The 288358-nt window shown below is 39.9% G+C and overlaps 1 protein-coding gene, 1 non-coding gene and 1 pseudogene across 6 annotated transcripts; 2 read left to right on the forward strand and 1 right to left on the reverse strand.

Annotated features, from left to right (window-relative positions):
• Nucleotides 1-9519: 9519 nt before the first annotated feature.
• On the reverse strand, nucleotides 9520-10363 carry LOC101685237 (annotated as a pseudogene).
• An 18436-nt stretch (nucleotides 10364-28799) lies between these two features.
• On the forward strand, nucleotides 28800-131096 carry KTN1 (kinectin 1). 5 transcript variants are annotated; one of them, XM_045069784.1, is made up of 44 exons: nucleotides 28800-28923; nucleotides 55779-56331; nucleotides 60005-60142; nucleotides 61584-61754; nucleotides 62681-62811; nucleotides 68357-68473; nucleotides 70551-70691; nucleotides 75521-75627; nucleotides 76422-76554; nucleotides 77850-77937; nucleotides 81058-81224; nucleotides 81620-81688; nucleotides 83140-83177; nucleotides 83866-83956; nucleotides 84305-84373; nucleotides 84885-84922; nucleotides 85067-85148; nucleotides 85994-86062; nucleotides 92071-92105; nucleotides 92513-92603; nucleotides 93296-93364; nucleotides 93986-94023; nucleotides 94892-94982; nucleotides 95152-95220; nucleotides 96307-96344; nucleotides 97195-97285; nucleotides 97362-97430; nucleotides 97912-97949; nucleotides 100626-100716; nucleotides 102494-102562; nucleotides 103690-103727; nucleotides 105257-105347; nucleotides 107381-107467; nucleotides 110974-111063; nucleotides 116504-116584; nucleotides 117351-117440; nucleotides 117567-117659; nucleotides 118635-118706; nucleotides 119154-119237; nucleotides 119398-119481; nucleotides 121877-121960; nucleotides 123872-123964; nucleotides 125100-125220; nucleotides 130611-131096. In XM_045069784.1, the coding sequence occupies exons 2-44, from the start codon at nucleotides 55809-55811 to the stop codon at nucleotides 130613-130615; spliced, it is 4074 nt and encodes a 1357-aa protein (XP_044925719.1). In that variant the 5' UTR covers nucleotides 28800-28923; nucleotides 55779-55808; the 3' UTR covers nucleotides 130616-131096. The 5 variants fall into 5 exon arrangements, with proteins under 5 accessions (XP_044925719.1, XP_004738889.1, XP_044925716.1 ...); XM_004738832.3 differs by lacking the exon at nucleotides 28800-28923 and adding an exon at nucleotides 29128-29253; XM_045069781.1 differs by lacking the exons at nucleotides 28800-28923; nucleotides 119398-119481 and adding an exon at nucleotides 29128-29253.
• LOC123390594 lies at nucleotides 89902-90065 on the forward strand. The gene has a single exon (XR_006605141.1). It is a non-coding gene; the product is annotated as a U1 spliceosomal RNA (small nuclear RNA).
• Nucleotides 131097-288358: the final 157262 nt, after the last annotated feature.

Raw genomic sequence — 288358 nt, forward strand, 5'->3', positions numbered from 1 at the left:
GGCCATCTGTAGGTCTTTTTTCCTTTTCTTTCTTGTTTTGTTTTGATTTGTGTTTGTCTTGTTTTGTTTTTCCCCAAGTGCAGCTGACTCACCTCTCTTGTATATCTTCTTTGGAAAAATATCTATTCAGATCTTCTGCCCATTTTTTTAGTCAGTTATTTGGTTTTGGTTGCTGTATTGATTCATTTTGATAGTATTCCTCTACATTGAAAGTTACTCAGTAGTTTTAATTTCCTGAGAAGTTAATGATTCTAAGAATTTTGCCTATTAAGTGGTTAATTATTTCTAAATCATCACTAAAGCACATTTAGAGAGCTCCATAAAAATATAGCCAAGTAAGAGAGTGCATGAAATGATGCAACATTAACATTTCAACACACGAAAAAAATGCTCAGAAGAACAAATTAAAACCATAAGGAAACACCACTACATACTACTAGAATGACTAAAATCAGGAACACTGATAATACCAGGGGGTGACAGGGAGGTGGAGAAATTGGAGTTCATATACAAAGGGAATGTGAAATGGTATAGCCACTTTGGAAGCAGCTTGAGCATTTCTTCTTTTCTTTTCTTTTTTCTTTTTTTCCTTTCTTTTTATTTTCAGAGGCATGAGCCAGAGAGATAGAGAGGAAAGAGAGTATCTTAGGCAGAGTTTAATCTCACAACCCAGAGATCATAACCTGAACCAAAATCAAGAGTCGGACACTTTTTTTTTAAGATTTTTATCTGTCTATCATCTGTCTGTCTATCTATCTATCTATCTATCAGAATGAGAGAAAGAGAGAGAGAACACAGTGGGGGGTGGGGCGCAGGTGGCACATGGGGGGTGGGGCAGGCTCCTGCTGAGGAAGAAGCCTGATGTGGGACGTGTTCACTGAACCCTGGAGTCATGACCTGAGCTGAAGGTAGATGCTTAACCAGTTATTAAGCCACCCAGGTGTTCCAAGAGTTGGACACTTAACCAACTAAGCCACCCAGGTGCCCTGCAATTTGACCACTTCTAAACTTGAACATACACCACTATTTGACTCAGCAATCCCACTTTTATGTATTTACCCAAAAGAAATGAAAATTTATGTTCCCACAAAAACCTTTATGCAAATATTTATAGCAGCTTTATTCATAATTGTCCCAAACTGGGCATGACCCAAATGTCCTCCAGTGTAACCAGATAAGTACTTTGTGGCATAGCCATATGTGGGAAGCTGAATAATGGCATGCCTGAGGATATCCATGTCCTAAAACCTGGAACCTCTGAATGTTGCCTCATATGGCAAAAAGAGAGCAGATATGATCAAGTATCTTGAGACGGGGGGAATCCACGTGCATCCTCGTAAGAGAAATGTGAAGGGAGGTTCGACTCCAGATTGACACAAGAGGGGTCACAGCAACCATAAAGCTGGAGATTGGAGTGATGTGGCCATAGAGAAAGTTTTCTGGCCACCACCTAGAGCCAGAAAAAGCCAGGAAGGACTACTTCCCTGAAGCGTCCAAAGGCCCTGCCACCCCCTTGATTCAGGCCCAGTGATACTGATTTCAGACTTCTGGCCTCCAGAGCTATGAGAAAGTACATTGTCTTAAGCCATCAAGTCTGTGGGAGTTTGTTACAGCAGCCATAGGAAACTAATACCCCATACAATGCATTACTACTTAGTGATAACAAGGAATGAGCTATTGATCACACAATGTATATTGTGTGTATATCACACAATGTGAATAAGTGTCAAATGCATTATGCTCAGTGAAAGAAACCATTCAGAAGGCTCTATGATGTCATTTATATAACGTTCTTGAAAAGGCAAAACTAGAGGGACTGAGAAAAGCTCAGTAATTATCAGGGGTTGGGAGGGGTCGATTGTAAAGGAACCACATAAGGGAGTTTTTTGGGATTATGGAACTGCTCTGAATCTTGACTGTGGTGGTGGTTATGTACTCTATTTGTCAAAACTCATAGAACTGTATACTGAAGGGGGTAAAGTTTACTGTGTGTAAATTCTAAAATAAAATTTAAAAAAGAATTCAAGCTTCAGCAGCTGGGAAAAATGTCAAAGTGCTAATTTTAAAGATCACATAACACAAGTCCCTGTCCTAAGAGGCATTGGTTTTCAGCTCAGACCTCAATCAGAAAACTTCCCTTTCCACTAAAGGAGAACTTAACCCTTTGGTAGTTGGCAGTATGGGAACACAAGATCGGAACTGAGAGCATATTCTTTAGGTGACTGACCAGAGAATGCACGGAATTCATTCTAGCGGGAGAAGAAGCTTCTCAGCTGGGAGAATAGAGAGAAGTAGCATTCCTAGGTAATAGAGGTCTGCATCTGTATGGCATATTGTAGGGAATGAACTCCTTCAAGAAGGGTCCTTCAGGTGAATTTTAAATAACCACAGCAAAGAAAGACTGAGTTTTTCTGCAAAAGGCCCAAGATACAAGAAAGTGACAACATACTGTTGATCTGAGTGGTTCAAGACAGAAGGGGCACAGTGATTTGGAGCTGGGGCAACACAGGGGCGCCTGGGAACTTCTGTCGGATAAGAGAATCCCTTCAGCTCATGCCATGAGCCCAGGGCCCTGGGATTGAGTCCCACATCAGTGTCCCTGCTCAGTGGGGAGTCTGCTTCTCCCTCTGCCTGCTGCTCCCCCTGCTCATGCTCTCTCTCTTACTCTGTCAAATAAATAAGTAGAAGTTAAAAAAAAAAAAAGGAAAGAACTGGGGCAGTACAAAATGAAAAGTCAGACCAGAGAAGACTCTTCTCCGTGCTGTGATCCTTGCTAAGGGTTTCCATTCAGCGGGGAACTGGGTGTCTATAGTCAGTCTCCTCCTTGACACCCTGGTAAGGGGCAAGTGTGTTTATGCTGGAGGGCAGTGTGCTCCTTCCTGAGCTGGTTCCATCATCGTCAACCATTCTTCCCTTGCTCTCACAAAGGTTCAAGTTGAAGCTCCCTTGGGGCACCTGGGTGGCTTAGGCAGTGAAGCATCTGCCTTTGACTCAGGTCATGATCCCAGAGTCCTGGGATCAAGTCCTGCATCCGGCCCCCTGCTCGGCAGGGAGTCTGCTTCTCCCTCTCCTTCTGCCTGCCTCTCTGCCTGCTTGTTTTCTCTCTCTCTCTCTCTCTGACAAATAAGTAAAATCTTAAAAAATGAATAAATTTGAAGCTCCCTTTTAGGTATGGTTGCCCATAAAGAGTTATTAATGAGAAGCAAGAAAATGGGGGAGTTTTGAAATATTGTAAATACTCCCTCTCTGGCCTCTGGGGTCCAAAAACTTAAGCTGTATAAAACACAGCATCTTGTTATTCAGTCAATGACCTGACTGTGGACACGCAATGCAGACAGAATAGGGCAGCGGAGAGGTCTAGGGATGCAACAGTGCCATTTCATTCTATCTTGGTCTCTGCTGAAGCTTGCTATCACCTGGTGGCAGTTTATTGACGTTGCCAGAAATAATTCTGGGGCCTGTGGCTGGCTGAGTCTTCCAGGACAGCAGGAAAGATTCCAGGAATCTCGGCTGGTTGGCAATTGTCTTGATGGCCTGCTCTGGAGAGACTGAGCGAAGAATATACTGTACCCCCAGGGAGTCACTTTCAACCTCTGTACTTCTTAAGGCTGGAACTGTCTGCCATTTCCCTGCCTGACCTAGCCTTCATTCCCATATTTCTCTGCAGAAGATAAGAATTTTAATTGGCCCCTGTTTGGGAAACAAGTTTCGAAGGATTATGGAAACCAATTGGCAATTGCATTATGTTTGAATTCATCTCATTGCGGGATGTGTTATCATTGTTCTGTTTTATTTTACAGTAAACGGGATTAATTCATTATATTTGACAGCAACTAGAAAGCTGGCCAATTATCTGTTAAGCCAGTCCTAGTTGGTGAAGAAAAAAATGCTGTTATCTTAAAATGAGGTGAACCTAAGCCTGCTTGCTCTCAGATGCCTTCCTCAAACTTCTGCTCTGCCGGCCTATTTCCTAGGTCCTTGTATCAATGAGACTCCAGCAGAGTTTGGCCAACGGGAAGCAGAATAATGATCCTCTAAAGATATCCACTCTTTAATTCCCAGAACCTGTGAAAGTGTTAAAATGTGACATGGCAAAAGGGGCTTTGTAGATGTGATTAGGATTATGGACCTGAAATAGGGATATTGTCGTGAATTATCCAAGTGGACTCATTCTAACCATATGAGCCCGTAAAAAGAGAACCTTTTCTTACTGGGGAATGAGAGAAATGAGTCAGAAGGGGAAGTCTGTGAGATCGAAGCACGAGAATGACTTGATCTGCCATTGCTGGCTTTGAAGACAGTGGAAGAGGGCCACGAAAAGGAATGTTGGCAGCCTCTAGAGATTAAGAATCACCCCTGTTTGACATCCAGCAAAGAAATAGGGACATCAATCAATCTTATACCCGCATGGAGTTGAATTATGCCAATAACATGACTGAGCATGGAATCAGATTCTTCTTCAGAACTTCCAGAATCAACTGCAGCCCTGCGTGCCCCTTTACTTCAGCCTTGCAAGATTAAACAGAAGACCCAGATTAAATAGAAGAACCACATTTCCTTGAACTTCCTTGGACCTACAGAACTGAGGCCCCTGGGTTCTGTAATATCAGTTCTTCCTATTGTCCCTCCGACCTGAAAGTCCTAAGACCTTTGTGCTGTTGCAAATATTGGGGGTAACTTATATTTCTTGCTGGTCTTCTCAGTTTCTTCCATCTCCTGGGTTACCAGTTCACCCGTAGAGAGTTCCATCTGCTTTAAATTCTTTGAGTGGTTTCAGTGTCCTGATTTGACTCTGTATGACAAGTATAGGATAATTCAGCTTTTTGGTAGTGACTGGAAGGGAGGGTACAATCATGTATTCATTCATTCAACAAACATGCACTGAGACTCTATACTATGTATATCAGTGGTGAACAGGGAAGACAAGGTCCTTGACTTCAGTGATTTTGACACTGCAGTCCAGCAGACAGAGTTTTAATTAGTAACAAAAGTAAAGCATTAGCATTGTGACAAAAACAAGTATCTATAAGAACATAAAATGGGGAGTCCTTAAACTGACCTAGGAACTAGGGAAGGATTCTATAAAGAAGAGATATTTAATGAGAAGATTGCATAAGATTCTCCAGAAAGTATGAGCAATAAAGTTGGGAAAAGGGTTTGCTGAAGAACAGGAGTGAAATAGCTCCATTTTATTCTGCTGGAAATTTAATCAACAAAAAACTATTGGAAATAATAAGCAATTACAGCAAAGTGTCAGGGTACAAAGTTAATATACAAAAGTCAATTGTTTTCCTATATATGAACAAGAAACAATATCATCTGGAAAATAAAATATGTTATCATTTATGTAAGCACCCCCAAAAATGAAATACTCAGGTATAAATCTAACAAAATTTATATAAAATATTTATGAGGAAAACTACAGAACTAATGAAAAATATCAAAGAAGAACTAAATAAATGGAAATATTTCATGTTCATGGGTAGGAAAACTCAATATTGTCAAGAGGTCAATTCTTCCCAACTTGATCCACAGATTCAGTGCAATTCCAATAAAAATCCCAGCAAGTTGTTCATGGATATAGACAAGCTAATCGTAAAGTTTATATGTAGAGACAAAAGAGCCAGAATAGACAACACAATATTGGAAGTGAACAAAAATGGAGGACTGAAACTGCCTAACTTCAAGATTTATGATAAAGCTATCATAGTAATTATGATAAAGCTATAGTAATCAAGATAGTATGTTGTTAAAAGAATAGACAAATAGATGAATGGAACAGGAGAGCCCAGTAACAGGACCACATAAATATAATCAACTGATCTTTGCCAAAGGAGCAAAGGCAATATAATGGAGCAAAGGTATTCTTTTCAACATGCTAGAACAGCTAGACACATACATGCAAAAAAAAAAAAAAGAATCTAGACACAGACCTTATATCCTTTACAAAAATTTATATCCTTTACAAAATTAACACTAAATGTAAAATGCAAAGCTCTGAAATTCCTGCAAGATAATATAGGAAGAAACCTAGACAATCTTAGGTGATGATACTTTTTAGAAACAACACCAAAGGCATGATCCATGAAGGAAATAACTGGTAAGCTGGACTTCATGAAAATTAAAAACTTCTGTTCGGTGAGAGGCACTAACAAGAGAATGAGAAAACAAGCCACAAACTAGTAGACAATATTTTCAAAAGATACATCGACAAAGGACTGTTATTTGCAACAGACAAAGAACTCTTAAAACTCAACAAGAAAACAAGCAACCCAATTTAAAAATGGGCAAAAGGTCTTAACAGACACTTCACCAAAGATGATACGCAGATGGTAACTAAGCACAAGAAAAGATGTCCACTGTATGCCATAAGAGAATTGGACACTGAAACAAAATATGAATACATACCTATGACCATGGCCCAAATGCAAAACACTGGTGACACTAAATGCTGGTGAGGATGTGGAGCAGTGGGAATTCCCATTCATTACTGGTAGGGATGCAAAATAATAGAAACACTTTGGGAGACTGGTTGGCAGTTTCTTACAAAACTAAACATTCTTTTACGATCCAACGATCGCACTCCTTGGTATTCACCCAAATGAATCAAACACTTCTGTCTACACAAAAACCTGCACATGGGTGTTTATAGCAGTTTTACTCATAATTGCCCAAACTTGGAAGCCATCAAGGTAGATAAATAAACTGGTACATATAGACAATGAGATATTATTCAGTGTTGAAAAGAAATGAGCTGTCGAGCCATGAAGAGTGATGGAGGAAAAGTAAATGTATATTACTAAGCGAAAGAAGACACTCGGAAAAGACTACATAATGTATGATTCCAACTATATGACATTCTGGAAAATGCAAAACTATGGAGACAGTAATACGATTAGTGGTCACCAAGGATTAGTGGCGGGTGGGAAGGTTAAATAGGCCAAGCACAGAGGATTTTTAGGGCGGTGAAACTATTTTGTATGATATCACAATGGTAGATACATTTCATCATACATTTGTCAAAACCCATAAAATGCACAAAACCAAGAGTGAATGTAATGTAGACTCGTAGAAACCTAAACTATAAACTTTGAATTAAAATAACATGTCTGTGTAGATTCATCACTTGAAAAAATGTGTCACTGAGGAGAAGGTTGTTGAGAATGGGGCAGTTTGTGCATAGGTTGGGGGGGCAGGAGGTATATGGAAATTCTCTGTACTTTTGCTCAATTTTGTTGTGAACCTAAAGAAAACTACTCTAAAAAATACAGTTTATTAATTTAAAAGATCCTCTTTTTATTTTATTTTATTTTATTTGCTATTTTAGTGAAGAGCCAGAGTTAAGTCCACTCTTTGACAGTTAGCTTTCTTGGCCAGTCTACCTGCTCTCAGAGCAATTCATTCTGGAACCACAGTGTTGTTTGACCTTATTTGACTGGATACCAGAGCAGGTGTCTTAAGCGGCAACTTTTTCACGCATTTTTGAGACGCGCATAAAGTGAAAAATGATTTTTTTTTGCTAAATCAAGTAGATAATGTAGCCAACAGGTACCCTTATCAATTTAACACAGGATTGTGAATCCAACAATTCAACTTCTAATAACTTATTTTGAGAAAATAATCATTTAAAGAAATTCAACACAGGACAACCCTCTCGGGTTCCCTCCCTCCTCGGGAGCTTTGTACTATATCTATGCTATCGCTCAATAAACCTTGTTTTGCTGCTCACCATTCTGTCTGGTCTACCTCTTCATTCTTTGAAGTGGTGTGACCAAGAACCACAGGCACCGACAGAGAGAAAATCCTGGAACACCCATGCTTTAATAAAACCATCATTTTGCACCTAAATAAATAAATTAATAAGGAAGTCCAACATAGCATTGTTTAGAATAGTAAAAATAAAATGCAATTTAAATATTTACCAGTGGAGAATCAGTTATAAAAAACAAAGGTCATACGCGCTTTTTAATAGTGAAAAATGTTGATGCAGATCTATATTTATTGACAGGGAAAGATGCCCACAGCATTTATTGCAAGAAAGTAGCAGGTTATAAAACCATATGCATATCTGTGTGTGTTCCCACACAGTATCCCTAGGTGGTAGGTTTTGGAACGTATGCCAGTTATCAATTTATTGCTTTTCTGCTTCACATTCATACTTCATTCCTCATTCTGCAAAAATGGCAATGAGCCCCTGTATATTTTCCTTTGCCAGCAGATACATATGTTAAACTTTACCGGTATAGGGAGCTTGCTTTGTGGACAGAAGGGAGTCTCCTCCCTTGTTCCAGTGTACTGCATTGGCAGGCTCCTGTCTCCAGAAAATTCCCCAACACACATACCCAACCTCTCCAGTAGTTTTGCAATTGAATGCTTCTGGACAGACTCCTCCCTCTGATTAGCTCTCCCCAGCACCCTAGAGAGTAGAGTTTGAGCCAGTTTGGACCACACAGCAACACAGTAACTTCCCTGCTAACCCAGGTTGACCACAACCTGCCCAACAAATCCTCTCCTCTGCTCTTGGTGGAGAGGGTCCTTGGACCCTCTATCTCAGGTCTTGGGGTTGGGGCTACCCCTCATATCTACCCTTCTTATATTCTTTAGAGCTCTGTTTCCTACTGGCTGACTCCTTATTACTCCAATCCCCTGCCATAATTAATAATTCTTTATATTAAACTTTCCCCGTTCAAAAAAGAAAGAAAGAAAGAAAGAAAAAGAAACAGCCAGAACACAAAAAGCAAACCCTAGATAAAATTACCTGCAACTGTACGCTTTCTGTGATAACTACCATTTACACCTTGATGTATACACTCTAAACCTTTTCTCTGGTACGAATGTGTATGCTTGTATTATATGTGTATGTATATACTTATAAAATACATATATCTGTGTCCATATATAGTATTTAAAACAAAAGGTAAAGCACATTGTATGGGTTATTTTATAAACTTTTCTTTTTTGTGTGACATTTTCTATATCAATATTGACAATGGTTCCATTGGGATATCTATCTATCTATCTATATACCTTAAATTTGTTAAAATTTCCCCCTTGTCTGGGACATTTAGGCTCCTTTCCATCTTATATTACAAATGATGCTCCAATGAACAACTTCGTTTCAGATATCTCTTGTTTATTCCACCAGATCCACTTTCTACTTTTTTCCATCCTTTTCTCAGCTCTGCTCTCCTTCAGGGAGTAAATTGACTGGTTCCTTTGCCCTCTGGTTTCCAGTGTGGTTCAGCCAACACAAGGTCCTGCAGGAGATTGGAGACAAGGACAAGACTGAAATCAGGGTATTAGTCCCTGGCTCCCCCCTTCTGAGGTCTCCTAGAGCTGGCTGTGCTCCTCGACTGAAGGTCACTGTTCTCAACATGGCCAATCCTTTCTTCCCCTTTCTCAGAACCAATCCTTCCCTTGTCCTTTTTCCTCTGCACCTCCTCAGCCCTGGGTACCTGTACCATCCCCTGTGGTTTTCCTACAGCCCCTCCATTTCTTGGTAAATGAACCCCATGTGAATTACCCTGGTTTGAGTGTGCCAGGTGTTCTCTTCCTAATACAGCCTTTAAACCTAAATCTTTGTGTATGTCTTTCATTATATTCTTCAAGTAAATTTCTAGATGGAGAATTTTCTAGGACATTGAGAATACCTGTTTGTTTTTTGTTTTTTGTTTTTTTCCTGCAAAAAAGCTTTATTTCGATTTGGTGTGTGGTTTGGGAGAGGGCTCCAGGGTGGTTAAAAAGCTGCCTAGTGGCTGCAGGGAGAGACTGGGGCAGAAGCCCTGGCATCATGGGGTGGCCAGAGAGGCCCCTTAAAGGCCGCGGGGCCTCAGGGTTGTGCTTGAGGGTGAGTCTTTGGACAAGATCCTAACCTAGCCCAGCTGGGGGCAGCTAAGCTGCGGAGATGAGTCAGGTGGTCCCCATCTTCTTGATGCATTTCAATTCTTCACCCAGGAAGTGGTTCTCCAGGAAGTCAGAAAGATGGGGGTCTGCACAGGCAGAACTCAGGGCATGAAGCTCCAGAAAGGCCTGGTTCCAGTTCTTCTCCAGGACCAAGGTGGCTTCCATGGCATCATGGGCTTTATCCCCACTCCAATTGGGAAGGTTTCTGCATGTCTTGGACGAGGAGGGCATAGTCACTGCACTGGTTTGGCATCTTTCAGAGATGTTCAGCACCCTCCAGCTTCTCCTCAGCCAGCTTGAGGAAGAAGGGGCCCACGTCCTCCACAGTTACATCCTCATGGTTGAAATAGGAGCCCAGAGAAAGGTAGGTGTAGGAGGCTGGCAGAGGCATGTTGACCAGGCAGCTCATGGTGGTGGCCTCCATATGAATGGAATAATTCTAATGAATCTGGGAGCTCATGGTTGATCCATAATAAGGAGCTAAGCTCAAAATAGGGTGCTGGCTGGTCCCAGAGGCAGAGGTTGGCCGAGATGATGGCTCCCAAGGTTGTGACTGGAGGAAAGTTTGGAGGTTGGTTGAAGACTGGTAGAAGGGATGCCCCAGGGTTGTTCCAACCAAACATTGTTGAGGCAAAAGACAGATCCCTGGGACCTCCCAGAACACTGCCTGAGTAAACCTGTTTTTAAGCTGTGTGAAACATGTTTTGTTGTTCAGTTTAGTTAGAATGTTTATAATCTTGGTGGTGTAAGAGGTCACCTTCTAAAAAATGTAATCTAAACTCTGGGTTCAACAAGATGGAATATACCTAAAGATTTGATAAGGATAAAGAAATTGGCAAGGAATACAGCCCACCGTTTACCCTGGTCCCTGAGAAGTTCTAGAGATCCCTAAATCTTTCTGAGCTTTTTATTTTTAATAAGCCCATTTTGTGAATGAGTTATTACTAGGATCCAACTAGAAAGTGAATTAAAGAATGAAATCTAATCAGTTGATGCTGGTTTACTGAGTAGAATAATAAGCCTTCCACATGATAGCTATTATCTGGGCTTCTGAGAACTCATTCATCCAATTTCTAACACAGGTGACCAAAATTTGTCTTCATGTTTCAACGTGAGACCCAATTCTCATGATGATGATTTCTTATACCTGAGCCCTTCTAAGATAATTTAAAACAGGTGTGGCAGATATGACTTTAAAAAACTCAAAGCCCAAGAAATACTCCATCTTTTTTTTTTAAATACTCCATCTTTTACAGGGTGAACCCTATGAAACTGATGTTTTGTGAGTTAAAAATTGTCAAATATCAGCAATTTCATATGCTTTACCCTAGTACTTTTCTCTAAATCAATTTAATTCTGTTTTGTGCCTTCGTCTTGCCATACAGGATAGAAAGATAACCTTAGCTGTTTGCAGGACTCCTCTCCACCAACTCTTCATCTACCCCTTCCTTTCTCCAACCTCCTCCCCTGCTTGAAAATATGTCAGACTTTCTGGGTGAATAGGGAGTTGGGGGGAGGAGGAGGAGAGCAACTGTTCAAGTCAATGCTGTATCTTCCATGGTCTCTGTCTGCCTCTGTTCTTCCTAGGCTATTCTGGGAGCATGGGAATCGAGAAGCTGCCTAGGGATCTGTCTGGCTGGGAAAACTGGTCAGCAGTTTCTTCTCTGAGGTCTTACTGTTCCCATAGTTGCAGAGCTGTAAGTAAAAAGGGGTTTCCAGATGATCATGCCGAGGCTTACCACAAAGGAAATGGATCACTGTCCACAGTCCCTGGAACATCATAGGTACTCAGTAAATATTGATTGAAAGAATAAATAAATGATCTGAAGTTGCCAACCTAAGCAGATGAAGTAGAGTGAGCAGAAAAAGAGCAACAGCAAACGCTTACAGGACTCTTCACGTGACAGGCATTGTTCCAGTCGCTTTGCATAAATTAACTCCGTTCTTTTTTTCTTTTTTTTTTTAAAGATTTAAAAAAAAAATCATTTATTTGACAGAGATCACAAGTAGGCAGAGAGGCAGGCACAGAGAGTGGGGGAAAAAGAAGGCTCCCTGCTGAGCAGAGAGCCTGATGCTGGGCTCCATCCCAGGACCCTGGGATCATGACCTGAGCGGAAGGCAGAGGCTTAACCCACTGAGCTACCCAGGCGTCCCAAATTAACTCTGTTCTTGCAATGACCCCAAGACTAAGGTAACTGAGTAGAACTAAAGCATTTTCTCAAGTGTGTGGCCAAAAGCCCTATCTGCTTAAGTTCTAATCCACGCTGTCCCCCAAGCCTGGAATCACAGATGCATTCTAACTTTGGAGAGGAGGTAGGCTTTCGATGTCCTTGGGTGTTTCATTGAGCTTCAACACAGATTTTGCTAGGGACATTTCTCTATGATATGATCACTAACAAAGCCCGTACAACCTCCGGCTTGCAGCAGCCCGCTGGCACTCCCCTCTGGCACACTTCGCAGGACTGGTCATGTGAGAGAGACCGCTAACAGCAACAATTGCTGGGTGATGAATGGCTAGAAGTAGGGCAGCTCAAAGCATGACGGAGACAAGGAATGCAATCAGGAAGTGCTGACCTGGGACTTGAAGTGGGGTAAGTTGAGCCGTGATGGATGGAGGGCGACAACTGTGCGAACAGCATGCTGGCACACACCAGCCGAGAAGCGCTGCTTCATTTGAACTGAAACAGGCAGCTTGAGAGGCAAGCAGTGACCAAAGCCACAAACCAAAATACAAACCTTTCATTAATCTTTCCAGCCACACTCACACTTTTGGGTAGTGTTGTTCAGCATCATCCTTCAATATGATTAAAAAAACCACCACCACCAACAACAACAAAACCCCAAAACAACCATGATGCAGAACAATGGGCCTGGGGCCATGCACTATGGGACTTTTGAGGGAAGAACAGGCAGAAGGGGCTTCGAGCTGATATCTAATGAGCCCATCTCCAAACAAAGGCTTCTGTTTGATTTTTGGAATGACAGTTCTAGAATGCACTGAGCTGTTTGTGCATGAGAGCAGAGTATGGATGGTTCCCTTTTTTTCACACCTCAAAGTCAAGGGCTCCCTCTGTTATTTCTCCCCTTCCCCACTGTGGTCCTACCTCTTGGATCTCATCCCAGGTCAGAGATCTGGGTGTATGGGGTCACAGGGGACTCCACCAACAAGAACATGATGACCCTGAGCAGTTAGTGGAAGGTTGGGTCCATGATGTAGGCGCCATGTTGTTCTGGATGCACTTGCACCACTTACAAGGAGAAGACCCTTCATGTGTCTGTTGTGACTTTTCAATAAGGCCTCAAATAAGACTTAAAATTGTTGTTTAAAAATTGATCCCCTCTTTTGGGGCATTGGGCTCCCTGCTCGGTGGGAAGTCTGCTTTTCCCTTTCTCTCTACCCCTCCCCACTGCTTGTGCTCTCTCTCTCTCTCTTTCTTTCTCTCTCTCAAATAAATAAACTCTCTAGAAAAAAATTAACCTCCCTTCAGATACATGGTTTGCAAATATTTTCTCCCATTTTGTAGGTTGTCTTTTCAGTCTGTTGATTGCTTCCTTTGCTGTGCAGAAGCTTTTCAGTTTGATGTAGTCCTACTTGTCAATTTCTGCTCTTGCTGCCTGTGCTTTTGGTATGATATCCAAGAAGTCATTACCAAGGCCAATGTCAAGGAGCTTTTCTCTTATACTTTTCCCTAGAAGTTTTACAGTTTCACATCTTAAATTTAAGTCTTTAACCCTCTTTGGGGGCAGGGAGAGTGGGGTTGGAAGAGGGATGGAGGAAAAAGGAGAGCAAATCTTAAGCAGGATCCATGCCCAGTGTGGAGCCTAACATGGAGCTTGATATCATGGCTTAGCCAAAATCAAGAGCTGGGCACTTAATGGACTGAGCCACCCAGGCACCCCAAGTCTTTAACCTGTTTTGAGTTGATCTTAGTGTATGTTGTAAAGTAGGGACCCAATTTCGTTTTTTTGCACATGGATGTCCAGTTTTCTCAGCACCATTTACTGAAAAGATTGTCTTTTTTCTCTTGTGTATTCTCAGCACTATTGTCAAAGATCAATTGATCATATATGTATGGGTTTGTTTTGGGGCTTTCTATTCCATTCCATTGGTCTATATGTCTATCTTTATGCCAGTATAATACTGTTTTAATTACTATAACCTGTAATATGTTTTGAAATCAGGAAGGGTTTGTGTTTTGTTTTGTTTTTTAAAGATTTTATTTATCTGAGAGAAGGACAGAGCACAAGCAGGGGGAGGGGCAGAGAGAGATGGAGAAGCAGACTCCCTGCTAGGCATGGGGCTCAATCCTGGGACCCTTGAGATCATGATCTGAACTGAAGATAGCTGCTTACCTGACTGAGCCATCCAGGCACTCTGAAATTGGGAAGTATGAATATCTTCATTTTTGTTCTTCTTTCTCAAGATTACTTTGACTAATTTGTGTCTTTTGTGGTTCCCTATGAATTTTAGGATTATTTCCTCTATTTCAGTAAAGAAAAAGTCATTGAATTTTGATGGGGATAGCATTGACTCTGTAGATCTCTTTGGAAAGTACAAACTTTTTTGGGTACAAATGTTTTTAGAATATTAAGACTTCTGAAAATAGAACTCAACAGTAAAAACAAAACAAAACAAAACCCCAAAACCATGAATAATCTACATTAAAATGCACAAAGGCCTTAAACAGACATTTCTCCAAAGAACATATACAAATGGCCAACAGGTATATAAAAAGGTACCCAGGGCTCCTGGCTGGCTCAGTGGGTAAAGTATGCAACTCTTGATCTCAGGGTCATGAGTTCAAACCCCATATTGGGTGTAGAGCTTAGTTAAAAAAAAAAGATGATTAACATCAATAATTATTAGGGAATGCAAATCAAAACACAAAGAGATAACACTTCATATCCGTGAATAGCTATAATAAAATAGGATATCTGTCATCTTTTAGAGTTGTAGGAGTTCTTTACCTAAATATAAATACTTGGTTGGATACGTGTATTGCAAGTTTTTCCCCCAGCTTTACCCTGCATTTCCTTCTTTTAGTGGTGTTTTTTTGTCTAAGAGAAAGTCCTAATTTTAATTAAGTACAACTTTTTTTGTTTCATACTTATACTTTTTTTTCTTATTTTATATTTTATACCTTAAGATTATGAAGATATTCTCCTAGGTTTTCCTGAAAAACATTATTTTACTTTTCATATCTAGGGCTACAATCCATTTCAAATTAATTTTTGTGCATCTCATGTGAACGAGGCTTCACCTTCCCCTTGTCCGATTGATCCACTGCTATTTACTGAAAGGCCAGAATGCATAAATTTAAACTATGAATATAATGTGAGGAATGGAAGGCAGTGGTGTCCCAACATTAGAGAACGGAAGGGAATGCCACAAGGAGCAGTATGTTTAGGAATGAGTAAATAGGTCCGCTTGAGGTGGGTATCTAACTTTAACATCCATGGTATTACCTGGTAAAAACACTGATTCCCCCGCCCCCACCCCCCTTCAATCAGGTCTAATGTAGATCACAAGTAATTTGTGGACTGTACTTTTGAGAAATGTTGGTAAAAGCATGCAGGTGCTGTACATCTGTCTTTTTCAGATCATGCCGATATAATTACTTTTAAAACTTTATGGCGTTCCCGAGTGTCCATTTATAACCCATTCCGTGGTATAGAAGTCAGACTCACAAATCTCTTTGAAATAAGCTTTCCTCTATCTTGGACTCTGTAAAACCGCTGTGGGACCGACCATGACCTTAGATCCTTAGAAGCCTTGTTGCTGCAACAAAGAAAGTCTGTGAGACACATTCTTAAAATCCTTAGAAGCCTTTCTGTCTGTCTGCAGGATCTATGAGGCACTGCCTTAAGTCTCCTTGACTTCTAAATAAAGGATCTTACGGCTGTATCCTAGACTTGGTCTCTGCTCTGGAGCCCTTTGAGAATAGTTTGCCACTTACAGTACACTCCTACAGCTTGATGAGACCAGATTAACGACAGGATTTATGCGAAGAAATAGGGACAGAGTTGAGGGATCATTCAAACCAGAAGCTGTTGTATAATGCTTCAGCTCCTGACTTGAACTCCTTTTAAACCAAACATTTTTTCTTTTTTTTCCTTTTTTTAAGATTTATTTAAGTGAGAGAAAGTGAGAGTGTGTGCACACGTGCATGAGCAGGGGGAGGAGCAGAGGGAGAAGCAGAGGGAGAAGCTGACACCCCGCTGAGCAGGGAGGCCGAATTAGGATTTGATCCCAGGACCCTGTAATCATGATCTGAGCCCAAGGCAGACAGTCAACCGACTGAGCCACCCAAGTGCCCAAAACAATTTTTTTTCTTTCAGAGATATCCATTATTTCTCTTTTCCCAATATTAAATAACTTTTCACAAAAGTATTTATAGATTGGGGGGGGGGCATTATTCATGCTTGGATCTGGGTTTTTTACCAATCTTGACATTGTATCCTCTACTGTCAGACTAGGAGCTGAAAGGAGTTTGGTGCTGTTGACCCTCCTGCTCTTGTCATCTTGGTTTCTTTCAACCTCCTGCACCAGCGGGAATTCAGATCTCCCATAACAGTCTCAATGCACTCAAAGTGAGGAAATAAAGTAATAAAAGAGTGAGTTTTAAAGTCAAAGAAGGAAAAACATGGTTTAAAAAAATCCCTTTCTGAGGCTTTTAGTTAACTGTAGGAATCTCCTTTCTTTCCTGGCAATTTCATAGCAAGTGGATTCTGATAAATCCTTGCATGAGCTTTTAAGAATGATGACTACATCTTGGTCAGTGTTTAAATTCAGTTCGTTGTTTCTGCATATTCTGCTCTTCTTTATTGTTGTCATTGAACTATTAGAACTGATTCGTAAGAACATAATACAGAACTAATGATCTATTTACCCATTATTTGGTGGAGAGTAGCACCAATGGAGGTTTTGTGGGAGGCTATTGTTTTACCTTAGTTTTTGCTGACCTGAAATGAAATACATCTTAAGATTGAGTTCTACTCTGTGATTGGTGCTGTAAGGCAAGTCCATCTGCAAACAGATCTTTTGACAATCACTGATGTCATTACTCAGGCACAATAGAAAATGAGACTGATGTGCAATACTTAGAAGACTAGGGTCCCTCATCAACAAACCCTCATTGAGTTGTGATTTTTGATGAGATGCTAAAAAACACTGAGCTTTTTCTAGGTTTTGAAAGTCAGAGCTCACAATCATTTTACATGCAAAAAATAGGTTACTCACTGGATTAAATGTATAAGTAAAATTTTTGGTCGCTTAAGGAAATGAATGTTTTGTGAACGTGACAAATCACTAAAACAAAAATAAAGAAATTTAAATAACAGAAAATTGTAAATGAACACAAAAGTCTTGGGGGATGAGATGATTTCTGTGGTTTCTTCTAGATCTAACATAAATTTTCCATAGTCCTGAAAAATTAGATCAATGAGAATTCACAAAAAAAGATAAAGATCAAAGTATTACATCCATGCCCTAGAAAATATGGGAAAACATGAGTGAAGAGCATAACTGAGCTGAAGCACCTGACTTCCAAGACTTTCTCTTCAACTTGCCAAGAAAGCATAACTCTGTCCTCAAAAACATGTAAGCCACAGAAGATAATTCTGAGAAGTGAGCAAAAGGAAGGGTAAGCCAATATTCCTATCAAACATTTCTCCCTGGGAGGCAAAATAAGTTTTGGTGTCATCAAAGATATACTTTGGGGACACCAGGGTGGCTCAGTCAGTTAAATGTCCAACTATTGATCTCAGGTCAGAGCTTGATCTCAGGGTCGTGAGTTCAAGCCCCATGTTGGGCTCCATGTTGAGTACAGAGCCTACTTTAAAAATATATATCAATAAAAGGATATAATTTGGGTGGATAGTGATGGATTTAGTCTGATATAAACCAGATCCACTCTAAAGCAATTTTACTGAATGCCTTAAATGTATCAAGTTAGTTGGGTAAACATCTGCCCCAGTTTGCCTAGGACCATGGGGTTTTTCAGGATAGGAGGCTTTGAGTGATAAAACTGGGAAAACCTCAGGCTGTTTTGCACAAGTTGGTCACCATAGTTATGAGAACTAAGCAGAGGTCAGATACCCTTGGTACAGATCCATCAGTATAGTCAGTAGAGTATAGCCCTCCTCTTGTTCAGTGGCTTGAGAAAACACAAAATGGCCAGATGGGAGCCTCAATTTCCAGTTCAAACTGAGTCACGTTGGGTCTCCTGGGAGAAACCTTCCTCCTTTGGGAACTAAGACTTCTAAATCTGAAGAGAGCAGAAGCAAAACTTTGTAAGTAGATGCTCCTCTCCTGTCTTCCCCTTCATTTCTGCACCTATATAATCTATGGGGAAAAAAGCCATACATTTTGGTAGCTGACTCAGAGTATATATTACACTTCCAGAAAGAGCACATTCATGTTGCGAGGTATCATCTTTGTCTCTCATTTGTCACCAAAACAGGGTCTTTGATAGCCATTCCAACCATTCTGTAATGTCAGCTATTTCTAGTAAATCCCTTGGGTCTTAGTCCATTGCTTTACTCTTTTTGTTGCGAAATGAGGTCTTTTGTCAGAACAATATTGTCTGGGATTCTGGGATAGTGAATAGGCATTCACTAAATACACAGATGGTGATAATGGCAGAAGTGTTGCCTGCAGGGAAGCAAATCCACATTTAGAATGAGTATCTATTCTAGTGAGGGCCAATCACTGCTTCCTTTATGATGGAAGGTGTTTAAGAAAAATCAGCCTGCTATCTGATGGCTGCTGTTCCACCCATGGTATGGTGCTGTGTACCAGGGTTCCATGTAGGTTTCTACTGGTTGGTAGGTTGGGCACTTAGCAGTGGTGGTAGCTAGATTAGTCCTGGCGAGAAGTCTCCATGCTTGAAAACTTGCATAATCTCCATCCCTCCTAACTGTGTCCATTTTATTTATGAGCTCATTTAACAAATTGCAGGTTGGGCAAGGAAAGAGTTGGTATACCTGTAGTTACGGCTCCTCTTGCTCCTTTGATTATAAAGAACAGCAATCTTGTGCCCTCGATGAACATTGACATGGAAAAGAAATGTCCTTACATTTTATGTCGATTATTAAGTAGACATATCCACATGCCTCTCTCCCAAACCTCCTTGTTATTAGTTCTTCAATCTTGCACCTTCTAGGTCACTAACCTTCACCCATGAATCTGTGTAGACCTAAATACATAAGCATCTCTCCTTCAGGCAAAGTGCACACCAAATGTATGGCTTGATTTCCTGTCCACTCGGAAGATTTATCTTTCCTATCATCCTTCAGGGCCACCCTTGAATGGGGTTATGATTCTGCAACAGTTGACTTTCAGCTGGTGCTCACATATCATGTAGTTGCATCTCTAAGCCAGACTCAAATTTTTTGCTTCCTCGATCAAGTGGAATTTCATATGAGACTATAGGTGTGAATGAAGCAGAGGTGGCACTGGAGTAGACAGCACGTTTGTGTAACTCATTTGTGCTTTCAGAAACTGCTCAAGCTAGATCTTACATATGGCTTATGTAAGATCTAGCTTGATGATGAACATCCTTTCCCTCACCCAAAATGGGTTGATGGGTTGGATTACATCTAATTTATAATGGGCAGCTCAGGTCACCTGGTCACTTGGTGTCATTTCATGGTCAGGTACTTGAACTTGATTAGGGCACAGTGGCATTCAGTATGTCCCAAAACCTAGATGTCTGCACTCTGATTCTTCTGTTGAGACTTACCAGAGGCTATCTACAGTTTTCTCATCTTCTGCGGATGACAATGCCTCCAGCATTATTGAATCTGCTGAGTCATAAGGTTCAACTGATGATAGGGCACAAAAGCCCTGGATGGAGTTCTTTCTTGTCCTCAGCCCCACTTGAAGTTAGCAAACTAAATCATTCAGTAAATTAGAGTAGCAGACCCAGATGTGATATCTATCAGCCTCAGAGTCCAAAGTTACTCAGGACGGCTATTTTTTAGGTATCAACTCGACTAAGCCACAGTATCCAAATATTTGGTCAAACATTATTCTAGGTGATTCTATGAAAATAGTTTTTAGATGGAATTAACATACAAATCAGCAGATTTGGGGTAAAGCTAATTGTCCTTCATAAAGTGGCTAGCCTCACCTAACCAGCTAAAGGTCTTACTGGAGAAAGCCTGACCTCCCTGGGAGAATAGGAGTCCTCCCAGTAGCCTACTTTGGGACTTGAACTGCAACATTGGCTCTTCTCTGAGTCCTCATCCTGCCTGCTCACCCATAATATTTTGGACTTGCTAGTTTCTAGAACTACAGAAGTTAAGGAATCATGAATTCCTTAAATCTCTCTCTCTCTCTTTCTCTTTCTCAATATATATTATAACCTATTGGTTCTATTTCTCTGGAGAATGTGAACTAATACAGTTGCCTCTTCCATAGTGGCAGGGGTTGCAAAAATGTACCAACTTGGCCCTCTCTCGGGAATACAGATTATACTGTAATCCAAGGGAGGAACTGCAAAATGAGAAAACAAAGGGACCAGGCTGGAACCCTGAGGGACAGCAAAAGGAAAGGGACAGAGAAGAGAAACTCAAAAGGAGACTGAGAAGGAGCTTCAGGCTACAGAGAAGAAGAGGCAAAAGAGCTATGTTGGTATGGTCCCTGAAGTCAAGTAAAGAGCATTTCCAGAAGTAATCAGTGGTGTCAAGTGACAAAGAGAGGTTAGCAGGGGAGGAATCATTGATGAGAAGTGTTTCAGAAACCAGTTGTGGTCACAGATTGCTGTAGTATAAGGAGTAAGTGAATGAATAGTGAGAATAGAGTCAAGTAAGTTGTCTCTTAACCAAGCAATCAACCAACCAATAAAAAACCTGGCATTGGAAGAAATGGGGTAGTCTAGAGTTTGAAGGAATGTCTCTTCTCCCTCCATTTGAGTGGAGAGAGCCCTGAATGCATGGATGGCTGACAGAGAGGGAAAGAGTGAAGAAACAGACAGAAAGGGTATTGCTGATTAAATAAGGTCCCTGACGAGGCCAGGAGAGCTGACATTCAGAGTTCTGTGTATGAGTCAGCATCCAGAGGAATTATTCTACAGCCTTCACAGGATGATTATTTATAATGGAGTTTGCAATCTGTTTACCTTGTCTCATAAGTACAAAGTTTCCCAAACAGGGGCACCTCAATGGCTCAGTTGGTTAAGTGTCTGCCTTTGGTTCAGGTCATGATCCTGGGGTCCTGGGATGGAGTCCTGCATTGGTCTCCCTGTTCAGTGGGGAGTCTGCTTCCCCCTCTCTCTCCCTGCCTCTTCCCTCTGAGCACGGGACACTTGGACACTTAAATGACTGTGCCACCCAGGTGCCCCTGGCAACAAAAATTTTTAGATGTACATTTTATATTTAAATACCTAATGTGATGCTATACATGTTGCAAATATTGCTTATTTTGTTTGATTTGATCTGGCCTCAACAGGTCACACTCTTAAGAATTATTTGAGTAGGAGTGGTGATGGTTTATGCCGAAATGTCCATGTTCTCTTGCCTGAGTCCTCAGGCCATGGTTCATCCTTGCAACATGGCTGGTTAGGATAACACTTGTAGACAATAGTGTGAAAGAGAGTTTTGTTTAGTTTTTGTTGTTGTTGTGTTTTGTTTTGTTTAATGTGACACTAAGCAGCCTGCGTGTTGACCACTTTTTTTCTTTAGACCTTATTAAATAGCTAATACTAATGAACAGGTGAAACCTACCAAACAAGTGACCCTTGTCATGGGAAGACTCAAGAAAGAAAAGTTAATCTTCTTTGACCTTGAGCATTATTTAGATCTCTGATTAGTAAAAGTGTAGCATCGGTTGTTAGGGTGCCATTAAAATGTTAAGAGAGGACCCCAAAGATGAGGCGAGAACTGAAACGTAAGACGGGTAGTAATTGGATTAGAGAAAGGAGAACACTGTGAGGGTCATTTTCCTAAAGTCTTCAAGTACTTACAAAGAAATGTATCAGAAGATTCAAGAAAAGGTTTAAAACCACACTGACTTTGGTCCTTACATTTTTGTGTTTTCTGCAAATTTCCTATTAACAAACATATGTTTCTTTTGGATTTTTTTCTTCAGTGTTTTATTGTGGAAAAATTTCAGATGTACAGAAAATTTGAAAAACAGTGTAATATACACCTGCATGCCTACCTCTTAGACTCAACAGTTGTTGACATTTCCCCATATTTCCTTTATTTATATATAATTTTGGGGAATCATTTGAAAGTATGTTATAGACATCATGATTTTTCATCTAAATACTTCAACAGGTGTTTCTGAAAAATAAAGGGATCAGACATGTTTATTTATTGCCATCACATATATTGCTACGCACCAGAAAATTAGCAGTCATCCTCTAGTATTATCCAATACTCATTCCATATTCAGATAACCCCAATTTGTACCCCAAATGTCTTTCATAACATTCTTTGCATGATGATCCAATCAAGGGTAACTTATCACATTTCTTTGTTCTGTCTCTTTAATATGTAGCAGTCCTGCCAGCTTCCTGAGTTAAAGTCAGAAAGAATAGATGATAAAAAACAGAACGTTATCTAAAATTTTTGCATATGTTACTTCATTTGGCATTTATAATCCTGCTTATGATAAAAATGTGCACAGATTTTTAAAAATGGCAAAAATTTTAAAATGTTACCTCTGGTAACTCTATAGCTGTATAGGTAATAAACTTATTTATTTACTTACTTATTTTGCTTCTTTCTATTTATTTATTTTTCTTTGCCAAGTGTATTTTAACAATGAATGTGTAATTAAAAAGGTGTCCAAGATGGAGGTTAGACTAACAGAAGGATTACATTGGGGAGGGGGGGTTTACTAAACATTTTAACTGTGAAGTCAATGTTTGAGGAAGAATGTTGAATTGTACGTAACTTTTTTTTTTTTTTTTTAAGGGAAAAGAACCATTTCTGCCTAATGGGTAGGGGTAGGAGTGGTTTGGCCTGAGGTGAAAGGAGAGATATCAGCTCTCTCTTTTTTAACACTGTTCAAGCAGTTTATCCACTAGCCTACTGGCATGTCAGGGTTAGAGTGGAAGAAGCTTGGATTTGGGAATTTCAGATTCAGCTCTGCCACTAACGAGCCATTTGACCTAAGCAGGTTACTTGACTTCTGGAGACAGCTTTCTCAACCGTAAAATGGGCATAATTATGTCTCACTCAACTGTTGTTAGAATTAGCAATTTTAAGCAGTATATAAAAAGCAGCTGATATCATATTTATACTTCAGATATAATTTAGTTTAAACAACACATGGTTTAATATTCATATTGTAAGAACCTGTCATAAGGTGGTTGGTTAGTCTATAATAACATTATTACCATCTTATTTCAGAATATTTAAAAATACATAATCTCAGGGCACCTGGCTGGCTCAATTAGTAGAGCATGTGACTCTTGATCTTGGAGATGTGAGTTCAAGCCCCATGTTGGGTGTAGAGATTACTTTAAACACACACACACACACACACACACACACAATCTCATTTAATTTTCACACTAATGCTTAAAGCTAAGTACTCTTATCTGCTGTAATCATGGAGGAACCTAAAACTCTGAGAAGTAAAGTGACTTGTCCAAAGTCACACAGCTAGGAAGGAGCACAGCTAGGGGGCAAAACCAGGTTCTGTGATTACAAATTCAATTATTTAACAAAAGTCCTTATAAAATCATGGAGTCAGGTATCAAAGAGGCTTTAAATTTAAAGGTCGTTTCTTCCAGTTACTATGTATACTAAGACAAAGTGTATGTTTTCAATACTGAATTCATTTTTCTTTCTTTTTTTCAAAATTTAAATTCAATTAGCCAATATATAGTACATCACTGGTTTCAGAGATAGTGTTCAGCAACTGTGTTGCGTAGAACACCCAGTGCTCATCATATCATGTATCCTTCTTAATGCACATCACCCAATTTTCCCATTTCCCCACCCAATTCCTCTTTAACAACCCTCAGTTTGATTCCCATAGCTAAGAGTCTCTCATAGTTTGTTTCCTACTCTGATTTCTTCCCACTGTTTTCCCTCCCTTTCCTTGTAGTCTTCTGCACTGTATCTTATATTCCACATGAGTGAAACCATATGATAACTGTCTTTCTCCAATTGACTTATTTCCCTTAGCAAAATACCCTCAAGTTCTATCCACACGGATGTAAATGGTAAGTATTCATCTTTTCTGATGGTTGAGTAATATTCCATTGTATACATATTTACACCACCTCTTCTTTATCCATTCATCTGTTGATGGACATCTTGTCCTCTTTCATAATGTGGCTATTGTGAACATTGCTGCTATGAACATTGGGGTGCAGGTACCCCTTTGTTTCACTACATCTGTATCTTTGGGGTAAATACCCAGTAGTGCAATTGCTGGGTTGTAAGGGCACTCTCTTTTTAACTTCTTGAGGAACCTAAATACTCTTTTCCAGAATGGCTGTACCAGCTTGCATTCCCACCAACAGCATAAGAGGGTTCCCTTTCTCCACATCCTCACCAACTTTTGTTGTTTTCTGTCTTGTTAATTTTAGCCATTCTGACTGATGTAAGATGGTACTTCATTGTGGTTTTGATTTGTATTTCACAGATAACAAGTGATGTTGAGCATTTTATCATGTGTCTGTTAACCATTTGTATGTTTGTTTGTTTGTTTGTTTGTTTTTGGGAGAAGTGTCTGTTCATGTCTTCTGCTCATTTCTTGACTGGATTATTTGATTTTTGGGTGTTGAATTTGATAAGTTCTTTACAGATCTTTGATACTAGCCCTTTATCTGAGTTGTCATTTGCAAATATCTTCTCCCATTCTGTAGGTTGCCTTTTAGTCTTGTTGACTGCTTCCTTTGCTGTGCAGAAGATTTTATCTTGATGAAGTCCAAATAGTTCATTTTTGCTTTTGTTTCCTTTGCCTTTAGAGACATGTTTAGCAAGAAGTTGCTGTGGCTGAGGTCAAAGAGGTTGCTGCCTTTGTTCTCCTCTAAGATTTTGATGGATTCCTGTCACACATTTAAGTCTTTGATTCATTTTGAGTTTATCGTTGTGTTTGGTATAAGAGAATGGTCCAGTTTCATTCTTCTGCAAGTGGCTGGCCAATTTTCCCAGAAGGATTTATTGAAGAGACTGTTCTTTTCCCATTTCAATACTGAATTCTATTAGAGTTTACAGGACAGTGGCTGATAGCCATTTTCAAATTGCTGATTTAGTTGAATGTTATATGTGTGCTCCTTATTTATGCTAATGACAGAAAAGACATCTTGAGTAAGTGAAACCTACATATAAATGAAAATTTAGGTTTTAAATGTTTGTGTACCTAAAGGTTTATACTTTGGAAGTTAACATAGTACAGTGGCACACGCGTGGAATTGGAGTCTGGGTTTAGATGCTGGTTTTTAAGTTCTGTGCCCTTAAGCTAGTTATCCAGTGTAAGCCTAGTACTATACTATAGGGTGGCTTTGGTAATTGTGTGAACTAGTGTACAATAAACACTTGCACTGTGCATAGATACGATCAGTACTGATTTGTCTTTCCTCATTTAATCTACAAGTTTTCGATCCTTGGACAAGACTTTGAAGATGGGAGACATGAAGGTGGTTTCGATAATATTAAATTATGCTATCAAGTAGCTTTATATCACTACCCAATCCTGCCCATGTTTCCCTTGAAGACTTCCCCCAGTGAAGTCTTGGGGTTGTATGGGTAACGTTGGAAATCCTTTCTGCTTATATGAGACTCTCGTATTTCTTGCAGCTATTTAGAAGTGGAAGAAAGATTGTTCTGCTTATCTATTATTGATTAACAAACCACTTAAAAATCATAAAAATTATATGGGGGCAGAAATTCACTTGGGGCTTGGCTGGATGGATTATTCTCCTCCACGTGGTATTGAGGACCCCTTGGTGGTATTTAACTTGTGGCCTGGGTGATCTGGGGTTCTAGAAGGCTTCGTTCATATATCTGGCACAGTGGTAGGTACAGTTAGAAGGCTAGGCCCAGGTGGGTCCTCCCCCCACACCTCCAACTCCCATGTAGTCTCACAACCTCTCCACATGGTCTCTCCAGCAAGGTAGTTGGACTTCTCCCACAGTAGCTCAGGGTTCTAAGATCAATGGTTCCAAGGGACAGGAAGTGGAGCTGCCTGTCTCTTACAGTCTGGGCCCAGAACTTGGGATATTTACTTCTAACGTATCCTATTAGTCACAGCAGTCACAGAGCCCTCCCACATTCAAGAGTAGGAGACACAGACCCTACCTCTTTGTGCAAAGATTGGTAACAATTTGTCATGAAAGCACTTGAATACCATATGCTTGAAGCAACTACATGTCAAAGGGGGCACAGTTCAGATTCAAATAAGCACAGTTATGTGCCAGATACTTTGTTGGAATAGTTGATTACTTGTAGATCAGCTCCTGCAGATGTTCCCAAGTGCTTCCGCATTCCATTACTTGGGAAGAGAAGTATACCTGGAATCTGCCCTTTACTTTCAGTTCTGTGAATCGCTTCATTATACTTTCACCTCACATTCATGATCTGGTGGAGATGTAATCCTTTACTCACATATTACTCAGATCTCTACATAACTCACCACTTCTGGGAAATCTTCCCTGGATAAAACAGGAATAGCCAGCTCCTTCTCTCTCCACTGGAGAGATGTGTATTGTGTCTTTAAAACTTTTCCAAAATTCAGAACAAAGAGAATTATTATCGGGAGGCACGCTCCAGTAAATTGCACTTTGTTAAATTAAAAAAAGAGACACACACACACACACACACACACAGTCCTCTTAGGTAACAGTGTTACACTTCAAAATTTTCAATTTAATTTATTTCTTAGTTGTTACAATTAGAGATACCTCAGATGCTAATAATCCTTTTTAGCAGGTTAGTTGCTCTCTCAGTAGCTTTGGAAGGTAGTAAGCAGCCACCAAAATTAATTATGTTTTAAGTTAATTATACATGCTAATTATAGTTAATTGTACTATATTTCAAAACTTAGAGGATATGTCTTAGTTCTTAATAGACATATTAAGTTCTTACCATGCATAACAGTTCTAGTTAGTGTTTTTGTTAAGATGAGAATAAATAGGAAGCTTATAAAAATGAAGCAACTAATCACTCTCCTTTTAAGTCAAAGTTCAATCACCCAGAAAAACCTAAATAGCTGATACATTTATGCTTCTTTGTTTCAGACTGCAGAGTACAAAAATAAGTGTACTTTGATTGTAAAACTTAGTGTATTTAGGGTAAACATGTCCCCAAACTCCTCTTATTGTCTTATGTATAAATGTACTTAAATATTACTGTCTCTAAAATGACACTGAGGTTTTACTCTAGTCATGAAAATTATAGAAATTTTTATTCTAGCCTAGAACGTGCTTTAGTACTAACCCAAGGGAATTAGGTGGCTATTTGTAAGCTAATAAAGAGTCCTTAAACTCCATTATACAAATGATGCACTGCCCCCTTTGTATTGGGTCTAATGGCTTCCCTCTTCAATAGAGCTGGATCCTTGGGCACACACTCAGGAGACATCCAATGGTTTAGAGGTAGATTGCTTTGGGGGCACTGGAGCAGCTGAGGGACTGAATTACACTACTGAGAAAGGAAAAAGGAGGACAGTTAAAATAAGACAGAATTCATCTTTGGAGGACATAGTGGCTGCAGACTGGCAGAATTTTCAACATCTCAGGCTGTGAGATGAAAACACATAATTTTGTGAAATTATTATTTCACATTAAATTAATTAATTAAATTAATAAATTATTATTTTACATAATTATGTGAAGACACATAATTTTCAGTTTTCATTTGTATTTTGGGGGTGCTCTAGAAAGCTTAGACAAAAATAATTAAATTCAAATGTCAAGTGCATTTTTAGCCAGCCCATTTACAGGAGATTCTCTGTTGGTGTAGGAACTGTTCTGATGTTCATTCCTTGAAGACTGCTGCTATTCCCTCCAGGTCAGGATGTAGGGGGAGGAGTTAGTGAAGAGTCCCTAATTTTACTTATCTCAGTCCCCATCTTCAAATGATTGAAAGCGTTTCAATCATTTTGAGTTTCCATAACGTTTGAGGAGAGCTTGGGGTGTTTGTGTGTGTTCTGGGCAGTGCCTGGCATTTTGCAAGGGACTGATGAGCAATCAGTAATGATAATCAGCACCTCTCCTTTGCCAGTAGACCAGGAAGATCGCTGCTATCCTCTCAGCAAAGAGCGAACTAATAAGCAGGGATTCGGGCCAACCTCTTCTTTCCGTTGCAGCTTCTTGTTATTTACTCTGGCTTAATGAATGGCCACCAGCTGGCAGACACAACAGCTTCATAATATTTGCATACAATTTGTTTGGGTCGGTTTTTCATTTCTCTCTCCGCTTGAAGCTGGGGTTACCCAGAGGAGAATTCAGGCAAACTCTGGAGACGGAGGAGAAGATGATTTCGTTTTCTAGTGATTTCTGGGAGGAAATTCAGGACGGGCAGGGTGAAATCGGGTACCATTTGGTTAAGGTTTAAAAAAAAAAAAAAATCATCCAGTGTGGGGGCCAGGTGGTTCTTCAGTGGGAGGGCCACGCAAGACGAAACCAGCTTTGGCGAAAGGGGGGAGAGGGAGAGAGAACGAGAGCAGGGCTAATGAATGAAGGGGATTCCGCTGAGCCTCCAAACCCTGTGCTCCCACCCCCCCACCTAGCTGCGGGACATTGCCTCGGGAGGAAAGCCCCGGAATCCCGAACCAGCCTCACGCTGAGGCTTACGGGAGCCCCCGGACGCGCGCGCGGAGGTCGAGGCGGCGGGCGCCTGTCCCTTTAAGGGGCCGGTCTCCGGGCACCGCCGGCCCAGACGCCGGGACGTGCCGGGGGCCGCCCCGCCCCGAAGCTGCCCGTTTCCTGCCGGGCGGCGCGACGGCACCTGAGCAACTGCGGTGGTGGCGGCGCCTCAGAGCGGGCGGCCCGGGCTGTAGTGCCCGTGCCGCCGCGTCTTCCCGGTCTCCTTTCCCGGCTGCGCAGAGTAAGGGTAAGCAGGCCGCGCCGGGCCTGGCGCCGGTCGCGGGGACCGCGGGGACCGCAAGGGGGGAGGGTTGTGCCAGCCGCGGTGTCCCAGGGCGGGCGGGAGGGCTGCGCCGGACGGGGGGCGCGGCCCCGGGGCCCGGACGCCGCCCGCTGCTTGCCCCTCCTCGCCGGTAGGCCTCGGGCGCTGGGTCGCCGCGGCGGGGCTCCCTCCGGGGCCGGGCCGCCGCGGCGGGAGAGTTCCGAGGGACCGCTTGGCCTCGCCGGGCCGCTAAGGGCCCGACCCCGGCTCCGCGGCAGCGCTGGCGGGCGCGGAGTCTCCTGGGGACGTCTCCCGGTGAGAGGTTGGCCGGAGAGGGCCCTGGGGTGACCGAGGCTCCTATTTTTAGCCGGGCCTGAGGGCCCCCAGGAGGAAGGCGGATTACCGCGTCCTCGGCCGGTGGACAGAGGGAGCCCGTCTCCGGCGGCGTCCCTGGGCCGGAGCTGGGCCATGCTTACGCCATGCTGGAATTTCAGTTCTCGCTGTCCCTCCGGATACTTAGGGAACCGGCGCTGGCCCCCTTCCCAGTGCTTCCTCCCACCGCCGTGTGCGAGTCCCCGGGTCGCGGTGGGGGGCGGTTGGGGCTAGGAAAGCGGCCTGAGGGGAGTTTGGAAAAATGTGGACCGCCCTCCAGCCGGGGGAAGTTATCCCTTCCTCTCCCCGAGGGGTGTGTCTTCCTTAGCGATTCCCCCTCCCCCTTTCGGTTTCCAACAATGAGATTTTTGGCGTTGGGGAGCTCCGCCGAAAATCAAACCGGCCCCCTAGAAAAGTCGTTCGGTAATCAGACACCTGGTGTGGGATGTGCAGCCCCGCACACACGTTTGTCGTGAAGGAGTGTGTGTGCACCAGAGACGGGGAGCTCCCAGCACGGGGAGCGGCATCCTAACCTCGTCCAGCAGCAGCTTGATTAGGTTCAAGAGCGGGCTGTTTAATTTTAGACATTCCTTCTCCCGGGAGGAAGGAGGAATCGAAATTCGTATTTGGGCCTGTATCAGAGAAGGATTCCATAGCAGACATGTGCATATGCACTGTCTAAAGAGCTGACTGTTTAAAGTTGTGGGTTTTTTTTTAGATGCTTTGTGGAAAGTCCTGAAGATTTTAGACACCCGTGCCTTGCTATAGATAAATACCTTGGGATGTATGAAACACTTTGAATTGAGTAGGAATTGATTTAAAGTTTGAGTTCTTGCTAAATTAGGTTGCACTGGTGCTACCTCACCTAGCTGGCGTCTCCAGGTTGGCTAAAACGGTTGCTAACAAGATTGGGATGATCTTCCCAAGAATAACAGAGTACTCTGGTAGACCTGCTTTGCTGTAGACTTTGGTATTTACTGTGTTCTCTCATAAACAAGCTCCCCCCTTCGCCCTTTGTCTTAGGATCTAACAAGAAGTAGCTGGGCTTATTGGTAGGTTCTAAGAAAAACATTAATTTCCCTCCGTAACATTGAATTAGAAATGAGTTTTCTAATTTTGCAGCATGAGCAGTCATAACAGTATCTGTCAGGTGTGCTTGGAGAATGAGGTGTTCTGTTTACCTTTCTGAGACTCCTACTGAAACTTAAAAGATAAGAAAGCATAATGAAAATTTTTCGTAAATGTGTTAAGCACTTTAAAATTATAAAGGATATCAAATATTATTTAACCTTTTCTTGATGACTCAGGGTCAGCAATATGGAGAACCATTTATGATTTTGTTCCCAATTTAGTATTTTTTGTATTTTTCCTTAACATCAGTGTCTCTTCTGCTTGATGATGTGTTTTCTTGGATCTCTCACTCCAAGTCTTCTTCCAGTTTGTAGGCCTTAATCTCCTTTGAGTAGGGAAAACATTTTAATAATTAGATGTTAAATAACAGTCAATATGGCTTTTCTAAAGGGCCTAATAAGTGAAGGCTTTTGAAGGACTGAAGGACTCATGTTAAAATTGTTACTGCTATTGAAGTAAAAATTGAATTTTACCTGAAAAGATATGGAAAGATGTATATTTAATTGAATGTTTATTCTAATTTTTGTATTGCAAAGAAAGTTTTAATCTAAAAGATCTCTAATGTTTCCAGGAAGGTTTTGGGTTTTTTAGGGATCTGATCTCTAATGTGTAATAAAGAAGTGAAGAGAAATCATGCTTTGCAGGAACATTAAAATATTTGAGGATGACAGCATCTTATAAGCTGCTTGTTCTTGTACTGTTTATGTTTTTAATTACATTGAAGGTAAATCCAGAGTATACTTAGAGGTTAGAAGCAAGTAACTGGTTTTTTATAAATGACATTGATTACTCTTATGCATAAATAGAGTTGGGTTTTACTGCTTTCTCTTCCAGTTTTTGTGAACATGACTTTGGATGTTCTGATCTTAAAAATGTAGTTCATGTGCAAATCAAAGGGAAAACATTGGTTTAGGTAAGAGTGTAAGCTACTTTTTCTATAAACAGAATGAAACGGGAAAAACTTAAGTACTGTGAATTAAGGAGTTTGATGAACTTAACTTGCTGTAGCTGAGCTGTAGAAAAAGAAATGATAATTTGTAATTGTTTGCATGCCAGGCTGTTCACTTGCTTTTTAAATATTTTTGGATCTTTGAGAGAGAGAGCAAACCATTTAGGCTTCCCCCTCACCCCTTTGGCTTTAACGTTGGAAGGATAGGCAAAATGTACTTTTAGTACTAAGCCTAGTTTTAGTAGAGACTCTGCTAGGAGATAGAGTATTCCTAGGCTATTTTTAAGAAATGTTCCACTCCTTTCGAAAAAGTTGTGATGTAGTATTTTATGTATCATCTTTACCACAGGTGGATTAAGAACTTTTAGCTTAAATCTGGTTTCAGCAAAGTGATTTGTACACTAAGTAGAACCCAAGTTAATTTGTTTATACTCTCCCCTCCTTCCAGGACATTGCTTTTTGGGTTTCTCTCCTAGTAATTGCTTTGCTCTTTCAGCCTTATGATTCATCCTCTACTCTTGAAGTAGAAGTGCTCAGTCCTTGGTTCACTTTTCTTTTTATACTCCCTTGGTGATCTCATCCAATGTCATGGCTGATGGCTTCCATATTTATATCTCCAGCCCAGGCTTTCCTTTTGTACTCCAGACAACCTGTTCTGCTTTTCCACTTGTAGGTGAAGTAGTCAACTCAAAGCTAACTTCCATTTTTCCCTTTAAAACTCCTATGGTGCAGTCTATGCCATCTCATTTGATGGCAGCTCTACCCAATATTCAGGCAAAAGAAAAGTTGCGAGTCATTCCTGACTAATCTCTTTTTTATCCTTTACACTTGGCATTCTTGGCTTTGTGTTATCTTGGAAATATATCCAGAATCTGGTCACTTCTTACCACCTGTATTGCTTGCTAAGTTGGTCCCCGCCATCTTATCTTTAGCCTCGAGTTTGGCGATTAGCCTCCTGAAGGAAGAAGCGTTCCTGCTTCTTCCCTAGCTCCCTTAGTCTTTTTCAAGCAGATCCAATCACTTCTCAAAACACTGCAGTGACTTTTCATTTGCGGAATAAAGGCTAAAGTCCCTATAGCCTGCAGTGCCTTATAGAATCTCCTCTTCCATATCCTTTACCTCTCAAGTTAGCTACTGCTCTGCCCCCTACTTATTTCTTTCCAGCCCTGTTTGCTGTCTTAAGGCCTTTAAATTGACTGTTGTCCCTCCTTGGATCATTTTTCCCTAAGATATCAGCATGGCCAACTCTCTCGTCTCCTTCAAATCTTTATTCTTCACATGTTTTTCAAAAGGTCTATCTTAACTGCTTTATTTAAAGCTGCACTCCCTTGGGATGCCTGGGTGACTCAGTCGGTTAAGCGTTCAGCTCTTGGTTTTGGCTCAGGTCCTCATTTCAGGGTGGTGATGCAGCCCCGTAGTGGGGCTCTAAGCTCAGTTGGGGAGTCTGCTGGAGATTCCCTCTCCCTTTCTTTCTCAAATAAATAAATAAATGAGTCTTAACAAAAAAATAAAGCTGCACTCCCCTACTTAATGAGTCTTGTATGCAGCTCTGTTTTCTCCATGGCACTTGCACCTTCCCATATACTATATAGTTTCGTTGTTAATCGTGTTCATTGTCTCTCCTCTCTGCCATACATACTGTACATACTGTAATGTAACCTTTATGAAGACAGGGTGTTTTGTCTGTTTTGTTTATTGATAGATCCTAAGGGTCTCGGATTTATTAAATAAGATATATTAAATATTTATTTAATAAATAAATATTTATTATTATTTGGATTTATTAAATCCAAAGTAAAGATTTATTAAATATCTGTTCATTGTAAGTGAATTAAATCCTTATCCTGCAGTTTCTTTCTGTGATGGATTCATTCTTGAACACATGGAGTTTTCAGTTTGCTCCTTACGCAGGAACAGAGAACAGAAGAAAAGTGGCAAGAGCCTTTGGGATTCCTTGTTGGAGGTAGTGATGTTAGAGTGCTAAGATCTTCTGGACCTTCCCTGTGCGATTAGGACCATTGGTTAGGTGACTTAAAAAGTTGGTTGAAGCAAGAACTCATATCTATATGTACCTTAAGTGTTTTTTTTTTAACTCAAAACATTTATTTTTGTCTTTTTATTTGGATCAGTCTCTGAGTAAGAGTTACTGATCTTTTTTCTGTAAATTATACCCTGGAAGCATTGCCTATGGTTTCTAGTATTGGTTTCTTTTTTTTTTTTTTTAAAGATTTTATTTATTTATTTGACAGAGAGAGTTCACAAGTAGGCAGAGAGAGAGAGGAGGAAGCAGGCTCCCTGCTGAGCAGAGAGCCCCATGCGGGACTCGATCCCAGGACCCTGAGATCATGACCTGAGCCGAAGGCAGCGGCTTAACCCACTGAGCCCAGGCGCCCCTCTAGTATTGGTTTCTTTAAAATGGAGTGAAAATCTGGGCTCTGGGAAACATTCCAAGTTAAAAATCATTCTAGATTTTCCTTTCATTAAGGCCTTCCAAAGGATGTAACTTAGTTTTTATAGAAATAACAGCTTCTGTTTTTAATCTTCTATTTAATGAATTTATAGAAATAAATGAGTATATAGGAGAGTAGACTGCTCTCCAGAAACATTTAGCTTTCTGTAGATATTAGCTCTTTTGTTTTTACAAAGGGGAGAAATGTCATTTACTGCATTGGAAGAGATCCTTGAAGATAGCTTCCATATTGAAAAGGTTTTGTTGCGGTATAGGATCCTAGCTGCCTACCATTACTTGAGGAAAATGTCCTTTATCCACATTTCTTTATTTTGACTGGTTAGTAATATTTATGATTAGTTATCAGAACTTATATGATTTTCAGTAATTGGCTATCAAGAGACCTGATATTCTACATTCTTACTGGAAAATGTGGGGCAATTATTACTTATTTTTGCTCATGAGTCATTTAAGTTGCCAGGGAAACAGTCTGGCCTGGTGTAATAAGCTGGAAGTCAGTACTTAGGAGACCTACACGTCTTAAACTTTAATAACTCCTAGGTTTTATGCAATTTTCTTTTTTCTCAGTACTTTATATAATGTTTGGTGTAATGGAAAAAGCATGGTAGGGAGTCTGAAGAGCTTAAGTTTGGTCTTGCTAGTTAGTACCACTTACTGTATGTGTGAACTTACTATCTTTAACCTGCCTAAGGTTCATTTGCCTTGCTTGTATTATCTTACTAGTTGCTACATAAGAGATAGCTAATTATTAGAGTACTGTAAGTCTCTGTGAACACTTTCTGTACAGTACCATATTTAATCCTTCTGAACAGTTTTATGAGATTGTTACTATTGGGTGGAAACTAGGGAGACAGGTTAAATAATTTGTCCAAAGAGCAGCAAGAGGAGGAACCTGAATGTGAACTGAGGTGTTCTGACCCTAGAGTCTGTCCTCACTCATTGAGCTGTTTTGTAAGTATGCCTTCTAAAAATAGAAAGCAGGAAGGAAAAGGAAGGAAGGAAGTGCCTGGTTGCCTCAGTTGGTGGAGTGTGGTCCATCATTGGTGGAGTTCAAGTCCCACAATGGGTGTAGAGATGTCTTAAAAATAGGGGTGCCCCCATGGGGCTTCCTGCTCAGCTAAGCAGGGAGCCCACTTCTTTCTCTCCCTCTGCTGCTCCATTTGTGTTCTCTCTCTCTTATATTCTCTGTCAAGTGAATAAATAAAATCTTTAAAAAAAATAAAAATAAGGCACTGTCCATGTGCAATTATCTGTTAGGTGTTAGAAAACTACATTAATGTTACACAGATTTTTTTTCTCCCAGAGTTAGAGGATTGGCTCTTAATGTTAGTGACTTAAATTTGAGAACTTGAAATTTTTTAAGTGGAGGAAATAGAAAAAGCAACTTTAAACCAAATGCCATAAAATGTTTTATGTAGAAAATAGATGGACTATGATTGTTCTGGATCCTAAGAAATTTTTTTAGTTTTAATTCTTTTGACTGTGTATTATGAGTTACTGCCATGTGATCTTGTAGGCATCGCTGAGTGGCTATATCAGAAAGGCCCAACCCTTACCACCCTGCCTAAAATACTCTATTCCTTGTCCCAGCCTTATTTTTCTTCATTGATCAGTTACTACCAACCATTATAGTATATGCTTATTTATATTGCTTGATAGCTGTCTCACCTATAAGAATATAGCGCTACAAAGTGGGAACTTTGTCATTTACCATGGAACTCTATCTCTGGTGGGTGGTGGTCAGTTCAATGAATGAATTGCTTGATTGAACATGATGAGGACTCACTGAGCCTTCTGCTTATCATTTGTGCCATTCTTCTCTGCTAGCAAGGCTAGTTGATTGATATGAAATCCCATGTAAAATGAAACCTCCAGAATAAGGGTTTTAGGGTTACTCTTGGGAGCGGAATGGAAAGCTTTTAATACACGAATTTTAGCAAAAATGTATCTGTGCCTAGTACCAGTTAACTTTGTTGATCATTAATGTGTTTTGAGTAAAATGTGTACATAATTTAGTGATTACATGTGTTTAGATCTAGTTGTCTTTGAAATAAACTAGAACAAGCTAAGCTGTACACTGAAAGCTCCCAAGTGTTCTGAGTGCTATGTTGCTGATTAGGATGTTTCCTTACTTTCTAAATATCTACACACAGGTTGAATTCATTTATGTTGCTTCTGACCTGTACTTAGTTTATTGGAAAGTCATGTTTATTTGAAATGTGCTCTAATTCTTTTTATAGTTTTCTTAACCTGAATGAGGTTGACTGACAGTTACGATTTCTGTGATGTGAATTTCTCATATCATTTGGTACTCTTCATTTCTAGATACAGTTTTCATGTACTGTGGTATATAAAACGTGGCTGGTGCACTGTTCGGATGGAAGTAATTTCTTTCAGTTTGACCTAGATGTTAACTGTAATTTAAGGTTAAATTGGATCCTTTGTAAAAGTGTCTTAGTTCTTTTGTTCCTTTGGTAGTTGCAGGTGGGGGAGAGTCCAAAAAATTACATTTAGTTTTAACCTGAACTGAGTCTTTCTGAATTGGAAATTTTTGGAGTACTTTTCAAGTAAAATACACACTTAAGATTAGCCTTGGAATTTTATGTAAAATATAACCCATGCATTTACCTTGTTTAATAGGGGTAAGGGAGAAAAAAAATACCTTATAAATATAAAATAACTATAAAATGGGCAAGGCTGCATTCTTGTCTGCTTGTCTGGCATTATTTATCTGGCATGAATTGAATAATTATATTCCATATTCTTTCAGTTTTATTTAAGCAAAACATCCCAGCAGCATTTCAAATAACATACTACTTTTTTTTTTTTTTTTAAGATTTTATTTTTTTAAGTAATCTCTATACCCAACATGGGGCTTGAACTCAAAACCCTGAGATAGAATCAATCACTCCACTGACTGAGCCAGCCAGGTGCCCCTAAAATAACATTACTTTGGTATAAGGAGTTTTAGTTACTACTTTGGGTTACTATATTTGATTTCTTAAGGTAGCTTTTTGGTAGGTCAAGAAAACCCTAGGTATTTTTGGTAAAGATTTAAGAAATTTCTTTATATTTTGAAGTATTTGCTTTTATTTTGGGGCATGGAGGATTTGTTTCAAAGTGTAACTTTCTAGAGGTATTTAGTGCTGTAGTAATTATATTGTATACATTTAAGAAGGGGGGAAGTATATACCTGTTTGTTAGTTTTAAACTTACGTTGACCTTTTTGTTCTTGTCATCTTTTTATTTTGTTGAAAGTTAAAACAAATATTGAGGGGTGCCTGGGTGGTTCAGTAGTTGAGTGCCTGCCTCCGGCTCAGGTCATGATCCTAGGGTCCAGGATCAAGCCCCATATCAGGCTCTCTTCTCAGCGAGGAGTCCTCTTCTCTTCACCTCCCTTCCCTACCATTCCCCTGCTTGTGCGGGATTGCTTGCTCTCAAATAAAACAAATACTGTATGATTTGGATGTACAAGAGAATATAGAATGTGTCTGTGCAATTTAAAGATAAAATACAAAAGAAGTGACCTTGTACCAAATACCTGTGTACCTTTCATTCAACTTTATTTTAAAAAATTTTTCTTTTAAAACTAAGTACATAAAAATAGTATTTATAAGATATATGTAAGATACAGAGTAAGGATACAGTGAACAGCCTTGTACCTAATCCGCGGTTCAGAAACATTATCCTAACTTTTGATTCCTTTTGGTGCTTTTCTGCCCCAGAAGTAACCATTTATATTTGCTTTTTTTTCTTTTTGTAGTTTTGCCACATATATTTTTATACTTTTATACCTAAAATATTTTTTTCTGTTTTGTATTTGAACTTTTTGTTTTGTTTGTGTGAATATTTTTCACTTAATTACCTGTTCATGGGCATTTCAATTGTTTCCACTTTTCTTTTGCTGTTTAAAAAAATGATGCTGTGAACACCCTGCATAGGTTTTTTGGTACACTTGCATACATAAATGTCTCTAGGATAGTGTTTTATTTATTTCTTATTTTTTAAAATTTTTTTCCCAGGATAGTGTTTTGAAAAACCTTTTTGTTACTACTTACTGTAATAAATTTTATATTGTGAGACTCATTACGCTATCAGATGTGCCACATCTGTAACAAAAAATGTTCAAGAAAAGGTACCTATGTGATGCTAGTCCATTTCATTAAAAATAAGAATATTGATTAAGACCCACTAAGTTGATTTTTGCTACCCACTAATGAGCTGAAATTTGCAGTTTAAGCATATTGTTTTGGAGCACCTGTTTACACTAGGAATGAGATTGCTGAACTGTTGGAGGGGGTGCATTTTCAGCTTTATTAGGTACCACCAAAATGTTTTCCAATGTCGTTGTACCAGTTTATTTTTTCCCCTCACTAATATATACATGTGTTGGCTCATGTTCTTGCCTATACTTGATAATTGGCAAATGCTAAAGTTAGAAACCCTAATGAAATGATAACTTATAGTTTTTACATTTCTGCTTCCTGAGAAGAAACCTTTTTTCTAATGTTTGCTGGCTATTTTTTTCCCCTTCTCTCGGTATGGCTGTTTATTTTTCTGTTGGGATGTTTTTGTTTTTGATAGGAGTTCTGTATATGTTCTGAATATTCATTCTTTGCTGATAAGTATCACAAATGCCTTCTCCTACTTCGTGTCTCATACTTTTTTTTCTTTGCCTTATATGTTATCTTAGTAAACGTTCAGAATTTTAATTTAGTTTAATTTATTAGTATTTTCCATTTACAATTTATACTTTGTGTCTTAAGAAATCCTTCTCTACTTCAAGGTTATAAAGATACTCTTACACATCCTTTTATGTCGCCTTTCACAATTCTTTGCTTGGAATTGAGTTTTGTTCTCTTTTAATGCTACTGTTTTCTTTTCTCTAAAATTTTATTGATCAGCATTTGTTTGGTTTTTTTTTTAAGGCTAAAATGCGTGAATTTACTAGATACTTTGAAGTAAGTCTTTGAGGTACTAGTTTTTATGCAGTGTCCACAGCTTGCTTTCATAGGATCGTAATTATGTAAGAATGTTCAAGTATGGATAGAGTTTAAAGTATAGGTAACTTTGAAGTCTACATTCCCATGCGACTTTATAAGAGATTTGAAAACATTTTAGTGATGCCAGTGTTTGCATGTGGTTTCCTTAAGTTACAGACATTGTTGTGAAGCAGTCTGGTTAATTATTTCCTTAAGTAGCAGCAATTTGTGCTTGATATTTTGCAGTTTCACCACAGTGCATTGTAAGTGTGGACAAACTTCTTTATATCCAACTAGTACTGAGAGTAATTACATATACTGTGAGGAATCTGATCTTCAAGTTAGGAAAATTCTCAGCTCTTTAAATATGGCTTCTGTTATTTTCATTTCTCTTTTGAAAGACCTAAGTTGGGGTCTTAATTGTTATTTCGGTTTTTTTCCTTTATTTTTCTATGCCACATAATTTAGTACTATGTAGCAATTACCAATACCTCTCTATTCAGTGTAGACTATCTTCTCTGTTGAGTCTCTATGCTATTATCTACAGTTTTCTTGGATTTGGAGTTGTTTTTTCATACATACCTGTCTATTTGAATTCCTTCTGGTTTTCTATAATCTTTTGGCTACTTTAAAGGAGTCTCTTATCTCTCTGACATCTTCAACATGTTCAAATTTAAAAATCTTTGTGAAGACTATTTTGTAAAGCTTGTACCATTTGGTGTTAATTTTTTTATTAGGCACCCCACCCGTCATTAAATTTCTTCTGTGGTTTGAAATTTTGGTTTGTTGGGCTTATTTTGAGTGGAGAGTTTTTAAAACTTTTTTTTTCCATCAGTGCTAACTCCCTTTACCCCTCTTTCCAAGTTATTTAGTTTCTACGAGGTCCACTGCCTCTAGATGCAGTTAAAAAAAAATAGGCAAAGTGGATAGATGTTTTTAATATGCAATCGTGTACTAAGAAGGAGATGGTTATATATATTGCTCTTACTAAAAGAATGAAGTCTAAAAAAATGATGACTACTTACGGGGAAAGAAGCATAGTGTAGAAAAGCACAAGGGTATATTCTATGCTTTGAATTTTCCTTTTTCTGAAGACTTGACTTTGGAGCCGTTTAAATATTTTATATAATTATTAAACAAAAATCTAAAAATCTGTAAAAGTAAAAAGTAAAATGAAACCACTGAATCTTTCTTGTATTTGCTTGCTGGATGCCAGAGTGAACTATGCCATATGACTTTAAAACATGGTACTTGACTGTAAGTCCTAGTTAGAATATACTCTAGGAAGAGATTGGAGGAGGGATGGAAAAAAAAAAAAAGAAAGAAAAAAAGAAAAACAAATCTTCAACTATTATAATCATAATTTTGGTAGTAATGTGTACATTGTTGTTCCAGTACTGAGTAATGTGTGCATTGTGGGCTAAATGAAATGAGCAATTACATTGGTATTACTGAAAATGGATTTTTAACATTGTTGAAAACTGATGTAGTGTTAAGGTCAGTGAAATTAAGTAAAAAAATCCCATAGTACTATATTTGAATGAAAGGATCTGTATGAGTCATGCAGTTATTTACCTTATTAAAGATGTGTACATTTTCTGGCCCAAAAGACCTAGAAACAAAGATCAAACCCAATAGCAAAAAACACTTCTGCTGCTTATATTGTGGTCTTCAAGTACCTCTCTCAATAAAAGTAAACTAGTGTTTAGAATGGGCATTTTCTAAGGCAGGAATTGTATGAGATGAACCTACAAATTAATGATTAATTTCTGTGTTACAATATTACTACAAGTTTAGAAACAACACATTTATTATACAATACACATTCAAAACAAGACACATTATTATACTACGGTTTCTGTGGGTCAGAAGTTGCTTAACTGGGTCCTCTGCTTAATTGGGTCTACATTGTTTCACAGAGCTGCTATTATTGTGTTCACCAAGGCTGGGACCCTACCTGAAGGTTAGCTGGGGGAAGATCTGCTTCCAAGTTCATGTGGTTGTTGACAGCTTTCAGATCCTTGAAGATTGCCCAAGTAAAAGCCTCACTTTGTTGCTGGTTGTTGTCTAGGGAGCTGTTGTTACCTCCTTGCCATATGGCCCTCTCCATAGGCAGCTTACAACATGGCAGCTTGCTTTTCAAAGCCATTAAGGGAGAGAACGCGTGTCCTAGTAACATGGGTTACAGTCTTAGGTAGTGTAATCATGTATATGTAAGGTGACTGAGATCATGTCACTTTGCCCTCCTTTATTAATCAGAAGCAAGACATAGGTCTCCTGCACACATAACAGGAGGAGATTGCACAAGGGTGAGAACACCATGAGGCAGGGGCCGTGGGGAACTCTAGAGTCTGTTTGCCACAGCCTAGAACCTATCCGAAGCAACAGAGAGGCCGCAAACTATGACGGTAGTATCAAAACAACCCAGGAGCCATCCTGAATAATATCTCATTGGCCAGAAAGGGGGGGAATTTGAACATCAATGATAGTAATTAGTGATTCGAGACCAATCAAATGTCTAACCTGTGAATTCAAGATACTAAAAAACATTTAAAAAAAACCCTTTAATTAGTTGCTATTGGGCCAGCTTATTATTTTGACAACTGATACATAAAAAAATAAACATTTGTCTTACTCATATGATTTATGTCTCAGGGTAACCAAATAGAGCAGGAGAGAAATTTCTATGGATGTATTCTACCTAACCAAGAAAGAATAATGGAATACCACCATTTTGTATCTCTTAATAATGTCTAGGCAAAGATCATCAATGGCTGCTATTGTCACTACAAAGGGGGAGACATCTGGACATTAGATACATACTTTATGTATGTATGTATGTATTTTTATGCCATAATCATACACTCAAGTCATAATCCTGAATCTGACATAGCCTTTATTATTATTATTTTTTTAAAGATTTATTTATTTGAGGCAGAGAAGAGAAGGAGCAGAGAGAGAAACTTAAACAGACTCATGCTGAGCACAGAACCAGATGTAGGGCTTGATCTTACAACCCTGAGATAGGGACTTGAGCCGAAATCAAGAGTTGTCTCTTAACCAGCTGTGCCACCTAAGTGCCCCCTGATATATATATATATTTAAGTGTATATTAATATATATGTATGTATACACACACACACAAACACACACACACACTCTTAAATGTGTATTCCTTCTAGATTTTATTGCCCTTCTAGAATTGGAAGTTTCTAATCTTTCAATAGTTTTTGAAAATTCTCAGTTATTATCTCATCAAATACTACCTTTCTTGATTCTTTTCTCGCCTTGAATTCCCGTTTGACCTTCTGGACCTTTTCACATTCTTTCCTTTGTGTCTATTAGTTTTTCTTTCATGTTTTCTCTAATGTATTCTTTTGTGCCACATTATCAGTTTTGATGAGATCTTTCTGTTTTATTATTCTTTATCATTATCAGTCTGTTTAGTTTTAAAAGTCTGTGTATCTGTATGTATACATATGTAAGGATGCTTATACACAATTTCTTCTGTTCTTTCTAATCTTTTTGGTCTTAAAAGAGTTTTCTTTCTTGTATGTGATTTCTTTTGTGCTTCTAACAAATGAAAGTTTTTGTTTTTTTTTAATACTCTCTCACATTATTCTGTTTGGAATTCTTGGAGGTATAATCCCTGTTTTGTAAGTTCACTTTCTGGAGGAATGTAAATACTGTACGGTGTAGGCTTAACAGGGTAGAAGAAATTTTTTCCCAGCGGATTTCAGGACGTTGGCACCATTTTTGTGTTATTTTTGATTGAAGGGGTGGGAGTGTTCTGGACTGGCAGAGACTGTGGATGCAAATCTCAGAACCCATGGTTATAAAAATCTTTATGAAAACTTTCTGTTAGCTTTTGAATGGTAGGAAAAGTGGGGCAAGCTTTCCTTTTTCTTGTGTAAATATGGGAATTTCTTCCTCTTAATTAGCCTTTGCTGACTGTGGAACCCTCAAAGTCTCAATTTTAGTACCTAATTTCCACTTCCCCAAGTGCAGTTCATTGTCTTCTGTCTTTGCCTCAAATGGCCATTAACACTTTCATTTCCTATTTGATTTTCCCCCTTCCTTAGGAGTTCCCTTAAATACCAGAAGACGTGCCTGTTTTAGAGCAAAACAATTCTTGTTATATTTAATTGGAAGAGTGTTCATAGTGCTACACATGGATTCCTCAATTTGGTTTTTAAGTCATAAATAAACTCGTAATTTAAAAACAATTAAGTTTAGGGCTCCTGAGTGGCTCAGTGGGTTAAGCCGTTGCTTTCGGCTCAGGTCATGATCTCAGGGTCCTGGAATCGAGTACCGCATGGGGCTCTCTGCTCAGCAGGGAGCCTGCTTCTCTCTCTCTCTCTCTCTCTGCCTGCCTCTCCATCTACTTGTGATCTCTCTTTGTCAAATAGATAAATAAAATCTTTAAAAAAAAATTAAGTTTAAATTATGTTATAAAACTAATGTATGCATGATGGGAAAATATAAACATTCTGAAGGATAAAAAGTGAAAAGTTACCAAAAAAAGTATCCAGAAATCACCATAGAGTTAATGGTTTCTGATGTTTCCTAGGGGTTTTCTAAGCATGTATGAGCATGACTCTGTCACGTGAAAGGTAATTTTCTCTCTATACTGCTCTGCAACTTTTTATGTGTTTTTGACTTATGTGCAATATTTCTTTCAATGTCTTACCATATTACATGTGAAACTCTATTACAGGCTTATTTAGTCATTTCCCTAATGCTGGACATACAGTTCTTTTTGGTTTTCACAGAGCTACATTGCTAAGTGAGCACTGTTGGGTATGTCTTTGTACTTGTGTGATTAGATCTATATAATATGGATGTCTGGTGGCTTTTCTGGAGTAGGAATTTTTTTCTGTCAAAGAGTATGCACTATTTTTATACTTAATGATTTCCCCAAATTTCTCTCCAAGGAGATTACACTATTTATAATTAAAAGCTAAATGAGAATATTGGTTTTCATACTCCCTCTTTATGTCTGATATTTTAGGCAGCTTTATCAGGATATAACACACAATAAACTGCAAATATTTAAAGTGCACAATATGATAAATTTTGATGTGTAAAATTTGATGTGTACATAGAAACCACTACAGTCATGATAATGAACATATATGAACATATATGCATCACCTCCAAAATTTTCCTTGTACCCCTTTGTGATTCCTCATTTTCACATTCTCTTGCCCTGCCAGTTTAAGTAGAAATTTGCATTTCTTTAAATTGACTGAGGTTGCATTTAAAAAAAAAATACATTTATTGTATATATTTGTTTTCCCTTGAGAACCTTCTTAACATGTCCTTTGGGTTTATCTTTTTCTCACATTTTAAGTGATACTTGTAAGTTAGGGCAGTCAGACCTTGGTCATTTTTTTGTGATTAGTCACTTTTCTTTTGCCGTAAAAATCTTTAATTTTTCTAGTCAGCTTTCTCAGTCTTTTCCTTTATGGCGCTTGGTTTTACTTGAGACACAGAAAAGCCTTTTTCAAAACAGGATTATTTAAAATGCAAAGAAATACACTTCTGTCTTCTAGTTATGGTTTAATTTTTTATCCTTTAAAACTTTGATCCATATATTATTGAGGTGTGGGGGACTTATTTTCCTATGAAAATGGCTGTCATTTGTGTTAGTACTGCTTATTAAATCTATTTTTTATGTATTGATTTGAAATGGCCTGTCAATTATATACTAAAGTTTTCATATGCATTTGGTCTATTTCTTCTGTGTTTATTTGGCTGTTCTTGGGCAAGTTTTAAAAATTCTTGTTTCCTACTAAGTGAAGCTTTTTCAGTAGTTCCCTCAGTCTTTTTGGATAGTATTTGACATTCTTGTCTCATCATTTGCATTTCATGTTTGGTTTGTGAAATGATGTTTTTTTTTTTTTAGTATTATGCCTTTCCTGGGAACAGGCAAGAATAAATATAACATTTTATCATTTTAGTATTCTCATTGTTGAGTGACCTAAAGTGATGAACAAAACAGGCTGATAAAATAACTCTTAGATGCAACTTTTTAACACTCTAATCAGGCTTTCCTAAGGGATGACAGGTTTTGAAGTAGATTTTCTGTTTGCTGGTAAATTGAATTAATACCAGACATTAGAACTACTTTTTGGTGGTGGATTGCACCTGTTTCGTGATGTTAGGTAGGAGTAGGACCTTGGGAGGAGGTTATAGGGAGATAAAATTTTGGATCAAAACCAAGAAAAATGTTCTAACAACTTTCTGAGGCTATAAAAGGGGCTTATGGGAAGTGCTCGTCCTAGGTTTTCAAACAGAGACTCACTGACCATTCAGGTGGGTCCAATCTTTGAATGGCTAATTGGATTGGATGGCTCTCTCTAACCTAAAAGTCTAGTGAAAAGGTAAAGGTAGGGTTCCTGGGTGGCTCAGTTGGTTAAGCAACTGCCTTCAGCTCAGGTCATGATCTCGGAGGACATCAGGCTCCCAGCTCCATGGGGAGTTTGCTTCTCCCTCTGACCTTCTCCTCTCTCATGCTCTCTCTCAGTGACTCTTTCTCAAATAAATAAATAAAATTAAAAAAAAAAAAAGGTAAAGGTAAATCAAGATTATAGATGTTAAGAGAAGGAAGTCTTCTGTATATGGTATAGCTATTTTACAATTATATTACTGATGTGAATTTTATGTCCTAATGTTCACTTTTGAGCAGTTTTGATGATTTATGTTCGTGTCTTTGGAAACTATGTATGGATGAAATACTGAGTATTTAGGGGTGTCTGGGTGGCTCAGGTGGTTGAATGTCTGATTCTCAATCTCAGCTCAAGTTTTGATCTTGGGGTTGTGAGTTCAAGCCCTGCATTGAGTTCCATGCTGGACATGGAACCTATTTGAAATACTGTGTGTTTAAAGTGTGCTTTTGGTATTAAAGTTTTTGATTTGTTTTATTATCAGAAGTTAGATTTCTTTACAGAATAAACTTTTAACAAGATTACCACTTATGGAGGTTTTATGCAATGGTGTTTCCTGAGAAAATGGACTAGTTTGGGCTTGATGGTTAAACAGAAGTCTGAAAGATACTGGCTTAACGTTCAGCACCTACCAGCTATGCAGATCCTTTTTAATTTCTTGAAGAAGCTGTTCAGACGGATTTATCTATTCTTGTATTTTTTTAAAAAAAGTAAGCTTGGCTAAAAGAAAATATAGAAGCTTCATTATGTATTGTGACATAATATCAAATGGAGAAATTAAATTTTATTACTCATCTCTGGCATTAGTTGAATTTGTTTCAGATTGGAGTAGCAGTGCCTTAGAATGGGTATTGCTTCAAATAAGTTAAGAGGTGTGTTAATAAGGTATGAGTCACAGAAATAACTGTGTGTTACAGTTTAAAAGAAGAAATTACACCACAGCTTTGAGATTTCAGTGTAGTCTATAAAGTTAATTTTAGAAAAGCTGTTGTAAATGGAATTCCCATGTCAGGCAATTCAGTGTTTCATTTACTAGATTATATTTTAGTAACTTTGAAATCTTTTCATCTTATTTTAAAAGATGAATTTATAGTTTTATTGTGGATTCTGGGGCCATTATGCTTTTGGTGTAGCAACTGACTAGAGAATGGAAATTTAGATGAGTTTTTATATTTTGACGGCCAGTGGCTAATGGCTTCGGTTTTTCTCATTGGTGTCTTTTTCTTATTGATATGTAGAATCAAGTGGTTTTTTAAAAAAAAAAAAAAAAAAAAAAAAAAGACGTATTTATTTATTTATTTATCTGACAGAGAAGTCACAAGTAGGCAGAGGCAGGCAGAGAGAGAGGGGGAAGCAGGCTCCTTGCTGAGCAGAGAGCCCGATGTGAGGCTTGATCTCAGGACCCTGAGGTCATGACTAAGCCAAAGGCAGAGGCTTAACCTGCTGAGCCACCCAGGCACCCCTAGAATCAAGTTTTAAAAAATTATTACTGCAGGTACAATACAGTTGTGAACTTTTAACCATACACAACTGTACAGAATAAGGTGAGTCTTTTATTTCTTGTGTTTTTTTAGTACTTTATACATTTTCTTAATGTTTAAAAATTTAATCTGGTGTCTTCCTTTGATGTAAATGATGCAGCCTTTATTGACTTGGAATAACATACAGTAAACTAAATATTTATCTATTTGGTTCCATCTTAGATTTGGATTCTGTTACTGTCCTTTTATCTGTACCACACTGCAATAGACTGTTGTTACCTCCCTTTGTTAGATAGATTGTTTCCTATGTCATAGAATTCTGTTAATGTGTACATGGAAAGTACTCTAGGATTTTAGGAGAAGGGAGACTAGCTGTAGGAATGGTACTTGAGCTGTAGGAGTGGAACTACATGGAGGTTCGGGTTTGGTTTTTATGGTCTGATTTATTGGTACTATATGCTTAACTTCCTCAGCAAGAGCACGAATTCATTTAAAGTCAGCAGATCAGTTTGTGAACACTGCTAAAGCATTTTCCATTCACATTTTTAAATTTAACTGGACAGTCAAATAATTTACCAAGAATAAAAAATTAACAATATAATTGTTAATTATGATTGTTAACTGAAAACAGTGTTTTCAGTGGGACTTCCAGTACCATCATTTTTATCCTTACTTTGGACTAATAACTGTTCCCCATTTCGTTAAGAAAATGGCAGCATTGTGGAAGAGTGTTTCCACAAACTTCTGTACCATATCTATCCCCTTGCCTGTATAGGTGCCTATGGACTCTTCATTCCTTCTGTTTTTACACAAGTTTATGCTTCCATCTAAGACCACTCTCTCTGCTTGTACACCAAACCCTATTCTTGCCCTTTGAAAACATTGCCCTTCATTCTCCTGCAAGACCAATCTTTGCTTTCTACTGGATCATCTTTGTCAGTATATTAACGTGCTGTAATTTCTTTCTTCTATTTTAAAAATCAAACTCTCAAGCTCATATTTCCTTCTAGCTTCCATTTCATTTCTATAATCTCTTCATAGAAATTCTTCCAAAGAGTTGTGTCTACACCTGCTGGCATCCTCACTTTTGAATTCATTTCAGTCAGGTTTTCATCACAACTACTGCTTTAGCCAAAATCAACACTGAAGTCTCTGTTCCTAAATCCAATAGTCACTTTCTAGATTTCATTGTACTTTATTAAAGATGCCATTTGGTAATATTAATCCATCTCTCCTTCTTCATACACCATTCATTTAGCCACCAGGGTAGCATGATCTTGATTTTTGTTAATTGACTTTAGGTATAATTCATGTGCTGAATACTCCTAAATTTGTATCTCCAGCTTGCATGTCTCACCTGTCACCCACTTTTGTTTAGCTGTCTCCTAGACATCTCCACCTGTTTAAAACCTATCTCCTGATCTTCAACCCCAATCTTGTCCTTTCCACATTTCCTTCATCTCAGTAAAGGGCAGTTCTGTTGTTTTGGTGTTGTCTAAAATCTTTGGAGTTGACTTTTTTTTTTTTTTTTTGCTGATTCTCTCATACCCCACAGTTTAGTCCTCAGCACATCATCTTGTCTTTACCTTCAAAATGTATATAATTTAACAACTTCTTATTAATAGTCCCCATGCCACCAACTTGCCTAGCTAGACATGAAGAGTGTGTTAATCTCCTCCATCACTTTCACTATGTTCTAAGAGTTGCCTTTTCCCTGTTTGTTGTTCCACCTAAGTGTCCCTGTCTGCATTAACTTAATTTACTCTCATCAGATCTCTTTGGCCTAGCGAAATAGTAATTTTATTTTTTTAAAAGATTTTATTTATTTCTTTGACAGAGAGATCACAAGTAGGCAGAGGGGCAGGCAGAAGGAGAAGGAAAAGCAGGCTCCCTGCAGAGCAGAGAGCCCGATGCAGGGCTCAATCCCAGGACCTTGAGATCATGACCTGAGCTGAAGGTAGAGGCTTAACCCCCTGAGCCACCCAGGTGCCCCGAAATAGTAATTTTAATTGGCTTCCTTGTATCTATGTTTTATGTATCCATTGGATTTTAAATTTTATATTTTTATTTGTAAATGTTCTGATTGACTCATATCTACCCAGTTAACTTTTGGTAGTTTCAGTTCTTTTCTTATTTTCCCAATTCCCTCTTACTTGTGTATGTTGTAATCTATTGGTTCCAGTATCTTAAATTTTTAGGGATCTAATTCCTTACTTTGTTTTTGTTGCCTATTGCTCATGGTGGCTTATCTTGTGTTCTGTCATTTTGGATTGTGAACTCTTACTTGGATGACAGTCTTTGGGTATCTTGAGGAGCCTAGCTTGAGAGAGCATTCCACCAGAGAGGGTGTGTGCATTTATTTCTGGCCACAGGCACTGTGGGCACCACCACCTTGGGACCACTTAAATTTTTTGGCTTCATAGTCCAAGATATGTGGGTTTTTTGACCTTAAGAGCTTTGTAAAAAAAGACCCCTGGAGCCAGGGCAGAAGGGGACCAAAAGTCAAGACTCTCTTTCATTTTAGTGCTTTATTCTACTGCTATTCATTGGTCTTAATTTATTTTGGCTTAGGATATATTTGGACTGTAACGTGCAGACTGTATTTGAAGGTTAGCAACAACACAATGCCTACTCTTAAATTTTAGCAAGAAGAGTTTGGAAAAATTATAGATACTTCTGTTGTGGAATGAAAATCTGATTAAATACTTACCTACCAATAATAGACTTTTTATCACTGTACTTTCCATAAACCATTTTTCATAAAAAAATTAACTTGGTCATTTAAAAAACGTAAGATGTTATTATGGGTTTAAAGGAAGGGAGACATGGTATGAGTAGTGGCATGTTTGGAATGCAGATGATTTAGATTCAGTGCAACCAGGTTACAGATCTCTTTTTTGCTTATGAACAGTATTTTTATAAAGAACCTGTAGTAAGAGCTTTTAGTTTAGGCTTCATAGTTACTTACAGAATTATAGCTATGTTGTATACTGAATAAAGCTCCTATAAGCTACTTTGAGTGTCTGTATATATTTTAAAGGTATGTTCATTTAGTTGTCCAGATAGTATTGATTTATATAGGAACTTTAATGAAATTTAGTATTCCTAGGTTGAGAACTATCTTTCCCTCAATTGATTGCTTTTTTACGAATGTGCCTGCTTACTACTATGTTTGGTGTATATCAATGGAAAAAAATTGACTTTGAATTTCTTTGAATTTTAGTCTAAATGTTGTTGTTGTTTTCCCAGTAATTCTTTGAGTCATCCCAGTTAACACAATTTTATCAACTTACGAGCAGAATTGATAAAAAAAAATTTTTTTTTTGGATACCCTTTGTTTTAAATCTTTTTAGGTTAAAGAAAATGATGGCAGAAATAAGAGTAACTGAAATGCTATGGTGTTAAGAAAGTAGAATTTAAAATCTAATATTTACTTGAAATTCAGTAGTATACTGATCAAATTCTTTTCGTTTTCCCTCCTTATAACATGTAACCAATTCCTTTTTATTTGTGCTTAAACCTTTAAGAGTATAATGTGCATTCAAGATGGTTACTTAAATTTCTGTTTTAATGTAGAAGGATTTAAAACTTGAACACTTATGCGGGGGTTAGAGGCAGTCAAAAACCCACATTTAACTTGACTGCTTCAAAACTTAACTACTAATAGCCTATTGTTGACTGGGAGTCTTCCTAATGATAGTTAACATGTTTTGTGTAATCTACGATTATATACTGTATTCCTACAGTTAAAGTAAGCTACAGAAAATAAAATATTATTAAGATGATCATAAGGAAGAGAAAATACATTTATAGCACTGTTGTATTTATCAATAATGGAAGTTTATGTATTGAAAAAAGCTCTCATAATCTGTGCAGTTCAAACCTGTGGTGTTCAAGGGTCATCTGTACATTAAATATATCTGTAATCTTACTCTAAAAAGTGATTCTCATTTTTCAGTATAATATCTGGTTATATCTATATGTATATAATTGTGCTCAACATAATTTTTAGCTTTTTTGTTAATGTAATATATTTTGCTGCATTACACTGTCTTAATTATTTTTAAATGGTGTGATTTTTAAAGATTTATTTTAGAGATAGTGAAGGCAGGAACACTAGGGGAAGGGGCAGAGAGAGAGGGAGAATCTCAAGCTGATGCTTCACTGAGCTCTGAGCCAGGCTTGATCTTACCACCCTGAGGTCATGACCTGAGCAAAAACAAGAATCTATCTATGTTCAAGGGACTGTGCCACCCAGGCATCCAAATGGTGTGATGTTTTAAATGCCTGATGTTTCTGTAGATGTCCTACACTTAGATAGTTTTGTTGCTTTACCATTATAAACAGTGAATCTGTTATTATGTATATAGTTTTATCCTTTTTGATTAAGTGATTTGGTTGAAATTATAATAATTGTTCCTCAATTTTATTTTTTTATAATTTAAAATGTTAGGTTTTACATTATTAATACAAAAAGAATGTTAAGTCTTCTGAAAAGTTTACAAGATTTAACTGAGTAACGGAGTTCAATTTTTGTATGAACAAATTAAGTTATAAGGACTGGTAAATGGAATCTTAAAATTATTTGATTACCATTCATAATATATATTCAGATGAAACGGAATTTTAAATATTGTTTCTCTGTTCTGATGACCTAAAAAAAATTCTAAAATTCTAAGACCTTTATTGGTAGGGCAGGGATGAAAACTCTCGTCTCTTATTTTAGAGCAGGATTTTAAGCGTGGGATTCCTGTATACTCTTTAAGGAGGCCAGAAACCTTTTGTACACCTTAGCATATTAGACTTTTTTTTTAAGACTTTATTTATTTTTCAGAGAGAGAGAGCAGTAGAGAGAGCAAGCACAAGCAGGGGGAGCGGTAGGCAGAGGGAGAAGCAAGCTCCTCATTGGGCAAGGAGCCTGATGTGGGACTTGATCCCAGGACCATGGGACCATGGGACCATTACCTGAGCCGAAGGCAGATGCTTAACGACTCACCAGGCATCTCTGCATTTTGAGGAAGTGGACTGGTCTTTCTTCAGTTTTTTTTTGGAGGATTTTAGTCTAAATAAAATATTAAGGCCACTGGTATGGAATACCTTTTGAGAAGAGTTTGAGCTACATTTCTTATGATCCAATGGATATCTCATTCCTGTCTACCATTGACTGTTAATTACATTCAGGTTAGAATCTGTTAAGGCTTAAGGAATGATTAGGTTTGAAGTTCATTAATATTACAAAGGGAATAGTGAGGAGAAATTATTGATGCTGGTGAATTTTGCTGTCATCTCAAAACCCGAGTTGCCATTTGTCTCTGTGTTTTATGAACTCAACGAACATTACATTGAGTTGCATATTGTGGACTGAGAAAATTTTAGCAACTTGATTCCTGTCACCCTGAGCTAAATTAACTTTGTCTTAACTTCTCCTGCCCCTTCCTTTTATTTTTCCATTGTATTCCCCTGCCCCCACTTTTGCTCTTATTTGTATTTCTCTGGATTTCATTCCCAGTCGCTTTTTGCCTCTTTTCTCTCCTTAAATTACTTTTTTTTTTTTTTTAAATTTATTTATTTGAGAGCATGTGTGTGCTTGCACTTGAGGGGGGATAGTGAGGGAGGGAATCTCATCCAAGTTCCTGCTGAGCTGCTTGATCTCATGACCCTGACTGAGCTGAATCCAAGAGTTAGATGCTCAACTGGCTGAGTCACCCAGGTGCCCCTCTCCTTATATTACTCTTCTACCTGTGTATGTAATGTGAAGTTTCTTATTTTGATTTTCATTTGTTTATTATGGATATTGTAGTACTTATTTGCCAGTTTTAAAATAGGGAAAGAATTAAACATTTTTATGGATTTCTTTTAAACAAAGTATAAAACTAAAATGTTAAGGCAGGTGAGACTACAGCCATGATTCTGGCACAACTCTTTAAAAAAAATCATCTTTTTATATCCTATTGTTCATGAAATGTCTTGATTGTACAAGTAAAATTATGGTTTTTGACACTTTAGCTTTATTGAATTGAATTTGACAAAACTTATTTTTAAGTATTTACAGTTTTTTTTAAAGGTTTCATTTATTTGACAGAGACTCTTTGAGAGAGGGAATACAAGCAAGTGTTATGGGAGAGAGAAGCAGGCTTCCTGCTAAGCAGGGATCCCTATGTGGGACTCAATCCCAGAACCCTGGGATCATGACCTGAGCCCAAGGCAAATGCTTTAACAACTGAGCCACCCAGGCTCCAAGTATTTACAGTTTTAATAGCAGTGTTTTATTGAGTTGATATTTGAACCCATTTTGATGTTGGATATTTTGTATTTTTCTCAGTTTTTCATATTATGTGTAATTCTTGCTGTGAATATCTTTATCTGTGCTTTTCCTTACAAATGTCTTGGATTATCAGGATTATTGGATTAAAGAAACTCAAGCATTTTCTTGACTTTAAATTTGTCTCGGTGTTCTTGTTAGGCTCTTATAGATGTGGAAAGCAAGTTCAAGAGAAGGTGAATTGAAATTGGTAAAGGGAATCTCCTGAAAATCCAAAGATGGGAATCATGATTCTTCCAGGCTTATATGGGACTTGGAAAAGGAAATGAGAAAATCGTCAGAACATTTGAGGAATGTGTGTTTCAGAGTTCTTGTGGTCTTACGGCTTCTCTTTCCCCTGAACATTTGCTTCTTACTTGGCTTGCTTTCCTAAGACCTTGGCTGCACATGGCTGCGGTTTGTTGTTCATCAAGATCTGACTTTGATCTGACCCCTTAGATCTGACCCCTTAGATCTGACCGTCTATGGCTGCTGCTAAGTGCCTTTGTGTCTTTTCTTCCCCAAGTTAAAAATCTGGGTATTGACTTGTTGTTTTGTCCTTTTTCTTCCCCCAAATCCCCAGCTAAGTTGGATAGGCTATGGGTAGCCTATGGATGGTAAGGTTAAAACAAACAAAAAACCAGAAATAGAACGTGGTCTCTGCTCCTTGAAAGCATTTCTGGTTGACTAGTAACATTTAACAGACACAGTAAAATATGTCTAATCAATTAAAAATCTGGAGAGTTCATGAATTATCAGGGAAGAACAATTCTGTTTAGTTTCTTTTAGTATTTTGTTAGTGTGTGATTCCTGTTCCACTTCAACTTGTTAAAACCTTGTCTAAGTAAGTCTAGGGTTGTGTTAATACCATTAAAAATTGCTTATGGAAGTATGAAGTGTTAAATGCTATTTGATTAGATTTTATTTTAGATTTATTTATTTGACAGAACTTGCAAACAGAGGGAAAAGCAGGGTCCCCACTGAGCAAGGAGCCCGATTTGGGACTTAATCCCAGGACCCTGAGATCCTGACCTGAGCCAAAGGCAGGCTCAGGCTTAACCAGCTGAGCCACTCAGGTGTCCCTGCAAATGCTGTTTTAATCATAAAGATATAGAGTGTGCCTAATAAACAACTCTGTTTTCAGGTTCCAACTCGAAAAAGTATACCCCACATTTTAAAATGAGATATAAGCAAGTTGAAAGACTTAAATAATTTGCTTAAATTTATTGTTATCAATAAAAGATTTCTAGGTCTATCTTGGCAGTTAATAGAGACCACTGTGAATAGCTTTATTTTATCTTGGAAAATTCAAGTCCTATTAAAATCATTCTGGTGGTCTTAAAATCATTAAACTCAGATTTATTCAGTTTGTAAAGCTGATGTTTTCCAAGGTTTAAAATAATTCTCAGAATGATTCCTCTGTTCAGGTAGAATTTTGTTTCTTTAACCATTACCTCTTTTTGAGACATCATTGGATAATTAAAAAACTTAAATTCTCAGATTCATTTATACATTAAAAGCACAAAAGTTGAATTTAACCAGCTTTATCTTAAGCATGTCTTCAGGCTTAATTTTATCTGCATTCAACCTTGCCTTTTTTCACAATAAGTTTGGTAAGAGTTACAAGATTACAAACCATATTTATGTGGCTTACACATATTTATAGGAATAAGGATATCTAGAGTCTAAACATCAGAATCAGTCTTACTTTGGGGTTTAATTTTAGCTGTAACCACCCTTCAGATGAGGGATTATAGTGCTTATATTCAAGGCAGATCTAGATAACCACAGCATTACCTTTATTTTCTGTAACTATTGGGTTAATCTAAAAGTAGGACTTACTCTGTTGATTAGGCAAGGCCTCTTTTATCTTTTAGCATTTGGGAAAGTTTATGACGGCCAGCTTTTTTTTGCAGTATGTACTTTGTTTGTAGTAAGGAATATCATGAAAAAAAAGAGAGAAAACCATCTAATTTGTAATTTATTTTAATACCAAATGATAAAACCTAATATTTTGATTTTGTCTTTATTATATTTCCGTATTTGTGATGTATCCCATTATATCATGAGGCTATTAGTCCCTGAAATTAAGGTGCTAGGAGTTTGTGAATGGGCTTAAATCTCTAAGTGAAGGAATGAACTGCCTTTTTTTCCCCCCCGACCTGGGATCGAGTCCTGCATCGGGCTCCCTGCTTCCTCCTCTCTCTCTCTGCCTGCCTCTCTGCCTACTTGTGATCTCTCTCTGTCAAATAAATAAATAAAATCTTAAAAAAAAATCATTAAAAAAGTATGGTACTATTAATGAATACTCAGTGTTTCATTAATAGTTGATGCCTCTATTTCCACATATAGTTGCATTAACTAATGTCTAATAAAAGGAAAAAAGGTAAATACTAATAAAACATCAAAAGTTGATATTTGGGGGAAAAAAAGTAATGAATGTCTAGGTTCTTTTCCTCCCATGAGGATCTTTTCACATGATTTAAAAATAGCAGGATGTGTTACACTCTTTAGTTATTGCCACACATTTTTTTTTCATAGTGTATTTGAATTGTAGATGGCAAAACAAGAGTATGATTTAAGCGATTAACCTGTTTAGATTGTATATCAGATTAGATATGAAATACTATTTAAAAGAGCAGAAATTTTGCATGCTTAATTTTTACAATACTGACTCAAGGTTGTTTTTTTCTCCCCACATTTAGGTTTTACAGGATCACATTAACAAAAGCACCATGGAGTTTTATGAGTCAACATATTTTATTGTTCTTATTCCTTCAGTAGTTATTACAGTAATTTTCCTCTTCTTCTGGCTTTTCATGAAAGAAACATTATATGATGAAGTTCTTGCAAAGCAGAAAAGAGAACAAAAGCTTATTCCTACCAAAACAGATAAAAAGAAGGCGGAAAAGAAAAAGAATAAAAAGAAAGAAATTCAGAATGGGAACCTTCACGAATCTGATTCTGAGAGTGTACCCCGGGACTTTAAATTAGCTGATGCCTTGGCTGTAGAAGATGAGCAAGTTGTACCTGTTCCACTGAATGTAGTTGAAACTTCAAGTAGTGTCAGAGAAAGAAAGAAAAAAGAAAAGAAACACAAGCCTATAGCAGAAGAACAGGTCACCAAAGAAAGTGACGTGTCAAAGATTCCAGGCAAAAAAGTAGAACCTGTCCCAGTTACTAAACAGCCCACTCCCCCCTCTGAAGCAACTGCCTCAAAGAAGAAACCAGGACAGAAGAAGTCTAAAAATGGAAGCGGTATTATAATATATTCAACTATATTATAAATAATTGTATTTGTTTTAATAACTTTAGAACCTGAAATTTAGTTTGTTAGGTGTGTACACTATATTAGATACTGAGTTAGAAACCAAGAACATTGTCCTTTTACTGTGTGTTTGCTTTCATTAACATTAATTGCTGATAAAATAAATGATCATAAAACAGCATTTAAAACCACTAAGGACCTATAAATATCAGCAGTTAGAAACTTAAATTTATTTCAACCAGTACTTTCTAATTAGTGTGATAGGAATTAAAGATGAAAAGATAAATTAGATACCATTTTTTGCCTTTGATTTTGCAAAGGTTTATGGTACAGCTTTTTTAAAACTAGGCAATACACTAGGTACTAGGACTCCAAAGATGAAAATAGTGCATTTTTAAGCTGTAGACATGAACACAAGTAATTATTATAAAATGTCTATTTAATTTTTTTTTAATTAAGTAGGCTCATGCCAATCATGAGTCTTAAACTCATGACCCTGAGATCAAGAATCATAATTGAGCCACCAGGTGCCCCTCTTACAAACTGTTTAGAATAATGATCTTGGTTATGTCTAAACCAATGTAGTAGTTCTAAGGTGGATCACTTAGAGGATGTAATGCCTGAAATTTATCTTAGAGGATACATAAGTACTAGCTAGTTTGGATGGTAGGGGAGGGGTGGGATAGGGTATTCCAGGTAGAGGGGTTAACAGATGTAATAAAGGGACACCTGGGTGGCTCAGTCGGTTGAGGGTCTGACTCTTGATCTCAGCTCAGGTCTTGATCTTAGGGTTGTGAGTTTGACCCCCATCTTGGGCTCCACATTGGCTGTGGAGCCTACTTAAAAAACAAGACAAAACAAACATGTAATGGAAAGCACATAAGAAATGGTGTCATGATGTGTGAAATCCTATGAAAGGATTTATGTTCATCATTAAGTTGTTTGTGTCTTTTTTGTTTGTTTAAAAGATTTTATTTATTTGAGAGAGAATGAGTGAGAGAGCAGGAGAGAGGAGAAGGTCAGAGGGAGAAGCAGACTCCCCAAGGAGCTGGGTGCTTAATGTGGGACTCGATCCCGGAAGTCCAGGATCATGATCTGAGCCGAAGGCAGTCACTCAACTAACTGAGCCACCCAGGCACCCCTAAGTTGTTTGTGTCTTAATGGAGTGTTAAATTAGTTATATTGAATTTTAAATATTTGTTTGCCAGCTATGATCAAGGCATGGTACTTAGAGAAATAAGAGTAAGCTCCTCTATTTTAGCAGGGGAAAAGGACTTGTAATAAAAATGTGACTTCCATAAGAGATGTACAAAGTATAGAAGAAATGCAAGAAGCCTAAATGACTGCTGATGGGGGCCAGCGGGGAGGAACTTTAGATCTCAAGGAGGCAGTGCTTGAGATCTTCCAGAATGAATCACTTCACCCAAGCAGCTAGTGTATCTCATTCCATACTGGCAGAATGTCATGTAGAAAGGCATAAAGAAGAATATGGAGTATTGTTGAACCATGAAATGAGAGGTTCGGAGTGGAAGGACACAAAGATGAAAAGATATGCAGGGGATAGACCATAATGGTTTTTGTATAGTGTTAAGGAGATGGGTTGCTGTAGGTTGGCTGTTGTTGAAGATTTTCAAGCTGGTTACTTTACATGGTCACATTTATATTTTAGAACTGTATCTTTGGCAGAACTTGAGGAGGACAAGTTTTATGGGGCAATGTTTAATGTTGATAGACTAGTTAAGTAGACTAGTTAAGAGGTTAAATAGTTAAGAGGTTTTCTGAAGTTAAATTGGAGGATTGAACTATTGTGATGAGAAGAAATAGGAAGTAGATGAAAAGGGTGCCTGGTTGGCTCAGTTAGTAGTGCATTCAACTCCTGAGTCCAAGCCCCACCTTGGTCATGGGACCTACTTTGGGGGGGAAAAAAAAAAGAAGAAGAAAAGAAAGTGGATTAGAGAAGACTACAAAGTTAAAAAAAAAAAAAAAGATGACATGACTAATTGTATTAGATAAGGTATGATAGATTAGGAGAAGGCAGGATCAAAGCTAATTACCCAGTTCTAAGTTTCTCAGGGTTCACATACTAAAATCATTGAGCTAAATCTGGCCTTGCTTTCTGTTTTTTTTTTTTTTTTTTTTTTTTTATGGCCCACGAGCCAAGAATAGTTTTTACATTTTAAATGATTTGAAAAAAATTCAAGGAAGAGTAATATTTTGCTAAATGTGGAAATTATATGTAATTCAAACCTCTTTGTCCATAAATAAAGTTTTTCTTGAATGCAGCCACACTCATTCATTAACATATCTATGGCTGGCTTTCATACTACAACAATAGATGAATAATTTTGACAGAGTCTGTGTGGTCTGTAGAACCTAACCTATGTAATGTTTGGCCCTTTACAGAAAAAGATTGCCGACCCCTGATTGGTAGATGGTTGGTAGCCCTAAGACTGGGAAGGAATACTGGAGAGAGAGGGGATGTATATGGAGAGGAGAATGCCTTCAGGTTGTTTCAGGTTCCTATGAGGGGCCCCTTACCTAAGGAGCAATTTAGGATGCAATAGGACATGTAAGTGCAGAGGCATAAAGCTAGAATATAAATTCAGAAGCCTTAAGCATGACAGTAGTCGTCGAAGTTATGGCTGTAGATAAGGGCATCCAAGGAAATTATTTAAATTAAAGACTCTACCCCGAAGAATACTCACCATGAGGTCTTCTGTAGGAACAGCTCACATAGGGTCTGAAAAGGAATATTTCAAGTATAAGAATTATAGGAGCTGATAGAGAATTTTAAATTTATTTTGTCGTAAAATAAACAATAACATACAGTTTACCATTTTAACCATTTTTAAGTGTATAGTTCTGTGGCATTAAGTACATTTACATTCTTATGCAACCATCACTACCAGCTATCTCAAGAACTTTTTCATCTTTCCCAACAGAAGCTCTGTACCCATTAGCCAATAATTCCTCTTTCCCGTCTCCCCCAGACCCTGGCAGCAGCCATTCTGCTTTCTATTTCTGTGAATTTGACTATACTAGGTACTTCATATCTATGAAATCATATGTTATTTGTCCTTTTGTGATTGTCTTATTTCAGTTATGGAGAGGAGAGAATTTTAGGAGGTAGAAAGCAGTAGTGTAGAATGCAAAATAGAAGTCAGAAGAATTAAAGGATATTGGTATAGCATAGCATTTGGGACACTAGGTGGCTGTGTAAACTCTTTCATGGATATAATGAAGGAGATAAAAATCAGGTCTCAGTCAAGAAATGATTGGTAGAAAAGGAAGTACAGATCATTCTGTTGTCAATATTAGAAGGAAATGGGTGTGGGAAGCTAGGAATTATAGTGGTGGAAGGGTTTTATTTTTTTAAGATGGTAGAGATTTGAGCATGCACATAGGTTGAGTAGATTAAGAGTGGCTCAGAATTGGGAGGTAAAAGAAGGAGCAAGTACTTAGAAATCTTGATAAAGTTAAAAACAGGTATAACCGTAAGAAAGCTAGAATGATGTTTACAGTAGAGAGTTTCAAAATTTGAAGGTAAAGCATTTAGGGAATTATTCATTAGTAATTGAATTTTCTGTGTTTGCTAATTATTCATTAGTAATTGAATCTACTGCATTGTTTGCTGTGATGACTTTTCATTTATTTTCAATAAAGATGATCAGGATAAAAAGGTGGAAACTCTTCTGGCACCTTCAAAAAAACAAGAATCATTACCCCTCCATCAAGAGACTAAACAAGAAAGTGGATCAGGAAAGAAGAAAGTTTCTTCAAAGAAGCAAAAGGCAGAAAATGGTGAGATGTGTAGATATATATTTTATAAATACTAATCCTAGAGAAGTAGACTAGGACAAGGACCCTAGAGACCTTGCGTGCTCTTTAATTCCCAGCTTAACGTGTACTATAACAACTGTTAATGCTAATACAAGTCCAGGGATCTCTTGAGCTTTGGGGTTTTGTAGTGCTTTGACAGATGGCCAGGGTCTAAGTTTGTGATGAGGAAGTTAATCTGAAATTTAAAAAGGACAAAGCGTTTATTAAATATTCTCATTCTTAATGGAGTCTTAGAAATAATGTAAATAGCATACAAATTATAGAAGAACAGTATTCCTGAAACATTTGTACTTTTAAATATTACTTAAAGATTTTGCTAGGGGACATTGACTAGATCTGTCATTATCCTATAGTCCCAATTATTTCCTAAACATAGCTTGCATGTATATATAGGAAGCGTCCAAGTAAGAGTGGTAGGGCAATTTTTATGGGTTCAGAATTGTCTAGAGAAGGCAGTTAAGAAATGATTGTAGATTAAATCATGTTATTCAAATAATACTGGGCTGTGATACCAACTATTGCTAGAAGATAGTATAATTGGGAAGGGAAAAGATGAAATTCTATTATTTGTATTAAAATTATAATGTATCAAGCAACCAGATAGAAAAGTACTACCCTCAATAGAAAAATACTACCCTCAAATATTTGATGATATTAAATATTTATTAAAATTTTAAATAAAAAAATATGTGCCCCAATGTTTTTTTTTTTTTTTTTTTTTAAAGAAGTAGAGAGAGATTTCCATATGTGTGTGTAAGTTTATATCTCTGGTCACCAGACATCAGACTTTAATGTTGACACTCTTAAAGTTCTTCCCATTAAAATCAGGAACAAAGTATAAGGAGGGTTCCTACCTCCACTTTTAATGTTGTTTTGCAAATTTTAACCAGTTTAGTAAGATGTACCATGGAAATTATAGGCATAACTTATAGAGATGAGATGATATCTGCAAGGAACAATGACTGATTCTTGTACCTAGAAAGTGACTCAGTTAAAAACTAGCAATTGCAGTAAGAATTTAGTAAAGTACCAATATAAATACAGATTAATGGTTTTCCTTGGGCACTCATTAAATGTGGATGGATTTTTGGTTAAAACAGGAAGAAAATGAGAACTAACTAAAATGTAAAGGATGTAGAAGAAGAAATCCTAAGATATAATTAAAAAGATATGCTAACTCACTTTTAGATAACTTAAATGACTTAATGTAAAATAATATTGAACGGGTACTGCTTTAGACTGTTTGACTTGTTAAATGATATAAGAGGAATTTAAAGCCAAGTTGGTGTAGGATATTTGAAAATAACTCCATTTATCATTAAACTTAAATGTGTGTGCATGTCATTAATTACTGTTACATAAAGCCGTGAATAATTGTAATTTTGTTGAATTCAAATTGCAGCCTTGGTAGATGAACCCCTTATTCATGCAACTACTTATATTCCTTTGATGGATAATGCTGATTCAAATCCTGTGCTTGATAAGAGAGAGGTTATTGATCTAATTAAACCTGACCAAGTAGAAGGAATCCAGAAAACGGGGGCTAAAAAATTGAAGACTGAAACCGACAAAGGTAACACCTAGCATGCAACAGTTTGTTGTATTGAAGAAACACATTTTTGAGTTCTGGTGGAGTCGAGGCAATTTTCTCATAGAAATAATGAATTGTAAAAGAATAATAGAATCTTTGTACTAAAAGGCTTATTGGTGGTTTCTAGTCCAGTCTGCTAAGTTTTGTAGAGCTGGACTCTGGAATTTGACTTCCCTAAGATTTCACAGTTGTTTTGCTTTGGCTGTTGTCTCTTGTGAGGTTTCTATGTTAATTCACAACCCATCTTTTACTACTATTTTCTTAACAGACTTTATTTTTATTTTTATTTTTAAGAGCAGTGATAGCTTCACAGCATAATGGAGTGAAAAGTACAGAGAATTCCCATATACGTGTTGTCCTCACACATGCACACATCTGATTTTTTAAACTTACCATGTTACTGAACTATTATAACTCTGGGCTTCTTTTGGTCTAATGGGTTGCAGTTGCTTTTTACAAAGAGCAAGTTTGTACTTGATATTAAGAGCTTCCTGGGGAAATTGGGTGAATCAGGGGATGCTTGATGCATGGATTTTTTTTTTAATGTCAAGATTGTTTGTATTTGTATAATATTTATAAAATTAGATTTTTTAAAAATTATCTTTGTGCTTATTTTCTCCTATAAAATTTGATTCATATGTCATGAGTATTAAATGAGAATATTAATGAACATATCTGGTATAGATATCAGCATACTAGACATTTGGATGTTTTTAAAGTGAGAGCATATTGGCACTTTAAAGTATTCCACAATTTGGTCAAATTTTTAGTTAATGTAATTATTCCATAGTATATTAAAGATGATGAACTCTTTTTTTAATACAAAGAAAATCAAGAAATTTTGATGCTTAGCTTTGCTGAAGTTATTACTTGTGTTTCTTAAATGCCAACTTTTTATTTTTTTAAAGAAAATGCTGAAGTGAAATTTAAAGATTTTCTTCTGTCCTTGAAGACTATGATGTTTTCTGAAGATGAGGCCCTTTGTGTTGTAGACCTGCTAAAGGAGAAGTCCGGTGTGATACAGGATGCTTTAAAGAGGGTAAGCATATTTTTAATCATGGGCATATTTGGGAACAGAGATGAGAAGTTCATTGAACAAGGATTCCCTGAGTCTCCGTTGGTTAGACGTCCAGCTCTTGGTTTCGGCTCAGGTCATGATCATGGGGTTGTGAGATTGAGCCCCATGTCAGGCTCTGTGCTGGGTGTAGAGCCTGCTTGAGAGTCTCTCTCTCCCTCTACCCCTCCTCCTCTGCTTGCACTCTCCAACAAAAACAAAAACAAACAAAAGTTCGCCAAATAAGATTTTTGCTTAGAGGAATAAATTCACATTCCTATCGTTCAGACTCCAAAGCACAGTCTTATTTAATTCCAGAGTGGCTTCAGAAATTATTTCTTATATCTATACTAATCATTATACTTATTTTGTCAGGTGTTGAGTCATCTGATATTTTGACAAAAATGAAGTGCTTATAATGAGTAAGATGATTTGATGATTTATAGGATTTTAAAGTCATTTGGCACTTAACCTTGCTTTGCACTGCTTGGAAGTATTGAAGGCAAGGTCAGGTGATTTCTGGGTAGACTATATGGAATGTTTCTGTGACTCAGTATAGCATACTTCAGAGAACCTGGGAGTGTGTGTGTGTATATGTATGTATATGCATATGATATCATACTTCTAAAATAAGTGATTTGGATGGTAGAATTACTACTATGACTGACTAAAATATGTTAAAAAACAAAAACACCACCACCACCACCACAACAACAAAAAAACCAAAACAACCCCCCCAACAAAAGACAATCCATCGAGTTAATATTTAATTTCTCATGAGTCATGCTCACTCTATTTTCATGTATACTGTGTCATACCGAGAAAGGTGATAAGTTTTCAAGTGTTACTTGTGTGAGATAAGATGACATGGTGTCTGATATTCAATATTAGATATTGGACTTAACTGTTCTTATTCTAAACACCCACATACTAACACACACACAGCTAGCCACTTACCTGCTTTAAAACCATGAGTGGCTTCCATTTTTTCTTCAGTCCAAGCCATCCCCCTCACCTGATTACTTTTTAGTAGTCCTAGTTGATGTGTCTGTATCATTTCCTCATAGAAGGCTAATGTGAATTTCCCTATCTAAATTGTTCTCTCTACTATTCTTTCTCCTAACTATATGGACTTTTTTGTCATAGCATTTATCATAGCATATTAAGTGTGTCTATACTTCAGAGGATCTGTTGACAGTGTATTTTACAACTCTGGAATTTTATAATGCTTTTTGAAGGGTCTCCACATGGTGCCAGCAATGGCCTAGAGTAAACAAGGAATTCCAGGGTTTATCAGGGTATGTGTGGTGACTATGTGTGACTTTGGCTACAAAATCGACTATTCAGTTCCAAGAAACTTTCTTGAAATTCTTATTTGAAGAATTTGCCCTTTCGTTTACTTTATTTTAATTGGGTAAGTGTATATCTTAAAAGGGTTCTTAGTTATTTGTGGGGATAAGGGAAAAGCCTCTAGCTGAAGTTACTATGCCGAATGTTTGAAATTACTCCTCTTTAAAATTGAAAATAACTGCTTTAATTGTTCTTTTCTGAGGATGTTGGTGGTGGCTTATGGGGGCAAGAATAATTATTTTATTGTCTGAGATTGCTTTGAACTTTAGAGACTGGGTGGTAAATGAGCCTCCCCTTGATAGCTGTTTTAGACAGGCCAAAGAGGAAGTTGGGTACTCTTAATGATAGCATTTTAAAATAGAGTATTTTGCAGCTTCACATTTTTCCCCATCTTTGGAACTATTTGTTTTTTTGTAAAATGTTCTGGAACCACTGGAGTGGTACTGTTCTCACTTGTAGGGATTCAGTATCTTTGTCCTCTGTAACTGCAAAAGTAAGTTTAGTTTCTCCCTTTCCTGTCATAACAACTGCCTTGATCAGACCTTTTAAGAGATGGCAGGGTTCTAGGTATAAATAAATCCCCACACCTAATAAAGATTGCTCCAGGTAAAGGGTGAAGGTAAGTGCAGGAGCACCAACACAGGATAGAGATATAGGAGTTAGAGGACTTGCTGACCAGTTGGATACAGTGACTAAAGAAAGGTCTAGAATGAATGTTTATTATTCCTCGAGTCACTGGATAGCTTGTGGTGATTGCGGTATTTATGAACGCTTTGCTGAGCAGGAGAGTGTAGAGGATTATGAAAAATTTTAGGAAGTTGTTTTAGGCATCCTTTGGATCATTTAAGTGGGTATATTCATTTCACAGTTGAATATATATTTTCTGGAGTTGAAAAAATATTACTTAGGGTGTGACTTAGGAAAGTAATCTATCTCCAATGCACATGGTAAATGTGTGATGTGGGGAGTGCTAAGAAGGTTTAAGAATGAGCCCTGAGAAACATCAACATGTAAAGATTAGGTAAAGCCACCACAAAGAATATGAAGAGGAGCAGCAACACCAGGAGACAGTGGAATCACAGATGCTTAAGGCGGATAGAGAGTTCACAGGTGAGGGGGAAAAGTCAGCAGTGACCTGCTTTAGAGAGATCAAGGAGGATTAGGATGGAAAAATTAGATGTGATGTCCTCAGTAAAAGCAGTTTCATTGGAGTATTAGACTGTAAATAACTATTAAATAGGAAAGGTGATAATGTGTCCAGTTTGAATAATCTCAGATGGGAAGAGGAGAAAAAGTGCTAAAGGGGTTGCAGACTTGAAGAGGAGATTTTATGTTGTGTGCATGTGTGCTCGCATGTGTCTTTATCTTTAAAGTACAAGACACTTGTGTTTTATATTAGACCTAGGTTAATATATTGGGTTCTGGAGTCACATTTCCTGGTCATATCTGAGTTCTGCTATATTGAGATTTATTTGGCTTTAGGTAAGTGACTTAACCTGAGTGCCTCAGTTTCCTTATTTCCCAAATGGGAATGATAATCAGGTTTTGAAATTAAATGAAATAATATATAGTAGGTGCTTAGAGTTCCTAGCATACAGTAAATGCTCAAAAATGTTAACTGTTAATGTAATTATTAGTAAGAAAATATTTGATTTGATAATTTGAGTTGATTATTAATTTCTTAGTGTTGGCCTTTAGATATACTTGCCTCAATTATGTGATTTACAACTTTAAATTTTAATTCTTTTGACTCTGTGCTATATAACAGGAAGAAGTCTGCCTACTTAAATTTTTTCCTATACTTTCTCCTTTTTGCCTCTAAACTTTTGTTAATTATAGCACTTGTTTGTCAGATACTTAGAATACTTAATGTTAGTTTTGTGACTGTAATTTTCATGTTTGTTTTCATCATAGTTTCACAGATTAATGGTGGGTTTAAAGCTTATCTGATAAGCTTTAAAAACTATGTCCAAAAAACTATGTTTTTGGACATAGTTTCTGTGTTCGTTTCTTGGTTGGCTGAAGTTCTTTTTCTTGAAATTTCTTCAAAAAGGGCTCATAGGAACTATATTTTCCAAATTCTGGCAGATGAAAATGACTTTTTTGGTCATTATATTTGAATGATAATTTGGTGGGGTATTATATATCTGGGTTTCACTTTCTAGAGAATTTTTCACTCTTGCTTTACTATTCTCTACTCATATAGCTGGATAGATGTCTGAAACCATGCTGAATTTTGTACTCTTCTCATGTAGTTTTGTCAGACTACACACTCAGAATAAAAACATCCTTTGGGCAATCTTTCCAAGTATTTATTATTTATTGGACTTTACCAGTGTCCACCTACTGTACAAACATCAAGGGATTCAGCTTCTTTTAAGTTCAGCAGTAAATTTAATACTGTTTTGGCCTTGACACCTGTGTCCTCTTTCAATATTTCTTTGGGTAAAGCATGTATTTTCAGTCATGAGATTTGCCCCTTTAGCATAATTGAAATAATGGGTATCGATTAAGTATATGCCAAATCTCTACCTGTTGTTTTTATCTTTCACATTTTAATCCTTAAAAAAAAAATTTTTGTTTGGTTTATTTTTCTTTCTTTTTTACTTTTCTCCATCCTGGATGCTATGTCTTACTGTAGTTCAGCAGCGTGTCTTTTTCTGTTCTCTGCTTCTAGTTGGATTTTACTTCTCAGATGGTATAATTTTTACTTCCAGTTTGGGTTTTGCCAGCTCATATTTCATCTCATTCTCTGGTCTTTTCTTTGAGCTTATCTATTCTCATGAGCTCTGTTCTTTGCTCTTGTTTTTCCAAAAGTGACTGCTGTAAGATTTTTAACAATCCTGGCAATATTTTTTGACACAATTTTGTCTGCTCTTTTACAATCCTTTTTGGGTGATTTTTCTTCGTTTGTTGCTTATTTTTGTTATTTTCCTTCCGTTTTTCATGTATGTTGCATAGACTTGATTTTCTTTTGAAGATTTTTTTAATTTATTTGAAGAGAGCACAGAGGGAGAGGGAAAAGCAGGCTCCCTGCCAAGCAGGAAGCCCAGTGTTGGGGCTGGATCCCTGGACCCTGGGATCATGACCTGAGCTAAAGTCAGATACTTACCATACTGAGCCACCCAGGCACCATGACCCTATTTTCTTTTTAATCAGTACTCTCAGTGAGGGTGTTGTTCTTGGATCAGCTCTGTGCCTGGAGATTGATAATGGAAGGACCAAGGGTAGCTGCTGTTTTCCTCAGGCTGTGTGTGAAAATAAGTTCTTTTAGCCTTTCCATCTTCTCAGATAAAAAACTTCACTACTATGGGGTACATGGGTGGCTCAGTTGGTTAAATGTCTGCCTTCAGCTGAGGTCATGAGCCCAGGGTCCTAGGATCGATTTCTATATTGGGCTCTCTGCTTAGTGGGGACTCTGCTTCTCCCTCTGTCTGTCCCTTCCTCTGCTTGTGTGCTCTGTCTTTCTCTCTGTCAAATAAATCATAAGAAAAAAAAAAGATTTCACTGTGGAGTCCCACTATAGAGAATTTCTCTCGACTCTTCCTCACTAGCTGCTCACTTTGTAAAGTTTGTCTGTCTGATTTCTTCTTTTCTTGCTTCTTGAGCTCTCCTTCCAAGAAGATTCTTACCTTCTGTCTTTGTTCCTGATGTCAAGTGGAAGATTGTTGGTTTTTCGTTTCAGGATATGCTGGTTAATTTCAGAGAACTAGGCACTGGGGCACTTCTATAGTTTTGTGTATTTTGACAGGGTTGTCAAGCACTTGTATTTGATCTGCACTAATTTTGGCAGTCTTTTCTGATGTACGTTTTGATATTACAGATGATTGTTTCATTTTGGTTGTTCTCATTTTGGTTTTATATTCCTCTTTTGATCTTTTAGGAAGAGAAGAAGGAGATTGCTATCTTGACTCTGGGTTTAAAACTGGAGACTTAAAATTCTTTGTAAAAAATTTATTTCTTGGTTGTTATGTATCCTATTGTATGCATCAGAATATAGAATGATACAGTGACTTTCATGAAAGTTATTTCACTGAGTAGTACTTGAACATGATTCTGCTTTATATGTAATTGTGAACTCTGCATCGGCCTAAGAACACTTTGTTAGATACTTCATTTTCATAATTTTCAGTAGCTCATGTTCACTCTTACTAATTCTGTATTGATTTTCTAATTGTAGTCAAGTAAAGGAGAATTGACTGCACTTGTACATCAGCTTCAAGAAAAAGACAAGTTACTTGCTGCTGTGAAGGAAGACGCGGCTGCTAGTAAGGATCGGTGTAAGCAGTTGACTCAGGTGACATTCTTGAATTTAATGCTTATGTGTTCTGAATCAAAAGCAGTGAGGGATTTCAGAAATTTTAATCATAGAAATTGCTTGTTATAGCAAATTTATACCCAGTAAGAGTCAATTTCTTACAGAATTTTGGTGATTTCTCACTTTTTCATATTGTAACCTACAGTTGAATTACAAATTTAAAATAACAGTACTCCTAAGTGTATTAATTTCAAATAACAGAAGCATTTGGGCATTGGGGGTATGTTTCAGTTGGGTCTGACCTATTATTAGTTTCGAAGGAAGCATAGAACTGGTTATTTAAATCCAGTAGGATAAATGTGGAACTCTTAATAGCTAATTTTATTTATAAAGGTTCTTGTGATAAATATTTATAATTTTTAATCAATGTAGTTCTTCAAACCCCAGAAATTTTACTCTAAGAGGTTAAAAAAACCCAAAAAACCTTTAAAAATTATGTAAAGATCATGTGAAATGATAAAAATTTCTAATTAGAAAATAAGTCCTGGGGATGTAATATACAGCATGGTAACTATAGTTAGTAATACTGTGTTATGTATTTGAAAGTTGCTAAGAAAGCACATCTTAAAGGATCTCATCATGAGAAAAAAAAATTGTAACTATAATGGTGATGTTAACTAGACTTATTGTGATCATTTTGCAATATATATAAATATTGAACCATGTTGTATATCTGAAACTTACATAATGTTCTGTGTTAATTATATCTCCAAAGAAAATTAGGTAGACTTATTGAAATTCTATGGAAAAATGTGGTCTTATTCCTCCTGAAGTACTTGTTTCTCCTTTTAGGAGTTAAATACAGTAAATGAGGTTTTTTTTTAATCTTTCATAAAGCTACTTGATGACATTATGAGGATGGCCTCATTTGAATATAATACCTTTTATGTGAATTTGAAGTAAATAAAAATTAATGGAAAAACTTGGTCAGATTAAGATTAATCGAAGTTGTTACTCAATAAATGTTACTAAAATAGCATGTTTCCTTAAGATTACACACTTTAGTACAGTTTTATGTGGCTATAATTTTCAGACTATAATTTAAAGATTAAGAAGTTATCCACTTGGTAGAATTCATTGAGCTATATATACTTATGACATGTATACTTTCTTCCTAAGTGTATTATATACATCAGTTAACACTTTGCAGATATAAGTAAACTCTTATGGGAGGAAACCATCAGTCCATAAAAGTTTTAAGTTTTGGCGGTGCCTCAGTGGCTCTTTCAGTTAAGCATCCCACTCTTGATTTTGGCTCAGGTCATGTCTCAGAGTTGTGAGATTGAGTTGTGTCCCATGCTGGGCATGGAGCATACTTAAGATTCTCTTTCTCCCTCTTGCTCTGCCCTACCCCCATCCCCCACCCCTGCATGCACACATATATTCACTTCAAAAAAAAGTTTAAAACTTTTCAGTTTCTTAGAGGAGGGAGTATAAACTGATGATGTCTGCAGGTTAAATTTAAAGTTGGTTGGCTCTCTTTTACTTTGGTAATATTTGTTCTAGGAGCTCATAATAGTTGGAATACAAAATGAAATCACCCTTTTAAGATTTGATTTGGGAAGATAATAAAACTTGGAATTCTGATATTTTACTTTTCCTTCTTCCAATCTTCCATTCTACTATAAGCATCTTTTTATCTTTTCTCTTAGCAAAGGGACTTCTTTTTTTTCTCTGCTAGGTTATTTTTTTTAAGGTCTTTATCTAAACCCTAATTATTTTGCCTTAAAACTATTCTTTCTTATAATCAAGTTAGAATGTAGGAATTATTCTAGGTTTAGCTCTTTAACTCTTAGACTAGAAAGTAGATTTGGAATAAGAGTAGATGGAACAACAAAGTGTTTATGAAAGTAGCTGGTGTAAAGCTAGATGCAGGTAAGATGCAGAGACAATTTCTTTTTTAAACCTTTGACCTCAAGCATATACTTATTACAAAATTCATGATTGTCTTACTGACATCAGTTTTGTTGATGCTAAAAATGTTTTTAAAATTATAATCTTATGGTATTTATTTTTAAATAAGTTTTCATCATTTTTTTCTGGTTTATTCTTCTAGGAAATGATGTCAGAGAAAGAAAGAAGCAATGTGGTTATAGCAAGGATGAAAGATCGTATTGGCACATTAGAAAAGGAACATAATGTATTTCAAAACAAAATGCATGTTAGTTATCAAGAGACTCAGCAGATGCAGATGAAGGTATCTTTTTATTTTTTGAAAACAAAATGAAATTTTGCATTCATTAATTAGCAAACTTCAGGTGCCTAATATGTGCAAGGGTGTGTGCTGGGCAATGGTACAGTGACTAGTTAAACTGGCTCCCTGTCTGTAAGTAAGCACCTTTTTGAGGTAGATATGAGGCAGAGGCTCAAAACTGACAAGTAAATACTCCATTACAATGTAGTAGTCCTGCCTTATCCCTTTTCACTTTCTGTGGTTTCAGTTACCATGGTCAGCTGTGGTCTGAAAGCAGATGATTCTTCTGACATACTGTCAGAGGGTCAGTAGTAGTCTAACACTGTGTCACAGTGCCTCCGTCATTACCTTCCATCTCATCATGTAGGCATTTATTATCTCACATCATCACAAGAAGGGTGAATTCAGTATAATATATTTGAGAGAGAGAAATCACCTTCATATAACTTTTATTACAGTATATTGTTGCAGTTCTATTTTTAGTTACTAATCTCTTAACTGTGCCTAATTTATAAATTAAAGTTTGTGATATGTATGTATGTATGTATGTATGTATAGGGAAAAGACATAGTATACCTATGGTTTAGTACTCTGCAGTTTCAGGCATCTATGTGGGGATCTTGGAAGGTACTACCTGTGGATGGTAGGGGATTACTGTAGAGGTAAGCAGTGGATGCTTTGGAACTATTGATATGGGGAGTAGGGAAGAGGAGGATTATAGGGAAGACTTATTAGAAATGATAATGCAGACTATGTTGAATGTTTTAAAACAATTAGGCATTATCAGGTAAAGAGTGAAGAAATGGGCAGTGAGTTATTGGTGTGATTCCTTAGTCCCATTCCTAGAGGTGGTTGTTCAGTGAGTCTATTTTGGGGCCCAGGATGGAACTTTTTAAAATTTTTTATTAACATGTAATATATTATTAACCCCAGGGGTACAGATCTGTGAATCCCCAGTTTTACACACTTCACAGCACTCACTGTAGCACATACCTTCCCCAGTGTTCATAACCCAACCCCCCACCCCCCACCCCCGGCAACCCTCAGTTTTTTTGTGAGATTAAGAGTCTCTTACAGTTTGTCTCCCTCCCAATCCCATCTTGTTTCATTTTTTCCTTCCCTACCCCCCACAGCCCCCAGCCCTACCTCTCAAATTCCTCATATCAGGGAGATCATATGATAATTATCTTTCTCTGATTGACTTATTTCGTTCAGAATAATACCCTCTAGTTCCATCCATGTTGTTGCAAATGGCAAGATTTCATTTCTTGTGATGGCTGCATAGTATTCCATTGTGTGTGTGTATTTTTGAATTTATTTATTTGACAGGACAGAGAGAGAAGGAATAGAAGCAGAGGGAGTGGGAGAGGGAGAAGCAGTCTTAATGCTGAGCAGGGAGCCTGATAGGGGGCAGGGGGCTCGATCCCAGGATGCTGGGATCATGACCCGAGCAGAAGGCAGACGCTTAATGACTGAGCCACCCAGGCGCCCCTATACCACATCTTCTTTATGCATTCATCTGGGTTCTTTAGGATGGAGCTTTTTAATGAGTGCATCCCAAATGTTTTTGATAGAGGTTGCCCAGTGATAACAGTTCATAAGAAATGCAGTAGAAGTTGTGTTTGGAAATCAAGGGTAGAGTGAGGAAGAGATCTAGAGATGCAAATAGAGGCCCTGTCTTAAAGGGCCTTATATACCTGAAGACTGGGGAGCTACTAAAAGAGTTTATGGAATTCAGTGGTGTGATTATATTAGTATTTTTAGTTATTACTCTGCTAGCAGTGTGGAGAGTGGAATGAGATAATTGCAAGGCTTTTGCAGGAATCCAGGTCCAAGAACAAGGGCCTAAAATCAGATGTTGACAATGAAGGGTTGAGTTTGAGTGATACAGAAGAGTTAGTAGATTGGGCTTAGTGATGGAGTGTAGGAGAGAGCAAGAGAGAGAGCTGATAACGAAGGGTGATGACTCCTAAGGTTTTGGCCAAGTGACTTGTCTCTTGTCTTCCACCTCTCTTCTTTCAGCATTTCAGAAGGTTCAGTTCTTACTCTCTTTTCTACATGTTACTTGTTTTCATGATTCCAGTTAAGTCTGGTTGGTTGGTTGGTTCTCTCTCTCTTTCTCTAAGATTGAAATACCATTTTTATCGTTGATGAAGAGGCTGTTGAAGAACATGGTTTGTGTTGGCTTATCTATTGGGTGTGTAATATTTAGCCTATATGATCTTTCTGGGCCAGTGATTTTTTTGAATTTTTTCCATTGCTAGCTGATGGTTCAATTTGGAAGCTCTCGTCATCACCTCAAATTTAACATATGTCTAAGATCATACTCTTGCTTTTGATCAAATTCTTATTTTCCAACATCCGAGGCATTATTATCCTCATGCTTGAATCGTTTTGGTTTTTCTCTCTTGCCCAGTTTACAGTTTTTTTCTGAAATCTTTAAGATACTTTATTTCAAGGTACTCTTGCATTCATTCAGTTCTTAGATACTTCCTTAGTTTATTATTTCATACTGGAATAATTATAGTCGATTTTTAATCTCTCATTTCCATTCAAACACGTAAGTACTGTCAGATATTTATTTCTTAGATATTAATTTTGATCACATTGCTAGTCTGTGAAAAAATTTATTCTTCACAACTTTCAAAGTCCCAATGTTTTCCACAGAAAAACACTAAAAAAGAAGAAGTGAATGAATCTGTTGTCAGGTTCTTATAATATCCACTGCTTTGTGCTTTCACTTGACCTGATCCTCTGTCTTTTCAACCCCGAGTGGTGTGAGATATCCTTTCCCATTAATAAATGGGTTATTGACGAATTGATTTTCCTAGTTTCAAATTATTTTTTCTTTTTCTTCTTCTTAATTGCTACTTACTATTAAGTATTTGTAGTACTCTTATTGAGGATGGAAGTTGATTTATTTTTTCTTTTTCTTTTTTAGAAGCCAGGATATAGGTTCTATGTGATATGTTCTCTGAAAGATAAATACATATACTTTAATTTCTCTCAATTAGGTTTTCTTAAAATTAAGATTATTTCACATTTTAAAATAAGACCTTTTCTTACGGGAATATGAGATTCGTGTTCTTTATCTCTTGGTTCTGTAATTCTGAAATAAGAAATAAAGGCCAGAATTTTTTATTTTTTATTTTTTTAATTTCTTTTCAGTGTACCAGAATTCATTGTTTATGCACCACACCCAGTGCTCCATGCAATACATGCCCTCCATAATACCCACTACCAGGCTCACCCAACTTCCCACCCCCAGCCCCTTCAGAATCCTTAGATTGTTTTTCAGAGTCCATACTCTCTCATAGTTCATCTCCCCCTCCAATTTCCCTCAACTCCCTTCTCTCCATTTTCCCATGTCTTCCATGTTATCTCTGCTCCATAAATAAGTGAAACTATGTGATAATTGGTTCTCTCTGCTTGACTTATTTCACTCAGCATAATCTCTTCCAGTCCTGTCCATGTTGATACAAAAGTTGGGTATTCATCCTGTCTGATGGAGGCATAATACTCCATAGTGTATATGGACCACATCTTCCTTATCCATTCATCCGTTGAAGGGCATCTTGGCTCTTTCCACAGTTTGGCGACCATGGCCATTGCTGCTATGAACATTGGGGTACAGATGGCCCTTCTTTTCACTACATCTGTATCTTTGGGGTAAATACCCAGTAGTGCAGTTGCGTGGTCATAAGGAAGCTCTATTTTTAATTTCTTGAGGAATCTCCACACTGTTCTCCAAATTGGCTGCACCAACTTGCATTCCCACCAACAGTATAAGGCGGTTCCCTTTTCTCCACATCCTCTCCAACACACATTTCCTGTCTTGCTAATTTTGGCCATTCTAACTGGTGTAAGGTGGTATCTCAATGTGGTTTTAATTTGAATCTCCCTGATGGCTAGTGACGAAGAACATTTTTTCATGTGTCTTTTAGCCATTTGTATGTCTTCACTGGGGAAGAGTCTGTTCGTGTCTTCTGCCCATTTTTGGGCACGATTATCTGTTTTGTGTGTGTGGAGTTTGAGAAGTTCTTTATAGATCCTGGATATCAGCCTTTTGTCTGTGCTGTCATTTGCAAATATCTTCTCCCATTCTGTGGGTTGAAAGGCCAGAATTTTAGAGAATAGATTTTTGCATGATGAATTTGCCATCTATTTGGTTATAGCTCCGTTTGTGATAATATGAATGTGTTAAGCATATTTTCAGTTTTTAAACTTTTGATTACTAAAATCTTTTCATTAAAAACTACAAACATAAAATTGATAAAGGATCAAGATAGGGTTATTCTGTAGGAGTCTGTTGGGTAGGAAAGAAATTCTAAGTCTTTTATTTCTAAAACAACATTTCTATTTGTATTTATTTTACATTTCCAGTATGATAGCAGCTAACATCCACTTGCATTCTTGAATGTTGTGGCAGCTTGTATTTACTTTGCATTCACCACAATCAAAATGTAATTTATCCTTGGGGTGCCTGGGTGGCTCAGTTGTTAAGGGGCTGCGTTTGGCTCAGTTCATGATCCTGAGGTTCTGGGATGGAGCCCCACATCTGGCTCCCTGCTCGGCGGAAGCCTGCTTCTCCCTCTCCCAGTCCCCCTGCTTTTGTTCCCTCTCTTGCTGTATCTCTCTCTGTCAAGTAAATAAATAAGTAATTATTGAAAAGAAACATAATTCATACTTTAAATTTGTTTATATTTATTTGAGAAAGATGGTCCAAACTTCATTCTATTGATGCCTTTTACATTCTCATTATAATGAAGTATGTTTTAAGTTAGCTTTGGCAGTCATTGTTTGTAAATCTTATGTTTGTAAAATACTTTTAGTTCCAGCAAGTTCGTGAGCAGATGGAGGCAGAGATAGCTCACTTGAAACAGGAGAATGGCATACTGAGAGATGCTGTCAGCAACACTACAAACCAGCTAGAAAGCAAGTATGTTCCCAAATGCTTTATTTTTCATTGAATGGCAGAATATTTTCTTGAACCATCAAAATCGTGTTTGATAGTAATAGATTAGACTTCTGTGTTTTACATTGGTTTCTAAAATGAATTAATTTTCCAAAACAATTTTCTTGCTATGTGAAGAACCTCTTCAGCTAAGCTATGTGATAAACACTAGTGCTAGCCATGCAACATTGTCTACAAATATATGAAACTGAATTTCTAAGTTTTAAAACACCTGTCCCTTTTAACAGCAGTTCTTAAGCTTTATTATTCAGAAAGGCTTCTGGCATGTTCATTAAAAAAGCATATTCTTGAGTCCTACCCCTAAAAGATTATAATTTAGTGGCTCTGAGGTGGAGCCCAGGAATCTGCATATTAAGACATAGACCTTGTGAAAGTCATGAAATTGGCCCTGGTCTATGCTTTGGGAAACTGTGCCTTCGAGAAGAGTTAGTAGCATGGTTACAAGAATAATAAGCACTCTGACTGATTTCAGTCGATTTTCAGAACAGCCGTTTTGAGGGTGACGCTGTTGATTATGCTCATGAGTATGTGGTCATCCATTTTTCTTGATTATGGTGATTTTAGAATTTGTGTAATTGTTACCAGGATGATTCACAAATTATAGTCAGCCAAACTTCATTATTAGTAGACATAAAACATTTTCTTTTCAATTGGCTATAAGTGGAATTACTCAGAAAAACAGGTATCAAATATGTTTTGTGTATTCTTTTTATGTGTTTGTAATAACGGAAGGTTCCTAATCCAGTTACTGTTTTCAGGCAGTCTGCTGAACTAAATAAACTACGCCAGGATTATGCTAGGTTGGTTAATGAGCTAACGGAGAAAACAGGAAAGCTACAGCAAGAGGAGGTCCAAAAGAAGAATGCTGAGCAAGCAGTTACTCAGCTGAAGGTGATCTAGTCCCACCCCTTTTGTTATCATTTCATAAATAATGTAGGTATTCAATTCAGGGACCTAAATGTGTATGTAGGTTTGAGAAATGCAGTTTGAGGTTTAAAGGAACCTGTAATTTAAGTACTCTGCCTGTGTAGACGCATGTGTAGTAACAAGAGAATTGAATATGGGCTTGAGACTGAAGTTAAAGACTGAAGAAATGAAAAATTAAATTTGCTGATTGACATAATTTCTTTGGGTGGTTAGGGTTCACATGTGAGGCAAAAATCAAGTAGTTAAAATTACCTTTAATTTATCATCCATAACTTGGATTTTTCAGTAAGTTCTTTAGAGCATATTTTTCTTCCAGTATTGGAATAGATGATTTTCTTTTGCATAAGACCAAGAACTGCTTTAGTAGCTTTCACTTGAGCCATAGTATTAAAAAAAAAAAGTCACAGATTTTTTTTAGATACCAGAAGGATACTTGGTACCATTAGAAGCTCATGTTGAGAAGTCATGCATGGGGTTGCTTAGTCTACAGAGGAATAGATTTGTTTCTTTTGTACCTTATAGCATATGCATATTGAGTAGAGTTCTAAATAGAATTGTCCTTTCTTCCTTTTACTGGGGAGAGGATTTATTGAACACATACTTTAATTTGTGTAAGTATATTAGATTCCTACCTAGGTCATTGGTAGAATCATACCTTAATATCCGTTTCAGAGTGGTAGGGGTTAAAAGAACTTTGAGAATAAATGAAGGTGGAAGTTTGTTTTCTTGGCATTTTCATGGCTCCCTCTGGGAGATTAATATAATTATCCTTTCTTTTATGCAAAATTTATCTTGCTGGTCTGTTTACTGCTGGCACTTAGAAATAGGGCAGTTCTATATGGATATGGATAAGGAGATAAATGATAGTAAAGACTATAGTCATCATTGAAGTGTGCTGGACCTCAAAATTTGAATTTTAGGTACCTACTGGGATTTAGCAGTAAAGATACTATTCTGTCTTTTGAAAGCCTATCAGCTGAAGAAAATAAAAATGGAAAACAGATCTTAACTAAATAGATCAGATAAATACATAGTAGTAGCTATAATGATCTACCTGCACAAATACTTGGTTTTTGTAGCTTGGAGGGTAGAATGACTATGGCTGATATCTTTGTATGTTTTAAGTCTGGACATATCTGCCTGTTTTATTAATGTGGGAGACTGATGGAATAAGCAGTTTTATGACAAGAGTAAAGAGGAGGATGCTTTTTTTTTTAAATTTGAAATCCTGTGATTATGCTGACTTACTCTTTTTCCAGGTTCAACTACAAGAAGCTGAGAGAAGGTGGGAAGAAGTCCAAAGCTATATTAGGAAGAGAACAGCAGAGCATGAGGCAGCACAGCAAGGTAAGGGAGAGGTATTCATGTAAATTTGGTATATAATCCTGGGTTAAATTTGCTCCCCTCTTGGTATTATGCTAAATGAAATAAGTCAATCAGAGAAAGACAATTATATGATCCCTCTGATAAGAGGAATTTGAGAGGCAGGGCAGGGGGTTGGGGGAGTAGGGAGGGAAAAAATGAAACAAGATGGGACCAGGAGGGAGACAAACCATAAGAGACTCTTAATCTCAGGAAACAAACTGAGGGCTGCTGGGGAAGAGGAGGATGGGAGGGATGGGATGGCTGAGTGATGGACATTGGAGAGGGTATGTGCTATGGTGAGTGCTGTGAATTGTGTAAGCCTGATGATTCACAGACCTGAACCCCTGGGGCAAATAATACATTATATGTTAGTTAAAAGAAAAATTTGCTCCCCTCTGTATATATGAAGAAAGTGTGATTTGACATTTTTTGTTTAGGCCATTGAAAGTAGCTTTTGCACTTTCAGATTACTTTATTTTTTTAAGAGTTGTTGGAGTTCCTAAAATAAATTCTCTACTAGCTTTATCCTGAAGCATTAAATTGCAAAGAAAATTATAGTTTATAATGGAGTAATAGGAATCTAGTTGTGTGTGTTTCCTTTCTGTAGTTATTCCCTTTGGTTCCTTGATTACCTCTTTATTTTTTGTTTGTAAAGGAGGACTGACTCACTTTCTGTATTGTGAAGAGAAAGAGCATTACCATTTCAAATAGCTGACTTAAAACAGTCTACTTAAATGCTGACTTTCATTACTTACTCTTAATTTGATGAATCCATCTGGGGGATAATGGAGCTTGTATTATGTGTATTATTTGTCACCGTTACTCCTTTTCTCCTGTAAGAGTCAGTGTAGTAAAATACAGTTCGAAACAGTAGGATAGATCATACAGTTTTGGGTTTTTAGACCTTCGGTTTCCTCTGATTCTCCATGCCTGCCATCCCTCCATTCCCATATTTCCCTTTGGTTCAATATTTTAATATACCCAACATACTTAAAGGCTTTTTTCTTTATATATGAAGTTTATGTCAATGTTCAGATACATTAGCTTATTTTTTAAATTTACATTTTACATTTCATCAATGAAGCACGTATGAATGTTGATAAAAGAATTGATCTGTAAACTGAATATATTTCTCTATAAACTATGTAACTGTAAACCGTAAAACCTCACTCTGACCAGAAGCAATCATTTTTGCTTCTAGTATTGTCTATCATATTTGTAAATACATGTATTATTTGTACATTTACTGCTTTCCCTTAATAGGCATCTGTTGATTTTTATTACAGGAAATGAGGTCTTAACTCCCACACCATTCCTCCCACCTTCCCCTCATTCTGCCAGCATGGTTACGCATACTTCTTGATCATGTCAGTATTCATTGTTGACATCATTATTACAGTGTAGCTTAGTCCTGAGCCAAGATAAATATATTTTTTTTTTTTAAAGATTTTATTTATTTATTTGACAGAGAGAGATCACAAGTAGACAGAGAGGCAGGCAGAGAGAGAGAGAGGAGGAAGCAGGCTCCCTGCTGAGCAGAGAGCCCGATGCGGGACTCGATCCCAGGACCCTGAGATCATGACCTGAGCCGAAGGCAGCGGCTTAACCCACTGAGCCACCCAGGCGCCCGAGCCAAGATAAATATTAAAACTGCAATTCTTCCCATGAATGATGTTTTCTTTCCTAGAGCTAATTACTGCTTTATGTTTTTAACTTGTTTGATTTTTATTTTATGATTTAAAATTTTACCTATGGTTAAACTATTACCCTCTCTCCTCTGCCTGTCTCTCAACATATGAGGTAGTGGAGAATCTTTTCAGATTTTCCTGGGGATATCCCTCTGGAGTCCTCTGTCTTCCTGTTTCAGGACTTGTTTTCTAGGTTGGCTCCATAGCTGTCTTCCTGAGACTACCTGGATTCTGGATAGATACTATGTTACTGCCATCTTTCTTGCTTTCCTTCTTCATTTAATTGCATATCTTTGAGTCCCATGAGAGCATGCCTCTAAGTACATTTGTTAAGGTTTTGCATATCTGAAAACGTTTTTATTTTTTCTGTCTTCATGCTTGATTTGTAGTTTGGATGGAGAGTTCTAGGTTATTGATAATTTTCCCCACAGAAGTTTGAAGGCATTAATTCAGTGTTCTGACTTTCACTATTGCTGGTAAAGAAATATGCTCTTCTGAGTTCCAATCCTGGATATGACCAGTATGTTTAATTATAAGTCCTTTTTTGAGTTCTGTTTCATTCTGTTATTGGTGTTTTGTTATGACAGGAACATCTTTTAAAATATACACACACTTGCATTTTCTTTTTTTCTCTGTATTTGCTTCTCTTCCGTGGTGGTTGTGGTGGTGGACTTGTTGTTTGTTTTGTGGGGCTAAGAGGTAGCTCTCATGATACCTAGTACCTCCATTTCCTGAGACTTCCCAGATTTTTCAGACACCTTCCCCTTCCATGTTAGTGATCATCTATCTCCCCATTCATTTTATCTTAATTTCTGGATTTGGAGTTAATTCATTTCTGATTTCATCAAAGATAGTTTGTGTTTGTTTCTCATTTTTTGTTGTTGTTGTTTTGGGGTCATTGCTAATAAGAGAAGCAGAAAAAAGTACAACAGAAAAGTTGTATTTCATTCTACACCAGAACATTTGTCAGCCCTCAACAACTTTCTCTCTTTTCCAGGTAGGATAGTATGGGGAATTTATAAGAAATTCATTAGATAACTTACTAAATTGTCTTTGGGGATATAAAGAATGCTTTCAAGAAATGATACAACACTTTTAAGCATCCATGTACCATTAACTTAACACATTTTTGAGAATGTATTGTGCACCAAGCCTTGGGCACTGCTCTGGATATAGAGAAAAGGTAATTCTGATCTCAGAAAGTGTACTTTGTAGGCGAGGAGAGGAATTAGTACAGTGTGGCAGGTTCTGTGATAAAGGTAAACCTGGACTACTCAGAGGAGCCATGTGCAGGCGGGGGAAAAGAGGAGAGATTCAAGGAGTTTTCTTCTAGAGGAGATAATGCCTGTGCTAAAGATGAATAGTAATAACCATGCAAAGGAAGAGAACTTTGTAAAATGCTGTTTGGTTACAGATTTACAGAGCAAATTTGTGGCCAAAGAAAATGAAGTACAGAGTCTGCATAGTAAGCTCACAGACACCTTGGTATCAAAGCAACAGTTGGAGCAGAGACTAATGCAGTTAATGGAATCGGAGCAAAAAAGGGTGACCAAAGAAGAGTCTTTACAAATGCAAGTTCAGGTATCTAATTCTCTTTTTGAGAAAATCTGTGTCTCTGTAGAAGAGAGAAGACCATCTACTTTATCCTAATTGTGGAGTGGTGATGAATAATTATAACTTAATCTTTGAGCAGTTGTTGCAATATGGTGTGTTTGAATATGTGCTTAAAGATGTCCTCACTCAGTCTTAAATTGTGTTAGATTAGGAACAACACAACCTATTCTTAATTTACCTTCTATATCAACTCTCAAAATATAGTGCCTAGTCATTGTTGTTAAAATTATGGCTTTTGGAATCTGAGAATGGCTTTTTAAAGATAAACGTAAGTTTGTACCTCATTTAATTCATGTATATTGGTATATTTGTTAATAGCATACTTCCTCCCCCCTCTTCTTTTTGGTCGTTATTTATGTAAGGATATTTTGGAGCAGAACGAGGCTTTGAAAGCTCAAATTCAACAATTCCATTCCCAGATAGCTGCCCAGGTAAATGTGCTTTCATATTGTTTGTTGTTACTAATATATATTATAATAATGATAACATATTATTACCAATATATAATATAAATACATATAATTTAATAATGATATAATAGAATATAATTCTTAGCCATTAAATTAATTGTCTGAATGCCTGTTGAGTGCTAGGCACTGGATGGTAGTTGGGAAACTAGTCTGTGAATCAACACTGATAGTCCTGAGAGCCCAACATTGTGATAATTATATATATAGTGTTGCGGGAAAATACCAAGAAAGAAGTCCAAATCCAACTAATGGAGAGTTTTTACCATAGGAGGAAGAAACGTTCATAATCTTGACTCAAACAGAAGAAATTGCCCAAATGGTGTTTAGAATAGTGGTTTATGTATTAAAAATGCTTACTAAATACTCACTGGCCATAAGGGAAAACTTTATATACCCTCAGGTGGTAGCAGTATGTTAATAATATAATACAGTATGTTAATACATAATCTCAGATTATGTGTGCAAAAAGATCACTTTAAAACTTCTGTTTAGCAAGTGGGGACACCTTCCGGAGTTTTGCAAGTTGTATTGTTAGACCTGTTATACTTTGGCAACATTGTTTTTTAACATAGATGTAGTCTAAAGTGTATATATCTATAATACAATATTAAAAAAGAAAAACTTCTAAGTACTTATTTCTGTAACATGTACTGTTCATTTCAATTCCTCAACTTCAAAATTCTAAAAATTGTAGAAAAAGTACTAGTTTTTTCTACCTTAAAAAGTAATTTTAACATTAAAAACTTGTTCTTGAATTTCAGGCAATTTCAGACCCCAAAATTTTGAGATTGCACATATTTGTTTCTAGTTGTTTTCTTTGTAGAGACTGTAATAAAAAATGAACTAAGAATTTTTTACTATAGAGGAGGATGTTTGTACATATGTGAATGTACATGTATATATAAATTACCAATTCAAAGTGGATTGAAGTCTTAAGTTATTAGCTGTGAGGTAGCTCTAGAAAATTTATCAGGAATTAAATAGAGAATGCTATAAGTATGTATTTGAAAAAGAGGAGCATGGTTATTACTAAATTACTAAATTAAGGTAACTTAATTGTTACCTTAATCATGAACTGTATCATTTCTTTATTGGAAGTTGTTATTAAGATAAAGATGAAACATGGCCTTTGTAGGTGTTTTTCTTGTATATTGTTACTTGTCAGTTATATAATTTCCAGGTCTGGCAATTTGTTTCATTTTAACTGCTTTATGCAGTATAATTCCCTGATACTGGTTGTTGGTGATCAAGTTGCTTTCAGAATAATAGCTATTTATTGAACACTCATCATGGGCCAGATACTGCCTTAACAACTTGATATACATTAATTTCTTTAATTTTTAAAGCTGTTTGATTATTGTACAACTTTTAGACTTAAATGCTTTTATGTTGATACTGTTTTTCTTTCTTAGACCTCTGCTTCAGTCCTAGCAGAAGAGTTACATAAAGTGTAAGTCTGCCTTTCTACACTTCTCTTATAATTGGTTAGTCACCACTAAATGATACCTGTTCCATCAAAACATGATTTGCTTTATATTCTGACTTATTCAGAAAATACTCCTACCTAGATCTGGAGCAACTTTTGCTCTCCCCCTTACCTCAGTGAGTTGAGTTCCTAAACATTGCACGAACACATTTGTGTTTTTATGTCTTCATCGTAAAAAGAGTTGGGGAACCTTTTTTTTATGTGGGGTTTAGCAGTGAAAGAGAATTGTGATTTGAGATTAATGGAAGTAAATTAGTTTTTGTGCCTCATAAGTAGTTATTACCTACACTGTATTTTAACTATATGGAGATACCCAAAACAAGGTTCTGTTTTTAGTGTATTGTTTAATTTACATAGACATGGCTCACTTGAGTTCAGAAGATCTAAAATCTGGCTTTGGCATTACCAGGTTTGTGAGCTTGAACAAAATACTTCTTTTACCTCAAGTTTTAGAACAGGGGTATGTATTTTAGGAAGTTGTAGAATGTATATGATAGATAGTGCTAAACTGAAAGGAGCTACAGAAATGGAGGGTACAGATGCATGAGAAACTACTTAACTAAGCGTGAGCATATTTAAGGCTTTTAATCTTTTGATTTGTGACTTGACTTCGAAATGTTTATTGAATATAAAAATGTACTTCCTGTTAAAGGATTGCTGAAAAGGATAAGCAGATAAAACAGACTGAAGATTCTTTAGCAAATGAACATGATCACTTAACAAGTAAAGAGGAGGAACTTAAGGTACAGTAATTCTGATAAATGGCAAGTTATTTTGTAAGCATTGAATTATTCTGATAGGGTAATCAGTATGACCATCTATGAAAAATGAAAAATACTCTAAAGTCATTTAAAATGTGTGTCTCTTAATTAAGCTACAAAATCCTCGTTAGCCTTCCAGAAAAGAAGTTCAGAGGATTTTCTCATATGATGCAATTCACAATAATTTGGGAAGTTTGCTAAATAACAGGAATTGATGATTTCCTTTTCCTATTTAAGAAATTGTGATTTGAGGCCTTCACTTTGAGACCTTTACTTAGGTAGAAGAGATGCTTTACAAGCATATTTACATATTTTTCTTTCTTATTCTAGGACATACAGAATATGAATTTCTTATTAAAAGCTGAAGTGCAAAAGTTACAGGCCCTGGCAAATGAACAGGTAGATTTTTTATAGCTGTTGAGTGTTTACGTCAGAATTTGACCTTGTCTATACTTACTTCCATTGGAATTGCAAGCCCTAATTTCATTCATATACATAGTAAATATAATGGTTATTTGTGTTTGGTTACATGGCATATTGTTGAAAGCCTCTTCTATTTGACCATGACTGTCACAACCCACCTAGATAGTACTATTTTCATGTTGAAACTCATGTTTGATCAAATGAATTGATCACTTTTCGGATCTCCAAAGAATCCACTAAAACATTGTTAATGTGCTGATTTGTTTTAGCCTTCTGCTATTTAATCAAAAAGGATAGTTTCATTTGGATAAAATTTGATGAGTGAGAAGTACAAAATACTGGACAGCAAAAAGTATTGCAAAAATACGTAGATACTGCTTTAACATTTACTTCAAATATATGGAAATGCAGCTTTTCAGTACATAAAAATAAGGGTTTTGGGTGTTTCCTAAGAAATGATTTAATTCTCATTCCATTCCAAACACAGGCTGCTGCTGCACATGAACTGGAGAAGATGCAAAAAAGGTGATTAGAGTGTTGCTGTACATGGAGCCATTCATACATTTATGTTCAAGTATAGTTGCATAAATTATTGCTACTCATAACTGATAGTTGTGCACATGATTTATGTAAACCTTAGTGTGAATTATTGATTTTTTTTTCTCATAGTATTCATGTTAAGGATGATCAAATAAGATTGCTTGAAGAACAGCTACAGTGTGAAATTTCAAACAAAATGGAAGAATTTAAGGTGTGTGATTAAGCTTGTCAGCTGAGCTTAGAACAACCTACTAAAATTTTCAGTTGAAACGAGTCTAATTGTACTAGTTTTTATATGAAATCAGCCTGAAGCAATGTTTCTGTAGTTTATTTGGGGATTATACGACAATGAATGTTACACTTTTTGCCTGGATTATCTGTTCTTATAATAGACTTTTGAAATTTGTTTTGCCTCAGTCTTTGCTCTACTGTGGTTTTCATTTGGTAGTGTGTGATAGTTTTAATTGCCTCCATTGTCAGTGCAGTGCTAGTTTCTGGTCATGGCCTCTCAGCTTGAGTTGAGCGCATTCGTACTGCTGGGGTACATCTCTTCATGTGTGTGAGATTTGCATTCTTCTTCTTCTTCCTCTTTTTTTTTTTTTTTTTTTTTTGCTTTAATTTAATAGGAATCCTGTAAATATTCACTTAGGAAAGCAGGATTTCCCAGAATCCATTGGCATAGACTGTTTCAGTTCTTTGAAATACACATGATACAATTCTAAGCACAGTGTTAACACTGTTCTGTTTTGGAATAAACACATGACTGAAGTGGAAGGCTTAGTTGAAACTAGTTTTAGAGATCATTATACAGATTGTTTATACTAGTCCTGTATTTTTATATTTTGGAAGTACATTCATTGAAAATGAAAAATGGAAACCACATGAAATTTGCATTGTAGGTCAGTATATAATTCACCTGTCACTTTAAGTATATCTGAAGGGTTAATATGGGTTTGAATGGTGGGGGGGTTGGTTTTTTTTTTTTTAACCTATTCAAATGATTGCTTTATCTTTTCTTAATAGAACAGGATATTGAGGTTTTTTTTTCCCCTTCAGATTCTAAATGACCAAAACAAAGCATTACAGTTAGAAGTTCAGAAGCTACAGACTCTTGTTTCTGAACAGGTAAGGCTTTAATGAATTATAAGGCCGAAATATCTAATATTAACAAGATCTGATTCTTCTTAAATAATATCCAGCTCATTTTTGAGGAGTTTTGCTGAATTATGGGTATATCTTTCCATTGCATTTCAGTTCATCTTGTGCTTATCAAGTGTCTAAAAAAATTTTTTTCTTCCTTGAGGGGAAGCTAATGCTAACTCCCTGTTATAAGCACTTAAAAAAAGTGCCATAGAATACAAAAAAAAGTATTTTACATTTGGTTCTCAGGATAAAATTCTTTACACTTTTGGAGCCTTTTTTTTTTTTTTTTTTTTTTTTTTTTTTTTTTTTTTTTTTTTTTTTTTTTTTTTTTTTTTTTTAAACAAACAAGTTCTGTGGAGACAACAGGCCTGAATTACATTCCAGCTCCTTACTTTTTTTTTTTTTTTTTTTTTTTTTTTTTTTTTTTTTTTTTTTTTTTTTTTTTATTTGACAGAGAGAGGCAGAGTAGGCAGAGAACACAAGGCAGTAGGCAGAGAGGCAGGCAGAGAGAGAGAGAGAGAGGAGGAAGCAGGCTCCCTGCTGAGCAGAGAGCCCGATGCGGGACTCGATCCCAGGACCCTGAGATCATGACCTGAGCCGAAGGCAGCGGCTTAACCACTGAGCCACCCAGGCGCCCTGGAGCCTTTTTTCTAAGGCAACATGGTTTCTAAAAAGAAAGTGGGTTTGAAACCTGCTACCAGCACTTAAAAGTGGAGTGATGTTGATCAAATTGCTTAACCTTTTTGAGACCTTTTATTCCAAGTCTTTTACACTGAGATTTTATTTATATCATAAGCTTGTTAGATTTAAATGGGGACCTTTATGTATAGTACTTCGCCTAGTGGTTGGCATTAAGCAGGCATTTTAAACCTCAGTTCCTTTCCGTTAGAATATTTATTTTTTCATCTCCTCTCTACCCTCTGCTGTCATCAGACTCTTCTGTATTTATAGCAACCTATCAAAACTGTAGCAGCCTTAGTATACATGGCTCCATAAACTGGAGCTCCAGGCAATGTCCATTCTATGGCTGTTCCTAAGAGTTGCCTTTGGACTTTTCTCCTACAGAACTCTTCAAATTCCAGGGTTTAAAAATACTCTAGAAACTCTTGGTATTAGATGACACATTAAAATAGCTTTGAATGTTTCTCTAATAGTGTTAAACGTGGGGACTTGTATTAGAAGCTGAAATGTAAGTTGCAGATGGTAACACTTCCTTTCAAAGATACATGCTTTCATTTTTTATTTTAAAATTCACATTGTGGAGGTATTAAATTGGTATAAGTAGCTCTTTTTCAGGTGAGCCACATGCTATGGAAGTATTTGTTAATATCTGTTCACTTTTCAAGAAATAATCTTATTCTCTTCCTCTTAAATATGATAATGCCTTGCATAATGTTTATTATTTTGTATATACTTTACCCTTGCAAACAAAAGGCAGTAGAGGAGGTAATGCTAAACTGATGATATTTAGTGCAGTGCGGGGACATGACTTCATGCCACTGTAATCCTAAAATAATATTTAAGTCTTACTGTTAAATCTTATTTCCCTTTGTTGTCATATAGCTTATAAGAGATTCATTTCATCAGTTGTAAGAATTGTCCCCCCTCACTTTAGCATCTCTGAAGTCTGGATGTATCTTAGAATCTCTGGTTAGCTGGCAGCATTTAAAATTTTAGTAGCTACATAAAATACCAGTAGGAAATGTAACATTAATGACTTGGATGAGGTAAAATGTGATTGATAATTTTTGATTTGTGTTACCTCTTGCCCAGAAAAGCAGAATGTTAAGTTGTGAGTTGGTTATAGAGATTCTGAAAAACTTATTTCAGTGTATAAGCTTTTAAATACTTCCTAAAATTAACTTCATGGAAGGGAAAACAAATGCCTAGAAATGTATGACTCTGTTGTGGGATTTCAGTATTAATGGTGCTGGTAACTCTTACATTTAAATAGAAAACGGGAATCTTTACAAATCTTTTAACTTTTAGAATCTTTTAATCCTCTAGTTCTGCCTCATTAGACAGGAACAAAACCAATAGCTTTAAATTTTTCTTTTTCTTAAAGAGAATATGATGATGATTTAAGAATTGCCATTCTAATATCTTACATAAAATTCCCCAGTGTATGTGTGGAAGTTAATATTAAAAAAGAAAATCCTCAGGACGCTTGGGTTGTTCAGTGGGTTAAAGCTTCTGCCTTTGGCTCAGGTCATGATGTCAGGGTCCTGTGATCAAGCCCCACGTTGCATCTGGCTTTCTGCTTAGCAGGGAGCCTGCTTCCTCCTCTCTCTCTGCCTATCTCTCTGCCTACTTGTGATCTCTGTCTGTGAAATAAATAAATAAAATCTTTAAAAAAATCCTCTAATTTCTACCTTAACCAAATCAGCTTTCTGATACTCCTAAGATTTCCATGTACCTGTAGATATTCTATTAGAATAACAGCTTTTTGCATGAGATAGGTTTTAATGAATGAAGAATAGTTTTAGGAAGTTTAATGAAGAGTCCACAGAACAAAATTTTATAGCTACATTTTTAAAAGAATTTGATAAGGAAAACTTACTTTGTGGTACTAATTTAAGATTTGACATTTGGTAATTCTTAGAACTTTTCTTCTTAAAGCTCTCTCTTAAAAATAGTTTAGAAAGCATGTTAACTACAATGGTGTGTTTTGGTTGTAGTTGTGACTTAGCTTTCTCATCTTGGCATACCAAAGAACCATCTCTTTGGCTTCTTTTCTAGTCATTTTTATTGCTATCACTAGTGAAAGAAGAGATAAAGATTAGTGTAATCTTAATTTCTTTGATTTCCACCTTTCTTTAACCCCTTCCTATCCAGCAGTCAGAATTCTAAGTGACAGTTGAGAGATGAACAGTTTAGTTATATATATTAAAAAAAAAAATTCCGTCTTTTTGCTCCATGGATTTTTATCTGGGAGGAAAAGATTGAGCTTATTGAAACAGAAACCAGTGATGGTGCCAAGTTGTTGTTTCTTCAGGTGTAGGAGACAGAAAGACAACAAATACCAGGTAAGGTAACCTGTTTATACACTAAAGAGGGCAAGGCTCCATGCTGATATAAGCCTATATGATAACCCTAATGAAGCAAATAAATCAGTTACTTACTAGGATCTCATTTATTCAAAATAAAACTTCTGGGGAAGCAAGGTTCTGACTTATCTTTTTTTTTTTTTTTTTTTTTTAAAGCATAGGGACAGCATATTTATTCTTATTCTAGGAGATTTTTATTAGTGAAAACTATAGGGGTAGGAAATCTTTTCCTCTTTGCCCTGTTGCCTGTTTATGTTTTATTGCAGAAGAATTTATTATTGTATTAAATGTAGTTTGGGAAATTGTCTAGGGAGAACGAAATTGGATTGGGTTAGGCCGGTAATGTTTAAAGTAAAAAGGTTGGATGGATGCTAAGCTGGTCACTTTTCTGCAATTGAATATTTGGTAAGCTGATGACTGAGAGTACATGGTACATGTTAAAGTGTACCTCTGTTAAAGGAAATTAATTTCATTCAGGTTTATGAATTGAGTATGTGCTAGACACTATGCTCCATGCTGAGGCTACAGAGATGAATGAGACTTGGTTCTTACCCTCAGGAATATGGCTTTTAGTGTGGAGAATGATGTGTAACACAGAAAAGTATGATGAATAAAATTCTTTAACTGTGGTACAGGGTTGGAGGAAGAGATAATGAATTCTATCTGACGGACACTAAGGGTAAAGAGGCATCACAGAGAAGGCTTGATTTGGAAAAATAGCCATCAGTTTGCCCAACAGCTAAGGGGAAATCCAGCTGAGGGAATAAAGTGTTAATACTTACCTGGCAGGGGAGATACTATGGTCATAAAGGTGTTTTTCCCAGGGCAAGGCTTATCCATTGCACTCCGGATGTGCTGACTCCTGCGATTTCCCCAAATGTGGGAAACTCGACTGCATAATTTGTGGTTGTGGGGGACTGTGTGTGTGCTTTCCCTTGTTTAAAAAAAAAAAAAAAAAAAAAAAAAAAGTCATGGGTCATGGCAGTGTGTGGCCAAACTGGTGTATTCATAGTTTATTGGCATGTTGTAGAAGTGCAAAGGATACAGTGTAAGGAGTAGAGAAAGGCTGGCTATAGCCCAATTATGAAGGACTTTGTATGCTGTGTATGGACCATGAACTTGAGCTAGCATGTTGGTAAATCCCTGAAAGATAATTGCAAGGATGAATAAATGTTCTATCTAGCATTTTAGATCACTCTGGTAACAATGAGGTATTTGAATTTATGTGGGGGAGAAGTATGTAGGATTAAAGGTATAATGCAGTAAGTGATTAAGGTGCAGATAACTTGGACTTAATAGTGTTGTCTTTTTTTAAAATTGAGATATAATTGACATATAACATTAGTTTCAGAAGGACTAATGATTTATGTGTTGATAATGTGAAATGAGCACAGCAGAAGTCCAGTTAATAGTTAACATTCATCACCATACGGTTACAAATTTTTTGTTTAATCCTTTTTTTTTTTTTAAAAGACTACACGTGTGTGAGCGCGCTCTGGCTGGGTGGGAGTTGGGGGAAGGGAGGTGGTAGGGAGGGAGAGAGGGCGAGCGCCAAGCAGGGTCCACACCCAGCATGAAGCTGGGATGCGTGTCCTGATCTCATGCCCGAGATCATGATCTGATCTGAAATCAGGAGTCCAGTGCTTAACTGACTGAGCCTCCCAAATGCTCCTGTTAAACCTTACATGAGATGGCCATCAGCAAAAATAAAGATGGACAAAAACCCATCTTGATGAAAAATTTGTAAACTTATTGCATGATTTATATTTGTAGTTTATAAACCTGACTTACTATACTTTTGACAACTCCAGTCTCCTTTCTGGTAATAGGGAAATTTTTCCCATTGGGAAGTTTTTCCTGTACCCCTCACAAAATACTCCTTGTAAGCAACAGGCAGAGAGAAGTATAGTGTGGTATTGTGATATTTGAGATGGATGAAGACAAGGGCCTAACCTAAGGCATTGAAGAAAAGGAGGTTAATTTTAGAATTATGTAAGAAGTGGAGTCTCAGGACTTGGATTTGGCAATGGAAAAATTAATAGTATTTGTGAAAAGGGTTATAATAGAATTGGGGGAAAAGAAGGAAACTAGAAAATTAGAAAAGTACAGATAAGGAATGGGATGGGCAGAAAAAATGTTCAAAGAAAACACCCCAAGTCTGTTTTGGTAGGCTACTTAGCTGCCTGAAGGCTTAGGAATGCTAACGGGGAAGCCTCTCTTCTGGACACAAAATAAATTATAGCAGTGGGAACTTTTTGTGTTTCTGGAGAGATGCTGGAAGGGAAGTAGTTAAAAGTGGGGGTCAGTTTACATATCCTGTTTTAATGCTTTACAGGGAGAATATATTCATGTGTTGCTCCTGCAACTTATAATCAGTTTTAAAACATTGTATATATTTGTCTAGGTGGTGGTCACATAATATCTACATGTTAAAAATTAATTGATTTGTATATGGGATTTTTGCACTTGCCCATATAAACGTTATACTTTAGTTTTTAATGTCAAAAATCAATTTATTAGAAGAAAGAACAAAGCCTCCTTTCTTGGTCTTCAAGGCTTTAGAGCCTTGGATTTTTTATATTCAAAGAACAGAATTGATACAGAATTAAGGCAGATTCTCTTCTTTATTCTTAAGATTTTCTTTTATGGCAATTAAAAATTATTCAGAAGGTACTGAATAATTAATTAATAATTAATAATTTACTGGCTCATACTTCATCCTTTTCTGTGTCTTTTGTGTAGCTGCTTCTCTTTTGTCTTGAGTTTTCTAAATTAAATAACACTTTAATTATTAGCCGTCTTCAAGTATGGCTCACCTTCCTAAATTTTGGTTCTAATTAAAACTAAACAATTTTCATAGAATCATATTTTTAAATTAGTTTTACATCATGTAAACCTAGTAAAATTAAACATTTTTCTTTTTTGGGGTGATTTTTATTTTAGCCTAATAAAGATGTTGTGGAACAAATGGAAAAATGGTAAGTTTTAGTTTTTCTTTTTATATTTTAATGACTAATTTCTACCAAATTTGAGATAACAGAATTATTAACTATATTAATCTAGATTTTTAAAGTGCTCTTTGTACTTCATAATGGAAGTATGGTGGCATGCTGTTGGTGGCATGCTGTTGATTGGTTTGATTTGGGATTACAGTAGGTTTGTGGTGTTTGGTGTGGGAATGATTTTATTTAGGCCATTATGTATTACTTGACACATTTTACTTATTGGTTAAGAAGTACTTTTAGACCATGATCAGAGATCTCAGAAACCTTTCTAGAAATTAAGTTTATAAAAAATGAGAGACACAGGAGTTGATATAAAATATTTAGCAGTGATAGTATTTACCTTGAAAAATGGTTAATATATTTTAAATTTATGATTTCAGTATTCAAGAAAAGGATGAGAAGTTGAAGACTGTAGAAGAGTTACTTGAAACTGGACTTATTCAAGTGGCCACAAAAGAGGAGGAACTGAATGTAAAACATTTTGTACATTTGTTTTCCTTGTGAGTTTGTCTGTGAACATGAAGGGGATTACTGTAAATTAAGATTTTTTCCATAACCTTTAAAACTTAATATTAGTTATCCACATTTAATGAGTATATTACTTTTTTCTGTTAAACTTAACAGTTTATTAGGAATACAAAAATGCATAGTTGATTATAGCATTCACTGTCTTAATGAAATACTTTTTTTTTCGGTTTGTAATTAATGCTTCCCCACCTCCACCATGCCCAGATGAAAACTAACAGATTTCATAAGTTCATGAAATAGTATTGGAGGCCAGGGAAAGGAGAGACTCCTGTTCTGTTCTGTGATTATCATTAGTTCTAACTAACGTGATAAGGACAGGGTTGCTGGAAGAAATGTTAAAGATGTATTTGAGTTTAGGGGGAGAAATGACTTAAGTATACCACTTAAGTGGTATACTATGTGCTCTTGAGGTTGTGGAAACATAGGTAGAAATATTTGTGGGAATAAATGAATTAAAAATTCATTTGAGTATCTCCAGAAGTTACAGAATTGTAGACATGTGTGACAAAGAGACTTCTGGGTCTTCCAGAGAGGGAAAGAAGCAGCTAAAGAAAAATGAGAAATGAGGATATTTTGAAGATAGCTAATTTTTTAGAAAGTTAAGAGTGTGTTGTGCTTCTTTATCTTTGAAAAAGGCAATAAGAACAGAAAATTCATCTCTGACGAAAGAAGTTCAAGACTTAAAGGCTAAGCAAAATGATCAGGTAACGTATTCAGTAGATCCTGCAACTGTTCTCTTTTTAAACAGTGCACAAACCTGTTCTTTTCAAATAGAGCAAGTCTGTTGTTTATTCCTCCTTTCATCAGTGTGGAATTTGTCAGTCATAGTTTTAATCTGTGAATGATTAGTGACTTGATTAACAGTACTAGAAGCTGCAATTTTTTGAATGCTGACTATATACCAGACACTGGGTAGCATACTCTAGATAGGATGTCATTGCTGCTTACTGCAGTTATAAAAGTTCTGAGTGTACAAATGTGGAGAAAGACTCTAAATAATAGTAGAAGGAGCTATCTGGAATTAGGCAATTTCCTAGTTCTGTTTTCTTCTTATCTGGTTAGAATTATTCATTAATTGTAACATTGTATCTGTTGATTTTTCTTTTAGCCTACACTTTCCATAAGTAGCCTTAAAGCTACTTACTTTCAGAGTGCTTTTCATTTTCATAATTAGAACATTAAAAAAAACCTAGAAAGAATTCCTGGGTTTATTGTTCTCATTTAGATTTTGGTATAATAGAAAATTTAAGGATAATATACTCTCTGTTTCTGAATTCATTAATATTTTGAGCAAATTGCTAAGTAGGATACTTTCCTATTTCCAGGTTTCTTTTGCATCTCTAGTTGAAGAACTTAAGAAAGTGTAAGTGGTGATATTTTTAAACTGGTCTTTCTCTTTTGGTCCATTTTCTTAGTGCTCATAGATCTTGTTTTGTGCAATTTAGATAGCTGTATGTTAGTTTAACCTTCACTCTAGAATTTTTCACTGCTGGATTAAGGGAATTTCGTTGTACTTTTCTAGTGCAGTGTGATTGCTAAAACATTTCGTAATTCCAATTATTTTCTTGTGGCATCGAATTGTTAATTTTCTGCTTCTGCAGTAAGAATTGAACTACTAAAAAAAAAAACAACAACAACAAAACAGGATATACTGGATATAGAGAGCATTTATCTTCTTCTTGACCTCTGTAAAGTTTGATGCCATGATTGTGTATACATTCTGCCACTGCTTTCAGAACTCTGGAAGCCAATATTGTTGAGAGAAACTTGATTCTTCCCGGTGTTTTTCAGGGTATAAGTCATATCATTCTCTATGCACTTTTGAAGTATTGTGTGTATCTCCTTCTGTGTATCAGCTTTAGCCATCTGGTATTTACTGATTAATTCTCATTTAGGAATACTTCCCTGCCATCTCTTTCTTAGACAGGGTGGACAGAGGCAGAGAATCTTAAGCAGGCTCCACACTTAGTACTGAGCCCGATGCTGGGCTTGATCTCAGTACCCTGAGATCATTACCTGAGCCAAAATCGAGAGTCATATGCTTAACTGACTGAGCGACGTAGGCGCCCCTCATTTAAGAAGACTTTTAAGTATCTTTTTCCCTTCTTATGTGCAAGCTACTTTGCTATTTTATTTAAAATGGGAAGAGTAAATTTGGATGACCCCTGTTGGTGCTATTTGTTTATGTCTTGATTTCTATTAAAGTTTAATACTGCATTTCTTCATCTAAGGATTCATGAAAAGGATGGAAAGATCAAGTCTGTGGAAGAGCTTCTGGAAGCAGAAGTTCTCAAAGTTGCTAATAAGGAGAAAACTATTCAGGTATTGGGAGAGAGTAAACTGTGTGCTGGGTTTTTTTCTTCCTTTTTTTTTCCCCTTGTTTATCAGCTTTAGTGAATATCATTTAATTTCATGTGTTTGTCTGACATTGCATTTTATGTCAATTTCTGTGTTTCCATTGTCCAATTTTGTCTGTTTTGTCATTGTCAAGGATTTGAAACAGGAAATAGAGGCTCTAAAAGAAGAAATAGGAAATATCCAGCTTGAAAAGGCTCAACAGGTAAAAATCCCGGAGCCATAGCATGACAGATTTGTTAGTGTATGTGTTTATGAGCTGTTTGGTTTTTTTCTTGTTACTCAGAAAAAAACTTTTAGTAGTGTGCTGTAAGTATTTTGGGTTATGTGCATTTTTTAAAAATGTATTTTATTTATTTATGCCTGATTTGAGAAAGTGTTCTTGATATTTTATTCAATATATTTTTTAACTTTTAAAAATTGTTTTCTGTACTAATGTTTCATTTTAGTTTGCCAAGTTAAACAGAAAACAGTTTGGTAAATCTTTTTTTAACCTTTTTTTTTAATTGCATGGATTAAAATGTTTTGTTATAGAATATGTATTGCTTAACTTTTGCCTATAGAACAAAAGACATTGAGGGTATTTCAGAGGTAGCCAGAGATTACTGGACATAGATGGGGTTTGGTGAGTTTAATCTGATAAGGCTTCATTGAAAAAGTAAGATTGCATAAAAGTGAGGATTCATCCATTCATCCCACAGAGTTATTCAACAATATTTCCTGAGTTCCTTCTTCTTGTGAAAGCACTGTGTTAATGATTTAAGATCATGTGTTGAGAGAAACAGGGTATGATGAAAAGATCACAGTTCTCTGATATAGATTGAAAGGTTAGGAAAATCTCTTGAGGAACTGACACCTAAGCCAAAATCTGAAGGAACTTGTGAGAAGACAGTGGGAGGTAAAAGTTGGTGTTGAATAACTGTATGATTTAAAAAAAAAAAAAAAAAAAAAAAAAGGACAGTGTTGAGTACTGTTGAGAGGATGACATGGAAAACTGGAAAGAAGAGCTCTGATACAGTAGAGAGGTATATGTACAGTTACTACTCTAATTCTCACAACTTTAGATTTACCACATTATTTAGACTTATTATTCCAATTTTTATTTTGTTACTCTTCCTGTCTTTGGAATCAAAAGAAGTCAAAATCCAAACACATCTCATTTTGGCATGAATAATTCAGCTAGGATCTTTGTAATTTGAAGTGTACACATTTTAAAGTTTATCATAAAGCATAAGGTCATTTGAATGGATTATAAATAGCCTTTTTTCTACTTTTTCTTTTTCTCTTTCAGTTATCTATTACTTCTCAAATTCAGGAGCTTCAGAACTTGTAAGTACCATTTCTTTCATTGCCCTTTAATATCTTTTTCCACAGGTTAAATATAAGTATGTATAATTCAATACACTATAGTTATAATGAAAATCAGAGCTGCTTTTTATTTAATTTCATGTAGTATTTTTAGGAATATGAAATTATATCTCAAAATGTTATCATAGTTTTATGTTTTCATTAGGATTTAACTTAAGCTTTTTGATGGAAATGGGGGTAGAGTGGAAAGTCTTATTTTTCATCATCTATAATCTGAATATGACCTTGGACTGAGATATTGCTCTTTGCCCATTTTAATAGCCACTGTGAAACTGACTATGTATTTCATAGCCAAACCAGTGGTAATACGCTGATTTCCTGGTATTGGTTTAAAGAAGATGATATGGAGTGAGAGTAGAGCTACCCTGATTTATTCAGTATCTGGATCTGCAGTGATAGATGGAAGTTTTTTCTTTAATAATCCTATATTTACTTTCTTAAGATTTTATTTGAGAAAGAGCATACAGAGAAAGAGAAGAAGACACAAGATGAGCAGGGGGAGGGGCAGAGGAAGAGAGAGAAGCAGACACCTCACGGAGCAGGAAGCCTGATATGAGGCTTAATCCCAGGATTCTAGGATCATGACCTGAGCTGAAGGCAGACTCTTATTTGACTGAGCCACCCAGGCACTCCAATCATCTTATACTTCTTAATTTATTATCTGCAAAATCTTGTATGGTTTTTTACTTAAAATATTTAGTTTATTTTATGTCTGTTTACAATCCAAAATCTACTTCTCTAGTCGTCAATAATTTTGGTTTGTATGGTTCTGCAATATTTTCACTGATAGTTCTTATTAACTTATTTTCAGATTACAAGGAAAAGAAGAACAGATGAATACCATGAAGACTGTTTTAGAAGAGAAGGAGAAAGACCTAGCCAGTCGAGGAAGATGGTTACAGGTAAGAAGTTAAAAACAAAAGTAAACACCTTTTTTATACTTGACTGTCAGTTCAATTCATACCAATTCTTTTTCAGGATCTTCAAGAAGAAAATGAATCTTTAAAAGCTCATGTTCAGGAGGTAGCACAATGTAACTTGAAAGAGGTATAGTATAAATAGATTACCAGCACATTACATAAAAAGTGAGGAGTCTGTTTTATATTATGTTAGAAAATAAAGAAGTTAGTATACTCTCTTAGTTTACTTGGCATAAAAATTACTGTACTGTAGTTGTGGTGTTGTTGATAAAATAAGTTAAATTTTATCTTTTTCAAGTCTTTCTGCCTGATTTGTTGGCCTAAGCCTAACAGCATTTCCCATCCTTACTTATGGAGATTGACTCTTAAACTTACCTAAGTATCCATGTTTAATTGGTATATTAATCTGTAATCCTTAAAGAAATGGATATACAAAATCCAGTTAAAGTTCATTCTATCTTTGTAGATAGCCTAATTTTAACATAAAATTATGTCTTTATTTTTATGTTTCTATTTTATTGGTGCTTTATATATAGTACATATACTTTATAGTTTGTAATACCTGATCTTCTTGATGTTAGAATTAAAAATGTGAATCTCTTCCTTAGGCATGTTCTGCATCACGATTTGAAGAACTTGAGACTGTGTAAGTATAATTTTATACAGCATTTCAAAGAGGAAGTTCTCATTATTTTGCAGAATGTACTTGAATACCATGAGTTTCTTCTCAGTCATTTCTTGTTAAATTAGGAATTAAAGTCCAGAGGCATATAAGCTAATAAGTCTCTTTTGGTGTAATAAAAGAGAGTGCTTTCAGATACATGGGGTAATAAAAGAGAGTGCTTTCAGATACATGGGGATATTATCCTTTCCAAGCCCTTCAAACCCATGAACCAAAAAGATAATCTTAGTTATATCAAACCCATCAACCAGAAGATAATCTTAGTTATAACCTTGATGAAGATTATTTAATCTCTAAGAAATAACTTGCTTATTGAGAAGAATGGTTATCTGTTTTCATACCAGTTACTGTGCTAAAGAATAAAAATATTGAGTCTGATCAGCACAGAAGGTACTACTAGTCTTAATAGATGTTCATCCTAGAAAATTTTTGTATTAAAATGTCTGTTCTCTTAATTTTAGCTAACTAAATCAGTTCACAGTGGTGAGAGGGATATCTGGACTTCATCTTTTTTGGCATACTATAGAATTACTTTTAAGATATTTTTGCTTTGCTGTGATGCCATCAATCTTTTTGGATGTTTAAGAAGTGGCCCTTTGAAACTGTGTCTTTAAAAGTAAGATATTGAAGATATTAGGTCATTGTCTTTATGAGGACAAAGGAGATGTCTCTATTCTTGACACTAAAATTCTCATTTGTACAGCTAATTGTTTATCATAGGGGCATTGTATGGTTATCAAGGTACTTGTTTCATTTGCTAATAGAAAGCTTAGAGACACATTTCTGACCTATTTGTAGTAGGTATATAAATCATTAAAATATGTGCTTTTTTAAATTTTTATTTTTATTTACTTATTATTTTAAGATTTTATTTATTTGACAGAGATCGCAAGTAGGCAGAGAGGCAGGTAGAGAGAGAGGAAGGGAAGCAGGCTCCCTGCTGAGCGGACAGCCCGATGCGGGACTCGATCCTAGAATCCTGGGATCATGACCTGAGCCGAAGGCAGAGGTTTTAACCCACTGAGCCACCCAGGCGCCCCATTTTATTTATTTATTTTTTAAAGCGTTTACGTATTTATTTGACAGACAGAGACTACAAGTAGGCAGAGAGGCAGACAGAGAGAAAGAGAGAAGCAGGCTCCCTGCCGAGCAGAGAGCCCAATGCAGGGCTCGATCTCAGAACCCTGGGACCATGACCTGAGCTGAAGGCAGAAGCTTTAACCCACTGAGCCACCCAGGTGCCCCAAAGTATGTGATTTTAGGTCTATTTCTGCATTAGTTTTCTTTTTTAAAAAAAATTAATAGGAGCCCTTTGGTAGCGCAGTTGGTTAAGTGTCTGCCTTCAGCTCAGGTCATGATCTCCATCCTCTGGTCCTGGGATGGAGTCCTGTGGCAAGCTCCCTGCTAAGCAGGGAGTTGGCTTGAACCTCCCCGTCTGCTCCTTCCCCATGCTTGTGTGTTCTTTGTCTCCAATAAAGAAATAAAATCTTTGAAAAAATAAAAAAATAGAATTAGGTTTGTGGGGGGAGCAATTGTAGGATTACAGAAAATTGAGAAAAAAGTACAGTTTCTATTTTCCCCCCACCTCCACCCTGTTTCTCTTGTTAAATCTTGTGTTAGTGTGTAGGTGTGTTACAATTGATGAACTAGTGTGGAAATACCATTAGGGTTCTTCTGTCTTCTGTGGGTTTTGAGGAATGTATAATGACATGTATCCATCATTATAGTATCGTACAAAATAGTTGCACTGTCCTAAAAATCTCCTGGCTCTACCTGTTCATCCCTTCCTTCCTCCAAATACCACCCCCAACCACCCCCAATCTCTAGCTACCACTGCTCTCCATAATTACTGTCTCCATAATTTTGAGTTTTCCAGAATGTGATATAGTTGAAATCCTACGGAATATAGGTTTTCAGAATGGCTTGTTTCACCTAACAATATGTATTTAAGTTTTTCTGGGGTTCCCCCCAACTTTTTAATCCTATTCTACATGTGTTCTCCTTTGCCATTTTTCATGTAGACCTAGAAACATTTTGAAGTTCTTTCTACATTAAGGTGGGATAAAAATAACTTTCAGTTCAGCAAATATTTGAAAGCCGGTTTTGTGCCCTTTGGCACAGGAATCCTGAAATGGCTAAGATGGGTTCTTGCCCTGAGGAAATAGATAAACAGATCAATTTAATAGCGCTAGGTGTTACTGAGGCTTTTGCTTAGGTTGACAAGGGCAATTGGGATTCACATGAGCTAGATAGAGTAAGACTTAAATCTATGTTGGATAAGGGAGAACCAGATTAAATTATATGTAGCATAGCTTTACAAAGGCTTGGCCATATTTTAAGTTCCAGTATCAACTAATAATGGGTTTTTAAAAAAATTTTTTTTGGTTTAGATTTTCTGCATTGATAAAACCATGCTTGCTTAAGAAATGTTAACTATGAAATAAACTGTAACAGTTTTATGATGTACTTTGAGTTGAGTGATTCTGCAATGTTTTTTAAAACAAATTTATAAATTGGTGTAATCTGGAGAGAAGATCTGTTAGACCTTGTTTCTGCTTTTATTCCTTATGGGTGGTATTGAAGTCTGGTTGTCCTTTTTTATCTGTATAACTAAATATAAGGTCTTTATAAAAATTCTAGGTTGAAAGAAAAGGAAAATGAAATGAAGAGAATAGAAACTGTACTAAAAGAGAGGGAGAATGATCTTTCTAGCAAAACAAAGCTGTTACAGGTGAATATATTAGTTAAAACTAATTATTGTGTGAATTATTGTCTTTGCATATTTTAAACAATTTTAACTACCACAAAAGAAAATAGGATAGAGAGATTCTTTCCTCCCAGCCAGGTACTGGGTCTCATTCTTCAGAAAACTAGCACTTATTTGTATATCCTTTGAGAAAGTGTCCATTCATAAAATATGTGTGTACTTGTTTTAAACACGTGTATTCAACTATACACAAGTTTGTATTTGGCTTTTCTCCCTCTATTATTAATGTTTTTGAGATCTTTCCATGTAAGCACATTTCTGTCTTCAAGTTTTAATGGTTTTGTGGTATTCTGTTGTATCATCTGCTGTCATTTATATAACCAGTCTTGGTTTATGGATGCCTAGATTACAGCATATGGTTGCCTTCCTATTACAAGAGTGAACATCCTTGTGTGTGCCTTGTCAGTACTTTTGCTAGTATATCTGTATTTAAAATTCCAGGAAACAAAATTTTGGGCCAAAGGTTATGTAGTTTCTTTTTGAAAAGAGGTAGTTAAAATTGAAAATCCTTATCTCCTCATCCCCATGTTGTTATATTGAAAGTATTGAAAGAACATTAATTTGAAATGAAAGCAAATTTTGGATGGCTGTATTGTTTCCAACCACTCTTGCTTACATTTCTTGCTCCAAGTGTTCTGTTGCGTTCTCTTTCTCCGCTAAGTGGATTCATTTTAAATATTGTTAGATAGTGCTAAATCACCCTCCAAAAGTTTTTTTTTTTTTTTTTGCATCTATTTGCATCTGTTGCATCTACTGAAACAGGGGGCCATTTCCTTTTCATTCTCTCCCAACACTGACAAAGATGAAAACATTTGATATTATGCTTGAAAGATGGTTGGATTGTTGTAATTTGCATTTGATTGTGAGAGAAGTACTTGATTTTTCTATTAATTGGCCTTTAATTTTTCCCATATTTTTTTCTGGGTTGACTTTTCCTCACCAAATTAAAACCTTTTTTTTTTTCCATAATAAGAGAAATTAACCTTTTGTCACCTAAGAAGTGACTTGTTTTCTTAAATTTTTAAAAAAATTTCTTTTGTGTTTTTCTTCCTACTTTTGGAAGTTAAAACTTTTATATACTCAAATATAAGTAATTTCCTGAGAAGTTTTGAAATGAAAAGTATCTCTTACTCTATGATTATAAAAATATTTTCACGTTTCGATATGTTTATAATTTGCTTTTTTGTTTGATGTCTTACTCGTGTAATTTATTTGAGTAAGTTCTGAGAACAGTGTTTTAGCTTTGGGGGAAAAAAAGATTAACCACATTATTAAAGAATCCATTACTGCTTTCCTGGAGTAGTTCTGCTTTCCAGGGGACAATGTCTGGAGACATTTTTGGTTGTCATAGCAGGTGGAGAGGTGCTAGTGCATATAGAGGATGGAGGCCATAGATACTGCTGAACATGCCAGAGTATACAGGATGGTCCTGTTAACAGAGAAACATCCAGCCCAAAATGTCACTTAGAACTTGACCTACTGATCCAAAATGTCACCCTATATACCTTAGAGGTATTTGGATCTGTTTCTGGATCCTGAACTCTTCCATTGAGACATACTCTCAGATTGTTACTGAGTAATTTATTCTAATTTTATACTGTGTTTTAATATAGGGCTTATTTTTAAATGATCACTTAAAAAAACTATTTTAGAATTACCCTGGCTTATATGATATGTTTCAAAAATTTATATGGAAAATAATTTCTGTGCAGGTATTCATGTTTAATTTTTGTTTCAATAGGAAGTACAGGAAGAAAACAAATTGTTTAAGTCTGAAATCGAGCAGTTTAAGCAACTGAACTACCAACAGGTAGGTACTATTAGGTAGCTTGCCCTTCAGTTATGTGGTAAGAAGTTATATAACTCATAACTGTCTATAAGTATTCTTAACTATTTTGCCTTTTTATGGAGACTAAAGTATCTTGTTTTATTTATAAGTATTTAGAAGATGTCCTTAAAAAGAGTAATTTACTATGCCATATGCAAGATAAAATAATCTATAATTTATAAGGTATATGCAAATAATACTGCTACCTGTATTCTAGCTCTTTTATATATCTCTGTGTTTTCAGATCCTCCAGAATGTTTTTCTTAGCAAGTCAGTTAGAATCCTAGAGAGGTCAGTTTAACTCTAGGTGTATACCGCATTTCCCTCCTCCTTTCCATCCCCCCCACCCCGCCCTCCCTGCAATTTAGGAATTGGAGAGAAACTAGGAAATGTATAATCTTATGAATAATAGTTGGCCTCTATTTAAAATACTTTTTCAAGGTATAATTCTGCTTAATAAAAATAAAATGGAAATGTGTAATTTTTTTTAAGGTGTTAAGAAAATATGGTTTGATTTTTCTGAATATATGTAAGCTAGAGAGTATTATGAGGGGCCAAAGAATGTGTTCTTCTTAGCAAGAAGATTATAGAACAGTGGTTCATTTTGGGAGATTGTAGTCATTCAGTTTGGGATACTATAGTATAGTAGGTAAGTTTGGGAGATTGAATGTAAATACTGTATGTGAAGGTCTGTGTACTTATACATATTATGTAGAATTTCTGTTTTTACATGGAAGCTAACTTTTCTTAGTTTTTCTTTTGACTTCATCTTAAGGTTTTTGTGTTTTGTTTTGGTTTTTTTTGGCTTTTGGAAGTTTAATATAGTCAAATAAGAATTATACAATAGGAAGAGTTAGGGCATTAGCTCAGTGCTTTACATATATTGGAAATTGATAAATACTTGCTAAATGAAGAGTTTATGTTGTGGCAACGAAGATTCGATTTAACACTCAGTACTTTTCCAAACTTACACATATTTTTATTAAAATTACTTGGTCACAGGTAGAATATATAGTGTTTTTACCTTTGTTAATTTATATCTGAGAAGAGCTTTTTTGTAGTCTTGTAGAAATAACTATTTTGAAATAACATTTAACTTTTTTTAATAGGCATCATCTTTTCCCCCCCATGAAGAACTATTAAAAGTGTAAGTAATAATTTTGATTCACGGTTTGGATAGTGGTAATCGTTTTTATGTGTTAAACAGTTCTCAGATAAGAATTTAATGTACCTCAAATGGCACCTAATTTTTCCATTAATGTTTGGATTTCTTGAACGACAGGGTCACTAGCATTTAGCTATGCCCTTGGCTAAACTGATGTGCTTTTTTATGATATTTGGATTTTTGTTAAGGGAGATTTTAAGGTTTTTAGTACTTTAGAAAACATCTAATAAAGCTAAAATACATATATGTGTGTATATATATATTTTTTTTTTTTCAAAGATTTTATTTATTTGACGGTGAGAGAGGGAACACAAGCAGGGGGAGTGAGAGAGAGAAGCAGGCTTCCCACTGAGCAGGACTCTGAGATCATGACCAGAACTGAAACCCAGAGTCAGATGCTTAACTGACTGGGCCACCCAGTCACCTTAAGGAGACTTTTTTTTACTAAAGCATTTTTCTTTCATTGTTAGCTTGTATTTTTCTGTAAAAGGGTATATTTAAAGTCATTTCAGCTAAGTTGGTATGTTTGAATATTCTAGTTGTTATCCACATTATGTGTATTAGGTGATAAAAGTAAAGATTCTTTTATCTTGATTCATTTACAAGGTTGTTAGTTTACTAGTTTAGAATTACTTACTGGTATATTGAGTCTGGAGTTTGTATAGAGCAAAGGTCAGCAAACTTTTTCTATAAATGGCCTGTAGTGAACATTTTAATTTTAGGCTTTGTGGGCCACAGAGTTCTGTTTTGCATCCCCCCCCCATTTTTTTTTTTTTTTGGTTTGTTTGATTTAACAATTCTTTAAAACCATAATCTCAGCTCTGGGCTTGAGGGCCAGACTAAAAAAGACTGTTGTTTGGGCCTCGATCCCTAATTTGCCAGCCTTTTATATAGAACCTACTCTTAAGAAGGAGCTATTTGTAATTTAACTTTCTACCCAAGCTGCTCTCAACTGTAACAGAATTAAATTGTGAATCTTTGCCATTGTTTTCTGCATTTCTGGGAATTAACTAATGCATTAGAATTAGAAAAACCTGAATCTTGAAAATGTTATGAAAATGATGATACCTACCTCACATTAATATCATACTTCTATTGTGGGTTAGCCATTTAAAGAAAGTCATAACTAATTTCATTACCTTTTGGGAAAAATATCAAAGGGAATATGTCTGTCAGTTTTCATTCTTCTGAAAATAGCTACTTCCCTGCCACAGATAAAAATAGAAACAACTATAACTACAGCAGTTCATATATTCATGAACTGTTTCTTAAGAGGATGATTTCTCTTGAGCACAAATATCATCATGCCATATTGTAAAAGCCATTTTTGAAAGTAAGAATGTATCACAAATAGGTTTTCTATGGTGACAATTAATAGCTAAGCTTAAAAGAGTTTGCTTGTTAAGTTAATAAGTTTTGCAAAGCATCATCTACTTGTTTTTATTTTGTAGTAATAAATACCTTCAGTGTTTACCTAAAATGTTGCTATGTGTATTTATGTTCTGGTTTAGAATTTCAGAAAGAGAGGAAGAAATAACTGGTCTTCAGAATGAGTTAGATTCTTTGAAGGAGGCTGTTGAACACCAGAGGAAGAAAAACAATGTAAGCAAATCTTTGTCAGAATAAAGTTTTTCTTTTTATTCACTGAAATACCGTGCATCACATTTTTAAAAAATTTACTTCTGTAGTTTTCTTCCTGATATTTGTAAGAAAGTACTGTTCTGTGTGTGCCTTTTTGGGGAGGATTATTAATCGTTTTATTGGAGAACAGATATTTTAATGAATAAATGAAAAGATGAATTTGTGTACTTCTAATTATCATTTTAGATATTGAACTATAATTACTACAGCTTCAGATTTCTTATTTTTTTTTTAAATACAGCTAACTTTCTGTTGAACTTTTATTTGAAAAAATTATTTTTTCATCTCAGTATTTTAAAATCAGTGGCATCGCCTTTTAATTTGACTGGGCTAGCCTTTTTGTAAACCAGAAGTAATCCAGTATTGAAACCTAGTATTTTCAGTACTTGTCTTTCAGAGCCTTGTGGAACCTCCTTTGGATCAGATTTTTGGTAATTAAGATTATTAGGGGCCTTAGAGCCTTAATACATTAATACTAGAATGGGAAGGGGTAGTACCCTAAGAAATTTAAGTCCTAATACTTTTACTGAATACTTTTAGTGAATTTGGGTGATTTTCTTAAATTCTTTTTGACCAGAAGGTGATACCTGTAAGTAGAATCCAAACATTCTTGCTAGAGAAGGGATTTTTGCACACAAAAGTATGATTGCTAAGACGTCAACAAGGCTAAACATGTTACTGAAATCTCTTATGGGGATATTGGTAGGAAATTGATATGTGTTTTCTAATGAAAGCTTAGTTTTTCAAAATTTGCATAAATTTGTTTAACAAGTTGACATGCACTTGCACTCCTGAGTTTGTCAAAATTAGGTACGTGAATTGCCCTTTGTATTTTTGTGTAATATTACTAACAGTATTGCTTGGCCACAAAACCTGAGGTGAATTTGCCAATATACTGGTAACATCTTAACTGTGTTTTATTATCCGGATTCTGAGATGAGGTGGACATAGTAATAGCAGTCTAATGCAGCAGCATTGCACCAGGCACTGAAGTGTGTGAAAAGAGCCAGAACATTGGGGAACGAGTCCATTTTAGTTCAGCCACCACCCTGGCTGTGTACATTTGGCCAAAATTGTTAACTTACCCTACCTGTGGTTTCCCCATCTATAAAATGGGAGTAAACACCTCTTAGCGTTGTTGTGAGAGTTAATGAGAATTTATGGGAAGCACCAAGTTCAATGTTGGGCACATTAAGAATTCAGTAAGTGGTGATTATTGGCTTTTTATTTTTTTTAAATCTAATGTTTAGATTTCTAAATCTGATGAAAGACTGAAATATAGCAGGTGTCCTTACTGGTATTTGCTAATGAAATGCTATTAAAATAGATAGTTCAGAACTCAGTTTCCAGTGACTTCTTTTTCTCTTCCAAAAGAATGTGGTTTTTAGCTTTCCAGCCTCCCTGTTTTCAGCCTTGATCAAGTAGCTCATACATTCATGTCAGGTTGCTTTATGGCATACACATTTGACTATGCCAAAAAAGATGGGCAAGCACAAGGAGTGACTCTGTTATTCCTAGGTGGACTCGAAATGCATTAATTCAATAAAACCTATTTAGAGGAAACGATGTTTTGCTGTAGTGGAAAGTCTGAGTGTTCATGGGCCTTGTTTAAGAATCATATGTAAAGCTTTTTGCAGTACTTGTGTATTTGCCCTGTCCTTAATCCCCTAATACTTGGTGTACCTGAAACCATAGTTTTATCTTGGTTTGTGTGTTTACTTTTGAATGCTTTCTTCTTTGTCACATGTACACAGTAATTACTCTATAGCTGGCATATCTGGTGTGTATACTAAAACATGGGAAGTGGGCATCTTTATTTTCTCATTCAGACTTCTAAACATTGCTTTTTATTTTTTTGCTAATATACATATTTCCCATTGAAATAATTTTGCAGTAACCAGCATTTAAATGCAGTGCAAAATACTGATGAAATAAAAAGCAAAAAATCTTTCAATTATGGATAAACTGAAATCATTCTTTCTAAAAATGATTAGGACCTTCGGGAGAAAAACTGGGAAGCAATGGAAGCATTGGCATCAACTGAAAAAATGCTGCAGGACAAAGTGAACAAGACTTCCAAGGTTGTAATGCTAACTCCTAGAAGCAATCCACTGAACAGAGAAAATCTGCAGCTTGTCTTAAAATCAGACTAAAGCATTTAATTTTACTGCAATTTAAATATAAAATCTCCTTATCATCCACATTTATCATCTCTGTCATCTCTGCTTTTTTCATCTACTCTTTGAAGCTTTAATTTTGAGCATGCAGTTGTGATTACCTGATTGTTTGAGCTTTGTTGATGACTGCTTTAAGCTGAAAAATCTCAAGAGATCTATGCTACCCATGTAAGCTCTTGTCACTGTACCCCTTGTGGGTTAGTTAAGGGCACTTTAGTAAAAATGTTGGCCCCCCAAAATCTAACTGAATTAATGAACACAATTGAATACCTAGATGCACACTAACTCTCCTAAGTTCTTTGGGGCACACCAAGATGACTCACACAAGGTAGAAAATGATCGAAGTGTTAAGTACAGGGAAGGGATCAATTCTGGTGGTTCCTTAGAAGAAATGAGTTAAACTTCAGGTTTTGAAGTGGCTGGACAATAATGGGGCATGTGTTATGTTTAGTATGGAATATTAATAAAAGGGATAGTTCTTTTGACCTGAGTATATAAAGTACTCCTAAAATATATAGCTCCCTCTTTTTCAAAACAATAGAAGATATTCTCCATGAGTTCAGGTTGTTCCATGGGTTCAGAGATTCTGATGGCTTAATACTGAGAAGAGTTGTTTTTAAAGATGGAGACAAATGAATGTGCCAGTTCAGTCAAGCATTTTGACAGTTTCTATCAAGAATATATGTGGGGGGGGGGAGAATATATGTGGAACAGGGGTATTGAATTTTGTAGATGGGTTAATAAAGTCAATTATGTGATTTAGTTGAGCATTCTCTAAGTATTTTGTGGACCATGGTAATCTATTGAATTTTAAATGTAGGTCTTAATGACATTTGAAGGACTTTTTTTTTTTTTTAAGTAGAATAGTTTCTATAAAGTTTTTTTTATAATCAAGTATGTTTGTCATTATTTTTCCTCTAGTGTAATAGACTTGTACTTCTGTACCTATTCACCTGCCTTAAATTTCACTAAGACCTAAATTTGGGACAGCTGGCAGACACTGGGACTAGAGAAATCTAGGCCAGGGAAAATAGAAAGCAGGGCCAGCTAGGTAGGACTTATTTCATTGTGAGTGGTTGCAGTCAGTTCCATTAGCAATGGGGGTTCTGGTGTAATTTCTGGTTGTTTTTGTTACTTTGTATTTTACTCTTAACACCTGCCTTGTAGTTTTTATTTTGTTCATGAGACTGGGTTTCTGGGAAGTATGCATCCCTTACTTAATATCATGCCATTCCTGCAAGAAATTACAGGCCATCATTTTCGGCATTCTTGCATATTATTTCCAAAAGAGAACTAGAATTTATCCATGTTTCATCGTGTGCTTTGTATAGAAATTGACCCTTATTTCAAAACTCAACACCACGTGTATGGTGGCTTGCATAGCTAGTGATCTGCAGAGAATAGAATTTCCAGTCTTTCTCTAATTTAATGGAATTTACACTGTTGTCAGACAGCCTGAGTATAAAGTGATGTTGATTGAAGCAGAACCATAAGTTATGCTGGAAGGAGAAAGAACTCTGTAGAACTCCTTTAGTGCTTTAGATGATAGAAGTAAGTAACAATAACTTTATGTAAAATATAAGAGAGGGTGATACACTGCTTTTTCACAGTTATCTTTAAAGTAGTAAATACTCTTGAGGAGCTACTATAAATGATAGGCTCATGTGGAAGATATTTCATAAATATTACACTTAGATAAAAATAGCAACTTTCCATATCCAGATCTTTTCCGGGTATTAAAGTGGAATAGAAAATGCTACCCACAACCAAACTACTAAATTAGATGGAAACTTTTTAGCGAAATTAGTACAAATCAAAATTAACTTATTTTTCTCCCTCTTGTTATAAATAAGACACATTTCTTTTAGTTAGATTCTTTTTCCCTTGGAAAGTTTTCCATAAAACTTCGTTGCACAGTGCTCTTTTCCTATTTTTCTTTAGTGATTGTTCTGCCACTTCTGTCGTCAGATGATAAAAATGACCTCTTAATTGTGAATTAATGCTGAATTAGCAGTTAATCATCTTCCTTGAATGAATGTATCTTCTGCAGTTAGGTGTATTTCTGAAAAATAGTGGACTTTATTGAATCACTGGAAGTAATCCATTAAAACATCTAGTAAAATACTGCCACTAATGTTGAAAAAAAGTTTTTTGTGTGTGTACAGAATGTGGTGAATCTCTAGCTTTTTATTGTGTAATTTTAGATTTTCATGTTATTTAGACTTTTTTTTTTTTTTTAAGATTTTATTTATTTATTTGACAGACAGAAATCACAAGTAGGCAGAGAGGCAGGCAGAGAGAGAGGAGGAAGCAGGCTCCCCGAAGAGCGGAGAGCCCAATGTGGATCTTGATCTCAGGATCATGACCTGGGCTGAAGGCAGAGGCTTTAACCCACTGAGCCACACAGGCGCCCCTTATTTACTTTCTAAATTGATGTGTATTCATCTTAAATCAGCGATGGATTTCAAAGGTTACATTTAAATGGTGTTTGAAAGATAAGGTTGAGATGTTGCTAGCTTGCTTTCCTTCTTGTCATCTGTTGAACTTCACAAGTGTTTTTTTTTCTTGGCTTAGTTTAGATGTGCGTTTTTTGGGTGTCATTTTTTAAATTTTGTAGAGGTAGTTTGACCATTAGATTTTTATTTAACGTGTAATCAAGTCATTACCCTAATTTTGACAAACCATAGTTTTGAGTTAATAATTGATATCCATTGTAGTTTTAAAATCACCAAATTTAGACATGCATTTGTAATACCTTTAAATTTACAGCTGATAGAGTCCTGTGAGTGTCAGAATTAGTCTTCTTGATACTTGGTATTGGTGAATTAATCACCATCAGTTTTTCCTCTTTTTCTTTCCTGTTTTTCGTATATGTACCACCCATCAAATTTTGATGGCCTTTTTTTTTCTTTGTAACTTCACTTGACCTTGAAACTGGAAATGTGGAAATGCCATTTTTAATCCCATGATGCTTTTTTTTTTTTTTTTAATAGAAAGAGATTTGCCAGCCAGTAAGCCTCAGTTATATTGTCCAGGTAGATATTTTTTGCATGTAGTTTAAGTTTTAGCTGTAGGAAGTGTATTTTTAATTTTTTGTTCTTGTTTGTGTTTTGCATTGTTTCTAGAAGGGCAGATCACTTGATTTCTAAGAGCAAGGAAAGTGTCCATATTATCAGATACTGCCTTGGTTTGATTAACTTAAAACATCATTATTTAGGATGCTTTAGAAATTTTGCAGATTTTTTCTTATGGAAGCATTTTAACGTTTTAAAATAAGAAATTGTAGCTTTTGTCAGTATTAAGATGAATTTTTAAAATACTGTGACTTTTTCCTCCCTTAAAGCTTAAAAGGCTTTTTTAAAAAAATTCTATAATCTTGTAAGTTTGACTTGGTTCATCTTCTGCCTTAGGAAAGACAACAACATGTGGAAGCTATTGAATTAGAAGCTAAAGAAGTTCTCAAAAAATTATTCCCAAAAGTATCTGTTCCTCCTAGTTTGGTAAGATTGATTTATTATTTTTTAAATAAGTCCTCTTTACCATTATTTAAGGAAGTTGTGAATAAACAACATTTGCATTCTACACTTGGTTTAGAAGTACATCTATTCCTTAATCTTTTCTATTTTTAGCATTGGGTGCTTTTGAGTAGGTAAGATAAATAGCTTGGTTCAAAACTCATTTCTGTTTATTCAACTGATACTTTTGTTGTATGCTATGAAATTTACATAATATGTATTATTTAGAAGATCATAAACATTTGGGAGAGATATTTCTTAATGTTTAATAAACCAGTTATGTTTTTAATAGCTTTATTCAAAACAGCATGATTTTATTATTGTAATTTAATCTTTTGTATTTATATATATATAAATATATATATATATATTTATATATATATATATATATATATATATGTATTTATTTTTAAGTGGGCTCCACAGTGCACATGGAGCCCAACATGGGGCTCGAACTCATGATGTTGAGATCAAGACCTGAGCCGAGGTCAAAGTTGGACACTTAACTGATTGAGCCACCCCGACACCTCAAAATAGATTTCTTCTAATTTTAGGAACACCTTTTTTTTTTTTTTAAGATTTTATTTATTTATTTGACAGAGATCACAAGTAGGCAGAGAGGCAGGTAGACAGAGAGACGGGGAAGGAGGCTCCCTGAGGGGCTGAATCCCAGGACCCTGGGATCATGACCTGAGCTGAAGACTGAGGCCTTAACCCACTGGCCACACAGGCGCCCCAGGAACGCCTTATTTTTTAATTAAATGTGTTAATAGTTTGAACCAGGCTCTTTTCATTTCAAAGCTCAAGATTTTGGTCACCTATTAACTTGTTTAAGGAAAGGCTTGAAGATAATACAGAAGATCTTGCTTTACTTCAGCTTAAGTGAGAGATAAAAGTTTCTCTGATTCAGAGAATTATTACAGTGAATATTTGAGGGCAGAGTGAGTGCATGTAGTTTCTTAAAATGATTAAAATTTTATTTTCATGGAAAATTATATAAATACTCAGAAGTAGAGAGAATAGCATAATGAAGCTGGTGTACCCCATTCATCAGTACACAGTCTTATATTACCTTGTTTCTTGTACTTCCTAGATTATTCTGAAGGAATTCAAACATCTGAGCATTTTGTCTATAGTTATTTTAGTATATATTTCTAAAAGATAAGGATTGCTTTAAAAATTATATTAAAAATCCTTAATTTATACATTTGTCATTGCATTTCTCCCTTTTGCCATATAAATTTTCAGTTTTAATGAAATAACAACCACTTACTCTAGTTTGTTATAGTCAGGACCTAAGTAAGGTCAGTATGTGATTGGTTTAAGATGTCTCATAGATCCTTTTGATTCTGCAGATTCCCTCCTATATGTCAGCAGCCCCCCCCTTCTCTTCTATTTTCTTTTCAAGAGGAAGAGAGTGAATTTAAGCAGGCTCCAGACCCACCATGGAGCCTGATGTGACGCTTGATCTCATGACCTGAAATTGATCTCATGAGCTGAAATTGAGTCAGATGCTTAACCAGTGGTGCCACCCAGTCCTCCTCCACCCCCCGCCTTTTTTTAGACCAGGTAGTTTCATAAGAAATTCCCAGTCTGGATTTAACCAACTGCATCCCTGTAGTGTCAGTGTGTTCTCTGTTCTTTTTATGTCCCATAAATTGGTAGTCAGTAGAGTCCTGATGAGATTCAGGTTCGGTCCTTCAGTTGTAGGATGGAGTAAGGCAAGACTTCTTTTTTTTTTTCTTTTTTAAGATTTTATTTATTTATTTGACAGAGAGAGATCACAGTAGACAGAGAGGCAGGCAGAGAGAAAGAGAGGGAAGCAGGCTCCCCGCTGAGCAGAGAGCCCGATGTGGGACTTGATCCCAGGACCCTGAGATCATGACACGAGCTGAAGGCAGTGGCTTAACCCACTGAGCCACCCAGACACCCCAAGGCAAGACTTCTTCATAGCAGTGTTGTGCACTTCTATCATGAGGTCTGTAAAAGGTCTGCTTGTTTTTCTTTGGCTGATGAGAACTTACTTAGGCTGGTTATCAAGTCTTTTTTTTTTATTTATTTGACAGACAGAGATCACAAGTAGGCAGAGAGGCAGGCAGAGAGAGGGGAGGAAGCAGGCTCCCCACTGAGCAGAGAGCCCAACGCGGGGCTCGATCCCAGGACGCTGAGATCATGACCTGAGCCAAAGGCAGAGGCTTTAACCCACTGAGCCACCCAGGCGCCCCAAGCCTTTTTTTTTTGACATAGCACTGCTAAACTCTCACAGCTTCTTTGTTTTGTGATATGACAAGATGTTTCTGATTTATCGTTTACGTCTTCTACCCCAAACTTGGGAGTCAACTGTTTCTCCGAGGAGCTCTTGGCTCTTCTTTCTGTGGGTGCTAGGTGTGGTATAAGTAAATTTAATAGTCCATTTTATGTGTAGTCTGAGTTTAGCTGTTGCTCTCAGATTATATCTACATACTGTCTACATTTAACTTGTACAAGAAGCAGCAATTCTTTTGTTTCCTTGGTAACTGTTGTGGATACATTCGGGTTTGATCACTAATAGTTAAATGTCTGCCACTATGAGTTCAACTAATGAGACAACTTGTACTGGACAGACTTAAGGATACATTGTTAGTTCTAGTGCTGGTCTTACATGAAGCCTAGAAAAAGGGGTTGCTATTTGTTTATTTAATGTTTTTTCTTTTATGGCCATGACCTGTTTTTATTTCTACTTTACAATTTTATTACTTAGTGGAAATAAAATTGGGATTTATTATATTTGGCTATATTGAGCTGAGAGTTAGTGATTATGATATCTGTTCTTTAAAGATTGTATAAAATCACTGACATGAAAAATTCTTCTTAATGTAACAGACTCTTTTTTTTTTTAAAGATTTTATTTATTTTTTTCAACAGAGAGAGATCACAAGTAGGCAGAGAGAGAGAGGAGGAAGCAGGCTCCCCGCCAAGGAGAGAGCCCGATGTGGGGCTTGATCCCAGGACCTTGGGATCATGACCTGAGCCAAAGGCAGAGGCTTTAATCCTCTGAGCCACCCAGGGGCCCTAACAGACTCTTTCTTAACCGCAGTATTACTCTCAACCGCCATATAGGTTTTGACACTACAAATATTTATAAATTACCATAAGATTTGGGTGATGATATTTCGCTTTTGTTCATCCGCTTGTTAAAAAAGTTGGCTATTTCTGCATGTAGTCTCTTATTTCTATTGATATATAGAAATATATCAACTCTGCTACTAAAAGTATAGCATTTTTAGGCTTTTGAAAATGTGAAGGATAGATTAATTTATGATAAAACTGTTAATTAAAGTTATTAAGTTAATATAGTCAGTAGATATAAAAGGAATTTTATACATGAAGTAAAATTTTTTTACTGTTTTCTTTTGCTTTTCTGCTAGCTAATCAATATAGGAGAGATCCAAACTATATGACCTAGAGGAATGTTTACAAACTTTAAGCAACTAAATCATCTTTTCAGCTGACTTTTAACTTTTATCGAATTCCAGTATTTGAAGCTAAGTAGGATTTTAATAGTATACGTTTAGTCTTGGATCAAATTTATGATGTAAGAATGTAATTTTGGGGGGCCCCTGGGTGGTGCAGATGTTAGGTGTCTGACTCTTGGTCTTGGCTCAGGTCAGGGGCTCAGGGATGTGAGTACGAGCCTGGCGTTGGGGTCTGCATTGAGTGTGGAGTCTGCTTAAGACTTTCTCCCTCTTCTCCCCCACACCACATGTTCACTTGCTCACTGGCTCTCTCATTCCCTCAAAAATAAATAAATCTTTACAAAAAATAGGCCTTTTTGACCAATTGGAACTATGAGTTACTGTACTGTGGGGTGATCACAGCATCCAGCTTTATTTGTTTTTTATTCTTACTTGATAAAGTATAGAGAATCCTGATTCAGCCATATCCGTAAAGCTTTAAATTTGAGCAGTTGATAGAAATCTCATGTGTTCTTTTTACTCGAAGTAAACTAAACCCAAGAGTTTAAATCAAATTTCCTCTTAGTCTCTTTTAAGTATCTAACAGATACTCTTTTTTTTTTTTTTTTTAAAGATTTTACTTATTTATTTGACAGACAGAGATCACAAGTAGGCAGAGAGGCAGGCAGAGAGCCCGACATGGGGCTCGATCCCAGGACGCTGAGATCATGACCTGAGCCGAAGACAGAGGCTTTAACCCACTGAGCCACCCAGGTGCCCCTATAAGAGATACTCTTTATCAGAGTTTAAAATTTGGACAAGAAGCATCAAAAATGTAGGATAATTTATTCTAAAATCTAGAATGACTTAAACCAAGGTATATGCCTTGTTTTTGCATTAGCTAATCTATCAGCACAAATAGAGCTTTTTTTGTTTTTATTTATTATAATTTTTCAAAGATTTTATTTATTTGAGAGAGATAGCAAGAGAGAGCACAAGCAGGGGTAGGGGTGGAGAGAGGGAGAAGCAGATTCCCTGCTGAGCAGAGAGCCTGATGTGGGGCTCAGCCCCAGGACCCCCGGATCATGACCCGAGCCGAAGACAGATGCTTAACTGACTGATCCACGAAAGTGCCCCCTTTTTGGTGTTTTTTGTTTGTTCGTTTGTTTTTTAAAGATTTTATTTATTTGAGAGAGAGAGCATGAAAGGGTCGAGGGGCAGAGGGAGAAGCCGGCTCCCTGCTGAGCAGAGGGCCCGATGTGGGACTCAATCCCGGGACTCCAGGATCATGACCTGAGCCGAAGGCAGTGGGTTATGCCTCTGCCTTCGGCTCTGGTCATGATCTCAAGGGTCCTGGGATTGAACTCTACATTGGGCTCTCTGCTCAGCAGGGTGCCTGCTTCCACCTCCCCCTCTGCCTGCATCTCTGCCTGCTTGTGATCTCTCTCTCTGTCAAATAAATAAAATCTTAAAAAAAAATTTTTTTTAACAAGTAAATGTTTATGTATTTTTACTGCTTCTCATTATGCTTTTAAAAACATTTCATTATATGTATGTATTTCTAAGTATTTTCAGAATCCCTGGAGCGCCTTCATAGTGTTTGAAATCCTCTGAATAAAGTATTTTCAGTTGAACTTCATTAGTTCATGAACTCAGAACACTTAGTTTTTGAGAATGGGTTTACCTGAGAAAAGTTTTGAAATTTATTTATTTTCATTTTTCTCTGTTTTAAAGATTGAATCTATTAATCCTGGCACTAGTAAGTGGTAGAGGCTGGAATTAAGTGAACTCAGATCTCTATTTATCTCTATTATTTTCAAGACTGGGTTAGGTACAATTTATGCAGCAGTTATGTTCTTTGAAATTTCCAGAGGGGTGGTGTTTGTCTATAGGTTTTTTTCATGGTCATCTAATTTGGTTGATTCAAATGTTTTACCTGTTTCATTTAGATATTTTTGAAAATTGGTTATTTTGACTTCTCTTTTTTACAGAGTTACAGTGAATGGTTGCGTGGATTTGAAAAGAAGGCAAAAGAATGTGTGGCTGAAACTTCAGGTTCAGAGGAGGTTAAGGTTAGTTCAAGAAATGAACTCTCTATGTTGTAACCAGACATGGAAATAAGAAGTAAATCAGACTTTGTCTTTATGAGCTTAGAAAGATAAAGTATATATTATGGGTAGAATAATGACCTTTTGAGAAAGTGTAAGAAGGTGATTTCATTTTGTATAAATTTTGATAGAAATGCTGTAAGTCTTCATTGCGTTTGATAAGTATACAAAGCTAATGTTTGCTGTTTCTATTTCTGAAACTGTATATTTAACTATCTCTTACTCTCTTTTTAGCCTGGGTTTAAAAAGTAAAGATCAGTTGAGGTAGGTAGGTAGAAACTGACTGATTTGCTAAAGTATTCCCCAAATACATCATTAAAAGTGTTCGGAATCTAGATGTGTTTTTATCTTAGCTGAAATTTGGAAGATTTTTTTGTATCTCAAGTGGCATGAATAAAATCCTCTTTTCCATGTGTGTGTAGCATAGGTGTTGTGACTTGACTTCACATGTGGTTCTGCTTTGATTTTTATCATCCTGCTAAAGAGTGATAAGCCTGTTATAAATTGTGTAATATATTTTATAGTAATCAGACTCAGAGTTTCATTAGTAAAGACTGATGACCAAAAGGGTCATTGAACTTGATTGCTACTCAAGAAGGTTGAAATGTAGTGTCTCACTATAAAACAATTAGAAACCATTTGTCATTATATACCATTAAATACTGTAACAAATTTGAAGCACACAAAACTGGTAAAACTAGAGAAGTTTCCTTTATTTCATTCTTTCTAGGTTCTAGAGCACAAGTTGAAAGAAGCTGATGAAATGCACACACTGTTACAGCTCGAGTGTGAAAAATACAAATCCGTCTTAGCAGAAACAGTAGGAAATGATTTTTAACCTACATTTTGGCTTTATTTTTAAATTAACTTATTCCTTAGTGGCTTAAATAGTTTATCTTGTCATTAGAACATGAATTTTTCAAAACAACTATGCTTTTGCCCATAGGAAGGAATTTTACAGAAACTACAGAGAAGTGTGGAGCAAGAAGAAAATAAATGGAAAGTTAAGGTTGATGAATCACAGAAGACTATTAAACAGGTACCTTAAAAAGCTTAGAGCAAGTAGTTCTCAAGAATGTGGGCCCTGGATCAGCAGTATCCATAAGCCAGAAACTTGTTAGAAATGCCCATTCTTGGGCCCCACCTGAGATTTTCTGAATCTGAAACTCTGTGGAGACAGCAGGCTGTACATTAAAGAGCTTCCACAACTGATTCTGATGCCCACCCAAGTTTGAGAATTATTGTTTTAGAGCATGGCTGAAAGGTAGTTATCTAGAATGTAAAGTGCTTTGGAAGTTATAGAACTACTATGTGATAAAATAAGGCAAAGAATTTGGGGTTCAGAACAAGCTTTGCGATGTTGATATGTGACCCATGATATCGTTTTCAAGAAAAAGTTAATGAGTCTTTCTCTTCATGTGATCTGAATATTCTTGTACAGCCCTAATTTTTCTCCCATTTACTTGGCTCTGGTAAAGAGTGTCATCTGTTGTAGTAGTCCTCTTCATATGGTGACAAATGGTAACTAGACTTATTGTGGGGAATATTTTGTAATGTATGAAAGTATCAAGTCACTATAATGTACACCTGAAACTAACAGGATATGGTATGCCAGTTATACTGTAATAAAAATCCATTACAATAAAGGGAAAGTAAAGAGTGTCCTCTGTTGCTCAGTTGTTTTCCTGGGCCAACCTGTACAGAATTTAGCATTGCCTGTGGTATTCTATGTTAATGCATTTGGGGATTAAATATAGCCAATTATTAAATGATTGTTAGAAAAAAAAATAAGCATTTCTAGCTAGGCCTTAATATAATATGCCAATGGGGTACGTTTTGGTGACAATATAAATCAAGTTAAATGTCATGCTCTCACTTTCAAGGTCTTTTAAAATTCAGTATGACTTTAGAATGAGACGCATTTCAAAATCTCTGAAATGTCTGATTAAAATTCTCCAAGATAGCAGCTCTATATTCTTGATTTACTTGGTCATATAGTTGTTTCACATTTCAGATGCAGTTGTCAGTCACATCTTCAGAACAAGAGCTAGAGCGATTAAGAAGAGAAAATAAAGATATTGAAAATGTATGTTATTTCATCGCTTGACTTATAACCTGTGGACTCATTTTTAGCATTAAGCATTGTCTTAAGATCTGTTTTTTAAGATTTCTGTAATGATGCAGTTGTTACGCTTTTAAGAATATCTTGGGTAGGGGCACCTGGGTGGCTCAGTGGGTTAAAGCCTCTGCCTTCAGCTCAGGTCATGATCCCCAGGGTCCTGGGATCAAGCCCTGCATCAAGCTCTCTGCTTGGCGAGGAGCCTGCTTCCCTTCCTCTCTTTCTGCCTGCCTCTCTGCCTACTTGTGATCTGTGTCTGTCAAATAAATAAAATCTTTAAAAAAAAAAATCTTGGGTAGTGTTTGAGATGATATTATATTTGTAAGTTCCATAACTTTCCATTATGGGGGAGCATCATAGCATTGAAAGGAATTCTTAAATGTGTTAACATTTTCTTCTTTGTTGCATTGCTAGCTGAGAAGAGAACGAGAGCATTTGGAAATGGAACTAGAGAAGGCAGAAATTGAACGATCTACCTATGTTACAGAAGTCAGAGAGGTACTTAAAGAATTTTTTGACCTTGCTTCTCAATTTAAATTAAGTTTGTAATAGTGATAAAATATTTCAGTGTAAGTTGTTTGTGGCAGAGCTTCCAAGTAGCGTACAAAACATGGGATATCATAAGGAGATCAATCTTAAACTCTAAACTTCATTGCAGCTGAAAGATCTGTTGACTGAATTGCAGAAAAAACTTGATGATTCATATTCTGAAGCAGTAAGACAGAATGAAGAGCTAAATTTGGTAAGAAGCTTGTTCTCCACTGGGTATCAAGTAGGCTCTGAAAACACTTGTGTTGACATGTGGAGAAACCATCCAAACTTTTTCTCCTTGCTAACATCTTTAGCTTGGCATTTTTGTAAGTTTAAGATAATCTTCGTATTCTGATGACTCCTAAGTTGATCTTTCTTTTCTTGACTCCTAAAATGATCCTTCTTTCTTAGCTCCTAACAATGGCATGTTTGGCTTGCAACTCTTTTTTCCAGAAAAAAATTCATGTTTTGTAAAACTTAATTCTTTGGGCAGCATTATTTTCAGTTAATAAAGAAGTGAAACAAATAGATAAAGATTGGCTGAATTGTGAAGATTCTCTTTTTAGAGTTAATGATTGATAGTTAACTGGTCGTGTTCTCTAATCTGAAGGAGATTATTGAAGGTTGAAGATACATATTCTTCATTCAAGGGCAATAATTAATTCCAGCTGCTTATTTTAACTGGTCTTCCTACAAATTTATAGATAACAACAAGCTTGTGAAAGTCTTTATCATCAACATAATATTTAGAGTATAGCAATTCTAAAACTGTAGACTTAAAGTTAACTAAAGATAGCTAAATGCCTTATAATGACAGAGTACCCTGTATTCCCATTCTTAAATTTTCTGGAAATTTAATGGATTCTGGCAAATTTACAAATTTATACTGCTTCTTAGCTGTTACATAAATATTACTGTCTCATTGTATGTTTCAAACAATCGTCGTCTTTCTATGACTGAAAAATTAATACAACACGTGACTAAATTGGAAGTATCTGAATAAACTCTAGGAAGATTATAGTTAGTTTTCTCCTCACCTCAAGTCTTGCCCGGTTTGGAATTTTCTTAGTACTGCTGTGTGTATCAAATAAAACTTGTTAACTCACTCAGTTGTGGTTGGTCTTCTGTGTTATGGCAGTGATTTATGGAAATGAGTTTTCAAGGTAGGGCTCTTTGAAAAGTACACATAGAGTCCCCCTCTTTATTTTTGAAATAAAATTTTGGTTTTACTTATCTTCTTCATTTTATTTAATTGAATCATTCCCACTGCAACATGTGACTAATTTTATACATATGCTTGTTATATATATTGTACAGATCAGGATAGTGATTATGCCATAGCTGAAAGCCTTAAGCCTTACCTTATAATGTGTTTTTTAAAAATCATTTTTAACTACAATTGTTGGAAAATTTACTTTCAACTTTGGTGCTTAGTAGCTAACTCCAACAGTACCATCAAACCCATAGAATTATGGTTAAATTCAGCCTAATGTTCTTGTTGTATTTTTGCCTCTTTACTTCTGTTAAGGGGCCATTTTAAATGATACTTGTTTCTTATTTTTGCCTTGAATTCATAATTTTTATTTTAGTTCCGTTTGCTCAGGATGACTGTTGGCACATTTTAAGATAAAATAATTTTTTTGCTTATACATACATTGTATGTTTGGCGGCCAAGGGAGTAGTACTCTGATGTACTAAATAGAGTTAAGTGAAAGAGCAAAACCTGAAGCATTTGGGTCTTTAGATAGAGTTCCCCAAATAAAATTTCCAAATGGAATGTCCCTCATTAATCCTTTCTTCAGTTGGAAAGGTTAGTATCTTATATTTCTCCCTTTTGGGTCTCCAGAAACGAGTATTATGCCTATCAGTGTTAGGGAAAATTAATTAACTTGATGAGTTTAATAAGAAAGTTATTTGTTGTCAGTGTAGTCCATTTCCCTCATTCTTATTTAATCGGAGCATTTATCATGAGAAGAGGCATTACATATTGGCACTAGAGTTTATAGAACTTTATAACTGTTGGGACAAATTGGTTCTTGAGAAGTGTATCTTAAGACATTGTTTATTGTATAATTAGGCCCGTGTGGTCTTGCACTGATTTCTTTAGTGATGTTTTAAAGGATGATCAACATTTAAATTTTTGAAGTTTTCATTTTACTGGATTTGTAATCTTCCATTCAATGTTTTTAAAAATATTACACAATTGACTGTTAACTCTATAGGTCATAAGTCCTTAAAAAACCAATCAGTAAAATTTCTGGCCTACTTGCCTTTTACTTTAATTTAAATATGAATGAAGTACTTTATGAATAGTGAATAGTAATACTTTAAAAAGGCACTTTACTGGAATGTGATGGTTTTATTTTTACATTTACAGTTTTCTACTCTGAACCCTACTTTGTTTCTGTAGCTTTTCTTATATTTAGCTTTCCAGATGGGAACCTCCACTGCTTAGCTTTTCTATACATCTGGTGCAGCATATTGGCTAATCCACTGTGCATAATAACTGTTAGCGATCCCATTCTTTCTCATTCATTCTTCTAGAGGTCTCAGCACAATCAAAGAAGGATGCAAATTAAGTTAATTGTGGTCCTTTATTTTTACAGTTAAAGGCACAGTTAAATGAAACACTCACAAAGCTTAGAACTGAACAAAGTGAAAGACAGAAGGTAGCTGGTGACTTGCACAAGGTAAGACACTGCTTGTCTTAAAGATGCCATATCACCGTGCTATGTTGTTGTGCCTTGAATCTTAAGTAAACGTACTGCTAATTCTGGATTTTTGTTCATATTAATGTGTTTATAAATTTAAGCTGTTGCATTTTTGGAACTACTTTCTGACTTGTTTTTCGATTATTCTTAATTTGCTTCATTATTTCAACACATATATATAAGTAATTACTTTATAAAGTACAGATTAAGTTTTAAGTGTAATTGAAGGTACTCTTTTTTAAAAATGGGGTTACATCCATATATTGTTTTGTTGGGATTTTCTTCGTAGTTGCTTACAGAGTATGTTTCTTTTGATTTTTATAGATCCAAAATGTGTAGATCTTGGATGTTTCAGAAATTTGTTCCTTTCATTTATTTCTTTGTGGAGATACACTTTTCTTTAATCTCATATATAAGTAGGGAGGGGTTTTTTTGTTTTTGTTTTTGTTTTTTGGGGGGGTAGTTTTTAAGATTACATTTCTTATTCTCTACATTAGGATGGCAAGTTATTTTTAATTCTGTTTTTAGGTATTTTTAATAGTGCAAGTCACATATGCTTGTATCAGAGCTGCTTTAGCTCTATGATTGTATTTGTGGGAGTCATTAGGAAAACAAATATGTCACTTTTTTACAGGTTGGAAGAAATATTTTTGTTTGTTTTGTATGATATAGCTTCTAATTGTTATGTAAAAGTCTAGGAATCCAAAGAGTACATTTAGCATGATGAAAAAATAAGTGTAGGAATTCAGAATTGCTTCAGATTATTTTGGTGTTACTATTATCAGTAGATAAAATGTGAATTCAGGTTGCTCAAACCTAGGTTCATGATACATTGTCAAGGATGAGCAATCTGACTTAGTTTGATAGGTGATTTTAACTTTTGACTTCTTTTTTTTTTTTTAAGATTTTATTTATTTATTTGACAGACAGAGATCACAAGTAGGCAGAGAGGCAGGCAGAGAGAGAGGAGTAAGCAGGCCCCCTGCTGAGCAGAGGGCCCTCCATCCCAGGACCCTGGGATCATGACTTGAGCCAAAGGCAGAGGCTTTAACCCACTGAGCCACTCAGGCGCCCCAACTTTTTGACCTCTTGATCAAAATATAAAACATGCAGGTTTAGCCTAGCAGTTTAGTTTCTCAAGTATTAAGGATATTAAACAGGTGCTCAAAGATATGGATGGGCCATGTTATTTATGATCGCTAATGCAACCGTAGAAGACCGTGAACTGCCCCATATCTATAGGCCAGAAATACTGTGCAACACTTGATTAGAAATGCACATAAATATTTATTGATATAAAATATTAATAAAATACTTTGTAAAACAAGCGAGTATAAAATAGCAGGTATGTTAAAAGCCCATTTATATGAAATTTTCTGCCCAAGTTTTCTGTTAGCATGTATATGTATACAAGAGGGATCTGGAAAAGAGGGTCAGAACAAAGCCACTACTTAGAATTTGTGGGGCATGTATGGTTTCTCTCACATACCCTTCTTTGTGTGTTTAACACAACCCTTAAAAATGTAAAAAACAGTCTTACCTTGTGAGCTATACAGAAACAGGCTGTGGCCAGATTTGGCTGATGCTTGATTAGACTAATGTTATTTAGACTAATGTTAACCTAAATATCAACTGTGGTTATTTCTTCTTTTAATGTCTTTTTACATAACCTCTATTGCTTGAACTTTTTAAAACAAGCATATGTTTTTATAATCTGGTCAGGGAGGGAACAGTTTTCATTTTGGAAGAAAAAAATGGAGTAGATTGGCTGTCCATTGTATTTTGAGATGAACTTTAGTCTTGTACAAAATACCTTAGAAAATCACTCCTTTTATCCCTCATAATACTCCACTGTAGTATTTAGAGGCTACCATATTGCTTTCCTTACAGGCTCAACAGTCGCTGGATCTCATTCAGTCAAAAATAGTAAAAGCTGCTGGAGACACTACTGTTATTGAGAATAGTGATGTTTCCCCAGAAATGGTATGCATTTTCTTTTACCCCAGATCTCTAGGCTAATTGCCTTGTTGTAAATTACATGAAGAATAAAAATGTGTGAGATCTGTCTCTGACTAAAAAAAATGATATACTTCTGTCAGTTTTGTTGGATTCTTACTGAAGGTTGTCTTTTCTTCCAGATATTCCATCTCTGAAATGCACTTTTTTAATTAATGTTTTTATTAATGTCACTTTGGCTTAGTAAGATAGTACTTTAATTGTACTGTTTGTTTTGGAAGTATTATGGTATATTGCTGAAGAATGTGGGCTTTGTTAGACTGCCTGTGCTTGAATCCTGACCCTGCTACTTAGTAGCAGTGTGACTTTGGACAACTTTACTTAGCCTCTGTGTACTTTGGTAGCCCCATTTGTGAAAGGCCATATTAATAGCATCAAACCTGTAGGATTTTTGAAGGGAATAAATGAGTTACTATCTAAAACACGTAAGAGTAGTACGTAGCACTTAAAACGGTGCTTCCTAGCACTTAGAGCTCAATATATGTGAACTTAGTTTTACTGTTAAGAATGTCCTCTCCTTTGGTGTCGTGTCTGGCAGATTTTTTTTCTGAGACGAGAAATGGATTTACAACTACTAATCAGAGTCTGGATTTTCGCCTTTTTGGCCTAATGACTTAGCTTTTTTTTTTTTTTTTTTTTTAAAAAGATGTTATCTATTTAATATTTGACAGAGATCACAAGTAGGCTTGTGCTCTGCAGAAAGTCCTATGTGGGGCTCAGTCCCAGAACCCTGAGATCATGACCTGAGCTGAAGGCAGACACTTAACAAACTGAAGCACCCAGGTGCCCCTAAGTAATATTCTTATAATTTAAAAAGTTAAATCATAAAGAAAAATAGAAAATTCTTTGCTTTATCTGAAAGTGAGGAAAGCCTTGCTTAACACACTGAGCCACCCAGGCACCCATAACGTAGCTTTCTTTGGTGCAACCTAATTTGTGTCACTAGATAGCAAACACTGTTTCTATATGTGTTTTTTGTTAATTTTTGTCATTTTCAAGATTTCTCATGTTTGTATCTAAAACAATAAAATATTCTGCTTTAGGTTGCAAATACCTTTTCCTTATGTTTGGAGTTTTTTCATCTCTTCCCTCTTCTCTTCAGGAGTCTTCTGAGAAGGAGACGATGTCTGTAAGTCTAAATCAGACTGTCACACAGTTACAGCAGTTGCTTCAGGCAGTAAACCAACAGCTCACAAAGGAGAAAGAACACTACCAGGTATTAGGTAAGAGTAACTGAAGTACTGTTGTCTGTTTAGGGCTAATTGACAGAATGTGTGTATTTGTAGTGAGGGTTTACCAGGACTACCAGAGCTCCTGTTGCCCTCATTGAAATATTCCCTTTCTCTCTTTCAGCCCCTGCAAATAACAGGTTTAGCTTTCTTAGAGTTTTATTTTCATCTCTTCCATGTTTTGGTCTCACAGCTTTGGGTGGGGGGACCTTTTTTTTGACTCCTTTGACCTTCTTATAAAACAGGCTCTCTTACAACTTGTTTACCTAGGTTTTATTCATTGCATAATATGGGCAGCTGCTTCTGTAGTTTATCCTGATCTTAGTTTTAGTAAAGTATCTGTGATTTTTTTTTATAACTTGGTAAAATAAAGTTAAATGTTTTTACTGAGATTAAATACTGAATTGAAAATCAAGTCATCACAGTTTTTTTAAAATTGGAAACTGAGTTTTTACTTAAGTCTGCTTATAAAGTAATCAAAGAAATCTCACTTTTAAACCTATCATTAACTAAACAATATTATGAAATTTTATTGCCCTCCTGATAGGTTAGGTGTCCTGGAAAAGTTGGATGTATCACCATTTTGGTTATAGAGGCATTCTGTCTCACTTTTATAGAATGATTGTCCTCTGGTCTGCCTTAGCATAAACTCTCCTTTAAAATGCTATTCAGGGTGGCTCAGTTGGTTGAGCGGCTGCCTTCGGCTCAGGTCATGATCCCAGCGTCCTGGGATCGAGTCCCACATAGGGCTCCTTGCTCGGCAGGGAGCCTGCTTCTCCCCCTGCCTCTGCCTGCCTCTCTGTCTGCCTGTGCTCTCTTGCTCTCTCTCCCTCTATCCCTGACAAATAAATAAATAAATAAAATCTTAAAAAAAAAAAAATAATAAAATAAATAAAAAATAAAATGCTATTCAGGGGGTGCCTGGGTGGCTCAGTGGGTTAAAACCTCTGCCTTAGGCTCGGGTCGTGATCCTGGGATCCTGGGATCGAGCCCCGCATTGGGTTCTCTGCTCAGCAAAGAGCCTGCTTCCATCTCTCTCTCTCTCTCTCTCTCTGTCTGCCTCTCTGCCTTCTTGTGATCTCTGTCTGTCAAATAAATAAAATCTTTAAAAAAAAAACCTGCTAATCAGGTCATTTACCTCCATAAGATTTTGTGGAAAAATGCAACTCATTCTTTTAACCTGTCAGCAAAAATAATTACACCTTAATCATTTATCCTTGGTAAGCTGACCTCTCCATCGCCTATAGTTAAACTTCTGCCACATTACCTCCTTTTTCCAAATTAGAAAGTAATCTGCTTCCTGCTTCGCTGGTAACTCTCTTTCCCATGTTTTCAGCCTTATTCTCTTCTCTGCACATGCTCATTCTGCTCAGTCTTGAAAACCTACTCTAATGTCTTATTTTAACCTTGTACTTCCTTCAGTTACCACCCTAATTTTTTTTTAACATTACTGTTTAACAGAGATTCTTAAAATAAGAAACTATTCTCACAGTATCTACTTCTTTACTTGTTTTAACAGCTCTGTGTACACTAGAATGCATTCCGATGAAAACTTTTTTGCTGAGGTCATTAGTGATTTCCTGATTGCTAGATCTGATACAGGCCTTTGTTTTGATACTGAAAGTATAAATTTCCAGTATAAGAAATTAAAAATAGTTATATGCTAAATAGGCTGAAGTCATCCCATAGGCCTTGGTGTGATAAGGAAAGGACTTCATTTCTGAGAGCCTCAAAAATTGTAAGATTACTTCCTACCCTGTGCCTTTCAACCTTATCAGTAGTATCTCTCTGGCACCTCAAAGGTGTTCTTTAGTGTTTCTTTTTCTTCCCAAACACGTGGTCTGCTCATACTAAGTCTTACGAACCTATTTCCACGTTGGTCATTTTCATATTAAATTTGAGACTTCTACTGATTGTTGGTAGTATAACACTTTTATTTTTCAGAGTTTTTCTTTGATTTATGAAATTGTAGTAACTTGTTAAATATGTATATCCTGGCAACATAGCTAAAAACAAACTATAGTTTGGCTGGCAGCTTTTCTAAGTGATAACTCTTCATCAGCTAATGAACCTCAGTCCAAATTTGGCAGGTGGAAAGGTGGTTGAGCATCAGCAGTGCAGTGTGAAGGATAGAATGGATTGTATGAAGAAAAGCGTCTGCTAGGCATTTGAGAACTCTTTCTTCTGTAAGTTCTACCTGGCATTGGCGGTGGTAGCCCCTCCCCACAGTTTCCTTGGTTCCACAGCCTTCTTTGTACCCTTTAAAACTTCAGCCATCATTTTTAGCTGGGTGTATTCTTCCTCTTGTGAACTATTTTTTTCCTTTTAAAAAGGGGGTGGTGGGAAGGGTCAGAGGGAGAGGGAGAGTGAGAATCTTGAGCAGGCTGGATGGCCAGTGTGGAAGCTGATGCAGGGTTCCATCTCACAACCCTGAGATCACGACCTGAGCCGAAATCAGGAGTCTGACATTCAACCAACTGAGTCAGCCAGGCGCCCCTCTTGTGAACTCTTTTAAAACTAGTACATATATTGGATGAGAAAAACAAACCCACTATTACGTGATGATTAAATTGGAAATACAGCTTATTAATCATCAAAACTTAGCTAATAGGTTAATATCTGATGTCAGGAAACTTGCTTCTTTTTAAGATATACAGCAAGTATATATCATATTTGTTAAGGGAAAAACAGTTTTTAAAAAGCAAAAATGGGGGGCGCCTGGGTGGCTCAGTGGGTTAAAGCCTCCGCCTTCAGCTCAGGTCATGATCCCAGGGTCATGGGATTGACCCCCGCATCGGGCTCTCTGCTCAGCAGAGAGCCTGCTTCCTCCTCTCTCTCTGCCTGCCTCTCTGCCTACTTGTGATCTATCAAATAAATAAACAAAATCTTTAAAAAAAGCAAAAATGGGATGACGATGTGCAGTTATTTAAATTTTTTGAATTCTAATATACATTACTTAGCCTTTCTCTGAGCTGTAGGGGTATGTGTGTTGACCTTATATCCTTAATTTATAAAACTTTAACCTTTCTTTTATTTTGGAAGTCTTCCTATCTCCTATCCCCCCACCCCAAAAATAGAAGATTGTCATCTTTTTCCTTCCTTTGTATGAATTAAGATACTTTTTTTTTTTAAGCTTTGGACTAACAATACTAGTACTTTATAGTATGCTTTTTGTTGTTGTTGTTCCCAGATATCTATTTTTCTTATGTTTCTTTCATATTTGCTTGTCTTCTAAGTGTTCAAACTATATGTCTGACCATATCAGAAGATTTCATTACTCCAATGTCTTAGTCTGTTTGGGCTGCTATCACAAAAATTGCATAGACTGGGTGGCTTAAATAACGTTTATTTCTGACAGTCCATGCGTTGCAGAAGGGTCAAGGGAGCTGTCTGAGGTCCCTTTCAGAAGGACACTAATCCCATTCATGATGGTGGAGTCCTCCAAAGGCCCCACTTCCAAATGCCATTACACTGGAGGATTAGAATTTCAATATATGAATTTTGGGGGTAGGCACAAACACTCAGACTGTAACACTCAGGTCCCGTTTATGGAATCCTGTGGAGGGAGGAGGTTGATTTTTTCTTTTTTTTTTAAAGATTTTATTTATTTATTTGACAGAGAGAAATCACAAGTAGATGGAGAGGCAGGCAGAGAGAGAGAAAGGGAAGCAGGCTCTCCGCTGAGCAGAGAGCCCGATGCGGGACTCGATCCCAGGACTCTGAGATCATGACCTGAGCCGAATGCAGCGGCCTAACCCACTGAGCCACCCAGGCGCCCCAGGAGGTTGATTTTTAACAGCAGTCACTTTACGAGTATCACTCTAAGCTTGAGAGGCTTCTGACTTGTGGTCATTTGCTTATTCTTCACAGCAACCCAGGGCAGTGGGTAGGTAGGTGTTGTTGTTTATTTTTTTAATTGCCATTCTACAGCCGAACCTCAGAGGTTCTGTAATTTGCCCAAGGTCATGCAGTTAGTGGCTGGGTGAGCTGGGATTTAAATTGAGGTGATCTCTGCCCAGTGCCTGTGCTCTTAGTGAGTACTTTTCTTTTGTAATTCAGGCATTCTGTGCCCTGACCTCTTTTTCTTGATGCTTTTTTTTTCCTCCTCATTCTGTCTAATCCTTTGTTGCCAGCATCTTACAGTTTGGGTTGTCAATTCTGACTTTTTTCTAAAGTATTTTGTTGGCAATAGTGAGTTGGAGAGACTCTTAGTGTTACCCAGAAAAAATTGAGGTGATGTTTTGTGTATGTGTTTTATATGTAGGTGCTCTCCCTGTTCTGTGTGACAAATAGATCTTATGATGTAGTTGTTTCTTGTTTCTGAAAGATATTCTTTTATAGTGGTATTGAAGTATAAGGATTAGTGTTCCAGAGTAAAAAGTAGCTTTTATATCTACACTTTACACTTGGCTATCACTGATTTTCATTTTCATTTTCTGTTGTGTGTTTACGTAGCACTTAAAGTGTCCTGTACCTGTGGGCTATGTAGACTTTCTGATCCAGTGTTAATCTTGTTTTTAATGGAGAACATAATAGCCAGTGATAACTTCACTTTTTCGATTTCTCATTCTTTTTCCCTTTTTATTTTGAAAAAGTTCACACATAAAGAAAAGCTGAAAGAACAGTGCAACACTCATACATCCTTTACCTGCTTCATTTCTTTCCATGTATAAACGTATTTGGTTAATGTCAAACTGTTTGAAAGTACCTTTCAGATTTGACAGCTTATTCCTAGGCACTTGGGTATGCATCTTTGGAGAACAAAAGCATTCTGTTATAAATGCATTGTACCACTATCACATCCAAACAAAACCAGTAGTTACATAAAATTACCCATTATTAAACCCATATTCAAGTTCCCCATTTATACTGCAAGTATCTTTTTAGCTATTTTTCCCAAACCAGGATTTATATGTTGGATCTGGTTAAGTCTTTTTAGTCTCTCTAATGACTTTTGAGGTTTAATTTCTTACAGTCATTTTATCTGACTTGGAAAGCTTCACATGACCTCAGAAAATTTCTGTCTGAAACTTTTATTCATGGGGGAGAGTTGTAAATTTCAGTGCTACTCATCTCATTAGCTTTATATTTTCTTGAGTAGAACTAACAAAAATGGATTCCCAATGTTCTCTTAAATTTTCTAATGGTATTTTTAAATCCCCACATTACTCTGTTTGGTCTGAGGTTTTCACTCATATTTTTAAATCCACCTCCTGTTATTTCTCCCTTGTTTTTGATTACCATTAGTATAATTGCTTTGATCCTAGTTGAAAGAGCCATGCTGGATCAAATAGAGTATGTATGTTTGGTGTTTGACAAATGTCTTCTGATTGCCTTTTATTTCTTCTTTTAAAATGAATTTGTTTCTTTCTGATCTTTTACAGAGTGAAGTAACTGGGAAACTGTTCATTCAAGGATAACAGAAGGCATTGTATTATATTTTGCCAAATTAAAGCCTTATTTATGTTTTCACCCTTTCTACTTTGTCGGAAACACTGAACAGAGTTTTGTCTTTTCTAATCCTTGTTAGACTACTGATTTAAAGAGAGAAAAAAAAAGCCAACTCTGTAGACACCTTCAGAGTTTAGTTTTATAATAAAAAACTGTTTGAATAATTAGACCTTTACATTCCTGAAGATAAAATAAACATGTAATCTTTTATCTTATTTTGCTCAATAAAATTGTTCAGAAGATCAAAAGTGGTAAAGACAATATAAAATTTAACATTTTAATACTGATGTTGTACACTGTTTTACTTAACATTTTGGGGGGGGGGACTGCCTCTGACTTCAAGAAAACACTTTTTTGTTGCTAATGTAATCCGTTTTTTGTAATGGCGTCAGCAAATAAAGGGATGCTTATTATTCAAACTTGCTCTAATTTTCATTGTGCTTTAGCAGATCTCATTAGCTATACCGATGAACATAATTTAGAACACAGTTATTAATTGCAGCTCTTGGACAAGGTAAGATAGGTATTGTTACTCATACAGCTTCTGTAAGGGGAGTTCTGGGTCTTCTGTGTGGCTCTGTGCGCTGTGAACTGTGTCCTGCAGTGCTGTGTGCTGCAGAAAGGCCGAGGCAACAATTTAGCTTTCAGACCCACCACTCCAGCTTTTGGTGGAAGAGCTCTGCTTTTACACTTAACTGTTATTAACCAATAATAGGTAACTTTTTAGTGTCCTTCTTGTCAGGCACTATGTTATATAATTTGCATGTGTTATTTTTTGTTGAGGAAGTTCTAATTAATTAGATAATTTGATGCAAGCACTGAACCCTACAGATGCTAACTAACCACTGAATGCTGTCTTGTGCTACTGAATATGAAAGTGTCTGTTAGGCCATACTGTGGTCTCCTTTTTTTTTTTTTTTTTTTCCCCAAAGATTTTATTTATTTGACAGAGAGAGATCACAAGTAGGCAGAGCAGCAGGCAGAGTGGGGCGGGGGGTGGGGAGCAGGCTCCCTGCTGAACAGAGAGCCTGATTGGGGCTCAATCCCTGGACCCTGAGATCATGACCTAAGCCAAAGGCAGAGGCTTAACCCACTGAGCCACCAAGGTGCCCCATACTGTGGTCTCCTTGCTATTTCATTAATGCTTCTACTTAAAACTCTCTTCTCTTGGATGTCAGTTGTGGCTTGCTTTTTCACCATCTGGAAATCTGAATGTCACCTTTCTCACCAGGTCTTTCTGGATCATCCAGTATTCCCCCTGCCTCCCTATCCACCTACCTATTTTTGTTATTACAATGTTTATAGCCTCCAGTATATACTTGGTCACACCTCTTCTTCCTGCTAGAAAGTTGCTGCATGAGGGCAGGAATCCTCTCTTCTGTTCTTTGCTTTTTCCTACCCTTGAGCAAGTGCCTAACACTTATTTGTGCTCAGGTATTGAAACAAATGAATGGATGAAATTCATTTTTATAGTTTTATAGAGAATTATTTGAAGTGGTGCCTTTTCATATCATCCCGTGTACACCAGATAGTGTTTCTAAAGTATGTAGAGATAAACTGAAGAGGCTGCTCATGGCCAGTGATGATTGGCCTGAGGATTTGGACTATCTCAGGGCTTACCTGGCTGCCTTCAGCAAACCACTGGAAAATTGATTGGAAGGCTAGATACCATATCATCTCTCAACCTTTTTCCTTGGCGATTGTCTATAAATATACCTATGTCTCTGCCATCTGAAAAAAGAAAACAGAAATCCTTCCTTTCTCTTGCCATTCTCCCTTCCCTTCACAGCTTAGTTCCTTGGAAAAAATGTGTAATTATTTTTCAACCTCTTCATATGTTTGAATTTTTAAAAGTTAAAACAATTTTTAAATTATTAAATTAAGGATTCAGTCCAATCTCATTAATTTTGTGTCCTCTCCCTCAACATCCAAATCAATACACATTCACCTTTTTGCCTCTGAAGTGGCAAGAAGTTCATAACATGGTCTGTTCCAATTTGGGACAGTTTCATATTTCCCTCTTCCATCTTCAACTGTCCACCTTTTCCCAGTGTGTTATAAGCAGATCCCTGAGAGAGGAAAGGAACATCCAGAGAGAGAGTCCTGTGTTCTCTGTCTCTAGTGACTCCCCTTGCCACCACTGCAGCCAATTGAGGCAGGAAGCCCTAAGAAAATTACTCAGGTTGAGAAGAACCGACAGGGAGGGGAGAATGACCAACACACAGTGTTCACAAAATCATGCATGGTGATGAGATCCATTCTAATGGATTTCAGTGTAATAGTGCAAAAGCTCACTGATGGGGTTTCAGACTCCATGTTGTAATTTGTGATTATAACATGTTGAGTTTTGCTCTTCTGTCTGAGAACATCCACAGTGGTCTGAAAGGCTGCTGGTCTGTTTTCCAATGACATGTTATTTGTGTCCAGAGGCCAGGTTTTCTTCATATACTTCAACTCAGACAGCACATCACAGCAGATTGCACACAGAAGTAGTTGGCTTCCATTAGGCCATGTAGTAAAGAAATTTGCAAACATGTAAAGTAATGCCAGTTTTCTCGCTACATCTTTTTGGTTGGTTTTATTTTGGAAAATGAAGTTACATTTAACAAAAACATATTCATTATGTTGTTATTTTAAAATAAGAAATGAACATCTAAAATGTTTCTTGGTTTCAATATCTAGTACATTGAATGTTATAGAAATAACAAAAAAGCTTTGTAAAGTATAAAGGATTTCTAAGACCAAAAATTTTAGAGCTGCTTGTCCTGGCATGTTTTTTTCCCCAACACTGGGCAACTATCAGCACTTTCTTACTTGTATTTTATTTATATTTCATTCATTGATTAGTGAATTAAAAATGTTAAAAACATTTTATCTTTTTTGTTTGTTTATTTTGCTGCACTTTGCCAACTTCTTGTTCTTATAATTTATTTTCAATTCTTGTTTTCTAATTCATTTTAAGGCTAAGTTCTCCGTACTATTTTGCATCCCACAGATTTTGATATGGGAGGATTTTGTTGTCTTTCAGTTCTTAATTTTTAAAAAATCAGAAGTATTTTAGACATACAGAAAATCATACAGAAAAAAAACCTATGAGTATCCTCTCAATAGCAAGTAACATTTTGTCCTGCGTAAGGTTTTGTGGTCTTTTTTTTGTTTTTGTTTTTTTTTAAAGTAAGGTACAGTTTAAAAGGCTTGTATACCCCGCCCTGGTCCAGAGGTAGCCACTGCACCAAAGGTGATGTTTATCATTTAATTTCATGTTACACAATTAACATATATATGTGTAGCCAGAAATAGTATGTATTTCACATGTCTTTGAACTTTATATAAATCATTCTGCTATTTGCTTTATTTGCTCAATATTAGCTTTAAAATTTATACATGGAGCTTTTTTTCTTTTCTTTTCTTCATTTTTAACTATGGATATGCCACAGTTTATTTGGCATATTCCTCAAAGGGACATTTAAATATCACCAATTTGTGAAAATTTTATGTAACTTTATTTCCTTTAAGGTAAGAGATTATTTTTTTTTGGAGTGTGTATTTTTCACATCATGGATTTTTTCTTTTGAGAGCAAGAAAGGGAGAGGAGTGGAGGTAGAGGGAGAGAGAATCTGGAGCAGACTCCATGCAGAGCCCAACGTGGGGCTTGACCCCATGACCCTGAGATTATGACCTGATCAGAAACGAAGATTTGGATGTTTGACTGAGCCATCCAGGCAGCCAAATCATGGATTTTTTAAGTATTATTTCCTAATATTGCATTTGGTCTGTGAATATGCCTTATATGACACCAATCTCCAGAGTTTTTGGAGACTTTAGGAGAAAGAAATTAAAAACAACAACAACAAAAACAATCATTTAGTTTTGGTTTAGAATAAAAGATTTATCAGCAAAAATGTGAAGTTGTGGCAGGAAATGAGTTCATTAAATGAAGTGATTTGAAATCTCAAATTCTTATCCTCTTCAGTTAGAAAATGATAAAGAATTGGGTAATATTTATTTTCTGGTGATTTCAGGAACACAGGAAACAGAGTCAAAGAGGTAGGTGAAGGTCTTATTTACATTTATGCATTCTCTTGCTATGAAGAATCAAGAAGTCATGAGTTTGAATTAAGAGCAGGTTCTTTCTGAGCTATTCAATACAGAGTTCTTGGGATTTCATTCATTGCCAAAATACTGAGCTTCTGTTTATCTGCTCAAAGCAGTATTCATTTCAAAATATCTAAAACATGGTATTGTTGTAATCTATAGATGATAGTTGTAGAAAATGGAAATTTGTTCTTAGGTTGATGAATTGTGTTGATCACCATCTAAATTGTGCAGGCTTTTCAGCCCTGGGCATCTAGTTTTTCTCCTTGCTAGCTGTACAAGTAATAAAACAATGCAGCTCTAGTAAACTCGAACCCAAATACAACAATGAATTTTCTTCAATTCCTTGGTTGCCAGTAGTCAATATTTTTAAATATTCCAAGCAATTGAAGGGAATGGATATTTTCTGTTTGTTAAATTCAAATTGTTAATTGATATATTCCTACCATATTTCTGGTTTGTTAGGTCTGAGATGGGGCTCAAGAATTTGCAATTTGGAATGAGTTTCAAGTGATGCTGATGTGGGTTTGGTGACCACACTTTGAAAATCATGCATTGTGGTTTTTAACTTTCTTCTTTTGCATTTTCTTTGCAGTTTCTTGTCAAATGAGAGTTTTTATTTTCAAACATTGCCAAATATTTATTATTTTTATATCATTTCTATAATTTCTACAAATTCAGGGAGGTGGAGAGAGATTGCAGCATGTCAGCCTACTACCTTGAAAACGGAATTCACCCAAAACTTAAAAAAGATGTAAAGTGCCAATTGGTGGTTTTCTTGGTGTTTTTTGATATTTCCAGGTTATGCCACACAAGGAATATATATATATTTTTTAAGATTTTATTTATTTGACAGAGGGGTCACAACTAGACAGAGATCACAACTAGACAGAGAGGCAGAGAGGAGGAAGCAGGCTCCCAGGACCCTGAAATCATGACCTGAGCCAAAGGCAGAGGCTTTAACCCACTGAGCCACCCAGGCGCCCCAGGAGTATTTTCTTGAAAACAAGTTCATCTTAAGTTTCCTTCCTCTTTGATGAATTTCTCTATCTCCACTACTCCAAACCTGAATGTGCATGAATGTTATTCTTCATATTGACTAATGTTGGGATTTTTCTCTCCAATCAGTTGGAATAAAGATTTAGACCTTGACTCCTATAGAGTTGATTATGGCTGTATAATAAATTACCATAAACTTAGCAGCTTCAAACAATACAAACATAACTGTCTTACAGGAGGCTAGAAGCACCAGGTCAATTTCAGTAGACGAAAGGTGTCAGCAGGATTTGTTCCTTCTGGAGGCTCTCAAGGAGAATCTGTTCCCTATTCTGTCTTCTGGGGGCCCCTGCATTCCTTGGCTGGTGAGCAGCCCTTGCTTGTGTCATTCCAAACACATAACTTCTGTTGTCACATGTAATCCTCCTTTGGTTTTCTTGCCTTCCTCTTACAGAGACCCTTGTGAGTATAGTGAAGGCCCCCCTGGATAATCCGGGATCATCTTCCCATCTCAAAATCCTTAATCAGAGTCGCAGGTGGCCCTTGTCATATAACATAACATAGTTGCAGGTTCTGGGCATTAGGATGTGGCTGGGGAGAGGGCCGTTATTCGAAAGACTCCAAAGACCTTCATCCCTTTCACACCTTTGACCACACCTTGAACCTTGTAATTATTCTCCAGTGTCCTATCCTCTGATACAGTCCTGCATCATTCTAGATCTCTTGGCCTCTAAATGCCACTGTTCCTGTCGTTTGCCCTTACGGAGGCCTTTGCCCCTTGACAACATTTGAAAAAAAAGTTACACTGCCTATTGATTTTATCCCTTTCTCGATGGTCCATCTTATCTCCAGTTCTTTGGTGATAAACTAAGTTCCATTACCCCTGTCCTTCACACATGCCGGGCAAAGAGCTCCATATCTGAATAAAAGTGGAAGCAAATGTGTCAAGTGGTGAGATTCTGAAATCTGCAGGACTGGAAGTGGAAGATGGGGGAAATGGTGCTGCTGCTTTTAATTCCATCCACTCTGATGTCATAAAGGGGTTCAGAGTTAGCAATGAGGTAAGAGGGTTTTTCAGAGATTGCTGTTCTTCTGCTGAGTCCCACCTCCACCAAAGGGGAGAAATAGGTGGATGGTGGGAATCCTTCTTCTCCAGTCAAGAGGGAGGGCTTTCAATGGGACCGTCTCTAGAGCTTGTAATGTATCCTCTGCATTTGGGAAAGAATGGACTGGGGAATGACTTCGGGAAAATCCGAAGGCCAAAAGGTGGTGGCTTCGTTGGCAGGTTAGGGGAGAAGTGGCTAAGCTGAATAGCTTGCCTTACACAAACTTTTCAGAATGAAAGATATGTGGATGTCTGTGGTAGGCCAGACAGGAGGCACAGGAGGGAGAAAGCCAGTGGGATTGTCTTGGATTCTTTCCAGAAGGACCATCGGAAGGAGGAAAAGACGGCAGCAGATAAAAGCTAAAGGTACGTACATCAGCTGCCTATGCATTGAGGAAGAAGGAAGCAGCAGCAAGTTGCAATAGAGCTGCTCTTGCCCTCAAGGCAAGTACAAGTGCAAGATCTCCATGGCTAGGAATGCAGGATCAGGTTGATGGAGTCACACCAGAGAGCTCTGTCAGATTCCAGATCCGTGTTTGGAGGAGATCTGTGCGGACACATACTGAGTGGGCAAGAAATAATCTGTTCAGCCACCGGGGCTTACTTGTCACAGCATGTTCTAGCTGTGTAGCATTGTCCCACATACAGCACAGCCAATTACCCCCGGTTGTGGGGGAAGTGAGATGCGATGTGGCTGATGTTAATTTTCCTCCCTCCCATGACAAACTACATCAGCCTCCTATAGCAAATACTTGCAAGGGGCTGGCACGTGCACTGAGGTGTGTTTGAGGCAGGGGAATCGGGTCCTTGCTGCCAGGAAACTGGTTTAGATCCTTTGAGCACCATCTCTCAGCCTAATTTATTGGTTTGTCTTCTTCTAATTTCGATTCCTGTGTTAGGATTTTCTACAGATCTCCACAGGAAGTAGCTTCTTCGTATTGGATCATATCAAAGCTAAGCCCATTCCTTCTTGGCCTTACTTCTCAGGTGTTTTTTGCTTGTTTGTTTGCTTTCTGGCTAAGAATAAAGGCACTTCCTATAAATACAGGTATGCTACAATATGTTTATGGCAGATGTATGACTTTTTTTTTTTTTTTAAAGATTTTATTTATTTATTTGTCAGAGAGACAGCGAGCGAGAGTGAGCATAGGCAGACAGAGTGGAAGGCAGAGTCAGAGGGAGAAGCAGGCTCCCTGCGGAGCAAGGAGCCCGATGTGGGACTCGATCCCAGGATGCTGGGATCATGACCTGAGCTGAAGGCAGCTGCTTAACCAACTGAGCCACCCAGGCGACCCAGATGTATGACTTTTATTCATTCAAGTTTTTAAGTCTTTAGGAGATCTGGGTCTGGAACACAGCAGAGTCTCCACAGAGCTCAAGGGGCCGCATGGGGTTACAAATCATGGAAAGTCGTGTGGGAGGTCCACTGAGCCAAGTCAAGGATGGCTCAGGAGAACACAACATCTAAACTAAGGCCTGAAGTGGGAGATACAGGCAAAGAAGGGAATGTAGTAGGGTGGGGAGTGGCAGAGATACAGGAAATGGTGATGGATAATGTTAGGTGTGTTTCCATCTTCATCTAAATCTGCCCTGTTGTTGAGCGGGTACATGATAATGATGACAAGACAGTTCTGTCCCTAAAGTTTCACTCTGAAAGCATTTTCTGAATGAGAACCAGCATATCCATCATGGCACTCATTTATGGAATGTGTGAATTAGGAATCAAGACTCGGTTTAGATATATCTTTGTCCTTTCAGGCTTCTATAACAAAATGCCTTGCACTGGGTGGCTTGAAAACAGAACTTTATTTCTTCCAGTTCTAGAGGTTGGAAGTTTGAGATCAGGGTGCCAGCATGGTGGAGTAAGGGCTGGCTTCCAGGTCACAGATTTCTCATTGTGCCTTCACGTGGTACAATTCAGGAGCAAGGGAACTCTCTTGGGCCTCTTTCACCAGAGCACCAGTCCCATTCATGATGGCTCCTTCCTTATGACCTAGTTCCTCCCTACAGGTCCCACCACCTAATCCCATCATCTGGGGGTAAGATTTCAACATACAAATTTTGGGAGGTCACATTCAGACCATAGCAAGCATAGTCTTTGCCCTGAAACTTTTCTGATCATATGTGGCCTGTCCACTTAAACAGCCACACCCAGCATCCTTCTCCTTTGCCGCCCCCCATTAGAGGCTGAAAAGCCAAATACTCACTTTTCCAGCTTCCCTTGCAGCGAAGGGTGGTGATATAGCTCAGATCTGGGCTGTGAACCCTAAGTTGAAGACTACAGAAGGGACTTCTTAGAAAGCAAAATCTCACTTGATTCAAAAGGAAAAAAGAAAAGGAATATATGAGCTCATCTAGCCCTTTTGCCTTTTCTCTTTAACCTGCCTTGGTTGGAGATATAGCAGTCATCTTGTGGCATATAGGACAAACCAAAGAAATACCAGAAAAGAAACCCCCAAATCTTTGAAACTCTGACCTACCCCTGTAACTTCTCACCTCCAGACTCCTGAGTACATTTTTTGAAACGACAACAAAACACCAACTCTGTTTAAACCACTATAGTGATTTACAGCAGAAATCAGTCTTAATTGTTACACAATGCTGGGCAGAACTTAGTAATCCTCTGAGCTTCTGCACTACTTGTCATACAGTCTTTCTTTCCGTTATCCCCGAGTCTGACTTCTCCAATACCAAGAGCTCCTTGGGATCAGGGACTATCTTACCATTTGGATGAACCCAAAGCTATTACAGTGCCTGGCCTGTGATAGCTGCTTTGTACTATTTTGTTAAATGACTGAAGAACCGAATGAATGATGCGGCCGCGTGGAGAATGATGTGGGGAAGGAGACACACTAGTGGCAGTGAGGCCAGTGGAGAGGTGGCAGCAGTAAGAATCCAGGCAAGAGGCAGTGAGACCCTGAGCTAAAACAGGACAATGCAGATGAGAGAGACTAAAGTCAGGGCTAACCGAGGAGGCAGACAGGACAGGACCTGGTCAGGGGTTGTGGAAGACAGATGGGCATAGGAAGGCCTTGAAGATGGCTGAGAGCTCTTCAGTGCCTGGTGGGTTTGGGTGTCCACCGGTTCTGTGGTCCTGGGTTCCTCAGACATGTGGGTGCTTTAGTCATCTCGTGTGAAAAATGCACACATGGGTTTGTTGTAGAAGGCAAAGACATAGCATGTGTAAACTGCTTTTAACAATGCCTGGCACATTGTAAGTGTGCCATACATGTTATCAGATGGATACTGGGGGCGCAGAGCAAGAAAGCGGGAAGGGTGTTGAAGGAGAGGAGGCTGAGGGTGAGCAGGAAGAGGGCGTTCAGGAGGAACGAGGAGGAGGACCTAAGTAACGAGCAGTGACTTTAAGATGTTCAGCAGCTTCTCAGGCTCAGCCGCTGGAGTGAAAGGCTTTATTTAAAGTGGGACTGTAAGTCACTTAATGAGCTCAAGAGGAATGGGATTAGGTGCAGCCTGCTTTTATTCAAGACTTGTGTCAACTGGTTATGCTGCTTTGATTATTGTTTTAAACATGTCCCAGAGGGCTTGGGGTAAGAAATGAAGAGTGCAGGATGCTCATTTTTAATGTGAAGAATTGTAAGCTATTCTGGGGCACAGTAGGAATCTCGGGAGGGTTGTGCCTAACAGATCTCTGAAACAATTAATGAAGCCTAAGCACAAGAATAACACAAGAGGCACCGTGTAAGGGCCATTAGCCTCGAGGCACTGGAGGACCCTGTGTGATCACGTAGGGCAAAATGGCAGGGCTGTGATCACACTCTCGCTGACGGGACCAGGGGCCTTTGATTAGGTTACAAGGGAACAATGACAAAAGTTCCACTTACTGCCTGCCTAAGAGGATCCAGGATTTTACATGTTCCTCTACTCCTCTTGATTTCCTTGCAAGGAGTTTTTATTATTATGCCCATTTTAAGAATGAGAAAACTGAGGACCGGAGAGATTGAAGAACTTTCTCAGGATACACCAGGGAGGGGTAGAACCAGGATTCAAAACAGGTCTGGCCAAGACTGACTGTTTCCTTTTCACTGTGGGGGAAGGCGGCATCGGGATAAACCCATTTCTGTAGTCCCTGCTTTCCCTTTTTCTTTCTCCCCAACTTGTCATCTCCTGAGACTGAAAAGAGACCTGGCAAGTCTTGACCTTGTCAGGGAGTGGAGACAGAAGTTAACCCTTGTTAACCTTATGCCTGGGTGACTCCTAGGGTGTCAAAAGTGCTCGGAAACAAACTGCTCTGCATCCTGACATCTGCTCATTCCAGGTGCTGGACCTATTTTTGGTAGCCAACTATCGGAGTTATTCCTCACCATCCCCAGATAGATCTCATGAGCCTATAACTGCTCTGAACCTCTGTGGGCTTCTATGTGTGCACATGTACTTCATGAGCTTGACCAAAGAACAAGTCTGATGTATGTATGTTTGTTTGTTTGGTTGGTTTGTTTGTTTGAATGAGAGAGAGCAGGGGAAGAGGGACAAGCATACTCCATGGTGAGCATGGAGCCCAACCTAGGGCTTGATCTTACAATCCTGAGATCAGGACCTGAGCCAAAAGCAAGAGTCAGTTGCTTAACTGACTGCTCCACGCAGGCGCCCCTGATTTAGTCTTAAAGAGCTTCCTGTGTATTTTTCTCCCTTTCCTCATGATCACTGACTTCTCTTTATCCACCATGGTAGAAAGCCTTTGAGTAAGAGCATCTTTGCTGAACAAAGTCTGGTCTGAACACACTCTTCTGGTTGTGCTCAGGAACCTGGGTGCCTAGGGCGTGGACAGAGAAATTCACAGGAGCTGAGGGAGCAGCGGGAAAGAGTGTCCTGTGGGTTTGTGTGTCGCTCTAGGCTCGTGACCGAAGGTGAGGGACGGCAGAAGGGGACTCTTGTGAAATGCCAACATTCTTCTTTAAAAGTAAAGTGTGTAACAGGTCATCAGCCAGGTCCCAAAGGGAGAAGTAACTGGAAGATGAGGATACTTAAACAAAAGAAAGTATATTTTAGTACTTTCTAGCTGCATGTTTTTTAGTTTCAAGGAAGAAATGCCTCTGAGGAGGTCCAGAAACCATGAATGGATTTCTAAGGAAGTAGAAACCCCTCCCCCAAGATGCCATTACCAATAGCGGCAGCAGCGACAACCATAAAATTTGCACGGGCCTTCGCTCACCCCAGGCACAATGCACAGGCCAGTACAGATCGGACTCACTGAGCCCTTCCTGCAGCTCTCCGACACCTGCCGTCTCGGCCCCATTCCGTGCATCCAGCAATGCAGGCACAGCACAGAAGGCACCGGCTGGAAATCACAAAGAGATGCGTGACAGCACCAGGCTTCACAGGAGGGTTTGACTCTAAACTCTTAGCATGTTCTCCTTTCCCAGTTTTGGGGAACAGGCTCTGAAACAAAGTCAGCATGAGGCCATTTGGTGCCTATTTCACAGGGCTGTGGTCAGGATATGGAGACTACATGTATGAGAGCATTTGGAGGACCGTGCAATGCCAGCCAAGTAGAAAGCACAATTATTGTGATCATTGGTCACTTAATTTTCCAACTCTGTCAATGGATTCTTAGTGCACATCACATACGCAATCACTAGGGGGAGGCAACAGACAATGCATATAAGCTGTATGTAGTCTTGGAAGGAAAGTGTATTTTTCCTGTAAATGATGCTCAGGGTTTTGAAATAGAAAAGCAAAGGTTTGTATTAGGGACTGGCAAGCATTCTCATAAAGGTTTGATGTTGTGTTTTTGTTGAGGTGTCTCCACAAAGGCATCCTAGACTCTCTGAATGCTTTTGAATAGTGGGCGTTGCCCCCCAAAATGAATGGATGATATTAAAGGGAGAGGAATTGACTTTTTCTTTGTTCTCTGACTTCTTACCTTCTGTCTCCTTTGTGATCTTTTTTGTTTTTGTTGAGGTTCAACTTCTCCTTCTTTCTCTCCACTTCATTTCACCATAGTAAGGTACATTCTTGATCCTTCCCATCCCAATAATAGTGTTCTCCTGAGTTGGCCTCTTTGACTATTGTATGTAGATCATTTGATGGCTACTTCTATGTCATTGTCATCTGCATTTTTCTCTTAGATGTGTTCCCTTTCCCTTCTTCTAGAATTCTTCAACACCCCCTCTGCTAGGTGGAAAAAAGTATTGGGCTAAGAGTTCAAGCCGGGTGAATACCCCTCACTCGCTGGTTGACCTTGAGACATAGTGGAATCCCACTGAGCCTTTGATTCAGGGATATTTATCATTTCTGTTTGCCATCCAGGTAAAGCACTATTTATTGTGTAACCCATATTAATCTGGCTCTTGTCTCTGCACAATTATCCAAACAGTCCCCTTTCTCTCCTACTCTGAAGTGTTTCTGGGGGGTCAATCCTTGGTACTCCTGAAGAAGCCCCCCTGTGGTGTCAATTCTGTTTGACCGGATAATCCCTCAGCCACCTTCGATTTTTCCTCCGCTTCCCTGGAACCACAGCTGCTTGGGGCTCTGCTGCTCAAGGGAAGAGTGGCTCTCTTACCTTTGTGTTACCACCTGTTAGAAGGGGCCCAAAGCAGGATTGTTAAATCTCTCATGGAGAGTTGCCTCTCTCTCACATTCAGGGCTGGCTGGAGGTGGGTTCATCTAATAGTTCCCACACTTTTATCTTGCGAACTTCGATGTCCTTTAACAACCAAGGACCAATCAGTTGGGCTGAACTTCCCGTGCCCTTAGGATGATTCCTACCTTTCTCCACCCCTCTGAAAACAGGTTATATGCCGGCCATAACAGAATTTTGGAACCTATTGGAGGACAAATCTTGAGTTCTTCCCACAAGACTATGACTCAAGCACATAGACTATTGTTAGACCGGTTCCTATGGCCACAAAGCATGTCTGGACCCCTGTAGTGGACGGTGGGAAGCTCTAGTTGAAGATAAGATCTCTGTTTTAGTTGAAACCATAAGTCTCCTCTTGTCTAGTCCTTCATGGTTCTTTTTCCTCTTTCTACATTTCCCTTAATCTTTTTCTTGCATTTTATTTTTTAAAATTATTTTTATTATTTTTTTAAGATTTTATTTATTTATTTGACAGAGAGAGAGCACAAGCAGGGAGAGTGGCAGGCAGAGGCAGAGGGAGACAGAGAAACAGGATCCCCGCTGAGCAGGGAACCTGAGGTGGGACTCGATCCCAGGATCCTGGGATCATGACCTGAGCTGAAGGTAGACGCTTAACCCACAGAGCCACCCAGCATCCCATTTTTCTTTCATTTTAAATACTAATTCTTAAGGGTTCAAAGAAATACTGAAGGGGAAATGTCAAAAGGACACATAATTTATTTAAAGGGGTTCCCCTAACCAAATTTGGGATAACTTGAGTATCAAAATTAATAAGGACAGTAGTGGATAGTAATATATTACATTAACAAAAGACTCTACCAGTCTTTATTTGTACTAAATAAAAGAGGGGTGAAAGAAAAGCCTTTCTTTGTAGAAGAATGCCAGTTAGTAAATCCAGAGGAATGGCAGAGTTACAAAGCCATCATTTTTCAACCACCATCATAATAATTAACTTAGGTAAGAGTTACTAATGGATGCCAAAGCCACTGGGTAAAGGAAATTCTCACAGTCTCAAAGGATCATCCCTATGTCACTTACTAATTACATAAGGAAAAAGGCACTTTTATGATGGAGATATTTGGCAGACACCACCAAACCGAAGTAATCAAACAACATTACCGATAGTGGACAAATCAACCTCCTGGCCTCTGGTGTGACACATGAAGATACAGTATCATCCCCATGGGATTCTTGCCAAAAATGTTGAGCTTGAATCCGCTCAAGAAGAAAGAGTCAAATAACCAAATGAGGGAACTACCCCAGAGTAAAGGAAATTAACAAGACATTTTAACCAAATGCAATGTATGGAGGCGTCTGTGTGGTGTAGACATTTAAGCACCTGACTCCTGCTTTTCGGCTCTGGTCATGATCTCAGGGTCTTGAGATGGAGCCCCATGTCAGACTCCACATTTAGCCTGGGGTCTGCCTGAGACTCTTTCTCTTTCTCCCTCTGTTCCTTACCTCACACATGCATGCTCTTTCCCTTTCTCTAAAAGTAAAATCTTAAAAAAAAAAAAAAAAAATCCAGGGGACACCTAGATGGCTCAGTTAAGTGTCTGCCTTCAACTTAGGTCGTCATGATCCCAGAGTCCTGGAATGGAGTCCCCTGTCGGGTTCCTTACACAGATGGGAGTCTGCTTCTCCCTCTGCCTGTCACTCCCTTGCTTTTGCTCTCTCTCTCTAACAAACAAATAAAATCCTAAAAAATAAAAATAAAATGCAATATGTGACCCTTGATTAGATCTTGAATACTAGAGAAAAATCAGACTTTAAAGGACAGCATTAGGATAATTGAGGAAATTTGAATATGGCTTGTAATGATATATCAATATTAGAAATTGTATAATAGTAGGAAAGTTAAAATTAAATCAGAAATAAAGTGAAATAAAATAACCTTCATCATGGGGGCATTTGGGTGGCTTAGTTGGTTGGGCATCCAACTCTTGGATTCAGTGCAAGTCATGATCTCAGGGTTGTGAGAGAGCCAGCCCTACCCATGTCAGGCTCCATGTTTAGCCCAGAGTCTGCTTGAGATTCTCTCTCCCTCCCTCTATTCCTCTCCCCACTTGTGCTTTCTCTCCCTCTCTCATATAAATAAATAAATCTTTTAAAAAAATCATTATTTATGCATTTGTGTCTCAGAAAGATAGCACCTATTTTTTTAAAAGATTTTTATTTATTTATTTGACAGAGAGAGATTACAAGTAGGCAGAGAGAGAGAGAGAGGAGGAAGCAGGCTCCCTGCTGAGCAGAGAGCCCGATGCAGGACTCGATCCCAGGACCCTGAGATCATGACCCGAGCCGAAGGCAGCGGCCCAACCCACTGAGCCACCCAGGCGCCCCACCTATTTTTTTTTTTAAAGTCTCCAAATTTTATAGGCTGGTAAATATACCTGTGATCTTTACTTGCTCCTTTTCCTATCTTCTGTCTCAATTTTCTCTGCTTTATTTTTTGGTGACAAGGAATCTCACAAAGAAGAGGGAAAATCATCAAGTAATGGCAGCTTGAAGGGCAACTTGTGTTATTAGCTCGTGTTTCCCTTCAAGACAATTGCAGGAGAGCCACAGCTTTTGACGGCAGAGGCTATTCCTGTTTCTGTTGAACAAGTGCTTCTACCGCACTGATTTGGGGTAAGACATTTTTACCTCCTTTGGGTTCCAAAAAAACTGCTTATTTTAAAAAACCAGCATTTCCTTTCTTTGCTCTTTCAGGCTCAATACCCAAGGCAGACACCTGGAACAAGGGAGGCTCTAAAAATGAGTCCTAGGGATCACAAGTTCCTTGGGCTCTACCGTGCTCAGTGAAACCTGTAGTTCCTTGCCTAGAGGATAAATGCTGTTGCTATTTAAAAATTACCATTATTGTTGTTATTATTACCGTTATTATTATTTGAGTTCCAAAAGTCAAAAAAACTTGTTGGAGGATAAGGTTGACTGCATAAACAATAGGATTGGGAAAAAATGAGTAAGCAAGGTCAGTCTTTCTTGACAACTGCAAACTTTTTATTGGCTTTGGAGAATTGTCCTTGGTTTTGTTTTTTGAGTTAGTAGATAAATTGAATTTGATATTAGGAGTATTTCAGGGGAAGGATCAAACCATTAGAGCCCAGCAGCAGAAGAGAGATGTTGATAGAAATCCCAGATAAGTCTAGGTGGCACCAGAGCATGACCTGTGTTCCCCGTCCTTCAAGACCAGAGGTGGAGAAGTCACAGGTGATGGGGGAATTGCCAGGGGGCCCTGAGGCAGCCTGGCGGGGTCCTGGCATCCCTCTTAGTTCAGTGTGAATATCCAAAGGTCCTATGCCCCTCAATGGGCAAGAAGGGGCTGAAAGAGGTCCGGACTGATGAAGACAGGGTAGGCATTGACATTGATTTAACTTTGACAAGATGAAGTTTGCTGCCTTCAGCAAAATGGGGGCTCAGATACAGAAAATTTTTTCTATAAAATTAATGTTATACTCTGACAGTCTTAGTCAAGGCCATGAAAATTGAATGACTACATTTATTTTGTTGGGTTTGGCTGGGGCCTGAACAAATAAGCAGGCATTGTTCTGGTGTTACCAAGAGGGGACTGCATCTGGATTTTCTTTGCCTATTTTGTTCTGGATTAAAAGGTTTCCCAGGACTGTGAGGCCAGACCCTTTATTTTAGCCCAGTTCTCCTAGTCCATCTGGGATTCCTGACACAGAAGGGCTCTGAGTGGTTTGCAGTGGACTTTTTCCACATTTCCAGAGCTCCCTCCTTATTCTCAGTCTGTGCCCCGTGGCCTGAGATGATGGATAGGACTGTAAAGATCCTGGGGGCACAGGGACCCAAAGGTGCTCACAGCTGAAGACCATCTGCAGTCCTGAAGAAGCAGGAGGTTCTCTTCCATCCCGCACAGCAGGAGAATTTGCTGCAGTCTTTCTTTCAGCAGTGCAAATAACTTCCCTGGCTGCTGGGCGGGGTCGGATGTGAGCATTGGGCAGAGGAGTTGAAGGGAGCATGGAGCACTCTGGGACAGAGGGGAAGCTTGCAGCACCTGGGGGTGGGGGGAAGGGGCAGCATGGAGTATGGGGGGAGGGGGGCGGGGGTCCGGCTGCTGGCTCCCAGCCTCCTCTCCCCCGCACCTTGTGTCGGCTCTCTCAGCAGCACGAATGGCGGTGTTGGGAGGCTGCGGCTCAGAAAAGCCACTAGCTCTGAGCTGTTGGGCCTTTTGGTAGTTGCAAAGGAATCACAAAGGTGAGTGAGACTTTTGGGGTCCCAGGGAAGTTATGTGGAAATCTGCAGCTTTAGTAACCTAGTGGAAACTGCAATTCTGTTCTGAAGTCTGGGTTTTTACATCTGGAGGAATGAACTATCCTGTCCATTACCCAAGAGACTCACTGTTGTAGGCAACAGAATGCACTGTTTGGGCAGGAGAAAATAGGGTGCCTCCTACCTCCTCACAAGAGTGTTGGCCAGCACTAAATGGCTCAAGGATGGTCACGGGGTGGGGAGCTGGCTTGTGAGGGTTGCAGCTGTCTGAGGGGGGGTCTGTCTATTTTTAAGGACTTACTCCAGCTCCACTTCCTCCGCACTCTGCTACCCCCCAGCACTCTGCTGCTGACAGCTGGACCCTACCTCCCTGCCCTCACCTTTTAATGAGGGAGCGACCATTTTGCTGTCAGCCACCGACCCCTGAAAGGGCACTGGCTGCAGGACACAGACCGCTGCCGGTTTCTTTACCTGGAGCAGCGGGGATGGGGTAAAGAGAACAGCACATGGGAAAGGAGGTAAAAGATGCAGCTTAGGGATGCCTGGGTGGCTCAGTTGGTTAAGCAGCTGCCTTCGGCTCAGGTCATGATCCCAGCGTCCTGGGATCGAGTCCCACATCGGGCTCCTTGCTCGGCAGGGAGTCTGCTTCTCCCTCTGCATCTGCCTGTGTTCACTCTCTCTCCCTCTCTCTCTCTGACAAATAAATAAAAATCTTAAAAAAAAAAAAGATGCAGCTTATTATAAAGGACAGTCACACATCAATGCAAATACAATAAAGCTGGAAGTCAGGAGGAATAAAGAAGTGTGTAAATGAGGAGGTCAAACGCAGTCACATTGACTTCCCAATTTTTTGGCAGCTAGGACCAAAACCATGAAGTATAATAACACACAAGAGATTTTTATTTATGAATAGTATTTCTTGACTTTTAGGTGCTCTTTCTTTCTTTCTTCTTTCTTTCTTTCTTTCTTTCTTTCTTTCTTTCTTTTTACAGAGAGAGAGAGAGAGAGGGATCACAAGTAGGCAGAGAGGCAGGCAGAGAGAGAGGGGGAAGCAGGCTTCCCGCTGAGCAAAGAGCCCAATGTGGGGCTCGATCCCAGGACCCTGAGATCATGACTTGAGCTGAAGGCAGAGGCTTTAACCCACTGAGCCACCCAGCTGCCCCTTAGGTGCTGTTTAGACACTCGCCAGAGAATGTCTCATTTCATCCTTACTGCAGGTCTATGAAGAGGTTCTAATTTTTTTTTAAAGATGTTACTGGGGTGCCTGAGTGGCTCTATTGCTATGCTGCCTGCCTCAATATAGGGAAGAGGGCACGCATAACTTCTTTCTGACTTCTTGATACGCATCATCAGAACAAGAACTAGAGAGCAGTCCCACAATAGCCCAATGGGCCAAAACGGATTTAATTTGGCCAACGTTATGTTTGCGGCTGGAAAGTGGAAAGCCTGTCTGAGAGAGCAGGTGCAAAAAAGCTTTGGACGTCTTCCATTCCTGAAGGTCACTTAGACAGGCAGAGGGGTAGGAGCTCCTTGCCTTACTTTAGGCTGCTGAAGAGTCTCACTGTGAGAAACCTTGTGGTCACCAGAGGCACGTATCTCAGATTCCTTTCTGTAGGCTCTCCCACAACCTCCAGATTTTGCCAGTTGCCGAAATGGGTTCAGAATCAACGACAGCTATGTTGAAAATCAGGAGCAAAGAGTGATGTCCTTTAACTACATTATCAGGTCATTTTATCTGATGCATCTCAGGGCCCCCTTTTTCTCTTGGTCTCAGCTGTGATGGTGGGGATGGACTCCGGCAAGGATCTGGTGCGGTTCTGATGCCCAGAGTCTGTCTCCTTCCAGTACTTCTGGATGTAAATGAGCACCATGCCATGGGGGTGGGGGGGTGGGGGGGAGGTCCTAGCTTTCTCAGGAGTAAGGATCATTCGGTGCAACTCAGAAAGGCAGGGAAATTAAATAGGCTACATTTTAGCCAGCGAGACGAGATGGGTAAATTCCCTCTCCATTCCTCCCTTTGATGGACAGCCCTGTGGTACAGTTTTTTTCTTTTTTTCTCTTTACAGCCTGAATGGAGACAGCATGTGTGGCCAAGTAGGTATACCCACTGGTATCTCTCTTTAAGACTTGTCAGGAAGCAGCAGACAGCACAGTAAGACATGAGCTTGCATTGACTTCCCATCCTTCCCTAACTCACCTTCCTTTCCCTTCACTTTATTGCCCTGGCATTGAACTTCCCAACTAAAGTATTAGCCTTTAATCCTTGCCTAAAGAATCTAGGCTAAGAGTAGTCAAACATAGGCTTTGGAGGTCAAATTGAAGTACCCTCTGAATTTATCATCTAGGCCACTGTCCTATGCCATTCATTCTAAGAGACTCTGTCCATGGACCAGAAGCAGAACCCGGCAGCTATGTGGGAGATGTGGGCTCTGATCAGGGAGACTAGTCTCCAGTGTCTCTATGGCAAGTTTGGGATGGGGAATACAGAATCAGAGGACTAAGACCTCTCCCACCATCTTTCGTTTCCTTGCTGTTTGCCTGGACCTGCCTTGATAAGGCTGCATCTTCTCTCTTTTGTCTATGCACTGGTAGGTATGTGTACAGCCTTTAAATCTCTTGTACTTAAATGATCTAAATTCCTCTGATGGAGCTTGATATCGTTCCTTCCTAATAAACAAAATGATGGCTCAGCCCGCAAAGACTGCAAATCTCTGCTGTGAATAAATGATATTAGCAAGTTACTATTATAACTTTCCATTCTAATCACTTGGAATGAATTCCTTTGCTCTGGTGTGACTGCCAGATTCCTGTGGGACTCTTCACAGATGAATTCTAGACAACTGAGCATCTTGTTGGCAAACAAAGAAATAAGAACTGGAACTTTTTCCCCTACAGGGACAAAGAAAATGCTGACAGAAGTCCTGGTGTCTTCTGACAATGCCACCTCCTTTAGCTAGTCGCTGGGTTGTCTGATGGCCCTGGCTGTAGAGGAATCTCACTGTGAGAAACCATGTGGTCACTAGAGACACATAGTTCAGATCCCTTTTTATTGGCTGTCACACAACAATGACATAACCTAAGATTTCATGAGCTGATGAATCTCTAAAAATCCAATTTAGGTCTTTAGGGCTTATAAAATGTCCCCAAATTCTTCTGTAGATATCATAATGAAAATACCAGATCAAAGCCACCACAGAGCAAAGCTGCTAAGCCTCCAAGCCAAGCTAATGATGAGGGGTCACCTTAGTAATGTTAGTATGAAAGAAGCTGCCTTATTGGAGAAGAGAAAGAATTAGTTCATGACTTCAGAGTTTCTTAGGCTGGGTCAGATTGCAGATAAGATGGAGGAAGGTCTTTAAGGGGCTGGGAAAGCCACCCAGCAGTGCATAATGCAGAGCTTTGTCTTTTTCCACCTCAAAATCCTCGGCCCAGATGCACAGAGGTACACTGAGGTCTGTGCCCCTCACAATGAGACTGGAGTTTCTCCTAGACTCGGTGCTTAGAGGAGAAGTCATTTAAAGTGATCCTCTCTGAGCTTTGAAAGAAGTTCCATTTGGGTGTCTTGGGGCTCTGGCCTCAGAAGCAGGAGTTATCTTGGCCTGCTCTGAAAGGAGCTTGCCAGTGGTTGTGTCTGATGCGGGGACAACCAGGATGAAAGCGGTCTGATGCATGTGGAGTCAAAGACTTTTTGCCATAGGCTGTTTTGGGATCATAGACCTGTACCCAGATCATTTCCCTGCATTTTCTTGGGTCATATCTTTGGTGCCAGAGTGTCTGACTGCTGTTTTGTCTGGAGATGCATCCAGAATTGACTAGGGATGATTCAGCCTGGGGTCTAGTTTCCCTTGCTCTGTAGACTCAGCAGGACTGTCAGCTGATAGGCCATCACAGACACAGCCTCTTGAACACAGACACAGCCTCTACTCAAGTTCTTTGGTCTCTCAGCTTCCTTCCGTCTGTACGAAGATTTTTTTTTTTTTTTTTCATTTATTTGACAGACGGAGATCACAAGTAGGCAGAGAGGCAGGCAGAGAGAGAAGAGGAAGCAGGCTCCCCGCTGAGCAGAGAGCCCCATGCGGGGCTCAATCCCAAGACCCTGGGATCATGACCAGAGCCGAAAGCAGAGGCTTTGACCCACTGAGCCACCCAGGTGCCCCTGTGCGAAGATTTTAATAGCTGTGTTGAACCATTTCTATAAAGATGGGTAAATTTCTGTGAAACTAGGTGACAAGATAGCATGTCCATGGTGGCATCATTCTATTTTACTACTTGTCTTGTTCATATCTCCTATTCTTTCTCCTCATGTCTTTTCTTTCCTTCTTTACTTCCTTCCTCCCTTCCTTCTTTTTTTGTTAATCAAATAGGGGCCCCATTAGGCTGTTGAGGCACTCAGGGTTGCTGGTTCCTTCCAGAGTACTGAGGGGTAACTAACATTCACCAATGAGAAAGGAAAATACCTTACTCTGAAAACCCAGAGCACTGCTATACACATAGCTGCTTCTCTTTGGAGGGTGGGGAGGGGGAAGATTCTGGCATTCTCTTTAGTTGTCTTAACACTGAGGGGTTCAATGACAGAGAAGACACTAAAAGGGAAAGGTCACCTGATTTAGGTCAAACTTGTCCTCCCTCCCACTCCCAGTTCTTGGGGGGGGGGCAGGGAGGAGCAATGATATCGCTACTTACCATCACCCTTGGCACTGGTTATGTGGGTCCCCTTAACTGTTAGACCCTGGGGACAGTCCAAGGCCTTGACTTCCAAACTCCTCATTTTGGGGGAGGGGTTTCAGATAAAGAAGTCAAAGCTGTAAGATGTCCTGGCAGCTGCCCCCAGCCAGCAGGGGGCAAGGCAGGGGGCTACAGGGGGCGGGTTGGCATGGGAGAGGGGGACAGCTTGGTCAGGCTTCCTGGAGTCTCCCAAACTACACAAAAAGGGTCCCACTTCCCACAGGTCCCCAAAAGGCAATGGTTAAGTATGGGGTGGGTGGGGGAGGCACCAAGTAAGTGTCAAGACACCCCCCCACCCTGCTCAGCTGCTGGGCCTAGCACAATGCTGGGCACAGAGAAGATGCTCAATAAATGTGAGCTGAATTAATGAATAATTGTAACAAAGTGGGTGTGAGGGACAAAGGATGGGGCCTGGGGCCTCTTGGCCTAGCCTGTTTTATTCAGAAAATAGTAGTTCAAAAACTGTAAAAATCCTTTCCCTCCCTCTCTCTAATTCATGGTCCTAGGAAAGAGTTGAAAGAGTGTCTCTACTCCAACCCTTTCCTTTTCTTTTCCCCTAGAAATCTATGTACACATATACATATTTATATGGCACCACAAAGGGGTCCTACTTATGCCCCTGCACCAGGAACTGGGGGAGCCAAGACCCAAGGCCTTGGGGTGGTCAAGGTAAATGTGAGGGGTCAGGGCTTGAGTGATGTGGAGGAGCAGCCTTCAGCTGCTGATAAGCCTAGAGAAGTTGGACTCTGAGGCCTGAATCCAGACCCCTGCTTCCTTCACAAGCGGTAACAGATCTTCTCCCCTCCCTGCCCTCCTCGGTAGAGATTGGTGGCAGTTGTATCAGTCCCAAGGGAGGAGGTGGGAGACTGGTTCCTCCCCTACCATCCTAGAATGCCACAACCTGGAGACCCTTCAAGGCAAGGGCTGAGGGGTTTGCGGCCCTGGGAAAACTGGGCAGGGAAGAGAGCTCTATGGAAGGCACTGGAGTCAACTGTTCCCAGACTGTGGGCCCAAGGAATGGGGCAGGGGGAAACCTGCTCCCTCACCCAAATGGAACCGGAAAGGGCCACGGTGCTCAGTCTGGCAGCAGAAACACATAGAAGCAAAGATACAGAGAACCGGGGCGTGGCACTCAGCCCCACCAGTTGCCCAAGAAGAAGGAGGTTCTAAGGCACTGACAAGAGGAGCCAGGGGCTCATCGCCCTCAGTGCAGCCTGTTGCCTTCTGAGCAGCCTGGCCAGGTTGGTGGGGCCAGCCCACTTCCCCATGATGCTGAGGAGGCGGTGGTCACTGGGCTTTCTTAAGGATGAGTCCGCGTGTGAGGGGCGTGGGCCCCAGTGTGAGGGCAGGTCTCGGCTGCCCTGCTGAGGCTCATGAGCACTGAGTACGGTCATCCGCGCGGCTGGGCTGCTCAGGGAGGGTGTGACTTCGTGGAGCTCTGGGTCGCTCACGTTGTCAAACCAGCAGGCCACCCGTCAGGTCGGGAGCTGTCCGGAGGGAGGATGTGGCAGGCGGGCGAGTTCTCCAGGATGAGCACCCACCGCAGGTCTCGGGCCAGCCAGTGCAAGGCACGCCACTCACGAAGGAGATGCTCCGGGAAAGCCCAGCACTGGTCCAGCAGGTCCGCTCCTGAGTCTGCGCGCTTGGCGAGCCTGGCAGTGAATGCGCATGCGCCCGAGCAGCTCGCCCATTGGCTGCAGGATCTCAGGCACCTGAGGCCGCCTGGACACGTGGATCAGTTGCTGGCTCTGGGGTTGCCGCTGGGTTGCTGAAGTCGGCCTTGTGCCGGGGGCTCGTCCAGGGCGACCACTGCACAGATCTTCCACGTCCTGGGCCTCCGCCCCAAGGTGCAGGTACTGGACTGGGGTCTTGAGGGCAGCGCCGTTGTCCTCCACCAGCAGGGGCATTGCTCTGTGGGTGGAAGAGCAGAAAAGCCAGGGCAGGATGGCCTGGCTCCGGGGCTTCTGAGAAGTGGCTGACTCTCGGTCACCTTTGCCCTATAAAGGGCCCGCACCTCCTCCTTGCTGATCCGAGTAGCGGGGACAGAGCTGCCTAGGGAGCTGGTGCGGTCAGTTTCGGCTGGACTCCTGCGCGGGCACCCGCTTCCCCTCGTTCTGGGCTCAGGTCAGAATTGGGGCGTCAAGGAGGGAGGGAAGGTTCTCCAAGACCTTCTGAGGGAAGGGAGCCAGGTGTTAAGGAGGAGGGGGGAGGTAGAGGCATGGAGGGGACACTGTTACCACGGGGACTGTACCTCCTGGGACGCAGGTGCAAGTGGAAACCTCCGTAGCTGCTTCTCTGTGATGGGGCACACTGGATACTGATTTTTTTCTGATAATCTGGGCATCTCCTCGAACAGCGTTTTCTATACTTTTTAAAGAAGCAGACCCTTTTTCAAGTGGAAAACTGTAGCCCCACCTTATGAAACATATAAAACATAGGCCTTGGTTGTGGAGGTGGGATAGATGCTTCACCCTCTTGACCTTCTCTTCCCCCTCCTGTCTTGGCAACAGTCTGTGAGCCATTCTGGGAAAGCCTGGCACTTTGTGGAATAGTGAAAAACTACTATGCTAGCAGGAAGTGTGAGCTGATGTATTTGGTATTTATTGGCAAGATCGTGATACTATCATCAGTTTAACAAAAGCAATTTTAGATCTTGGTGATACAGGTGCTATAGCTCCTATCCAAGGCCATTAGAGAGTTAGTTTCTGCCTAGAGGAAAGTAACAACTTAAGTCCTAAAATGGGCACGTAGTTACATGTATGTTGTTGGTGCCGAGTTCCCATTTCCAACATGGCCACCATGACCTAGCCCAGAAAACCCCAAAGGTGTGAGAAAGACCACATGTAGTTTTGAGAGCTATTTCTCTGCTCAGCATTTAAGCAGGAGAGTGCCTTCCATCATTTCTGAATTAAGGCACCTAGACAGAAAGTCATATGGCTTCCTTTTGGGTTATCTTGGCTCTCTGTTGGTTCAGTGACACTGGTCTGTTTCATTTGACTTGAAAGCTATTGATAACAAAGTGATAACTTTGGAGACTGTTACATAATTGTTTTAGGGTATATGAATTTGGATCGATTCTACCTTGCCCATAAATTTTCATTGCTCATATATTTCTGATCCCAGTTCACCAACTCCTGGGACCATTCACCAACTGCTGGGGCTGAGCCTTTTTTAACAGGCACAGTTGAGGAGGTGGGGACAGCAAATAGAAGTGTGTGATATGAGGCTTGTTGACTGACGAGGCCTTATATGTGACACTAATCTACCCTGGCAAACTGGTGTTACCCTTGCAGTTTCCACTTAGCAATGGTGCTCATATACTGTGATCACAGAAATTCTTAGTTGCAGCCCACTTTGTCACCTGAAAAAAAAAAAAAAAAGGGAACAAAGGCTTGAAAATAGCTTATAGGGTTAGTCTGATAAATCATATCCCATTAATTTCCAGATATTTCTGAGAAATCAGGAAGGGGAACCTAGTAAGTTCTATTAGCTCATGACTAAGTGATTATTAATCAGTTATGCATTTTAAAAAACAGAATTACATTTAATGTTGTCTTCATCTGGAGAGAGATTTGTTTTATTTGACGGAACATGACATCTTGGGGTTAGTATAGACAACTTGGTCCCTTAAAATTTCATAGATAGAGAATTATAAAATTTTCTTTAGTTGATCATTAAAATAGTAGGTACTAAATTCTGTCTCCAATTTTTTTGGTCCCATAGCACAGAAGTAGTAACTTTCAGACTAATGGAGCTTGCCTGTTCCATTCATGGGGTCTCCCCCTTCTCCCTGGAGATAAGCATGAGTTCCCCCCGCCCTCTGCCTCTATTTTATGACACTTCCCTAAAACGCTTTGTTGCATAAACCCTCTTCCTTGGCTTGTAAAAAGGCAGTGGTGCAATGAGGTTCAATATTCAGAATCCGGCACATGTATTTTGTGTTAAGGGGCTGACAGATTCGAGATGATGAATTTCATATTTCATTTATGATGGGGATATTGTTGACTAGCACAAGAAGAGCATTAATTTGAGTTTTCTTCAGTTGGTGATGATGAATTGCCATTCAGTCATTTAGTAATTATCAGTTGATCACCTTCTCTATGCTCCAATCTGCCCCTTTTCTTCTGCTCTTTCTTTACATGTTCAGGAACTTATCTGTTTGTTAATTGTCTCATGCTGGGGAGATGCTGAGTATAAATATGGAGTGTAAACAGGGTAAAACAGTATGTCTGAACGATCCTACAGTTCTTAGCACAGACTTTGAACTTGTGGAGGAATTGCATCAGCCCCCATTCCCTTTTTTGGGAAGCAGGATTTCAGAAATAATGACTCTGTAGTGAAGAAGCTAAGAACATAGGCTTGAGAAAAAGATTGTCTGGGCTTGACTCCTGATCTGCCACTTACTATTTAGGATAGTAAATAGATACTTCACCTCATGGTGCAAAATGGGGTAACATTATTACCTACCTCATAGTGTTAGTGGGAAGAGTAAATGAGAAAATCCTCTAGAAGTTCTCAGAATAGGACCTGGCACAGGGTAAATTCTTAGTAAATGTTAGCCATTATTACAGTTTAATTGTAATCATTTTTTAAATTTCTTTACTTTTTTTTAGTTATTATGTGAAATATGGTTGTGAAGCATAGTCATGGTGTATGAATAATGAAAATAATCTTTTGATTTTACTTGATCCGTGTCTAAAAGTTTGCTGCTAAAGATGCTATCCTGGAGTGCAGCATATTGTCTCCTCTGCCCCCACGCACAAAAAGCAGGGAATAGCCGTGAGATAATAAGATTGTTTTGGAAGTCAGGAGACACAAAGTTGGATATTAACACTTTCTTAACTGTAGAACAGCTTTGGCTCAGTTCTGCCATCTCCTTCTGGTCACCTTTCCCCATGTACAAAACTGAACTGTTAGGAATCATGATAAGTAACAATGAAAGCCTTGAGATATGTATAGATGTTGTAGTTTAATTCAGATTTTAAAGAATTTTGCATACAATGTGCAAATGAGCAAAAGCACCCATCTGTGTGAACTCAGTGAGCTCGCTGCAAGTCTTTTAATATAGTAAAAAACAAACAAAAGCATATCATTTTCTGAGCCCCAAGTGTGTGCTCATTCTTTATGGTTATTATCTTATTTACTCTTGACAGCAACTTCATGAGAAATTGTATTATTCCCATTTTTCAGATAAGGAATCTGAGCCTCCAGGAGTTTAAGTGATGTATTCAAGGTCACTTGGTTAATGAGAAACAGGGAGTCAAAGCTAGACCTGCCTTAACTATTGCCCTCTGTGGTAGTCATCAGTGCTCTTTACTTAAAGGCCAGAATGTTAAATTGTTGATGCAAGATTCTCCTTCTGAAAGGGCGATTGGCTTTTCTGTCCACCTGTGTCCTTGAGTTACTCTGATGAGCAGAATGTCCTGGCAGCCTGAGATGGACATGTGGTTTGAGCATGAAAGAAACCTTCATGGTTTTGAGTCATTAAGATTTTGGGGTTCTTCGTTACTGCAGCATAACCTGTCATATCTTGACTAGACTAATACACCCTCCAATAAGATGATGAACACTGATAGCTAAATTATCTCTCTAATTTTCCTGTTTGTCAAGTGGAGAGAGTAGGCTGATTCATCTTTGAGAGAAATAATGATTAAATGTTTTTCAGTGCCAATGAAATAGGTCATAGGTTGAAAGGGTCTCTTAACTTTTTTTTTCCTGCCATTTTTTTTCCTGCTTTCTATTTCTTTCATTCCTTGTCCTGGGCCTCCTTTTAGTCTCTGTGCAGCCTGCTATATGCCTGCTGCCTCATATCACTCAAATACTTTTTTGAAATAGGAAGGAAAATTCAGAATCCATGAGAGCAAAATGTTGAATTCCAAATTTTCTTCCCTTTGTTGACAATTTGGTTAAAAGGGTGATGCTTAAGGAGTTTACCTTTACTTTTCACCAAACAAAACAATCATAGAACTCTATTTCTTAGTTTTCACATATCTTCAAAGTTCTTTTTGCCCCCATTTCTCTGGGTACTGCATCTGTGTGGCTTGAGGAGGAATCTTGGCTGGGACGCTTTTGCAGGAAGATTGAATTTCTGGTTGAGCCCATCACTCCCTGTCACCAAATGATCATCAATAAATATTTATTGGCCAGCAACCCCCGGTGGAGCCCTGGGTATTAGGCCTCTGTGAGTCCCAGCTGATCATTATAAATTCAATGGATGTGGTTGTAAATTGGCTAAGATCACTCAATGGAAGTGATTACAAGTGCTCTCGTCCATGTGGGCTCACTCCATTGGAAGATGTTTCAGGTCTGCTTCTGCTTCCTTCCAAGAAAATATGAGAAGCAATTTGCTTCAGACTCCTTTGGTTTCTTGCCCAAATATTAAACAAGAATAAGGCAGGTTGGGAGAGGCATCACAGGAATGTATTGTTTTAAATGACTTGGAGGATTGCAGGGTCGCTTTTTGAGCTAATGTGAATCGGCAGGCAAAATGCTTTCCACGGAGAAGAATTATGTGCTCAGGGTCACCTGGTTTTTTTATCCGAGTTAGAGAAGTCACAAGGAGATAGAAATGAAATGACCCATTATCAAAGAATCAATGAAAGAGCTACACTCGTGCAATGTTTCTGGATCAATATACAAGTTACCTTTCAGAGAGATGAATTATTCTTGAGTAGTTCAGAGCAGAACAAAGCTCACTTCCAGCCAGACTCCCCAAATGCATTATGTGTGAAAGCAGTGAAAGAAAGCATTAACCTACCAGAGACAAGAAAGAGGCATGCTCTCCAGGCAGGAGCTTTTTCTAAACAGTGCCCAGTGAGGGTATTCTTGGGAATATGGTTCGGCAAACATTGCTCCAGGGGCACAAGCTGCTGCAGGTTAAGGGGGTAGTGTAGATGAAGGTCTGGGGAAAGGGCCCATTCCTACCCTAAGCACAGGAGGATAAACTGGTAAAGATGTTTTCAAAGAGCAGTTTTCCAGCTTCTATCAGAATTTAAATTTCTCTCCTCTTTGACCTAGCAATCCAATTCTTAAGAGTTTACTCTATAAATAAGTTACAAATGTATAAGGAGGTTTCTTTTTTGTGATGGTAAACACATAACACAGTTCGAAAATGTCCATCAAAAAGGGAATGATTAAGTCAATTATAATTTATCAATACTGTTGAATATTATCAGCCCTTAAAATATGAGGTAAATATATATGTTTTAATGTATGACCTTGGGGAAGTTATGAAACCTCTTACTGCTTGAGGCATCTCATTTGTAAAATGGGTATAGTATTTAATAAATATTATTTGAGTGACAGACTGAATGACTATGTGTGTGTAAGTATGTTGTACATGTACAATTTTTAATTTTGTTAAAAGATTTTTTTGTTTGTCAGAGAGAGCAAGCAAGTTCCCACACAAGCAGGGGGAGAGGCAGGCAGAGGGAGAGGGAGAAGCAGGTTCCCCTCTGAGCAGGAGCCTGTTGTGGGACTCGATCCCAGGACCCTGGGATCATGACTTAAGTCGAAGGCAGGCACTTAACTGACTGAGCCACCCAGTCATTCCCAATTTTTTAATTATGGAAGGACTAAACTCTATAAAAGTAAATGAGAAACCCAGTAGATAGAGCTAGGTTTAGGATCACTAGATCCTCATCTGGGAGTCAGGGGTGGGAGATCGTGAGACAAAGGACGAAGAAAAGTAGTCTTTATTGAAAACACACAGCATGCTAGGCTATCTGCTATATACTTTATATAATCATATTATTTAGTTTTCAAAACCATTGTTAGTAGGTACTAAATTTTTGTCTTACAGATGAGAACAGTAAGACTCACAAAAAACTTACCTGAGGTCATATAGTTGTGAGTGGCAGAACTAGGTTTCTAACTTAGGTCTAATGTCAAAGCCGTGCTTCCCATCAGCTCCTTTCATGCTGAGATCATAGCTTACCCCAGAATATTTGATGTTTCCTGTAAGGTTTGTCTCCATAATGCTTATTACATTTAATAAAATATTTGTTTAAAAAAATTGAGTATGCTGACATAGATCACCCTTGCTTTTTATTCTTTAATATGTGGGAATAATTTTTTAAGATACTTTCTTTAATGTGTAAGTTTTTCTGTAATTATCTTATCTCACCTTTTTCAGTCACCATAGGCTAAGTTGTGCTGCAGTAATAAATAATTCCAGCAATCTCTGAGTACTACTGTTTTGTTACATGTACTTCATGGACTGACTGCCACTCTGCTGCAAGTCTTCATTTCTGGATGTAGGTTGCAGAAGAAGCCCTTAGCTGGGACATAGTGAGTGTTGGGGGAGAGGAGATGAGGGACGGAGGAATCACGCGGTAGTCCGTAAAGCTTCTGCACGGTAGCGGTGCATGGGGCCTCCACTCACATCACACTGGCCAGAGTGAGTCAGATGGCCAGACATGAGCCAAGGGGGGTGGGAAGAGAATCATCTTCCCATGGGGAGAGTCTGTGTTGGGAGAACTCACTGAGGAGTCACAGGTAAGAGGAGTAGCAGACTTGGTGAAGAGTAATGCAATATACCTAAGCACCCTAGGCAAGATAAAATTCAAGCCCCTTAAAACAGACATGGGTTTCTACTTCTGTTTAGCTTACATATATAGGATGGAAATTTTACTCATCTAATTCTTGTGTGTGTGTGGTTTTTTTTTTTTTTTCAGTAGAAAGTAAATTTAACTTAATTTTACTTTTATAGACGTCAGCATAATCAAAATCAGCAGTTCTCAAAATATGTTGAGCAGTTCTCAAAATACAGTGGCCCCTGAGATGCTGCTCAGGGGTCTGTGTGGACAAAACTGTCTAAATAGTAATACCAAGTTGTTACCTCCGTTCTCACTCTCGTTCTCTCACGGGTGTGCGCTGGGGCTTTCCAGATGCTACATGACATGTAATATTGGAACAGACTGAATGCAGGAGCAGATACGAGAATCCAGCTAACTACTCTGAAACCAGGCATTAAAGAGATTAAGAAAAATTGTGAAACAATATCACTCTTCTCACAAATGTTTTTGTTTTGGAAAATACAGTTGTGCTTTATAAAAATGTTATAATAGATTTTCTCATAATAAGATTAGCAAATACATATTTAAAACTTTTCCCTTTAGTTTCTAATATAGCAAATGTCATTACTCACAGCACATCTAAGCAATAGCCCTTTGGGGGTACTTAATAACTTTGTTCAGAATGTAAAGGAGTTCAGAGGACAAAATGTTTGAGAACTTCTGTCCTAAAATGATGTGACAGGGCCTGCCTGTCCCAACGAGAGTATTAGTGGAGAGATCATTAAACACAGCTCAAGTTTCCTTAGCTATACTGGAGATAGTGTGGAGCTCAGTGGATTCCTATAAATACTGTTATTTTTCATAATCATCACCAGTGTTCCATATCTTGTACCTCCTGAAGGGGAGAGATGATTAGTTTGTTAAAGAAGATTGGTTGCATGAATTATTTCCAGCCTTGCAGAAGTTCACAGCTTGATGTTACATCAGTAATGAATAAGAAAAATGGCAGTACATAACCCTGAAAAGAAATATGCAGCTTTCTAATAAGAGGCGCTAGTAATTTAACGTTGTCTTGGAACTTTATCTTCATGTCTCACTAGCTTCAGTGCAGAAGAACTGAAAGTAAACCACACATTTACACTGATGAGTAGTAATAATGACGACTACTTTGTGGAGAGCCTTTATTCAGGTTCTGTAATGTTTCTCATGTATGAACTAATTAAGCTCACTTTCACATTTGTAACCAAGCTCAGCAAGTTTTTTTTTTTTTTTTTTTTAATCTTCCTGTTTTTGCCTTTGCACTCTGCCGGTGCCCTTCTCCCCAGAGAGGTATCTCCCAATAAAAGGATAGAATCTTTTATATCTTTTGCAGAATTCTTACCAAATCACCTTGTTCTGAAAGCTAGTTCTGAAAGGATAGCTCTGAAGGAGGGTCTGGACATGCATACTTGTGTGTGTGTGTGTGTGTGCGCGCGCGTGCCTGTGCATGTGTGTGCTTTGGTATTTCAGGCCAGGAAGAACTTTGCTTCTACTGAGAAGCCAGTAGTGCTGTTTACCAAGCAGTGAAAGGTATATAACGTGCTGCATTTCATCTTCTGCCTTGGCTTCCTGGAAGCTCAGTCCTCACATGATTTTTACTTTGGGTGGTTTCTAATTCTTTTTTATTGCCAGAAACTTGCACTCTGGAAGCAGCCCCAAGATGTAATATTAATAAATGAACAACAACAGTAATCCAGTGAGATGGAGAAGTGCTTTTGAATATAGGTAGAATCACTAACTGTTGCATCTGAAAGGCCTATCTAGGACAGGAATTCCTTCTTGAGGACCATGAATCTGCCGCTGTTACCTGAAATGCCCTCCGTCAGGGTTCCTCCTTTCAGGTAAGATATTTGAAAGGATATCTTGAAAGCTGCTAAGTTACAGTGAAACCATGCTGTTGGGAAGAGTCATACCTCAGCCTGTTGGTCCTTACTGAGGCCGTGACAAAGCTGTCTTTATCTGCTTGGTAAGACTGAGAGCAGAGTCCTGACGAGATGGGGTAGGAGCTTGGAATTCCTGTAAAGGACTGGCAGGTCATGTGGGGCTCTCAGGCATCCCGAGAAACACGAAGTGTTGGGGCTTATAAACTGGGGAAAGGTTAGGCTAACAGCATGGAAAGGGAATGAGTATCACTGTTCACCATTTCACTGTTGTACTGGGTAAGAGGCTATGGCAGGTTTGGACAGAGTGGGAGAGAATGGAGGAAGCCTTGGTCATGTAAGAGTCTAGTTGTCATTCTGCTGGTTCCACAGAGGGGTCTGGTACAGGAATGGTTGACACTTATAAAACTCATCTTTTTCCTCTTGTCTAGCTGCATTTAACCACCAGGATATTGCTAGACAATAGTAGAGACATGGATAACTTTCGTCCTTCTGGATTTTGACAAGTATTTCTATAGTTATTCACCATTAAGTATTATGCTACTTCTTTTGAGAGCCACATAATTATTTATCCTTCCCTAAATGTACATGTTATGTACATGTTATGTTACAGATACAACCACATTCCTATATCCATATTGTCCTACCTTATTAAGAGTTTTTATGAAGAACAAGTATCAAATTTTCTTAAATTCCTTTGTTATGTGCGTATTTATATTATCACTTGGTTTTTCTCCTTTGATCTATTAAGGTAGGTATTTATATGAATAGTTTTTTTTTTAAACATATGATGTATTATTAGCCCCAGGGGTACAGGTCTGTGTGAATCATCAGTCTTGTACACTTCACAGCACTCACCCTAGCATATACCCTCCCCAATGTCCATAACCCAGCCACCCCATCCCTCCCTCCCACCCCCCAGCAGCTCTCAGTTTGTTTTGTGAGATTAAGAATCTTTTATGGTTTGTCTCCCTCCCTGGTTCCATCTTGTTTCTTTTTTTCTCTCCCTATCCCCCCATGACCTCCCACCCTACCTCTCAAATTCCTCATATTAGACAGATCATATGATAATTGTTTTTCTCTGATTGACTTATTTTGCTCAGCATGATACCCTCTAGTACTATCTACATCATTGCAAATGGCAAGATTTTGGGGTTTTTTTGATGGCTGCATAGTATTCTGTTATATACCACATCTTCTTTATCCTATGAATAGATTTATTAATATTGAATTATTTTTGGAATAGAAATTCCCTGAGATACTGCTCTTTCAGTGTATTCCTGGCTTCTGTTGTTAAGGTTTGTTAGGTCTTCAATTCACTAGTATTTGGACTTTTTGAAAAGAACTGAAAATCTCTACTTCTTTGTCTAGGCCATGGAACAGGTTTGGGTAATCTTGGGATTATTAGTTCCTTGAAAATTTAAGAGAATTAATCCCTGGAGCCATCAAGGCCAGCTGTTTCTCTCAAGGGCAATTATTTGCAATTTTTAGAATTTTTAGCAAACTTACCTTTATTTCTTATATCACTTCTTTGGTGAGTTTTGTTAATGTTTCATTTCATACCAGTTTTCATATTTGTTAACACAGAGCTGTACATGACTCTTCTATTATTGTTTCATGCAACATTATTTTTTAAAGTGTGCATAATATTTCATAACCTGGGTGTCCTGTGATTCACGTAACTAGTTCCTGTTCTTGGACACTGACATTGTTTCTGAATATCTTCTACTTTAAATAATGGCCTGAGAAAAAAACTCATAGGTTCATCTTTGCACACATTTTACTAGTAGTTTCAAGGTAGTTGACAGATCAGTGAAACCAGTTTTTTTCTTCTTGAGTTCTAAGTCAACTCTGCCTTCCTCCCCTGCCTTGTTAAGAAGAGTATAGCAAAGAGATCTGGCCTTTGAATTCACATCTTACTCCTGCCACTTAGTAAATGGGGACCTTCGGAATTAATCTCTTTGCACCTTTGTTTTGTCTCCTGGAGAGTGTAGGTAATGATGGTAACCTCAGTACTCAGCACAAGGACTGGAAAACCTTTCCAACTTTGGTAAGCAGGAAGCAATGTAATACAGGGAGTTATCAGCTTATGCAATTGTGGGCAAAGCTGGGGGAGCAGTCACTCATCTGGACATCCTAGAATGATGTTCCATCCCAGAACAGACTCGCCAGGGGAGCTGGTCCCTCTGAAGCCACCGTAGGGAGTGTCAGACACATACAGCTGAGGGCTCATGGTGCCACTGCTCCTGCTTCAGGTGCCCAGGGAGCTTGAAGAAGGGCTATGATGCTGCTGCAGAAAGATCTCCTGTTTCCACCCTGGCTTCCTGGAATGAAACTTCTATAGGGGGTGGCAAGCAGCTTCTGCCTCATTTCTGCCTTCCCAAACTCATGCAAATACTTACAATCAGTGAAACCCAATTTACATGCGAAACGGAGAGAGCTCCACAGGAATCTGAGATACAGTTTTCGTCTTTGCAGCCTAGAGGTTGAGCAAGCCTGTCCATAGCTTAACACCCTTCATGGGATTGTTGTGAAGATTAAATAAAAATAATTTATGCAGATGCCTGGTACGGAGTGTAATGCAATCAGTATGGTTATTTATTGTTGTTTATTAAGAGCAAATCGTGTGCAGAGATTGCCTTCCTTTACTAGGGATAGAAGAACTAATAATGTTTCTTTGCGGTCCTCAGAACATTCCTCGTAAAAGTAGGGAGTAGACAACTAAAGGAAAAATTATATCACAACAAAAAAAAGGTGCTGTGAGAAAGGAGGGGACATGGTAACTCTGTTGGCAGTATGTGTTACTTCATTTATTCATTCACTAAAAAATAGATTTCATTATATGGATTAGGCCCAGTGCTAGGTTCTGGGGTGGGACATCTGGGCTGGAACGGTGAAGGATGAAGGAGATTTTGAGCAGAGAAGGGAAAGAAGGCAAGAACAGAATCATAGAAGCAAGATTTATGAACGACTTTAGGCAGTAGCCTAGGGCAGTTGTTTCTCTAAGTTGTGTTCCACGATGACCAGTCCCCATAGTGATTCCTTGAAGGGATAATTCCAGGATAAGGCATCATTTAGAGATCATGAAAATTATGAGCCCATCAAAATATTGAGAAGGTTTGCAGTATAATATCATTAAGTCTGTTTAACCCAATATTTTAAAAAATTTTGGCCATGGAAACCTTTGATGTAATATCTTTTAGCAAAGGACCCACTTTGGGAAACATATTTCCAGGTAAGCATCCACTTTATTCCGTGGACGTCAAGATGAGGTGCAGAAAGGTTAAGGCTCACATAGCTACCTTATAAGTTCTAAGGAGTCAGGGACCATGTTATTCTCCAGCACTTTGATTTCCCCAGCAATTAACCCAGTACCTGGCGCAGAATAGATGTGAAAAAAATATTTGGGATGAAACATTAGTGAATCAGTGATATGAACTATCATTCATATCAGAAACCTCAACTTTCAGATTTATGCTTTTACTCATATATACCTTTCAGTGAAAGGGAGACTTTTCCAAAAAGACACAGAGAGAAATTCTCCTCCCCAGCGTTATGTAGAGACTTCTCCCTTTCAGGTAGTTCCAGATGAAATGCAGGACGCATGCCGTATTTGGGATACGCTTATGCCAAAAGTTATTCATCGTCTATCTGAAATTCAAATTTAAATGGGTATCCTATATTTTTATTTGCTAAATGTGGCAGACCGACTCTTAGGGGAACAATATGGAAACCTTTCTACTTGCTAAATGTTGCTTGTTAATCACTTTGAAAAGTGATCCATATACAGAGGTGTGTTTTACTTTCCAGTTAACCACAGGGTCAATCCCTTTTAAGTGGGTCTAAGAAAATTATATACAACTTCATTTCTTTCAAGTTCCTGCTGAGAGGGAAAGCTTTTGTGTAAACAGGGAAGTGGCAAAAATATTTATCTTATCAGCCTGGGCCCCAGCACATGGGAGGGAGCACCCAGAGAATTCTTCTAGTCAGGGCACTGCTGCCGGAGGTTAAGAATTCAGCCAACAGGAGAAGCTCAGGGATGGTGATGGAAAGATGCATGGGAAGAAACTGGGAAGACAAACCTCTAAATAATGAGGTTTTCCAGACAGAACACTTGCTATTACAACACACCCCAAGCCAGGTTTATGTTTCCAAAAGGTGAAACATTTAGCCATAAGATTTCTGGAGTTTGGGCTAGGTGATTCTTTCATTTTGTTCAGGCCAAACCTGGGTGTAGATCACAAATTATAATCCTTTTAAAAGCACTCTTGTTCTCCGTTCAACTTTGTCCTACCCTAAAAGGGATGCTCTGAGACCTCTCACAAACCATCCGTTATGACTTTGCCAGGAGGATCTTGACCTTAAGAGAGTTAAACAATTAAAAAGAGCTCTAGAAAGCACCCCCCCCCCAAACCCTCCTGAAACTTGCTCTCATCTTTATGCTGTGAGTGGTTTAGGCACTTCACTTTGCTTTCATCCTTAGCTTGGTGTGAATTATATGTGCTTTCATAAACCCCAACTTAAAACCCCGTATGTCTTCAGATAGCTTTTTGCACTGCACTCCTTTATGTGGGTCATTTCTCATGGTACACTGCAGTGATTCTACTTCTGCAGGGAAGGGCAAGGACTTGCCTAAAGTGTTGATTAATTGCGCTTTCATTCATTGGGTTGCTCATTTTACAAACGTTTTTTTAAAAAATGCATACTGTCCAGGAGCTGTGTGCATGGCACCAGAGAAACAGATAACACTCAGCCCGAGTCCTCAAGGAGCTGGCAGGTTAAACAACTATTTGCAATTCAGTGTGAGAAGTCAATAGAGGTGCTGCAAAGAGGGGCTGGCTGAGTGATCAGCTTCGCCTGTGGGCGATGGAAGGGGAAGGGAGAGCTGCACGGAGACTGAGGAGCGGACTCCTGAGGAATAAATCGGCGTTTTTCTAAGTGCAGAGAAGGCAGGATGGGAACAGCATGTATGTGCAAAGGCAAGGACATAGGAAGTGCTAGAACTTGTTCAGGAAGAGGCTGCTGCAGCTAAAGCTGACCCATTGGAATCCAGGAAGAAAATAGCATAGCTTCTTCCCTTTATTTTTATGTAAAAGTAAACTTCACTAATATGAAGTGTGTGACTTAACAGCTGGGCATAGGTAATTTATCACGAAGTGTGTTTGGCTGGTTGCAAGCTCAAAAACCCTTTGCCAAAAGGGGGCGCTCGAGATCGAATTAATTTGGCTACCGCTGCGGGAGGGGTAGAGCTAGGGATTCAGCTCCTGGCCCCTGCTCAGGCGGCAACAGGACCAACAGGAGTCTAGGTAATCATGTTTCCTTCAGTCCAGCGTACCTCAAAGTATGGGCGATGGAGACAGAATGCCTAGGGTGCTTGCTAAAAAAAACAAATTCTCAGGTAAGTAGATTCAGCATCTTTCAGTGACAGGACCCATGAACTTTTATAGTTGTAACAGCTCCCAGCTGATGCTTATTGTCGACTCAAGCTGCCATAACAAAATGCCGCAGACTGGATAGTTTAAACAGCATAAATTTATTTTCTCACAGCTTCAGAGTCTAGAAATACCATGGTTAAAGTTCCATTTGGTTCAGTCTCTGGTGCGGGTTATCGTCCTGGTTTACAGATGGACACCTTGTCCGTGTGTCCTCACACAGTGGAGAAAAAGCGCTGGTGGTCCCTTCTCTCTCTCTCTCTTTCTTTTTTTTTTTTAAATTTATTTATTTGACAGATCACAAGTAGGCATAGAGGGAGGCAGAGAGAGAGGGGGGGGGGAAGCAGGCTCCCCACTGAGCAGAGAGTCCGATGTGGGGCTCAATCCCAGGACTCTGAGATTATGACCTGAGCTAAAGGCAGAGACTTAACCCGCTGAGCCACCCAGGCACCCCTACTCCTCCTCTTTTTATAAGGGCACCCATTCTATTGAATCTCATTTAACTGTAATTACCTCTTTAAATGCCTTAGCGCCAATAGAGTCACATGGGGGTTAGGGCTTCAACATATGAATTTTGGAGGGATGCAGTTCAGTCCATAGCTCCTATGTTCACTGAATTTTGAGGACCACTGCTCTAGTCTAACCAATAAAGAAGCAGCACTGTCAGTGATGGCTTCTGATGTAGGCTTTTTTATTCCTTAGTCTGAACCCAGAGGAAGAGCCAGAGAAATTTGGAATTTTCAGCATCCCTGTCGCCTTACAGATTAGTGTTATTCAGTAACATGTATTGGGTGACAGATGCAAATCACATATATAATTAATCGTTTTTTAGAAGCTATGTTGAAACAAAAAATAAAGGTAAAAATTTTAGTAATTAGTTTAATATATCCTAATATTATCAACCCAACAACAAATAAACATAAAAGGTTATTAATAAGATACTTCACAATTTTTTGTACTAAATCTTTGAAGTCCTACTTTTTATTATTTTACTTACCGTACATCTCAGTTCAAATTAGCCACATTTCAAATGCCCAGGGCCTACCTGTGGCTAGCGGCTACCATACTGAACAATCTGTGCTAGATTACTACAGCCTTCTATTCGGGGCTTGAGGAGGCAAAGCAGACAAGGTGTGTTGTGAACATGCTGTGCAGTAGCAACATTTCTAAGAAAGTCTTTATGATTATGATTAGCCCTGAAATGTTTCTGTAAACGTGACTCTCCTCTAACCAGCAGCTTAAGATCTTAAGATGTCAAGTTTCAGCAGAGAGCAGAACTGACGGCTCATCCTAGCAGTTGAAGAAATTGTCACCATTCAGTGTTTTGTTTCCCATTGACATAAGAAATCACATGCTGCCAGAGCTGGTGACTGAGTCAGGCTGACCAGGTGATGGTTGACCCTTCCATGAAAATTGAGCTGCATTTGATTTATCGCCCTTGATTGTCACTTCTCACCTCCACTGAACCTTGCCCCAGACCACTGTTGATGCCACTTCAAAGGATCAGACCTGGATTTCATCTGTGAAGAGTGTAGTAGTTCTAAAGCAGTCTCCTTCAAACAAAGAGCATCTGCAGTCAGTGTTGGGGGTGGGGAGAGCATATGGAGAAATTTCTTGAACTTTATGTCTTGAAGGAAGCCTTAGGCTAACTGTGAGGTTAATTTCATCCATATCCCACAAGGCCAAGGGGCTCCAGCGCTATGAGCAGTTATTGGTGCTGGGATGTGTCATGGGACCCACTAGAGCCCAGATGCTTCCAGTTACTTTAAAGACAACAAATTCTTGTCTTGTTGGAGGAAACTGGTGGTGTTTGGCTGGAAAAGAGAAAGTTCAGTGGGAGAAGGTAGATACGTGACAGCTTTGGGAAGAGGAAGTACTCATTTTGTATAGTCGAAAAGGACAAAAGTTAGAACGCATTTTTAGCTCAAACTAAAGAACACATTTTTAGGGCGCCTGGGTGGCTCAGTGGTTTAAAGGCTCTGCCTTCGGCTCAGGTCATGATCCCAGGGTCCTGGGATCGAGCCCCACATCGGGCTCTCTGCTCCGCAGGGAGCCTGCTTCCTCCTCTCGCTCGCTCTCTGCCTGCCTCTCTGCCTACTTGTGATCTCTGTCTGTCAAATAAATAAATAAAATAAAAAAAATACATTTTTAATGAGATTGTGACATCATTAATAAGACAGACATCAGACTCTGTTTCCCTAAGGAAATTTATTGAGTACCTCTTTTAGGTCAAGCACTGTCACTTATATTATTTCATTTAAATTTCACAACATTCTTGCAAGGTAGGTCTTATGACCTCATTCTAAACGTGCTGTCTCCCTGCAGCCAGGCTTGATGACACGAAGAGGAAGCCCTTTGCCCTGTTGCTGGGATAGGCTGAGTACTCAGCTTTCCCAGCAGGCTGTGTACCCCAGACAGGAAATCAAATGTAAATGTCACTTACTTTCTGCGCTGGATTGGAAAAGAGAAAACTTGTGTGTTCTGTACAGTGGAACTTGAATTTAACATGAGAGAAACATTAAAACAATTAGTATAAAGTTGTGAAAGGTTTTTATTTAAACCAGTACTTCCCATTCTCACTAATAATGTGTGTCATGTCGGAGTCTAAATTCTCTTCTCTATGTGCATTATAGAGCTTTTTCTAGCCTGTACAATTTGTGTGTCCATAATCACGTTTTTGGTTGAGCTGTATCTTGTAGTGTCCATGAAAGAATATGTTCACAATGCAATTCTAAAGTGGTTGTTAGTGTTTTTTCTGTCCTACCTGCAGAATGGGTTATGGCTAGCGCTCCCTCCCAGCTCTTGTGGCAGGAAGTAGACATAAATATCTGTATGTGATACAAATGTATAAAAGATTAAGTGGCTAATATTATCAAGTACTTACTATGTGACGGGCATTGTTCTGAGGGTTCTGGGTCTCAACTCATCGTTTCTGACTTATCTCCCATAATGTCGATACTGTTAGTACCCCCACTTTATAGAAGAGGAAACTGAGGTGCAGAGAGGTTACATACTTGCCCAGAGTCCCACAAGTAGGAAGTGGCGGTCAGGATTCAAATCAGCTATTCTAACCCAAGAGACTGTAATCACAACAGCTATCTTGTCTCTTGGTATGGCATAGGACCATTTTCCTCCTGCTCTAGCATAGAACAAGCACACTAGTAAGGCCCTAGTAGAGACTAGACTTGCACCGTCCCGTGTGCTCACCACTCGTGACTCACGAGTGCTTGAAATGAGGCCGGTGCAACCTGTGATGTGCTATAAGAATAAAGGGTATATTGGATTTTGAGGACGTCTTACAAGAAAAAGAATGAGGGGCACCTGGGTCTTAGTCCTTAAACATCGGACTCTTGATTTCCCCTCAGGTCATGATCTCAGGGTGCTGGGCGTGGAGCCTGCTTGGGAGTCTCTCTCTTGCCTGTTCCCTCTGTCCCTCCTCCTTCTCTCCACACACACATACACACACACACACGAATGCGAAACATCTCTTTTGTAATTATTTCTTATTGATTAAATGTTGAAATAATTTAGGAATATTGGGCTAAATAAGATCTCTTGTTAAAATGCATGTCACCATTTGTTTTAACTTTTTAAAGTATGGCTTCCAGAAAGTGTAGCACATACGGCTGGCCTTTGTGACGAGCGTTCCTGTTGGACAGCACTGGCCTTGACATTTGCTAATTGTTCACTCGGACGTTCCTGGGGCTTGGCACCCATGGGGCATGAAAGATGGAATCTAGCAGTCAACGAGACAGGTTTGGTTGGCATCCGTTCTCATGTAGCTCAGTATTCTGGAAAGTCTGGTGGGCTGGGGGTGGGAATGGACTCCCCAAGAAGTAATTGCCTAAGTAGTTAATCAGTTACCATCATTACTATTAAGTAGGAGAAGGGGTTTGCTATGAAAGAATACACCTAACCCTTGGACGCCATGTAATGAATATTATCCAGTCAGCAAATATTTGTTGAGTGAAAGATTGAATCTGGGGGATTAAGGAGCCTTTCCTGAGGCCAAAACAGCCCGACAGAGTTTCAAGGAAGGAGGAGAGCAGAGAAATATTGGGAGCTTCTGCTGTGAGCACAGGCCCCGCAGGGCTGGGTGGCTTTGGCTGGTCCTCCCCTTGCGACAGGAACAGTCTACTCTGGGCCAATTTCATAGTATAGCTGAGCCCATGTGTTTTGTGCGGTGGGCAGACCTGTGGGGAACTGTGCTTGTGGGCGTGGAGAGGAGTGGGCCACTGGAGGCATTTCAGGGAGCTGGGCAGGACGGAGGCACCTTTGCCTCCCTCCAGCAGTGCGCAGTTCTAGGACCTCAGTTTCTTCCACGTGGTGATGGCTTCGTGGCTTCCTCTCCTGTTCCTCTGTGCCCCTACGGCTAGTTTTGCCTCCGCAGCATTTCCCTTTCCTGAGCGATCCATTCGACAGGTTTTTATTTTGTTGTTGTTGCTGCCCAGTATAAATGAGACCTCCAGTAGGGAGAATGACTTTAAAATCTTTTGTGACCCTGGAGTACAAAATGTTCCCAATTTCTTCCCCTGAGCAGTTTCCATTTCTGTGGCAAGCAACAAAAGAGTGCTTATTCTTGTTGATAACAGTGTAGCTTCCAGGAGAGGAGAGGGGAGGAGGGTGAGCCCTGTCACTTGCCCAGCGGAGAAAGTGGGGAGCAGAGCTGGGGGCAGAGGGCAGCTCTGGGCAGCTTGGGAGGAATGCTGGGCATTTGGCTTTGGGCTTCAGGTTGTGTGGAGACTCACGCCTGTGCAGCCCCTGGGGAGGTGATTCTTGGCTGAGTCTCCTTCAGTTTTCTGCACACCTGATCCTGGGTTGCCAAGTTACCCAATGAGCCAGAAAACAATAAAACCACCATTAACCCAGCTGGGGGTGATTTTCTTGGGGTTCTGAGCCTGTATGTCTTGCCAGGATCTAACATTGGGCTGGATCACAAAAGAGGGCTATCCCAGGGTGGGTAACAGTTTCAACAGGGAAATTAAGCCCAGTGCCCTGAACGCACTGAGCACCCGACTAATATTTCTTAAACCAACAAGTAAGAATTTGCAGGAAGGAATACCATTTTAGTTAATTTGCCACACATGTACTATCTGGGTGGGAAGTCAAGCCAGCAAAGTATTATGATGTGGTTTGGTAAACACTGTGTAGCTTTATTCTCATTGTCAGGAAAACCCAGCAGGGTCTCAGTTGCAGTCATCATTTCTGAAGTCTCTTCTTTTTTTTTTCTTTTTAAAGATTTTATTTATTTATCTGATAGAGACACAGCAAGAGAAGGAGCACAAGCAGGGGGAGTGGGAGAGAGAGAAGCAGGCTTCCGACTGAGCCCGATGTAGGGCTCGATCCTAGGATACTGAGATCATGACCTGAGCCAAAGGCAGGGGCTTAACCCACTAAACCACCCAGGTGCCCCTGTGAAGTCTCTTCTTGCTCAGATTCTGTGATTCTTTGAAAGGTGCTTGGACCAGGGACAGGCTTCCAGTCTGAAGGAGGGTGATCTTCGGGCTTTGTGTCTCCTGGTGGTGACTATGTCTTCTTTGCTGCAGGGCATTTCGATTTCACGGCTGTCTTTGGGGCAGGATAATTCTTTGTAGTGGGGCCGCCCTGTGCCTTGTAGAATGTTCAGCAGCATCACTGGCCTCCTAGGTGCCAGGAACATCTCCTCATCTGACCCAAGTGATGAAAAGCAAGCCGTTTCCTGACGTTGTCTGGTGCTGCCTGGGCGGCCAGTCTGCCCCTGCCTGAAAGCCTTTGTCCCATGGGAACAAGGAGACAGCCCTGCAGACGGTGTGGGAAAGCCCACTCTGCAAAAATCGGTTTCTGCTGGAATCTCTGATACAGCATGCAGGTTTGTGGATTTATCTTCCCAAAACATTTTATTTAGTGCACATCAAAGTGGACCTTTCTTAGTGCTCACTGCAGCAGAGGGTGGAGGGGTGGAGGGCCCCCGGAGCACAGCGAGGTTCTAGGGGTGGATAACAACGTTGGTGATGTCTGCCGGTGAAGTCATCCTTCTCTCCATACTTCCTCCTCTGTTCCTTGTGTACGGTTGTGGTTCTAGACTCTGAATGTACACTAGAAGCATTTGGGAGGCTTCTCCAAAAATACCATTCCAGGCGCCATGGCCAGGATCCTGACCAGGCATCTGTATCAGCTGTGAAGTCGGGGCTGGGAGCCTTTGGTGTGGCAAGGAATGTGGGCTTTGGGACACGCTGGGCTTCGGTCTCAGTGGGCCAAACTTCTCTGGGTTAATTGTTGAGCAAACTGGGGATAATTACAGCTTTCTTGTGTGGTGGTAAGGAGGTAATATTTGAAGGAAGGTCTTATTGTGAGGGGCGTAATAAGTGCTCAGTGAATGCCCTTTCCTTTCTGCCCTGTTTTTCCTGATCTACTTCCTCTTTCTCCATCTCTTCCTCATGGGGTCCTAGCCGGTCTCAGGCCAGTGTGGGATCTCTGTGTGGCTGACGAGGTGAGGTTGGCTCACTCACAGGGGCTCCATGTAAACTCCTTGCACCTGGAAAGCAGCAGTTTCTGCACAGTTTTGAGGCACGAGGCCATGGCAGGGCTCTGAGGGCTCTCCCAGTGTATCCCCAGAGAAGATGATCAGAGGGGCCAGCAGTGAACTCCCAGGCAGGACCAGGGAAATGCATGTCTGGCCAGGAGTCTGTCTTGATCACGCCCTATTTTTGTTTGCGTTTGAATGGGGAGGTGGGGGCTGCGACAGAGCCTGTGTGCTCATAAGTCCAAGTCAGCAGAAGCTGATGTGAAAAGGAGAGGGGCCATTCATTCTTTCATTCATTTACCCGTTTAAGTCCTTGCCTTTTTAAAGGCCCCCAGAATTGGAACAATGCCTTGGTTATGTTGAACTCGAAGGTGATACATACCCTTGGCAGGAATGTTCTTGTCATGTCCGCTGGCCCTCCTGGAGGCTACTGACAGCCACAATGTTTAATCAAGAGCCGGGGTCCCCTGTGAACCTATCTGTACCTGGGCTTTAGAAAACCCCATTTCATCAGGTAGAAATTAGTAGGCACGGGTGTATTAGCTGGGCGTTGAAGTAGCCTTGTAAATAAGTACAAAAGTTATACCCTCACCAAATTATTTCTCCCATTAATTGTCTTCCCTTGGAATGTACTGCTTATAAAAATATGAGATGGATGTTTTTCAGCGGTTTGCCAGAAAAAGCCAACTCTGGGCAGGTGATTTGGGTAGCTCTGGGTAGACTTTTTGAACCTAAGAAATCTTTTATGGACATTTCACTAGACCAGTGGTTCTCAACCAGGGGTGATTTTGTCCCTCAGGCAACATTTGGAATTGCCTGGATACAATTTTTCATTGTCACAACTAGGGGAGGGTGCTCCCGACATCCAGAGAGTAGAGGCCATGATGCTGCGAACGATCCTATAAGGCACAGGACAGCCCTGCCCTGGCACGGGGATGTGAGTTCCAGCTGTCTCTCTGCACCCAAAGTCCAGCTCTTACCTGTTGAAACATCTTGCTCAGCTTGGTCGTGGTCGTTGTTAGATCTGGGCACACTGTGGCCAAACTGTGATGGTGACAACTGTATTCATGACTGTTTCATTAATACCTGCTGTGTGCCCGAGCTGGGCCCTTCACAGATGTTATCCTCCTGCCCTCACAGCAGTCCTGGTTCACGGAGCTAGCGAGCAGAGCCTCAGACACGGGAAATTGCCTGGCCAAGGCCACACAGTCCTAGGTAAAGGAGTCAGGGTCTGTACCCAGGCCTTTTCCTTCCAGAGCTGGGGTTGCTTGTTCCTGAGAAAACCAAGGGGCATGGCAGTGGTTAAGCCATTCTTTTATTTTTTTCATTCAGCGTTGGGATAGATTTTTGAACAGTTGGTTTTCCCTTCCTTTAGGTAGCCTGTAGTTGAACTAAATTTTCACCTTTTTTTTTTTTTAAAGATTTTATTTATTTATTTGACAGACAGAGATTACAAGTAAGCAGAGAGAGAGGAGGAAGCAGGCTCCCTGCTGAGCAGAGAGCCCGATGTGGGGCTCGATCCCAGGATGCTGGGATCATGACCTGAGCCGAAGGCAGAGGCTTTAACCCACTGAGCCACCCAGGCGCCCCAAATTTTCACCTTTGTAAATTTTTAAGTCTACCTTGATTCCTTTTTATGAGTAGTGATTTTGTCTAGTACTCTATCATAAGTAACAGCAATATGATGTGACACAATGGGTAGGGTGACTTGCTTGAACTTCTCAGTATGCAGGCCAGCTAAGGAAAGTGGGCTACAAGTGTTCCTTGGTTTTGTCTGGATGCCTCCAGATGTTCCTTATCTGGCCAGGATGAACTTCTCCTGTGTACATCAGCTGGCGGGGGGGTGGGGGACAGAAGCTCAGGGACCCTCCTTCCCCCCTGCAGGCTGTCCCTGTCTGCCCATACAGCCTCTGTGACTCTGAGACCCCTCTAGGCAGCAACTGGGAGGTCACCTGGGGCCCTGGGTGCGTGGGGACCAGACCGTACACTTGGTTCTAAAGTTCCAACAGGTAGGCTTGTCACACTGCCGCTTTGGGACTCAGTTTCTATATCTGAAAACGAGGAGACATGCTCTTTGCAACTCTGTGCTTTTCTATCTCTGTAATCCTGTGGTTCAAGGCTCAGAGAAGTTTGAGTTCCAATCGAAGGAGTAGGACTGGAGGAAAAAGTCCAGGGAGATTTTCAGTTTGCCAGATGAGAACGGAAGCAGAAACTTCAGACTGGGGCTCCCATGGTTTGACTTTAGTGAGCTTCTGTGACCTCTGCAACTTCCCACCTTTTTAGTCTGCTTTCTCTGTATTGACTAGCAGAAATCCCTGAAAGTGGGGTGTGAACAGAGAGGAAAGAGGCAGACTATTTCTGGAACCCTTAAAGACACTGTCCCTTAGACCTCCTCAGAGTATCTCTCTTCTGAAGACAGCCTGAGAAAACTTTCTCTGGTTCTTCTAGCTAAATACTCCTGAGCAAAAGCCCTTCCTCCTCCTCTGCCTTGAGCCCAAAGACTTTGGTCTGGCCCCCAATATCTCCTTCACAGAGACAGAGAATCTGCCCCTATTCACAGGCCCTGTCATGCAGGCAAGTATGGCCTAAATCCTGCTGACAGTTTGGGAGCTATCCCTCACCTGGAAGGAGACCCTGAGGCGTGGATTGTCCAGTGATGAGGCCTGTCAGATTCCCTCTCTGGGGAAAATTTGAATTAGGAGTCATAGGGAACATAGAAGATTCAGCTAAAAGATCCTGTCAGCCCAGGGGCTGAGATAGACATAAAGGTGAACAGTCTATTTTCCAGGTGAAGAAATTTAAAGATGAAAGATGCTCAGTGAGAGTTAAGATTTGCATTTGGTAGAACCTGGGAAGTCTGGATATGCCATTTCCTGCCCTGATCATCCAGTGTGCTGGCGGCTTGGGGTTAGACGAAACAAGGGAGGCCCCTGCCCCTGCACTTTATGGGAAGAGGCAGAGCTATTAGAGAAGTCTCCAGCAGTATTGGTTTTCTGATTTGCTCTTTGCTTGAAAGTCTCCTAGTACAAGTGGGAATTTGGATTTCACAAAGAACAGTGCAGGTGTAAAATCCACTCTTGAAAGCCCAGCTTGGAGCAGGCCTTAGGCAAGGTTGTAATGTCTGTGAAGTTGCCTTCTAGTTCCACGAAGGCCTTTCTTTCTCTGTTCTTCCATTCATTCCCCTAGCTCCACAGCTACTTACTACAAATTTTCCCAAAGTAGGAAAGTATAAAGTGACTGTTAACACATTATTAAGTGAAAGAAGTCAGTCTGAGAGGGCTCCATGTTATCTGATCAACTCTGTGACTTTCTGGAAAAGGCAAAACTATGGAGATAGAAAAAGATCGGTAGTTACCAGGAGTTGGGGGGCAAAGGGGAGAGAAGAACAGGCAGAGCACAGAGGGTTTTTAGGGCAGTGAAAATACTCTGTGTGATACTGTAACGATGGATATGTGTCCTTATACATTTGTCCAAACCCATAAAAGGTATAACACCAAGAGTGAACCTCCAGTCAACAGAGTACTTTGGATGGAAATGATGTATCCATATGGGTTCATCGGTTGTAACAAATGTTCTGGTCTATGAGAAACTTAGATTACTGGGGGAGGCTGTGTATATGCCAGCAAAGAGATATCAGGGAGATCTCTAGACCTTCCTCTCAATTTTGCCGTAAACTTTAAACTGCTTTAAAAATAACCCAGCCAAGGAAAAACAAACAAAATGACTATTAAGACCGAGTGTTCCTTACATGCCTAGATAATTTTGCCTTTTGAAGATATATACCTTTTAAACCAAAAAAAGAGTTGCCATTGTTTTTCAGAAAAAAACTGCATCACAATAAAAATAGTATTCAGCCCCTTCCCTGTACCTGGCAACTGTGGTCGAAGTTATTGCTTCCAAATTCATCAGGATTCCACACCATATTCTCCTTCTTGCTAGCAGAGGCTCCACGTCCGGTTACCCTCTCCCCGCCATGTGCCCCAGGAAGGTCACTGTACCTCGGTATGGGGAGATGCGTTTTCCTTAGGTCTAAGCTGATCGTGCTCCCTGGAATCTTGTTGCTGGAAATTCATTTAGCTATGGGAATACAGTGCACACCTGGTCAGTGAGATATAAAGGAGCTTTTAGGAAAGGTTTCTTCCTTGATGTAAAGATTTTTTCAGAGGAGAATCTGCCTCTCCACTCTTCCACGGGTCATGGTTGCTCGAGGCAGTGTTGTTTGGAGTAGCGTCCACTAGGGAGACACACTGCTGGTGGCACAGCAGAATGGTGGAGAGCATAAGGCTTGACGACATAAAAAACTGCTCAACTAGCGACGCCTGGGTCGCTCAGTTGGCTAAGTGGCTGCCTCTGGCTCAGGTCATGATCCCAGGGTCCTGGGATGGAGCTCTGCGTCAGGCTTCCTGCATGGTGGGGAGCCTGCTTCTCCCTCTCACCTTCCTCTGCTTGTGCTCTCTCTCTCTCTGTGTGTGTGTGTGTCAAATAAATATATAAAATCTTAAAACAAAGCAAAACAAAACTGCTCAACCTTGGAACAGCCCCAATTCTGAACTTATTCCTTATTTTATTATGATACTATTATTTGGGTCTTAATTATTTAAAGCTGAAAGCATACTAATGAATGCTGTGCTAAATGCTTTATGTACCGCATCTCAAATGATTCTCACAACTTTATATTGATGAAAAAATGGTGGCTTAGTGAGTTAAATAGCTTTCTGCAAATGACACAAGCAGCAACTGGGACCTCATATCTAGACACCTACTTTCAAAGAGCTGGCTCTCACCCATTATGGGAAAAAAACTGTCTCTTCCTTCTACCTTCCTCTGGGACCTTATGTTAGTGTCTTAATCCTACTGAGTTTCAAGTTTCTCATCTGTGAAGAAAGACAGTACTGGATGGCCTCAGTTGTCCTCCCCAGCTATAAAACTGTAGGAATACAATTCCAAATCTAAAATTCTTGGTCTCCAGCCCAGGTATGGTAGTGTAAGAATGGAGGTCATATTATGCTAGCTTCTTGAACACAGGTGGAAAAAATCCAACTCTGGATAATATAAGCCGCAAAGAAGTTTGTTGTAACATTCCAAGTGGATCCAAGTCATGGGCTTGGAGTAGCCTGATGAGGAAGTTACTGGTGCCACACTTAAGGCTGGCAACTGGTCCTGCAGCCAGCCCCAGTGCCACCACCTTATTAGACACAGGAAGTCCTCGTTGGTGGTCTCAGAATGAATCCTAGACTATACTGAAATTCTTCACTCCAGGGGAAAAACTGCAGATGGTGGCAGTTAGGTCATATGGACTTAATAGTGTATCTTGGTCTCCCGGGGCTGGGATCCATGCTCAGGTGGGGTTCCCTAAGAAGCAGCCCCAAAACAAGGTTTTAAGATGCTGGTGGTTTGTTTGAGCCAGTGGCCCAAGAAAACATTGGTAGGTGAGTGGGAAAGTCAGGCAGGGAAGGGAACGCATCACTGAAGTTTGTGTTACCAAGCAAGTTATCTCTGTGGGCAATTCGAGCTTAACACCGCTGGGGAGTTCTGGGATACAGTGTAGACCATGCTCTCGAAGTTATCCCACTGATGGACAAAGGAGCTAGGGTGTTTCCCCATCAGTTCTTGCTGGACACTGAGGGCTGCTGCAGGGCGGGAAGTGCACTGCACCTTCCCTGGCATTCCCTGCTTGTCCTGCACCTTCCCTGGCATTCTCTGCTTGTCCTGCACCTTCCCTGGCATTCCCTGCTTGTCCTGCATCCTGCACGAGCATGGCAGGGGTCAGAGAAAGCCCGAAGGCAGTGATCAGGCATTGGAATCTTGACCGGGTACAAGCGCCTGGCACTTGCTGCCTCTCACCAACATTTCCACGAACCTAGGAAGGAAGTTCAGAAGCCAGGCAACCCACACCATCAGGATCTGTCATGGGGTCCTTGTGAAGTCATGTCAGATAGGCAGCCACACAGTGCGTGTGTTGCGGGGGGTGGGGGACCCACATACACTGGGTCCTCTGGACGCCACCAGCCACTGAGGTCAGGCCCACTTGTTAGAAATGCAGCCAGTGCAGGCTGTGCTGTCTCATGCCTTCCTGCGTGTCATTTCATCGTTGACGTCACCGTAGGCTTTTCGAGGGGAAATACTATCTTTGACATTTTTTTTTTTACCACCCTCTCTCACCGGTTGCATTCTTAGCAATGCTAGGCACATAGCAGCCACTAATATGTTTGAAAATTAAATTCAGTGTTTTTCTAAATACTATTATTAGTAGTCTATGTAGATTGATGGAAAACTGGAATCATAACTATGTGGAAGGACCCTATGAGTCATGTAGAACATGCCCTTTCTACCCCAGAACTCCTGCTGTAGTGTTTCCGTCGTAACTGATAGTCATGCTCATACCCTGGCTTTCAGGGGCCGGTTTTGGTGGCGTAGTGGAGTGTGGCCCTGCAGTCAGCCTGCCTGCTTTTGAGTTGTGGCTGAACCTTTTATTCCATATGTGGCCTTGGACAAATCAGGTCATGTTCTGGAGCGTTATGGTAATGTCTCCTTACGTAGAGTTGGAAAGATTGAATGGAAAACACAGACGTAAATAACAATACATACACACATAACATATACGCACAAAGATATCTATATCTGTATTTACTAGATAATGTTATTTAGCACCGAGTCAGCAAATAACAAACGTGTTGGGGCAGCTCTTACTGCTATTCCAGAAACAGGTTATTCCGTCTCCAAGATGGACTTCTTCATCTGGGAGCAGCTGCTACTGTCAGCAAGTACCTCAGATCTTCTGTGCTCTACCTTCCATGCAAGGGTTCTATATTGAAACTAAATTATAAATTCCTTCTCCCAAAGGAGTGATTTTTAAACATGTGTTGATCTTGTTTTGCCTTCTCAAACTAGAGAGGGGAATTCTTTTTCATTTGCATGATTTGCTCTCAATGAGAGAAGCACATCATCGCTCCTATGTCAGTATTTCCCAAAGTGTCTCCTGAAAACTCTACTCTCCAGAGGAAAAAGCCTCTCCTTCAAGTCACAATGCCCATTCGTACATTAAAGCTTCTGAGAAGTCCTACAGTAAATCATTCCCCAAATTAAGTTGACATGGAATCTTTTTGTCATGTCACATTTATTAATATTCCTGAAATTTCCTGGCTCAGGTTTTGATTTGTTTGATCTCTTGTCTGCAAGGTTTTTGGTATTGGGTACCAGCCAATACTACAGATACTGAGAAGAAGTGCTTTATTTTCCCAAAAAATAATTGAATAAAATTCTGCAATCATCAACTTCTCCATCTCTTCCTTTTGCTCTTTTCAGAAGGACATTTTTCACTGTCTGCAAAACTGGGAAGACATGGAGGGGAAAGCAGAGGAGACTTCTCCCTCGGCACCGCTCCCCCCTCTCCTCTCACCAGTGAGGCTACTCCTGCTTCTACCAGGGCAGCAGATCAAAGGAGAGTTCTGCATGGAGAAAACTTGCTGCCCTTTTTTCCCCCACTGGCCTTGGCGGGGAGGGGTTCCCACTAGTGAGCATGAAAAATTAAACCTGAAAAGGCAGGCATGCTTTCTCTAGAACCTTCTCTTCAAACTAATCCTGATGCTTCTAAAAACCGGCTCTGAAGGATGTCTGCTCCACTCATGAAATGAGTGTGTAGGCTCCTCACCCAAAGCTGGAAGTGGAGAAAAAGGTCATTTCATGATTTGAATGACCATGGCTCTTCCTTATTGTTTCTGCCCTCATAAAGGCAGGCCACACTCCTTTTGCAGGCTGGCTGGGTAATTAGGTTTGAGGGACTTTGCCTGGCAGAAGCTCCGAGCCACAGGATCTCAGCGCTGGATTGTCAAGCCCAGACTTTCCACCTTACAGATGAAGCGGTTATGGTCCAGAGAGGCTAAATGTTTTAACCCAAGTCATACCACAGAGATAGCTTCTTTCTCCTGCTCTAATGATACTCTTTCTTTCTTTCTTTCTTTCTTTCTTTCTTTCTTTCTGCTTTCCTTTCTGCTCTTTCCTGTGTGTGTTGTGGGATGGAGAAGAGACATACAGCTTCACAACTCCCGATTTTTACCTTTCCCATTTGCAGCCAAGAAGAATATTGCTGGGTTTAAGGTCTTTCTTATCCATTCAGTAAATATTTATGTAAGTGCTTACTGGGTGTCAGAAGTTGGGCCAAGACATTCTTCTGCTGTGTCTCTTAAAAAAACATGATTTATTTCCTTCTGAAGTAGGTAGATTGAGGCCCTAGGCCAGTTGCTGTATGCACCCCAAATTGCTATTTTGTGTTTTCTGGTTCCTGGCACCAAACACTCTGGCCCCCATCACTGAAGAGCCCCACTGGTGTTTCCAGCCCTTGGTTTCCCTTGCACGATTCAGTTCAGGTCTGAGTCCTGAGGCTTGGAGTTTTACAGAGTGTCCTGCAGGGTCTCTCCTTGCAGGGGACAAGGAGCGCTCCTCTTCCTTGAGGACTGGGGAAGTGTGGGTCTGAGGGTGGGGCCCTTGTGCCAGCCCCCCATCTCCACAGCGTGAGAGCCCTGGCTGAGCTGACTGTGGATGTCCTCCAAATCTGTCCAGACTCCCAGATGTCAGCAGACTGATGCCAGGAGGAAGGCAAGGGAAGGACAGTCCGTGCTCTGGCTTGTGGGTGGTCAGTACCCTGCGCTTGGGTCTTGCCCTGAGGTGTTAAGACTTAGATTCAACAGTTATTGCCTGAGTACCCTCTCTATGCTGGTCACAAGTCTAGGTGCTTGCATACACCTGTGAATAAAACAGGCAAATGTCTCTGTCCTTGTGGAATTTTCATTGGAACACGGAATGTCCATATGAGTGTGGAATGCTCTCGTGAGCGTGGATACACGTATGAATGTGGAATGTACACACGAGTGTAGGATATTCACATGAACGTAGAATGTATACACACACGTGTAATGTCCCCATGAATGTAGAATGTACATGTACACATGGAAAGTTCAGATGAGTGTGCATGTACATTTGGCAGCTTGCTGTGGATTCACTGATATGATAACTCAGTCTGGAGAAACAGTGAGCCCTAGGACAGGCCCCAAGGCTGCTTACCAGAATGTGTAAGGGGCAGTCAGTGAGGGCTTCCAAAGGAATACTTTATTCACCTCTCCAGTTTTGCGGGGCCCTGACTTGTGCTGTGCTCTCAGCATGAAGCACTTGCCAGTGTCTTTCCTTTTAACTGAGAACTCTGTCCTGACACTGTCCTAACTCTGTCTAGAGACTGTGTCCTGACCGTCTCTGGCTACAGCAGGAGGGAGGACCAGCTCACCACAGCACTTTACCTTCGTCATTCTACCCACAGACGGGGCTCTGTGGTGACTGGGGTCAATGTGTCAGACTTGTTTCTGCCATCAGTATGATGAAAAGAGTCTGGAAGGATGCTCCTATAACGTTCTAGATTTTGGAAATGTTCCAGACCAACATTTCTCTGCCCAATCCAGTCAGAAGACCGAAGAGGAAGCTGTTGCATTAGAGTCCAGATTTCAAAAGTGTGGTCTCTGGACCCTCAGCATCACCCATGTGTTGGTTATATCTGGTTGCTTAACAGACCACCCGCAGACTTAGGGGTGTGAAACAGCAAGTGTGTATTATCCCAGTTTCTGTGGATCAGGAGTCTGGTGTGGCTTAACCGGGAGCCCCAGGCTCCAGAGATCCTCAAGATCTCTCATGAGGTTGCAGCAAAGCTGTCCCTAGGGCCTATAGTCTCAATTTGGGGCGAAATCCACTTCTATAACTTACTTGTGCTTATTGTTGGGCCTCAGACTTCGTCCACAGGAGCCTCTTCTTAGGACTTTTCAGAACATGACAGCAGGCTTTCCGCAGGGCAGGCAGTCTAACAGAGAATGAGAAATCGCACAAGATGGAAAACTTGAACTTGGAACTGGCATTCCACCATTCTGCCATATTCTGTGCTTTAGAAATGAATCAGTCAGTTCAGCTTACACTGAGAGGAGGGTTTTAAGCAGAATGTGACTACTGGGAGGTAGGGATGATCACATGCTGTGTTCTAATGAGTCTCCCAGGTGATTCTGATACATGCTAAGGTGGTAATCATCTGAGAATACTGATTATTCAGTTCCCATTCGGACATGTCCTTTGGAGAACTAGCAACTCCCAAATTTTGCAACCAAAGAAAAAGAGGGTTATATTTGGAAAGTTGATTTCAATTGACTATGTAGTCTTATTTCAAGTTGGAATAAAGTAATACCTTTAGAAAAGGGGCTGGGCAAGTAACATGAGTTAAAGGGCAGTAATAGGGACTGGTGAGGACTAGGGAAAAAGGGCAGGTGGAGGCCCCATTATATGGGGCAGCTGCTCTGTGTTCTCACTTGTGGCCAAATTGGTAATTGTTGCTACATCTTCAGTTTTAAAGAAAATATTGAAATCTAGACTTTTAACTGAATATTCCAATTTACAAAATGTTGGTAACTAATGTAAAACATTTAAAGGCACTTTGTTGGCCCATTGAAACACACACACACACACACTTGGGCAAAGTGCCTCTGGCAGAGGATCGGCAAAAGATATAGGTGGGAGCCTGTAGACTTGTCCTAGCAACATGGCTCGTTACTGGTTTAACATGAGGACCGTATCACAGTAGAAATAGAACAAAGGAGGGAGATATTGGATATCTGTGAAATGTTATAGGGTAAAATAGTTCTGAAAAAATAACAGACTAAAAAAATTATTATTTGAGAGAGAGAGAGAGAGAGAGAAGATGGGCAGAGAGAATCTCAAGCAGACTCCACACTGAGCTCAGAGCCTCACACGGGGCTCAGTCTTATGACCTGAGATCATGACCTGAGCCAAAATCAAGAGTGGGATGCCCAGGGAAATACAAATCAAAACCACAGTGAGATACCACCTCACACCAGTCAGAATGGCTAAAATTAACAAGTCAGGAAATGACAGGTGTTGGTGAAGATATCAGAAAGGGGAACCCTCCTACACTGTTGGTGGGAATGCAAGCTGGTGCAACCATTCTGGAAAACAGCATGGAGGTTCCTCAAAAAGTTGAAAATAGAGCTACCCTATGACCTAGCAGTTGTACTACGGGTATTTACCCGAAAGGTGCAAATGTAGTGATCCAAAGGGGCACCTGCACCCCAGTGTTTATAGCAGCAATGTCCACAACAGCCAAACTAGGTTAAGAACCTAGATGTTCATCAACAGATGAATGGATCAAGAAGATGTGGTATATATACACAATGGAATATTATGCAGCCATCAAAAGAAATGAAATCTTGCCATTAGGAGCGATGTGGATAGAACTAAAGGGTATTATGCTAAGCGAAATAAGTCAATCAGAGAAAGACAATTATCATATGATCTCTCTGCTATGAGGAATTCAAGAGCCAGGGCAGGAGGTTCAGTTCATGGGGGAAGGGAGGGAAAAATAAACAAGAGGAAACCAGGGAGGGAAACAAATGTAAGAGACTCTTAATCTCAGGAAACAAACAGGGTTGCTGGAGGGGATGAGTGGCTGGGTGATGGACACTGGGGAGGGTATGTGCTATGGTGAGTGCTGTAAATTGTATAAGAGTGATGAATCACAGATCTGTACCCCTGAAGCAATACCTTATATGTTAATAATGATAAAAGAAAGAGTTGGGTGCTTAACCAACTGAGCCACCCAAATGCCCCAAAATAATGTAAACTTTTATCCTTACTTATTTAGTCACAAATATAGTAATGTCACTTCTGTGAGTACTGACCTCTCAGGAAATGATGGAACTAAGTTTTGATGAGCTTTACATTAAAGCGTAAACAAATGGCCAAGTCTTCTCAAGGGCTGTTTGAGGGTCAGGTTGTTTTCCTGTTTTCAAGAGGAGGAAGTAGACATTCACTGAGGTTCCTTTACAAACTGAAATCTCAAAGAAATCCCATTCTTGGACTGAGATAGTACTAACAGGTTAATCTACATGAGTAAAAGAGAAATAATTATGTTAACTGGTAAAGATGGGAAATCAAGAGGTATTTAGGTTAGACACAAGGTAGTACTTAGAGAGTAAGAAGGCTTAAAGGCACTGGAACAACAGAGAGAAGTTCAAAGTTTGTTTGTTTGCTAATCTAGAGTTTCTAAAAGGAAGACTTAAAAGCTTTCTGCCTGACAATGCTCCTTAAACAGTCCTACTCAGAGAGGGGCGGGTGAAGGAGGCACTGTTTGGATCTTTTTTTATCCTGTGATTTCTCTTTGCACCCAGCAAACAAAGGACCCCCAATCTACTAACTCACCCAAATGATTTACCAGCTGTGTCTTCCCCTAGGAGGTAAACAGGCAATAAAATAAATGAAATTCCTGTTCTTTATTACTTGACCCCCATAAATCATCATTCACTCTGGGTGAGCACTTATCTCGAAGGTATCACCAAAGTGTTTAAAATGCTATCATCTCCTGTAGCATGAATGAACTAGAAGGAATGAACAAAAACCCCAGTGGTGATGTAGCTTCGTGCAGGGACAAATCCACAGGCAATAACGACTACATTTCCGAAAAATGGGAGATCCTCTGTGTTTGTTGTATGCGCGAGTGTGTGTGTGTGTGTGTGGGAAAGTGAGGATTCTTACGGGGCTTCTCAGTTTTCCCCATTCTTTTCCAAACCTTTCCTAGGATTAGATTCACTTTTGGAACTTTAGGTCCTCATAGAGCAATGCCTAGGTAAAATTGTATGGGATATTACTTTCCATATTTGGTTACTTATGAAGTCTATTTTGAACTAAAAGCTTATTGTGCAGAGATAGGGGGCTTTTGTGTGGTGCTGGTGAGCGGGGGTGGGGGTGGGGGGGTGCCCTCCTGTCACCATGACAACAAGCATTTGCATTAGAGCAGGCTCCTCAGACCACATTACAGTCACGTGGCCCAGAGGGACCCCTTTGAAGCCCTTGTAATCTTTTCCCTAAGTGTGATTGTTAACATCCTCTGAACATAATCATTAACCATGCTCGTAACAGATAATTACCTGCTGGAGTTAGCATTTTCTATCCCTGAGTGCTCTGTGGGATTCACAGAGGGCATGACCCGCTCTACTGTTACTTTACCTAACGTAGTAAAATAAAGCAATTTGGCTTCTTGAAACCTGGGAGAGTTTGTAATTCACACAAACATATTGTGTTGACCTGGACATCATGTGTATCTGTCACGTGCCCCAGGGCGTTCTGCATCCCTGTCTTTGCATACCCCTTGCAGACAGCTTCCAAAATAACGTGGGCTCTCTTCTGTCTGTGTCTGCTCTTTTCCCCTGGATCTCTGCTCACTTACGGAACTTCTAGTGCCAGTTTGTTTTTATTTCAGATTTATTGCATTCACTTGCCAAAATATATGTCTTTTTTTCCTGTTTATAGAAGTTTTCCCTATACATTTCTCTTTATACCTAACATTATTTCTTAAGACTCCCAAGGCTTGTGTCATGACCCAGGGGGGTCATATTTCTTTCTTGGCTCTAGTTTGCCCAGGAAGGCCTCTCTTGCACAGGAGAGAGCCTCCTCTTCCAGGTTCCCTTACTGCATTTTATCTTTGGGGGAACACTCAAAACTTCAGGGGAGCTAGATGAAATGGATGTTAGAAAGAGAGTATGTGAGAGAAAAAGGTTAGAAAAAAGAAAACTCCAACCCCCAAGCCACTAACATCCTTCGAAGGCTTTGATTAAAGCACTGTACTCTAGGGCACCTGGGGGGCTCAGTCTGCTTTCTGCTCAGGTTATGGTCCGGGGTTCCTGGGATAGAGCCCTGCATCAGGCTCACTGCTCAGCGGGGAGCCCGCTTCTCCCTCTCCCTCTGCCTGCTGCTCCTCCTGCTTGTGCTCTCTTTTTCTCTGTCAAATAAGTAAATAAAATATTTTTTTTTTTGAAAAAGCACTATACTATATTACCCTATAGCTATACAGATAGGATGTGGAATCATTATGATACTAAAGAATACTTAGGTGTTATTTTTGTTTTCTGCCTTTTTTTTTTTTAAAGATTTTATTTACTTATTTGACAGAGATAACAAGTAGGCAGAGAGACAGGCAGAGAGAGAGGAAGGGAAGCAGGCTCCCTGCTGAGCAGAGAGCCCGACGCAGGGCTCGTATCCCAGGACCCTGAGATTGTGACCTGAGCTGAAGGCAGAGGCTTAACCCACTGAGCCACCCAGGCGCCCCCTCCCTTTTTTTTTTTTTTTTTAAGAGAGAGAGAGGCAGAGGGGTAGAGGGAGAGGGAGAGAGAATCTTAAGCAGGCTCCATGCCCAGCACAGAGCCTGACACGGGGCTTGATCTCACTACCCAAGATCATGACCTGAGCCAAAGCCAAGAGTCAGACGCTTAACCAACTGAGTCACCCAGGTGCCTCAAGTGTGCTTAGGTATTTTTTTTTTTTTAAAGAATTTATTTATTATTTGACAGAGAGGGATACAGTGAGAGAGGGAACACAAGCAGGGGGAGTAGAAGAGGGAGAAGGAGGCTTCCCACTGAGCAGGATGCCTGATGAGGGGCTCGATCCCAGGACCCTGGGATCATGACTTAAGCCAACGGCAGGCACGGCACTTAATGATTGAGCCACCCAGGTGCCCCTGCTTAGGTGTTTTAAACGGTACCTTGCTGGATACCTGGATCCTGAAGGTGAAACAATAACCTTTAGTAACCTAGGCCATCTCTTGCGGTGTAGATTGGGACATGAAGAAGAATGTGGATCACACAACATGTTTACTTCCTGCCCTGATGATCTTCCTCTGCTGATAAAATGGACTAAAATGAGTTTTTAGAGTTATATAGATGCCATATCATCTGAACTCCAAATCGGGACCCATGGCAAAGCCTTCATACTGTGTGGGTGGTGGAATCAGTATCTCCAAAGTCATGTGCCTGATAGAAGTAGTCAAAACTCTACTCTGAAAGGGAAGAAGACCCAGAAGAGGCTGCAGAAGGTCAATCTGCTGGGCGAGGGAGTATGTGGTATCTTGGGGAGTGGCCCTCTGGTGCTGAATACATATGCATATACGTGCATAACGTGTATATATATGCATGTGTGGGCATGCGTATGTGTGTGTGTGTGTGTGTGTGTGTGTTATGTAAATAGAATTTTGTTTTAAATGAGCCTCTCAGGTCTTTAAGATAGCACCTGACAAGACCACCTCTATCTCTTCAATTTGCTTTTGGCTCCAGGTGCATTGATTCCTACAGCATTACAGCTCCCCTTTCTCAACCCTTCCCCTGAAAAGCCTAGAAAATGGGGCCAATTTCCAATTTGTACGGCACTCCAGGCAAAGCTTCTATCATAATGAGCTCCCTTGTGATGCAGAAACCAATAAACCTCTGCCAGGAACACCCAAGAGTGAACCAAATTACACATTTCTCTCAATTGAGTATTGTTTTATTTAATATGCTCGTACCTTTCTAATGGTAGGTATAAAATTCTCCTGTGTATGGGAAAAACATATATGGGTCTGTGTGTGGAAACTTCTCTAACACTACCACAAGTAAAAGTTCTTCTGGGATGAGGTATTGAGACAGGGGCACTGAGACCCCATCCGTTCATGTTTCTGAAGGCCGAAGGCAGAGGAAGTTCTCAATATACAGAATATAATTACCCAAATGGAAGGTGGCCAAGGGGCTGGAGTTAAAATTTCTTGTTCTTAGACACAGTGGGGTATTTCAGGAACCTCCTTGTCATAACCAATTGCCAGAGATGAATGTGCTGGGGCAGGGAGACAACAGCTGGTAGTTTGGTCAGTCCATTGTTTTGCATTAATTTGACTTTTTTTTTTTTTTTCGGTCAGAACCCAGGTGGTGCTGAATTCATTTAGATTCTCTCTGCTTGCCACATGTCAGTTCAGAAATACCCTGATGCGCTGTGGTATTAGTTCTGTGCTGTGGGATCGGGGCCAACCAGTTGGATCGGGCGAACGTGGATGAGCTTTATTCATTGGCAGAATGAATAAACAGTCACTGTGACTTGAGCCAGTCAGGAGGCAGCTTATTCAGCACAGTTCAGTGCCCCAGGGATGAACTGGTCTAGTCCTTGATGGGCTCAGCCCCACAGTAGTTGTGCCGTGCACCAGTCCGTGTGCTGGGGTGAAGGGGTGCTGCCACAGCTCTGCTCCGAGATCCAGCAGATAAACTGATTAAATCTGCGTTAATCTCAGGGCCCAGTGCAAGTGCAGCCAGTGCCCTTGGAGATTGTAAGGAGGATCAGGGGCTTCAGTTTGGAGAAATAAATGCATTTCTGTCATTGCTGAAAGGGATCACTTGGTGACAGCGTTCTAGTACGTTGCAGTTATCTTTTAATTAGTGAGCACTGAGGAATAAATTCTGACTGAACCATGTGTACAAGCTATTCAGGTATGGGAGCCTGTAGAAAGAGAGACAGAGTAACACACATAGGTTTTTCAGTTATAAGACTCAACGTTATTGACTTCTGTCTGTCTGATCATTCCCTGTCCCTCTCCCTTGATGGGCTGCACTCCCGTGAGGCTCGTTGTTTCCAGCCTTAGGATTTTGCCTTTGCTATCCTCTGCCTGGAATGCTTTGCCCCCCAGATGTTTGCATGCCCGACGCTCTCCTGTCACTCACATCTCCTCCCAGGGAGACCTCTGATCACTGCATAGTGTGGCCCCCGTTTCTTCCCTCCGTATCACGTCCTCCTGTTGTGTTTCCTTCACCGCGCTTACTGCCATCTGATATTCTTGCCGAAGAGGTTATTTGTAGCGTGGCTCCACTGAGTTCACCACTGGATCCCAGGCTCTCACATGGAGTCTAGCACAGATTAGGTACTTAAATACTGTCGAGTGGATGAATTTCTCTGTGTCCTGTAACAGTTTTTGAAGAAGTCAGTGGACCTGTGGTTCATAGGAAACAAGGAACACTTCGCCAGAGGGCTGTACTGCTTTTACTCTAGACTCAGCCCCTACCCTACAGGATGCTTTTGAGCAAGTCACTCAACTTTTGGGGGCTAATTGACTATGTCAGGGCATCTCAGCTCTAAGTGTTTCCAGATGTTGGTGTTCGGTTGAGAGGGGAGCGAGTTGGGTCATGGGTATTTTCTGTGTTAGTCATTAGAGTTTTAACCTTGAAGGGGCTGCAGAGGCCATACCCTAGAAGTTTATCTTAGAATGATATGGCAAGGGGTACCTATTAGGGTACCAGCCCACAACTCATTTAATAGCATCCACATAGTTTAACAGATTTCCAGTCAAGATTCCCATACGCGAGTTTGGTTTTCTCTCTTTGGCAACCTGCGGCCCGAGGAGCACTTACAGTAAAATTAGACTATTAGTAAATGTAAAAACCAACATGCACCAAGGAGTAGTTTCTGCTAGATTCCCCAGTGTCCGCTTCCCCTCAGGGAGCTTGTGAAGGGAGTTTAGGAAAGCTGTGGGGGAGAAGCTGAGCTGTGGGGAGGAGCTGCAAAGGGCCAGGAGCTCCGCTGGCTCGGGGGTGGGCAGGAGTCTGCTCTTGGATCCTGTGCTGGTGACAGCCTCCACCCTTTCTTCTCCCCAAACGTCTTCACACGCAGGACACCTGGAAAGCAGAGTCATGAGGTTGGATGGCCGCATCTTTCCCAGCTTTAAAAAGAACTGCACCTTAATGAGTTTTAAAAGGACCCCAGCGATTCGAAAAGCAACAAAATACAAGTGGCAGCGCGCTGGTGTGGGGGTGCAGACCATAATCTCCAGGCTGGAGACTGGATGCCGTCCTGTGAAAGAAAGAAATGAGGCGGTTAAACCAAAAACAAGAACAGGAAGATCAGCCCCCTGTAAATTCTTCACAGAAAATAAGATGTGAAATGCAATACAAGTCTTGGAGTAATCTTCTTCTTCTTTTTTTTTTTTTTCCAATAGAGACGACTTGTTCTGATGCGATTTTCTGACATTACAGCTTGTTTCTTGGGCAGCAGCTCTCCAACCTGCCCCACCGCAGATACACAGTAAAGGAGTAGGTTCTGTTTTTCTCCTGAAGACATGAAAAAAGTAACTCTTCAGAGGTGCTGTCTATTTCAAGAAAATTCTTCCTCCGGTGAAGAATTTTCCTGGGTGCTACATGAAAAATACAATTATCTTATTCTAGTCAGCTAATGCTCCTCAAGAAACTACTTTATTGGAGGGAAAACAATACTTTAAAAAATGTTTTGGTTCTAAAAAGGCTATCCCTTTGACACTTCACCTATTATTGGGAAAAGGCAGAGTTTGGCATTGATTCCTGACCAAATAGGAGTTACATTCGAGTGGTAGGAGGTAGACAACAACCCAACAAATGATGAGCGCTTTGAAGGAAAATGAAGCAGCTAAGAGGATAAAAAGGAGAGAAATTACCTTTTCTGATAAGCTGATTGGGGGTCTCCTCTCAGAGGGGTGGTGTTTGAGCAGATCTGTATGACACGAGGGAGCAAGCCATGTCAGAGTTTGGGAGAAGAGCATTCTAGGCTTCAGGCAACAAGACCAACCTAGTCAGAACAGGAAGAGTGGAAGGGAGAATGAGGTTGGGACAAATAGTGTTATGAAGAGCCATGGTGAGTCCTTCACATTTTACTTCCATGTTGACTACTTGGGGGGGACTCTGAGCAGAGAAGTAACAGAGTCTGACCTAAGTTTTAAAATAATTACTCTGAGTACTATGTGGAGAATAAAGGGTACTTAGAGTGGAATCAGGGACACCATTTAAGAATGTATTAGTTCAGGCAAGATAGCAGCTTGGAATTAGATGTTAGAAGTGAGTTAGTGAGAAATGATTATATTTGGAATGTATATTTAAAATAAAAGTAACGGGATTTATTGATAGATTACTTGTGTGGGATGGCAGAAAGACAGGAACTAATAATGAGTCCAAAATCCTTAGAAAGTGTAGGAATGGAAGAAAGGTTTTGCATTTCCATTGCACTGGATAAATACTGACAGAAGTGTAGGCAATGAGAATGTAGGTCTGGGTGCCTAGCATAGGTGTATTGTGGACCGTGGCCAGGAAAGGTTCACTGCTTTCCTTTTACATGCTAGTTCATTGCCTTTTTGGCTTTGCCTGATCTGACCTTTCTGACCTTGTAAGGTTTTTGTTTTTGTTATTGTTTTTTGCTTTTTTTGTTTTGTTTTTGTTTTTGTTTTAGGTTTTTTTTTTTTTTTTGGATGGAGTGTGGTGGGGTAGAATTTTGTATTTTTTTTTAAATTGAAATATAATTGACAGTAACACTGTATAAGAGATCAAAGTGGGAAAGGGACTGATTTCATCAAATGTGCACCATAGGTCATGCTATGTTAGAGCTGAAAAGGAACTCAGAAGCTATTCAGTCCAATCCTTTAGTTAGATGATGGGGAGGAAAATGCGTAAGTAGAATTCATGATATAAAACTACATATACATTTGAATATATAGAGAATATATATATATATATATATATATATAATGCTTATTAACAAATAATACCTATTTGTCCTCTTAATTTGCTATTTCTGCTGGGTCCATGGGAAATTAGACCCTTATGGTGTACATCCTTCATCATTTCCTGTCAGTCCTTCATTAATTAGAAAAATTTTCACTGAGTACCTATCACACATTTGGTACTGTTCTCAGTTGAACATGTAGCAAACAAGATGGACATATAAAAGGAAGGGACAGAAAAAAATAGTCAAGTGCATTATTTAGAAATTTGTATGTATATTATTATTATTTTTAAAAGTTTTAAAATTAACATATGTATTATTTGCTTCAGGGGTACAGGTCTGTGAATCATCAGGCTTACACAGTTCACAGCACTCACCATAGCACGTATCCTCCCCAATGGCCACCACCCAGGCCCCACATCCCTCATGCCGTCCTCCCCTCCAGCAACCCTCAGTTTGTTTCCTGAGATTAAGAGTCTCTTACCGTTTGTCTCCTTCCTTGGTCCCATCTTGTTTTATTTTTTCCTTCCCTTCCCCCCATGACCCCCACCCTACCTCTCAAATTCCTCATATCAGGGAGATCATATGATAATTGTCTTTCTCTGATTGACTTATTTTGCTTAGCGTAATACCCTCTAGTTCCATCCACATGGTTGCAAATGGCAAAAGGAAACTCTAGAAAGATGCTATAAACAGTGAAAAACAGAGGGAGCTACTTTAGCTAAGAAGAGCAAGGAAGAAGTCTCAGAATAATACAAATTCAGGCATAATTCAAAGAATTTAACTCAAGGTAGTTCGAGAAAATTCCAGCAGGCCTAGTTCAGCTACTGCCCCTAAGGATAGTTAAGGTCTGGACATTTGAGATGATCCTATAGCTGGACTTGTTGGACTCGCTGCAGGTTAAAGATCCCTCAGCTGCTGGGAGCTAACCAACTCTTCATAGCCCAGTTTATGGAGACCATTACCAAGAATGGCCTTAAGAGCCAGTTGGCTATCTGGGGGATGTTTGTTCCGATGCCGGTTGTGTCTCATACAGCTCCAGGGTCACCTCTCACATAGACTGAATTGAACACAGCTGTACTTGGTGGCTTTGATCGGAATAAAGATTTAATGTGGTCTTCCCCTTTATTTTTACTTATTATTTTTTAAAGATTTTATTTACTTATTTGACAGATAGCACAAGTGGGCAGAGAGGCAGACAAAGGATGAGGGAGGAGCCGGCTCCCCGCTGAGCAGAGAGCCTAACGTGGGGCTTGATCCCAGGACTTTGGGATCATGACATGAGCTGAAGGCAGATGCTTAACCCACTGAGCCACCCAGGTGCCCCTGGTTTTCCCCTTTAGTTTATCATTGAAGATGATCTGGGTTGGCCCAGGGAAATAATGGTAGGGGAGGCGGATTGAAGAGGAAAATAAATTCAGTTTAATCTACTCAGTGCCCCCCAGGTAAACTCCATGGTGGTGGTCTGAACATCCAGTTTTGTGAACTTTAGCCCTGTATGTTTTCAAACAGAATCATCACTGCAGAGCAAGGAGTCCAAAAGCCTTGAGGGACTCCCCTAACTAGTTCTTTGTTCTAGGAAAAATGTTGAGAACCTAATACTGTTGACAAAACTTCCAAATATAATGAATCACTTGGAAAGCTCAGGTATCATCAGACTACCCTCCCACCGCCAACCTAGTGATATTATATAAATATTTATTTTGCATGCCTTTTTCCCTCCTCTCTTATTCCCCAAATTTAAGCTGCCTGAGAACAGAGTCTTTGATTCATTCATTCTTCCCAGAGCCCCCCGAACAGCACTGCCTTACAAGTAGTTGGTGTTCAGTAACTGTTCATTCTGTCAGTTAACCTGGAGATTGGCAGAGCTTATGCGATCACGAGTCGGGGCTTTTTCATCTGGGGCCTCCCACAGAGGTTTGGCTTCTAGTGCTCCAGCAGAATAATCCTGTCTCTGGGAGCTGGGAACCATCTGGAGGCTTTCAGCTGGGGAAGATGGAAAATCCAGCATCAGGGTTAGGAGAGGCTGGAACCAGGATGCCCCAAGAACCCACGGCCCAGTGACATCCCCAAGCCCTTTGCCTGAGTAGGGGTGGCAGATAGGGACTGCGGGCTTCTTGGGAGCCCTCTTCACCCTCAGGGGCTGTGGGCTGAGCACTGCACCAGCACGTTCAGCTGGCAGGCTTAGGATTCTGTCCCCGAATGTGTACTAAAAGGAAGCCTACTTTCCTTTGTTTTTCATTTTCAGGCTTTGAATCAAAAGAAAAACCTATTTTATTTGAAATCGAGAATGTACTTAGTGACCTTTCCCAAGTGGAAGCAAGGTGCCCACAGCCCACAATTTTAATTTAAATCAATTCCTTTCCTAGCATGAAAAACAAACACAAAAATAACTTCCCAGGAAGGACTTGGGGGTACTTTGAGTGTTCAGTAGTTGATTTTTTACAAAGGTAAACAGGCTCTTACCTTGCTGGTTTCTGAGAAGTTTGTTGGGGGTGGGGTGGGGTGGGGATGTGTACCAGGCTTCAACAAAACACCGTTGTGAGGCCGAGTGCCAAGTTCTTTGTGTGAAGGGCAAATCCGTGCTGGTGTAGGGCTGCGGCCACATATGGTGCAGATGCCTGCTGTTTGGAAAGAATTGCAGTGCAATTAAAAGACTTTTGGAGACTTGGCAATATTGTTAATTCCTTTGCCATTTTATATGAGCAGGAGGATTAATTAGCATTGGCTTTATAGAGTTATATCTAAATGCATATGTTTTAGGTTAGATATTTCTTTTTACTAGATTAGTCAGATTTGTTCCCAACTGTGAAGGCTGCCTCATGGGATTCATTCGTGCCTGCCTGCATGCTTCTTGTTTGCTGGAGTGTGTTATCCAGGGCTGACACCAGAACCATTTTTAGTGAGGCTGACTCTGTCCTTACCTTGCAAAATTACTTTTGATGAAGGAATCAGAAGGAAGGGGGGTAAGGATTTTAGAATATGGGGGCAGACTTGGTCACAGAATAACTTGTTTTTGTTCATTTCTGCAAATGACTTTTTTAAGCAGTCTAATTTTCCCAATTGCATTTCCTTGATATTTCTTTGTTTTCACACTTTTATAAGAAAGAGAAAAAGAGACCAAAGTCTTTGCAGTAAGGGCATCTTTTTTTTTTTTTTTTTAAGATTTTTATTTATTTATTTGACAGAGAAAAATGCAGCAAGAGAGGGAACACAAGCAGGGGGAGTGGGAGAGGGAAGAAGCAGACTTCCCACTGAGCCCGGAGCCCGATGTTGGGCTCCATCCCAAGATCCTGGGATCATGACTCGAGCCAAAGTCAGATGCTTAGGTACTGAGCCACCCAGGCACCCCCAGGGGTATCTTTTTAATGAAGTTTAGAATAGCCCTCCAGAGCTTATTCAGACCCCTTCAGTGTTCTGATCTGAGCCCAGGAGATTCCCAGTTCATCGGTCAATTCAACCATAATTAGTAGAATCGTTTTGCATGGATGCTTTGTTGACCCTGGAAACATAGGATATTCTAGAAATAGATGTATTCAGGATTCTTTTTCTTATTGCTCATGGTAATGAGGGTAGTTTCCTCAGCTCCCAGCACTGAGCCGAACATGTGGAAATATACAGTGAATGTTTGTTGATTGGCTAATTGTTCAGCTTGGTGCTTGGCACCGTGTCTAGGGCCAGTGACTGTCAACTTAGCCTGCGTGAGATTCACCAGGACAGCTTATTAACAGAATCATTCCAGGCACCAGCCTCAAGTTATGATTTGGAGGTCAGAGGAAGGCTGCAGAAGTCCCGGTCTTTAACCCATGTCCTCATGGATGCGGATGCAGGGGAAAGAGATTGCTGTGGGGAATAGGGCGGTGTTTCAGAGCTTTAGAGGAAGCGTTTCTTTAGCTCAGTTTAGGCTCCTTCCCGCTACCATCCATGCTCCTGGCCTCCTCTGAGGATGCTCTGTGATGACTCCCTTTCTCTTGTGCTGTGGCTCAGGCCATCTGTCCAGGGGCTGCTACCTTGTCTTCCATTCCCTGACCATCGCCAATCCACTCTGCGGCAGATCGGATTCTTCCTGTTCCCCTGGAGCCACCTGAGAATGGCGTAATTGGATGGTACCCATTTTTGTTTTACTCTCGGATTGTGCAGATGTCCTGGTGGCCAGGGAGCCTTGTGCTTTTCAGTCTGGTCTAGGTCACCTTCCTAGGCACTGGTGGTGTGTGTTTGCACAAGCCACTGAAAGAAGTTAGGCATGTGGGCTTTGGTGTATAAATGAGATGACGAAACTAAATTTCTTAACATAGCTCAGGGCGTATAACGTATGCCCCGTTTATTGTCGATGTTTTTCCCTCCATGAATTATAAACTCCTGAGGGGCATTCCAGGGACACAAACTTGAATCAAACTAGATTTCCCAAGGGATGAAGCCAGAGCTGAGATTCACCTGAAAGTTAGACATTAGCCTGACATAATCATAAAACAAATAAATAGCGACACCCCAGGGATGTCTCAAGTGGGCAGTTTTTAGCAACAGCCGATGCTGTCTACTGAGAGGGGTGTGGCTAAAGTGATGGAGGATGTAACTGTGCACAAAGCCTCCTAAGTAGACTCCGCAGGACAATGTCTGCTTCATGCTCAAAAGCGAGGGAAGCTCCTCACTGCCGCCCGGCTATGGTAGGAACAGAGGAGGCGTCCTGCCGCAGGCAGACTTGGTTGGGTCTCGTTAAATGAGAGTTATACTTTCTAGAATAGCGTAACTGTGTGCAACGGTGAATAGGAGTGGGAGTAGCAACACAATAAAAATGTAGCCGCTGAGAGACTATGGACTCTGAAAAACAATCTGAGGGGTTTGAAGGGGCAGGGGTGGGGTGGGAGGTTGGGGTACCAGGTGGTGGGTATTATGGAGGGCACAGATTGCATGGAGCACTGGAATACAAAAATAATGAATATTGTTACGCTGAAAATAAATAAAAAATAAATTTAAAAAAATTTAAAAATTAAAAAAACAAAAAAATAAAAATACTTCTCATTTTCAAAAAAAAAAAAGTGTAGCCACCAAAGAATATGTTTGAAAATCTCAGATGTGGGCCACAGCAGACAGAGACAGAGACAGAGAGCTTCTCGAGTTTTCCCAGCTCTGAGTGTCTTGCTCCTTAGGGCACTCAGTGTGCACAGCCTCGAGAGAAGTCAGGGGATGGCCTTTCCGAGCCTGTGGAACAGGTGACGTCAGGGCATCTTGTCTAGTCTGCTTTAGTCTGCACATCGCCGGTCAGCCAGGCCGACAGGGGCTGAGGCAAAGAAGTTTGTCTTAATGAGGAGTTGGAGGTCTGCAGTTCCAGAGTTTGTTCAGCAGATCTGTCCTCTGGGATGGGGATCCTTCCATTCTTTTGACCTTTTTGTTGAGATCACATGATGGTCATCACAGCTCTCAGGTTTTGTTCCACACAACAGGGTTCCAAGAGGGAAGGAAAGGGTATTTTCTCTCTCTCTCTCCCCCTCCCCTTGCCTCTCTATCTCCTTTTCTAATGTCTCCCTCCCTCTTCTCTTTCTCCTCCTCTTTCCCCATCATGCTGTCCTCTCTTCCCTTTTCCCCTCTCTCCCTCTTTCAACTCGGATAAAAATCCCTCTCAGAAGCTTCCAAAAGGTTTACTTTACCTCTCTTTGATGAGAACCAAGTCATGTGCTCACCTCAGACCAATCACTACCAGTGCCCCAAGGGTCACCATTTTGGTTTAGACTTCTCATGGCTTCTTTCCTGGGTCTAGAGAAGGGCTCCCTTTTCTGAGCCTGTAGCTGCGTGTATGCTATCAAGACTCAACGTGCCAAGAGAGAAAGAGGAATGACTGTCTGGTAGGCAGTTGTCATACGTTTCTAAGGCTGTTCTAACAAAGTATCACAAACTGGGTAACTTAAATAATAGAAAGTCATTGCCTTGTAATTCTGGAGGCTAGAAGTCTGAGATCAAGGTCTTGGTAGGGTTGGTCCCTTCTGAGGTCTGTGAGCTTCTGGTAGTTTGTTGGCAATCTTAGGCATTCCTCAGCTTGGAAGAGCATCATCCTGATCTCTGCTTTCATCTTCACATGCTGTTTTCCCTGTGTGCATGTCTTTGTCCAAATCTCCCCTTTTTATAAGGACACTAGTCATAATGGATTAGGGGCCCTCCTGACTTCAATATGGCCTCATCTTAGTTAATCACATCTATGATGACCCTTTTCCCAAATAAGGTCACTTTCTGACATGCTAAGGTCTTGGACTTCAGCATATGAATTTTGGTGGTTGGGGGGAATGGGGGATGCAATTCAACCCATAACAACAGTCGGTAGCATCTGCATAAGAGGTAAAGTGTCAGTGTTGACCTGAACATGGTGGCCTCAGCTACTCTTTTCTTGTTTGCATTTAGCATTTAATTCAGTCTAAAGAGAGCTTTTATTCTCTCAATGTTAGATAATAATAATAATAATAATTTAAGAAAAGCAAGTGAGAAAAAAGGCCACAAACTAGAAACTTCCAAGAACATAAAAAAATAAAACATCATCACTGTCGTTATCCTCATAATCAGTCCATCCAGTTTTGCATCTGCCTACTTCCTCCCTATAAATAGCAGTAGAAAACCACAGCCACTCAACTGGCAAATACTGGGAAAGCCCTCAGATAGGAATCTAAGAAGCAATAACACTTTGTAGTTACTAAACTCCATACTCATGAGGATCGTTAAGCAACTCTAATCATTTATGAAATTTAGTCTAGTGGAGTCATAAAATTGATTTTTCAAACATTTATATTCATTATTTAAGCATTTTTTCCCCAGACTTGGCCATAGAGAACACATAGAAAAGTCAGTTTACTCATTTTAGACATTTTGGGACTATGTACATGTCAAAATGTATAAATATTTAAAATACCTTTTAGAGCTATCAACGTTATGTAACGTTCTTCTCTTAAAGTAACTCAGTATCTATTCCAACTTTTTATTTAAATGGAAAGTACATTTCTAAGAAGATGAGCATGACATTTTCTGCCTAACGTCTTTTTTAAAAAAAGTCACTAAAAGGTATCATATAAAGATCATAAAGCACCTTTATGACAGAATTATTTTGAAGTTATTGTAATCATTTTTTTTTGGTCAAAACACTGCTGTTCTGTGGTGCTTTCTGATAGGTGCTCTTGGCTTGGGGGCTGACAGGAAAGGAGGTGCCTGATACGTTGCTCATGTCTCTTCCCCTGAGGGAAGATGCATGTTGGGTTGGAGGAAGCTGGCTCTACTGAGTTGTGTGCTATTGTCTAAGGGGAGCGGCCCAATTCACGCAGTGCTCTGCCCCCCACATCATGAATCTGAGCTTCATCTGAACCGTGGGGCTCTGCTCCACTCAGTGCCTGGTCTTTCTCTGTCTTCAGTGATGTTATGCAAATGAGGTTTCTATTGAGCAGAACTGTCGTAGGTGAATGACAACTCTTCTTTGGCTGGGCCACCAAGAAGGGTCTGGACTTTGGCAAGAATATGTTTTCACAAGCCCTTCCCCAGTGAAGGCAGACCTGCTAACATTTCTTCATGGGCTATACCCAGGCTCTCTGCTGGACTGCAGAGCCTGGGGATTTGTCCCGAGCTCCCCTCTTCCCAACAGTCTGCCCTCTGATGCATTTAAAGGTCAGCAGTTGCTCCTGCTTCCACCGTCTGTCTCTCTGCCTGCCGCATGAGCCTGGACAGCATCCATTTGAGTGACGCTATGACTTTGTTATAAATTAAGGTGAAATCCACTTGAAGGTGAACAATTCCATGGCATTTATACATTCATCATATTATACAACCATTACTTCTGTCGAGCTTCAAAACATTTTCATCACCCAAACAGAAAACTTCTTGCCTTGTATCCAGGAGTCACTCCTCATTCTCTCTTCTGGCCCCCACCTCCCAGTCCCTGGCAAGCACTAATCTGGTTTCTGTGTCTATTGACTGATCTATTCCGGACATCTCATATGAAAGGAATCATACAATACATAGCCTTTTTTGTGTTTGGCTTCGTATTCTTAGTGTATTTTTTTTTTCAAGATTCATTCATATTGTAGTGCATATCACTTCATCTTTTTTTTTTTTTAAATGGCCAGATATTCTGCTATATGGATATGCTACATGTTTTTTATCCATTCATCTTCCCCTTGAAGGCAGAGAACCATAGGCTAATATCATCAACCATAGTCTCACAAGAGTTTTGAAAAAGTGATATACACAGTTTCTGGACTCTGGAATCCTAGCTTCAGTGGCTCCAGAAAGTGGGTCCCGGTCTTTCTTAAAGGACTTTCTGTCCCCATCAGCCACGTGCCTGAGACCAAGAGCCCAGGCCACGTGTTCTTCTTCACATTAGTAGCTTGTGCACATCGCTGGATGAGTTTGTCTCTCTTCCTTCTGTAGCGATGCAATATCTCTCTTGCAGGCAGCCTTCCTGTCCTGTAAGCTTGCCCTTGGCTTCTGTTCATTGCTCTTAGATTTCTCCAAGGACTCAGAGCTTCTCATACTCCAGGCCCAGGACTAGGATTTGGAGATCAGGATATAAGCCCAGCAAAACGGCTAGCTCTTTTTAGCACTGAAGTCTTCCAGACTTGAAAGCAGGGCCCATGGGAATGTTAAATCGCCTCATGGTTTTAAAAAATGCCAAGTGCTAGAAAGATTATGTGCAAAATGGAAGGTCCAGGGGAACGTGATTTTTAAAAACCTCAACCATCAGCCCCCTGTGACTAAGGGCAGTAACAAACCGCCACCCTGCTGGGCTTTGAGTGATGGGCCATAATTCGCCATGGCCCTTCTGCTGACTCCACAAGCCATTTGAGCCCAGTCTTAAGTTTTATAATGTCACCAGGGTCCCTGTTGGTGTAACAGCCCATGTCTCCTCTGTCAGTTACCTGGAGCGTGCTTCTATAAGGCTGTTCCCCGGATGGCCAGTGCTTAGGGCTAACACATGTTTCGGCTTACTTTCCACGTCAAGACAGTTTAGAATTGCCCAGGACTGACCCTACACATTTACAAAGCCTTGATACACTGACAAGATTAAGCGATAATTCTTTAGAGGGGAGGAATGTTTTTCTACCACGAAGCCCAGATGGGCCTTGATGACATCTGGGAAAACCATTGGCAGCTGCATCACATCCTGGGGGCCTCTTGTTGTCGTTGTCGCTGACACACAACCCCCCCCACCTTGTATCTGTAACATTGCAAGAGTGAGAAGATGACATCACGAAGGGAAAGATTTTAGCTCCATTGCAGATGAAAGTTTACCTTACCACTCCCGACCTAAATAAGCCTGATGAAAAACCTATAAAGCTTTCCTGTCACCGGGAGCCTTGATCCACCTGTTTATTCAGGCTTTTCCTGAAGCTGGGCTAACGGCTGATAGGGCTGGGTGTGATGGAGGGGCCTAATGGGTGACATCTGGGCCACCGTGTTTTAAGACAATATCCCATAGCTCAGGGCTGTGGAGAGGAAGGAGTGTTTTCATCTCAAAGCTTTGCTTAGCTTTATGAGAAAAGGAACTCACGGGAGTCTTCTGACTCCCAAAGCACACTGCAGGCGTGGGGACCGAAGGTGGTGTTCTGTTTCCTCCACTCCCTCCTGCCCACCCCTCCCACTTAGTACGGCCCCAGTTTTCTTATAGGCAAAACCCAGAAGAAATGCTTTCCCACCACTTCCCTCTACATCGTTACCAGGGCACTTTCCAGAAAGACCTCGAGGGCCAGCTCCAAGAATTCCAGGGCAACATGCTTTACAGGGCCTTGTGACCTGTAGTGGAAGAAATTTTGGGCTTTGTGCCCATAGGCTGATGGTAAAAAAGGTTAATGATTAGGGCAGTGGAGCAGGGGACCCTTTCCATAAACAAGAGGAAGTAAGATTTGTGACAACTTTTGCGATGTAATTAAATGGGGAGCTCTCTCCTGGGAAACTGTATACTCACACGGGGCTCACCCTAACTCCGCAGTCCTCTCCTTCCCCTTGCCTGTTTCCCCAGTGCCTGTCTTTCAGGGATCACTGGCCCAGTGTTGTCCAGCAAGCTCCTACCCCAGTGGTCTCTTCTGCGCAAAAGTAGTCAGTTAGAAATGTTGCTTTGTGAAATGTGCTCGACTTCCTGAGGTCCTTGGGCTGGGTGCGCGGGGAGCAAGGAAGGTGGGGAGGGATCCCTGACCTGGGGAGCCCCTTCCTGCCCTGCAGCAGGCCTTCCGCCTGGCCATGACTCAAGCTGACTTCATGTGTCCTCCCTGCCATCTTGTGAAGGAGGAGTTAACATCATCTTTTCTAGAAGAGGAGACTCAGTCTCAGAGAAGTTAAGTTTATTTATTTTGCTCCCTGCTGTTCTTTGATGGATTTGAGGTGGTTAACAAAAGCACTTGCAAGCCAAAAGGAAAACCATAAAGACTGGAGGCAGAGGGGTGGAATGAAGGCAATGCATGGGAGGAGTAATAAGCCACCCAGGAGCACACACCACACTCGTAAAGTGCTGAGAAGTGGCCATAAATTTACCTCAGGATTTCCTGAAAGCCAAGACAGAAGGAATAACAATTTCTAGTTAGAGGGTTAAACAACTTGTGTCATTGGTTGAGAAGCGAGGATTTCAACCTACTTTTGTCAGATGCCAAAGTTCATTCATTCATTCTTTCATTTAGGGCCCAAGTCTACAACAGGTTCTGAAGATTTGGGGCCAGATACTCCATGCCAGGCTTAACAAGAAGCTGCAGGACAGGGCCTGCCAGTACCCACCGCCCTCCCACCAGCTCCTCCTCAGGCTCTGCCCTCTCACCAGCCAGGCCAGGAGGAGGACTTGGGAGAGTGGTCTTCCTAGCACTCAGGCCATGTGTGTGGTCTTGGGCTGGAATCTTGCCATGGGGAGGGGAGGCTGTGACTTCTTCAGAGCACAAAGACTGGGGACCCATGGCAGGGAAACGAGCTGCTGGAGGTTTGCTGAGCTGCAGAACCTACAGATGCACCCTAGCCTTCAGCAAAATTCAGAATGTTGAAGGAGTTCTTGGAAAGGGCAACCTGGGTCTCCGAAGTTGAGCAAATGTTCAGCAGGTTCCCACATGGGCCTAGACAGTTGTGAAGACAGAAGACCCACTGGAGTCGCTGGTGTCAGTGAGATTGTGGGATTGTGGCACAGTGTCCCTGGGAAGAGGAGGGAGCTTCTCCCACCTGATCTTGTTTTCCCACAGCACTTGGAGGGTAATAAAAGTATCCTTGCGGCTTTTCTTCTTTGTTCATTCTTAAAGGAGATCCTTGGGCAGGTAGAAACCAAAGCTCCAAATCAAAAAACCTTTAACTTAGAGACTTTAAACACGTTGCTGACGTCTGCCGTATCCTCATTTTTGCCATCTATAAAGGGGCACAGGACTTGCCGCCGCCTCCTCCCACCAAGATTTTGTGAGGCTTCGCTGAGACCAGCAGAGGATGTGTCTGCCTCAGGCCTGCCTCCCACACACTCAAAACAGGCTGTGGCATCTGTTTCCTGGGACCTTCCTTTCATCATTTCTCTTGCCTCCTTTCTCAGAGCATGTTCTGTCCTGAGGAATCCCTAGGATATCCCCTTCCTGTGCATTAGAGACGTCTCTCCTCGGGCTATTGATTATAGAGTCTTCAGGAGAATTGTAAAAGCAGAGATTTCCCGAGCCCATTCAAGGTGCTTCTCACTCCACAGGCTAGCGTGCCCGTAGGAATCAGAAGCTTTAAACACTCCCCAGGTGACTGATTCATAGCGAGGTGTGAGGACTCCTGTGTCAGACAATACTCGACAATTGTGGTTGCTGTTGCCTTTCCTATAGTTTGAGCAGGGTGCCACCTGCTCCTTGTTCAAATATCACTTTGTTGTTTCTAGAAAATGTATGAACTTCCCATGAGGTTTTCACCTTTGCCTGAAAGGCAGAGTTCCTTCAAACGGTGGGTGCAGAGAGCCTTGACTCCCGGCTAACACTCCATTCCAGACCGGTTTATCAAATTCACCCCCAGCAACCGCACAGGTCTCTGAGGAACGGCACTGGCCATAGAGTCCTTTTGATGATCAACAGGATGAGGAGATTCCATACCTGGGAATCCTGTTTAGGAGACCAGAACGTGTGGCCCTGAGAAGCCAGGGAACAGCTAGCGAGACATAGTACCTTGAGGAAGGAAAAGGGAATGGAACAGGAACACAGTCATCCCTCACCTAATAAATATTTACATCATTCATTTTTTAAAAATTTTTATTTAATTATTTGACAGGGGGAGAGAGAGATCACAAGTAGGCAGAGAGGCAGACAGAGAGGGGGGAAGCAGGCTTCCTGCTGAGCAGAACGGATGTGGGGCTCAATTCCAGGACCCTGAGATCATGACCTGAGCCGAAAGCAGAGGCATAACCCACTGAGCCACCCAGGTGCCCCTACATCATTCATTTTTTTAAATGATTCCCTACGCCTTCACTTAGCATCTTCAAATATTAAGCCTCTTAAAAACTATGGCCAAATAATCAAACCAGGACATTAACCTTGATTTGATACTATTATTGCTACAGATTAATTCTGCAGAATTATATTCAAATTTAATTTCAAATTAAATCATTCAGATTTCTCTAACTGTCCCATGGATGCCCTTTCTCTGGTCTAGGATCCAGTCCAGGATCCCATAGCACATTTAGTTGTATTTCCTTAGCCTCCTTTAACACAGAACAGTTCCTCAGTCTGCCTGTCTTTCAAGACTGAGGCTTTTGAAGAGTGGAAAAGAAAAAAGAGTGTAGACTGTCCACCAGTTTGGTTTTGTCTGGTGTCTCCTCGTGATTAAATTCAGTCTATTAATTTTGGGAAGAACACCGCAAGAGATGATGTTGTTCCCTTCTCAGGGCATTACAGGAGGTGGGATGAGATTGCTTTCCCTCCAGAAAAACATGTTAGAAGAAAATATACCTATTTTAGCAGTTAACAATCTATTTTAGCAATAAAAAAGAACAGCTGAAGCTCCACCTTGAACCACAGCTCTAGGGGACCCTGCTCTGTTATCCTGTACCCCCTCTTTTTTTTTTTTTTAAGATTTTATTTATTTGTCAGAGAGAGTGAGCGAGAGCAAGCACAGGCAGACAGAGTGGAAGGCAGAGTCAGACGGAGAAGCAGGCTCCCTGCAGAGCAAGGAGCCCGATATGGGACTCGATCCCAGGACGCTGGGATCATGACCTGAGCCAAAGGCAGCTGCTTAACCAACTGAGCCACCCAGGTGTCCCTCCTGTACCCCCTCTTAAACTGAGGGCTCATCATCTCCTTCCAGACCCTTCCTTCCTCCAGCTTGTTCACCTGCTGTGTGAGTTCTCCTCTTAGGGAGGCAGAATACTTTGAGAAACATCTGTACAATCTCCTATGAAAATAGGTCCAAGAGTAATAAAGACATGGCTACTGTCTTTAGTTAAGCATATTTTTCTTTGGGAAGAAAATCGGATGTGATAAAAAGAATTGAATGTGGTTGGAGAAATGGATATTTATGCTTGTATGTGTGCAAGATTTACCAGTAAGGAAAAAAATTAAACTGCTGAAAGTATAATTGTTGGTACAAAATTAGATCATCTTTCAAGGGGGTGGGAGAGAAATAATTCAAACTACTATAGGGAGAGAAGAAGCCTAGTGGAAGTGTGAGTGTAAGTAAAACAAGCCAGGATATTTTTTTGCTTCCCCTGCACAGTTAGAGGTCATATAATTGTAGGATGACCTTTGCTCGAGGACAGTGTCCAGAATGTGTTTGTGTTACTTGGATATATATATATTTTAAAAGGTTTATTTATTTATTTGAGAGAGAGAGCGAACATGAGTGGGGTATGGGGCAGAGGGAGAGGGAATCTCCAGCAGCCTCCATGCCCCAGGAGGAGCCCCACATGGAGCTTGATCCCACAACCCTGACATCATGGCCTGAGCTAAAACCAAGAGTTGGACGCTTACCTGACTGGGCCACCCAAGCACCCCTGCGTGGACTTATTTTTGCCTTGCGTGGGTCCTTTTGGAATAAATGAAGAGCTTAAACAGAGGTATAGTATTAAGAACATCAAGGTTGAACTTCAGGTGAGTACTTGTTTGTCCATTTGGTGAGACCGACCTAAGTGGAGGGGAAAAGTACCCAGAGAATAGGGCTTTATTCTTACATGGGTCACGTCAGTGACCTTATTTTTGGAGAAAATTATATTTGCTAAATTTAAGAGAATAAAGTAAAAGAGAAAAGGATACACTATACAGAAAAAAGGAGGTAAACTATTTCTGGGTCAAATGCTTGTAGCATTAATCTCTTTTTATCCACATACCCACACAGAGGTCTGCTATCTTACGAAGGTAAGAAGTTACTGCACATGTTGGTTCGTATCCTGTTTCTTTTTTAGTCTCTTTTTCTGCTTAAATTTATTAAATGCTGATTGTAAAAAAAAGGTGCAAACACTTCAGAACGTGTGAGGCAGGACGTGGAAGTCTCTCCAGTGAACAGGATTTTAATAGTTTGCTGTATCTTCTCTCTGATTTTCTCCGTACTGTCTAGGAATGGAATGTTTTCACTTCAAGTATCTCAGACTTGGTAAATTTCTAACTGATGTTAGTGGGCTCACATGACTTTTTTGGTATCCAGTTTCTTTTCTTTGGATTACAGGGGTCAAAAACTTTCATTGCTCACCTGTCTTGTAAACATTTCTTTCATTTCCCATTTTGCTCAGTGTTTTGGGGACATCTGTCTCCAATGACTATCCCAATTTTCTTTAGAATTCCCCTGTGGTGGGGTGACTGGGTGGCTTAGTTGGTTGAATGTCTGCCTTCAGCTCAGGTCATGATCTTTGGGTCCTGGGAAGTCCTGCATTGGGCCCCCTGCTTAGCAGGAGCCTCCTTCTCCCTCTGCCTCTGCCCCTCCTCCTTGCTTATGCTCTCTCTCTGTCTCTTTTCCTCTCTCTCTCTCTCTCTCTCTCTCAGATAAAGAAAAAAAAAAATTCTTCTTCACAGCATGCCCTCCATCCTGCCATCTACCTTGCCATCTCCTCTCCGTTGTGAACAAGTTCTCTTTGAACCAAAACATCCTTCCCGTTTCCTGATCCCCTCTGGATGCTCAGCTTTCTTCTCACATTCTCTTTGTCTTCATTCTGTTTAGATCTTTCCTCCCTTCTCTGAGTCTTGGAGAAGGATGACTGCACACCTCTTACAAGTCCAGCTCTTATCCTGATCCCTAGTGAGGAATCTGCTTGTATCAGTTTCCAAGGGTTCTTGTAACAAAGCACCACAAACTGGGCAGTTTATAACCAAGGAAGCTACTTTGTTAACTCTTCGGGGGGCCAGAGTCTGAAATCAAATGTCAGCAAGCTCATGCTTTCCCTGAAGGCTCCAGGGGAGAAGTCCTTCCTTGCCTCTTCTGGCTTTTGGTGATTGCTGGCAATCCTTGGTGTTTCTTGGTTTGTAGCTGCATCACTCCTATTTCTGCCTCTGTCTTCACATGGTCTTCATCTCTTTATGTGTCGTGTCTGGATGTCTGTCTTTTTGTCTGGACACAAGACATTGGATTCAGGGACCCCTTAATTTTGTATGACCTCCCCTTAACTTGATAAAAATATCTGCACAGACTGTATTCCCACATAGGGGAAGGGAGGGGAAATGGAATGGACGAGATCAGAGAGAGAAGCTGTGAGAGACTCTTAACTCTAGGAAACAGACAGAGGGTTCTGGAGGGGAGGTGGATGGGGGAAGGGGTAATTGGGGGATGGGCATCAAGGAGGGCATATGATGTGATGAGGACTGGGTGTTATACGCAACTGATGAATGAATGAATTCTACATCTGAAACTAATGATATAATATACATTGGCTGATTGAATTTAAATTTTGAAAAAAGACTATTTCCAAATAAGGTCAAATACTGAGTTTCATGTTCCAGGTGAACATGAATTTTGGGAGACTCTACTGAGCTTAGTACACTACTGTAGATCCATATTGTCACTTCTCTTTGAGACATTTCCTTGCAGATGTACCACTGGAGTCTCCAGTTAAACATATCGAAAAATGAGGTCATAATCTTCCCTGTCCTCTGAGGATCCCTGGGAAGAAGTAGCTAAACAAATTCAAAGTTGTGAATAAAGACTCTTTGAAATTTACATGCAATTTTGAAGTAAATATACATTGTGCTTTGAGCATGGGCTTCTGCTAGTATGAAGCTATCATAGCCTGTAAGACATTTGAATAATATAATCTCATCCTCTTTAGTTTGTATTTTCCTGTATATTTCACCTTATATGTGTATAAATATGTGTGTATGTGTGTGTGTGTATGGTATGATGCATTAATACAGCAGATCAGGTATATGCTTTATAAGTAGATACATGCATATACCTGTATTAGGCTGTGTACTCAGAGATTTTTTTCAGTGAGTGGAGCATGTGATCAAGCGTTTGGAGAACAGTGGTCTGTAGAGTCGGGTTCTTTTTCCTTAGCTCCTTAGCACTGCATACAAGGCCTTCACCTACAGCTCCCAATTTTTTGGTGGTTTTTTGTGTGTGTGTGTGTGTGTTAGGCTCACAGCAGAACGGAGAGGTAACATTTCCTCTCTACTCTCTGCCCCCACACATGCATCGCTTCCCCTCTTACCAACATCCCCCAGCAGAATAGTACATTTGTTACACTGATGAATGTGCATGGACACATCTCAATCACCCAAAGCCCACTGGTTTATCTTTTTTTTTTTTTTTTAAGATTTTATTTATTTGACAGACAGAGATCACAAGTAAGCAGAGAGGCAGGCAGAGAGAGAGGGAAGCAGGCTCCCTGCCGAGCAGAGAGCCCAATGTGGGACTCGATCCCAGGACCCTCAGATCATGACCTGAGCCAAAGGCAGCGGCTTAATCCACTAAGCCACCCAGGCGCCCCGCACTGGTTTATCTTAGAGTTCGCTCTGGGTGGTGCATGCTCTGTGGGTTGGGACAAGTGTCTACTCGCAAGCAGCCACGACTTCAGTGTACAGAGTCGTCTTGCTGCCTTCAAATCCTCTGTGCTTCACTTCATCATCCTTTACTCCTGCCAACCCCTGCCAACCCCTGCTCTTTTTACTGTCTCCATAGTATTGCTTTTTCCAGAACGTCACAGAGTCAGAATCATCTAGGATGTAGCCTTCAGCCTTCTTTACAACCTTGTCTCCGTTGTATCCCTCTGTGCCAGGGCAGCCTATGCCCCATGCCTCTATTTACACACTCCGTTCCTTGGCTCTGGCTGTCTTCTCCGTCGTCAGAGCCTCTCTTCATGGTTCGCTCTCCTCCTCCTGCAACCCTTCTCTCCAGGGTGGCGTCAATCCTCTCTCCTCCCTGAGCCTGTCTTTACGTTCAGGCACTCTGTCCTTCCTCTATTCTCACTCATGTGGTTTTTTCAACCTGCTCTACAGCTTCTCTGCTAGGGTAGGTGTTGTTGGCCGTGTGTGTGTGTGTGTGTGTGTGTGTTTGTGTGCGTGTGTGTGTGTTTGTGTGCGTGTGTGTGTCTTGACCCCATGATCGCCCGGAATCTCCTTGAGGTTGGAGCCAGTCATTCCTCACTCCTGGTCACTCTCATCTCCTCTTTTCTGTTCCAAACAGACACTTAATATTTGTTTGATACATTTTTGCAGAATTGGCTTGTTATTTAAAAATTCTCAAGCTAGTGATGTTTTATATTCAAACATGGCCTACATTTCCTCTACAAGGAAGGGAAATCATTAGTAAATGAGAAAATGAGAAAATCCTGCAGTTCTGATGTTTCTTATCTGAGACCTCCCTCTCTTTCTCCCCAGAACTGTTAGTGGGTAAGTTTTCACAGTGACTGAACATGGCAGAGGAGCAGAGGACAAAATCTCAGGTAGAACAATGAAATAAAAATGGAATGTTTTCCATTCTGGTTCTTTTGTTACAAAAACCAGCTTTTGCAAACAGTGTTTCCCTGTTTGCCAATAGCAGTAGTCACTTCTCTTAGCTAGAAAATAATTTTTTTCTTTTTTTAGTTCTCTAAGACTTTTATATGTTTCATCCATTTTTAGCCCCCCCCCCCTTTTTTTTTTGGCAAGAGAAAAAAACTGGGCATGAATAAGTTGCAAATGTTAAATGCAAAAGGAATGAGCTTTTAGAGTCACCAGAACCTCTGTACTCATCTCGGACATGGCTACTGAGGTGAGCAGTGTGTGACTCTGGGTTAAATGGCTTTCTTTTTTGTCTGCTTCAATAGTTCTAAGGACGTCTAGAATGACATTTGCCATTTATACTTGGCCTGCACATAATCAGACAAAAAAGTAATTTTCAACCATATCTATGTTCAAGCAAGTGTCAGAACATGCATATCTATCATGTAAAAATGATAAAAAGATAATACTCAGTTTTGGTTAGGTGGTGGAGCAAACTGTACTTTCATCTCCTGTTGGCAGGAATTTGGAATGGTATAGTGTTTCTGGAAAGCAATTTGGAAAAATGGATCAAAACCCTATAAAATATGTGTATCCTTTGATCTAACAATTCCATTCTTAGCAATGTGTTCTAAAGATATCATTACAGTTTTGGACAAAGATTTAATACAGATATATTCCTTGCAGCATTGTTTATAATAGTGATAAAAATTTAGAAACGATTTGCATGTCCAGTAAGAGGAAATTGGTAAAACCAAGTATGATTTTCCCATATGATAAAATACTTAGAGACCAGTACAAATTGAACTGTAGAGGAGTTTTTAAGATACAACATATTGCTTAGTGAATTAAGCAGGCTATAAACAGTATGTTCAGTTTGATTACAATTTGTTATTAAAAAATGTCTGTAACTTTGATTTTCCGGCTTCCTTTAACCTCAAGAGGCTACGCTTGCCTTTTATATTTGTATCCTGTGGCTCAAGGCCCCATTCAGCTTAACTGTGAGAGGTTTTTTTTGTTTTTTTTTTTGAAGATTTCCCTGCTCTTTCTCTCATCACCTTCTCTGGCATTTTGCTCCTTTGCAAGTCACCTGTTGCTCTCTTGAATCCATCTTCTCTGGGTTAATTATCTTTCCCCTTATGAAAATTTGCAGAATCATGGACAGCAGTTGGTTTCCTGTAATGGCCCAAACACAGGTTAAGACTAAGCTGTGATGTTCAGTACAATTTTCCAGAATGCTTAGGTATAATATATGGGAAGGGCAAAGCAAAAAGGAGAAAACTTAAAATTAGATGTTAGGTATGTTTGCTCCCAGAATGCTTACACTTGGGTCAGTCTCACCCATCTATCCATGTGTCTGTCCTCTATTGGTTGTGTTTCTCCTTTTCCTCTTACTGGCCACCATTTTGCAAGGACCATCTTTTACTCCTCTCTCAAGAGTGCTCTTAAGTTTATGGCCCCTTTCAGGGATTTTTGTCACCATTTCCTCTAAGACTCTGGAAAGGGGAAAACTGTTTTCCTAAAAGGAAACACAATTTGTACAAATTAATTCCACTCACACTGAGGATAATAAAATTTACATTATTATGCTTAGTGATTTAGCTTAGTGTGGGAAGCCTCCCCATTCCAGAATGGACTCTTACGAATTGCATGACCAAAAGGCCATTAAAGAGATCCTTCCCCCTGTTCCCCGTATTCCCCAAAATGAAGGGACAATTTGGTTCAAAGAGAAATACCAGCTGTCATTCTATAATATAAACATTTCTTACAGTAATAGAAGGAAACATTGTACTTCTACCTTCTGCCTTTGCTTTTTACCAGTAGTGCTTAAAAAAAAAATTCAGTTTCTACTAGAACATATAGATATTTAGAATATATATATGGTTATAGAAAAATCCTCGAGGAGATATACCCTAAAATATGAACAATAATCTTTAGGTGAAGAATGTATTAGCTATCTACTGCTATGTAACAAATTACCCTAAAACTTAGGGTAAAACAACAACCCACTTATTATCTCACCATTTCTTTGGGTCATGAATCTAGATGCAGCTTTGTTGGGTGGCCTCTGGTTCCGTGTCTCTCATGAGGCTATGGTCCAGGTGAGAGCAAGGCCTTAGTCATCTCAAGGCTCAGATGGAGAAGGATGTACAAGAGAGGGCAGGAGGGAGACGGAGAGAAGTCATAGGGTTTTGGTAGCCTAATGGTGTCGGGGGTCCCCAGGACACACCCCCAGGGTTGAGGATTCTCTCAGAGGGCTCTCAGGGCTCAGCACATGGTATTCTATACAGTTGTAGCATACAGGTTATGATTTGTTACAGTGAAAGGGGCATAGCAAGACCAGCAATGGGTGAAGATGTCTGAGATAAAGTCTGCAGGAAACTGGGTACAAGCCTCCAAGAGCCGTCTACCCATGGAGTCATCAGGGCACAAGGAATTCCCCCAGCAGTGTGTTGTGACAACGTATGTGAAATGTCGTCGACCAGGGGCCCTCATTAATGACTCAGTGCCCAGGGATTGTAGCAGGAGCTGATCACATAGATACCCTCTGCCTAGTATATATCAAAATTCCAGACTCCCAGAGGGAAGACTGGTACTTAGCTTAAGCCATAGTATTTACCTGAACAGTTTAAGGAACAGTGAGCCCTTCTTATCAGGAAATGGTGGGAGAACTCTTGAAATCCAATTTCCAGACACCAGCCAAGGGACAACCTTATAAGCTGGTCTTTCTGAGGATAACAGTCTTAGGCCTGCTGTGCTGACTCTTTTTTGCACACCTAATCTCAGAAGTGCTGTCTATAACTTTTCCATATTCTGTTCACTAGTTGTGAGTCAGTCGGTCTAGTCACAAGGACATGACTGTCCAGAGGAAGGATCCGTGGGGGCCATCTTAGAGACTCCTCACTAGAGGGGGTGATTTTGCTTTTCCTTTCTGTATTTTCTGTTTTCTCTCTAAGGGCATGTGGTATTATTTTTTTTTTCATGTAGTATTTTTATAAGAAGAAAAAGCTATTTGAAAAATGTGATTAATAATATATATATAGCAGCATGTACTGCTGGTGGTAGAAGGCACGTATTTCTTGGTGGAACAAAACTGGGATTTCTATAGGCACCATCCATACTCTGAGGTGTGGATTCTTATAGCCTCATAAATCTTGTTGATGGTTGAGATGGTGAGGTTACCTGGGAGGAAAATGTTTCTAGTTATATTTATAAGAATAAATGTAGGATTGAAAAAAAACTTTAGTGTTTTAGAAACAGCAACGGTAGCGGCAGGAGAGCCGAAGCAGACAGTAATTTGTTTGTGAAATGGCAGGATGTGGAAGCTAGGGGAGGCCTCACCAAGCTCCAGGAAGCTGCAGAGCAAGGCAGATATTATGCCTTGAAATATCTGGCACGAAAAGCTGCGGGTCATTGATCAGTGTGGGAAGTGTGGGGGCAGGGTGAAGAGGGCATGTGGAGGTCGGAGTGGGGCACCTCTCCCTTTGGCTGGGGGTGGTAGCGTTCCGCCTGCAGCTCTTCTGAGAAGAGATGAGGGAAAAAGGAACTTCTTTCCTCTTCTGAGTTCTGGATTTCAGAAAGGAATGGAGCCTGGCCTGGGGGGCCATGGGAGTATCACAGAATGGGCGAGAGTTGCTGTCTGCTGGTCTGCTACCCATGGTGGAAAAGACGGTCCGTAATCTGATGTAGGCAGTCACGTGGGATCCAGGGTTACCACTGCGGTCAGGCATCTGGAACCCCGGAGGGCACTAGCACAGCACCTGGGTCACAGATTGGCATTTAGTGAGAGAGAGAAGGAAAAATGTACAGATGTAATCTGGAGGCTACTCAGGGGCCTCTTCCAGCACTACAATCTCCCACACCTGCTCTTCTTCACGCATGTTAATTAAGATAGTCTAGTATGATATTATTAGTATTATCATCATTTTGGCCGGATTCTCCCCACCATAATGTAAGCTCTATGAGGGCAGGGATTTTCTCTGTTTGGTGTCTAACATACAAGAGGCACTCAATAAATGTAGTAGAATTGAATTGAAGAACACATTGATACCAGTACCTTGTGAGGTTTTTTTTTTCTTTTTTTTTGCCTCACTTCTATGGCCTAGTGGTATTTAAATAAAAACTTCATATATTTGCCTTTCAACTTAGTGGGTTTCATCTGCTGAACTCCATGAACTTTAAAGAAGATCTGCTAATATTGTACTAAGTGAGAGAAACCAGACACAAAAGGCCACACATTGTGTGATTCCATTTATGTGAAATGTCCAGGACAGGCCGGTGCATGGAGACAGAAAGTAGATTTGTGGTTGCCAGGGGCTGGGAGGAGGGAACAGGGAAGGAGTGGTAATGGCTGTGGGATTTCTTTTTTGGGGTGATACAAACGTTCTGGAATTAGATAGTGGTTATTGTTGTACAACTTTGTGAATATACGAAAACCCACTGAATTGTACATTTTAAAAAGTGGTATGGGAATTATGTCTCAACAAAACTGTTATTCTAGAAATACAGACTTGTCATTAATTTCTCATGAGGCAGGGGTGGCTGTTTCTTTTATTGCAGTTCCACAGATAAGTAAAACGAGGGTTTTTAGCAGTGTGTGTGGATTTTGGAGTCAGACACACCCAGATTAGTATCTTACAATGGCGTCACCTTGGGCAAGTTACCGTTCTGACCTCCGTAAGTCTCATTTCCCTTCTTTGAGGGGTGGGTGTACTAATACCTGAGACAAAGGGCTGTGTGAAGGTCAACTGCATTAACCCATGAAAAATGCCCAGCCCGGGGCTTGACAGCCTGACAACAAGCTTAGTCCTTTTCCTTTCTCCTCTTACGGCAGAAGACCTGCACGGTGCCCAGGTGAGTGGCAGAGCAAGTAATTAGAATCTGATTGCTGAGGTCGGATACATTTTGTCGCATCCAAAATGATGAGGCTGCCTCTTGGAGTCTGTTGCCTGCTGTGGTTCAGCATCATTGTGGGCATTATTTGCAGTGGAAAATCACTGTCCCTTGGTCTCTATTCTCATCCAAATCAGAACAAAATTTCTGCCAGTATCACTGAGCATACCCGGCAGGTCTGGTCCCCGCTCTGGAGACTGGGGCTGTCCCTGTCCTTTCTGAGAAGGAAAGAGGTAGGCAGGTAGAGCCCTGATTCTCGTCTGCTGGGTGGTTCGGCCGCATTTCCCCACTACACACAGTGGTTTGCTGGTAATGTAACAACCCCTTCTCCGGGAAAAGAAAAGCGTCCTGATTTGTAGTGTGTGGCAGTTTCCATGGTGGATATCCTTTCTCTGGGGCTCACTTCAGCCTACCAAGGTGATGTCACAGAATGTGGACTTTGAAGAGACATACCTGATCAGCTCACAAGTTAGGGGAACGAGCTCCAGCATATCCCTGCTTTGATGGGGTGATTACCCCACCAGGCTCAGTAGAGCTTGTGGGGAGCTCATTGACATGCCGGTTTGGGAAGGAAGGCGGTTCCTCACGTGGATTTCCACAGCATGACACCTCTGTTGTGCCTGCCTCCTGAGAACTCAGCATAGGAGGCACAAAGCTGTGAGCATGGAGGGAAGGTTAGGAACCTGCACAGGGACTTCCTGGAGAGTGGGAGTTGGGGTGGTGAAGGGTCCAAGCTGAGTCTGTTAGGAAGATGTACTTTTTGACCATATGTGAGATCGTATTAGAGTCAGCACATTCAGGCCACTCAGAAAGCCTCACATGCTGTCTTCTGGAGCCTCCTGGAATTGAGTGCATGCGTGTTTGACAAGGTCAGAGTCACACGACTAATGTCTAAGGGTGATAGGATGCATGTTAAGGAGAGAGGCAGAGGTGTCTGGCACATTGGCAGCCTTACAAACACAAGCTATACAAACCAAACTAATGAAACCCCCACTCCAGGGGGCTGACCCATCTCCCGTTGGGTAGCAGCTTCCAGATACAGTATATTCCTGGAAACAAAACAATATTGTTGAAGGTGTTTATGGAAATAATCTTGAATTCTGGGGCTGTTTAGAGTTTGCAGGATGCTGTGTATTGGTGTGGGGAATATGGTATTTTTTTGTTTTGTTTTGTTTTTTGCCATGAGAGTAATGTCTGGGCCCAAACTCTTCTAATCAAGGACAAGGGTTTAGTTAGAGCAACCTAGCTGCTATAGGAAACTCAGCAATTTAATACAAACATCTTATTTCTTAGGACTTTCTTCTGGTTGGCTGGTGGGGTGGCTCTGCCTTCCCTCGGCTTTCACGGGTCCAGGTTGACAGCAGCTCTGTTATCTTCAGTGCTTGACTCCCAGCATTTCCCTGCTATCAGGAGCCAACCAGGAAATGGGAGAAGGACAGAGAAATAGAGAAAACATGTTTGCTTTTCAACCACATCCATTCTGCTTACATTCCTTGATGGTCCGTCTTTTGCATGAGGAATAATTTCTGGAATTAGGTCAGCATTTATTAAAGTCTCTTTGCCTTTATGACAGGTTCTTCAATTTTTTAGATCAGTGAGTAGGTCCTGGATGAGCTGCTGCTTCCCAGGAACAACTGGGTCCTGTGGAGGGGAGCCAGGTCTTCGATGCACAGCAATCTGTGTTCGCCAGAGTCAGGGATGCGTCTGTGGTCAAAACGGTACTGACTGAGAGCGTCCTTTCGTTAAAAGCATCTTTACTTAGAGATTGGGCGTGTTAGCATTTTTGTCTCCTATGTTTCCTTTTGAGAAGAAACTTAAATTAGTCAAGAAAGCATGGTGCTTTGTTAAGCCAAGAACTACATTTGGTCTGTGTTCCCTTAGTGGGACAGTTCTGGAAGGTGTGGCCTTTCAGCCCTGGGGGAGCCATTAACTGAAGGCCCCCCGTCCTTTCTGCCTTAGCAACTTCTCTGCTTCTTAGATCCCTAGGCTCTCGTTAAATCCTCTAATTTACTAATTCACTGCCCCGGGGATTTTAATTGAAGCCAGCACGAGTAACAGTTAAGGTCTCATGGCAATTATTGGGGCAAATGAAGTAACCCCTTCCAACAACTAAAGCTACTTACTAAGAATTCAAGCCTTGTCTGTTTCTTTTCATGCCCAGAGATTTCTCAAAGATTTATGTCTCCAGATTCATGCTTTAAGAGGTAATGGTGAACATAGTGAAAACTGACTTTTTTGGCCAGAGGGAACATCTGTGCCTCAGTGCTTTGCATATATAGTGTAAAGTGATCCACTTCATTTGTTTACGTTTCGCAAGAAAGCGGATAGTCAATTTAGAATGGGACAGTCAGGGCAGCCGTGACCCTTCAGCTACCCACAAGGATGTCACCAGCTCTGTATTCAAATGTGAAGATCAGTAACTTCACACCCTAAGGGCTATTTGGATAATGTTCTAAAAGCCTTTTGGTGAGCTTTAATCTTTGTGCCCTGAGACAGTCTTTTAGGCTTCCCAAAGGGGATCGTAATTAATGCCACCAAGTGTTTCCAGGCAGCCCAGGCAGTGGGGGCTAAAAATGTTGCAGGTTTCTGTACTGAAAGTCCACTCTTCCTGTCCTACTCTCTGTGATCTTTCTGTGTCTTCTTGTTCTTTTTTTTTTTTTTTTAAAGATTTTTATTTATTTATTTGATAGACAGAGAGAGATCACAAGTAGGCAGAGAGGCAGGCAGAGAGAGAGGGGGAAGCAGGCTCCCCGCCGAGCAGAGAGCCCGATGCGGGGCTCGATCCCAGGACCCTGAGATCATGACCCGAGCTGAAGGCAGAGGCCTAAACCACTGAGCCACCCAGGCGCCCCCTTCTTGTTCTTTTTTTTTAATTTTCTTTTCATGTTGTCTTTGATATTTGTGATAGCTAATTTTATGTGTCAGCTTGATTAGATCACAAGATGCTCAGTTACCTGGTAAACAGGATCTCTGGATATGTCCGATGGTGTTTTCTGGCAGAGGTTAGCATCTGAATTGGTACACGGAGTAAAGCGGACTGCCCTCCCCAGTGTGGGTGGGCCCGATCCAGTCCATTGTGGGCTTGCATAGAACAAAAAGGTTGAACTGGCCCTGCCTGTCTGAGCTGGAACATCAGTCTTCTCTTGCTGTGGTGCCCTTGGTTCTCAGGCCTTCAGGGTCTAACTGGACTCTGCACACTCTACTTTCAACTGTATGACTGGTTCTGTTGGGTCTCCAGCTTGCAGATCATGAAACTTCTCAGGCTCTATAACCATGTGAGCCAGTTCCATATATTAAATCTCTCTCTCCCTTTCTCTCTCTTTCTCTCTTCCTCCCTCCCCCTTTAAGTAGGCGCCACTCTGGGCATGGAGCACAGCATGGGGCTTGAACCCATAGCCCTGAGATCAAGAGTCAGACTGAGCCACCCAGGTGCCCCGATAAATCTCTCTTTCTATTTAATCTCCTATTGATTCTGTTTCTCTGGGGAACCCACTCCAATATAATATTTCACCTGTGTGAAGTCGATGGGGAAGTATGACCCCTCCAGACGTTGAACCAGATCCCAGACACTGGACACTTCTAGAGTAAGCACTGATTAAATATGTCTACTTGCTTGTATGGGGATATGCCTCAGAGCTGGTTTTCTTCCGTATGGGTGGGATTAGAAATTTAATGACTTCCACAAGGGTATAGAAATGTGTATTTGCCTGCAAGGACTCCAAATGGTCTGATCTTATGGGGTCTTCCCTGATCAGTGTATTTCTTGCTCTAGTCAGGGTGAATAAAAATCCAGATTCTTATGTAGACTAGACTGAAAGATTCAGGAGTGTTTCTATTTATCCTTTCTGAGTGACAAATAGTCTACATGTTAGTATTTCCCTTACTATAGAAGGTGACTGTTGGGAAAGTCCTAGTTTGTCCAGGTGTGACAAATAGATGTCATTTCACATGCGAGTGCCAATAGATTTGTGGTGTCTGTTTGGAGACCTGTGCTGAGAATTCTGATTCTTCATCCACTGTCAGTCTGAAAAACTTGCGCAGCTGGTTGGCAGTGCCTTCCGGAGGTGCAGAAGTCAGAAGTGGTGACATGTTTGCCACAGCCGTTTGTTCAGCCACTAAATACGGAGTGCTCTTTACATACACACGGCACTGTCCTAGGGTTGAGGGCGTTTTGTTGCCCTTCTGTTGTAGGTGCAGGGGCAGTGTTGTAGGAGCGAACTCTGTGTTACCCCTGACTGACTCATTATTTTAGGTGTCTAGGTAAGTTAACTGATTCATCTGAAGCCACAAAACTACTTAGAAGAGTGTCAACCAGAACATGGGACTCTTGACTTCCTAACTGTCCATCCTGGGACCCTCTCACCATTACCTGGGTGAGACGATTGTAAGGATTCTTATTCTAGGCAACTTAATGGTCGTAGAAAAATTCTTGACCTTCCTGCATGTCTTTCATAAAGGATTGGCCCTCAATTTGGGCTGCGGCCCAAGAGTAAGACCTTCCCTTCTGTCTTGAAACCTTCCAGGCTAAATCACCTCCCCCACTACGATAATGTAACAGAAGCAGCAGTGCCTGTGGAAAATTCTTCTTTGTTGGCAAATATCAATGTGGTATTTAGTTAAAGCAGGATATTATCCAAAGACCCTATGGAGGTTACAGAGTGCCTGGGGGGTGGGGTGGGGTGGGGTGGGAGTTCCGCGGATCAAAGTATCAAATGGTAGTTGCGTGAATTTTCCATGGCTGAATTCCAGGAAAATGATCCCTGATATGGTTCTGTTGTTCGAAGTACGCCTGCTCCTGCCTAGGGCTGGTGAGAGTGGGCATGTCCAGATGGGTGGGTGGAGAGGCACTTGGTAGGAGAGATTATTCTTTTCTCATTAGGATCCAGTTTATTTCACCAGTTCCTGAGCTCACTTTACCCTGTACTTAGGGAAAGGGTGTGTGCCTCCCTGCTATGATTTCAATCTGAACTTCAAACCTTTGCAAAACAGGCTACTCTATCTCTTTTCCTGCTTGGTCTCCATGGAAAACTGGTGAGATCTGACCTCCTCCCAAATTGTTCAAAGCAAAGTGTCTACTCAGAACTCTGTGGGCTCATACTACAACTGCAGGGAGGGCAGAACTCAGGCCACTAGTGGAGAAGGCTTTGCTTGCCCATGAATCTTTCAAAGAAATCCTAGGCTGATTTATATAACCATGGCTATTTAAGGGTTCTTGAAAGGATTTCTAGGAAGTTAAGACCAATCTGAAATAAATGTTCTAAAATGCCTCTATCCATGGGGCATGGTTTTAAAGAAACCCATTGGTGGTCACTAGAAAGCCTGATGTAGCAGGACTTGCCTGGCCAGGCTCAGATCCCTTTGGCTCACCCTGCACGTCACCCACAGACAGATCCTGTAGGGTCCAATGTCTTCCTGGGCTCTCTGCCTGAAAACATTCTCTGGCAGTGTTTTCTGGGCACAGGCTGGGGAATTAACCCCCAGAAGCAACCCTTAGCTAATAAGAGATGAGTTGGTAGGCAAATCCTCCAGCCTCCTCACCCCACAGTGAGGAGTTATGACGTGGGTCTCTAAGAGGTCTCAATGGGTCAGAGCCCCAGCTATCTGCAGCTGGAAGTTTCTCATTTATGCCCCTTAACTGGCTTGCCTCCCTTCCCTGTCTCAATTTCCAGTTTTGTCACCATGAGTTCTCATCACTTCCAAATAAACACTTGTACCGAAATCATGGTGTTGGGCTTATGAGGAAACCAAAATAAGACCCGAGAGACCTCTGTGTCTTTTCCTGCCTGAACTGGAATATCTAGAAGGTAGAAGGGGTAGCGTCCTATAACTGGTTGTTCTGGCCAGGATGGAAGAACTTCTGGGAGCCAGAGCCTTCTCTGCTCTCCTTTGTTGGCAGGTAGACAATGTTGGTCCACCCGGGGTTTTATCTTCTCCAGGGTGGGAGATACAGCAGCACGATGTAAACAAAGTAAGAATCACTTTGGGGAAATTGGATTGAACCAGAGACCTAGCATTTGACTTGGTGGTAATAAAGGTTCTAGTTCTCAGGCCATGGAAATGACCCCTCATTGAAATTCCAGGCCATGTTTGTGGGTCACAGCCTAAGTGCATCAGCTGGGTCCTGATGGGAGGTTCAAAGCAGCTGGCTAGTTTGCGAAGGTGAGGTGCTTGCAGTGCCAAGAGCTGGGCTACGGTGGGGAGAGGGTGTGATGGAGATACTCCGTGGTGCCGACCAAGAGTACATAGTCCCTTTCCCTTGAGAAATTTGGTGTCTCCATTCCTTTTGTGTGGCTGGATTAGGCCAGGCAATGCCAAATCCCAGTGCACAGTGGCTTTGTTTCTCTAGCGCATAGAATGTTAGTGGTGTCATAGGCTTGAGCCCATCTTGAACTGGGTTCCCAACCAAAGGACACTGACTTCACTCCTCTTCTTGTCAAATTGGAGATTAATGTGACTTATCAGATGTTTTTTCTTGCTTTATTTTTACATGGCACAGCTCAGGGGAAACTGTCCCTTGTCCCTTAGCCTCAGGCAAGTTCATGAAACAGCCTGAGGCTGGAGCATTAAGCTGCCCCGTCTATAGAGCATCACTTTGACCTCTGGCCCCTGCTGCTTGGTAACCAATGTAGGGCCCAGCTCAGGTCTGTGGAATTGGCAGGGACAGGAGGCAAAGAGGAAGGGGAAGGAAAGTGCCCTTCTGTAAGGAGTAGTTTTTATTTGGGAAATAGAAGGTGGTCCTTTCCTGGTCTGTTTCCATGTACTCTTCTGTGACCTTTCCTGCTACGGCACGCTTCCTTAGAGTACACTCCTTACAGTGTACCCCTATGCTGCCCTTCTCTGTGGTCTGGGCCTGTCTGCATTCTTTCGGAGGCTAAGAGTATTGGGAGGTAACCAGAGAGCTAATGGGCCAACATGTTGATAATGATCATAGCTATCGTGTCCCGAGTGTCGGTGACCACTCTGTGCCAGGCACTCTGCTAAGGACCATACAAGGATTATATTGCATAATCCTTTAATAATCCCAGAAATTGGGCACTATGATTATCCCTGTTTTTGAAGTAAGAAACCAAGGCACAAAAAGGTTAAGTAATCTTCCCAAGGTCACACAGTCAGTAAGACTTGGGGCCAGTACACAAAATCCATGTTTTTAACAAATATTTATTTAGCACCTACTGTGTACCAGGTGCTTATTCCAGGTGAACAAGACAGGCAACGCCCCTGTGCCCCTTCTACAAACTCTGTTATAGTGCCATGCAGAGAATTCAAATAAGCGGATGTGGTAGAGTTTCTAGGTGGCCACTTTAATCTGGGAGGTCAGGAAAGGCTTCTTGGAGGAGCTGACATTTAAGCTGCTATTTGAAGGACAGACAGCCAGACCCCAAAGGTGATGGCAAGGAGAAGTTCTGCAGAAGAACAGCTGGGGTGACAAAAGAGTCAAGGCAAGAACAGAAAGGAGAGGAAGAGCCAATCTCTAGGAGAGGAGGGAGAGGCTGGAGGGTCCCTTTTGGAGCCTCCCTGTTGTCATTCTTCATTTGATCAGGTCTTTTAAAACTCAAAGGGGCTCCGTGGCTTCCCTGTGGGAATTCAGGGGCCAAAGGGCCTTTTCAGCTTGTAATACCAGCCATATGGGTCACTATGTGACTGGGACCAGGGTGGGAGCCCAGGGCACACCCAGCCTGCTCCCTGGCTTGCTGCACTCTGACCTCATTGCGGAAGCGGGTGTGCTAGCGGGTGTGCTGTATGCTGGGAACCACCCAGAGATGTGGAGGCCCTGGGGCGGGGGGGTGGGGGGGTGGGGGGGGTGGTTTGTGGCAGGTTGATACTGTCTCCACCCCCTAGCAGGACAAGACCTGTGCAGCCACCTCTGGGCTTGGAGCCAGCACCTCTTATTAAAAAACAGCGGGACTGATTGCAATGATGTTTTGCAAAGGAAACAAGGGAGAGAACGTGACGTGGGCTGAGATTACGGCTCACAGCGTTTCAGGCCTGGGCCAGTTTCAATAGTGAAGGTTCGGACTCCTCCCAGAGAGTGTTTCCAGGAAACCTCAGGGTATGAAATTGTCGTGCCAGATGTTCTAGTGAAAGGAAAACCTCTGTTATTACTCCTGCAGGTGAGACAGCAGGAGTGAGTGTGAGAGCTCTGAGACTGTTACTGCATCTGGGGAGTTCTGGACGAATTCCATATGCCCTGTTTCCTTTCACTCTCTAACCCTTTTCCTCCCTGTGGTCTTTGGGCCCAATCCTAAACTGCAGAGGTAGCGGTCATCAAGAGGCGAGCAGCTGGGAGAGGGGATGGGCAGCCACCTGCAGGCAGCACGTTTCACGCACTAAGATTGATACTCCTGATGGGTGTAGATTGCGTGGCCAAGGCCAAGCTCGCTTTCTAGGTCCTGAGCTAGAATTCTGTGCTGTGGGGGTGGGGATGTGTGGCATGTTAAGCCATCAGCATCCCAGGGTGCTTGGATGGAACCCCTATCCCAAGAGAGACAGAGAGGGTGTGTTATTTTGAAAAACAAATGCCCCAAGAGAAGCAAAGGACATACCTGGGGTGGATGTGAAGAGCTATTAATCAAAACTCATTTGCCTTGGGTATGTTAGTCTGGAAAACTGTCATGTTCACAGCAGACCCAGGCCAAGCCTAGATTTTCCTTTATGTTCAAGTAAGACTTGATGTTCTAACAGAAATATTGCAATCTGGGCAGGAGTTAGGGTTTCAGTGGAGGGGGCTCTTAGTCTCCATGTTTTTGGTGATGGAGAGGACAGAGAATGTGTCACAGATTGGCATAGGGTCACATAGGGCCTTTATGTGTAGTGGTGCAGGTTGTACCCTGCACAGTGTTTGGTTTAGGGAGTGCATTTGGGGGCCAAGATCCAGCTAGCACCATTGGCAAAGCTGTTTGCCTGGTTTGCAGCTGTGTCAGCCCAAAGAAGAGACACATTTTAAAACTGGTTCTAGCAGGGTACTTGTTTCTAATTCCCAGAACGGTATCATTGTGTGAGTCTTTGTCATCTAAAAAATGTTTCTCATATTTCCCTTCTGTATACCTTCTCTCTCCATCTCCTTTTTCTCTCGCTCTTAGAACACTTTCCCAGATGTCTTCTGGGAAATTGATAGGTGTACATAAAACCAGTGTTCAGTGGTAGAATAAGTTTGGGAAATCCTAGTTTAACCACAGCTTTATTTGAATAGTAGGATTGATTGATTTCTTTCTTTCTTTCTTTCTTCTTTCTTTCTTTCTTTCTCTCAAGATTTTATTTATCTGAAAGAGAGAGAGAGCAAGCACAAGCTCATATTGGTGGAGAGGGACAGAGGGAAAGGGAGAAGCGGACTCTTCTGCCTGATGCAGGGCTCAATGCAGGGCTCGATCACAGGACCTTGAGATCATGAACCAAGCAGAAGGCAGATGCTCAACTGCCTGAGCCACCCAGGAGACCCTGGATGGTAGGATTTCTAAGAACATTTCATATGTGACCTATATAATGAATCTCTGAGAGGTCGTTGTGGTGAGCAGAATTTCCTAAATGTATATGGCCATGGAAGCATCTTGGAGGACTAATGTTCTGTGAACACATATACTGTGTTTTGTTTTGTTTTTGGTTTCAAGTTTTTATTTAAATTCTGTAGTTAACATATAGTATAATATTGGTTTCAGGAGTAGAATTTAGTGATTCATCACTTACATATCACACCCAGTGCTCGTCACAAGTGCCCTCCTTAATGCCCATCGCCCAGCTAGCCCATCCCCCCACCTACTTCCTTTCCAGCAGCCTTCAGTTTGTTCCCTGTAGTTAAGTCTTATGGTTTACCTCCTTCTCTTTTTTTCCCTGTTCCCCTATGTGTTCGTCTGTTTTGTTTCTTAAATTCCACATATAAGTGAAATCATATGGCATTTCTTTCTCTGACGGACTTATTTTGCTTGGCATAATAAACCTTAGCTCCATCCACATCATTACAAATGGCAAGATTTCATTCTTTTTGATGGCTGAATAATATCCCCCTCTGTGTGTGTGTGTGTGTGTGTGTGTGTGTGTGTGTGTGTATGTATGTATACACATACACACACACCACGTCTTCCTTATCCATTCATCAGTTGATGAACATTTGGGCTCTATCCATAGCTTGGCTATTGTTAATATTGCTGCTGAAAACTTTGGGGCACATGTGCCTCTTGAATCAGTGTTTTTTGTATTGTGTGGGCATGATTGCTAGGTCATAGGGTAGCTCTATTTTTCACTTTTTGAGGAACCTCCACCCTGTTTTCCAGAGTGGCTGCACCAGTTTGCATTCCCACCAACAGTGTAAGAGGGTTCCCCTTTCTCTGCATCCTCGCCAATGTCTATTGTTTCCTGACTTGTTAATTTTAGTCATTCTGACAGGTGTGAGGTGACATTTCATTGTAGTTTTGATTTGTATTTCCCTGATGATGAGTGTTGCGGAGCATCTTTTCATGTGTCTGTTAACTATCTGGATGTCTTCTGTAGAGAAATGTCTAGTCATGTCTCCTGCCCATTTCTTAACTGGACTATTTGTTTTTTGGATGTTGAGTTTGATGAGCTCTTTATAGATCTTGGATACTACTCCCTTATCCGATATGTCATTTGCAAATATCTTCTCCCATTCAGCTGGGTGCCTTTTAGTTTTGTTGATTGTTTTCTTTGCTGTGCAGAAAGCTTTATATCTTTTTTTTTTTAAGATTTTATTTATTTATTTGAGAGAGAGAAATCACAAGTAGATGGAGAGGCAGGCAGAGATAGAGAGAGGGAAGCAGGCTCCCTGCTAAGCAGAGAGCCCAATGCAGGACTCGATCCCAGGATCCTGAGATCATGACCTGAGCCGAAGGCAGCGGCTCAACCTACTGAGCCACCCAGGCGCCCCAGAAAACTTTATATCTTGATGAAATCCCAATTGTTCATTTTTCCTCTTGTCTCCCTTTCCTCCAGAGATGTGTCCAGCAAGAAGCTGCTACTTCCAATGTCAAGGAGGCTGCTGCCTATGTTCTCTTTTAGGATTTTGTTGGCTTCTTATCTCACATTTAGGTCTTTCATCACTTTTAAATGTATTTTTGTATAGGGTGTAAGAAGGTGGTTCAGTTTTATTCTATTGCACATCACTGGCCAGTTTTCTTGACAGCATTTGTTGAAGAGATTGTCTTTTTCTCATTGGATAGTCTTTTCTATTTTGTTGAAGATTAGTTGACCGTATAATTGTGCAATCCATATAATACTGTTTTAAATGATCCATACTGCATCCCATAGATTTTTAGTTAGGATTGCTCTGGAAGCATGCCATTGTTTGTTTTTATCAGTTGGGGGCCTAGGATAAATGTCAACTAATAGCCTTGACTTTCCAGTGGAGTCATGGTCTCCTTGGTGAAGGAGACAGCATTCTTTTCTACAAGCACCGCTTAAATATTCGAGGGTACACAAAGCATTTAGCATGTGGGAGGACATCTTCTTGGATGGATGATGGGGGTTTAATAGCCAGTTATCCTTGTTATCCTCCATAGATGGGATTCTTCAAGCATAAACAACAAAACGGCTCCCTAGGGAGCTGAGGATTTTTGGTGCTATCATTCAAAAAAGAGAGTAAGAAGAGGTTGTAGAGAAAGGAACTTATTCTTAAAAACCCACAGGTTTGGGGCACCTAGGTGGTTCAGTGGGTTAAGCCTCTGCCTTCGGCTCAGGTCATGATCTCAGGGTCCTGGGATCAAGTCCCGCATCAGGCTTTTTGCCTCGCAGGGAGCCTACTTCCTCCTCTCTCTCTCTCTCTGCCTGCCTCTCTGCCTACTTGTGATCTCTGTCTGTCAAATAAATAAATAAAATAATTTTTAAAAAACCCACAAGTTTTAAGTTTGTTAGCAATAAGGAATCATCCAGAAAATATCTGATTACCTCTTTGACATGAGTCTTCCAATATGGAGAAAAGTCTACTACCCACCACCAAACAAGCAAATGGACAAGCAAACATAAAGACGTTCTGTGCTTCTCTGTTGCTTTCCCATGCACTAGAATCTCTTTAAGACCAAGAGAAGTGTATTAAAGACTAAAGAGTTTCTGTTCAGACCAGTGGACCACAGGTCTCCTTGTGGCCCTAGGGGGTGAAAAGGGTCTGGCTCCCAAATTGCTCCCGACATCACTGGCACCGCTCTCTGCTCCACTGGCCACAGATGGTTAGAGCCAACCTTAAGTCCAGCTCAGTGTGGAATTTGAGAATGTGTTTTGTAGGCACAGTTACCACATCTTGAAAGCTGAGAATGAACAGGTTTTCCAGCAGCTTCTAGGTCAGGAAGGATGCTGATAAGCTTCCCACTCACTGAAGTATTATGGTCCCATGGATTATCCATTCTAAGTCTAGACAGACCTGTTATTTTGTTCATTCAACTTTGTGGTTCATGCAAACTGGAAGCATCCTGATGTAGAAAATCACTTGAAAATATAGCAACTGCTACTATTTTTGCTGAATGTATTATTTTGGTTTGTTCTGTATGGATCTATAACTAGCGCCCGAATTAAAAGGACATCACAGAATCATAATAATCAGGCACACCAGTGAGATGTTATTTCTGCTTCTGTGCTTAGAGAAGGGAAGATTCGTTACATTGATTGGAAAAGCAGAGAATTCAAATGCAAATCCCCTTGTCTACATGTGGGATTAGAGAAGGTGTACATTAGAACAATTTGAATACCCGTTTAAATTTGACTGTATTTGTCTTCCCAGATTTTACTCCCATACATCCTTGTTGTGTTTGCCAGCCAGATAATAAAGAACTTGGTGAGCTTTAAAAGTAATTTCCCTTTTTGTACCCTGAGCTGGCCTCATGGAAGAAGTTCCATAGATTTATGAGTAGAATGACCATATGTTTTGGCTTTCCCAGACAGTCCTGGTTTATGTTGTTGATGGATTAATGATTGTTAATTATTTTTAGTGCCCACTTTCACTCTCCTAACTGTCCTATTTGGATGATAAATTATATGATTTCTCTACTCACGAGTGGGAGAAGTGGGTAGGTGGAAGAAATACCACAGTTGGTACATCTCCCCTTTTAAATCATTTTGGCAACCACCATCATTGAAATAATACACACATATACATTTATTTCTATAGTCATTAACTTTAGGCACTAAAGTTAAAGTATGTATTAATTCCCTACTGCGTAAAAAGAGGTGAATGGAACATTGTTCACATAAAGAGTTTCCTCCACTTACATCACCCTTGCTCCCTCCTAGCTTTAGCCAATCATTATACTACTTTCACATTGCCAAGATTTACATTTGTTAGTTGCAAGTGTATTCTGTTGCATAATTGCAGTCAAGACTTCTTTTTTTTAAAAAGATTATTTATTTATTTATTTGACAGATAGAGATTATAAATAGGCAAAGAGGCAGTCAGAGAGAGGAGGAAGCAGGCTCGCTGCTGAGCAGAGAGCCTGATGCAGGACTCGATCCCAGGACCCTGGGATCATGACCTGAGCTGAAGGCAGAGGCTTTAACCCACTGAGCCACCCAGGCACCCCGAATTATACATTTTAAATGGGGGATTTTATGGTATATGAATTATATCTCAATAAAGCTGTTACTATTTTCTTTTTTTTTACCAACCTGAGGTGGAAGTAATTAAAATTATGAATGAGGTTAAGCATCTTTTCCTTTGCATAGCAGAAAATTTTTTTTTTCATATCTTTGATTCACTTAAAAATGGGGTTGTTGGTCTTTTATTCACTGATTCATAAAAGTTCAAGTTTGGTCTCATATATGTTGCAAATATTCCATGTTGCTGTTTGACTTTTGACTTTATTCATGTTCTTTGTCCATCAGAAAATGTTAATTTTTATTGAGATTAATATATCATTTATTCTTTATGTGTTTGGTGTTTCATGTTGTGGTTTTTTTTTTAAGATTTTATTTATTTATTTGACAGAGAGAGATTACAGGTAGGCAGAGAGGCAGGCAGAGAGAGAGAGGAGGAAGCAGGCTCCCTGCTGAGCAGAGAGCCCAATGTGGGACTCGATCCCAGGACCCTGAGATCATGACCTGAGCCGAAGGCAGCGGCTTAACCCACTGAGCCACCCAGGCGCCCCTCATGTTGTGATTTTAAAGGCCATTTTAACCCTATCATCAGCTTCAAGATGACTTTTTTAAAGAAGCATCCATGCTTTCTTTTGGTATATTTGTGGTTTATTTATTTAGTTTTTAAGGATTTTATTTATTTTTTTGACAGATAGAGAGAGATCACAAGTAGGCAGAGAGAGAAAAGGAAGCAGGCTCCCCACTGAGCAAAGAACCCGATGCAGGGCTTGATCCCAGGGTCCTGAGATTATGACCTGAGCTGAAGGCAGAGGCTTAACCCACTGAGCCACCCAGGCACCCCATATTTGTGGTTTATTTTTAAAATGTTTAATGTTTTATCCATTTGGAATGGGAATAAAGTATAAAAATCTAGTCTATTTTCTCCCAGATGGTTGACCAGCTGTCCCACCATCATTTAATGATTAATATATCTTAGCAGCTTCTATGAAAAAGTAACTTCTATCATGTATTAGACTCCCATATGTGTTTGGTTCTACACCCTTTATTCTGTTTCAGTGATGTTTCTGTCAGTTCATTCATCAAACTCTTTTATTGTTGTAGCTTTATAATCAATTTAAATCATGGTAAAGTTCTTGTTCTTTTTGCTTTTATTTGGGAATTTTCTTGGCTTGTTTCTTACATTTATTTTTTTAATAGGTGACATTAGTTTAAATGATCAAGTTCCAATAAAAAATTCATTGTGTTTTATTTGATAGCATGAAATTTACACATTTAATTAGGGGGCTATTCCCTATATGGTTAAAGATGCCCTCTTTTTTGGTTTCCTTCTACTTCCTGATACTCCTCTTTGTCTCCTTTACTCTTGTTTGATGGTCCCCAGAGTTGGGTTATTGGTTAGGGGGACTGTAAAATTCATTGTTTAAACTAGGATGCCTTTTGAAATTAAACAAGTTGCTATGGATAATTATATTAGGACAACAGGTGTAAACCAGGACTGTCCTGGGCAATCTGGGTTATATGGTGTTCCGAATCGTTGGTCCCTTCCCAATTTATAATTTTTTTCCCTTTTGTGACCTTGGACATTGCTATTATATCAACTACATTTCACATGTTAATGATTCCCAAATTTGCATCCAACTTGATCCACTTCCCAGCCCTTTGCCAGACGTCTCATCCCCGTGCCCCACGTCATCTCAAACTCAAGTTGGATTCCGCTTCCCTTTATAACTGGGTCCTCTGCTTCTTTAGCAGTGAAGTGAGCCTCTAGTCTTTTGAGTTACAATCTGGAACTCATCCCTTTCCCATATTGCCCCGATTGGTCTCCAGATCCAGAATTATTACTGAAATCGTTTCTAAATCCAGTCCCACTTCCTGTTGCCACTGTCTTCTCTTTATTAGGATCCTCTCACAAGTCTCTTTTCTGGATTATTACAGTGGCTTCCTTTCTGGTCATCCTGCCCCAAGGCTTTCCTTACTTTAGGCTCCTATTAGAGTGACAGCGTAATCCTGATTTTGTTATTCATGCGCTGAAAGATTGGTGCGAGCACCACCTCTCCAAACCCTTACCATGCTGTGCAAGGCCTTCACAGCCTGGCTCTGTCCTCCAGGGTAAGTTCTTACCTCTTCTGATACAAATGCCCCTAGTCAAACTGAAAGTCATTCCATCTCCCACGTTATATATACCATGACATTTCCCCAACTCTAACTCTGCACAGACTGAGCTCACTAAAATACCCTTTCTGCTCTCTATCTTTTCCCCCAAAACCAGCTCCCTCAGACACTGAGGTCAAGCCTTGCCTCCTCTGTCAAGCCTTCCCTGATTCTCTCAGGCAGTGAATCCTCTTTGCCACACTTCTGCAACTCCCCTTCCCCTGCTCACCCACTCCTCACCTGGCGACTCCCTCTCTGTGTACATGTCTCCCTCACTCTCTCTACTGGTCACTTCTTAAGCGCATGCACTATTTCCCCAGAGCCTGGTACTTAACAGATGTTCAATCAATTTTTGTTGGCTAAACCCATGAAATATACTGTGAGTGGTGGTTTGTGACTTCTTGTGGTTATTTGGAAATTCCATCTGGAATGCAGCCCAGGGCAAGCTTGCTTATTTTTAATATTATAAATTGCAACAATAAATTCAAATTATTAATAGTAGAAATTATGGAGAACCTGCTTTATTTAGGTATTATTATAGGCCCCTGAAGGGGCATTTTCTCCTTTAATCTTAAAAATAATCTATCAAGATATGTTTTTCTCTAGCCATTTTATGATTAAGGAAGCTAATACTGAAAGTGGTTGAGTAACTTTTCCTAAGAGCAGTAGCTAGTAGATAGAAATACAACCAGCTATATTTGACTTCAGAATTCACAGTCTTTTCCAAGTTCATTTTCCCTCCTAATGATTTTTTGGGATCATATTTCTTCCTCACCTTCCCTAACCTCCCTTGTTTTCTCTTCTCCTTATCTCTTTTCAGAGGCCTGTTCTGAGCAGCCCACCAGTAGGGCTACCCTTTCTGATTCATGACTCCCCCCCCCCCACCACCACCCCAGGTAGTCCCCAGCACTTTCAGGCCATTAAAGGGTCGCCTGTTACTGCCATCCAAGGTAAGAATGAGCTAATTTGAGCATGAAATCTGTGTATCGAGATAAGTTCTTGATATTTCTCCTAGTTGAACTGTGTGTTGGGGGCTAGGTCTTCCTCTTCCCTCATCTCAGCATTTGCCTCTCAACTCCTTATTCTGCATCTCCATCTCCATCTCCCTGGGTTTTTCTTTCTCCATTTAGGCCTTTCTTCAGAAATTTCCCTATAGAGCAGAAAGGAAAAGAGATGTTCTTGATTTGATTTTGATGCTGGATGTGAAGGCAGAGGATAGAAGAAGGTACCAGCTCAGAATACAACAATGTTAAGAAAGGGGTGGTGATGAGAAATCCTGAAACACTTGGGGTCATTTTTTGGCCCTTTTCCCTAGAAGAGGATGAGAATCAGTGGGTTGGAGCCAGCTCCAAATCCAAGTTCAGTGATCTCATTTTGGTCCTTTGAAATGAGCTATGAGGCAAGTGTGTACACGGTGGAGATGACACCCATCCCAGACCTTCCTGGAGAGCTGGTTGTTCAACCCTTCCCAGTGAATCATAGGGGTTCCCACTGAGTCCTGCATCATTACAGCTGGGAGGCCTGGATTATAATGTCTCTGTAATAGATTTTCTGTAAAACGCCCATTTGTTCCACTTCCCTTCCCTAGACTTATTCCGCTGGGTGAGGTCTCAGAGGCTCTGTACCAGATGTTAGGGGTAGAGGGTTCTGATCCACGCTGTTCTGTCTGCCTGGAACTGTCCCCGCAGATAGCAGCATGGCCCACATTCCCTCTCCTCCTCCAGTCTGTGTTTCAAGCTCTGCATCTCAATGAGGCCTTTTCTGACTGCCCACAAGGCCTGTGACCTGCTCACACCCCTGCCACTGTACTTCCTGTCTCACTCTGTGCTTCACTTTTATTTGCCACGTCCCTTATCATCGTCCAACATACCATGCACTTTGCTTATTGATCATGTTTATAGTGTGTCCCCCTTCTGGCGTGTGAACTCCTCCACCTTACAAATCCTTGTTTTGTCCCCTGGTGTATCCCAAGCACCTAGCATAGTGTCTGGCCTATGCAAGTGCTGAATGAGTATTTGTTGAGGGAATCAAATGGACAAACCATCCTGTCTCTAAACAAATTGGTGGAAGGTCCAGTTTGTCCTTGCATGGGTCCTGCCCTACTCTGAAGGCCTTCCTTGGGAGTCCTCTGAGCATGCAACTGGAGGCCTCACAGTTATAAGTGGTCGCCCAAAGGATGACAGTGGAGACAGATTACTGTCTGCTGCTGGTTCTGCCCCTGTATGCTTACCATCTTGGTGTATCTGCTCAAGGCTTTTCAGCAAGAAATAAACCCAGGATAATGCAGCCAGGTGGTGGACAAGGGGAAAAGGACAGGCTCCACGACTGAATGGACACCAGCCTCTCACCTTCTTGTTCTCCTGGCTTGGTTGGACAGATCTCCTCTGGGCAGTGGTGCTGTTACAGTATGTTTACGTGATGCCCAAGGACAGACCACAAAGCAGTGGGCTTGAGGACATCTCTGGGCTGAGTTTTTCTCTCTTCTTTTTGGACTAAAGGAGTAGAACAATGGAATTCCTTTTTTTTCTCTTTTCTCATTTCTTTTCTCTCTCTCTCTCTCTCTCTCTTTTTTTTTTTTTTTTTTTGGTTTGGGCAGAAGGTGTAGAATGGCAACTCCGGTCTTCTAATCTGCAAAATAACGATATATTTGGTTTTATTTTGTGAGATTTTCACTAGGCTCAAAAGGGAAAATAAACAGTAAAGTCATACTTGGAAAGTGCAAAGAAGTTTTCCAAAGTAAAAGGCATTGTATTGAGTGTAATAAATCCCTTATAAAAACCAACCACATTATCTAAACTTGAATTCATTTTTCCTACCAGGAATTACCTTCATAGGGAGGGAATGAAGTAGGAAGGAAAGGAAGGAAGAATGGAAGAAGAGAAGGAAGGAAAGAAGGAAAGAAAGAGAATAACAAGAAACAGAAGAGACTTCACCAGACAGACTCTGCCCTTGTTAGCGCACAACATTAATGCATTTCCATTATTAAAATGAGGGTTGAAACTGCCCCTCAGGCTTGGCTAATGGCATGGTTATGCCATAAAAAACCATTGTTCTCTGTGAATAAAATGCTGCTTTTGAAAGACAAGGGATTCTTATAGCACCAGGGAAGATCAGTTATTAATTGATATCTGGAAAATGAGATTCACCTCATGGGGGGAAATGATTGGCTTCCAAAGAGCTGCATCTGTGACTGCAAGTAAAACTAGTGACTGCACAGTTTTATGTACCATGTTCCCTCCTTGTTTGTGGCTTACTTTCTGTGGTCTCAGCAACCCGCAGTCAGTCGTGATGTGGAAACATGATCCTCCTTTTGACAAAGCTTCAGGTCAGTAGTAGCCTGAAGCTACATCACAATACCTGTGCCATTCTCCTCACTCCATCTCATCATGGAGGCATTTTATCATCTCACAGCATCACAAGGAGAAGGGTAAGTGTGCACAATTAAGATATTTTGAGAGACTGCATTCACATAACTTTTATTACGGTATATTGTTATAATTGTTCTATTTTATTATTAGTTATTATTCATCTTATACTGTGCCTAATTTATAAATTAAACCCTATCATAGGTATTATGTGTAGAAATCCACTGTTTTAGCCATTCATTAGGGGTCTTGGAATGTATCTCCCCGTGGATAGTGGCGGGGCTCCTGTATCTATGAAACACCTCTGACACAAAAGGCCCACCCAGTTCTAGTATGGTTTTATAGAGAAAATGTTAAAATAAGATGGCAAGGAGAATCAACATCCATCCATTTAACCGTTCATCCACCCACCCACGCATCTGTCCATCCATCCATCCATCCGTAATGGTTAAGAGGAGGAACTCTGGATCTTGGATGTGAATTTCACCTCTACTTCTTAATAGCCATATGATTTGTCATTAAATACCCATCTGTAAGCACAGTGTCCATGGTTGCATACTATTCCTTGAACTAGATATAGACATCCTTTAGTACGGTGATTTTTAAATTTTAACCTGTGTCAGAATCACCTGAAGGGCTTGTTAAAAAAGATTATGGGACCCTCCTCTAGAGTTTTCAATTGATGAGGCCTGAGACACATCCTGAGAATCTGCATTTGTAACACGCTCTCAGGGCGCTGATGCTGCCCGTTGGGAACCACACTTTAAAGGCCACTGCCTTAGTATATTGAATAATTTAGTTAAACTTTTGAATATTCAGATTGTTTCAGGAAGCCTCTGGGCAACCAGAATTCTTACCAGTCACTGAGAGATAAGTGTCTTAGTGTATCAGGTAAATGAGGAAAGAGATTTAGACAATGTCTAAGACCCCTCGGTCACATACCTATTAAGCATTGCTTTCGATCCTCCTAGCCTCACCTGTGTCGTGCTCTGGCTACTGCTGTGGGGACCGGTTGAGAGAGAGCACTCAGACCAGCTTCGGGCAGGTGCAGTGAGCCCTGCCTCACCTCAGGCCCACCCCTTTCATTCCTTAACACTCACCCTCGGGCTCAGCTTGGGATTCCTCAGATATTTGCTGGGCTGGCAGGTGGCACCATCCAAGGCAGTTTATGTTCCCCCACCTCCCTCTCAGGCTGGCAGACTCCATAAAGCAGCCTTTACCCCTCTCCCAGGCGGTCCCTGGGGTCACGCTGTCCAATCAAGTGCTGGCTTTCAAAACTCTCTGTCTCATTGGGGTACAGATGGCCTTTCTTTTCACTACATCTGTATCTTTGGGGTAAATACCCAGTAGTGCAATTGCAGGGTCATAGGGAAACTTTATTTTTAATTTCTTGAGGAATCTCCACATTGGTCGCCAAACTGTGGAAAGAACCAAGATGCCCTTCAGCGGACAAATGGATAAGGAAGATGTGGTCCCTATACACTATGGAGTATTATGCTTCCATCAGAGAGGATGAATACCCAACTTTTGGTTGGTGCAAAAATAATGAATACTGTTAGCTGAAAATAAATAAAAAATAAATTTAAAAAAACAAAAACAAAAAAACCTCTGTCTCAGGCTCTGCTTTGGGAGGCACCTGGTTTGGGCAATCCTTTTCAGTGTAAAGTTCAAGTTTTCTGACTGCTTTCTTACAATTGCTTAGTGAGAGAAAGGCAGAAAGCAAGAAGAGTTCTAAAATTGGAATAGGTTGATCAGATTTTAGGAAGTCTGAGAACTCTCTCAAATTGTTTCTTTTTTTTTTAATTTTTATTTATTTTTAAAATTTCTTTTCAGTGTTCCAGAATTCATTGTTTATGCACCACACCCAGTGCTCCATGCAATACATGTCCTCCACAATACCCACCACCTGGCTCACCCAACCTCCCACCCCCCACCCCTCCAAAACCCTCAGTTAGTTTCTCAGAGTCCACAGTCTCTCATGGTTCATCTCCCCCTCCACTTTCCCCCAACTCCCTTCTCCTCTCTATCTCCCCATGAATGCTAAATTGTGTGCATGCCTACATTTTTTTTTTCTTTCTGAAAGAAGTCCATTGCATTGAACAGATCATCAAAGTAAACAATCAATAACATGGAGAGAAGGAGGAGAAGGAAAGAAAGGAGAATTTTGGGTTCTAAGGTAGTGTTTGCGAGAGTAGACGGAGATGGGAAACCTGGGTATAGATGCTGAGTAGCTAGAGAGGGGTGGCATGAGGGAGAGGAAAGAATAAAAAAAAAAAAAAAAAAAAAAAAAAAAAGAAGTAGGAGTAAGTGGAAAACACATTTCTCTGATTTTACCGCTGGACCTAGCTGGAAAGCTGCCTCTGGCATTCACTGCAGGCTTTTACCCACTCTTCAGAGAGCTGATGCTGACAAGTGGGATCTGAAGGAGATCAGGAAATCAAGGCAGTTGCAGAGACAAGTGGGATCTCCTGATTTGTTGAAGAAGGGGATTGACATTAAGGATTTCTAAAGAACTTTTAGCAAGAAAATACTTGCTTCCTCTAGTTCATGACCTTATGGTTGACTTTTGATGGCTTTTCTCTTGGTAAAACGGAGCATTTTTGGTTTTGCCACAAGTGCAGGAACCCCAGCCCAGTCCTTACCTAGGGCCTACCTAAGTAGCCCTCACCACCTGAAGGGTCACACTGGAGTGAAAATTATGTTAATTGGATTTAGGGGCAGTGTGCCTTTGGAGCAAGCAAACTAGAGAGTCAAAATCTAGTTTACATAGTGATAAGAGTTGAAAAATGATGCTTTCTAATGAACAAAATGCCTGCAACTCATCTGGCTTAATATTAGCATAAAAGTGTTGATCACATTGGCATACAGTTAGAACACTAGGTGAATTTGCCTCTAAAAATGCACTGAAGCAGAGGTCTCTCTCCATTTTTGATTTCTATGTACTTTTTAGGTATTTTGACAGGTCTGAAAGCAGAAACGAGAATCTGATTAAAGACCAATGTTTGACCTTATTCTAGTGGTTGGTTATTTTATTTGCTTGGTGAGAGCTGTGGAGAGTGAGAAGGGAAATCCCAGCTGATCTGTGATATAGCAGCTCATGGTGACATTGACTGGAAGATCCTGGCTCAGGCAGGACTAATTTTCCCCCCTCCCACCTCCTCGCAAAGTGGGGGCCCAACAGCTCCAAGATGACCAGACTCCTGCAAGCTTCACAGGATGGTTTAGAAATGAAAGGTTTATTTTCATAATGCTGCCCACCTTCTTTGATTTACTTCTGCTCACCACTAGTATTGATAGGTTCTTTAACCTCAGATTTCTTTGGCCTTCTCAATTTTCCCCTCCATCTTCTATTAAGACAGTGAGGTCATGATCAGATGTGCATGTGTGCATGTGTGTATGTGTGTAAGGTTATTGTGCATTTGTATGTGGATATTCACTCATAATTCACACTAGCCCAAAGTGGAAACCACCCAAATGTCCATCAACCGATGAATGGATAAACAAAGATGGTATAGCCACATGATGAAATATTACTGAGCCATAAACTGGAATGAAATACTGACATGCTATGATATGGTATGAATCATGAAAACATTATACTAAGTGATAGAAGCCAGACACAAGAGGACAAACATTTCATGATTCCATTTATATGAAGTATCCAGAATAGGTAAATCCATAGAGATAGAAGGTAGATTGGCAGTCACTAGGAGTCAGGGAAGGAAAGGGGATGGGGAGTAATGACTTAATGGGTATGGACTTTCTTTTCAGGATGATGAAAAGGTTTTGGAACTTGGTATAAGTGGTGCATACACAACACTGTGAATTAAATGCCAATGTAACTGCAAACTGTAAACTTTAATTTGTTAAACTTTAATTGTAAAACTGTAAACTTTAAAATGGTTAAGTGTTATGTGAATTTCACCTCTGTAAGAGCGAAAACCAGTGCTTCAAAACTATCATCCTAGTCCAGGTGAGAAGTTCTGATAGCTTGGACCAACGTGGTGCTTATGAAGGTAGAAGGGAGCAGATGGAGCCAAGAGATATTTAGAAGTAATTGTAAAAAACTAATGACCAACCATCACATCAGAGGAGCCCCTCTGTTGGTATCAAAACAAAGGGAAACAAGAAAATAAGAAGAATTCTTCTCCCAGGGCAGGGGGCAATTATAGCTAAATTTCTTACATTAGGCACTTGGAACTCCTTGATTTTATAGGTACAAGCACAGTAAGATATTTTATATTGGCAGGCACTGGCAGCTGTGATATAGCCAGGAATTTCAGGCTTCATGGGAGTGTGCTTATTGGTCACTTTTCCAGCATCTTGTGTCTGAGAAGACTTTCTAGAAGTGAGGAACAGATATACCAGAGATATCATCCAGCTCCGGATGGTCACACCACACCCACGAGAAGGCTCAGCTTAATGTGCAGTTGGTACAGAGGAATCAATAAGATTATTGAAACCGGAAGGAAAAGTCTATGGCGTGTTTTCCCTGAGTACTCGCAAGAAAGGTCAAATGAAAGGAAACGGTTCTAAGACTACATGTAATTAGACAAGGAGAATTCTCTGCTTCCCTCATCCCCGTATGAAGCCTCTCCAAGGTTAGCTTTGGCGATATAGATTTAGTTTCCACAATAGTAGATACTTGTCTTAAGCATCTTCTGTTATTATTGTAAAAACTAGATTAATGGGGCATTGACCGTCCGTGGAACAGTCTAGCAGAACCCATTAATCTGAACCCATCGCATCTGAAATTGTTCCAAAGTCTGGTTTCCCTTCGCTATCTTATTATCTTACTCTGTAAAAAAGATTACTATTAAAAAAATTTCCAAAGCAAGGAAGATCCCAGTCGTTATTTTTATCATGAATTAATCTCCTTCCCGGGAGATTGAAGGCCCTCTGGGTGGGACTTGCTGCTAATATCATCATCCTGAGTGTACAATTATCTTCTAATAAGCACAGTCTCCCATCCCTGTTGCTTAATAGCTTAATTATATTACCTAGGACAAAGGCTGGCCCAGGCCTAGTTAAAGACAGTTCTGACAGTAAACCCTAGCTGGCCACCAGGAGCAGGACAACACTTATGGGAAGGGAATGATAAGTGGACATGTGTCTTGAGCCTTCTGTGTCTCTTTTGCTTGTAAAGCACTTTTCCCTAGGCCCAAGGACTGTCATTCCCAAGGGCACTGGCACCTGCCTCATGTAGACTCAAATATAAATGGTGGGATGTTCCTGACTTCTGCCATTACATGTATGTTAAATAGTGATATTAGGTGGGGTAATGATCACACAGTAGAATGAACCAGAAAAACCAGTTAAGAAACTTAAATATATCTAAGGAAAAAATGATAGGACAGGGATTTTCAAAGTACAACCTTGGAAAGTTTTGCAGAAAAGATTTTTCTTTCTTTGAGTTTTTTAAATTACCAAAGTAACACATAAATACATCATAATTACAAAAATTTTAGTTGCCACAGATGTAGTTAATTATTTACATCCAATCCCAGTATAGCGGTCATCCTTTATTCTCCCAACCCCTGTGTCATCCCAATCACTTCACTAAGAATAGAATTCCTGAACACAAATGAAATTGTTTATACCTTACTTAATATGCACTGAAGCAATTTGGGCCTGGTTTGAACTTACCACAAGCTGAATTTTTTTTTTTTAAACTTCATGTTATTCCACTGTAAAGAACCCCTGCCTTAATGTTGGCATAGAATTATATAAAACCTTGAAACTTTCAAAAGAATAGTAATGAAAAACAGTGACATAGTTAGACCATTGAAGTCATTAAAGTTTAAATGGAGAAAGGAATCTGACTCTTAGGTCAAAGAGACATAATAGCATCCAGCCTGTGAAAACAAGAGCAAAGCTTTGGGGTTATCAGCTCCCATTTTATGGATAAGGAAACTGAGGTCTTTCCAAGATAAATACTTTCTCAACATTGGTATTCCTGCTGTGTATTTATTATCCCTGACATTTTAAGTGCTGGCTTTTATCAAAGAAATTAATTTTCTTTTACCTATTTGATTGACTTGGCTTCATCACTCCTTTGACCTAATACACTTAGCTAATTCACTTAACAGACATTGCTGGAGAAACCACTGTGGTCAGGACCTCGGAGGACCAAGTGGGGAGCCAAGGTCTTTCCCCTCAAGGAGCACCAAGTTCACAGTGATGGATGGTATTAAAGTCCCATAATACAAACAAAAACACATTCTTAATTTTATACTTTGAGGGTTTTTTTTTTTTCCTGCCTTTAATTGTCTCCCCATTCCTTTCTATCCCTTTAATTTCCTTTATGGCATTAACTATCTTTTCAGACTAGTATTCCATGCTGATTCTCCCTTCTGTGTCCTTTTTAGGCTTATAATTAAGGTACCAAAATTTTAGAAGTTGATTCTTTATCAGTCAGGATAGGCAAAGTTACTCTTGAGTAACAAACACCCTCCAAATACCTGTAGTTTTGCATATTAAAATGTATTTCTCATTCACATGAATCTCCCTTGTAGGTCAACAGGGAGCCTTTGTGGAATCTGGGCTGCTAGAGGCCCTGTCTTGATATGCACTTCCATGGGAGGGAGGTGGGAGCTGAGTGCTACTAATTAAATGCCTTCGTGGAAAAAAGAGAAGTGACACCTATCACTTATTTACATCCTATGGCAGTAAACCAGTCACATGGCTACATCTCTTCAGGGGATGGAGAAGGGCAGTGCTCCTCGGGAGTGTAGGAAGAAGGAGAATCTGGATACTTTTGAACATACAAATGGTTACCACAGTTATATAGTCCTAATTAATATGCTAGCATTTCCAGTATGTTCATCTTAACTTGACCAAATTATAAGAATTGTGAAGGTAAATGACTGCGACCTCCTCATTCTGTAAAACCTTAGTGTCCACCAGAGGGCACAAAACCAGACAGTACATTTACGTTTGACCTGAGATTTTTGTGAAATTCTGTTTAATTAAGCCCAGTTTATGATATTTTCAGATTTTGGCCTTACCATATGGATTAGAAGCACTGGAGAAATCTGAGCCTGGTTTGTATTCCTTGCCAGAAGAACCAAATGACAGGGTCCCAGGCAGGAAACTCACTGAGGCCTTTTCTAATTCCCGGACCTGTCTAAATATCCCCAGTGATCATCAGTCACTTAACACCACTCCCAAACACTGTCATTTGCTCAGCCTAAAACAAACCAGGCAAAGTGACAACTCGTATTTATCAAGTATCAGGAGGGCACATTCCAGGTGATCTTTGAGACTCATTCTGAGCTTCTTTAAAGTTTCTTTCAAGGAAGATGTCAATTATTATTTTATTATTATTAATATTAATAGTAATGATTAATAATTATTACTATTATTTAAATTTAAGTTAGTTAATATATAGTGTATTATTAACTTCAGAATTTAGTGATTCTGGGGCTGAATTTAGTGATTCATCTGCAGACAACACCCAGTGCTCATTACATCAAGTACCTTCCTTAATGCCCATCACCCAGCTACCCCTTCCCCCTACCCACTTCCCTTCCAGCAACCCTCAGCTTGTTCCTCTAGCCAAGAGTCTTTGATGGCTTGCCTCCCTTTCTGTTTTTATATTACTTTATTTTTCCTTCTCTTCCCTATGTTCATCAGCTTGTTTCTTGTTCTTGTTTCTTTAATTCCACATATGAGTGAAAGCATATGGTATTTGTCTTATCTGACTGACTTATTTCTCTTGGCATAATACCCTCTAGTTCCATCCATGTTGTTGTAAATAGCAAGAGTTCATTCTTTTTGATGGCTGCATAATATTTCATTATATATATATATATATATATATATATATATATATATATATATATATAATTTTCTTTATCCATTCATCTGTTGATGGACATCCAGTCTCTTTCTATATTTTGGTTATTGCAGACAATGCTGTCAACCTCGGAGTGCATGTGGCCCTTCAAATCACTATGTTTGTATCCTTCAGATAAATACTTAGTAGTGCCATTGCAGGGTCATAGGACAGTTATATATATATTTTTTTAAAATAATTTTTTATTTTTATAAACTTATAATATATTTTTATTCCCAGGGGTACAGTTCTGTGAATCGCCAGATTTACACACTTCACAGCACCCACCAAAGCACATACCCTTCCCAACGTCCATAACCCCCCCCTTCTCCCAACCCCCCTCCCCCAGCAACGCTCAGTTTGTTTTGTGAGATTAAGAGTCACTTATGGTTTGTCTCCTTCCCAATCCCATCTTTTTTTTTTTTTAAAGATTTATTTATTTATGTATTTGACAGAGAGAGATCACAAGTCGATGGAGAGGCAGGCAGAGAGAGAGAGAGAGAGAGAGGGAACCAGGCTCCCTGCCAAGCAGAGAGCCCGATATGGGACTCGATCCCAGGACCCTGAGATAATGACCTGAGCTGAAGGCAGTGGCTTAACCCACTGAGCCACCCAGGCACCCCCTTCCCAATCCCATCTTGTTCCACTTATTCTTCTCCTACCCCCTTAAGCCCCCATGTTGCATCACCAATTCCTCATATCAGGGAAATCATATGATAGTTGTCTTTCTCTGCTTGACTTATTTCGCTAAGCATGAAACGCTCTAGTTCCATCCACGTTGTCGCAAATGGCAAGATTCCATTTCTTTTGATGGCTGCATAGTATTCCATTGTGTATATATACCACATCTTCTTGATCCATTCATCTGTTGATGGACACCTAGGTTCTTTCCCTAGTTTGGCTATTGTGGACATTGCTGCTATAAACATTCGGGTGCACGTGCCCCTTTGGATCACTACGTTTGTATCTTTAGGGTAAATACCCAGTAGTGCAATTGATGGGTCATAGGGCAGTTCTATTTTCAACATTTTGAGGAACCTCCATGCTGTTTTCCAGAGTGGTTGCACCAACTTGCATTCCCACCAACAGTGGAGGAGGGTTCCCCTTTCTCCGCATCCTCGCCAGCATCTGTCATTTCCTGACTTGTTGATTTTAGCCATTCTGACTGGTGTGAGGTGATATCTCATTGTGGTTTTGATTTGTATTTCCCTGATGCCAAGTGATGTGGAGCACTTTTTCATGTGTCTGTTGGCCATCTGGATGTCGTCTTTGCAGAAATGTCTGTTCATGTCCTCTGCCCATTTCTTGATTGGATTATTTGTTCTTTGGGTGTTGAGTTTGCTAAGTTCTTTATAGATTCTGGACACTAGTCCTTTATCTGATATGTCGTTTGCAAATATCTTCTCCCATTCTGTCAGTTGTCTTTTGGTTTTGTTAACTGTTTCCTTTGCTGTGCAAAAGCTTTGATCTTGATAAAATCCCAATAGTTCATTTTTTTTTTAAGATTTTATTTATTCCTTTGACAGAGACAGATCAGAAGTAGGCAGAGAGGAAGGCAGAGAGAGGAGGAAGCAGGCTCCCTGCCAAGCAGAGAGCCCGATGCGGGACTCGATCCCAGGACCCTGAGATCATGACCTGAGCTGAAGGCAGAGGCTTTAACCCACTGAGCCACCCAGGCACCCCCAGTAGTTCATTTTTGCCCTTGCTTCCCTTGCCTTCTCTTGCAACATCCTAGGAAGATGTTACTGTGGCTGAGGTCAAAGAGGTTGCTGCCTGTGTTCTCCTCAAAGATTTTGATGGATTCCTTTCTCACATTGAGGTCCTTCATCCATTTTGAGTCTATTTTCGTGTGTGGTGTAAGGAAATGGTCCAATTTCATTTTTCTGAATGTGGCTGTCCAATTTTCCCAACACCATTTATTGAAGAGGCTGTCTTTTTTCCATTGGACATTCTTTCCTGCTTTGTTGAAGATTAGTTGACCATAGAGTTGAGGGTCTATTTCTGGGCTCTCTATTCTGTTCCATTGATCTATGTGTCTGTTTTTGTGCCAGTACCATGCTGTCTTGATGATGACAGCTTTGTAATAGAGCTTGAAGTCCGGAATTGTGATGCCACCAACTTTGGCTTTCTTTTTCAATATTCCTTTGGCTATTCGAGGTCTTTTCTAGTTCCATATAAATTTCAGGATTATTTGTTCCATTTCTTTGAAAAAGATGGATGGTACTTTGATAGGAATTGCATTAAATGTGTAGATTGCTTTAGGTAGCATAGACATTTTCACAATATTTATTCTTCCAATCCAAGAGCATGGAACATTTTTCCGTTTCTTTGTGTCTTCCTCAATTTCTTTCATGAGTACTTTATAGTTTTCTGAGTATAGATTCTGTGCCTCTTTGGTTAGGTTTATTCCTAGGTATCATATGGTTTTGGGTGCAGTTGTAAATAGGATTGACTCCTTAATTTCTCTTTCTTCTGTCTTGTTGTTGGTGTATAGAAATGCAATTGATTTCTGTTCATTGATTTTATATCCTGACACTTTACTGAATTCCTGTACAAGTTCTAGCAGTTTTAGAGTGGAGTCTTTTGGGTTTTTCCACATATAGTATCATATCATCTGTGAAGAGTGATAGTTTGACCTCTTCTTTGCCGATTTGGATGCCTTTAATTTCCTTTTGTTGTCTGATTGCTGAGGCTGGGAGTTCTAGTACTATGTTGAATAGCAGTGGTGATAATGGATATCCCTGCCATGTTCCTGACCTTAGCGGAAAAGCTTTCAGTTTTTCTCCATTGAGAATGATATTATTGGTGGGTTTTTCATAAATGGCTTTGGTAATATTGAGGTATGTGCCCTCGATCCCTACACTTTGAAGAGTTTTGATCAGGAAGGGATGCTGTACTTTGTCAAATGCTTTTTCAGCATCTATTGAGAGTATCATATGGTTCTTGTTCTTTCTTTTTTATGTGTTGTATCACAGTGATCGATTTGCGGATGTTGAACCAACCTTGAAGCCCTGGAATAAATCCTACTTGGTCGTGGCGAATAATCCTTTTAATGTACTGTTGAATCCTATTGGCTAGTATTTTGGTGAGAATTTCGCATCTGTATTCATCAAGGATATTGGTCTATAGCTCTCTTTTTTGATGGGATTCTTGTCTGGTTTTGGGATCAAGGTGATGCTGGCCTCATAAAATGAGTTTGGAAGTTTTCCTTCCATTTCTATTTTTTGGAACAGTTTCAGGAGAATAGGAATTAGTTCTTCTTTAAATGTTTGGTAGAATTCCCTCAGGAAGCCATCTGGCCTTGGGCTTTTGTTTGTTTGGAGATTTTTTAATGACTGTTTCAATCTCCTTACTGGTTGTGGCTCTGTTCAGGCTTTTTATTTCTTCCTGGTTCAGTTGTGGTAGTTTATATGTCTCTAGGAATGCATCCATTTCTTCCAGATTGTCAAATTTGTTGGCGTAGAGTTGCTCATAGTATGTTCTTATAATTGTTTGTATTTCTTTGGTGTTAGTTGTGATCTCTCCTCTTTCATTCATGATTTTATTTATATGGGTCCTTTCTCTTTTCTTTTTGATAAGTCTGGCCAGAGGGTTATCAATTTTATTAATTCTTTTAAAGAACCAGCTCCTAGTTTCGTTGATTTATTCTATTTTTTTTGGTTTCTATTTCATTGATTTCTGCTCTGATCTTTATGATTTCTGTTCTCCTGCTGGGTTTAGGGTTTCTTTCTTGTTCTTTCTGCAGCTCCTTTAGGTGTAGGGTTAGGTTGTGTACCTGAGACCTTCCTTGTTTCTTGAGAAAGGCTTGTACTGCTATATATTTTCCTCTCAGGACTGCCTTTGTTGTGTCCCACAGATTTTGAACCATTGTATTTTCATTATCATTTGTTTCCATGATTTTTTTCAATTCTACTTTAATTTCCCAGTTGACCCATTCATTCTTTAGAAGGATGCTGTTTAGTCTCCATGTCTTTGGGTTCTTTCCAAACTTCCTCTTGTGGTTGAGTTCTAGCTTCAGAGCATTGTGGTCTGAAAATATGCAGGGTATGATCCCAATCTTTTGATACTGGTTGAGTCCTGATTTCGGACTGAGGATGTGATCTATTCTGGAGAATGTTCCATGTGCACTAGAGAAGAATGTGTATTCTGTTGCTTTGGGATGAAATGTTCTGAATATATTTGTGATGTCCATCTGGTCCAGTGTGTCATTTAAGGCCTTTATTTCCTTGTTGATCTTTTGCTTGGATGATCTGTCCATTTCAGTGAGGGGAGTGTTAAAGTCCCCTACTATTATTGTATTATTATCGATGTGTTTCTTTGGTTTTGTCATTAATTGGTTTATATAGTTGGCTGCTCCCACACTGGGGGCATAGATATTTAAAATTGTTAGATCTTCTTGTTGGATAGACCCTTTGAGTATGATATAGTGTCCTTCCTCATCTCTTATTATAGTCTTTGGCTTTAAATCTAATTGATCTGATATAAGGATTGCCACTCCTGCTTTCTTCTGATGTCCATTAGCATGGTAAATTCTTTTCCACCCCCTCACTTTAAATCTGGAGGTGTCTTCGGGCTTAAAATGAGTTTCTTGGAGGCAACATATAGATGGGTTTTGCTTTTTTATCCATTCTGATACCCTGTGTCTTTTGATTGGGGCATTTAGCCCATTAACATTCAGGGTAACTATTGAGAGATATGAATTTAGTGCCATTGTATTGCCTGTAAGGTGACTGTTACTGTATATTGTCTCTGTTCCTTTCTGATCTACCACTTGTAGGCTCTCTCTTTGCCTAGGGGACCCCTTTCAATATTTCCTGTAGAGCTGGTTTGGTGTTTGCAAATTCTTTCAGTTTTTGTTTGTCCTGGAAGCTTTTAATCTCTCCTTCTATTTTCAATGATAGCCTAGCTGGATATAGTATTCTTGGCTGTATGTTTTTCTCGTTTAGTGCTCTGAATATATCATGCCAGCTCTTTCTGGCCTGCCAGGTCTCTGTGGATAAGTCTGCTGCCAATCTAATATTTTTTACCATTGTATGTTACAGACTTCTTTTCCCGGGCTGTTTTCAGGATTTTCTCTTTGTCACTAAGACTTGTAAATTTTACTATTATGTGACGGGGTATGGGCCTATTCTTATTGATCTTGAGGGGCATTTTCTGCACCTCCTGAATTTTGATGCTTGTTCCCTTTGCCATATTGGGGAAATTCTCCCCAATAATTCTCTCCAGTATCCCCTCTGCCCCCCTCTCTCTTCTTCTTCTAGAATCCCAATTATTCTAATGTTGTTTCATCTTATGGTGTCACTTATCTCTCGAATTTTCCCCTCTTGGTCCAGTAGCTGTTTGTCCCTCTTTTGCTCAGCTTCTTTATTCTCTGTCATTTGGTCTTCTATATCGCTACTTTCTTCTGTCTCATTTATCCTAGCAGTGAGAGCCTCCATTTTTTATTGCACCTCATTAATAGCTTTTTTGATTTCAACTTCATTAGATTTTAATTCTTTTATTTCTCCAGAAAGGGCTTTTATATCTCCCGAGAGGGTTTCTCTAATATCTTCCATGCCTTTTTCGAGCCCGGCTAGAACCTTGAGAATTATCATTCTGAACTCTAGATCTGACATATTACCAATGTCTGTATTGATTAGGTCCCTAGCCTTCAGTACTGCCTCTTGTTCTTTTTTTTTGTGGTGAGTTTTTCCGCCTTGTCATTTTGTCCAGATAAGAGTTATGAAGGAGCAAGTAAAATACTAAAAGGGTGGCAACAATCCCAGGAAAATATGCTTTAACCAAATCAGAAGAGATCCCAAATCGTGATGGGGGAGAAAGGTGATAAAAAGAGGTTCAGAAAAAAAGAAAGGCAAAAAAAGAAAAAAAAAAGAATTAAAAAAGAAAACAAAGGAAAGTATAAAAAAGAAAGAAATATATATTTGATGAACTAGTTAAAAAAACGTTAAAAAAGAAAAGGGTAAAAGTTAAAAAAATTTAGCAGAAGAAGAGAAAAAAAATGAAAAAGAAAAAAAAATTAAATTAACTGCAAGACTAAAGAATCAAAGGGAGAAAGCCATGAGTTCCATGGTTTGCTTTCTCTTCCTCTGGAATTCTGCCGCTCTCCTTGGTATTGAAAGTGCACTCCTTGGTAGGTGAACTTGGTCTTGGCTGGATTCTTGTTGGTCTTCTAGGGGATGGGTATGGTGTAGTGATTCTCAAGTGTCTTTGCTCCAGGCGGTATTGTACCGCCCTTACCAGGGGCCGGGCTGAGTACTCTGCTCGGGTTCACTTTCAGGAGCTTTTGTTCCCTGAGCGCTTTCCGTAGAGTTCCGGAGGACAGGAATACAAATGGCGGCCTCCTGATCTCCAGCCCGGAGGAGCCGAGAGCCCGGGGCCCCACTCCTCAGTGCGCCCTCAGAGAACAGCGCCCAGTAATTCCCGTCTGCCTGACCTCTGGCCCCGCTCCAAGCTCACCGAGCCTGCGACCGGCTCAAGATAACCCTGACCTGTGAGCTCACTGTCGGCTCTGTCTCCGTAGCCGGCTTCCCTGTTCTAATACCTGTAAGCTCTGCGACACTCAGACACCTCCGATCCTTCTGTCACCCTGCGGGACCTGAGGCCATGCTGTCCCTGAGTGGGCTTCACCCTGGTTTAGCTTCTGGAGCGATGTCCCTCAGCGGAACAGACTTTTAAAAGTCCCGATTTTGTGCTCCGTTGCTCCGCCGCTTGCGGGGAGCCGGCCCCTCCCCATGGGGTCTGTCCTCCCGTCGCTTTAGCTTCACTTCTCTGCCAGTCCTACCTTTCAGAAAGTGTTGTTTTTCTGTTTCTAGAATTGCTGTTCTTCTTCTCTTCGATCTGCCCATGGATTTTTAGGTGTTTGCAATCTTTAGATAAGCTATCTAGCTGATCTCCTGCTAGCTGAAGTAGTCTCAGCCTGCTACTTTTCCGCCATCTTGACTCCTCTGTCGACAGTTACATTTTTAATTTTTTGAAGAACCTCATACTGTTTTCCAGAGTGATTGTACCAGTTTGCATTGCCACCAACAGTGTAAGAGCCAATGTCTGTTGTTTTCAAATTTGTTAATTTAGCCATTTTGAGGGGTGTGAGGTGGTATGCAAAAAGATTGAAAATATTTGAAAAGATTGCAAATATTTATATCTGTTCTTCTAATCTATGAGCATGGAATATTTTCCCATTTCTTCTTCTGTTTCTTCTGTGTCTTCTTCTGTTTCTTTCTTAAGTGTTTTGTAGTTTTCAGAGTACAGATCTTTTGCTTCTTGGATTAGCTTTATTCCTAGTTAGGTATCTTGTGGTTTTGGTGCAGTTATAAATGGAATCAATTGCTTGATTTCTCTTTCTGCAACTTCATTGCTGGCATAGAGAAATGTAAGTCTTCTGTGTATTGATTTATATCCTGTGATTTGGCTGAATTCCTATATCAGTTTTGGCAGTTTTTTGGTAGAGCTTTCAGGTTTTCTCATAGAGTATCATGTCATCTGAGAAGAGGGAAAGTTTGACTTTTTTGCCAATTTGGATGCTTTTTATTTCTTTTTTTCCGATTGCTGAGGATAGGACTTCCAGTACTATGTTGAACAACAGTGGTTGTTCAGGGTCAGTGTCATTTCCCTGACCCTGTGGGAGAAGGAGAGCCTGGACCTCTAAGCTTTCTGAACTACCCCTGAGCCCCAGAGCCCAGCTGGGCACTCAGCTATACGATGAGTCTGTATCTCGGGATCTTGAATCCCATTTGTCCTTGCACCCATCCACCTTGGTTTGTTCATGGTCACCCAGTTCCTGACCTCTTACCTGTGATGCCTTCCAAACCTGGGTGCTTCACACAGACAGTCATTGCTCTTTGAAACTGAGTTTTTAAAGTTATAGTTCAACCTGCATTTTAAGGAGAGGCTGCATGGGAAAGAGTAGAGAAGTGGGGTGGCTGATAGAAGTGCTCAATTCCCATCTGATGCCCTAAAAAATTCATCTCTGGCCCTGGATCCATTACCTATGGCCAACCCTGTCACAAAAAACCCCAAATTAGTGACTTTCAAACAAGAACCATTTATTATTTCCCATGGGTCTGTGGGTTAGCTGGGCTCATTCACACATCTGTGCAGCTGTGAGTCTAATGAAGACTGCCTTGTTTTGGGAAGGCCACCTTTGGGATAGCTGAGATCCCCCTGTGGGCTTGTCACATGCACACATCCCACATGCCTTCCTGGCAGGCTAGCCCAGTCATGTTCTCAGGCTAGCCTTCACATATTCCCAGGACAGTCTCAGAGAAACCGAGCACATGGAAATGCTCAAACATGTTGTGAAGTCTCTGTAAGTGTCCAGTTTGCTGCTGTCCCATTGGCCGAAGGAAGACACATGGTTCAGCCCAGAATCACAGAGAAATTGGTCCTACAAAGCTACAGGGAGACCACAGATTGAGGCCATTAATGCAACCAATCCACCACAGGCCCCAAACGTGTATTCCATGCTACAAAACCAAACTCCTCCAAGTGATCAGGACCTACTAGCTCTGAAGCCAGTTTATAGTGGAAAGAAATTTATATGCTCTTACTGCACATCTAGGAAACTGCTGGGATTTCACTGGGAGACTGGAAGCCAGCCGGGAGAAGTAGGCCTCAGGGTGGGGAATGGGACCACTGGGCCCTTACTTCATTTGTGTCTGAGACTCCAGCTCCTCTGAATTAAGAGCAGATTCTTGTTGAGTGTGAGGAATTGGTCATTATCATTGTCATAACCATGCATTTGTGTATAGAGGGCAAGACTGGTGCCTTTACTTCTGCTAGGACTTAAATTTGCAAGGGAAGGGCAGGAAGTGCAGTTTTCCACATTATGGCTTTATCCCCTAAGGAGATGCCGTCAGTTTCAGAGAACCAAATAATGTCATCAGTCAGAATTCAAGAGCCACTAAAATGATGTAATGCAAACAGTTTTTTAACCAAAGGCTGAAGAAACCAATTTATATGCCTATCTGTGCCTTTCTGACCCTCTCTACCTTTCTAACCACAGGAGATAAATGATAAATATTATTAAAATATTACACAGTTCTGGAGGGAGTCCAGAACCTCTTCAACACTGCATTTGTATCATGTTATAAAACTTCTCTTTAATTTGGCAGGAAAAAATTTTTTTAATAGTTTTTGGAGTCTGCAAAGAAATGCCTTATTTAAAGTGTGCTCCTTATCTCCTCTGAACTGGGACCTGCCTGACAGCTAGGCATACCACATTAACTGAGTCTCACATGCCATGCCAGGGGCAAGCAGGCTGTTGCTTAACAAGGATGCATAACAGTTAACTGCATTTCAGGCCATTGGTTTGTCACTGTGACAGTGCCAAGTAACATTTTCAACAGCAAAGCAGTGAGGCCAATTCCGATTTACGTAGGAGACTGAAAAATTGTAAAACAGCCTGCTCCCTAGGAATATGATGTTCCCAAGAATGTTGGCTTGTACTGTAGCTTATCCTGTCCACTGCTAGGCTTGACTGACATGTGTCTGGAATATATTATGGATCCTTGATGTCAGTCATCAGTTGTCATAATTCTCACATGCACTTGCTTAGTCTTTCCCCATATTCCGCATCAATAGCTTATAGAGACAAAGCCTGCATACGAGGAAAGCAGTGTTTAACCTCCCTAATTAGCAGCTTTGGATGAAAGAACATCTCCAAGGTGCTCAGAAGGAAGAGATTCTAAGGAGATTTATGCAACTTTCTTTTAAGATGCTTCACATGCTGTGTATAATTTGAAAGTACATAAGGAAGTGAATGCTCAGAATATAATATTCAGCACTCATCTATTTACGTTTGTATTTATTAAGTTCTTTGTAAATCTCCATTTAGCAGATGTCTTCTGACTCAAAATAAAGCTCTTCATGAGGGAGTCAGTGTGGCTATACAACAAAAGTCACATTATCATTTGAGTACAAATATTTGCAAACTAGAACAAACTGGAAAATTGAAGGAAAAAATACCCACTGGAATTTGTGACTCATTAAATTCTCATGTGCATGACATATTGTGAAAAACTTTGTTCAGTCCTTGGTTCAAAGGATTCTTTTCCTCCTCCCTTCTTGGCTTTTGACAGTAACAAAAACTTCATGGAAGTGTGTGTGTGTGTGTGTGTGTGCGCGCGCGCACACGCGTGCCACACTCCACTCTTTACATACTAGAATATATTTCTAAAATTTTATTCATTTATTTGACAGACAGAGATCACAAGTAGGCAGAGAGGCACGCAGAGAGGGAGGGGGAAGCAGGCTCCCCGCTGAGCAGAGAGCCGGACATGGGGCCTGATCTCAAGACCCTGAGATCATGACCCGAGCCAAAGGCAGAGTCTTTAACCCAGTAAGCCGCCCAGGTACCCCTAGAATATATTTCTAGAGGGTGTTATTCAGTGTGTCTGTTGCAGCTCATGTTCCATGGTCTAAAAAACACATGGAAAGGTCACTGGTCCATCAGTGGACGTTTTCTCTGAAGGGGTATTACCGCTTGTGTGTGAAAAGCCTGTGCCTCACCCACAGCCAAATCCTTATCCCTTCACAAGCTCCTATGTTTGTTTCTTGAGATATTTTTCTCGTCACCACCTCCTTTCTCTCTTCTGAACTTGCTCGTTCTGTCTTTGCCACTAAATGCCATTCCATTACTGCATGTGTAATGTCAGCTTATCTCAGTTCTGGTTTTAGTTCAACATGTTGACATTCGGATCTCTATCAGCTTCATGTTCTATAACCTGTAAACAGTCTTGTCTCACATTTGCATTTATCTGAGGCTTGGGAGGTCCTGGCTTTTCCTGGAGATGAATTTAGGCAGAAAGTGACACCAAGGTGGAAATTACATATCTCTCTAGGGCTCTGTCTTACAAAGCTAATTGTGTTTGGCCAAAATAAAAGTCTCTTATTGATGTGTTTTGTTGTCTCCACCAAGGAAATGATCCAGACAGTTCTCAACCTGAATTATATTTTTAGCCTTTATTACCTCTAGAGCCAAGAAATCTGTAAGTTTACTGCACATGTTTTAAAGTAATACTTACTTTTACTTCTTCTAAGATAGTATTCTCTAAGTTGGTTCTAGAATTTGGTTCTAGAATTCTCTTGGTTCTAGAATTCTGAGGCTCTGGACTTTGATGATTCCATCACCACTAATTTCTTAGTCACTCTCAATTTTTGATTTTTAAATTTGGTTGGTAGTTTCTTTCTTGGTAATTATGATTAATTGAAAATGTTGTCCAGAAAGTCTTTCCTTCCTCCCTGGGAGTCAGTTAGTACCTATGCCTTTCCAAGAGTCACTCTGGTCCCTCCCACCACTGCTTCTTTTCTTACTTGGTTCAGAAGACCAGAAGAGAGTTGAACAAGATTCACTTAATATCTCATGATTAGCCAAAGTAATAAGGCCCTAGTGTAAGGCAAATATTTCTCAGGACCATGGTCAGCAGCGCACATGTCCTGATTTCCTCTTTCCTCCCTAATTTTTAGTCCTTGCTACACCTGTGAATCTCCATCTTCAGCTCCTGGTCTTAGCTACTGTTTCTGCCTTCCTAGGGCAAACAAATGGTGCTTCTGTGGATAAAGTGTGTTTCTCAAAGTTTTCTACCCTGCTCTTATTCCACTATGATGCCTTCCTTCATCTGCATCAAAAGTCCAGGTGAAAGTTGAACATGAGTTACTCCTAACACGATAGTTTGTCAAATTGAGAAAACTTTAAGGACACATATGTAACTTCTATGATAAGTTCAAGTTTTAGCCAAGAGAAAGTAGTTCTACTGTATCTCCCCAGTAGGCCTTAAGTTTGCAGGACAGAGAAATGGGCAAAGATTCTTAGAGAAGAATAGCCATTGAGATTGCCAGGGAGGGGAAAAAAGTTTTTGGATCTCATTTTACCATGTTATTTACCAAGAAAGAATCCTATGCCAACCACAAATGAAATATGAAAAGAACACAGGAGAGTTAAGAAACTCAAGAAAGATAATGTGAGATCTGTAGCAGATTCTGCCACAGAGTTATTCTTAGCTTCACTCAGTTAGGGTTGGAGCCTGGTGTCATCCTGAGGTCCCTAAGAACATTTAGAATTCCTTGAGCATGAGCTGTGTGGTGCCTCAGAGGACACATTCAGCAATAGCTTCAGCTTGGAAGCTGGTGGAAGATGCCCAGCTGCTTCTAAGATTGTCGTAATGTGGTATGATGTTTAAGGTTGGGTTTAGTGTTTGTGTGACGAGAGATGTCGACTCTGCTAAGTGACTTATAATTGTGTGCATGCTGTCATTCGTATGCCTCCGGAGATACCCTTGTGAACTTACAGAAATTTCTTAATGACTATCTCTAAGAGATTTGATCAGAATTATGAGTCAAAGATTTGATTGCATGATAGCTTCTGCTTTATTCCTACACCTTAAATTAGAATATATTCTGGTCTATTTTCAATACGTTGCTAGTTTGTGCGTGTGGATTGAGTGTGTGCATGCGTGCACATGTGTGCATGTGTGTGTTAATTTTGATGATAAAATAAGAATGTCTATTTTCAGTTTGATGGAAAAGGCCATCCAGACCTCCAGGAAAAAGCTACTTAAACTCACTTAATAAAAACAAATTCTTGGGGCGCCTGGGTGGCTCAGTGGGTTAAGCTGCTGCCTTCGGCTCAGGTCATGATCTCAGGGTTCTGGGATTGAGTCCCGCATGGGGCTCTCTGCTCGGCAGGGAGCCTGCTTCCTCCTCTCTCTCTGCCTGCCTCTCTGCCTACTTGTGATCTCTCTCTGTCAAATAAATAAATAAAATCTTTAAAAAAATAAAAAAAAAAATAAAAAAAAACAAAAACAAAAACAAAAAAAAAAAAACAAATTCTTATCAAATGTATTTGAAGGGTGGGGAAGGATAAAAAGAAATCTCTGGAATCAGTAGGATTGACCAACAAGCTTAAAATCATTGCCCCTATTAACTACCGAGATCTCATAGGATGTCATGGAGGTGACTGGTTCATGTAGCCCTAGATTCTGGCACTGCGTTGTTGGTGGCTTATGTCAGTTCCTGCTTGCCACACCCCTGTGCAGCTGGGCTGCAACTTTCATTCTATGGGTGTAGTCTAGCCCTATAATTGATCATAGCCAGTAAGAGTCAGTTTTGGAGTTCTATCATAGGGAAATTCCACCCATAGATGATGCCTAGGTTTAATCTGCTAACTGAAGGGATAATCCTTTACAAATCTAAAGGCACTGGGGGGCGGGGAAGCTGCGGCCTTTTTTCCTAGTTATCCTGTGTGGGGAAACTTGTGTCCTACTTTCAAGTTTGTCTATCAGAGTGGTCTCAGTATACCTCACAGCCAAACCAGCCCAAAAAAAGCCACCAACATATTTGAAATAGTATGTTCTTACTTGTAAGTTTTTCTGTATTGCTGATAGATTTCATTGGTAGGCTAAACTATGGTCTCCTTGAAGTTTCCACAGACCGTTTAAGGTGGAGGGAAAAAATTCCTAGTAGCATTATGTTATTCAGTCTTTTCTACATCACCGGCTTCACCTGCTTGGTTGACAGTTTCCATCAGCATATAAATATTTCTCTAAGACCTCCCCTGTTGAAAACTTTCTTTTGACCCCACTTTTCTGCTTCCTTGAATAGCTGAACTTTTGGAATGCATTATCTATACTCACAGTCTCTCTTTCTTTAGTTCTTTTTTTTTTTTAAGATTTTATTTATTTATTTGACAGAAAGAGACACAGTGAGAGAGAGAACACAAGCAAGAGGAGTGGGAGAGGGAGAAGCAGGCTTCCTGCAGAGTGGGGAGCCTGATGTGAGACTCCATTCGGGGCTTGATCACAGGACCGTGGTAAAGCGACCTGAGCTGAAGACATATGCTTAATGACTGAGCCACCCAGGGGCCCCTCTTTCTTTACTTCTTATCTGTACTTCCACTCTAGACATGTTTGTGTGCCAGCACTCCATGAAGACCGGTTTCCTTTCACTAAAACTGATCTCCTTAAAGAGCATCCCTGTCTTCTGTGTTGCCAATCCAGAGGGCTGTTCTCTGCCTTCATCTGATTTAGCCTTTGGGCAGTATCAGCCACTCTAGTTGTTAGTTGGTTGAACATTCTCTCCATCTACCAGCACTTTCAACTCTTGGCTTCCAAAGCACTGGACTCCCCCAGTTTTCCTCCAGCATCCCTGGCTGTTCTTTCTCAGCCTCTTCTCCTGGTTACTCCTCCCCTACTTAATTTCAAAATGTTGGCACACCTTGGAGTTCAGTCCAAAGCTTTTTCTTTCCCCTTTCTACTTACCCCTTTTTCCAAGGTTTTAATATATCCCCTGGTTAGTTCTGACTTAGACCTATGCCCTGTGATCCTTACATATCCAGTAATCTGCCATTTTTTTTCCCATTAGAATATCTGACTTTTAAATTTAAAGTGTTCAAAATGGAGGAGTTTCTCTGTCTCACAAACCTAATGTTCCTCTAATATTAAACCGCCTGGTAAATGGAATCACCATGCTCTCAGTTGCTCAAGCCAAAAGTATAGAAGTTATGCTTGATTTTCCTCTTTCCTTCTGCTCTCCCCAGGTTAATCAACAAATCTTGACTCTACATTCAAATTGATTCTAAATCTGTCTACCTCTTTCCATTTGCATTATTCTACCAAGGTCTAAGTCATGAGTATTTCAACGTTTTGTTGAGTGAACGAATGATTGAATAAATGAATGGAAATTATCTCTGGAAATGATATTATTATAGAGCCTTTTCAACATCACTTTGCTTTTACTCTGCTCAACGATTTTTCTCCCACACCTGTCACTGATTTCCAAGCAAGAAAGAGCAAAGTATTAAGTGCCCAAGCATCACATTTTGTTTAAAGCTTGAAAGCACTATATTTATAAAAAGTTGGCAAACATAAGCTCTCAAGTCCAATTAAATTCTGGCATAGTGAAAGTACTAATGGAGACAATGGACTGTAGTTGATATCTGAACAGGGAGTTTCTGACCATTTGTATTATGGGTATCTATTAATAAGCAGACAGTTCTTGGAGAATGAGACATAGCAAATAAAATTTAGTAGATTGAGGAAGACCGACTCTTTTGGCTAACCTGGATTCAGTCTCTTTATTATGAGGAATATTGATCATAAAATCTGATTTGATTCAGCAAGTCTTATCGTTAAGGAGTAGCCTTGTAAATATCTCTAGACATCCAATCCTACTTAAGATAAATTAGACTCCTGCTATAAAATTCCCTAAGGTAAACAAATACTGAGTAAGAATTGTGATCTGCTTCCTTACTATAGGCCAGTAAATGCAATTCAGTCAAGAGCATGTCCACATTACTATATTGTATCCAAATCTACATTTTGATCCTGTATACTCACAGCATTGTCATTTTAATACAGTTATCTAACCCAAAGGAATTTGATCAAAATGATGCTACCAATTTGACATTCTTCTGTTTTAAAAAATATTTCTTAATTAATATACAGTAACATTGACTTTTTTTTATATGTATAGTTCTGTGAATTTTTAACCCTTGTAAAATGTGCACCCCCACAATGAGGGTAGAGATGGGTGTAGCACCCAAAAACATTCTATTGTATTACTCCCTTTTAGTCACATCCTTCCCTCACCCCAACCCCTGAGAATCACTGATGCCTTCTCCATCATGATAGTTTCATTTCTTTGAGAATGTCACATCAATGGATTATGGAGAACACAGTCTTTTGACACTGACTTCCTGCACTTAGCACAATGTCTTTGAGATTTATCCAGTTTGTTGCATGCGTCAGCAGTTTATTTCTCCATACTGTTGAGTGTACTCTGTTGTATGGATGTATCACTTGTAACCTTTTTGGCCGATTGCACTGGCTAAGTTTCCTGATGTTGAATAGAACTAGTGAAAGTGGTTATCCTTGCCTTGTTCCCAGTATTAAACATTCAGCGTCCATCACTGAATATGATGTTAGCTGTAGGTTGTTTGCAGATGTCTTATTCCAGGTTGAGGAAGTTCCCTTGTATTCTTACTTTGCTGAGAATTTTTGTCTTAATGGTTAATTTCTTCAAATGCTTTCCCCATATCAATTGATACATCATATAGTATTTCTTCTTTGGGATATTGACATGATGGGTTACATGATTGAGTTTTAAACAGTAACTAGCCTTACATTCCCTGGATAAATCTCCCTTGGTTGTGGTGTATAATTTTCTTTATGTACTACTGGATTCAATTTACTGATATTTTGTTGAGGAATTTTGCATCTATGTTCATGAAGAATATTGGTCCTTAATTTTCTTTTATTCTCATTGTCTGGATTTGGTATCAGGGTAATAATAGCCTCTGGCCTCATAAAAGGAGATGTGAAGTGTTCTCTGCTTTTCTGTTTTCTGAAAGAGACTTCTTGGATTCGCATGATTCCCTTTCAGATGTTTGGTAGAATTCACCTTGGAAGATATCTGAGACTGAAAAAATTTTTGGAAGGTGTTTAACTATTAATTCTTAATAGTTACAGGACTGCTCAGATTGTTCTATTTAATCTTGAATGATTTTTGTTAATTTCTGTTTTGGGGGAAATTTGTGCATTTCATCTCAGTTGTCAAATTTGTAGGCATAATTTATACTATTCCCTTATTATCCTTTTGATGTGTGTGTGTCTGTGGTGATATCCTCTCATTCTTGATATTGGTAATTTGTGTCTTGGTTTTTTTCTTCATGTCTTGCTATAGCTTTATCAATTTTACTTATCTTTTCAAAAAATAAGCTATTTGTTTCACTAATTTTATGTTTGTTTGTTTATTTGTTTTAATTTTGTGGATTACCGCTCTTTATTATTTCTTTCCTTTGGCCTGCTATTGGTTTCATTTTGTTATTCTTTTCAAGTTACTTAAGGCAGGACCTCAGATTATCATTTGAAACCTTTATTTTCTCCTAATATAAGCCTCTTTTTTTTTTTTTAAGGTTTTGCTTATTTATTTGAGAGAGAGAGTGCATGCATGAGCTAGTGAGGGCATGAGCAGGGGAAGAACAGAGGGAGAGGGAGAAGCTGGCTTCCTGCTGAGCAAGGAGCCTGATGGGAGTCTCTATCCCAGGACCCCCAGATCACGACCTGAGCCAAAGGCAGACTGCTTAACTGACTGAGCCACCCAGGTGCTCCCAATATAAGCTTTTAATGCTATAAATTTCCCTGTAGCACTGCCTTAGAAGCATCCTACAGATTTTGATGTTTTATTTTCACTTTTATTCAGTGTAAGTTTAAAAAAAATATCTCCTTGAGTCTTCCTCTTTGAACCATGGATTGATTATTTACAAATGTGTTTAATTTGCAAGTGTTTGGAGGATTTTTCTACTATCTTTCTATTACTAATTTCTAGTTTAATCCTGTTATGGTTAGAGAACTTACATACATTATTTCTATTCTTCTAAATTTGTTAAAGTTTATTTCTAAATAAATGGTAAATATTCAATGTGCATATGGGAAAAATGTGTATTTTATTGTCATTGTTTTCTAAATATTATCAGATTTACTGGTAGTGCTCCATACTCTATATTTTTACTGATTTTCTATCTACTAATTTTATCTATTACCTAGAGAGAAGTGTTGAAGTCTCCAAAGACAGTTGTGGGTTTTTTCTATTTCTTCTTTCAGCTTTGTCAGTTTCTGCTTCTAGTATTTTGAGGTTGTGTAGGTAACTGCACATACTTTAAGAAATGTATGTCTTCTTGGTGAACTGACCCTTTTTATCACAATATCTGATAATTTTCTTTGAAGTTATTTTATATGATATTAATATGGTTATATCATCACTTTTTTTTATTAGTGTTCACATGGTATAACTTTTTTTTATACTTTGACTTTTAACCGACTTATATTACTGTGTTTCAAGTGAGATTTCTATACACAGTATATAGCTCGGTAGTTTTGTTTTTTCTTCTAACAATCTTTGTTTTTTAATTGGTATGTTTAGGTGATTTAAAATTAATGTAAATATTGATATGTTTGGATAGAGCTCCACCATTTTATGATTTGTTTTTGTTTGTTTCCATGTCTTTTGTTCCTTTGTTTTTCCTTCCCTGCTTCTTCTGGGTTATTAGAATATCTTTGGTACTCCATTTTAACTCTATTTTTGTTTTTGAAGATGGTCATCCTTGTGCTAGTTTTGAAATCTTGTCACAGGAAATATTATTTATTGATGTTTAAAGAGTTTTGATTCCTTTTAGTTGAATGATGATGGTGATGATGATGATAATAATAATAATAATGATTTAATGGGCACCTGATATGTGCCCTTTTCATACCTAATCTATAATCTTTATAACAATGTTCCATGGTTAAGTAACTTTTTTCATTTTATAGCTGAATCAAATTGAGAATTACAGGAGTCTAAATGTCTCACTCAAAGTCACTTGATGGTAAGGAGGGGAGTCAGTAGGCCAGTCCCCATCTAAATCCAAAGGCTATGTTGTTTCCAGTGCAACTTTCACAGATTTGGCACATGTGACTTTGAGATACAGGATTTTGCTAATTCTCATGGCAATGAAATTTTATGATTGGTAAAATGATCGATGTGAAACTCATTTTTTGTTATGGCAGATAATCCATTCTCCCTCAACTGCATGCCTTGTGTGAGAAAATCTTTTCCCTCCCTGTGACCAGGAAACTCATGGGTCACAAAACTTTAGTTAAGGTCCCCTGACAATTTGTCTCCAGCTAAATAACATCACACTTCTAGTTTGGAAGTACTACATGTAGTTTAGTTATACTCTATTATTCTCCCTTTCTTTTGCTCCAATAACTCTTGAGTGTTATTGTTATATTGGATTATATATTGATACAGTGATCTATTGTTCCCATTTTTATTGGCTCATAAAGCTTCATAAAAAGCAGGTGGTATATATTTGTTTTTGATGTTAAGGCCTAGGACCCTGCCAGTGGATGTTTTACAGTGTCTGCTATATTTATCAAGTAAACAGTGTTACCAAGAATCACATACTTGTTCTTTATGCTGTGTATTCAAACTCCAAGAGATGCTAGAACTACATACCCTGTAAGTTTTGCCTTGTCCTGGAAGTAGATAGTAGAGATGGTCCATTAAGTCACTTAGATACCATGCATCAACTTTATTTCGCTGGTGATAATCAAGAGATGGTCCATTTATCATGAAGCATACATTTTGACATGATTATCTGAATGTGTTCTGCTCTATTTAAAAACAGTGTTTTAGATGATAACAAAGGGAAAGGAAACAAGCATTTGTTGAGTATGTACTACATAGTGTTGCTTTAATGTATTCTCAATAAGTCTGAAATGTAGATATATTTTTACATATTACTTCACAAATATGTCATTTGTACAACAGAGGTTAAGTAATTTTATACAAGGCCATATAAAGTTAGAATTGGGGAACTGACATACAGTTTAAACTGTAAGACTCCAAATTCCATAAACACTCTGGTAGGGAAAGTATCCACTTTACCATTTTATCCCCATGCTGATTGTCACTAATCAGGTTATCTCCAGAAAAATTCTGCCTTTTCCATTATTTTAGATCTGATTCATAGTTTTATTTCTACTCAGTAAATATAATAACCAGCAAAAAGCAGGGTAATGTAATGATTAATAGCACAGACTTTAGAGTCAGACTATCTGGGTTCAGACTCTGGTTCTGCTATTTATTAACTGTATAATTTTGAGCAAATTACTTTCCCTGTGCCTCAGTTTTCTCCTTCAATAATAATAATAATACATACCTCAGAGGCTCGTTATGAGTACGAGCCTTTAATCTTTTGAAAGATCTTAGAAAAGTGCTTAGTACATTATAAGAACTACACACATATGCTTGCCAAATAAGTAACATTTATTTGTCATTTATTATGTATTTGATACTTTGCTAGGAACTCTGGATATAATACCAAGTATATGTAAGATACTATTATTGTCTCCATTTTATGAGTGAGGATGCCAGGGCTTAGAACGGATAACAGCTTGTCCAAGACCATATCGATGGTAAGTTCATTGTGGAAAACTAAACAGAATATAGGAGAAGAGAATAAAACTCATCCATAATTCTATCACATAGGGAGTATTTTGGTTACATTAGGAAAATACTCCAAATTTTCATTTGGAGTATTTTCCTTATTCTATCTATTTCACCGTAGATTATTGAAGTCATATTGAACATACAATATTCCATTTTTGTTTTGTTCCTTGACATTATATTAAACATTTTCATCTTAACATATCATTGACGGTTTTTCATTGTTGTTGTTAACATTGTTAGTGGTTGTACAATATTCCATCATTTAGATATGATATTTTATTTAATCCCTTATAGATAATGGATATAAAGTTATTTCAGGCTTTCACGCTAATACATAATGTTACAATGAATATCTTTGCATTTGGATTTTTTCATAGGATATATTTCTGGGCTTGGAATTACTGTATCAAATGATCAGATATTTTTAATGTCTCTTAAATATACAAATAAGCTAATATTTTTAAAGGAAGTTATTAAACACTATAAGCAAAAATACATAGTTTGGCTATAGTGGACATTGCTGCTATAAACATGCAGGTGCACGGGCCCCTTCAGATACATTTGATATTTCAGATACATGGGTTTTTACCCTAAAGATACATTTCATCTTTAGGGTAAATACCCAGTAGTGTGAATGCTGGGTTGTAGGGTAGCTCTATTTTCAACTTTTTGAGGAGCCTCCATACTGTTTTCCAGAGTGGCTGTACCAGCCTGCATTCTCAGCAACAGTGTAGGAGGGTTCCCCTTTCTCTGCATCTTTGCCAACATCTGTCATTTCCCGACTTGTTAATTTTAGCCATTCTGACTGGTATGAGGTGGTATCTCATTATGGTTTTGATTTGTATTTCCATGATGCCGAGTGAAGTGGAGCATTTTTTCATGTATTTGTTGGCCATCTGGATGTCTTCTTTGCAGAAATGTCCTCTGTGAATTTCTTGATTGGATTATTTGTTCTTTGGGTATTGAGTTTGGTAAGTTCTTTATAGATTTCGGATATTAGCCCTTTATCTGATATGTCATTTGTGAATATCTTCTCCCATTCTGTCAGTTGTCTTTTGGTTTTGTTGACTATTTCCTTTGCTGTGCAAAAGCTTTTGATCTTGATGAAGTCCCAATAGTTCATTTTTGCCCTTGCTTCCCTTGCCTTTTGCAAAGTTTCTAGAAAGAAGTTGCTGTGGCTGAGGTCGAAGAGGTTACTGCCTGTATTCTCCTCAAGGATTTTGATGGATTCCTGTCTCACATTGAGGTCTTTCATCCATTTGAGTCTATTTTTGTGTGTGGTCTAAGGAAATGGCCCAGTTTCATTCTTTCACATGTGGCTGTCCGGTTTTCCCAAGACTATTTGTTGAAGAGACTATCTTTTTTCCATTGGACATTCTTTCCTGCTTTGTAGAACATCAGTTGACCATAGAGTCAAGGGTCCATTTTTGGGCTTTCTATTCTGTTCCATTGGTCTATGTATCTGTTTTTATGCCAGTACCATACTGTCTTGATGATGACAGCTTTGTAATAGGTCTTGAAGTCTGGAACTGTGAGACCACCAACTTTGGCTTTGTTTCTCAACATTCCTCTGGCTATTCGGGGTCTTTTCTGGTTTCATATAAATTTTAGGATTATTTTTTCTATTTCTTTGAAAAAATTTTATGGTATTTTGATAGGGATTGTCTTAAACATGTAGATTGCTTTAGGTAGCATAGAGATTTTCACCATATTTGTTCTTCCAATCCATGAGCATGAACCATTTTTCCATTTCTTTCATGAGTACTTTATAATTTTCTGAGTGCAGATTCTTTGTCTCTTTGGCTAGGTTTATTCCTAGGTATCTTATGGATTTGGGTGCAATTGTAATTGGGATCAACTCCTTAATTTCTCTTTCTTCCATTTTGTAGTTGGTGTATAGAAATGCAATTGATTTTTGTGCATTGATTTTATATTCTAACACTTTACTGAATTCCTGTATGAGTTCTAGCAGTTTTGGAGTGGAGTATTTTGGATTTTCTGCACAAAGTATCATATCATTTGCAAAGAGTGATAGTTTGACTTCTTATTTGCCGATTTGGATGCCTTTAATTTCTTTTAATTGTCTGATTGCTGAGGCTAGGACTTCTAGTACTATGTTGAATAGCAGTGGTGATAATGGACATCCCTGCCATGTTCCTGAGCTTAGGGGGAAAGCTCTCAGTTTTTCCCCATTGAGAATGATATTCACTGTGCATTTTTCATAGATGGCTTTGATGATATTGAGGCATGTACCCTCTGTCCCTACACTTTGAATAGTTTTCATCAAGAAAGGATACTGTACATACTGTACATCAAATGTTTTTTCTGTATCTATTGAGAGGATTGTATGGTTCTTGTTCTTTTATTAATGTATTAGTCACACTGATTGATTTGCAGATGTTCCAGCCTTGCAGCCCAGGAATAAATCCCACTTAGTCTTGGTGAATAATGCTTTTAATGTACTGTTGGATCCTGTTGGCTAGTATTTTGGTGAGGATTTTTGCATCCATGTTCATCAAGGATATTGGTCTGTAATTCTCCTTTTTGATGGGGTCTTGGTCTGGTTTTGAGATCAAAGTAATGCTGGCCTCATAAAATGAGTTTGGAAGTTTTCCTTCCATTTCTATTTCTAGGAACAGTTTCAGGAGAATAGGTATTAATTCTTCTTTAAATGTTTAGTAGAATTCCCCTGGGAAGCCATCTGGCCCTGGGCTCTTGTTTTCTTGGGAGAGTTTTGAAGACTGCTTCAATCCCCTTACTGGTTATGGGTCTGTTCAGGTTCTCTATTTCTTCCTGGTTCAGTTTAGGTAGATTGTATGTCTCTAGAAATGCCTCCATTTCTTCCAGATTATCAGATTTTCTGGTGTTTAGTTGCTCATAGTACGATCTTACAATTATTTGTATTTCTTTGGTGTTGGTTGTGATTTCTCCTCTTTCATTCATGATTTTATTAATTTGCATCCTTTCTTTTTTTTTTTTTTGATAAGTCTGGCCAGGGGGTTATCAATCTTATTAATTCTTTCAAGGAACCAGCTCCTAGTTTTGTTGATCTGTTCTACTGTTCTTTTAGTTTCTATTTCATTGATTTCTGCTTTTATTTTTATTATTTCTTTTTTCCTGCTGGGGTTAGGCTTTCTTTGCTGTTCATTCTCCAGCTCCTTTAGGTGTAGGGTTAGGTTGTGTACTTGAAACCTATCTTGTTCCTTGAGAAAGGCTTCTATTGCTACAAACTTCCCTCTCAGGACTGCTTTTGCTGTGTCCCAAAGATTTTGAACAGTTGTGTTTTCATTTTCATTTGCTTCCATGAATTTTTAAAATTTCTTCTTTAATTTCCTGGTTGACCCACTCATAATTTATTAGGATGTTCTTTAGCCTCCATTCATTTGAGTTCTTTGCAACTTTCCTCTTGTGATTGAGTTCTAGCTTCAGAACATTGTAATCTGAAAATATGCAGGGAATGATCCCAATCTTTTGGTACCAGTTGAGACCTGATTTGTGGCCCAGGATGTGATCTAATCTGGAGAATGTTCCATGTGCAGTAGAGAAGAATGTGTATTCAGTTGCTTTGGGATGGAATGTCCTGAACATACCTGTGATGTCCCTCTGGTCCAGTGTGTCATTTAAGGCCTTTATTTCCTTATTGATCTTTGCTTACATGATCTATCCATTTCAGTGAGGGGGGTGTTAAAGTCCCCTACTATGATTGCATTATTGTTGATGTGTTTCTTTGATTTTGTTATTAATTGGTTTATATGATTGGCCGCTCTTATGTTAGGGGCACAGATATTTAAAACTGTTAGATCTTCTTGTTGGACAGACACTTTAAGTATGTTATAGTGTCCTTCCTCACCTCTTATTATAGTCTTTGGCTTACAATCTAACTTATTTGATATAAGGATTATCACCCCAGCTCTCTTTTTATGTCCAGTGGCATGGTAAATTTTTTTCCACACCCTCACTTTAAATTTGGAGATGTCTTTGGGTCTAAAATGAGTTTCTTGTAGACAGCATATCAGTGGGTCTTGTTTTTTTTATCCATTCTGTTTCCCTGTGTCTTTTGATTGGGTCATTTAGCCCATTTTCATTCAGGTTAACTATTGACAGATATGAATTTAGTACCACTGTATTGCCTGTAAGGTGACTGTTACTGTATATTGTCTCTGTTCCCTTCTGGTCTATATTACTTTTAGCCTACTTTTGCTTTCAATATTTCCCTTAGTACTGGTTTGGTATTTGCAAATTCTTTTAATTTTTGTTTGTCCTAGAAGCTTTTTATCTCTCCTTCTATTTTCAATGACAGCATAGTATTCTTGGCTGCATATTTTTCTCGTTTAGTGCTCTGAATATATCATGCCAGTCCTTTCTGGCCTGCCAGGTCTCTGTGGATAGGTCTGCTGCCAATCTAATATTTCTACCACTGTATCTTACAGATCTCTTGTCCCAAGCTACTTTCAGGATTTTCTCTTTGTCACTAAGACTTGTAAGTTTTACTGTTAAATGACGGGGTGAAGACCTATTTTTATTGATTTGAGGGAGGTTCTCTGTGCCTCCTGGATTTGGATGCTTGTTCTCTTTGCCATTTTAGGGAAATTCTTTACTATAATCCACTCCATATACCTTCTGCACTTCTCTCTCTTTCTTCTTCTTCTGGAATCCCGATTATTCTAATATTGTTTTGTCTTATGGTATCACTTATCTTCCGAATTCTCCCCTCGTGGTCCAGTAGTTGTTTGTCTATCTTTTGCTCAGCTTCTTTATTCTCCATCGTTTGGTCCTCTATATCACTAGTTCTCTCTTCTGCCTCATTTATCCTAGCAGTTAGAGCCTCCATTTTTTATTGTACCTCATTAATAGCTTTTTTGATTTTAACTTGGTTAGATTTTAGTTCTTTTATTTCTCCAGAAAGGGATTTTATTTCTCTAGAAAGGGATTCTCTAATATCTTCCATGCATTTTTCAAGCCCAGCTAGCACCTTGTCATTCTGAACTCTAGTTCTGACATATTACTAATGTCTGTATTGATTAGGTCCCTGGACATCAGTCCTGCTTCATGTTCCTTTTTTTTTTTGTGGTGGGTTTTTCTTTCTTGTCATTTTTTCCAGGTAAGAATAGATGAATGAGAGAACACAATAGTAAAAGGGTGGCAAAGACCTTAGAAAAATACACATTAACCAAATTAGAAGAGGCCCAAAACCAGGGGGAGAAGATAAGGGGAAAAATAAAAAGATGGAAAAAAATTATATATATATATATTTATATATGACTGGTGAATAGAACAGAGCCACCCGCTTGATTTTGGGTGTATTCTGGTCTCTTAGAAGAAAATACATCCCAAAATTTTAAAGAAAGGAAAACATATATATACACAAAAATAAGGGTAAACACAAAAATAAGGGAATATGATGTAAAGATGAAAATGTAAAAGGATTCTGAAAAAGGAATTAAGATGTTGGTTAGAAAAATAAAAAAGAGAGAAAGTGATCAGGCTGGAGACTAGAACAAAGTCATGTGCTAGATTTAGGGTATATTTTGATCTATTAGAATAAACTGTATCCCAAAATTTTAAAATAAAAAACCTATATGTATATAAAAAATAAGGTTAAATAAAATGAAGGGATAGATTATTGCTATAAAATAATAAAGAAACTATACTTAGTCTGTAAATTAGTGTAGCTTTTAAAACCTTATCACTGCATAGTATGTAATGTTTCATCCAAATAATTTTTGTATTTTGAAAAAATGTTAAATAGTTTAATAGTGCTGTAATATTTTCCCAGAAAAAAAGAATATTGCTATAACAATGAGAATTTAAAAACGTTTTTTTAAAAAGGTATTGATAAGACAGCTAAAAAATATTAAAACAGGAAAGGGAAAAGTTAAAAAAATAGAATAAGAAAAAAATAAAATTAAAAAAAGTTAACTTTGAAAGACCAAAGGGTCATGAGAAAAAGCCATGAATTCTGCATTGCTTTCCTCTAGCTCTGGAGTTCCACAGTTCTCATTGATTGGTGAACTTTTTCTTGGCTGGATGTTCTTGCTGATCTTCTTGGGGAGGGGTCTCTTTCAGTGATTCTCAAATGTCTTTGCCTGAGGCAGAATTGCACCACACTTGCCAGGGGCCAGGCTAAGTAATCTGATCAGGTTTGCTCTCAGTAGCTTTTGTTCCCTGAATGTTTTCTGTAGAGCTTTGGAGGATGGGAGTGAGTATGGCAGCCTCTAAGTCTTCGGCCTGTAGTAGCCAAGAGCTCAGGGCCCCACTCCTCAGTGCTCCCTCAGAGAAAAGCAGTCACTCCCTCATGTCTCCCTGGTCCCTGGTCGCACTCTGTGCTCACCCAGCCTGTGACCATGCTTTTCTATCTCTGGCACACGGCCCTGTTTGGAGTCTCCAAACCCAGCAAATTCCTGCTATGCACTCCTGCGCCACTCCTCCTGGAGGAAGAAGGAGGGAGTCTCTCCAGATCTGCCACTTGTGGGGTCCCTGCTTGAAGAGCAGTGGTCCAACTGTGTCTAGGATCATAGTTTAAAGGAACCCTAAGCTGAGAGTGCACTCCTTGGCTCCGTCTCTGTAGCCGGTTTCCCTACTATAATACCTGGGAGCTCTGCCACACTCAGACACCCCCGGTCTTTCTGTGACCCCATGGGTCCTGAGACTGTCCCTGCGAGGGTTCCACCCCCCGCTTAGCCTCTGGAGTGATGTCCCTCAATGGAGAAGACTTCTGAAAGTTCTGATTTTGTGCTCCACTGCTCTACTGCATACTGGGAGCTGGCCCCTCCCCACATGGTCTATCTTCCCATCACTTGGGATTCACTTCTCTGCACGTCCTACCTTCCAAAAAGTGGTCAATTTTCTGTTCCTAGAATTGCTGCTCTTCTTCTCTTCTATCTCCTGTTTGTAGGCGTTCAAAATGATTTGCTAACTATCTAGCTGAACTCCTGGGACCTGATGATATTTCAGTCTCCTACTCCTCCACCATCTTGCTTCCTCTCCCCATTAGTGTACTCTTAATCCCATTAGCATTTCTTGTAGGGTGGTTTAGTGATCATGAATTTTTTTTAACTTTCATTTGTCTGGGAAACCTTTATCTCTCCTTCTATTTTGCATGATAGCCTTGTTGGGTATTCTTGGTTTCAGGTTTTTTTTTTTCTTTCAGCATTTTGAATATATCATGCCACTCTCTTCTGACCTGCAGGGTTTCTGCTGAAAAATCATCTGATAGCCTTGTGGGATTTCCCTTGTATGTAACCGTGCTTTTTAAAATTCTGTCTTTATCACTGCTTTTTGCTGTTTTAATTACTATGTGTCTTGGTGTGGACCTCTTTGGGTTGATTTTGTTAGTGTCTCTCTGTGCTTCCTGTATCCGGATTTCTGTTTCTATCCCCAGATTTTGGAAGTTTTCAGCTATTATTTCTTCCAATAAAATTTTTACTCTCCTTTTCTCTCTTTTCTCCTGGGATCCCTATAATGCAAATATTATTATACTTGATGGTGTTACTGATTTCCTTAAGTCTATTTTTCATTTATTATTATTATTATTTTTTAAATCTTTCTTGTTCATCTTGTTTTCCATTACTCTGTCCTCCAGGTCACTGATCCAATCTTCTGCTCCCTTTATCTATTTGTATGCTATCTAGTATATTTTTATTTTTAATTAAATTTAATTTTTTTGAGAAAGAGAGATTGCACATGTGGATGGAGTGAGGAGCAGAAAGATTCTTAAGCAGGCTCTGCACCCAGTGCAGAGCCCTACACGGGACTCAGTCCTTTGATCCTGAGATCATGACCTGAGCTAAAATTAAGAGTTAGACACTTAACCAGGTGAACCACCCAGTTTCCCTAGTGTATTTTAAATTTCAGTTACTGAGTTCTTCATCTCCCTTTTTTAAATATTTCATATATCTTTGTTGAGCATCTCATTGAGGTCCTCTATTCTTTCTCAAGTCTAGTGAGTATCTTTATGATTATTACTTTAAATTCCCTATCAGGCATATTAATAATTTTTATTTCACTTAGGTCTCTTGCTTTGCTTTTTTTTTTTTTTTAAATATTTTATTTATTTGAAAGACAGAGATCTCAAGTAGGTGGGGAGGCAGGCAGAGAGAGAGTGAGGAGAAAGCAGGCTTCCTGCTCAACAGAGAGCCTGATGCAGTGCTCAATCTGAGGACTCTGGGACCATGACCTGAGCTGAAGGCAGAGGCTTTAATCCACTGAGCCACCGAGGCACCCCTGTTACTTTGATTTTTGTCCTGTTCTTTCACTTGGGACATATCCTTCTGTCTCCTTATTTTGTTTAACCCTCTATGTCTGTTTCTGAGCATTAGGAAATCCAGCTACATTGCCTACTCTTAAAAGCAGTGGTCTTATGCAGAAGAGGTCCTGTAGTGCCCTAGAGTGCAAAGTCCCCTGTGCACCAGAACCTGGGGTTCCAGTGGTGTCTTGTGTGTTCTGTGCACCCTTTTGTTGTGGCTGAGTTGCTTTTGCCTTTAGTCCAGTTGTCTGCCATGGCTCTCTTTGCCTCTTGTGGGCAGGGTTTGGTCCCTGTGTTGTTTGTGGTCAGCCTGGGGCTGCTCTGGGCTTGAGTTGAGTCAGGCCAGGCATTTTCCAGAGATACAGTAGCATGGAGCTGAAGGGTGCTTTCCCTATGTTGTTCCTGAGAAGGTTTTGTTGGTGAGCAGGTGATGGGGGCTGCAGTCAGACCTGATGTCTGTCCCCAGCCCATTGCTGGGGCTATAGTCAGGCAGAATGCTGTTATCCTCCCCTCTTACTGGGTGGTACTGGCCCCTGTCATGGCTGCTTGCACACTGCCAAACTCGTGGCACTTCTTTGGATGGGCTTTGGCCAAGGGCATGTTGGAGGGAAGTCCATAGGGAATGTGTGGGTGGGGCACATGGTTAGGAAGGTTTAAGCAGTTCTGCTGTGGAAGGAGACCTGGATCCACTCTAGAAAACTCCTGCCACAGGGATGGGGAGACAGGTCTATAGGGGAGCATGGGGCAAGGCATGCTGTTAGCAAGCAAGATAGAGAGTATTGATTCTAGCCTGGTTTCCATAGGTGTGCATATATCTAGGCTGTGATTAGAAGAGAGAAATTATCCTTTCCAGTTCCTTTGTTCCTAGAGGAGTCTCCTAAAGATTCTTATCCCTCCAGCTAGTACTCTGAGATTAGTAAATAACTCTCCCTCCCAGTGTTTTTCAAAAACTGCTGCTTTTGTTTTTAACCCTTTATTTTTAAAATTTAATTTAATTTAGTTATTTTTCAGTGTTCCAGAATACATTGTTCATGCACCACACCTAGTGCTCCATGCAGTATGTGCCCTCCTTAATACCCACCACCAGGCTCAACCAACCCCCTACCCACCTCCCCTCCAGAACCCTCAGTTTGTTTCTCAGAGTCCACAGTCTCTCATGGTTCATCTCCCCCTCCGATTTCCCCCAACTCACTTCTCCTCTCCATCTCCTGATGTCCTCTGTGTTTTCCTTCTGCTCCACAAGTAAGTGAAACCTTATGATAATTGACTCTCTCTGCTTGACTTATTTCACTCAGCACAATCTCTTCCAGTCCCATACATGTTGATACAAAAGTTGGGTATTCATCCTTTGTGATGGAGGCAGAATACTCCATTGTATAAACGGACCGGATCTTCTTTATCCATTCGTCTGCTGAAGGGCATCTTGGTTCTTTCCACAGTTGGTGACTGTGGCCTTTGCTGCTATGAACATTGGGGTACCAATGGCCCTTCTTTTCACTACATCTGTATCTTTGGGGTAAATACCCAGTAGTGCAACTGTGTGGTCATAGGGTAGCTCTATTTTTAATTTCTTAAGGAATCTCCACACTGTTTTCCAAAGTGGCTGCACCAACTTGCATTCCCACCAACAGTGTAAGAGGGTTCCCCTTTCTCCATATCCTCTCCAACACTTGTTGTTTCCTGTCCTGATAATTTTGGCCATTCTAACTGGTACAGATATGTATGGAAGAATGAAAGTTGACCATTCTCTTATACCATCCACAAAGATAAATTCGAAATGGATAAAAGACCTCACTGTGAGGCAGGAATCTATCAAAATCCTAGAGCAGAATATAGGCAGTAACCTCTTCGACAAAAACTGCTGCTTCTACGCTATATCTCCCTGGTTCTTTAGGGGTGGGGACTCAGTTTCTTATTGCCCTTCATGCTCTTCAGAGCCCAGCCTGCTGATTTTTAAAGTTCTAGGCATTAAGACCCACTGGTTATAAAAATTTAGGAAATTAGGGCACCTGGGTGGCTCAGTGGGTTAAGCCTCTCCCTTTGACTCAGGTCATGATCTCAGGGTCCTGGGATTGAGCCCCGCATCTGGCTCTCTGCTCAGCAGGGAGCCTGCTCCCCCCCAACTGCCGCCTACTTGTGATCTGTCTGTCATATAAATAAATAAAATCTTTTTTTAAAAAGTTAGGAAATTAGACCCCTCTGGTTTTCAAAGCCAAATGTTACGAAGATTTGTCTTCCTCATGCAAGATCCCCAAGTGTGGGGTGTATGGTGTGAGGGTCTGTTTATCTCCCCTCTCCTTGACTGCTGTATCCCTCCCTCCCATAGACCGTTCCTTGGGTCCATTTACTTCCCAGTTGTGTCTCTTTCCCTCTTACCCTCTTCACTGTGGCCTCTTCTCCACATTTAACTGTAGAGAGCCTGCCACTTGTCAGTTCATTTCCCTGGTTATTTACACTGATGTGGGTATTATCTAGTTGTACTCCTGGGACAAGATGAGCTTAAGATGTTCCCTGAGGGTCCCTATGTTGAGTCTTTCATTGATGAATATGGTATTTCTCCCTTCTGTTTGGTCCTCTTTGATTTCTTTCATCAGTATTTTGTAGTTTTCAGTATACAAATTCTGTACATGTTTTTTTAGGTTTACATTTAAGTGTTCATTTTCTTTGGCATGATTATAAATGGTATTATGTTTTTAATTTCATTTTCCATCTGTCATCATCATTATATAGAAGTGTGATCAATTTTTTTATATTGACCTTGTATCTTATAGCTTTGTTGAGTTCACTTGTTCTAGGAAGGTTTTCTGTTTTGCTTTTGTTTTTGTAAATTTCTCGGGATTTTCTACGTAGATAATCATGTTATCTGCAAATAGAGACATTTTTATTTTCTTCTTTTCAATTCATTGCCTTTTGTTTCTTTTTTATTTTTTATCAAGTGAAAGAATTTCCTCTTTATTCCTAGTTTGCTGAGAGTTTTTATCATGGATAGTATTGGGTTTTGTCAAATGTCTTTTTAAGATACAGATTTTTCATGTTCCTTGACAAATGTGAAAGCACTTTATTTATCAAAACTGAAATATTTTCCCTATTTAGACCTCCCAGGTTTTCCACTCAGGTCCTATTTCTGGTTTGAGAAATGTGTTGGGTTCAGAACTGATTGTCAGTGGGGTAGTGAGGATTACATTAACTGATTTAGACTACTGTGTCTTGGATTATCTGCATTGTCCACTCTTGGAGTTTTTTAGAACATCTTAGGTGACTTATCCACATTTGTGTGCTGGTGCAGCTTTAGTAACCAGCTCTTAGCCGTAAGAAAAACCCTGATTTGTTGATTTATGTGATATAAATACTCCATTCATGACTAAGTTAACATTGTAATGTCACTAAACATGCAGTTGGGGAGAGATGTGCCCAGATAGCTTTCATGAGTGGGATAAGCCAGATCCAGCATACTAACCCTTATATATAACTTAATGTAACAGTGGTAACAGCCACGCCTAATATAAACTTTCCCAGGTACTTAGTTTTCTAGACTATTATAGGATAGTTACATGCTTTCCTCCTAGCAGTGTTAAGAGTATATGAAAGAAAGGATTGGTGATCAACTCCATAGGAATAGAAGTTAATGACTAGCAAGTACAGGGGTTTTTTGGGGCATGTATCAACAGTTTTGTTTTTTGCTGAGTAGTAGTCCTTGAGATAGATGTACCACAAGTTTGTTAAGTTCACCCAGTGAAGGACATGAGTTTTTTCCATTCAGGGGCTATTAAGAATAGAGATATTATGAACATTCATGTATAGGTTTTTAGGTAAATGTGCACTTTTTTCCCCAAATTCTTTTATTATCCTTCTTCCCCTCCATCCTCCACCAAAAATATCTGAAATCCAGGAGTTGTATTTTCTTTGTCTTGTCTTCTAAATCCTATTTGAGATATAAGGGAATTACTTGAGAAGTACATTTGTATAATTCTATCCTTAGAAATGATATATTACAATTTTAAGAGAAGTTGGCTTTGGAAGCTCTTGCTCTGAATATAGATAGGACTTGATGCACACATTAATTCTGACAAAATGTCTTTCAGTGGTTGTTCATACAGAAAATGTCATGGCAGGGGAAAGGGGGGGCAGGATTGACACTTTTCCTGCTGTTCTGCTGACTTTTAGGACCTGCTGATATCTTCATACCCTCAGCATGAACTACTTCTGTTCTACTTCCACATCAAGAAGAATGAAGACTTTCTAAGCAAATAAACTGCTGGGAACCCAATGCCACATCCTGCACATATGTGGCCAAGGTGTCCCAGTTATCTGCTTTGAAGTGCATCTCAGATGTCTGTGTTGACTGACACGTGGCTGGCATCATGACTATATGGATTTTCATTTCTCTGAAGCACTACCTTTTCAAGGGGGCAGAATTGCTGAGTGATTAGCAGTATGGGTCAAGGGCAGACAACGGGGTTAGGAATCTAGCTCTACTGGGTATTAACCGTCAGACCTGGGGGAAGTTCTGTTACTTCTTTTGTGCTCAGGTTTATAATTTGTCAAATGGAGATAATAATATTTACCACATATAGTTACTATGAAGGTTAAATGAGATAACGTGTAAAGCTTTAAGAAAAAGTGCTTGGACATAGTAAACTCTCAGTACATCATCATCGTTGTCATCATCATCATGCATATTTTGGGAGTGCAGAAGAATCCCAGGGCCCATTCTCTCCCTAAGGGGCCTCTTGCTTCTCACCATCTTGGTTCTCCCTTCCTCGGGTGTACTCATAAGCCTTGGGGTGGGTGGCTCCTCAGTTCACAGTTCCACTTGTTGGGAATTCTGCTGAATATAAGAACTTTTAGCCCTTCTGAGCTCTGTTTTGGATCTCAGAGGTACTATTCTCCCCTCTCCCACGGCTGGCCCAGCATACAGGTCACAGAACATCATGGAGGCACACAAGCCAGCCAGGCAGACTGTAACTGTGCTCTTGGTAATCACCTTCCTCCAGGGTTGCCTGTTACCCCCTCTGCTCCACCTCCTCCCATACAGCGAGCAGTCACTGCTGCCCAACCCAGGCTCTCCTCTCAGCTTGCATGCCCCTAGCCCCTGGCACTTGCTCCAGTGCGTGGTAGGGGTTGGGGGGAAGCTGTTTCCAGGTCCCAGCACCCCACCTTGTTTTCTTTCTGCATCCTCTGGAGGCCTTTCCTCTCCAACCAGTCCAGACTTACCACCCTTTGGCACCACCTTCAGCTCAGGGATTTGGGTTTTCTTTACACGCAGCAGGGAACATTCTGTACATATTGGGGTGCCAGTGCTTCACCCAGACCTCTCATTCTTACCAGCCAGCAACTCCTTAAGGCTGAAATGTATTCATCTTTCTGTCATGCTAAGACCCAGTAGAGTGCCTTTATATAATATGTCAATATTTATTAAATGTATGCTTGAATAACTGATGAATTTCTTGAAAGCACCAGGGGAAATGTCCTGGTCATATGGGTCCCTGGTCATATGGATAACCTAGGGATCAGCCTTCTGCTGGAAAGTTGGCCTGTGGTCCTTGCAGTGCTCCTTGGCCGCTGATTTTCCAACCGTGGCTTCACACCTGTTTCATTTTACAATATTTCTTGGGAAAGCATTTTAGCTACATATTATAGTCAGATATCATCTGTGACAAGCCATTTTCCTTGAATTATCTCAGAGAGAAGTATTTCTAAAGGCGTTCAGTGAAATCATCCAGACGCTTCCTGTGGCCAGCTGGACCCCGCAGCCACATTTAGTCCCTGCCTTTCAGTACAGAGTGGATTGTGTTTTTAGTTTCCTCCAAGCAGTGAAGCTGCCGCTAGTGCTCACACTAGTAAACGAGGCTTTAACAGATCCTGCCAAGCGAAAGTAACAAGGGAATTCACAACCGTGTTTTCGGTAAATTAAGTGAGATAATACTGTGCCTGGCTCACAGTAAGCAGCCTGTAAGTTGTAACTGTCATGACTTTGGACACCACCGCCAAGAACTGTTGCAAGTAAGTGTCACCAAAGAAAGTAGGGACTGGTGGGGAAATATGTTTTCAAGGGTTAGTAGAAAATAAGGTCTTATAATACTTAGTTTGACGTTAGGAATAAGGAACATAATGGTGAAAAAAGAAGACCTTTTAATAAAAATTAAAGGGATAAAAATAGAGAAGTTAGAAGAATTGGGAGAAAGCTAAATAGCAATGTGCATTTCGTAATCTGTGTATAAAAACATGAATTACATGCTTATGCACTCACCCTGGAAAACTTCCCACACTTAATCAAATCACATTGTTTCAAACCACGATTCAAAAACTTTGAGATACACCAAAACAACATCTCCAGAAATGTTATAAGTGGAAAATTGTGATTACATCCTTACATAATTATTTCAAAGGTTTTTGAGTGGATGCAGAAATCTCCTTTGAAACTTAAAGTTATGAAACATGTACTACTTAGCTCTGTGATTGCATTTTGGCTTTCAAATACTACCTGTGATGTTATCAAGATGCCTAAGTAAGCTCATGGGGATTGTGTAGGGAAACTTTCATTAACTCTAAGATCTGGACCCTTCTGCCAAAATACCTTTTCTTGGCTTCTATATTGCCACTATTCCTTTGCTTTTGTTTTTAAATAAGAAAATACTGATTTGACCTGTTATATAAACTCAGTTATCAGCTTTGGTTTTAGTAAAGCCTTTCCAGAAAAGCACTTTATTCTTACTAATTTTAGATGTACCATCTTTTATAACTTGCATTTGTCAGCCTGGAAATAGAATTTTTTTTTTTTTTAAGATTTTATTTATTTATTTGACAGAGAGAGATCACAAGTAGGCAAAGAGGCAGGCAGAGAGAGAGGAGGAAGCAGGCTCCCCGCTGAGCAGAGAGCCCGATGCGGGGCTCGATCCCAGGACTCTGAGATCATGACCCAAGCCAAAGGCAGCAGCCTAACCCACTGAGCCACCCAGGCGCCCCTGGAAATAGAATTTTATAGCATGATGCCTCTTAATGATTATCTTTTATTCCTGGGTGAACAGAATGCTGATTCTTATACAGCCTAGGATCAGTAGTGGTGATCTTGGAGGAAGAAAAATTTAACATGATTTTAGCAGCCAGCCATCCTAGGCCATCAACTGAGAGAGATCCATAGATGGACAGGGTTGTTGTTGTTGCTTAATTTAAAAAAAAAAATTTAATTTTTTAAAAAACAGTTTTATTGAGGTACAATTGGCATGTAAAAAGCTGTGTATATATTAGTGTGCACAACCCACTGCATTTGGGGAGAAGTGTACACCTGTGAAATCATCTCCAAGGACATAGATGTTGTTGTTGTTGTTAGTTAGTTAGTTATTTTATGCATATGTGTGTGTGGTAGGAGCACTTACCATAAGATATGCCCTCATCAGAATATTTTAAGTCAACATTGTAACAGCATTGTTAGCTGTGGGCACGATGCTGGAGAGCAGCTCTCCTAGATGAGGTTTTATTAGAGCAAGATTGAAGGACAGTACAGATGGAAGAGAAGGTAACCACAGCCCAGAACTTCCAACAGGGACTGCTTAGGTGGGGGCAGGGACACTGTGCTGGTGACACTGTGGGGAGTAGACCAGTATCACATCAGGCTGAAGCAGAGATGAATGAGGGCTGCGAGGGACAATGGGTTTGGAGCTAGTTTCGCCCCGGGTGGGAGATAATGCCCTGGCTGGGTGACACCTCCCCATGTCCATCCAGCAAAATGATGTCAGTATTTTATTCTCACAAAAAGCTAGAAATGAATAATATTTTGCTTTAGAAGTATATCTCTAAGATAGTTTAAGGGATTTTTAAATAAATACATCTGGAGCACAGACAGTTGTCATAAAGGAAGATAATTAGTTAACTGTCCTAGCTTATTCCATAGTACGAGGAAAATCCAAATCTCACCCTCCCCCGATTTACTTGCTGGTGAGAACCAATTATATTTACATATTTAATTTGCATTAAAATATCAGTAACTTTTTAAAAACATTTTATTTTTAAGTGATCCCTGCACCCAACATGGGACTTGATTTTATAACCCTGAGATCAAGGGTCCCATGCTCTACCCAGTGAGCCAGCCAGGCACCCCGGTCAATTTTTTTTTTTTTTTTTTTTTTTTTAATCAGGGAAACAAATTACAGGAGAAATCCAGAAACATTTTTTTTCAGAGGTTGGCAAAACAGTGTTTTTAAATGAAAATCAGAGACTTTATAGTTTATCTCAGTGGATTAAAATTAATGTGAACTTATCTTTTTGACACTTACCCTATCATAGCAACATATTATTTAGCACAAAAAGCTTTCTTGCTTTGGATTTAGAAGCAGTACTTAAGCAGAACTGCTAATTGACACTTAGTGAAAAACAATCTATGATACATTTTATTTTCTCATTGCTGTAAAACTGGTTTAAAATAACGAGGCTCATGAAAGGATATGACCCAGACCATAAAACGTACTTATTAGAGTTGTTTGATAAATCACGAAGGGTAGATTCTCACCTCTTAATAAGTGTAAGACACTACAGTGTGAGAGCAGGGCAGAGATGGAGCATGGCGGGTCTCCGGCTGTTTGTACTGCTCGCTTGCACCCTCCCCCTGCACCCTCCCTCCATTCCTTTCCCCACTCGCTGTTCCCTTCCCTCTCCCTCCTGCCTTTTTGTTCCTCTCTGGGTGTCAGAAAACCGTGTGCTTCTGAATGCCTAGACTCCCTCACGTCTCCTGTTCTTTAGTATCCAGTCTGGTGTCCAGACACAGTGAAGCTTATGTCAGGGTAGGAGCAAGATCCTGTGCACCGATCCCATCTGGGTTCTGACAGACCCAGACAACAGAAACAACATTCCTCACTAGAAATGGCCCTCAGAGGTACCGCTGGTGCAGCAGCCTCATTCATATTGACATTTCTTCCTTTGGTCCTTTGTTTGTCCGTTTCTCAGGTGTGTTTGCAGCATCTGTAATGCCTCTGGCCCCGGGTGGGGTGGGGTGAACTCAGTAGAGAACACAGAAGACACAGTCTCTACCCTCTGGAGCCCGCAGAGGAGAAGAGGAAGTGTGTTGAGTGCTTTGATGGGGGAGGAGAGAGTACCATGGAGATACAGAGCAGACAGACTCTGAGGGGGGACCCTGGACTCCACAAAGGATAGGGAGGCAGGTCCTGGAGTACCTGAACCCTCTAGGGAGTTATAAACCCAACAGGATATTTTTCACTGGTCACAGGCATTACTATCAAGAGGGTTCTAGGCCAAAGAAGTACCAGACACTACAACCTCAAGGAGGTATGGAGGTGCTGAGAGCACCCGTGGAAGAGTAGAGGCTTGGGCAGGTGGAAGAAGCTGCCAGAATGGGGACCTTTGAGATTAGGGTCAGTTGGCTGAGAGCACGGCAGGCCTGTACCCTGGATGGGGTAACTGGGCAGCTGCTCCAGGCTTACAAAAATCTCTGTCTTTAACAGAGTTGCAAAGGGAGATGTCAACAGTATAGCCTCCTTTCAAGCGTGTAACCTTGACCAGCCCTAAGTCTGATGGAGTTGCCTGGGAGCCCCATATCCTTCTGGGGATGACCCTGACCACAGTGGTATATGTGGTGCCAGCAGGGGTGGGTTTTGCTTATCGCCCGAACAAAAAGAAAATGGCCAATTACACCTCAGCAGCCTCAGTTCAGGGAGCAGGTAAGACCTGCTGTACCCTGGAGTCCCAGCTAGAATCCAGATGACCCCAACGGAGATGCATCTGGGAATCCTTCTCCCTTTCCACTGCAATGGCCCATGATCTGTACCCTCTCCTGCCGTACAGCCAGATGCTTTCTTTGAAAGAAGCCATGGGAGAGACGTAGATATGAACAATTGAGCATTTTGTCACAAAAGAATATTATCCTTTGGGGGCAGTTTACAGTATGGGATTATTCTGAGAGTTCGGAATGAATCATTTTTCTCCACCAGCTGGTGAACGGGTCCACTCATGACCCATAAAGAAGCTGTATTTCTTTGTATGCATCTCTCAAAATAATAATTTAGGTCTATATTTAATAACTTAGAATGTTATCTGTGATACTCAAGAGGGAATAAAGTGGGTCCTAAATCTTTAAGTCTGCTTCAATTCTATTTATGTAAAATTGAGTGTGTGTATATACTCATAAAAAGAAGTCTCAATAAGTGTTCACCAAAATGTTAACATGGGTCATCTCTGTTTTTTTTTTTTTTTTTTTTTTCTTTTAAACTTTCTCCTTTGTGCTTTCCTGGATTGCCTGAATATACTTCTACAATGAGAATTATATACTATAGAAGTTACTTTCATTTTAATGAAATGAAATGTGAGAAGCAAGCAGTACAAACAGCCTGGAGACCCGCCACGCTCCATCTCTGCCCTGCTCTCACATTGTAATGAAATGAAAACTTTTAAGTAACTTTTGGGATTTTGGTCCTTATTTCTTAAATTCCCTCCAAATTATTCTTTTGTTTTGGATTCTTTTCTTGTGGGAGTTGGATTGCCTAGTTGAGCAGGTTCTAGAAGCAGTTTTTATGTCTTGCTGAGAGGCTGTCTGATGACCTCCTATAGCCACCATGCTGCATGACCTATAACTTCCCTACATGAAGAAACGGTCTTCCCCGGACATCACTGTGCCAGACAATCCAGGAGTCCCAAATCCATGACCTTCCTCATAAACTAGAAACTGAATTCCTCAGAGTTACAAAGGGAGAAAAATAAGTCGTTGTTGATGTTATTTGAATTTCTTTACAGGTAGGATAAAGACTGAGTAAGTCATCAAAGGAAGAAGTGGGAATTTGAAAACTATGGCTCTTTGGATAAGGAATGATGCTGGGTCGGGTTTAATTTGTTTCACATTTATTATGGGGAATTTGGAGGTCAGAGTCATAGCATAACCTTTCCAATGAATATTGCATACCAGGCTGTCGCTGCCGGTGTATCAGAGAGTACAGGGGTTGGTGGTGCAGCACAAAGACCTAATCAGAAGCAGGGTGGAATGAAGTATGTGAGAGCACCAGCCTTTCCTCCCTCGGCCTGGATAGCTGACAGAGCATTTATCCAGTGAGAAGGAAACATTGCGTACCATGTCCAGCTTGCCGTGGAAATCCCAGCATAAAGTTACAGGATATTGGAAGGAAATTGTTTTTTAATCTAAAATGTGTTTGGAGTTCCTAAACTTGGTTCAGCATTTTATGATTGAATTTTCTGGACGAGTCAGGTAGATTCTGGGTCCTGCCTATATGCCGAGCATTACCAAAAGCTAATTAAGAGCAAATGACCCACCTCAGGCAGTTCAGTCCTAAGTCCCGGCTGGTTCTCCAAGTCGGGCCTTCCATACTCCCTTCTGTTGGCTAATGTCAGCTGCACCAAGCCCCAGCCGTGCCAGTCTCCTTCGCTGTTCTTGAAACACACCAAACACGCTCTGACTTCAAGGCATTTGCTCTTTCTTTCCTCTCTCTAGACCTTCCTGGCTCAAACATCATCGAGCAGAGTGGCCTTCCCTGTAAAGACAGTACTCCACTCACCACTCCATTACTCCAGTGCCCCTTTTACTTGGCTTTATTTTTATATAGCACTTACCCCAACCTAACATACTGCGTATTTGCCTGTTGTTTACCCCACCATAATGTCAGCTCCATTTAAAAAACTCATTTGTTTTGTTCACTGCTGTGTCACTAGCACCTAGAACAGTGCCTGCCAATTCAGTTGATATTCAATAAATTCCTGTTGAATGAATGAACAGAATGCTTGAGCTCAGTTTACCCAGTGAATGGTGCATGTTCTTGAGCAATTGCGTATAAATTAATTACTGGAAATGTATTTGAGATGCGTCAGGAGAACACTGTTGCTGAACGCTATCTTTCATCAATCCTGTAAAAGGAATTAGAATTTCCAGTTAGCCTGTAGAGTTTTAGAGTCAGCTCCTCCTTCAAGCAAGATCCACCTGTATAGGGCTGTGCGCGTGCTGGAGAACATTCCGAGGGTCATCTGAACTCATCAGGGCTTTCCGTACAGATGATCAGAATGGTCGCTATTCCTAGGTTGGTTTGGCAGTCTGTCGTGAGGACCAACAGAACTGAAGGACCTGGTGGAAAAATACTAGTTAGAAGGAGGGATATATTAAAGTAATCGTAGCTAGTGTGGCCACATCTGCTGTGTCACCCCTTTAGCTGATGGATCTTGGGGAGCTGACACAGCAGGGAAGCATGGGCTGGGGTCTTAAGGCTGACCATCGTCCAGGGTGAGTAGGCTGTAGGTTGCCCAGACAACGTGTCTGTAGATTTAATTTGTGCCAGTAGCTCACATCTCTGACATGGCTGCAGGATCTTCCTGGCAGGGGCAGGGAGGACCTTCTGGTGCCTATGTTTAGGGGGCACCTAAATAGTATTTGTTCAGGGAATTCATTATCTGAGAGCACTTTGTGAGAAAATCTAACTCTAAGTTTTCCATCCATGGAGGTGCTTTATTGCTGGCAAAGTTAGAGATTTCTTCCAAAGGCAGCTTGGGAGGCCCCCAGTTCTTTTTTCTTTTAATCACCAGAAGAATGAGGAAGAACAGCTTCTGGGGATAGGGCAGATCCAGGTTTTGTGGAGTCTGAACTGCTTACAATTTGGATGGCCCTCTTTGAGAGAAAAAAGGTACAGTTTGAAGCACGGGGTCTGGGCAGTAGTCTGGAAGCAAATGTTTCAGCAGTGTGACAACCCATCTGCTCCCGGGGCTTCATGTTCTACACGCTTTCCGGGGCTGGCTTTCCCAGGAGACTCCAGGGGTGCGCTCCCTGAGGGCCTGTTTGCAGGCACGACAGGGCACTCCCCGGGAACACCTTGTCTTGAGTCTCAGGCCTGCTAGTAACAACGCCCTGGGACTTCACCTCAGAACTGGTTTCTCTCTGGCTCTATATGATACTGTAGCCTAGAGCAGTGCCCAGGTCCCCAGGGGTAACATACAGAATGTGACAGGAGAGGTGGGCCTCCCACCTCCATATGAGGTGGGTTTTAGTACCCAGAGTGCTGGCGTCACACAAAAGCAGGGACAGCTTAGCATTGACCCAGAGACCACAATCTGGGCATCTCATCACCTCATGGACAGAGGTGGAAGCTGGCAGACTTCATAATATCAGTTACATTTGCCTCTCCTGGGGCACATTTGTGCTGGCTGTCTTTGATATATTCTCTCTCATTCTTCCAGGAACCCTGCAAGGTGGATGGCATTAGCTCCATTTTACAGGTGTAATTGGTTGATGACGTGTTTGCTCACATGACACTCACTGCACAAAGACAATGTCAATTATTTTCTCTAGCCAATTTGAACCTCTTTATGAGTTCCAACCCTGCTGGGAAGCACAAAACTCAATCCTTCCAATTAACAGCACCTCGACCTCTTCTGGTTTGTGACCTCTTTCCTGTTTAAGCAGTCAGGGTTTTCTAAGTTAAGTTCCCTGTCAGAGCTGCTTTAATTAGTCTCTTTCGGAATGACTCATTCCTCCTGAAGATCAGGCACTCTTGCCCAGTTCCTCACTCACCCCTTCTCCGCAGAGACAGGTCCCACATGTTAGCAGGACCCCTTGGGGTTCCCCAGGCAGGGCATGGGGCATCTGGACACTCACTGCTTTGCTCCATGGGCTGGCGCATCAGGGAGGGCAAATGCATCCGTTTGGTCTTCTAGAATCACATGTGTCTCACACTGTAGGGGGCTGGTCATCTATGTGGTTGGGGTGTCTTTAGGGGGCACTTTCCATGCACCCAGGAAACTCCTGGATCCTTGACTGCCAGACATGGGTTCTTGGGGAGACTAGAGAGCAGCGCTGGCCCACTGGTCTGGGAGAGCAAACACTGCACTGATACGCACTTTCTTTGTCTCTCTCTTACCCTGATCCCCGGGGCTAGAGAGGGACATGGTATCCATTGTCTCCGTGTCATTCCACATGTTCTCTCCCTGTCGGCTCATAGGATAACCCATGATATAGCCCAGTGGTCTTCCAAGTCCTCTTCTGTGTGCCCCCCGCAAAAACATCTGCAGCCATGACCGCCTTTTCAATTGATATCAGGTGTTTTTCATCTAAATTAAGGAGCTGCAAAGGATGTAATTTCTGGCATACTGTAAATACTGACATTTGAGAATACAACTGTTAGAGCACTCTTTTACGTTTACCCAGTGGAGTCTAAATACCAGAGTGATTTAATACCCATGGTTCAAAAAACACATGAACAAGCTCTTTTTTAACAGTTGGACGTTTTACAGGGTTTCTTTTTCTTCTTGAAATTGTATTTCCATTTCACTTCTCCCGCAGAACTTTATCCTAATGTGATATATTTTTATGCTTGAAAGTCTTTTATTAATCACTCTATCATTCTTCAACAAAACTAAGTATTTACATTGAAAATTTTAAATTGTTCATATTTTTTGGTTACCACAGCACTCTGTTAGAAAATTATCATAGGTTAAATTCTCAATAGAATTATTATTAGCACACTTATTGATCAAAGCAAAATATATGCATACACATATTACATATTTCATGGTTAATTATCAAACATAAAAATAATTGGGCTAGAAATGTATCTCTTAATGAAATGGATGGGAGGATTGTTATGGCAATTCCAGCAGGCTTTGCAGACACTGGTATTTCTGTGTCCTTTTGTCTGCTCCCTGGAGGTTTCTGTGCCTCAAGAAAATGCATCTTAGTAAGATTTGAGGTAACTTCTTTTCTTTGAGTTGTCTGTCTTTCTCTGTAGAGTGAGGGAGGAGGGAGATAGGAAAATACAGGGGAAGAGCAGTGATTCCCGGCAACTCTCCAGACCTGGGGTGCCTTGGAAAGTGAGAAGTTTCTGGAAGTTTCCCCAGCTCCAGCTCTCTCCCTGTTTGACATGGGGGGAGGTGGCTGCAAAGTCTCTACCTTCTTCTTCTCCAGGACACGAAATCTCATGCAAAGTCCTCAGGCATCCAAAAGGAGCAAGACAGTACTACCTAATCACTGCTTTAAAAATGTTAGTAAGTTACCTGTGTCATAGAGATGAAGAAATTACGGCCTGGAGACGTTAACAAGAGCTTGTCAAAATATCTAGTCCGTTGGTGGCAAAGAAGGCATTTGACTTCAGATCTGGGGTCTGTCCTTTTATGGGATTGTGGCTGCATCAGAAACATTGGAGTCTCTTGTTAAAATGATGTAGATTTCCCAGGCTCCACCTCTGGTGGAGGTGGATTTCATATCTGAATGTTTATATCTTTAAGAGCTCCCCGAATGATTTTGAAGTGGGGTTGGGGTTAAAACACAGAGTGCACCTGAACGGGGCCTGGGTTTGTTTATGAGCACAGATCATAAATCGGCCTGTTAGATCTGAGAGGGAGGGTCTTGTCAGGGAAGACAGAATTGGAAGTTTTCCTAACTGAGTGGATGCAAGCCAGGGAGACACCTTCTTAGTTTGCTGGTTGGTCTGTTGTTACCTCTAAAATGTCAATGCTTTAAAGCCCAGGCTCTGGAGACATGGGAATCCTGGGTCACAGAGCTATCAGGAAAGAGCTAGAAGCCCCCTTTTCTTCTAGCAGCTTCTGCATGAGGCTGCTTTTAAGGCACCACCCCAGGACTCTAGGGCTTTTTTTGCAAGAATCTCTGTGGCCTTGAAAGTCAGTCTGGAACAAGTTTGAGGTCTTGGGGAGACTGGTGGTCCTCTGTCTTCAGTATGGAGACTGGAACGTCTGCCGTGAACGCATTTCTTTGCTACCATCCTCAGTGCCTGTTGGCAAGGCAGCGTCTTCTCCTGTGCTGCTCTCTGGACCTCTCCCTCACAGGGTTTCCTCTGTAGTGTGCTGACTTTGATGGTCCTGGAGGTGAGTTACCTTCCTCATGGGGCAGCCAAGAGGGAGGGTTACACTGCATACTGACAGTCTTTGGGTTTTCTCCTGGGATGGAAAGACCTGGAGGAAAACCTGGTGCTGTCAGTAGTCACCGATCCAGCTCTGTGCGTACTTCCTCGTTTGAGTGCAGTTTGGGAGAACAGGTGCATACACGCCTCTTTCTAGCAAGGTGCTACTGGAAACAGTTTTCATACCCAGCAGGGCCAGAGGGTGAGTATTATAACAGAGTGAGAGACAGGAGACCTATTTATCACTGTGTTGTCACTTTGAGGGAAAACAAGCTTTATTCCTGAATGCCACGAGGCCTAGGTGGATGTCAATTGAGTTACTCAGTTTCTATCTGAAAAATTGTGCTCTCCACCAGAGCCTTCAGGGGACATCCGTAAGGGGAAACAGTGGCCGAGCAATAAATACCAACTGCACTTCTTGCCCAGGCGTGCCCACTCCCACGCTGATGCCCATGCACGGTTACTCCTCTTTTCCTGGAGATGGTCCCCAGACCTGGGAATCC

Source organism: Mustela putorius, unplaced genomic scaffold, assembly GCF_011764305.1.
Source record: "Mustela putorius furo isolate JIRA1106 unplaced genomic scaffold, ASM1176430v1.1 tig00000129_pilon_pilon_pilon, whole genome shotgun sequence".
Classification (NCBI taxonomy): Eukaryota; Metazoa; Chordata; class Mammalia; order Carnivora; family Mustelidae; genus Mustela; species Mustela putorius.

What these genes read in the sequence shown, in the direction of transcription:
- KTN1 (XM_045069784.1), top strand. Translation starts at nt 55,809, where the DNA reads ATGGAGTTTTATGAGTCAACATATTTTATTGTTCTTATTCCTTCAGTA. An exon ending in GAAGTCTAAAAATGGAAGCG is followed by an intron (nt 56,332 to 60,004) that starts GTATTATAATAT and finishes TTTTCAATAAAG; the next exon opens with ATGATCAGGATAAAAAGGTG. An exon ending in AGGCTAAGCAAAATGATCAG is followed by an intron (nt 93,365 to 93,985) that starts GTAACGTATTCA and finishes TCCTATTTCCAG; the next exon opens with GTTTCTTTTGCATCTCTAGT.